The following is a 249,838-nucleotide window of genomic DNA, read 5'->3' as shown; positions in this document are numbered from 1 at the left end:
CCACCGATGATGCTGGCAAATTTGTACCCCATAAGGGGCAGAAAGGTAAATTAACATCTAGCGACTGCAGCAAGTTTGAGATCGTTCTGGACAGCGTATATTTTAGTATTTGCCCCACGAACATAATTAATGTTTATTTTTAATTAAATTAATTTTACCTTACCTTGCATCAGAGCTGGTGGATTGTAAACTCTCTTCTTATATTCGACCGGTTTTTTAAGTTTAAGAATATTTCCATTCCAGTAAAATGCATTTATCATAAACCCTCTAATCCATCTGAAGGTCAGAAATGGATAGTTTTGCTTATAAAATGTTGCGGTGTCTTTCTTGCACCAACAATGTGCACTGGCCTGTGAATACCAAGAAACTCTCGGAACTATGAATGTGTATCCCTTCAGAGAAAACAAAAATAGCGACATGAATGACGGTAGGCATCGCCCCCTGGAGGTAGGGGGGGATAGAGCTACAGCAGGGTCAGCTTTCCCTTTGCATACCAGCTCTGTCGCGGCATCAAGGGATAAAAGATTCCAGTCACTGACCTTTCCAAGAAATACCTACCTGCTTTGCTTCCCTTCTTGACAATAAGCCCTCTGCTCAAGTAGTCGATTGTTCGTCTGGAAATGAGACATGTTCGGTCATTTCGACTAATATTAGTCGGAATGTTCCCGACTGAAATCAGTCGAAATGTTTCCGACTAATATTAGTCGAAATGTTTCCGACTAATATTAGTCGAACGACTAATCCGACTAATATTAGTCGAACGACTAATTCGACTAATATTAGTCGAACGACTAATTCGACTAATATTAGTCGAACGACTAATTCGACTAATATTAGTCGACTAATTTTTTCAGTCGACTAATTTTCATTAGTCGATAATTTTTTCGATGGTTTTAATAATCGACTAATCGACTAATATTAGTCGACTAATGCCCATCACTAGTCAGAACACGATGTTGGATGTGTTATGAGTGAGACCCGTATACATTTAGGGGACATGAATTATGCACACGATGCAAGGTAACAGGCGAGCTGTAAGCACTTGAACTCGCACGAACTAGAATGAGAGAATTTCTATTACTTAAATTAACATTTCTCCCTCTTTAGACTAATCGCGAAGATGAAGATGAATGACATGAAATTGATGAAGAAACCCTTATCAAGGAACAACCATATCCAGGATAGGATTCGATGGTGAGATCGTGACTCGACCACTCGACGATCTGGCCACCAAGGGTTGCATTCTCTACGTTTCATTCCTTGATAATTCCACTATTAGGGCCCGTAGTCGCCTTTAGGGGTCCTGGATTTGATATCCTGGTGGAGGCAAATAGTGGGTCGGTCCCATTTAGAACTGTACATCCAATCCCGATTAGCCTATCTGTGGACTGAAAATAATTCCCATTGTACTTTGTTTTCTTTTTTAAATTAAGATTGCTGTAGTCTGGCTGGAAATTAAGAGAGACAAACCCTTTACAAACAGCTAGAAAACCAACACAAAAAGGGGACTGAACTCGCTTGGGAAAGTTGCTTTCAAGCGTCCTGACAAAAAGCTTATACAACAATGGGAAATAATTTAGCTGTCATAAACTGCAGGCCTGTGCCCTCCTTAACTACAGAAAGGACCAACAAATGGTCTCTATACTCTATCCCCGGAATCTGTAGAGCAAGGTCGCGCATAGCGGCAGAGAAGAAGGGGGGATCGAGTGGGCAGAGCGAAGCAGTACACGCTGCTGCGAAGTCTGGTAATTGCAGTCGCTGCCCCGTCCATGCAATCCCGTTCCCTCTCACGTGTTCATTGATGGAGCCGTCTCGCTTCACTTTGCGCAGACACACCCAGGACAGAGTATAGTCGTGATCCTTCAATGAACCAGTTCTGTGTATGTCAGGCAGGCTTGAACAACTCGCCTACACTTATGGGGTCCAGTAAGCGCAACGTGCGGTGCGAGCTTTCCACCTGCACCTAAAAGCCAGCAAGCAGCTGGGCAGTGAGAGAAACGCTTGCTTTCGGAGGTAAAAATACTGTGGGGGCAAGGCGCCCTCCTTTTCACGGAACCACCACCTGTTTCTTCTGCCATGATTATACATGAACCCGGGCGTCGTAGCGCGCTATGTTAATCACTCCACCACGGAGGCCGGCTACGTGGTAGAGAGGAGTGACTGCGGCGAAGATCTTGCACCCCTCCCACTGGATCTAACCCGGGAGCTCCTTGATGACAAGGCCGTTAAGCTTAACATCAAATCGCAACGGAAATGCTTCATTTAAAAGATAGCAAGTGCTTCCTATCAGATTGTGCTTGTGCAACCCATGTTTAAACTTTCCGGAACAAATAACCTCAAAATACTGGAATCGACGATAGCGTGCAGTCCAAGGTGTAATTTACGCTATTTGTAAATCTGTTATCCAGGCAGGTTTTCGTTACGGCCGACGGAGCGACTGTACCTTTTGGTGCAACCACCCATTGTCTTCACTTCCGCCATGAACAAAAGCCTCTGAATTTTCCCCACATGTTAATTTGTGTGATGTGTACTCGGCTGCCTTTGAATGCTGAAAATATGAGGGGAAAGGAAATTCAAATTTATCACAAAGTCTGGCATTTCTGGAGGAGAGGGAAGAAATTAGCCATTATAAAGTGGCCAATTTCACTTACACGGAAGGTAGAATGAGATATTTTTCCTGTGCGGCAAAAAAATTGAAGGCTGATTTTTTGAAAATCTGCAAACGGAAAGGAAAATACATAGCATGGGAGATATAAATTAGACCTATCGCAGAAACTACCTGGAATTATTTCCTGGTAAATATTTTGCTCTCTTGGCCCAATTTTCCATCAAAGTGAAACGTTGTTGCATAAGTTGCAAGATTTGTTACTTGCCTTAGCTTTTTTTAAACACTGACCACCAGGTTGTATGATGACTAGACGGAAAATATGAAAGAACAAATACAATTTGCATTGTAATTGTGCATTATGTGGTGACGAACTAACTCAAAACCTTCGGAGGAAAGATTCAAAGGGCTTTTCTCTTTTTCGCTAGTTTAATCGTGACTATCAACAGCATGCCTCCCAATGGCGTAGATGTAACGTCGTCGCCTTGTATTCACGGGATCCCGGGTTTGATACCCAGTGGAAGCACATAGTGATTCAGATCCCACTTTAAACTGTAGGTCATGTCCCGATTAGCCTTTCCGAACACAAAGTGGACTTTCAAGAATCGTCCATCGTAACTGACGAAATTATAGTGTATATTATTAAGTATATCGAGTATATATAAGTATATATCGAGCCCATCACTTACTACTACTCATTATATACGTAACCCTTCACTTTCGAAAATACTGGGCACGGCACTGGTTCCTAATTTTAACTAAAATAATGCCAGAGACATAAAAGAGATAAAATATACCACTTGATACTTAAGAGGGAGACTTAACCCCCTCTCCTTTACGTAATTCCAGTGCGCGCCAGAGAGGGGGAAGGGTTAAGCCCACTTTGTGCTGAGACAGGTTAATCGGGACCTGACCTACAGTTTAAAGTGGAACCCGTACCACTGTGTTCCTCCATCTGGCATCGAACCCGGAATACATTGATCACAAGGCAACGACGTTCCCACTACGTCATAGGGGAGGTCCAAGAGGTTGAGAATCTGTAGATTCTGACCATACTTCTAATTATCTGCTTTATGCTGATGACCTAAAAATATTTAAATCTATTACAAATATAAATGATTTAACGCAATTGCAGAATGATATAAACGATTGCTTTCAGTGGAGTGTCATCAATAAGTTAGATTTTAATATAAGTAAATGCAGAACTATTACAATTAGCAGACATAGCTTATCTTATACTCATAACTATACTATGAATGGGATAGTTTTAAATAGAGTTAAACTTATAAAAGATTTGGGACTTTTATTAGACTCAAGGCTTAGCTATAGAGAACACATACAAACATTAGTATCGGATGCATTTAGAATTTTGGGTTTTATGTTCAGAACTACCAGAGAAATGAATAATATTCAAGCAATTACTTCAGTATACAATTCGATATTAAGAAGTAAGTTAGAGTATGTTAGTGTCATCTGGGATCCGTATTTTCAATGTTACATTGATTTAATTGAGAACGTTCAGAATAAGTTCATAAGATATCTATGTATATTATAAAAAAATTAAAAGGTCTTCAGATGTAGAGAGAATACCCTATGGCACTATTTTATCTGAATTTGGGTTCTCTTCATTAAAATCAAGAAGAGAATTAGCCAAACATATTTTACTTTACAAATTTATAAATAACTCAATTGATGCTCAAGATTGTCTTCGGTTGATAAGATTCACAATTAAACCTAGAACGCTTCGCTCTTATTTGCCATTTTGTTTGGTTAATTCTAAAAATATTGTACATCAAAATTCAGTAATGGTTAAAATATGTAAAGCTCATAATGTACTAATACAAAATAATGTTAACATCGATTTTGTTATGTCTTGTAAAAAATATATATTTGTTATTAAACAATTTATTTTTAATTAGTTTTTGTCTAAAAGTTTGTACTTTTATCCTTTTATATTTTAAGTTATTTTACTAATGCTAACATAATATGTATCATACAACTGAAAATAGGCGTTGATATCATTTAATTATCTGTGTATGTGTAATTGGTTTATGTGTTTGTATATGTTCATATTTATGTTTATATATACGAATATTATGTACTATGTAAACTTATTTACTTGTAATCCCCCGTTGTAAGTGGAGCAATAGCTCTGTTATGGGGAGTATGTATAAATAAATAAATAGTACAGTGTTATGTGATCTAATCGGACGTTCTTTGACAAAGTAACTTATGATGTCTCACGCTTGCGAGTCAATAGGTCCAACTATCATACCAGGCGGATTGTTATCTACCTCCGTTCTATGATTTTACAGCCACCTCTGGGACAGTCAGGAAGACAGAAGAGTGGTACTGATCGCAGATGTAAAGAATGTAACCTTTCTTGACTTATGGCGTGAGTTCGACACAGCAATTGAAAACGAGACGTTCTTGTATTTTTCAGGAGTCTGGAATCCCTGATTGAACCTTTAATTACCTCTGAACAGTTAAACTAATATACAAAATCCAAAAACTAGCAGCAGATAGGTAGGTACACATTCCACCAAATATAATTAATATATGAACATTCCAAATAGATTTAGGTGAAGCTGTAAATGAAAATTGATTTTACAAGTGAGAGGGTTAAAGCAGAGACAAAACCAGTTGAGTCTATGAACATAAATGAAAATAAAAGATCGTGGTGAAATCACATTTTCTCTCTTATCAATGAAGAAAGGGAAAAAATACCAAGAAATTAAAGTTCCGTGTTGTGTAACGTACTGTTAATTAGCTTTGTGTGACAAAACATGCAGAATGAAGGAAATATTAATTTTTTACGCGATCAGAAATATCGGTTTTTCTTTTCGCATAGTTCAAAACAGTCCATGTTCATAAGAAAGTATCGCAAAATACATTAATTTTTCAGATAAGCAATTTTATTTACTAATGTACTGCAATTCTATTTTTAATGATAGCATGCTTGAAGTACAAATGCATGTAAATTTTGAGGTCTCCGTGCCCTAACAGCTATTCAAAGTAATTATTAAAATTTATAGGATGGAATTTTTGTTGCTGGCTGTACGTACAGGGGGGGAGAGGCCAATTTGTTCCTTGCGGGCGAGCCCGTGACGATTTTATTACGCCACTGCTCTGTGAGACTTTTTAAAGAGTTGCAAGGTCATTTCCCTATGTGAAACGCACCCGTCAGCACTGCCCTCAGCCCGAGGTGACGAGTGCTGGAAAGATCTCTCCGCAACACAACTTTCCAGCCACCAGACGTGTAACATCAGTCCTTCACAGTCCCAGGAATGTATCTCCGATTGCTATTTTACAGATATTTCAAGGGTAAGGTTGAACCTGCAACCGTCCCCTCTACATAACTTGTGTTCTTCTTCTTGCATTTGATTGATTGATTGATCTAGTTTATTTTACTTCGCGTTTTGTGCCTCTTGACTAATTTGCGAAGATGGGGATGAGTGATGAAATGATGAATGGGCATTCACAAACAACCAAGCCCGAGCGGGATTCGAACCCGGGACCCTTGGCGTCGCAGCGCGATGTGCTAACCACTCGGCCACAGGGTCCGGCTCTTGCATTTGAAAAACCATAGTCTCTTTCGATTGTACTAGACTTTACTTGTACAAATCATAATTGAAAATTATTAGAAATTAGAATTATAAATTCTTTATTCATGAGCAAAGTTGAGAATAAATATATATTTTAAATACGTATATATATTTAAATAAATAAATATTCTATAGTCGAAATACAATAAAGTAGAAAATAATTTTATTTGATATAGCTAAAATAATTTTTTAAAATCATTGCTAATGAATACCACTGCGTATAAATAAAATAATCATTAGTAAGGAATTGAAGGAAACCATAAATCCTCTACAGGGTGTCGCAAAACTCTTTCAACAACGCTTGGGTGCTGGTAGATATCATAAAAACAAGTAACTTTTCCCTATAAAGTTTACCTCGAAAGCGCTTAGTTTCTTCGCTATAAGCGCTTAAAATCTATCCTGTACGTATGCGACCCAACACAGCAAACGCTTGCTCTGACATAACTAACAGGAGCGCGTGGCAGGGTTGCCACTAGCGTTCCTCGCTAAGTGAGACAACTTGAAAACAACAACTTGGGAGTCTTGCCTGAGCAAAATCCAAAACATTAATGATACTTGAGATGTTTTAAGAAGCATTGACAGTATTTATAAACTGACCAAGACAAATAATGGGCAGACTAGTGTTGCCCACGGGACGAGACGGGACAGACTTTTAAAAATTCGAGACGAGACGAGATTGATCATGTGTCCCTTTGACAAACGAATATTTTCGAGACGAGACAGCATTTCACAGCATTTCCACGAGACGAGACAGGCCAAAGTCTCGTCTCGTGGGCAACACTAGGGCAGACTGAAATTCAATCCTGGTCTAGACATTGGTGTCATTTGTTATTTCATCATATCATCTTCATCTTCGCGATTAGCCAAAGGTGGCAGAAAAGCGAATTAAAATAAACCAAATCAATCAACCAATCATGCAAATATTTTAGTATGAGTAATCTTGAATTTCAGTCTGCCCATTATTTTTCTTGGTTAGTTTATAAATACTGTCAATGCTTCTTAAAACATCTCAAGTATCATTAATGTTTTGGATTTTGCTCAGGCAAGACTCCCAAGTTGTTGTTTTCAAGTTGTCTCACTTAGCGAGGAACGCTAGTGGCAACCCTGCCACGAGCTCCTGGTAGTTATGTCAGAGCAAGCGTTTGCTGTGTTGGGTTGCATACGTACAGGATAGATTTTAAGCGCTCATAGCGCAGAAATTAAGCGCTTTCGAGGTAAACTTTATAGGGAAAAGTTACTTGTTTTTATGATATCTACCAGCACCCAAGCTTTGTTGAAAGAGTTTTGCGACACCCTGTATATTTAGCATCCAACAATGTAAAACCTGTTAGATCATGTGCCGTGTACCATGGCAGTCAACAGAGGGGGTCATATGGTGGAGTAATTTGCCCCCACCTCTCCCAGCACGATTCACTTCAAAGGAGTTGGATATTTTGGAAAACGTTTTGGAAGTTGCTGCCTTTGGAATTGGGGGTGCATTGTTTTTCAAAGGCACATTTCTCGCTTCTATTGAACATTCCGTTGAAGAGACCGTTGAAAACACCATTGATACTTTCTGCTCTAGTAGTATAATTTTATTAAAAATAGTAGACCAGCTGCATTACCTTCTCTTACATATCGTCCTTGGAATAACCAAAACAAAACAGTGAAAGTGGTGTGCGTCGCTGTAAATCAAAGTGTATGTGTGCATTGAAGCCTCCTTCGTCCATGTTTTTTTTTTTTTTTTTTTAAAGCTTGACGCCCACCGGAGAAACGCCGGAACAAAAAGCAACAGAACTTCTGCTGTCTGCTTCTATTGAAATCAAATGGTGTAACGCCCACTACAAAGAATCGCGCGGAACCGAACCCGGAATTTCCGCGCCGGAAGTCTACAGGTTATCTTATATCTTATCTGAAACGGGTCTGGGCAATCCTATAAACACAAAATCGCTATTTTTTTTTAGATAGGCTTTTGGTTATTCCAACTTCGATGTGTATGCTGAGTAGTATTCAAATATGTAATGTTTCCCTAACTTTCCATGATATAAATCAAAGGCACTTTGTTGCAAGGCACGCAATTACCAAATACAACGGTAAGAAAAACTGGCTAGACAGAGTGTACCTAGGTATATTTAGCGATTATAAAGAAGCATGCAATGCTTATTCTTGATGCACGAAAATTGTAGCGAAACTACAAGAAACAAGACTCGAAGCTACTCATCCAAAATACTTCACAGAAAGATGCCATGTTGCTGCCCTGTGCAAAAGTGATTTCAGAAAAGTTAGGGTCTATGTTAGGCTTCTTGAATGGTCAGTTAACAGCGTTGACCTGAATCCAATAAAAAAATCTCTGGAAAGGATTGAAGAGACTTGTTAGAATCAACGAAGCAAAAAAACCTGATATAAGCAATCATACAATCTTGATGTCAATTGTTGGTATGTAGTTTCAGTAAAATCTTTCTACACTGAGTACTAACAGAAGTGATGAGGTTACCAGATATGGCTTATCTTGGTTTCATAAAACTGCAACACTTTTCGTGTAATAAACATAATTCAACATATAATTTTTTGCTATCATCTGAATTAACTATAATTATATATACAGTTAAGGTATTAATTTAAAAACTGATGTTATGAGCTTTCAGACTTTAGAAACACAAATTTCCTTAAAACAGTCCACAATTATTGCCATTTGTTAAATCTCTCACCACGAATTATGTATAGAGCTGAACTGTCTTTTGCGCATGTGCGATAACACACACACACACACACACACACACAGAGAGAGAGAGAGAGAGACAGAGAGAGGGAGAGAGAGGGAGAGAGAGAGAGAGAGAGAGAGAGAGAGAGAGAGAAGCAGACAAAAAAGAGAGTGAGAAGAGAGAAATTAGCATTCCTTTATATTACAGGAGGTGTGCATGTGTTTAACTTCTCGATGTTAATAAACAAATCAGTTAAGTGTAAGAAATTCAAGGTTTAAAATGATTTTGCAACGAACCGTTACGTGGTTGTTCCCAATTGAACTTTTTATTTCTTAAGAACATTTTACATTTATTTGTAATATTCCTCTCTGAACCTCATGTTCAATGAAAATGCACACATTCTAAATCTACCCATTATTCATTCCAAGAGATAATATTTCATATGATTGTTGAATTTCGGTGCCAACGTGCTTGCTAGTAATATACGTCGACTCGAACTAATTTATAATATGACTATGAGACAAATCAGACATTCTTTTCACAGTACTGTCGCAACACAAATGTTTATTCAGAGCAACTTTATGCACACACGTTGTAATCTTTATAAAACATAACTGGAAATGAAGAAAAATGACTATAGCATAGTGTATAGTGGACCAGATAAGAGAACAGGGCACGTAGGACCAGGCTTTATTGTCACAAAGAAAATAAGAAATAGCCTTATCTCCTTTGAATCAATTTCAGACCGTATATGTAAAATACGATTAAAAAGAAAATTTAAGAATATAACATTTTTTTTTCAATTCATGCAGCTACTACAAGGAAGATTATGAAAAAGAACAGTTTTATGATACACTCTCAAGACACCAAATACCAAACTATGATATAAAAATCATATTAGGCGACTTCAATGCAAAAATACAACAGGAAGATTTTGTAACAGTAGCAGCTGGGAAATACTCTTCGCATCATGAAACAAATGAAAACGGAAAATTACTCATACAGCTTGCAGCTTCAGAAAAAAATGATAATAAAAAGTACCTTCTGCTAACGTAAAACTGTACATAAAGGGACGTGGAAGCCAGGATCAAATGCACTAAACCAGATAGATCATGTGTTAGTATCATCGAGATATTCATTATCTGATGGAATATAGAGAAGCTAAAGACTAAAGAAAGTCTTAAACAGTATCAAAATGAAATAGAGAAAACACTATAAATAAGAAAAGAAGAAGAGAATATTGAAGGAAAATGGGGAAAAAATTAAGACAACAATAAAGAATGTAACTGATATGGTAATTGGCCAAATGGAAAATAAAAGAAATGAAGAGTGGTTTGACAAAGAATGTCTAGAGGCTTTAAGATTAAAGAATGAAGCTAGAGAGAAAATTATGCAAAGGCAAACTAGATAAAGAACTGAAAGATATGAATAACTGAGAAGAGAAAGTAATAAATTGTGCATTAACAAAAAGAATGAAATGATGAAAAAGAAGACAAGAAATGCCCACAATGAGGTCAAGAAGTTTTACAAAGAAATAGAATGGTTTAGAAAGGGATATCAACCAAGACTCACTGGATGTAGAGACAAGATTGGGAACATAATAGGAGATGAAGATGAAATAATTAAAAGATGGACACAATATTTTGAAGAATTACTAAATGAGGAAATTCTAGAAGATACAAATGAACACCAACCAGGGCCGGCGGAAAGGGGGTAGGGGGGCGAACCGTGCCACCGCCCAGAGCCGCAAATTTTCAGGGCGGCAAAATTTGAAGAAAAGAAAAAAATAAGCTTATTGAAAACTATTATACTATATAACTTGGAAGTTAATATATGCCAACCCACCGAAGGAACATATCAGTAGTCTCACTTTAAAACCACTGAGCACCACAAGGTGGGAAAGCAGATTCGATGCTTCAACTACGTTCAGATATCAAGTGGGAGAGGTTTATGATGCGCTCCTTCAAATAATTGGCGACAATAAAACTGTCCAAATGGTCGCTCATGAGTAGGGAAAGGAACTTCAGGTAAATAAATGTTTTTTCTGCGATAAGATAGAGACCCTCATTTTTGCAAAAATTCTGATCATAGCCTTATATGTCAACACAGCAAATTTTATTTTACATAAAAACACATATTTTCCAGTTTTCCGTATGTAAATACATATTTTGCGAATTTTCATTTTAAATACATAAAATCGCTCATTGACTTCATCTACCTCGAAATCCTCGAAGGAAAAATGTTTATTCTCCCCACCTCTTTCATATCGAGAGTGCTAGGTTTGTTTTGTCTTTGAACACCCTCGCTGGCAGACTTCTGGCACCTCGCCTACGATCCTATTGGGAGAAAATAGCTGTGAGTAGCTGGGGCTGGCTACACGTAACGATAGCAAGGCTTTTTAATGAAGCAATGCAGCTATTGTGGCCAGAAGGCATAAAATTTGACAATGTTCTTCTCTTGACAGATGCTGCAGCTTACATGCAGTGGTCTTGCCGTTAGCTACCCCAAAATGGTGCACGTTACATGTGTCGCGCATGCGTTGCATAGAATATGTGAAAAGATAAGAGCTCTTTTTCCCAATGTCGATAAACTGGTTTCAAATGGGAAGAAAGTTTTTATCAAGTCGCCTAGAAGAATAGACATTTTTAAACAAAAATGTCCTGAGGTTCCCCTTCCCCCTACACCTGTAGTTACGCGATGCAGATGTTATGCCCAGAACTTTGAAAAAAATTGTATCTGTTGTAAATGATCTCGACAAAGAAGAATTCTGCAAGAACTGTTGATGGAGCCCTCCTTAAAAGTCGAATTGGCATACATCTCAACAAACCTGTCCATTCTCTCTAATTCCATATGAAAGCTTGAATCGTCCGCGAACACTTTGGCAGCTTCCATTGGTAAAGTCCGTATAGTAGAAACGAAACTGAAAGAACTCACTGGATCTAAATGTCTAAATGTACAGAACTTTTGGGGAAAAACCAAGGTTTTCAAACATTGTGCCAAATTGCATGTGTTTTGGAAGGAGGTGAAGTAGAGGAAGAGGAAGCTTTGGAAAACTTCAGCGTTAGTGACATTTCGTGCTTCAAATATGCAAGAATTGTTTCTTGTGACGTGGAGCGATCTTTCTCACAATATAAATGCTGTTTAGAGATAATCGTCACAGATTTACAATGGAGAATTTGGAAAAAACTATGGTGATCCTCTGCAACTCTTCCAAAAAATAGGTCGCTAAGAGGTAATCATTTAGAAACTAATTTCAGGTGTTTAAAATGCATGTTATAGTTTGTTTTTGTTACCAAATGTTTTTATTTTTGTCACATATTTTCCTGTTTTTATCACATATTTTCAACATTTATGACATAAAAAATAAATATTTCTGAGTTTTTTAGCACATAAAGTTCCGTTCCCTACTCATGAGACTCAGTGTATTGCAAACCAGTTGTGTGGCTTTACATTCGATTGATTTATTTATTTTATTTTACTTCGCTTTTGTGCCACTTTTGGCTAATTTGCGAAGATGGGGATGAGTGATGAAATTGATAAATGGACATTCACAAGCAACCATGCCCGAGCTGGATTCGAACCCGGGACCCCTGGCGTCACAGGACTTTACATTCCTTTGCTCACTCCACGTTATGTAATGAGCAAATGTCTTCAAAACATTAATCTACGATGTGCTAGAAGCTGTTAGATGATTTCTTGCAAACATATCAGCGCTTTAAAAAAAGCAGGAGTGATGAAAATGTTCAAAGTTTCTTAGACGCCACTTGGCAGCCTGGCAGGGCCTCCCTCCCTCCACTCGTGGAGGCGTCGGGGAGCGGCGACCTGAGTGTCCCGGTTGATGAGAAAGAATGGCATCGAATTTAGATATAGGTGATCCAAAGATAGGCAACACTGTACAGAGCCGAAATCGAAAGCAGTAGTAGTTTCAGTATAATAAAACTGTTGAAGATCCACAAAAACGGTACAAAGTTGATTTTTATTACCAGGTCCTATGCGATTATTTTAGCTCTAAGAAAGATTTGAGCAGCTTAAACATCATAGTGAATTTTTCAATTTCATTTGATATTAGTAAGCATAAAGGCATGCCATCTGATCTTTTGCCTGAAAAGTGTAGAAAACTTGCCAGAATGTTAACACATGAAGGCTATTTAATTTAAAAATGAACTAAAAGTAATTTGGGCTATAATAAAACAATTACACCCGATGAGACCTTAAACTGATAAAGGGGCATGATTTTGCACCTAATGTGAGTGTAGAACTTCGAATTGATTAACTTTGTCAGTAACCGTGGCAAGTGGCGAACGAAGTTTTTGTTTTGGAAATTAAGGCTAATAAAAATACTATCTTCGGTCAATCATGTCTGAAACACGCTTGTTTCCATGTTATGCAAGATAGCATTATAGGAAAAAGAATATTACATGCAAAGGTAAAGTTCCCTGTGCATATAGCACCATGTAATGAAGGCACATTTAGGGGATGTGAGGGTAGGACCACACACATTCTCGATCTCGGCCATTTTTGGAGGTGATGTGATCAGCACCACTCTCCGGCCGCCTTTACCTCCCACGGTTGCCCCCAGGTACCCATTAATTTGAGGCTGGTTCCGCTTTATGCAGGGAACAACGCAGGAAAGAATTCAAACCTTTGATCACCCACGCGGGAGATCCGGGAATATTACATGTAATTCTTTTAAAAATCCTATCATATATCACAGACCTACAACGGTAAACATATGAAGTCAAGCCTTCATTTCTTTCCTAATACTTGTTACATTTAAGATACGTTTAAGAGAGAGAGAGTTTTCATAAAATATAAATATAATAATGATATAATATTAGTGTCGCATTTTTTAAAGTTAACTGTATTCGAGCGAGATATCCCTTTGTGCTTAATAGTATTGAAATAGCGTAACAAGTCTCATTATTTATTTTATAGTTTGAGGTTTTACTCAGGAATATATTGATTTTCAATTTCCCGTTGCTGCGTAATGACGGGGGGGGGGGAGGTTGAAAGGGAGCGGCATCTGTCGCCACCGCCCAGGGCGGCAAAATGACTAGCGCCGGCCCTGACACCAACCCTATATAACTGCAGAACCTTGGATCGAAGAACCAACAATTTAAGAAGTAGAGGGAACTATAAGCAGACTTAGGAATGGAAAAACACCTGGCGAAGACGAAATAGTCAGTGAATTAATAAAAAGTGGAGGAAAGAAATTACATGAAGAGATTCGCAAATTGATTAAACTGATGTGGGAAAGAGAAGAAATACCTGAGGAGTAGAAAGTAGGCATAATATGCGCTATTTATAAAAAGGGAGCCAAGCTAACCTGTGCCAACTATCGTGAAATAACCCTTCTAAACACAGCCTACAAAATATTTTCCAATATTCTCCTTACGAGACTGAATGTCTATGCTGAAGAAATAATAGGCGAATACCAATGTGGATTTAGAAGAGACCGTGGAACTTCAGACCAAATATCTGTTATACGACAGACAATGGAAAAAAACCACGAGTATATGCAAGATTTGCATATGCAATTTGTGGATTTTAAACAAGCATTCGATAGCATATCCAAACAAAAATTACTTAATTGTATGAAAAATAAAGACATTCCAATGAAAATAGTAAACCTCGTTAAAATGACCATAAATAACACATGTGCTAAAGTATTAATAAGTGGAAGAACTGGAGAACCATTTCAACAAAACAGAGGTGTACGTCAAGGGGGATGCATTGTCAGCTACTTTATTTAATATTGCTCTGTAGGGAGTTTTTGAATCCTTTGAAGAGAAGGGGCATGTTGTCTACAAAACTAAACAGGTTTATGCGTATGCTGATGATATTGTTCTAATAGCACGAAATGAGAATAGCCTAAAAGAAATTGTGAATTTGATTCAAGGAAAGAAAATGGGTTTGGAAATTAATGAAAGTAAAACAAAATATTTGAAAATGACAGCACGAAAAGGAAGAAATCGATACAAGATCTAAAATTTGAAAACTATGACTTTGAAGGGGTTAAAAGTTTTGTCTATCTTGGATCAACAGTTAATAATAATAATAATAATAATAGAGTATCGAGCATACTTTACAAATCTCACACTATTAAAATCCCAACTAATATCAAGATCAACAAAAATGAAAATATATAAATCACTAATAAGACCAGTTGTAGTATGTGGATCAGAAAGTTGGAATATTAGTGCCGAAGATGCAAACAAACTACGTGTATTCGAAAGAAACGTAGTACGAAGAATTTATGGACCTGTCAAAGATGGAAATACCTGGAGAATAAACAATAATATGGGAATAGACATTATATTCGAAATGGAAGATATTGTGAGGTTTGTAAAATCAAAACGATTAAGATGGATAGGACATATTGAGAGAATGCAAGAACGAAGGATACCAAGAGCTATTCACCGTGCTAAGATGGAAGGGAAAAGAAGAAGAGGAAGACCAAGAAACCGATGGCTAGATGAAGTGGAGAGCGATCTGAAAACCCTAGGAGTTAGAAATTGGAGAAATGCTCCAAAGTATAGAGAATAATGGAGAGCAGTAATTTGGGAGGGCAAGGTTTATCCAGAACTGTAGATCCGGATAAATCAAATCAAAATCAAACCAACTAGAAATGAAGAGTGAGCAAAAGTGATAAAATGGAAACCAACACAATCATCATTCGAACATGGAATTTATTGCAGCCGCGAATCGGTGGGATCGAACGAGTCAGTCGACCGCCTCTGGAATTATTAATTTTAAATTGGGTATACAAAAGCAATAAACTTATTATGTTGCTAATCAATAAAATAAATAAAGTTAAGTTAATTCTAGAAGAATACATAAGAATTATGAGTTACCTGAAGAAATTGAGTGGAAAATGTAGTAGCGGGGCTGAACCTCATGTTTTCTTGTCTACCAATTAATCCAAAGAATAAGTGCTTCTATGAGTTTTCAAAATTCCAGAAATTCAATTTTTATGTGAGAGGTCGCAGAACGTAAACGTAATGACTAAAATCCCCCCCCCCCTAATTTCCAAATCTTTTCCTGAACGAAGTGTGAAATAGTTAATAAAAAAATAGTACAACTTTGTCTCAATAAGAGTGAGAAGTGTAAAAAATGAAAAACAGTTATAACAATAGATAATCGCCAATGTCACCTCAATAGAAGAGTCTTCTCCTAACGTTATAACAGTAATTATAGTTTCGCATAAGAATTATTTATATTGGTAGTTTATAATCATTATTATAGTCAGTTTTTAATAATAATAATATTCAATATTATGTCAAAGCCATGACCTCCCCTACAAAAACTTCTGGCGGCACTGTGATAGTAGGGCCAACTTGTTCAAAATTCTATTTCTTGTTTTTAATTTTTGATACTTTTATGTTTAGCCCGAGTTTACACTATTCGTTCAATATAAATATGCAAAGACAATTAACTGCATGACACTCGAGAACATTGTTATTATTGTGGTGAAAAATATTATTACTTTAGTGTAGTCACAGTATAAAACATAGATGATTTCGAAATCGTTGTTGCGATCGCTGTTTTCGCTTTAGTCTTTTATGGGTTGTATCATGAATTTCGTTTATTTGAAATGACGCCACTCAAGAGAGAGTGAGCGAGAGAGAGTGAGTGAGTGTGAGTGTGCGTATGTGTGGTTGAGGCCCATTCCCGGGCCCTGGCGTACATTATACCGTACAAGGCCGCGAGAGGTTGTCCTGATGTTTGTGGCTCGCAGACAGAGCTGACAACCATTTGGGAAGACGATATTTCGTTCGGCGTTCATTAGCAATAACAGGAAATTCTTTCTCGCCAGTGCTGGTGAGAAATCGAAGCCGCTGAGAGGGGTCCGTCATCCTTGCAGCCTCCAAATTTGAATTACAACCGTGGGGGCGTTCTCGATTCAGTATCGGAAGGATGAAGCGACTTGCAGCCCGAGCTGACAACCACCCGGAAAGATGGAATTTCGTTCGGGTTTCAAGTAGCTTAGCTTCCCACCAAAAAATTGTAGGTTGACAGACGGACACCACGGCCAATTTAATTTGCGCAGCAATTTTCATCAACAAATATATTGATGTGAAAATATTCTAATTAATTGGAATTTTTCGGTGTCCGAAATTGAATATGCCAATGAAAACCACAAAATTACCAAATTAAATTAATGTTATTGGCCAGTGGAAACTAAAAGATTCTCTCAGATCCAGTTGTTGCCAACTAATTTAATTATATAAATATTATATTATATTATTATTAAATATATCAAAAGCATAATTTTCGACTAAATATAAAAATAAAAAAAACAATTTCTGGTAATCTCTGACTAGAAAGATGAATTTATACATTTAAAATATAGTAGTCCCATCCAATTTGTATTCTATGTATTTACTAAAAATTTCTATTTTAGAATGGTCCCACATTATTACGTTCTGAAAATATACGCATAACATACTTAATACGATCCGCATTAATAGGGAAGGACTATACGATCGCTCTTTTGACATTTAAAACTGGAAATTAATATTTTATTAACAGCATCATAACTAAGTGGCAACTTGAAATTCGGTAGAAGATGCATGAATATCGCAATGCCACCAAAGAATTTGGGAAACGTGTAGGCTAACGCTTTATTTTATAAACGAAATTAACATTATTGATAGAGAGAAATTCAGGTAGGGTACAAATTATAATTTAATTACATTTCCCCTCAAGAAGAAAAGCCGGCCCCCGTGGCAGAGTGGTTAGCACATCAAGCTACGACGCCAGGGTTCCCGGGTTCGAATCCTGGCCTAGGCTTGGATGTCTGTGAGTGTCCATTCATCAATTTCATCATATCATCACTCATCCTCATCTTCGCAAATTAGCCAAAAGTGGCACAAGAAGCGAAGTAAAATAAAGCAATTCAATCAATCAATCAATCGAAAAGAAAACTCAGAATAAAAATTAAATCCTGATTAATTCCCTCTATGACATATTCTGATTTGAGTTACTTTAGCAAATAATGTCAAAACAAAATTTTGTTCCCAATCCGGCGCTGTGAACATTTGGTGTTGGTTTCCTTCCTAAATCCGCATCAAATTGAAAGTACAAAGTATTATAGATACATGAATAATTTAATTGATAGTGATTTTTTCATTCCTTTGTGTCTTATCAAATGGGTTTATCGAAAGCCTGGTTCTTTACACTACTTTAATTACAGCGGAGACATTTACAGCGCTTTAGCACAATTAGCACATTCAAGACTTTTAAATGCTCACACTGCCATGCCAATTGGAAGACTGAAAAAAAACAACTAGAATTAGGTGGAAATATAGGACATTGTACTTGAAAACCATTTAAGAACAATTAGCAAGGTTACTTGAGATGGATTATGCCATCTCAAGATAGAAACAATTTAATGGATTGTTTCCGTGGTAATACGTTTATGTTATTTCAGTGGCGGCGATTGGGTTCCAATACCGGGGGGCAAGGTGCCAAAACTGGGGGGCAAAGACAGTATACTCGTATTTCTCTTTGTAGATAAGGTTTAGCATAGTGCGGGCGTAGAAGTTGCCAAAAGTGGAGGAGCAACTGCCCCCATCGCTCCCCCTAATCGCCGCCACTGGTATTGATTATAGAAATGTGGCAGTATTCTTGTGTTCATGAACACCATGTTAAATATAAATGTATAAGCAACTAAGCTTATCCTCTGAAACTTCTTATGGATGAAAAAAGTAATTTTAAAAACATTATTCTTTGGAATTTAATAGTTTACCAAATTCGGTAAAAATAACATGCGTGAAGTTTTTATAACTCAGACTAGGGTGGCATGTTGAAAGACTGCATTTGCTCTCCTTGGCGTCATCAAATGTCATATCAAGTGGTGAATTAGGCCTCAAATCTGAGGCAACACTGCTATTCCTAAATTTATTCTCAACTTAAAATTTTAGTTATTAATTTTAGGCATCTCTATTGAATCGATTACTCAACGACCCACACAAAATGTGGTCAATGTTATGCAGGAGCAGGATGCGGCATGAGTCGCTACACCCCGAGCTGGTTGCGTACTGGTAACTAACAGCAACTCAATGCCACAAACTTAGCTACAACTGGCAACTGCTTTTTTCTTTCTGTGGCGACAATTAATGGAGCGGGAAATTGATTGATTTATTGATTTGATTTATTTTACTTCGCTTTTCTTCCATTTTTGGCTAATAGCGAAGATGAGAATGAGCGATGATGTGATGAGATTGATGAAGGGACACTCACAAGGAACACCTATGCCGGGATTCGAACCTGGCGTCCTTGCGCGCTGCGTTAAGCACTACGCCTGGAGGCCGGCTCGTGCGGAAAAAAGTTCACATAGCAGTCACTTAGATGCGACGCGACAATAATTTCAATGGTAACATTGCAAAGGGTAGTTACTTATGCTGATCACTTTTTTTCCCTTCTGCTTCAATTGTATGCACTAAACTTTATATTACTTTCACTTGCTTATAAAATTGCTGCCTACTCTTGGTGAACTAGAAATGAGCGTTAGATATTTCACTGTCATCGACGTTGTTAATCTTGGGGCCTATCCAATACCTTTGAGGTTAAGTTTGTCGCCTTGTTATCAAAGAACGAGTGAATCTTCGAGACGAGTCCAGATTAGCGCGTATGTTAAACTTTACTTTAAAAAAAAACTACAGCTCTCGCGGCACGTGCGCTTTTTGACCACGCCTGACATCCCATATCATTGCACTACTATATATGATTTAGTGGATGGAATTAATCAATCAATCAAGCTTAAATGTCGAGTTATAAGCGACCGTACCAATTAGCACTCAGGATAAAAGCAACGTAAAAGAACAGATCCGCATTGAGGTGGGAAAAGGGGAGGGGGTGGCTACTACATCCCTGGGCCTCCATTGTATTTTTGTTGATTGATTGGTTGATTTGGTTTATTTTACTTCTCTTTTCTGCCACTTTCGGCTAATCGCAAAGATGAGGATGAGTTATGATATGGTGAAATTGATGAAGGGGCACTCGCAAATATCCATGCTCATGCCAGGACTCGAACATGGGACTATCAAGGTAGAGATCATGAACGCAGCACTTGACGCACTCGGTCATCCAGGGGACGTGGACCCTCCATCTTAAAGGGGCTCCACTTAGGAGGAAATTGCTTTGAACGCCCCCAAAAGAACAAAAAGAACGAGGAATTTGAAGTGTTGCAAAATATTATTTAAAATATATCTGATAAAACCTGCACTAACATTTCTAATTGAAACTGTATAAGTTAATTTGATTGACTTACTGAATTCATTTATTTTACTTCGCTTTTCTGCAACTTTTGGCTAATCGCGAAGATGAGGATGCATGGTGATAACATGAAATGGATGAGAGGAAAATCACAAACACACATGGACGACACAACACAGGCCACACGGGATATTATACTGGCCGTGAGACAAGACGCCAGAGCCTCGCTAGTCTGCAAAATGCAGTCCAGGGTGTACTACGTGAAAGTGAGGTTGACATTTGGGTGAGACTAGAATGGTCGCCCCTTACACCCTGTCCCCGTATATAGTTTGGGGGGGGGGGGTCACCATGTAAATAATTGGCTGTAAAAAGAATCGCAAACAAAAGAACGGAACATACCTTGCACCGCAATGAGAACATGTTATGTATGGAGAGACTTTCTCTTCTCCCACAAGCGACATGTTGCCTTGGAGTTGCTGGCAGTCCTTTCACCGTCTGAGCACTGGAACTGGTTAATCGTTCAACGCCCGAAGCAGAAGAAACCGTGACGTCACTCAGCATCCGCACACTGAAACTTTTTGCATGCAGAGAGAAAAAGAGAAACACAGCAACCGCTTACATCGCGGGAAGGAAACCAACAATTCATTCCATTCCTGCACTGTGCTGGCTGACCTTGCTTGATCGGTTATCTTCTCCTCCAGGTCATGAAAAAAAGGTGGTTTATTTATACGCACTACTCTTACTTTTCAAGTATTTGTTTTACCGCTGCAGATATTTTCCCGTTATGGAACGAGAATTTTAAAAAAAGTTTAAAGCCTTCATTAAATGCAGTTATGACTGTCCATTCCAAATGAATTTTTTACGCAGAGGACAATTTGAATGTTTTAGATCAAGTGCAGCTCACTCTCAGGTATAGAAATGGATTAGTACATTTATTCGGTAATTTTATGCCGCGTATATCGTATTGATTAAAGGAATGAATTCGAACAATTCTGAATTTACGGGAAAATCGCATCATTCGTAAGTATGTTTAATTGATTGATTGATTTTGTTTATTTTTCTTCGCTCATCTGCCACATTTGGTTAATCGCGAAGATGGAGATGAGTGATGACATGATGAAGTTGATGAATGGACAATTACAAATAACACCCATGCCCAGGCCAGGACTAGAACCCGGGACCTCTGGCGTCATAGCACGCTGTGCTAACCATTCCGCCACGTAGACCAGCTCGTAAGTGTGTGTTGACACTCGTATCTGATTTCATATTTTTAAGTTCACTACATTCACATGCAGCTGAATCTGGACTCGGATTACAACTTAAAGTGCGTTGATAACCAATGAATGCTCCCATCGGATATCGAACCTAGGGTCGGATTTGTGATTTTATCAGAGGATAGATTCAGAAGGTTTACTATCTTAATCATCTTATAGATGTTTGCCAGTAGCTCCCTGGAAATCTATTTAGTAATAGGTTTCCATTAATTTAGCGTGAATATGACGAGTAGAGCCCGAATTTATAAGCACAATCAAACAGTAAAATAAGCAAGTTAATAAGCACAAAAAATGAAAAAAATAAGCACCAAGATAAGCAGGAAAATCTGAAAAAACATTTGTTTATTAAATCTCTTATCTTATTCAAAGCTGTTACAGTATGTAAGGAAGGTCATCCTGAGGTTTTCTTGTGTGAAGTTCCTGTGTCTGTCAGTGAATAATGATTTGTACAGTAAAAATGTTCTTTCCACGTAGCATGACATCACAGGCGCATGTGAAAAACACCACAGTTCTTCTTCGGTGAATTCCTCTTCAATGTCTTGTTTCTTCACCAGAAATATTTTTATAACTTTGACACAGTATTTTGTAAATGGGATTTTTCAGTAATACCTGACTGAGCTTGTCAGACACAATTTTAGCAACACCGTGAGTTTCTGAAGACAACGTTACTGAAATTTCATCAATGAGAGAAAGCGAATGTTGCAATTGATTATTTCGAGCTTTCAACTGTGTTATAATATCAGGTAATTTGGAAAAATGATTTTGGATGTACTGTATCTTTTCTTGGATGCCGTTTCTCCCGTGCGGCTATTTAGAAGCATTGATCTCGTCATCCCAATGCAGTCGTGTGATTGAAATAGGATTGAAATATGACGGATTTGGGTAAAATATGCTATTTTAAACCAAAATCATAAAAAAAGCACTTTCAACCTTAGTTAAATAGCTCATCAAGGTATGTAATACGAAGTATAACTTTTCTCCTTACCATTAGAAGTCTGGAAAAGAATATGCATTTCGCTTACAAATCCGGGTTCTAATGATGAGTAATAATTGACACTAGTTAACACCACTACCATGTAATTCCGTTTGAATATTGCTTATTCAAACATTATATAACAAACGTACAGTGACGGTGATTAGCAAGGGCAGTTGCCCCCCCCCACCCACTCTTTTGCCACCTTTGCCCCAGAACTATGCTAAACCTTATCTACCAATGGAAAGTAACTTGTCCTTGCCCCCATAATTTTGGAACCCAAATATGTGTGCTCACATTAGTGGTAGTTTGTGAGCGTTTTAGGGCCATTTGTCAAAAACATAGCTGTATGCCAGTGGAAACATTGGATATACACCCAATATTGAAACCTTCGATATTTCTGCGAAAAGTATTATCTTTCTGATTCTTTAATATGTTTGACATGTATTGATTGCTGTGTAACAATTTTCATTGTGGTAAAACCTGGGATTCCCTATCAAACAATTACTCGAAGTTGAGTGTCTTTTTCGTCACAACAAATTACTTTCTTTAAAGATTTTTCTACTTAATGAGCAGGTAAGAGTGGTAACAGTTATTTTCTGTTAGGGCTGTCCTTCTCCACTCTAACAATACCTAAATCCTCCCAATACTCCACATCGTTTTTCAGAAATGACATGTTTTGTGTTACATGGTGCGTTCGTTCATCCACAAGATTTCTAAAAATCTTCAAATTTTCAAAAAATTGTAACTTTCAACATATTTGTTGGAAAAGTCTAATACAGTAGAGCGTCGATTATCCGAACGTCGGTCAACCGAACGACCGCTTAACCGAACTGTGTACTCGCTCACTTTCAGATATCTGTAATGAAAAAAGTACGTGACTTAGCTGCTCGTAAGCGTGTAGGCTTGCTTAGACAGACCAAAATAAAGGATTTTTTAAACGTTAATTTTGTGTACTGTGTGTATTGTTCATGCAAAATGCGTATGTAATATGTACATATTTTTGTTTAATAAACTGTACCACATACTATATATTCCTACTAAAGTTGCCTTTGTACGTTACTTTGTAATACATACTTAAAGAGATGCCTGTTTTTATGAATAAATTTACTGTACAGTACTTCTTTTTGGCAAATAAACATGTACAGTTCGATTATCCGAACAAACCAGTTTTCCGAACACCCATGTCCCCCAATTACTTCGGATAATCGACGCTCTACTGTATTACATATTTGTCATATTGGATCAAGTATCTATCATTAAAAAAAATGGAAGCAAATCCATGGCTATGTAGCAACCTGCTCTGGGTGATTTCGCGTGAAATGACCCTAATTTATACTTTGCTAGGAAATAGACGAAATCCATTAGGTGCATAATTTTGTTCCATCTTCGTAACGCTGAAAAGTTTTGGGCAAAATCTACATTTCAACTTTCAGGGCAATGATATCACAGGAATAAAAATCTGCAAAAGGTACGGTCATCTCATAATTCAAGATATATCCTGGCCCTGGTACAGTCACGGACACTCCTGGGTTGTGACAATATCATCGACTTTCAATAGAATCGTAACCACCCAGAAATGCCCGCAACTGTACACCTCTCACTCTACCACTCATAGCACTAGCTCCATCTTATCTGCTACACAATTACATACATCTATGGCGTTCTGGGAGAGAAGTTCTATGCAAGGAGCAAACCTGCATCTACACTCTGTCCTCCCAGCTATTTATCTCTGGAGCAGGCGAACGAAAACAAGCATCTCCGCAAGTAGTGATGCAAGACGACTCCACCAATGGACACGTGAGAGGAACGGGATGGCGTGGAGGGGGAGAAAGGGACTTCAGTTACACACTGCTTTGCTCTGCCAACTCGATTCCCCCCTCCCCGTTCTCTGCCGCTATGCGCGGGCTTGCCCCAGAGATACCTGGGACAGAGTGTAATGATTGAAGAGCGAATCCTAAGAAGCGATACACGCATCGCACAGCAACTGACACCTGTTTCTTCCTCGCTATGTCCTATGTTTAGTTGCGAATTCTTGCGCCTCTACCACTTCTTGGCTTATTTTACTGAAAATAAGTGTGGACATTACGCAGATTAATTCGTTTTGCATCGAATTGTGATTATACTTTGCATGTCCTAGTTCAATACGTTTCAGAATAATATCGTTGTATTTTGAAATTAACTTCAAGACGTCCCAGAAATTTTCTCTGTTCAGGCTCGCCTCAGTCATCATCAGCATCTAGAAAAGCAAGTTACCGCAACAACTGACATGTAGCGTCGGTTATCTTGAACCACCTTTGAATATCTTTCACAAATTAGCGTTGCCACGGACAATGCACTATGATAATAATTTGCTCGTACCACAGATGATGTTTTGTGGTCCTCAGAATTTTAATGATTTTTTAAAGTCCAACCGTATTTGACGTTCTTTTCCGTTCTTGAAACTGGTTGAAACTTAGGTAAATCGCTTCGATTACAGGAGGCCGCCGTTAGGAAACGCGAGGCCCTGTGCGAACCATACCTTTTATTTTATTCCTCTCTCATTCCCCGTACAATTCTGCGCTCTAACCCACCTCATCCTCAACATACATTTGAACCACTGACGATTTTAGTTGCGGACGTCTTTCACATAAAAGGGAATATCAACCCAGGACAAGTTTTCTGTTTTCCTTCTTTTCTCAATTTAGCTACATCGTGAAATTCAAGCGCGGGAGACCAAACATGTGCATCCTAAAAGTTGGGGTCTTAGCTTCACAAAGAATCACTTAATGGCGCCTGTACTCTCTCGGCAATAGTTTATGACAGGAAATCGGTCGAAGGTTGTCGTCACAAACAAGAAATTCAACTGCGTTCCGCCGGACACAGCGGGCTTGCAAATTTGCAGTCCCTGTTTGAAAATTATGTTTTCTTTTTTCTATACTACATAAGCTACATACTAAATCGGGACCCCCGTCCCGTGAACCCTTTCGGGCCACCTTCTTCACCGCCTAACAGTATTTATGTAGTCCCTAATGCCTAAATATTAAACTAGGGTCTAAATTAAAGTTTTGTTGATGATATTTTGAATTAATTGAATTTAAGAGATATATAAGATATATAGAATAATAGTTTTACATATAATATAAAATATTAAAATACATATAAATAAAAATGAAAAGTACTAATAAGAAACATATATGCCAAGGACGTATTTAGGGCGGGTCCGGACTCGCCCCCACCCCCCGAAAGACTTATCAAGTACTAAAATTAAATAATGAAAAATATATTCGTTTAGCCGTTGTTGTATAATTTCCTCTGAACTTATTGGAAGACAAGGATTATATTGCGATCATACGGCTTTGAAGGACATGAAGGACGTATTTAGGGGGTCTGGACCCCCAACCCCCCGAAAGACCTATTAAGTACGAAAATTGAATAATGAAAATATACTAGTTTAGCATTTGTTGTATAATTTCCGCCCTTAACTTATTGGAAGACAAGGATTATATTGAGGTCATACGGCATTGAGGGACAGGAAGGACGTATTTAGGAGGGGTCCAGGGGTCCGACTCCCCGAAAGACTTACCAAGTACTAAAATTAAGTAATGAAAATATTAGCATTTGTTGCATAATCGATGGTTATTAATTTCCTCTGAACTTCTTTAAATCAGAAACTTACTTTTCTCCAACTACATGTGACATCATTTTTGTTATTCGATAAAAATATTCATCTATTTGACATTAATTTCATTGCCAGAGCACTTGTTTTAAAATTATTCCGATCTAACTAAAGGTAAGCTACAAATGAATATGCGCTGTTATATCTCTATTTGTATAGCTACAGTCTTTTTGGTTGGTTGGTTCATTTGGAGTTTTAAGTAAGGCTAATCGGGACTGGACCTACAGTTTAAAGTGGGATAAGAACCACTATGTGCCTCCACCGGGTATCGAACCCAGGACCCCTTGATTACAAGGCGACGATGCTACCACTGCGCCATCGGGGAGGCCCCCTACAGTCTTTTTACATAATCGTGTAATAATAATATAATATTAATTTATGTATTGTAATTTGATTTAATATAATTATTTTAATTTAAACATTATTATTATTATTATTATAATTATTCCTGAGACACTTGGTTCGGACCCCAACCCCCCGAAACATATTTCTAGATATGTGCCTGATATATGCATATATTAAAATTGGAGTTAATGTCTCCTAACGTGGAATATTAAATGTATTATAGAAAAAGATATATGTATGATCTATGATATAGTTACAAAATATTTGTGTGTCTATTTGTAGAGGTCCTTAGGTATCTTAGTTGTGTATAGTTTTGGTATATCTATAATAGAATCCATAGATTCATATGTTATGAATTCAATTATGAAGGTTTCTTTTAGCTTTTGCCTGCTATTGGATGGATATTTTGAACCTAACTATTGTAGAGTGATAGGGGTTGTAATGAACTTGATGTTATTCTTCTTTTTATTCCTCTTCTCATCTTCACTTCTCCTCCATCTTCTTCTTTCTTCTAATGAAGATTGATGAGTAAGGTGTATATGCCTTACATCATCCTCTGTTGTTCTTCTTTTCGTCTCTTTTCCTTATGTCCTTCCTCTCCTTCTCTCTACTTCTTTCATTTCTTTTCTTTTGTTTTGTTCTTTCTGATTTGATATAGTATCTTCTCCTATTTATTGAAGTGATTCCTATTTCATAGAATTTGGTCTCCATTATATCTTCCATATTTTCTGGCATATTCTCTAGTACTTCCTTGCTTGTAGATTTTGTATGTCTAACCCTTCTAATCATCCTCTATTCCTTCTTGTTAGATTGTCTCATAAGTCTGCATTCTTCTTGCTTGTCTTTTTTTAAGTAGTCTTTGTCCTCTTATGTGGAGATTGTATCTGCTAGAGTAGCAGTGGCCAACCTTTTTTGGTTTGAGGGCTAATTTACATTTCAAGAATCGCTGGCGATCTACTTATCTTATTAGATCTAACAACGAGAGCCTAAAAAAGGAAGCAAAGGGCCAATACCATAAAAGTTACATTGATTTTTTTTTATTTTATGTATGTATTTATTTATTTACTTATTTATTTTTTTATTTTATGTATGTATTTATTTATTTACTTATTTATTTATTAAATAAGTTCTGGCTTCAGTACTGTGGGCCTGGCACCTGTTTTAGGCCGTATCTCCCGAGTTCATCATTAGTATATTTTCATCCTATTAATGAGAAAGTATAATTTTTTAAAAAATGAACATAATTACGATTCTTTCATAAACACTCATTTTAATAAAAGTATGTCACTTGTTGCTGGCCATCAGTAAAAATAATTACACATATTTTGTATTTTTCAGAAGTCAATTGACTTGTTTCCAGACACTTGACACTGCATTCTGCCAATGAGTTTATCATGTTGCAAGTCATATGACGTTACTGCTACTCTCAAGCAGGAAATCAAGTGATCATCAGTTAATCGATTCATCTCCTTTGATTTCATTGCATTCATTGTAGAGAACGCTGACTCACATAGATATGTAGATCGAAAAGTGCAGTCACATAAAACACCACTTTGCGAATATTTGGATAGAAGTCTTCACACAATAGTTTCCAGATTTCTGATAAGTTGCTATCAGTTGCTCTTGCTTTCAAGTAAATGTCGCAGCGGAACTTCGCTATTTCTTCTTCTACTTTACTGGGGTCTCCTTCCACTAATTGCGATATTTGAGAACATAGTTCATTCACAGATTCAGTTTTCATTTCCTGAAATGGGAAGGCCATGAAAGTTATGTCTCCTAACTGGAAGAACTCCGTAAATCTTCTTTCAAATTCCATGCGCAAATCATCTATAGTTGCGTTGCAAAAGACTGACAGAGAACCGTGGGCTACCTCTCGCGGCTTGCCGGTCGACTGGTAGACAGTGGTCGATGCGTTGGCCACCCCTGTGCTAAAGTGTTGATACACTTTAAGATCCTCTTACCCTCCTATAAGTTCTGATATTCCAGTTCTCCTATTTCTTGTCTCAAGTCTATTATTATTTTGGATGTAGGTTTTTTACATTTTAGTACTCTATGTTCCGGAGTGTCTTCTTCCTGGCACAGGTCACATTGTGAAGTCTCATGCATCTGGAATCTTGAATAGGAATTATAAGGTTCATGACCAATTACCATTATGTATCATGCCCCTTGTACAGTCACGGACACTGCCGGGTTGTAATGAATGCATTGATTTTCAATGGAATCGTTACAACCCGGCAGTGTCCGTGACTGTAGGTATCATATGTTTTAATTTCATACGATGAATCACATTTGGAATGTATTTCTTTGTCTGCTGTGATTCCGTATATTCTTCCCATTATTTCTGCCACCTATTCAAGACTTTCAAATCGATATCATGCCATGTTATTGAAATGTAGTTGTAATTTTTCTTCACTCTTTTTCCGTAGCCAGTAGGTGGCTGCTCTTTTACTTATTTCTATATCCAATGGCAGAATGCCACTTACTGCGAATAATGATAGAGTTGAGTTTGTTCTAAAAGCTCCAAAAATTCTGAGTAAGACATTTGAAAGAAAGAAAGAGAGAGAGAGAGAGAGGGAGGAGAAGAGAATTCTGAATTTTCCTCAGCTTGCTAACAATTGTCTTGTGATCTAGGAGATGAGCCCAGACAATAGCTGTGTATGCTAGCTATTATTGGGATGAAAACTGCTTTATAATATAAGGTCACTACTTTGGAATTTTCTTCTTATTTCCAATGCACATGGCTTAGTCTTCTGCCTATAGTTATATCTAGGTATTTTATCTGCTTTGACTGTTTCAGATAAGCATTTTGTATTTAATTGTTAGGGATCTTTCAGGAATCCCTCGAGTTGTATCTTGATTTTTCCTTAGATATTTCCATTTTAGCCATTTTACACCAATCAGTCACTTCCTTCAGGGATTCCCTTGCCTTCTGTTCTAACTCTATTCTGCTATTTCCCTCCATTAGGATGATTATATCATCTGCATATGCTACTATATCTAGGATTCTATCACTTCCTTCCAACAGAAAGAGAAGTGGCTCAATAACATACACATGCACTCCAGTACAGCAAGGCCAGCGGTGCTGGCCCACAGCATTACAGTTACAATATACAATTTTAGCTTTTAATTTTTCATTATTTCTTTCCTATTATCTTCAAGGTTTGTCTCTTTTCGATGTGGGACCATCCAAAGGTCTGTCAAATTGTAGTCCTCTCCCTGCCTTCAAGCGTGTTAAGGTAAAGTGGCCATCCACAACCTCTTGTGGATTGTTGACAAGACATGCAACCCATCACCCTGGCAAGAGAATGAAAGCAGTGCTCGGTTCTGGAAACAGGCGACCTTGAAGCCTCCAATGAGAGGATACCTGACATGGAAGGGGAACTTTGTTTTCCAATCGGTAAGGGCCATCGGAGCAGTTGGTTGATGTCCTCAGTGTTGCGAACTGCTCGATTTGCCAGCATTGTGGCAAATCAACCAAGTGAATTAAATTTTAATACTATAAAGTTTCAAAGCACAGGCAAAACTCAAAAATATGATTGCTGACATACGTAGACATATTCTATCTGAAGATGAACGTTTCAGAGCATTCAGTCTATTAAGACATTTACCACGTCCACAGACACATCTGCCAAATAGAGTTGGTAGCACTCACTGGCCCCTTTACGAGTGCTTTGCGAGGTTAAAAGTTACTGTTTTTCGGACGTGTGAATTTCTATTTGTTTGTTTTTTGCGCATATATCTCTCTCTCCCCTCCCTCTCTCTCTCTCTATGCGTGAGTGTGTGTGTGTTGTGAAATTGGAAGTGTAAAGTGGACGTTCAACTCCAGATATTCTTCCTGAATTGTGTCAGCAGAGACGGGTTTCAAATGTAACCACCTTTCAACTACGGGAAGTTCGAATGGGGTTATGTGGAACTGGAAACCAAAAGCTTCAAAATCTTTAGTGTTGGCAGTGGCGGTAATTGGGTTCCAAAACTAAGGATTGGGGTGGAGGGAGCAAGAAAATTAACTTTCCCTTGGTAGATAAGGTTTATCATAGTGCAGGGGTAAAAGTGGCAAAAAGTGGGGGACCAACTGCCCCCTAATCGTCGCCACTGGTTGGCATTATTTACTATTTCCTACGGAAAGAACTACGTAGCACCCAAGTGGATTTGTGAATATTGTAATATGTGAAAATCGTGAACATTGTTTCAATCATCATACGTTTGACAACAGACCAACTGAAATTCAAATAAATGAACAACTGTGCCAGGACATTCATCTTTCCCCTTAGAGACGTCAAGGAAACAATATCGGGTAGAGTGCTAATTTTTTCAGTATACGTACCATGTAGAAGCAATGAATTCTTGGTTTTCTTAATTTTTTTGGATTTGCTTTCCCAATGTAAAATGTCACTGCACATACTCGATATTGTGATTGTGATGTGTGTTCTGTAGAACATTGAATATAGATAACAAATTTTTAGCCAATTTGTCTCAAGAAAATAACATTGAGCATGCATTTATTCTATTTTATTTATATGATATCTTTTATCTCATACTATCTATTGTATTTTATATTATATTATGCCTATAATTTTATAGATGTATTCTAAATATACATGTACAATGTGAATTCCAAACTTTTGTAAAGTTGAATGGATGCTAATAAATCAATCAATCAATCAATCCACTGCTCAATAGACAGGTTCCAAAGAATCAGAACCCAGTGCTGATCCTTGAGGAGAGCCTTTGTAATTGTCTTCTGGATTGTAGTTTTTGTTCATCCATAATATGCAGTCCTGTTATTAAGATAATCCTTTAGAATGTTGTACAAAGGATTGGTATTTGTTTCTTCCTTAGCATTTGACGTATATGGGGCCACCATAATTTATCAAATGCGCCGCTGATGTCTATAGAAATTCCAATTACACATTTAAAGTTTTTACTTTCTATTTTATTGATTACACTGATAAACAATGAAATACTCCTTTAAATCAAACTAAGTGATCTTTGTGTATTCAGATGTGCTGCTAGCAAATATCGCATCCATTTTCCTTTATCACCTAAATTTTTTTGCAGAACACCCACATTTTATAGTTTTATGGTTTCAGGTCTCCGCACCCTGCTCCCTATCCGGCTTAACATTTGGTTCCTAGCAAATGTATAAGAACCTTTTAGCGACCTTGTTTGTTTATGACTGGCACTTAATATTTCGTGGAGAAAACATTTGGCAGTAGAGTAATTTCCTGTTTCTCTGTTAAAATTTGTTCTTTTGTGGGTTAGTCGAGTCTTAACTTCCTTTCCGATAACTTCGCTAGTAGCCGTATTTTATGTTCGTGTATGTTCGTGAAATTGTGAATGTAATATTGCGTATAGTGAAGTGAAGTGTAAGTTGTGTTTTAACAAAACGATCAGAGCATTCATAATTGTTTTTTTTTTTAAAGAAATATAACTCAATTAATGAGTTCGCCATGTCATGCAAATGTGTGAACTACCCGAACGTGTTTTGTTATGTTTGCTGGGAATTTACTCTGAAGTCACAGAGAAATACTATCACTCCTATAGTAAAAAAAGCATATGAGTTGTATTTTGGAAGTAAAGTAGATGAGGGAAAAAGCTGGACACCAGGTAAAATTTGTTGTAATTGTTCGCGAACTTTACGTGGGTGGCTTAATGGTACTCACAAATCAATGACCTTCGGAAACCCTGTAATATGGACAGAACAGAAAGATCATACTATGGATTGTTACTTCTGTTTAACAAACATAGTGGGATATAGTTCTAAATCAAAACATTCTATATTTTATCCTGATGTTCCTTCAGCCAAGAAACCTATGAGTCGTGATTTTATACCAATTCCTAAGCCCCCTAAAGAATGGACAGTCGATAAACAGAACCAAGCAGTGCTTCTCCAGATGACGAACCTGGACCCTCATATTCAAACACCGATCCAAATTTTCCTGATCCAAATATACCTCACTTTATTTCCCAATCTGAACTAAATGATCTAGCCAGAGACCTCAACCTTTCTAAAGTTCAAGCGGAATTATTAGGTCCTCGTCTCCGAGGGTAGAATTTATTACAAGATGGTGTTAAGGTAATGAGTTAACTTACTGCAATGATGTAGAAGGCCTTCTGCAAGAACTTGGAAGGAGTCACAACCCAAATGAGTGGAGACTATTTTTAGATTCATCTAAGAATAGTTTAAAAGTAGTATTGTTGCATAATGGGAATATATATCCAACAGTACCCCTTGCCTATTCTTCATCCATGAAGGAAACATATAAAAATATGGATACAATATTAAAGTGATAAATTATGAAAAATATGGTGGCAGATATGTGGAGACCTCAAAATGATTGGTATACTGTTAGGCATGCAGTCTGGGTTTACAAATTAGTTGCTTTCTTTGCGAATGGGACAGCTGAGCAAAAGATAAACATTACAACATTGTGGATTGGCCCATACGGAAAAACTTAATTCCTGGAGAGAAGTGTGTTAGGAATCACCCTCTACTTGAGAAAGACAAGATTTTGTTACCACCGTTGCATATAAAGTTAGGGCTGATGAAAAATTGTGTTAAGGCTTTGGATAAACATGGTGAGGGTTTTGGGTACTTGAGAAAAACATTTCCTAAACTCAGTGATAGTAAGTTAAAAGAAGGCATATTTATTGGGCCACAAATTCGTGAGATAATTCATGATGACAACTTTGTGGAATTTGCTAACAGAAAAAGAGAAATGTGCATGGTTAGCTTTCAGACAACTATGCTGTAATTTTCTTGGAAATGTGAAAGCTGACAACTACAAGGAACTTGTTAAGAACTTGTTGAAGTGTTATCAGCGCATGGGGTGCAATATGTCCTTGAAAATTCACTTTTTACATTCGCATTTGGACTTTTTCCCCCCTAACTTGGGCATGGTTAGTGATGAATGCAGTGAGAGATTTCACCAGGATATTTCTGTCATGCAGAAACGATATGCAGGAAAATCGATACAGAACATGTTAGCAGACTACTGTTGGAACCTAAAGGAAGAGGTTTCTGGTGGCAGTTACAAACGGCAGAGTTCAAGAAAGAAATTTTGAAAATGTGAGTAAAAATGTGTTTTTCTTTCCTTTCTTTTTGCATGAAATTTCTTCATTGAACAGTCAAAATCTGTCCTATTTATATTTTTTAATTATTTTATATTTCATTGTTATTCACTTCAATATTTAAATCTTATTTCATGAGCAAACAAACAAAAATAATTTCAAATTTCGATGTATTATTACAAAGGGAATTAAATTTTTATTAGAAACAAAAAATGAAAATGCAGTTAAAACGATAGGTTATACAGCATTTCTACTTTCAGATTTGGATTCAGTGGGGTCGAATTATAAATAATCACCTATTTTCGTTCAAAGGAGCAAAAAAAAAAAGTTTGAATTTGTTCATCAGTGTTATTGATCATATTGAATCCTCAGGTGACTTACTTTTTGTAAAACCAAACTGCTTGAGAGATCTTTTGCCTAAGATTATCCTTTCATTGAGTCTCTTTATAATTAGCTTTTCTCGTAGTTTACCTAGGTTATTGAGTAAACATATAGGTCTATAGGACTTTGCTTTAACTTGATCCTTTACATAAGCTACATATACTACTAGCTCTATTGCTAATATAGGCTAATATTCCCTTACAGCGTGAGGCCCTGTGCGGTAGCACATATCGCACACCACTAATGGTGGCCTGTCAGGACGTAAATGGAAGAGACATCACCTATGCCCAGGTCGTCGCTGGAATCTTCAATGAGAGTGATGGATAAAAATCAAATTTTTATATAAAAAATGGATTTTCTTTATTTAAAAGGAAATGCTTAAAATTGCTGGTATGGTTTTTGCCACCATACATATATATACACTTCTTTTATATAGAAAGACTATTTCTAGTACACAGCTCTGTAAAATATTTGATTTTGATTGATTTGGTGTTTTAAGTCCACTTTATGCACAGTAAGGCTAATCAGGACTGAACCTGCAGTTTACAGTGGGATCCAAACCACCATGTGCCTCCACCGGGTATTGAACCCAGGACCCCTCGATAACAAGGTGATGATGCTGCCACTGCACCATCGGGGAGGCCTGTAAAATATTTGAATAGTTTGATTAAAGCAAATAAAAAAGTGTATATAAATATACATTATTCTGTTTCCGATACTACAGAGCATTCCCTGACATTCGCTACGAGACTCGGCGGAAAGCAGCCCGCCTCAGCGCTTGTCTTTCCCAGTGAACAGGGTCCGCGACAGTCGCTAGAGTCCTATATTAAAATTACAGTTTTCATATTGTGTACTAACCTTGACTACAGAAGGTGTTGAAAATGATGTCCCTCTGATGCAACACATTCCTGGCATCTCGGAAGGAAATTGGCATTTACACGTGCAAGTTCGTCTACTGTAATTCTCCCGATTTCTCGTACATTACTCCCTTTTAACTCATGGATGGTGTGCGGATTGTCTTTGTATACTTTATTTTTTAGATTTCCCCATTTTTCTTTCCACTTTTATTCAGAACTGACCCTTTTACTCTAAATTTTTCTTTACAAGTTTTAGTATAGTGGTCCTATGTGGAACGGGAACACCAGGAAATTTCGTTGCAAAACGTCGTCGCACTTCTCCACAATTTCTTTTTCCGAAGTAACACTAGACAAGATAAATCCTTTGTTGGAATGTAAACTTTTGTGGTGCCATATTAAGCCACAATCTTCAACACACGGACATGACACAACAGAACTTCCGAGGGAGGATTATACTGGCATCAGTCTGCAACGTCAACAGAAAGGGAAAGAGAGTGAAGGCAGGGAGAGTGACTGTAGCGTGCGACTGTTGCGGACCCGTTCACTGGGAAAGTCATACGTTGATGCCGGGCCGCTTGCCGCCAGGTCTCGTAGCGAATGTCAGGGAATGCTCTGTATATACATGAACCTACTATGGAAATGTTTGTTGAATGTGTTAATGAAACTATAATACATAATTTAAGTAACTTTTCTTCCAGTGAAAATAAAACATTCTGAATGTAGTATATAATTGTAACTTAAAATATATTTTTTTTAAAGTTTTGAAGCTGAATTTTGGAATATTTTAAATGATAGTTTGCAAGATATTAATTGCCATGTTTTTCTTACAGTTTAATGATAATGACACTATTTACAGTTTAACATGATTAATATTTTGTATATTATTCTACACAAAATGTTTGCTATTTTTGCCTATAAAAATTATTGGATTTTAAATCAAGAGGATTTAAGTGTGTTTACAGTTTACATCTTACATTTCCTTTTGTATGAGCTTCACCCCAACAGTACATATATTTTGTTTACTTCCTTTTCCTTTCTTAGAGTCTAATAAACACTATTAAATGATTACGAGATTAATTCACTTTCACCAAAAACGATTCTGACATCTAAAAAATCCTTGTGTAAATTATTCTATAAATTATTTATTTCAAGTGATTTATATTAGTGATTTTTTTTTAAAAAAATCACCTGATTTAAATCAATCCACCTTGATACACACTAAAAGAAAATGATTTTTTGTAAGTTTGTATTTATGCAGGAAAAGTATGTGCAGAATACACCACTTATAAAATATTGTAAATCGCCATACTCTTAGGTGTGAAGACCCTTATTATTCGATATTTCATTAACGCCAGTTGGGCAGGCACAGATTATCTGACTGAAGGGTGACCGTTCCCTGCCCCTCGGGCAACATCGCTGAACCCGAATATTCAGCGGAAATATCTTAAGAGCTCTTGCACACATACCAATATTTTGCTGGAGTGTTTATCGATGACCACACTGACACCGGCATGAATTTTGCACACGCGCCGATAAAATTGGAATACCTTGGTGGGGGCAAATGAAGTGGTGAACAAAGTGCCAAAGGCGAGATAGCTCCTGCTTCAAATAAAAGGTTTTATCTTTTGTGTTTTTTTGTGTCTTCGACATTAATACAATCGCAATAGGAATAAAATACATTACTAGGTGCATCCCAGAATGTGAAATCATTGAAATAATTGGAGCAACATATCTGGATGGTTGCTCTTCTTATACCCTTTTAACTTGTTCTTTTATCTCCATTTGGTAAAAGGCAGGTTCCAAGAAATCAAAATCTCATATTCAGCCTTTTAACTTTTCCATGTGACCTTTGAAATAATAACTAACTGGCTTTGTCCCAAAGGAGGGAAGGGGCTATTTTAAAAACACAACTTCTTCCTTGACGCAGCTCAAATTTGTGACTGGGGGTCTGTGTCTTTTTCATTCCAAGCAGTTGTGGGTCGGATCATACTGCCGATTTGTCGAGGGGAGCTGCAGTTTCAGTACATACTGACCAGTCGGTGGTCCTTCCAGAAAATGTATCATGCGAGACCACATGTGCAGCTGTGCCATTAACCCCCGTTGATTTCTGGTGCTGATGATATCGTTTTGGGATGTGATTGATTTTATTGGTAAATGTGAGAAAAAAATCGTAAACATATACATCACCACCATAAGGCAAGTTGAATGGTGGCATCTTGAAAATCCGCAGTGAGCCCTGGGAAGGTGTTCAGGGGAAACCTTGAAAAATTTTAAATAGGAAAGGGTCTTGAGTAACACCTTACTGGATAGATCTCACAATTTCAAGAATTTTGTAGGAAATTTAGTTTGATATAGACCACCATGTGTGAATGGACAACTCAAAATGAATTTGCATGAATTCAAAGAAATTTGTTTTTGTTTTGATCTTGTCTAGGAAGTGGTTCCTGCCTGAAGTCCTGCTCCTCCCCCCCCATCCATTCCTTTCCTTTTCCATGGGATCATCACCAGAATCAAACTTTTTTTCAGGAGAGAGAGTAAATACCTTCACCAAATTGTGATACCTAAGAAGTAACTTTATTCTTATAAAGCAAAAGTAACTTAGTATGTCATCTGTAACCACTTTACTAGCACATAAATAATACAAGAACAGTGTTGGCATATTGATTGCTTCTTGGCCTCTTTAGGCTAATAACAATCGTGACCAAAGGAAATTGAACAGACACTCACAAATACACATGCCTGAACTCGAACTCACGTTGTTATGTGGTAAAATTATGAATCAACCCCTCCCGGTATTCAATCACCATGCTTGCCCATACCAAAAATCAGTGAAGCAATTAAGGCAGTGATACAAATGTACTGGAAAGCACATTCTGAAATATGGTGCATATTAAATTTTGTCGGGGCTCAAATAGTGGCCACTTCCAGCACTTATGATATCATCATATTTCTCACAAACCTAGGTAAGCCTACTTAAAATTTTGTTACAATATATTCATTAGTGTCAAATTTTTTAAAGGAATGCCAGTTCGGCCACTCTGTATAACAATAACTATCTTCACACTCAGAAATATTTCACAATTCAATTGTTAATATTTTATTTTCATTAGAATATATATTTTTCAGCATCATTTGCAAATATGCTTTCAAAATATATTTTACAAAAATTGAACTCTTTTATTGCAGATTTTTGTAGTTATAGTACAAAATTCACATTTCAGTGCACATAGATCTCCCCAGGCATGTAGCTACAATTGATTTCCAGGGGCTAACGGGTTATCAGGAGGGGCTTTGTAAACCAAGTCCATTTTTCAAAAGTTTAACAGTATTAAATTAAGGTAAATTATGTGTGTGGGGGGGGGGGCATTAAGTTGTATAACATTTATAAATATCATACAAATACTACATTTTTCTATATCTTTTAAAACCACTTGAATTTTAATTGACTCCTACTGAAATCATCCCTTACTACACACTCCATACTTGGGAGTTATTGACCTTTGATGCAAATGCGGAGGGAATTTGCATGATGTCAGTCACAGATTTCTGTCTAAACAGGGACAGCAAAGATAAAGAAGCTCACCTATGAAGGAAGACAATGTTCTAAATACTTGCCGCTACTTAGTCTTCTTCTTATAAATAAGATGAATGAATGTAATGTAATAGCTGCTGTTCATGGTCTGTGAATTTATCCTTCACCAAAGTTGTGAGCAAAATAATATTTGCTGTCTACATTTTCACTCTTCACTGCAAACAAATTATACAAAACAGTTTTACCTAATGTAAAAGGGGCTGATAGTAATGCCAGAGTGGGCTCAGCTCCCCCTGGCCCCTGCCTGCCAATGGGCCTGGATCTCCCACATAGCAATTTTTTTTATTTGTTTGGGTTCAAGTATGGAAAGCTTCCCTACTCTTACACATGAAACCAACATTTTGTGTTTTTCAGAGAAAATATACATACCTGCATATTTTAACCACAATTCTTAGCCACCAACATCTTAATTCATCTAAGGTTAAAGAATAAAAAATATATATACTTTTTCAAATCTGCAGAAAAAGACTATATTGGAATAAGAAGAAAGGTAGCAATATTAAAACAAATTTTTATTTTGTCCTAAAACATAGCTGTTGTAAGGTATCTATCCTACAAAATATTATGTAGACAAACTGAAAATTACATAATGTAATTACATGAAATGTAAGAATTAGTGCTTGTAGCATTATTGTATGTGGGTGCAAAACAAGCAAACAATGCAAATGTTTGATACCCACAAAATTTCACATGGTGGATTCTTTATTATTATTATTATTTTTGTAATCATTCTCATAATTTGCTATCTTTTCCCTCCATTCTTTTCAGGAATGTTGGGCTAAATGGGATTGTGACATTGACTAACTCTCCTGGATATGTTGGTTCCTAGCCTACACCTCTACATAGACTTTGCTTAATGAAGAGTAAAGTGTTGTGGATCGGTCAAGGAATGAAGCAGAATCTTTTCTGGTGTTGCAGGTCCATCTGAAAAACAAATTGCCTTAAATAATATTTAGGACTGTATGTAGAATATCTTTATGCTACAGATGTTACATTGAGATTAGTTTATTTTAGCATCTTTTGGACCTTTACAACAGGTTTTGGATTTATCACATAGTGTGCATACAGTACATTATTCAATACATACACATAAACTAGGACTGAGCTGACACCACTTTCAACTCATACTGATGCTTGGCAATTGTAATGTTAATAGTTTTTCAAAATATTGATTAATATATTAGTGTGTAAGTATTCCAATTCTTATATGCAGTGGCGAAGCGTGACATTTTTACGTAGCCATCGCAAGACTTGCCAAACATCATGGTAAATCTTTCAACCAGGGGAAGGGGACAATATTTCTCCTTGGTAAACCCCAAGGTCATGCAATATGTTATGTGATTCATATTCTGATATCTCACTGTGCTGTAAGCGCATGTCCACATTATCTCAAGAAAATGAAATTATTTTAGATTGTTTACCATACATTTATATCCAATGAGAAGTTCCGAAAATTGGAAGAGCAAATCTCATTGAAAATGCAAAATTTCAGGTGCAAGCATTTTTTACTGTAATATTAAAACTTTATTTAAAATCCGAATTACTAGGAATTACACCAAAAAAGAGTGTGAAGAAAGGTGCCATTCCTACATTGATAATAATTATAACAGTGTGAAGTAGGGATGGCCAAATCCGGATTATTTTCTTTTCTACAGAGTACGTACATGATCGTAAAATAAGGAAGACGAATCTTTGATAATATATTCTACTTGAAAAATAGAAAAATTGTTAAACCACTCTCTCTCTCCGAAATTTGGATTCTCTCTGAAATCCAGGTAGTAAAACTGAATCGGGATTTTAAATTTACCAGAATCCTGATATTTTTGCCCATCTCTAGTGTGAGGGTAAGATATGCTATGGAAAAGGTTCTGTCTGAGTATGTCTGCCACCTCAAGATCAAAAAATATTGTCATTTGTAAACCTAGTAAACACGCCGGCCTCCATGGTGGAGTGGTTAGCACTATGACATCATGTATCTCGGGTTAGAATCCCGACATGGATGTTCTGAGTGTCCCTTAATCAATTTCATTGTATTAAAACTCATTCTTATTTTCGCGATTATCCCAAAGTGGTGCCAAAAGTAAACCAAATCACTAAATCACATAGTAGACACAAAACAACAGGAAGTACTTAGTGTTTTGTAAAGAAATAACGTGTTTCCGAAATCGATATTTGAACCGCAGGATCCAAGAAAATTAAAAGGAGAAATTGTTTGTGTTTTTTGATGTTTTATTCACTACCACGAGTACTACACATAACAAAATATATTCTGGTATATATCGCAATGCACACCAGAGCTGCTTTTGTATAAAACGTCCGAGCAGCCACACTGTTCGCAAGCTCTCGTCTGACTGGCGCAACGTTCTTACTGGCGTGCGTATAAAGAAAACAACTGCATGTTGCTATGCGGGCAAAGAGCTGTGTTCTTAATGTGACATTTCAATGAAAATAACACATGATTATCATACAGAAATACTCTGAAGGAAATGCAATGGATCCAGAATTAGTCTTTTTCCAGTTTTTTCCAACACTAACCATGGGTAAATTTATGCTTTTGCTTACTTATAATTTTTTATATGTACCCGTTACTTTCATGTATTCTGTGTAAGTTGTGGAGCATTGTTGCATGCTTTACAGTGCTGGGAATAGCAGACACTCTGAGAAGTTTCATCTTGATAATGTCACTGCTTATATGCATTAATTTACCAAACTTTTTTGTTTAAAATATTCAAGGATTACATCAAAATATTACAAATCACAAAACATAGTTTTCCACACAAAACTGGTGCAAAATAAAAAGAAGCTTCGAATTTTGCATAATTTCCAGGATAATTTTTAAGTAGACACTGAAAGTGTCACATGGCATCCATGAAAGAGCAAAATGCCAGGAATGTATTCGCCGATATTGGAAAATGAATTCAAACCGATACTTTCTGATACCAATAGCCAATACAGATACATCAGCATTGGTATACTATATAATAAACAAGCAAAGAGGGAAAAATAATAATAATAAAGATACAGAAAATATCTCACTAGCTATAAATGGAACTGAGGTAAGAGACCCAGAAACCATTGCAACAATATTCAATAACACACTTGTGAATGGGAACCCAAACACTAGATTGCAAACAAAACACAATGAAAATTCGGGCCGACACACTAATGCCATTCAAAACTCTATGATACTGTACAGAGCTGATACTGGAAGAAATAAGTATAAACGACCTTGAGAAAGCTATTAATTCCCTAAATATCAAGAAATCATGTGATGTTGATGGTTGGTCTAACCATCTAGTACAAAATGTACACCCTGTATACTCCTAACTCTACAATTTGCTATAACTCATCATTAAGACATTGTATATTCCCAAAGATCTTAAAAAATAGTGTCAAAAAACCGATTTACAAAAAGGGGTCTAAAACAGACACCTTAAATTACAGACCAATAGCAATTACTTCACCCTTCTCCTAAATTCTTGAAAAAATAATCTCCAATAAAATCATATTTTTGCTCCAAATTTATTATAAATGACTATCAGCATGGTTTTCAAAAAAGACAAATCAACAAATTTTGCAACTAGGCAATTTATAACAATAATAATTAAAGCCTTGGAGGACAATGAAATTCCAAGCACAGTATTTCTAGATTTGTCCAAAGCATTTGACTCTCTCAACCACAACACACTTATGCATAAACTATATAGTTTGGGTATCCGAGGTGGCACATTTAACTTAAGTCATTTCTTTCTGATCAAACACAATGCACTCAAATTGACCACATAGATAATTCATCTATCAAAACCTTTACTCCAGCTTTAAATTGTCAAAGATAGGTGTCCCTCAAGGATCTATACTTGGTCCATTATTATTCATCCTCTACATCAATGACATACTGAATAACAACATGATGAAACTATCACCTAAGCAGATGACACTAACATAATATGTAGGTCAAAAACAAAAGAACAATTAGAAATCCAAACTTACATCTCAATGAATCAAATAACCCAGTACTTGAACACTAATAGCCTAAATGTAAACCATCAAAAAACAAATTTCATGATTTTTAACCCTGGCAACAAGAAGAACTTTGATAACATGATGGTTTACTTAGATGAAAATGAAATAGAGGATGCTAACCAAGTAAAATTCCTAGGATTGATCATCGATGATAAATTAAATTGGGAATGTCATACTGACTACATCTGTGATAAACTCACCAAAAATATTTATCTATTGAAAATCCTTTCACAATATAATATCAAGGTAATCAATATGAATCTTTATTATGGTCTTATTTATCCTCACCTAGAATACTGTATTACAGCTTGGGGAGGAGAAGCTCACGTACATACAAGAAGAGTGTTCACACTACAGGAAAGGGCTGTATAAACTGCATAAACTATGAAGCTTATTTATCTTATTTATCCTCACCTAGAATACTGTATTACAGCTTGGGGAGGAGAAGCTCACGTACATACAAGAAGAATGTTCACACTACAGGAAAGGGCTGTTAGAATCATATACAAAATACCATCCAGATCCACATGCAGAATTGTTTTTCGTGAAAATAAAATTATGACTTCATACTCGCTGTATGTTTATAAATCTATTATCTATGTACTTAATGACAAAACACACATTAGAAACAAAGAAATTCATGGACATAATACAAGACAAAGACAAAACATCCATATCCAGACTAACAGATTAACTCTGACAGACAGATCACCACATTCTGTAGGTATAAAATTCTACAACAACCTTCCTTCTTGGATAAATAACATCACTCTCTTAAAGAAAAAATGCATCTAATCAAAAAATACCTGACAGACAGGTGACATCATTGAACTATAATATAAATTAGACTGGGTACAAGTATCAAGTATACAAAGAAATTCAATAATGTCATAGAAGGAATAATGTATCTCTAATTGTAAAAAATCATGCATGCTATATATATATATATATATATATATATATATATATATATATATATATATATATATATATATATATATATATAACAAGATACGTTTATCATTGTTTTTAATATTGTGAATATAATGTACAATTTATGTAAGCTTCTTTATCGCTTACATGGGCAGCATGTAAAAAGTTTTGTTCTTATACTGTAATAGCCTGTATACCATAGCTTATATTATACAGGGTGACTGGTAATTAGATGTATTCCCTGAAAGGGGTTAAAGTAGAGACAATTTGCAATAAATTTGACCATATGATACCCCGTCCGAAAATTAGTAGTTTTCGAGATAATCGAATTTCTTTTGTTTCTTTAAAAAATGACAATTTTCCACATAAAAAGATGAATTGAGAAAAAACTGCTCATTCTATGGAACTTATTTCAGCATTTTCTGATAGCTAACAAATAAGTGGTTCGTTGAAAAAAAAGTTTTTCCCAAATAACAATCACATGTAAGTAATGGGTGGGTCTAAACTTACAAGTGATGATAAAAAAATGCACTCTTGGTTTACTTGGCAACGTATTAATAACAAAAATGGTATGACACGAAGCGTACAAATTACTTAAATTACTTCCTTGTGACATCTGTTATCCAACAAGCTACAAATGTTGCTAACATTCACATTTGTGTACAAGAAATAATACTTCATTCATCTTCATGTGAATGGAATCAATGAACAATACAATTAAAGAACATTACACGTCTTGATCAAAGTGGGCACCTCCATTAGGAATGCAGGCACGCAGGTTTTTGTGGACATTTGGTCTCTTAACTCATGATGTGATGGTGTCCTTGATGTGTTGACCAGCTGTTAAGATCCTCTCCCTGAGCTCTTCTTGCGAGTTTACCGGTGTCTTGTCATGTGGCTCCAAATGTAAAAGTTGCAAGGCGTCAAATCGATCGGGGGATTAAGCTGGGCAGCCATCATGCTGATAAATCATGTCACGTCTTGTAGCTAGAGGCACATCCTCCATCAACATTGCCATCCCGTTCCTTAAAAAATGTTCATAGGTGATGCCATTTAAGATTTGCGGCAGGAAAAATGGTTCGATCAAATGATTGTTGATTACGCCCATCCATACTTCTGCCTGGGCGTGCGACAGTGGCTGGATGAAAATTACCCAAAGAAATGGATTGGCTGAGGCAGCCCGATTCCCGATTGTTATTTGGGAAAACTTTTTTTTTCAACGAACCACTTATTTGTTAGCTATCAGAAAATGCTAAAATAAGTTCCATAGAATGAGCAGTTTTTTCTCAATTCATCTTTTTATGTGGAAAATTGTCATTTTTTAAAGAAACAAAAGAAATTTGATTATCTCGAAAACTACTAATTTTCGGACCGGGTATCATATGGTCAAATTTATTGCAAATTGTCTCTACTTTAACCCCTTTCAGGGAATACATCTAATTACCAGTCACCCTGTATATTCATGTATATGACAAAATCCATACCCATGTAAAATGGGTCAAAGGATGAATAAAGATTATTATTATTATTAGAGGAAGGGGGACAAATATGGAATACCATTTTTTTTTTGACCATTCAATGGCACAGTTATGAAGAATGTACGTGAGAAACTATCCACCTCTTCCATAATTAGTTCTTTAATATAATATAAGGTTTAGACTACGTAACATTATAGTAAGTATTTGCAAATAACATTTTCCTAAAAGTTGACATGATTGCTCCAAAAAAAAATGGGGTACAAATATGGAATACTGGCAACATTGTACAGAAAATGAACATATAAACACAATAAACACAATTGTAGTGAAAACATGAAATAAATTAACACTGTAAAGTCACAAATATGAGAAAGTTTCTGAACTGTACATGTCTGTATCACTATGATTATGAGGGCACTATTTACCTACTTACAAAAAATTGCAAATGTAAAGTCCATTATCATATCCTGCACTTTCAGTATGAGCACACATTTCGCACTTAACCCATTCTTCTCCATTGCTTATCATCAGAAAATTGTTCAGAACAGAAGAGACATTCAGCATCATCACTACTTGGTGTTCTGGCATCTGACATACTGAGATCAGAAGAGTCATCTCGCACGCTGAATACGCCGTCGCTGTCCGAGTCTGATGATTCACAGTCTTTTGGTAATGGCGATTTCCCCTTTTTTCCATTGTTTATAACAGGCTTTTTCTTAACAGCAGTGGACATTTCAATGGAAGTCTTATATGGTGATGAAGTCAGGATATGAGAGGTCCCTGCTTTCCTTCCCCTACTTCCTTGCCTCTTCTTAATTGCAGGAACAGGTGAGATGTCCCATGGGGTGGCCACTTCACTTCTAACAGAAGGTCCTGCTCCATCTTCGGGTTTGGATCCAGATGCAAGTCCATTGCCAGCTACTGTCTCTAGGGAGACGTCATGTGCGGTGGAATCAGTTGTGTTCTTGTTGTGGTCTCCTTGACTACATGCAAGGAAATCTGCATCTGTAAAAACATTGGGATTCACTGGGTACAGTCCTGTCACACGAAACCCATTCACAGCAATCTCACCGGTCTGGCATTTGAGGTATGGCTTACCAAAGAGTTCGGTGATGTCCATGTTTGTCAGTGGCCGAGCATTTTGCCTCATCCAAATACGCACTTCCTCGCTGCTGTAGTACGCTTTCAAAGGACTCATGTAATGTCCTGTCCAAGGGCTGCATCTTGTGAGTGGAGTGCGGAGGTAGACATAACATGCACACGTTGTTGTCACAAGCCAAATTTATGACATCCAAATTTCTCGAATGGGTGTAATGTCCATCTAAAATGAGGAGGACTGGCGACTCGGCTGATGGTGGTACTTTCTCTATGAAATGATGGAACCACGTGGTAAACAGATTACTCTGTATCCACCCTGAGGGATGGCAAGCAGCAATGGATCCTGGTGGAGCTCCCCTCATTAGCTGGCTGTTCATGTTTTTTCGAGGGAAAATTATCATTGGAGGTACAAAGATCCAACTTGCACTCATGCATGTGGAAATGGAGAAGAAGAATTATCCACCAGACAGAATCTTCAATGTTGATGAGACTGGCCTGAGTGTTGTGCAGAGTAAGGTAGCTCATGTCCTTGCTTTGAAAGGGAAACGACAAGTAGGAGCAATCAGTTCTGCAGAGCGGGGATCACTTGTTACAAATCCGATTCACTTAGAGCCATTTGATTCGTTTGAGAAACTTTTAGGAACAACAAACTCATTGCTTCCACGTTAATAATTTTTGTACATAAATGGGGTATAAATATGTAATACTACTATTCCATATTTGAGCCACTGTTACCTTCGAGTATCGAGGGCCAAAACTGTATTCAAACTCACCTCAACAATATATGCAAAATACCAGAATAAAGCCTGATTGATATGCTACAAAACTGTATACATGTATTTTCATTCTGTGTATTAATAAGAAGCACAAGGCAAAAAGGTACTTATCTCCAAACTTTTCACTTTGGGCGGGAACCACAACAATCGTTCTAACGTGCCCTGTTCAACCTCGAGATGCAAACTAACTGCTTCCTGTGGTGGTGAGGGACACTGTCCAGCATTTCACGGAGTTCTTGCTAGAGTGCAGCACTTACCAGGCGAGATATAATGGTATTCCATATTTGTACCCCTATTTCATATTTGTTCCTCTTCCCCTATTATTATATGTCATACGTGAAATCCATTTGTTAATTGATATGTACATTACATTGTATTTGCATCCATCCAGGGGTACATCTAGAATTTTCCATCTTTTGGGAGTGTAAGTTTTGTAATTAGGGGGTGTAAGGTTAAATTTAGGGCAAAAATTACTAAAAATTGAACCTTTATAAAAACTATAGGGGATGTCGAGGAAATTTTGGGAAGGTGTTAAGGGGGGTGTTCAAGGTGTATCACTGCATTTATCACAGGCTGTCAACTATTTGCCAAATGGAAGCTGTTTGAAGGATATTAACATATTGACATTGGTAATGCGTATCTATGGTGACTTTCTAGTCAGAAGCAGTAGAGGCGATTGAGTGCCAAAACTATGGGGTTAATAGCAGTTTACTTTATCTTGGTAGACAAAGCTTAGCATTAAGAGGCCATAGTAGTGTGGGGGCAGAAAGTCCCCCCACCCCCAATCACCACCACTTGTCAGAGGTTTAGAGCATAAAATCACATACGTTAACCGTTAACAGGAAATTTAATTTTCCACAAGCACAACATATGTTATGTCCAACCTAGGTTAACTCCATTATGACAAATTTGAAACTGTTATCTTAATGCACTCACTATTCATGTTGTAATCACAAAATATACACCCTCTCTGGTCTACAACTGGGTATTTTTTTAATGTTTTGAAACTTACATTTACTGCATGAATGCTAATATAAAACAAATTATTAAATGACCTAAATGTTATGTTACATCCGTTATGTTGGAATGTATCACACCTAAGCATTAGTAACAGACAACTGAAAACAATTACCATGGAATCAGTCTGAGAAATGTTCGAAACCAAAACATTAATCATTTGGTGTTTTAAGTTCACTTTACACACAGTACGGCTAATCAGGACTGAACCTACAGTTTAAAGTGGAATCCGAACCACTATGCCAAGTGCCTCCACTGGGTATCGAACCTGGGACCCCTTCATTACAAAGCAATGACGCTACCACTGCACCATCGAGGAGGCCCCAAAAACACTAAATAGGAATGATTACCGAGACAGGTCAGTATTTGACACCAGATGAAAAGAAAACCTCTTGCAATTACTGATATGCATAAATAAGAATACGGAAATCAAGCACAACTTGAGAATATAATTGAAAATGGGAGTCTAAATGACCACATCTTATTCACTGATGAGGGGTGTAAGGGGTGATGCTTCCACGTAGTACACCTAATTGTCAACCTCACTTCCACATTGTACACCCTGGACTGCATTTTGCACACTAACGAGGCTATGGCCAGTATAATCTTCATAGGACTGTGTGTGTGTTGTTCTGTGTCTTTGTTTTTATATGTGCCGAGTGCCTTTTTACAGCCTCAGCTTTTAACCAAGGTTAAGAATAATTTAATCCTCAGAAACGTGTTTTATATTTGTTATGATAAGGGGCTTGGCCCCGTATAGTGTGATGGGTGCAAAATAGCCTAAGTGCTGATGCACTCAAAATTTTAAATTCAAATTCAAATTGTTCAGTGATAAATGGTAAAGTGAGCCAATAAAATTGTCTTATGTGATTTCATAAAAGCCACCTGAGTACACTGAATCGCATAGAGCAGTGTTCCGCAACCGGTGTGCCGCGGCACACTAGTGTGCCGTCACAAGGTGAAAGGTGTGACGCGAACTTTTACCTACTATTGTAATATTGTAAGAAATTAATTGTCAATTTTAAGTAAGGAAGTGCTTGTTTATTCTTGCTGATAACTGTTATATTTTCATAGAAATTAAATGTAATTTATTTACTGAAAATTGTTATAGTTTGCTCATCTTATATGTATTCTCGCCTGTAATATTGGGCCGGTTTGATGGGTTACAGGCGGCAAGCTTTGTGTTCACCGCAAAGAAAGCCACGTAAGACTTTTAGCAAGCCTTTTAGTGGCCCGCATCAATCATACAATAGAGCTATTCAAGCGACTTCTTTGTTTGTAACATTGCATCTTTTGTGTTTTGTGCCTGTTTGTCGGCGCTTCTCAAACTATATTGCTCTTTTCCTTCGCCGAAGGACCCACACATTGTCAGACAACAATTACAGTATTTCAGTTCAGTTCTATCACAGCTGTGCTCTGCAGTAGTGCAATTATTGGATTGCTACACCAGTCTTACTATTTTCTTTTTTCGATATGGATAAGTTCCTTGTACGGAGTGGTCCGTCCTCGAGTGCAAGTAGTGAAACCATCGTGCCCGAAAAAAAGAAACAGAAAGTAGTTCACCGGCAATATAGTGATAACTATTTAACTTACGGTTTTTTTTGGTGTGGTGACAAAACATGCCCAATCACTGACTGTGTTGTGTGTGGTGAAAAACTCAGTAATGCTGCAATGGTTCTCAGTAAATTAAAACGACATTTGTCAACAAAACATTCCTCTCTGTTAAGTAAAGATGTGAATTATTTTCGTCGGTTGTTGGAACAAAATAAAAAACAAGTGACGCTCATGACTACGTCGGTACGTGTTTCGCAAAAAGTACAGGAAACTAGCTATAAGGAAGTAACATATCTTTCCGATATTTTCGTACACTTGAATGAACTAAACAGAAAAATGCAAGGTAGAAACGAAAATATTCTGACTAGTATGGATAAGATTCAAGGATTTATTAATAAGTTGAACTTGTGGATACAGACATTTGAAAATGGATCGTGTGAGATGTTCCAAACTGTATGGCCCCTTGCTGACGATAACAAGGTGTTGATGGACTTAATTAAAGAACATTTAGTACTCTTGCAGCAGACTTTCAAAAAATATTTAGGAGAGAGCGTCGAAAATTTTGACTGGGTTCGTGATCCATTCAGTATGGATTTGAAATATCTTCCGGAAAATTTACGCTTACAAGAGGAACTGGCAGATTTGAAAGCAGACAGAACATTGAAATTAAAACTTTTCGAAGTGCCTTTGGATACATTTTGGTTGTCAATAAGCATTGAATACCCAGCTATCTCCGAGATGGCAGTTAATGTGTTATTACCATTTTCAACTACTTATTTGTGTGAACTGGGCTTCTCGACGTTGACTGCAATTAAAACATCAAAGAGAGAGAGACTCAAATCCATCGATGAAGAAATGAGGCTTGCTTTGTCAACGATTCCGCCACGAATCAGCCGTCTGTGTGCAGCTAAGCAGGCTCAAGTATCACATTGAAGGTATGAGTCGAGTTATTTACTTTAAAATTCGTATTAGAAATGTGTACTTTCTACAGTGAATTAAAGTTAATACATTTATAAGTCTATTCGTGTTTTATAATAGTAATAATAATAATAATAACAATGATAATAATAATAATTGATTACATAACGACGTAATATTTCGTAATTATATTAAGATTCATATGATTTTGAGGGGACAGACATTTTGGTGTGCCGTGTTGAGTCTAGGCCCGTCTGGGGTGTGCCTTGAGTAAAAAAAGGTTGCGGAACACTGGCATAGAGGATTATTTGGTTAGCTGAATATGAGCATAATCATAAGATATAATGTTAACAACATTGTCATACTACCATATCAAACTAGCAAGCTAATTCTTCATTTAAACTTACATATCAAGTAGAAAAATAGCCTACCTAGTTCAAACCATTTAGCATCTCCAGCATCTTCTCTAGCCGATTCTAAAGCTTTCTTAATTGCAAAGAACACAGAGCTGGCCAGACAAAGTGGAGGTTCACCAGTAGCTGTAAAATAAAGAGCATTGCTCGCTCCAAACTTATTTTTAAAGAGAAATTCAAGAAATAATGTATTCTTTATCTAGTAGGGATGGTACAATTGCATAAGTACTCTATCATATTAGCCAATGAAATCATATCTCTGTGTTGGTGAAATTGCAGATAATTTTTTCATCCATTGTTTCTGTAAAAGATTTGTAGTTCACAAACATCTTCCATTTTGTTATTTTTTAAAATAGTTTTACAAAGTAGGTGCCCAAATCTAGTTTTTAATTGCAGTCACATAACCATGTGACATTAACTAATGATGTGAATGAATCATAATGGTTCTTTGTGGAAGATTTGCAACTTTATATTCTATTGAAAACTTATCAATATCAGTAAATATTATATACTGGTACCTGAAAAAAAATCATATTGATGCATTCCTAATATTTAGTATGCAATCCATAGCAAAATTACAAATAACAAGATTGGTTGTAAGAGTGCAGCTTAAGGATACATGCCAGAGACACTTAAGAATACATGCCAGAGAGATCTCGAATATTGCTACTGTAAGATAGGCCTTTATTTCAGCAATACAAAGCAACCTTTTTATCAAATGCAGTAATGTAAAATTATTTTGATGCAGAAGTCTGTGTCACTTTATGTTTAGATAGGTTAATTGGGACTGGACGTTAGGTGAAATCTCATCCTCCACTGGGATTGAACCCAGATCTGTTTGATTGTAAGGCACATCTTTATCACCAGACCATCACAAAGACATGACTAGAATATTAGCCAACGTATATTTTCTAAATTATTGTCAAATAAATTTCCTGGTAAAATTAATGATTAGAAAAAATTATCCCATGTAGATAATGACATTATGTAAGTCAATTAGGAGCAATACGATTTTATTCTCTTCTATACCAGAAGAAGGAATTGCTGATTTATTTTAAATATATGTTAAATGAAAATCAAGTCAACAATTGAATGCACAATGTTGTATTGGCAATATAATTCACACACATCATATGTATTTAGGTGTGAACACTTTCAATTTTTGTGCACACAAGTTATGGTTTCCCATCTTAATTATATAATGCTTACACAAATGTTGGCATGATAACCATCTAGTTCTTGTGTTGTCATAATAACAAAAATATTTTTATTTTGATACAACTTATTACATTGAGAATACATAAAGTTGCACATACCTTTAGATCTCAAGACACCAAATGGATTAGGTGCATTTCTTCTAAAAGTTACTCTAAAATCTGCTGGGATGTCCTTGCACGTTGGAATATTGTAATACTATGATTTAACACACAATATTATTATTAGAATGTACAACAACTTAATTTTCATGTTACAGAAAAAAGTAAGAGATTTCTTATGGAATTCTAAGAGTGTAAAACATAAAGCATAGTAGTTCTCAAACTTCATAAGTTCACAACCCATTTAATTTATTTTTTAAAAGTCGATGCCCCATCCCAATAATTTAATTCCTAATTGTAGCTTTCTAATTTTTCAACTTTACACATTAATGAATGTAACCTGGAAAGACCGTCTTCCCAGGTGGTTGTCAGTTTGGGCTGGAAGTTGCTTCACCCTTCTGGCTTTGACTCGAGAATAGCCAGTCTGTCAACCTACCAGTGGCACAACCACAGGGGAAAGCACGGTGAATTGCCTCCAATCTTGAATTCTAGAGGGGGGGGGGGGGAAGGTGGGAGGCAAATGTTGCAGTGAAGTTAAAAAAAAGCAAGACTAGCAGAATCTATGAGCAGCAGGACAAAAGAATACTCAAGATGGAATTAGTTTTCACATATTTCTGTCATTTTTTCAAACGACCAAGGGCACCTACAGGGAGGGTCACAGAGGAGCAATTGCCCTCTTCAATTTCAAATTTTATTAAAATAAAAATACATTTCATAAAATTTTCTTGCTTGCTTCACTAGCAATACCTGCTTATCTTACAATCTCGTCAAGTTCACAGCCATAAATAGGGGGCGCTTGGAGTTGGCCCTGGAAGCCAAACAATCTAAATGAAAAAAAAAATGTAAAAGAGAATGCCATGGCACCCCCCTGTGAAAATATTTGCACCCTATAAAGTCAATATTGTTTTCAGTTTGCAAAAATTTGGATCTAAAAACTGTCTTCATCGCTTTGTTTGCAATATGCTTCTTTTACATAACGCATTGTAAATTACCAGAGAGGGAAGTAAGACCAACTATGTACTTCAGACTGCTGCTAAACAGTTTTATCTTAAATGAAAGAACAATGGAAAAGGATCGTGCACATTTGAGAGACAATTTATATAATTTTGTTGTTTTGTTATGAGGCAGATGGATTGATTAATGTATTTAAATAATATGTTTATTCATATATGTATACATGTATTGAAGAAACTTTGAATACATACACAATTTAATGTTAACATGTTGAACGTGTGTAAAACATTTGTTGTACATGAAAGTTATTCATGTCATATGCACAAAAAGAATTATATTCATCGTGGATTTTCTGTCTTTCAAAAATACAGTTTCTATGCTTGTTTTCCATTATTAGCTAATGTGAAATTGAACATGTTGAAAAAAATATTTCAAATCATTTCACATTACACAGTTTCTGTAGATTGATCCCACATAGAGATTCCCAAGATCACGAGGTTCTCATCAGATTTCTTCCTGGGAAATGAAGACCCCGCCTTCCCCAGGAGTATTTTCTTTCCAATCTTGTGATAAATTCAGATTTGCACAGAGTTGAGTTGACTATAAAGCATTCCACTGGATGCTTCTTTCATTCTCTGTTATTTCTCTAGGATCCTTATTTCACAAGCACTGTTTGAATAGAATTATTTCCACTTTTAAACTTATTTATTTCTATACATTTTTATTATGCTGTTATAATTAATGTACTCCAGTTTTGACATTTGCAGGATAAAGATATAAAAAATCAGTTCTTCAGATCCATTCAACAGTTATGCAATCTTAATTTTCATTGTTAATAACATGTTAACTACAACAAAAAAATCCACAGTTTCTTTTCATCATAATCCTCACTGTTTTCAACTTGAGAATAATAAGTCTGCTGTTAAGAATTTTAGAAATGTTCAACTAGCTTTTCAAGTTATTAAGTTTGGTGATCTGATGGCATACATCAGGCTTTCAAATGTTTTTTTGGTTATGATAATATGAGGGTACCAGGGTCTTTTGGAGGAAGGAAGTAATGTTTATCATACCCAGAACAAGTAGAGTTTGAAATAAAAGAACGTCATGATGGATGCGGTAAATGTGGTTTAGAATTACTTACGTGAAATGTAGAAATTTCGTATTTCTGCGTTGCACAATTTAATAGTCAAATCCTATTAATTTCAAAGATCCTCTGTCTTCATTCACTAAGGGTACGGCATCTGGACAGCAGCGCAGAGTAAGTCTAGGGATGGGGAGTCACTCAGGAGGTTGAATTTGAGGCCGTGTTGGAGGAGGGAGTGGAATTCAGTCGGCACAGTGAGGGTGGTGAGATTGATTATTGTGTTGGCGGGGGTGTTATGGTTTGCTGGTGGGGTGGTGAGGGCAGGTGGTTGGGCACCAAGGGTTTGTAGTTTCTGTCACCAGACACTGTACCCATAGTGAATGAAGACAGAGGATCTTCGAAATTAATAGGATTTGACTATTAAATTGTGCAATGCGGAAATACGAAATTTCTACATTCCACGTAAGTAAACAAATGTCGTTCATCCAAATTGAATTTAATCCATCTCTAATTATTATATTTGAGCATTATATTATAACTGATGGGAAAAGTGCTCATTAAAAGTTTGCATTCTCAAAATAGAAGAATGGTACAAGGGGTGTCCCTTTCTGAACACACCAAAATGTCAACTTCACTTCCTTATAGTAAACTCTGGACCACATTTTGCAGACTAACGAGGCTCTGGGGTCTGCACTCACAGTCAGTATAATCCTCTGTGAGACTTGTGTTTTGTGCTACCCATGTGTGTTTGTAATTGTCTTTCATGAATTCCATGTTATCACTTTTCATCCTCCCTCATCTTTGGAATTAGCCAAAAGTCCCATAAAAATACACTAAATTTATCAAATCAATGTATTGGGAAAATGCAGGTAAATGTTTCATTGTAACTACAGCACAAAAGCACCAATTTATGCAAACGTACTTTGTACTGCTTATTTGAATTACTACTATTCATACTTACTGATTAAAATTTGTACATTATAACAACCATTTTTAGAGTAATATAGAATGAACATGAAATGCTTAAAAACATTCAATTAGAGTTAATTAAAATTAGATACATAATTAAAGTGAGAGCACCTGAGATCTAGTATTCAGCAGCTCGCCAGTTGTGGGATCGTATATCAGCTCTTCAGTAAGCCAATATCCCATACCCATAACAAAAGCTCCTTCAACTTGGCCAATATCTATTAATGGACTCAGACTCTTTCCAGCATCTTCTAATATATCTACTCTTTTCACCTGAAACAAAATATCGGATTTCAACATATATTTATATGTAAAGAAATGATAATTATATATAGCCTCTGTTTTGACATACTAGAGTTAAGTTTTTGTGCATTTCTAAATATAAAGAGTGAGTGCCTATGTATGTACCCATTCCTTTAGAAGGAAAATATAAATAATGGGGAAATATACTAAACGTAAATAATTATGGATATAAAATACATAAACTAGAGATTATCTGCTGATACAGATATAACTGTATTGGGTTATATTTGCAAATAGTTTTACCAGTCTTATTTCTATAAATAGCATATCATTTAGCATAAAATTCTGCTTATTTTAATATTTTTGAATGTTAATTCATATATTCTGGTCTTGATATGTAAAAGTCTACAAGTAACATTTCTTTTTCTAACACAAATCCCATTACTATCTCCTAGAGTGAACAATACAGGTATTTCATGGAACATTGCAATTTTTTAATAGATTTGTAGCATATAGGTTACTGAGCTTCTGCATAGCCAACTGGTTTGTGCACTCAACTTTGGTGCAAGTGATCACAGATTTGGTTCCCAGTGCCCCAAAAATGTTGGTGTTGACCAACTATCATGATGACAACTGCAAAGCTATTTGAAAAGAAGCAGTTGGCTTGGGTCTCAAAAGCCAGGAAAAAACGGTCATAGGACAGGACATGCTGACTAGGGATCACCCATTGAAAAGCTGTTTAGCAGACCATGGCTCCCCCCAAGTATGGGGAACTGCCAGAAAAGTGCTTCTCAACCATGGGACTTTGTCCCCAGTCTCCCTGAGGACATGTATCCACCCGAGTCCTCTGTCACCCCAGCCCCCCATGTATGTCAGTTAAATTTCATATCAGAGCATTCCTATCAAAATAACACGAAAAATATGCAAATAAATTAGAAGAGCTTTGGCACAGCTTTGTTGAGTCTTAAATGTATTGAAATTATCAACTAGATCTTCCTGCGCATAGTAATAGACCAATATCTAATCATTTCCTTATTTTGTAATCTTGGTAAACACGATTCAATAATACAGATATCACTAAATATGCCAAAATCCGACTCCTAATCTTGGATTGTAAGTTGTTGCATATATTATGAACAAAGGATATTCCAAAAGTATTAAAGAATGTGAGGAAAATATATGGGCACACTTGCATACATATACATGTATTTAATTATATAAAGTGGTGATGATGGCACATACCATACATTCTCCTGTTAGCATATCAACATCCACCTCTGAAATCCCTACTCCCCACACATCGTAACGATGGATGCGGTCCCTTACAACATTAATCCTAGAAAGAAAAGAAACATGGATCTGTTTAGTAAATGGAGTTAAATGGTATTCAAAATAGAATTGTTTGGTTGAATACTTTCAGGATTAGTGAAAAATAGTAGATGCACATCAAGCAAAACTCTTCCAAAAATGTCATGAAGAAATGGTGCATGCGAGAGAGAGAAAAGAGAGAGAGAGAGAGAGAGAGAGAGAGAGAGAGAGAGAGAGAGAGAGAGAGAGAGAAAAGAGTGAGAGAGAAAAGAGAAGAGAGAGAGAGAGAGAGACAGACAGACAGAGAGAGAGAGAGAGAGAGAGAGAGAGAGACAAACAGACAGACAGAGAGAGAGAGAGAGAGAGAGAGAGACAAACAGACAGACAGACAGAAGAGAGAGAGAGAGAGAGAGAGAGAGAGAGAGAGAGAGAGAGAGAGAGAGAGAGAGTGTGTGTGTGTGTGTGTGATGCAGTGGCATATTCTGAAAATTTAACCTGGTTTACCACATTGAAAATAAAATCCTTAGGAAAATATTTGGACCTAAAAGAGATGAGGAGACAAGTGAGTGGAGAAGGTTACATATTTTAGAACTGCAGAATTTGCCCAGATATTATTAGAATAATTAAATCAAGAAGACTTAGGTGGGAATGTGGCATAAATGGGAGACAAAAGAAGAGTTCACAGGATTCTTGTTGGGAAGCCTGATGGTAAGAGACCTATAGGAAGCCAAGGCGAAGATGGAGGTATAATATTGAGATGGACATAAAGGAAATCGGTATGGATGAAAAAGATTGGATTGATCTTGCCCAGGATAGGGACAGATGGAAGGCTTGTTATGCTGCAGCCATAAACCTTCGGGTTTAAGAAGGCTAGAGAGTGAGTGAGTTAGTTAGTTACCACAACAATTCTTATTGTATATATTTAATATAACACCCCATCTAGATTAGAAATAAAACACCAATCCAAGCATGCAAGTAAAACAAAAACAAGAGTTCAACAACTACAAATTTATGGCAATTTCCATATTTTTCATAAAATCTTCTTTTTATCTAAAATTGAACCTAGATTTCCCTGCACCAAGGCAAATTTCCCTTCATGTAGCAACACTGCCAACTGTGGCAGAGAAAGCAGGAAGGAATAGGCAGTATTCTCTCACCAACGCTGTTTGGAGCGATGGAACTGGCCACATGAGCTGCTTCTTTTATAAAATAGCTACTCTCTTTGGCTCCCTCACATCCCCATGTACAATCTGGGAGGAGACCCGGTTATCAGAATGATGTGATGGAGAACAAAACATGGCATCCATAAACCAGTCTTTAAGTTCTTTAAATAGTTTCTTAAATTCTGGTTTTAAACCTTTTTTTATTAGTTTCCATAATATATAATGAGAAATTACTCCTATATTAAAGCTAAATGTATGAAAAAAATTGGTTTACTGGTGGTAAATGTGGAAACATGGAGAATACACCACTGGAGTGATGCATGTATTTATGTTGTTTAGCTTCTCATCCCATCAACAAATTATACCCTGATTACAATAAGTTATATTATTATTGTTTGCAGAATAACTAAATATTTATATCAAGAGCTGACACTATAGCAGAGTGACAAATTATACCTTGTAGAGGTATGGTACATTAAAATGGGTTAATGGAGGTGTAAGCCTGATCAATATCACCAATTTCTAGGCCAGTCTTTTCAGGAAACCCAACCCCTTAATGCCATGCAGATGGAAAAATTTCAAAATTAATGGGAGATAATGTAATAAAGGTAAAAGATGAATGTGGTAACATCATCTTGTCTTACCAGAAATAACTGAAAGATATATACATTTTTGTTCAGTGAGTCTCATGGTCAACTTGGCCGCAGAGTGGTGGCCAGCTTTCCTGAGGTGGGAGTGCATCTGCCTGCAATGTGCTTCCCTATCCAGATAGCTGGTGACCAGTTTGCACATGTTTGTGAAGTGTTAAGGTGTTGTGTTTTAGTTTGTTTTGTTTCAGTTTACGTATTACTGGTGCTTTTCTGCAGTTTTAATCTTTACAATTTTTATGTACATCATTATGAATTCTTGTAGCGAAGGTATTTAGGAGTTTTGCAGCAGAATTCCCAGATGTTCCTGTTCCACAAAGAAACCATGTTCAAAAACTTATGAAGATTTAAAAGAAAATATCAGAAGAGAAATTGTAACAATTTCGGAAGAGGAATTGATACAGGTTAGTAAGAAATTTTCCAACAAGATGCTTGGAAATGAAATTTATATCTTTGGAACTAAGAGAGATAGAGGGATGGTACATGACTTGTTTTCTTCAGCGTTGGAAGGGGCTGCATGATGAAGTGAGCAGTGTCATGGCCAAGTCACATCCAGTGTGAAACTGAACTCGAAAAAGCACATGCAGCCCATGAGAACTCAGCAAACAAGAGAAGTGCTTTGGAAACAATTGATTCTCTCTACTTGAAACGCTAACCCTTGAGTTACCTAGTCTGCTACCTTTTCACACAAGGATCCAAGGTTAAGAATTCGCACCATGAGGATAGCCTGGCGGTAAGCATCCTGGTGACAGATGGGGCGAACTACTATCACAACTGCAGATTTAAATCGGGTGACTTCTTTATTAAAGAAATAATTTGTAGAATAATGTAGGATTTTGTAGATATCAGAATCACTTTTGGTGAAAGTACGTTAATCTCATAATCATTGAATGGTGTTTATTAGGCTATAAGAAAGGGGAAGAAATGTGTATGTACTGATGGGGTGAAGCTCATACAAAATAAAATGTAACATGTAAGCTACAAGCACTCTTAAATTTCTATTGATTTAAAATTCAATAATTCTTATAGGCAAAAATAGCAAAGAATTTTGTGTAGAAAAATATACAAAATACTAATCATGTTAAACCATTAAACTGTAAATGAACATGGCAGCTGATATTTTGCAAACTATCATTAATTCAACTACAAAGACTATAAAAAATATTTTAATTTATATAGTACATCCAGAATATTTTATTTTCACTTGATCCAGTTGGAATTTTCAATTGGTTCCAATTAAAATTTCAAATTGGTTTCAATTGGAATGAATCGGATTCTATCAGATGCCTAATATAGCTATCGGAATGTATTGGCTTCAATCGGAATCTCAACTGAAACCAATTGGAAAATCAAGACAATATCCAATTGTAAGTTTGTATATATTGTAGAATCAATATGTTATACATTCATTTATTGACTCAAAGCATAGGTATAGCTTAATTTTTGACACCACACTTCCTGTAATTTAGAAGTTCTTTGGAAAAACAACACACTTGATCTGAATTTCTTCTGAATTCTAATGTATACTACTGAAGTCAGATTTATCTTAATATATACCTATAAAACTCTAACCAACTTAACTTTAAAGCAGGTAGTAGTTGGAAGAAATGTTCATATTAGTTCTTGTTATTTTCAATGTGAAATGTCCATACTTATTCTTATGTGTATATATTGCAATTGGAAAACTGAGCAATCTTTTGATCAACTAAGTTGATCTCGACAGTGTTTTGTTTGTTTATCACTTTTTCAAGTGTTGTGGATTAGATTCTTTGTTTAACCTAATTTGTTGTTGTTTTTGCATGTATAAAGGAAGAACAACATGTCAATTTATGACTGAAGCAGCATGTTTTTCGATTTTCTATAAGTGTGTTAAACACAATGAAGCATATATTTGAAAAAATTTTGTATGTGAAAGTTTTTCTAAGTTACAAATTCCACATGCTTAACCAGAGATTTACTTTAGTTGATTTCTTCATTGCATTTAAAGATATATAGATAAGATTTTTTCATAAGCAATATATTGAAAACAATAAAATATTTTCCAATAGCAATCAATTCATTACAATTGACCAATCGGTTCCAATTGGCCAATCAGTTCCGATAGCATAGGCGCCGACTCCATGGGACTTAGGGGGGCTCGAGCCCCCCAATGTTAATGATGAAGGGGCAGAGCCCCCCCAATAATTTTGCTTAAGAGGATCTAATGTATTATTTTTCTTCACTTGTAAAGTTTACTCTGAATTTTGCCACATGAACTTAACTTTAAATACACATTTGAAATGTTCTATACCATCAACTTTGGGGGGCTGAGACCGATCAACCATCAACTTTGGGGGGGCTATGACCGGAAACAGCAAAACACATAACTTATAACTATATATTAAGTATGTATATAATTATTATTTACTATTATATATATATTAATCAGAGACATAATGAATTTAGCCAACGACTTGTTAAAGACTGTTTGGGAATCCCCTAAAAGAATGCAAATATTTAGGAATATTATTGATGTGAATGAGAAGGCTGGCCATACTGGACTGCGACCACTTTGCCCTCGTCGGTGGACGTTGAGAGCCTCCAGTATGCAACAGATCTTAAGGAACTATGAAAACCTTCTCAATTTTCTTGAGAATTTTTCTGAAGAGGATTCTACTGATGCAACATTAAAATGTGCTGGATACCTGGAGACAATGCTTCACTTCAAGACATTTTTCTTTCTCTCCCTCTACTGCCATGTGATGGGTCAAATAGAAGAGGTAAACTGTAAGATTCAGTCTCAACGCATTGGTTCTACAGAAGTAGAATCAAAACTAAAATACTTGACTGACATCTTTCAAGAAAAGCGAATGTGTTTTGAGCAGTTCTGGCAGAAATGCACAGAGGGCAAACCGAGCCTCGTTGAGCCAAAATTGCCCCGGCAACGTCAGGTCCCTAAGAGACTTGAAAATCCTGATGCTGCCAAACATCACAAGTTCTACACTCCAAAATAGTATTATAAATCAATATACACTGACGTGTGTGACACAGCAAAATCATGAGTTAAACAAGGACATGAATCTACATGACTACAAAAAGTAACAGCCGTAGAGAAAGAATGCATCTCAGCTGTGAACAGTTGCACAACAAACTTTCAGCAAACGCGAGAATTCTTTCGCAAAGATTTGGATGCCGATACGCTATCCTTACACATGTCCATGCTTGGTGATATTGCCAAACAGAAGAAAGTGGTTCTAACTACCATGCGTGACATAAGGAAGTTTCTTTTGGAAGTCAGCACCCTCCAGGAGCCAAATTCATGATGGTCCTCAGCACTGTGCCAGTGACGACAGCCACAGCCGAAAGGTCATTCAGTGTTATTAGCCGACTAAAGACATATTTGAGATCTACAATGAGGTAGAAGAGACTAAGCAGCTTAGCGGTACTTCACATACATCAAACTGTGATTGATAATTTGGACCTGAGACCGCTCGTTAATGAGTTCATAAAAAATAACCCACTGCGTAGAGCAACTTTTGCTTTATTTTTAGATCATGTTCATATGTTTTTGTTGTGTATGTCAATTTATATCTTAGTGTACATACTATTTGTTTTTATTATTGCAAAATTAAATTTAAAAAAGTAAAATATTGTAGCAAGAACAAAAAAGTAAAACCATTTTCCTGCGATTTGTGTTAGCATTTATGTAAATAATTAAATAAAACTGTTAAATATTGTTTATTTTATGGGTTATTTGCAACCCATCACATGTCTGTTGCGGACATTAAAACACGCCCATGCCCTCGCCGGGACTCGAACCCGAGAGCTCTGGATCAAAGCAGGTTGAGTTGACACCCAACACGCTCGGCCACCGAGGTCGGCATAAAACTTTTAGGTTGGTCTCTTAATTTAAATACATACTTTTCAATAAAAATGTTAATTGTTATCTAAAAAAACAAATGAGCAGACACAATAGACATAGAGACTTTAAAACATTTTCTAAACGTTTTTCATGTTACATTTCATTTGCATGAGGAATATAATAGCTGCTTAAAAACTGCTATACGAAGACATATTTTTTATTTTTTAGAAAAAGAGGGAGTGAGTCATCATTCATTTGTTTCAGTGATCAGAGCCCCCCCAATAATTTTGACAAGTCGGCGCCCCTGTCCGATAGTGTGTCTAAAAATTCATATTGGCTATCAAAACCAATTGGAAAACTTCCAGCTGGGGAAAGAAAGTTACTGAAATTATTATAAATTCATTAACATACTCAACAAACAATATCAGAAACAGAAAAATATGTATTTTAATTATTTATTTATCAAGTTTGGGTGACCAACAAGCATTGAGTTACCCAATCATAGGTTTCCATTAATTACATTGCATTTAGAAGTTATAGCAACAAATATACATATCACACACAATAAAGTAAGTTAGTGGTTGATTACATTATCAGAATTTGACATACTAATATACAGTAGAGTCTCGCTTTTCTGACATAAACGGGCCGGCAGAACGTTGGATAAGCAAAAATGTCAGATAATATTGAGGTGTTAAGAAAAAAACCTATTAAACGTCAAACTAATGTTAAAATTTTATACATTACGAACCTAATACAGTAATCATGTTTTACAACAATACAGAAAAAATGAACTGGAGAAACGTTCTTACAGTTAGAGTCGGGAGAAACTAAAAATCGACTACGCTCACAACTTGCAGTTCTTGTTGCTGATTGAAGATTTTTTTCTGGTGGTATGTCGGATAATACGGAATGTTCAATAAGCGAAGGTCGGATAAATGAGACTCTACTGTATTATAGTATATGCTTAGTTGAGAAAATCAAATTAGATAAAAGTAAAGCATCACAAAATAATATAGAAATAGAAATTCATCACACAAGTATTACAATACATGATCATTATTTTTTCTAACAGAAGAATTCAACTAATGGCTGTTATATGCATATATTCAATATGGAATATGTATGTATGGACATGAATATTAAAATATATTAGAGGATATTTCAAATGCTTACAATTGATGTATCCGTGCTTCACACATTCACATAAACACGTTCAATTCACTATTTTAGACAAATAATTTATATTCTGAGATAAAAAATAAGTGCACAAAGACAATGATAGGTAATTATTACAATTTTTTTTTAAATTGCTTTAATCAAACTGTACAAATATTTTACAGGGCCGTTTATTAGAAAAAACCTTTTTATAAAAAAATATGTGTGTATGGTGCAAAAAAACTGTACAAGCAATTTTAAATGTTTTTTTTTTAAAAAAAAGAATCAAAATAATTTCAATTTTAAAAATCAGATTTAAATAAAAAATCATCAACAATGATTTTTTAAATAAAAATCATGCTCTTTATTCACACTATGCAGAAGTTTTAAGATTCAGGAGGTTGAACGTATGTCAACACACTAACCATACTAACCACTAAGATGAGGAAAGACAAACATGGCAACAAGCATGCCAGGTGGAAGATGGATGGGTCATGGGTTCCAGTCACAAAACACTGGCACTCCATGCATGCACATGTGTAGCACATGCAAACTTTGGCTAGAAGGGCAGGGTTTTGAAGAAGCTCATTTATTTCAAGCTGATGCCCTTGATTTTAGTTACGTTTTGGTGGAAAACAGGAAAAAGGAATGACATATGATCAAAATGTGATAAAAACATTGCACAAAGGGCTAGATTTTAAATGAAAATTAAAATATAAAAAAGGCTCCAAATCCTAGTCAAAGCAAGTTCAACAATGGCAGAAAAGAATGATTTGGTATATTTGTGCCACTTTTGGCTAATCATGAATATGAGGATGAATGATGCTACAATGAAATTGATGAAAAGACATTCACAAACACCCAGGCTGGGATTCGAACCTGGAACCCCTGCATGCCTTGTAGCATGCTGTGCCTCCATGGAGGCCAGCAACAGTGGCAGAAAAGGTCCCATTGTTGATTAAAAATGAAAGATAAAGACACATAGTGTGATCAAAAAGAGAGAGAAGCATTGCAGGAGAGCTCTGATTTTTAGGAAAATCAAACGAAAAAGGATGAAAACACTCGACTCCCAGCCCCCCGAGCCAACTGCCTGAAACTGGGCATGAGGTTAAATATTTGAATAACTTGCTCAAAAATTAATGTAGAAAGGTGGGACCTTAACACTTCACAAACACGTGCAAACTGGACACCAGCTATCTAGATACTGAAACACTGATGCAAGCACTGCTTGCACCATTAGAATATTATTTAATATACTTAATGTTTTAGCCTCATTTAGTTTCCATTGCAATCGATTTCACAAAATTTTATGACCTCAAACTCCTTTAGCAGCCCTTTGCAATAGCAGACTCTCTGCTTGCGGCCGCCGACACGGAGAACCAACACACCCAAAGGATCACATGATGACAATCTTGTTGGAGAAACAGTCCTCTACCTTCAGAAAAAAGCTGAGCATCTTGGTGCTTCTCAGAAAGCAGCCGAAATCAGAAGGAAACATTGCCAGCAGACCAATAACCAATGTGTGTCTTCATGAGCACATAAAGAAGATCACAAGGATACTGATAATTATTAATCATAAAATAACTGAAAGAAGCTATTATCATTGTTCTAAATTCCATGTAGGTCACTTAAATTTTAAAACGTCAAAAATTTGACATTAGTGGTTTGGGCAAATGTGGAAACGGTGAGCACTTGTGTTTACGGGGAGAGGAATGTCTGCAGTCTGCAACCTGCATCTAGCTCGAATTACCTCACCAGCTACAGTGTTGGGAACTGTCAAATTATTTTCATGGTAATTCAAGTGAAATGTATAAGAAACTTTACAAGTAAATTCAATAAATTGATGGCTCTTGAATAGAACTTGGGGTGGGAAAAAGAGTACCTGAAAAAATAATTATCTTCTGATATTTGTAAACAGGACAATCTAGATCGTATACATTGTACACATCAAGAACAAAGACACATTTTGTATTATTATAGCACTTCTTTAAACATGATATACATACTTTTTTTCTTGTAATGATTCTGATTCCACAGCATAATTTCTATATCCAAACTGATATATCTTCTCTCCCGTGAGTGATAAAATTAAGGAAATAGGTTAGTATCACACTCTATTGTTTCAAAGCATTTCAAAGTGATCTTGTTTGGATGCTTTAGCTTTGTAGCTGGGAAAAAAATTTGTGAGGAAGTGAGTGTTTGTTGCTGGTGTTTATGCTCTGAATTAATCGAAGCTAACATGAATTTGGGAACGGTTGATACTGTGAAGTCTGGGTGTTTTACTGTTTGTTTCAGTTGGGTTATTAAGTTCACTTTATGCACAGATAGGTTAATCAGGACTGGACCTACAGTTTAATGTGGGATCCGAACTACCATAGAATGTGCCTCAACTGGGGATTGAACCTGGGACCTCTTGACTACAAGGCAATGTTACAACTACGCCATCGGGGAAGCCTTAGGGGTGGATGTATTATTTAGCAATTGAAAATTTGCTTTGTTTAGCTCGAGAGAGAAAAGTGTGAAAATGAAAATTGTGGAAGCGAGGCGACCAACATCCGATTTACCCGACTTTAAACAAGTTATCTCATGGAGGGTTTATGCGACACTTCCGGGAGCTTGGAATTTATTGTAGTGAGTACATTGTCCATGCATGTGTTTCTGCGTTTGGATGGAGATTTTAATGTTTATGTCCTCTGTGTCAGAGGTGCCAACTTAATATGAATTGGAGGGAGGGGACATTTGAATAAACAATTTTATATATACACACACAGCATTGTTCAAAAAGAATGGTACAAAAGTAACGTTAATTTATTTTTAAGTGAAAAGAGATAGAAAAAGCAATTCTGGTGGGATAGAAGAAAGGAAAGTTGTAAATTTATAGCCTGTGGTTGTAGTTGACGTGAAATCCCCTAGAGGCGCTACTTGTTGTTGATAGCTAAAATGGCAACAACAAAGGTAGAGCAAGCATATTCCATAATGCAATTTGCCCAAACAGGGGCAGTTGTTACAGTTCAGAGACACTTTCAAGTGAATGACACTGTGTGTGTTCCTCCATTACCACAGGACCTGGATAATTTAGAGCAGCGCATCTCTCATGCAGTGGAGCTGATAACCGAGGATATGTTGGAACGCATCTGGCAAGAAATGTATTATCGTTTTTGATATCTGCCGTGTTACCCAGGGTGCTCATATCCAACATTTGTATTTGCCCAGGTAAATTTGCAACCTTCCTTTCTTCTTTCCCACCAGTCCACGCTTCGCTGCTGGCATCCAGTCCCAAAGTCAGCATAAAACTGTGGGTCTAAATGCCGGCAGATGTGCTTCCACCACCCAGAAAGCTGGCCACTGCTCCGTGGCCAAGTTGACCATGAGACCCACTATGAAATAATAAAACATAATAATACAAGCGAGCAGTGCAAGCCTGAGTTACTGGATGGGTCACAGGTGGCAGATAGTGAAACCTCCCTCAGATATGAGGGGAAGCTGCGAATAAGGGGAAATCCAAGTAAGCAGTCCCAGACCGATGCGGCAAGTCTATCAGGGTGTGGAGGGTGTCCTGACAGAACAATAAAATTAAAAATGATTGTAAGAGGGAAAGTAATAGAAATAATGCCCCACAAACAGGATGTACAAGGGAGGAGAAAGAAGAATTTGAAGAAGACTTGGAAGAACATGTAGGAAAGGAATGGCAAATTGTGATGGGTGATTTTAATGCACAAGTGGGAAGAGACAGGAAAGGGTATACAGAAGTACTTGGCGCAGATGGATGGCGACAGAGGAATGAGGGGGGAAGGAGGCTACTGGACTTTTGTAAGAGAAACGGACTATTAGTAGGTAATAGCTGGTTTAAGAAGAAATATGACAGCCATAAAATTACAAGATACAGTTGGAGTAATGAAAAAAAGTCTGTAATATATTATATATTGGTAAAGAAGGAGGTAAAGAAGATAATGAACAACACTAAAGTAATACCCAGTGAGAACTGAGACAGTGACCACATGCTACTACAGAGGAGATGGAAAATAAAAGATAGAAGTGAGGAACAAGAGAGAAGGATAAGAGTAGGATGAAGGATAATATGATAAAAGAGAAAGATCAAGAAATATTGCATACCAAAGTGCCAAGAGATGAACCCAAATGAGTAGAAGCATAATGGATAAGATTTAAAACAGGATTAGTAGAGACAGCTAAAAAGGTATGTGGATGGACAAGCAAGAAATGAAAAAAGAAAGAAACACCATGGTGGAATGAAAGAACTAGAGAGGCAGTGAAAAACACAAATTTAAATCACAAATTGCATGAAATGAGTACATGGAATAGAACAAAGAGGCAAGAACAGTAGTAAAGGAGGATAGAAGAAAATGTATGGAAGAATGGGCTAAAGCGCTAGAAGAAGATGTAGATGGGAACAAGAAAATATTGTGTGGATTAGTGAGAGAAAGTATAAGAGAAAGAGCAGACAGCTGTAAGCTAAGGGATGAAAGGGCAAATGTTGTAGAAGAGGATGAAAAAATAAGGAGAATGTGGAGAAATCATTTCAAGAAATTGCTGAATGTGAAAAAAGGAAATGAACATGAAGAAGTGAAGGAAAAAGAAAACCGGAAGGAAAAAAATGAATCACATATGGAAAGAAGTGGAGGAAGCACTGATGAGAATGGAGAGAGGTAGAGCCCTGGAGTAGATGAAGTGTCAGTGGAAATGATACTAGGAGCAGGAGTGATTGGTGTGCAGTGGCTACATAGAGTGTTGAAAACAGTGTGGCAAGAGAGAGAAGTGCCAAGAGATTTAACAAAGGGACTAGTAGTTCCCATATTCAAGAAGGGACACAGAAAGGAATGTAAAAACTACAGAGGAATAACACTAATGTGCCACTCAGCAAAGGTGTATGAGAAAATATTAGAGAAAAGAATAAGGGAAGTAACAGAGCTGAACATGAGAGAGGAACAGTATGGATTTAGAAGAGGCAGATCAACAGTTGATCTGATATTCACCATAAGGCAATTACAGGAAAGGTACTACGAGTCTGGAAATGATTTGATTATGGATTTCCTAGATATAGAAAAGGCATATGATAGAATGGACAGAACAAAGATTTGGAAGGCTCTAAGAGTGAATGAAGTTGAGGAAGAGATAGTGTGTAGAGGGTAGAGCACATACAAGGCCAACCAGAGCTGTGTGAAGACACCAATGGGAAGAACGGAGAGGTTCAATATAACTAATGGACTAAAACAGGGAAGTGCTCTTTCCCCACTGCTCTTCATAATTACAATGGATGTAATTAATGAAGAGGTGGGGGAAAAGATAGAGGAAGAGATGAAGGCTCCGTTGTTCACTGATGACTTAGTAATATGGGAAAATAAGGAAGAAGTACAGAGACAGCTTGATAGTTGGAATGAGGAAATCAGAAGAGGAGGAATGAAATTCAGTGCATAAAGGAGCAAGGTACTAATAACAACAAGAAATGAACCAAGAACAAAGATGGACACTGAAGATTTGCAGGTAGTGGAGAGCTTCAAATATCTAGCAAACATAGTTGAGAGAATTGGAAGAATAGATGAGGATTGATTGATTGATTGACTTGCTTTATTTTACTTCGCTTTTTGTGCAACTTTTGGCTAATTTGCAAATATGCGGATGAGTGATTATATGATGAAATTGATGAATGGACACTCACAAACATCCATGCCCAAGCCAGGATTCGAACCTGGGACCCCTGGTGTTGTAGCACAATGTGCTCCGCCACGGGGGCTGGCAATAGATGAGGAGGTAATCATCAGAAGAGGACAAATGGGTAGTGGATTATATAAAAGTGTTTGAAGATTTATATGGAACAGGGATGTACCTATGAAATGCAAGAAGGTAATATATAACACCTACTATGTGCAAATAATTACATATGGACCAGAGACTTGGACAATGACAGAGAGAGACAACCCAGTCAATAAGGTAATGTTACCACAACGTTGTGGCAACGTTAGCCCCTAACATTCCTAACGTTAGCCCCTAACATTCCTAATGTTGTTACAACGTTGAATGTATGTTGATACAACGTTGTGAATATTATGTAGCAACGTTAGGTATGTCAGGGGTTAACGTTGCCACAACTTTTTTGCAACATTACCTTGCTGCCTATGTAATTTAAGAATATAACAATGCATATTTAAAATATGGTTATTTCGCATGGTAAGCTAATAGCAATCTTGTCAAGCCATTTTTGTATATAATACATATGCGTAACAGGAAAAACTCATGTTTGTAACGTCACAGTTTCTCTTTATATATTATAAAAACTTTTCCTGCTCCACCACAATAGGCAATTGTTAGTCTGGAGATTGTGATGAATTAACCAATCTCTATCTACACCTGGTAATCAGTTTCTTTTCGCAGTTTTTTTTTTTTTTTTTTTTTTTTTTGTCCTCGTTTTCCATTTAGAAGGCTACACCTTCTCTTTGGTAAGTGAATTGTTTTCATAAATATTTTCTCTTACAAGGTGATGGTCTAAGTGTGTTTTCAGTATTGAAGTGGTACAGATTTACTTATTCTGGGGGTAGTTCACTTAGATGTTATTTATTCAGTAGTGGGAAAATTACTTCTTAGGAAAGTAATAATTTGCTATGGTGCGGCATGTGTTGGATATATCACGTGCCGTAGTTCCGGAGGATGATGGATTATGTACAGCTGATAATCAGGATGCTGTGGATCTATCAGGAAGGTATACATGGTTAAGAGATGCTGTAATGGTGTGCAGTGGTAAGTGGGAAGGCAGTCGTGTAGAGCATCTTCGTACATTGTGCTGAGAAGTTGTGGATGGTGCGAGTTCATTCGACCAGTTATATATTTGTGACGGATGGCTTCGATGTGGGTTGTGATTTCCGGGAAGGTTATTCGCTCGTACAGTAGTCGTGTAGGACTTGGTAGGACTACTCTGAAGGCCAAACGAAGAGCATGTCTTTCCAGAACTTGTAGTTTGTGATAGAATGAGTCTGGCGCTGATATCCATGCAGTGTGGCCGTAAATTATTGCTGGTCGAAGGAAAGCCTTGTAGGTATGTAGGACAACCTGGGAGTTGAGTCCCCAGGATGTTCCAATTAGCCGTTTGAGCAAGCTCAGACGATTTGTAGCTTTTTGGACGATGTTGAGCAATTGAGGTTTCCATGTTAGCTTGGAGTCAAATATGACTCCTAGGTATTTTGCAGTGGTGGCAGGCAGAATTGGCGTTCCCCGTATTTTGATGTTTAATAATGTTGGGTTCCTTTGGATCTTCGAGCGACAGCCTGTCTGTAGAAATACCAATGCTTGTGTTTTGAGAGCATTTATTGTGAGACGCCATGTGTCACACCATCTTTGGAAGGAGTTTATAGCTGGTTGGAGAGTTTTGTTTATAGCTTGGATGGTTGAACAACAGGCGAGAAATGCGGTGTCGTCAGCAAATTGGTAGATAGAAACTTGTGGGAGTTTTGGCATATCGGCAACGTATAGTATGTAGAGTAATGGTGATAAAGCAGCACCCTGTGGAACGCCAGAGTAAGGGAAAATGGGGTATGACATTGCTCCATTTACAGTGACATAGGCGACCCTACTTGTTAGGAAGCTGTGTACTAATCTGACATAGGAAAGCGGTAGGTGGAATTTATGGAGCTTGTAGATGAGCCCAGTATGCCATACTTTGTCAAATGCTTTCTCCAGGTCGAATAGTACTAGACAGGATGGTTTGGAAGTGTTGAAGTGATTTGTGATGCGAGTCGTTAGTTTTAACAAATTATCAAGGACACTGTGTTGAGGTCTAAAGCCTGCTTGGTGCGACGGAAGTAAACTGTGTGCTTGTAAGTGCATGTGTATGCGTCGAACAATGATGCGTTCAAATATTTTGCTGAATGTTGATGTGAGCTGAATAGGTCGATAGTTTGTGGGGTTGGTACTATCTTTGTGTGGCTTTGGAAACATTAGAACTTTCGAAATCTTCCAGTCTGTCGGGTAGTGTCCTGTGCGGAGGATAAAATTGTAGATAATAGCCAGAAAGGACAGCAAAGCAAGCGGGGCCTGTTTGATCAATACATATGTGATATTGTCCAAGCCGGGAGCGGTGTTTCTCTTCCTACGCACAGTATTGATAATATCGTCTGTGGTAATAGGAACCGTTAGAGCATTATTAGGATCAATATCGTGCGTATTGCTGGGTTGCAGTTGCCTGTTATTGGGGTTGGTGACTCTGTCAATTTTGGTCTGGAGGCGGAGATTTGGAGCTAATTGTGGTGTTGGAGTGAAAGTGTCTTGCAAGACATTTGCGAAGGCATAAGCTTTTTCAGTGTCAGTGTTTAGGGCTGCATCCTTGATTGTTATTGGATAAGGAGTACTACTGGATTGTCCAGTGAGCACCTTGAAACGTTTCCAGTATTTGGTGGGATGGCTTTCATCACTCAATTGGTTGCACGTTTCAATCCATCGACGTTGTTTATAAGCTTTTATATAGTTTTGTACGGTACGCAGCCATTGACGGTGTAAGTTAAGGGATTCAGGATTTCTGGTCTGGAGGTAGTCCCTGTATGCTCGTCGTGATGCTGTGATTAGGTGAAGATATTGCGGAGGTAGCTTGGGTTTGTAACTATTCAGAGTGGTCGTAGGTATGTTAGTGGTTGCCGCACTGGTAATCTGAGCAGTAAGATGTTCCACCGCCGTATCGAGTTCCTCTGAATTGTTTGGTGGTGGATGCGGGTGAGAAAAAGCATTCTGTAGCTTTTCACTATATGCCTCCCAGTTCGCTTTGTTGTAACACCAGATTTTTCGAGGTTGTATTGTACTGCTCGTATTGCGGTTACCAAGATTTAAGGTAATTTTCACTGGGTCATGGTCACTGCCGATGGAGTCCAGCACAGATATGTTCAAGCAGGTACTTAGAGATGTTGATGTTATAACAACGTCAGGGGTAGTGTTACTTATGGGACGTGTGGCTCTGGGCAGTACATGGAATTCTGCTGTAGTGTTTTGGTCCAGAAATTGTAAAAAGTTTGTTTTGTCTTGCATGGTTCGACTATGATAATTGATGTCCGCTGCTATGATATAATGTTTGCTAAGGGTTTGGATATGTTGAAAGAATTGGTATGGAATAGTCTCCCCTGGTCTTACATAGATGGTAGCAAAAGTAACGACCCGGGATGGAAAATAGATGGTACTAGCAGTATGTTCTGGCAAGTGGAAGTTTGGTGGGAAGGTAACTGTTCGATATGGTAATTTTCTATCTACTCCAATTGCTGTGCCGCCGTTTACTCTTAATCCCGGCGGACCATCGTGGCGTAAGATGTTGTATGGTGGAATATGACAGATCATTTTTGGAGCAAGATAGGTTTCGTTTAGCGCAAAGCAGTGAACAGATTCTTCCAAAAGCAGGTGTTGCAATAAAGCTTTTCGTTTAGAAACAGATCGGATATTTAAAAATAGAAAATTATACATATTCCGTACTGCCATATTCAAAACCTTAAACCGCAGTTTCCAAGTGGGATATGTGGAAATGCACACGAGGACCAGAGTATGTTGCATGGAGTTGCAAGTTGAAAATTGTTTTTGCAGATGCTGTTACTTGGGTTAATATGTGCGTTCTTAAAAATGGGTGCACATTTTGGAGAGTCAGGGTGAAGAAACGTATTAGATCTTCCACTGTTACTGGATGTCGTAGTGAATTGTCAGGTTCTGTAGCAGTGTCATTGGTGCGCAGGGGAACTGTTAGATCAGGGTGTTCAGGTATTGCATCTGGCTTGGCTTTGCATTTGTAACTGTATGTAGGATGGTTTTCCGTACATGTGACACATTTTGGTGCAGCAGTTTGGTTTTGACATTCTCTGGTTGAATGGGGTCCTGAACAGTATCCGCATTTATCTCGATTTGGACATGCAGCAGTAGTATGCTTGTTATACTGTTGGCATTTTTCGCACCGCAATGGAAGAGGTTGTTGAGAACGGGATGGTTCAACTTTGTACCTGCGTCTGTATATGTATGCTCCACTGTGTAGTAGGGTGTCTACAGCATTTTGTGAGTCTGTTAGGACCCGCACCATGTATGTGGGTCCGTTGTTATTGCGAATACGGATACATTTACGGATTTGTACACCTTCGCATTCCAGTTCCTCAAAAATCTCTTCGTCTGTTAGACTAGGTTCTACACCCCTGATGACAACTGATAGTAGTGGGGATTTATGTGGTGGTGGTGGTTGTTTTTGAATGGAAGCATTTAGTGTTTGGATGTTTGCTTTGGCTCCATAGATTTCAAAAGAAGCTTTGTTTCTAATTAGTTTTGCGAAGTCGGGATCTGGTGATTTCAATATGATGCCATTACGGGTGAACAGTATTTGTGCAATTTGTGCCCTTGGCACATACTTAGATGTTTGTTGGAAAACATGTTTTGCTGTGTTGAATTTGGTGTCGTAGTTGGTGAGCAGGAAGTTATATAAGCTGGTATCCTGTTGTTTGGATTTTAGTTGGGTTGCATGAGCTGTATTTCCTGTATCTCGTTTAATTGGTGATCTAGATCGTTGACGTTGAGGTAGAGGTAGTCCTTCGTAGGAATTGCGACGTCGGTGTTTTGTGGAATAGCTGGACGTTTGCATTGGATCATTGGTACTTCGTGAATCTAGCATCGTCTCGGAGTTTGGACCGTCCGTCCGTTTAGTACCTCCGGTGAAGGTTTTCACCCCTTCTCGCTGTCGTAGCAGCGTTGCAGGAAGACCATGATGCATATCAGAAGACCACAACCGTGTGTTGTTATATGATCCAATGGAACAAACGAAAATCCTGTGGGAAAGCGAACAAACTCAAACCAACCGACAACTCAATCCAATGAAGCAATTCCAAACTAATTGTAGAGCCCAAGACAACCAAGAAGAGGAAGGATGAAGGTAATAAGGGAAAACAGTTTCAAAAATAGTGTAAGTCGTATGTCTGCTCCACTCAACGTGTTCAACCAAAAAAGGTTCCTCGCAATCACCTAACCACCGTATAGGCACAATTGGTACCGTTTGTCCGTTCCAGACTTACGGCTTCCACCTGGAATAATTGGCCCACGATGCGTGACACAAGAGAGACCGACTTACGATTACCTATACCTGATCCTTTTCGCAGTACTTAACTCCTGATTATATAGTCTGGAATAAAAATATTTATCATGGGAGTTTCACTTGTATTCAACACATTTCATTTTCTGATCTTCCTTACAACTTCAATATTCACACATCTTTCGAAGGATAATGAAACACATTTTTTCACTAATTACAATCGAAAGTATCCTTATTTGTGTTACGGAAAGTTATGTTTGTTTTGCATTTGAGTCGCACTGCCATCTAGTGCACGTTGTAGGAAATATAAGGTTTGGTGGTCAGTGCACACACAAATTCAGATTAAACAAAACACTCCAATCTGATGTTTGTGGCGCTCATGGTGGTGATCATTCAAACTAATGTGTATTCAGTTTAATGTTTTTTGTAACGTTGATGCAACATTATCACAACGTTGTTCCCCTACATACAACATTCATCATAAATACAACAAGCATACAACGTTGTGGCAACGTTGTTCCCCTACATACAACATTCATCATAAATACAACATTCATACAATGTTGTGGCAACGTTAGTGTGTTGACTGGGAAAAGAAAGATGCAGGCAGTTCAGATGACATTTTTAAGGAGTATATCGTGGAAGACTAGAATCGATAGAATAAGGAATGAGGAGATCTGACAGACAGTGGGGGGTGGTGAAGCTTCAGGACAGGATAGATCAGGCACAGATGAGATGATTCGGACACATGAAGAGGATGGATGCAAAAAGACTACCAGTAAGAGCTTATAATGTACAAGGAGTGGGAATAAGGCCAAGGGAGAGACCAAGATGTCGGTGCAAAGAGCAGATAGTGGAGAGGCTTGACTTCTATGCCAACCCAGCCAGAGGCAGGAAAACGGCAAAGGATGATGATCCTGAATCAATATATTATATTCAATTTTGATTCCATGGAAAACATAAAATCGAGGTTTGACTGTATAATAGTACAAATCAAAATATCAGAGGAAAATATACAAGCCTGAAACATGTGCTTACCAGTGATGTGCAGACAGGTCAATGCCTCTTTCGAAACATGCTTGTATCAAAGCTGGCCATTGGGCATTTTTCATGGTTTCTTTGATTGGCTTAATCCTTTCAAGCAAAGTTGTACAGCATATTTGAACACCCTGAAATATTACAGAGGAGATCATTATTTGGAAAATGAAACATTTCAACTTCCATCAAAGGAATGAAATTGTCACATACTATATCTATAAAGATAAGCTATATCAATATTGGGAGTATTATAAACTGCACTTTACCTTACAAACTAGTTCACTTGTTACTGAACTTGCAGTTATGGAACCATTGGGGTTGATCAATGTGTCGCCTGGTTGCACATTTACCAAGTCAATCTCAATTCCTAGTGTGTGTGCACATACTTGTATTGCCTGCAAAAGTAAATTAATAAAACAAAATCACAATTTTTAGAAGTAATAACCCTTGAGCACTTGTGCTTGCATGACTTATGTTATGACTCACGTGGGGTTATTTTATTTTTTAAATTATTTTCATTTTAGAACAGACCATTTGTCATATGAATAGCTTTCATTAGACAAATATGGACTAACTACTTCATCTTCTGACATGATATCATCCTGATCGTTTTCTGCACTTTGTACTCATCACTCTTTCTACATGTTCCTCCTCTGACAAAGATGTATCTGTACCAACAATTTCAGTGTCTGAGTCTTCAAGGCAACCCTCAAATTTCTTGATCCATCAACCTGCTTACTCTTTTCATTTCAACATTCAACAACGCGAGAATAAACCAAAAACTGCAATTACTGGTATTAGTCAGGAGCAGGTGGGGTAAGAAACTTTCCATCTGTAACAATAATGCCATCAAATAACTATTACTGCTGAGCTAATCGTTGGAGGGAAATAAGTCACAGCAAGACAAGTGAAAGACAAGTGCATTTGAAAATAGTTGAGTTCCCAAGCTCATAAAAGATTAGCTCACCATGCAGAATCTGAATGATTGCATAGAAAAAAAAAAATACAACTACAGACATCTACAAAATCTTGGTTTACATGATAATAAACTATATCTAGTTATTGTTAGATTAATAATTCAATATTTCGATCTGTCCATGCAGCATGCAGGACAAAATTGAATATGTTAAAACAAAGTACAGGTTGCACTTAGAACAGTTACCATGTTATTAAGGATCCAGATTTCAAATTTGGAAAGTGTCCAAAGTATCTGCATGTGGGTGACAAAATTGCAAAGTGTCAAAATTCGTTCAAAAGTGTGAGAAAGAAAGTAGTTGCAAATACTCTAATGTAACTCAACAAGTAGCAATCAATAATAGTATCTAATTTGCCTTACCTTTGTGTTTACACCCTGACCCATTTCAATTCCTCCATGTGAGATAGAAACTGTACCATCTTCATGATATATGGAAACTAAAACATTGTAGTAGAATCGTGGATAAATAACTGGATATTTCATAGGAACAAGATATAAGCCTCGTTTCTTCCACCTGTTAGCCTAAAAAGCATTGTTTAGATTAATTTAACATTCACTGTAGATTTACACTGAATGTGCCAATGAATATGTGAAAAGAAAATTCTTTAATTGATCAATTATTTGAAATATAAAGATAATAGCTAGAATTAATCAAAGTATTGTTTATATTACATGCTCATGTACACATAATACTTCTTTTCTTTGGCATACATATGTTGTGTCTCATACCATCCATGAGGTCTTAGTATTTTTCACACAGTTTCTCTTTTAATATGTCAATCATACACTGTTCTTTCTCTGCTGATGATATATATTAGGCATAGGATATATATATATATATATGAGATATACTGTTATTGAAAGTGATGAAACTATCTATTTTCAAATGTACAAACTATACAGTATTCCATAATCAAGTCTCAAATTTTCTCTAAAAGAGACAAAAACTCTTTCTAGAATAGTGTTGCTGGAAAGGTGTCTTGTCATTTACATTGTAAGCATAAAATCAACATTTGTTATTTACTTACATACAGTGAGTATATACTTGTCAAAGACAACGTTTCGGTGGCAACTGCCCCCATCTTCAGGTCAAGAAGTTGACTTTACAGAAATCCACAAAGCTTCGTCATTTAGAAAGGATATAGGTTTTTACGTGGACAGGTTGACCAGTTCTAGTCAACATGTGAATTCTGATCAGATAGTAACACAGGTTTTAACAGTTTTTATATGAGTTTTAAGGGATTTTAAAATGTGGGAATAGTCCTGTGTTAGTCATTTGTTATCCTAGCATTCCCACAGCTCAGAATGTTGGATGATGTTAAAGCAGTGAGGCAATAAGTCCGCAGTCAGAATGTGACCATTGCTGTGTTGCCAAGTTCCGTCCAAAACCGTCTTAGCTCAGATGAAGACTGCTTGCAGAACAGCATATACAAGTGTTGCAAACAAGTATAAATCTTTATAATTGTAGTTCTTTTTAGATACATAATGGATGGAGGGGCACGTGACCATGTGACCTAAGGGAAGAACCGTGCCTGCTTGTAGCCAGTGCCAGTAAGGGTCCTAAGAGAAACAGGCGACTTTGAATCAGCCAATGGGAGACTGTTTTATGTGGAGGGAAACTTTGTATTCCAATCGGTAAGGGATGAAAAAATGTCGGGGTGCTATCGGTGAAGTCGACTGATGTCGAGCCATGAAAATTTTTAATTTGAATGTATAAAAACCTACAAAAATTACGTTGATGGTTTTTCCAAATTTGCATGAATTTCGATTTTGTCCTTGCACAAATGAATAGGTTGTTTCTGGACAGAGACAGGCTCTAGAAGTCTGCAGTCTGCAATATTGGGTTATTTTAGTTCTATAACCATTAATGCAAAGAGCTATCAGATGTTCTGATTTAGTCGGGACAGTCCATTCCATTCGCCTCGGCTTGGACACTACTTGCTATAGCTAAGAGAAGAAAGACTCTTGCGCCACTACAGACTTTGTCCTGGTTATGTAGGACTTTCTGTAGAATACTGTGTACATTAAAAAAAGCTTTCGAAATCTGGAAAAGTCAGAGGAATTAAATTATTTTTACTTGGCAGAATTTGTAACTGGAAACACGTTTCGTTTTATCTTCTCAACAATCTTCCTTTTTGAGTCATATTGTTTATAAAAAGGTTCTTTCATTTTATTTTTAATTTATTTTCAAAAATGTTGAACAAAAGTGATTCATTTGATTAACTTACAAAGTAGATGTGTAACTCTTATTTTTAGCATGTTAAATCATTATACAGTTATGTAAAATACCTGGAAAAGTCAGGGACTTTGCAAGATGGGTGTGAACCCTCATCTATCAACCCCACACACATATGTTGCTTTTCGTAGGATATTTGAATTGTTTGCATTATGCACAAATGTAGTCTACCCTTATCATAATTTTGTTTTCGCTCTCTCGACAGAAACAAATGTCAGGGTCAACTGCAAATATTTGTCATGTGGTTGCATATATATATAGGTTAGAAAATGCTGTTCTTCAACATTTTATAACAAAATGAGCAAATTTCTCTACCCACCCTCTCCTATACACCTGCCTTGTAATCAAGGGGTCCCGGGTTCGATACCTGGTGGAGGTACATAGTGGTTCGGATCCCACTTTAAACTGTAGGTCCAGTCCCAATTAGCCTTACTGTGTATAAAGTGGACTTAATATATATATATATATATATATATATATATATATATATATATATGTATGTATGTATGTATGTATGCATATGAGTGTGTGTATATATATATGAGAGAAAACTTATTGCCCCATCTCCCTCAAAAAAATCCTGGGTACGGGCATGAAGTACCACAGACGTTAAGGAAACAGTATATGTCAGCAATGGATTCTTGGTTTTCTTAAACCAATCTGCTTCCCCAATGAAAAATATCACCACACACTACTGGTAACCACTTTTCACTCCAAGATTTAAAAAACAAAATTCATCTGTAACAACTTTCACTAAAGTTCCCTGGAATATATTACTTGCAGATTGGAGGGGAGAAGAGGACACAGAGAAGTTTGTTACACCATTGATTTCAATAAAATACAACTTGTGTGTATTTGTGGATCGGCATGGACAGAGGCATGTTTATGCCACCTTACCCTCTCACACGCACATGACATTCTCAGATCCTGTGTAATAATAGTGCTGTAGTAATAGTAGTTATGTAGTGCCAACAAGTTTTTAAAAAAGATAGCTAATAATTCTTATGGTCTTGTTCCCTGTCTTACAAACTACCAGAGTTATCTGGTGCATGGCTGTATCACTTCCAAGTTGAACCTACTTTATTGAACTCTGCCACGTGCTTCTTCCTTTCCTCATAATCTGATGATTTCTGTAGAGACTCAATCAATGAAGGGATGGGATTTTCAGTAAGCCCTTTTGGAATATAAGCAAAATTCATGTTCATAAGGCGAACATCCACTGGGTCCTTTTTGGTCGCATATGCAATATGTTCCATGATATATTCGATCATAGCAATTGCCTCACTTGTTCCTGGAATTACAGAGCAAGTTAAGAACTGTATAGAAAATTTGAAAACATTTACAATCGAACTACAGTGAAAATATATGACATTAATTGTCTTAAAACAAGGTGAAAAAACCAATAATAATGATGATAATAATACCAGCAGTACAACCTGGGTCATTCAGACAATGAGAATGAAATATCATAGAAATATTATTACTTTTCAAGGCCTTTTGTAGTTTCATGCTATGCTGTTATATGTGGGTTTTTTATCTTATTTTGAAAAAAGATAAGACAATCTTGCCTGCTATTTTTTAATCACACAAAATAGAGTTCATTGACCACTACAGGTGTGAAATTTTGAGTGATTATGTTTTTTATTAATTGGGAAAATTCTTAGTGAAATAAATTGTGTGATTTTGAAGGTTCAAAACCGAAGCCTCAGCATGCTTTTGTGCTTGTGGAGAGAAGTAGCAGTATGATCCCTGTTACTTGTATAAATTGGCTACTGTAGGTATATCCACATATTTTCATAAGTTTTTAATTATTCACAGCCTTCAAGCACAATAAGAACATAGATGTGATTAGTAAGAAAGCACTGAAGAAAGTAATATCCACCTAAAAGGTGTAGTTTACAATGGAAGATAGCTAATAACATGAGAAAACTGTTGTCATTATGTATTTAGTTAACTTATCAGAAGTCATGAGATACATGTAGCCAAGCAAATGATTAGCACATTATACAAACCATCTCCAGCTTGAATATCAAAAGTAATTCTGAAACATGACATCTTCAGTGGTCCAACAGAGAATATCATAGGTAGGACAAGTAGAATGATTGAATACATGGAGTTACATTTGAAGGAATGTTTTTTCATGTTATTATTAGTCTATGTGGCCTATTGGCAATCAAAAAATCCATTGTTGATGCTTTGTCAGTTCCTGAAAAATATTTTTTTGCAATATGGAATTAGAACCACGGTGGTCTAGTTCATAGGGTGTCTTGACTGTCATGCAGGAGACCCAGGTTTGATTCCTGGGGTGGGTGTTCTAAGGCCAGAATTTTACCGACCTTGTCCCTGCATAAAGTGACTCTGGGGCTTACCCAGGCTCAAATCAATGAGTATCTGGGGGCAACCCTGGAGGGAAAATTCAGCAGGAGTGTGGTGCTGATCACATCACCTCCGAATTGGCCAAGATCGAGAATATGTAGTAGTTCCCTACCGCCACATCCCCTAAATGTGCCTTCATGGCATGGTGCTGTATGCATGGGGAACTTTACCTTCTACCTTACCTAATATGGAATGTTTATTTGTGGCAGAGTCCATATATAGATTGTTTTCCTTAGCTTCATTATGTGGAAAGTCTTTTTATAGTTAGTTTTATACATTATTTATGATTAAACGAATTTGTGGTTGCATCTATGTATAGATGATTTCATTTTGGTTGAAATGTCGCCATAGGGAAGGGGTTAATAGACAATAGCATAACTAACAGATTCACATGCCTTGCATCACAGGTTGCTTCAGAACATCAGGGGACCCCATCCAGTACCAGAAAAAATGAAAAAAATAGTAGAAAATTATTTCATATTTTTTTCCAGTATATTTATCCATATTACCATATTTCTTTTACTAGCTATTTTTATTTGCTTATGTTCATTCATGGAACTGTATTCTGTAAATGTAGTGTACAGTCACGGACACTTCTGGGATGTGATTATATGTAGTTTCAGTGTGTTAGTTATAAACCAGAAGTATTTGTGATTGTGACTGTATATAACAACATGAATTACAATTACAAAATAATCAGATTAAGAAATGATCTTTTATACTAAGGCAGAAAACAAGAGAAATTTCATCAGTCCAATGTTGCATTTTGCAAACAGTTTTGATCCATAGTGAGTGACTCACAGGCATGAGGGGTGATCGCCTTTCCCAACTGCCATGTTTTTGGATATATTATTATGCCTAATATTTTTGTAGACTCAAAAGTTATGTCTTTTATTACCAAGTTTAAAGCCTCGAGATTATTATTTTAAAAGTTCGATTAGAGTCCATTTCATGCTCATGATAGGCTGATTGGGATTTGACCTACAGTTTAAATTTGGATCCAAACCACTGTGCAATATGCCTGAAAAAGGGATCGAACCCATGGCCCCTTGGGAGAGTAGGTTTTTGTCTCTGTTTATTTATTTTGTAACGATCCATAGTATCTTTTAATTATTATGGACAAAGAACTCCAACTTCCAGTCATTCAACCATCATTTTCCAATCAGGAAATATTCAGAAACATCACAGGAATGCAGTGTCACACAGCACTGAAGCTCTTCTTGGTCATCAGCGGTATAAACATGTAAACGGACGAAATCCAGGAAGAGGCTACAGTCCTGACTGTGCATTTGTTTAGTAAATTGAATTGCAATAAATGTCTGGGGGGCAGAGAGTTCGGGGTCAGTTCTAATTCAGTTATTGAGGAGCAAGTTACGATTGAATAGAGAGAGAGGAGGAGGTTCTAGGGAGAGTGTGTTAACGCTATTCGCAAGTCAGACTCTATGTACAGTCACAAGCATAACCTCTCCCAGCAGATCTTCAGTTGGAGTACAGAGACAGGTATATCCTTACATTACCCATGCTGATCCAGTTTTTAGGGGTGTGAAACTCAAGTGTCATGTGTTGCCATTTAAGTGTGTAAATTTAGTACCTCTAGCACCTTACCACCAAGCTCACCACGAGCAGAGAGTGCTTTATCATCAAGGATGAATGACGACTAGTGAGCTACATTCCCAAAAGACCCCCACATATCTAAGGGTATGAGATGATTGTACTCCTCACCTTATCGTTCAGTTTGCCATGACAATGGGAAGAATTATGATAACATCATACAATAATAAACATCTATTCCAGTCCTGGACCCATATTTTTACAAACCAATATGCTAATCTCTAGAACATGGAAGTCAACTTGGTTCCTGTTTACAGTACTATATATTGTTTAGATGAAACAGTTCAAGGGTAGGTGAGGTGAGGTACCCAACTGAAATTCACCCCTCCCAACTTTAAATTCTGGATCCGCCACTGGTGCTTCGGAGACTTTTGAAGTTCCTAGGATGACTTGAAGCAATATTGGCATATACTAGCTATGTATTGGAAAATCATACCTGGAGCTCTACAGTATGTGTTTGCAGCAGTGTTTGTGCGTACTAATTGTGGAAGTAGCGTCCATTTACTCCTATCATAGCAACTTGGCATTGCTTCCTTAGCAAAATAAGCAACAAATTCGTTGAAGTGGCATCCCATATCACTGTAAAAAGTGGCTTTCAGGTTCAAAATTTTACCTTCTTCATTCACACCAACCTGAAAAAAAAAATCTGGTTAATTATCAGTTAGCATATTTTGTAAAATCAAGGTATTTGATATATATATATTTCATAGAACCACAGAACCTAGAAGAAAAGCACCTCACTATAAATTATTGCAGGTAGCTTTTTTCACCACAATTGATACATTACAAAACAAGTGTATCATTTTTCTTTAACTTTTGGCTAATTCTGACGATGAAGACAAATGATGATTAGAAGATTAAGGACACTGAAAAGGAACATCCATGCCCAAGCTTGAACATGAAACTTAAAGGGGCTACATTACTTCCACTGAGGCTACCCATTTTAAGTAAAGAATGAACAGTAATTATTGGCATCTGATCATTGAAGAACTTATGAAATTATCAACTGTGAAAAATTTTTGTATCTTTAGTTTCATATGTTATTGTTAAAAGTCACTAACTGTTACTTCTTACAAGAAGTTAGTATAATTCTTATTACAAATATGAATAACATCCTGGAACTAAGGTTTTTGGGGGAAAAAATCCTATTAATGGATGTTAAGCACAAATCATTCAGCAAGTTTGCATATTTGTGTATCATCTGAGGCTCTGCACAAGGGTTTTTTACTAGGGCTAAGCCGATACGTTGCTATCAGTATAGCTTGGAATTTGATCACCAATCTCATCCAATGCTTTCTGGATTCTATATAGATATATGTATATTAAAATTCTAACCAACAATCAGTATCTGACACATCAGTGTAACCCCTATTACAGACAATGTCCAAGATGTAACATTTTTATAAAGTCTTAAATTGGCTTCATAGATCAGAATATTTGGAAGCAATATTAGGGTCATAGGTTAGCTCAGGGTGATATTTGAAAGGGGAAAGTAGAAATTCCCCCTCTGGTTGCTAATTCTTGATTCTTGGTGGGGAACTACATGTGTAATTTGTTTAATACCCCAATGCTTCAAGAGTAGTTACTGGACTCCCCCACTAGAAATGTATGAAATACAACACTACATTCTGTCCTGGGAATTTGTGGAGCTGGTGAATGAAACAAGTCTTCTGTGCAAGTACTGACTCAAGGGGGTTCTAGCAATGAACATGTGAGAGGGAAGTGAGTTCATGAAGGGGAAATCATGGCTGCAGCTACCAGCCATTTGCAGCAGAGCACACTGATTTGCTCCACCCACTTAATTTCTCACCTTCTCTGCCATTATGCATGATGCTGCTCCAGAGATTCCCAAGACAGAGTGTAGGTTCCAGTGGTGTAGCATGGGCATTTCGGGTGGGAACGCCAAGTCCAAAGGTCGGCCCTTTTTTGCTTAGTAATTTACTTATGGAATTAGTCGCCACAGTTATTGTTTATTTGCCTGAAGTCAGCTGGGTTTTCAATAAAACATCATCCATGCATGCTTTAGCTAGAAAATGAGATGCCTCACTATGCAACAAACGTTTTGAACTCTGGTGTTTTATACCTTTTTTATACTGTCTAGCATGCCGCAAGTCATTAAAGAACCTACCTGAATCACAAGAACCTCTGAACAACAGTAGACGTCATTGTTGTGGGTGATCCAACTACTGATTGATTTGGTTTATTTTACTTCGCTTTTCTACCACTTTTGGTTAATCATGAATATGAATATCAGTGATGATATTGATGAAGTTGATGAAGGGACAGTCACAAAGAACACCCATGCTCACACAAGGATTCAAACCAGGGACCTCTGTCGTCTTGGTGCACTCTGCAAAACACTCCGACACGGAGGTGGATGGATGATCCAACTATCGTACACTCTACTGATGTAACAGTGCCGATTAGTAATTTAGACCACTGTTTATTGCATCTTGAGAATGATGATAAACATTTTAAAATAATTTTGTCCACAGACCATTCGATGTTAAGTTTTTTCAAATGAATGCTAAACATTTCCATTGACACAATATTAAGCCGTTAGATACTAACAAAAAAATAATAATAATAAAAAAGAATAGTTTTGCGGGTTAAGTAGTAGAGCAGCCACAGGCTGAACTTATACCACGAGGTCTTCACCAACTTATTTGACAAAAACTGTGTTGATCTTTTAGTTTTTAATGCACATCGCTGTTCGTGCGATAAATTATACAATGCAGTAGTCATTAAGAAGTGGTATATTTGAGTTTGGTAAAGTTGTGTCAGTCAATATTGCTTATTGTAGGTAGCATCACACAGCACAAGCATGAAGAAACAAATAGAAATTCTGCTTCTGTTGTCTGCATTGAAAGGCAGGAAGGGTTACATGAGCCCTAGAACCAATCACGTAGATCTCTGCTCCGTACGCCGGCATTCAAGAGAGCATTGCACTCTTGCTGTAGAGATCCAAGCTTTTCCTCCAGATAGGCAGCAAACCTACCCGGCATCCGGCCAGGAAAGGCATTGAAAAAAAATGTTAGAACGAGTGTTGAAGTGGAGCGTTGCAAGCGGATCATGAAAAATAGCTATTATAATGCCATTAAGGTCAAACATATATGAAATTAGTGAAGTTTTACTTTATATTTACAGCATTTATGCATTTTTGAAATTTGAAATCAGGGAATGCCGGGTATATGGGCATATGGGCATACTATAACACTATGCCACTGGTAGGTTCCATCCTTACAGATTCAATTTAGATCAATTTTTAATCAACGAGAAAAATGCACACAAAGTAATTTCTAACTAACGTAATTTAGAACAACTAATATTGCAATTATGCCAATGGCTATTATTATTATTATTATTATTATTATTATTATTATTATTATTATTATTTTGATTTCATTTGATTTTGTATCAGAAGTTTCATACTACTTTAATGATAAATATGCAGCAATAATCAAATAATCATGGAAAACGTAAAGATAATCTATTTTATGACAACCAATATGAAAACGACCATGGTACTAAATATTTACCTCATATGATAAAAAACAAGGATGACGTTTTCCCACCATTTTCAAGTTGGTTTCAAGATCCAACTGAAGTCTGACTGGTTTATTGAATTTGACAGCGGCCAGTCCACATGCAGCAGCAACATGGGAAGATCTTGTAATTTTGCCTCCATAACCTCCACCAATACGTCGTACACGAACATAAACCCTAAAAATATATGAAGTAATTTGAACATAGTCATCATTCATGACAAAATAAAATAATATTTTACACAACAATCAATTTTCAAAAATAACATATTTCATAGAAGCTAGAAAATAACAATCATTGAGGGATTATTGAACATAGCTAGATATTTCTGCATCCAGTACACACATACTCCACCAGATTCAGTTCCCCCACTCTTCTGATTTGGACAAATATTGTTCTCCCAACTTACATTTCATTTCAATGTACACATAAAAACAATTTCCCTACAAATATGTAAATATAATATTCTTTTCAAGTCTGTATATTTCTCTAGAACAAAAATATTTTGTTCGTTAACTCAGTGACGTGCGGTGACGTCGACACTTGGGGTAGCAGTCAGTGGCGTGCTCAAGGGGGGGAGGGGGTTGGTGTGGGTGACACCCCTCCTCCCTTTAGGGCCAGTATTCCTACAAAAAAGAAGAATGTCAATAACAGGAAAAGATTGCAAAATTATGAATGAGTACTAGAAAAAAGTACACTTAACCCCACCCACATTCGAAAATAAAAAACTATTTGATTTGACTCTAAGCCAGAGATCCTGGGTTCGAATCTCGGATTGGCCATTTGTGTTCTTTGTGTGTGTCCCTTCATCAATTTTGTCGTACCAAACGTGGCGGAAAAGCGAAGTAAAATAAACCAAATTGAGCAATTAATCAATGATTTGATTTCATTTTTGTTACTTAGCGTCGCTTTTTTTGTCACATTTGGTTAATTGCGAAGATGATACGATGAAATTGATGAAGGGACGAGCACAGGGAACCCCCATGCCCGGGTCGGGGTTCGAACCCGGAACTCCTGGTGTCGTAGCATGCTGTGATAACCACTCCCCCACGCTTGGTTGATTTGGTGACAAGTAACAAAACACAACACACTTTTTTGTAGTTTCTTCAATGATATTCATTTGACTTTTTGAGTTCTGAGATACATTTTTCATTCCAAATTATTTCATTATTCACTGCAACACATAGGACAAGAATGCGCACTCATCACGGTTCAAATCCTGGCCTGGATTGTTCATATGAGGTCCCTTCACCAATTTCATCATATCATCACTCAATCCTCATTTTCGCGATAACCAAATGTGGCAGAAAAGCGAAGTAAAATAAACCAAACCAACAACAATATGAACACGCGTTCTCTTGCCCAAATAAATACATCCGTATTTATGACTGTTAGAGACCAAGGCCTCCCCAATGGCGCAGTGGTAGCGTCATCGCCTTGTAAGCAAGGGGTCCCAGGTTCGATTCCCGGCGGAGGCACATAGTGGTTGGGATCCCACTTTAAACTGTAGGTCCAGTCCCGATTAGCCTTACTGTGCATAAGTGGACTTAAAACAACAGATCGTTAGAGACCAAGAGTAGTATATTTAAATAAAAGACTACTAAAACGAGAGTCAGAGAGAACCTGAGCACATATTTGTAATTTAATCATTATATATTCCATATTTGAAAAAGTAAAAAAGAAAGAAAGCATAACATTATTGTCTGCACATAACACGTTCCCATTTCATAAATAATAAAACTACATCCCATATTATACATACGCATATATTGTACAACTTGTAACATCGCACTGCGATTCCAAGGGTCTCGGGTTCGAATCCCGGTCGGGCTTGGTTGTTTGTGAATGTCTATTCATCAATTTCATCACTCATCCCCATCTTCGCAAATTAGCCAAGTGGCACAAAACGCGAAGTAAAATAAACTAAATCAATCAATCAATGTACAACGTGTAAAAGGTTGTGTAAATACAGAGAACATAAGTACTGCAGAAAATTTTACCCTGTGTTCTTTAGAGGATTTACAAAAACATTATGAGAAACCAATCCCCTATCTGTCCTATAGGAGATAGACTGGGGGACCTGAAAGCCTGGAATTTCAACCATTGCAGCGGGGGGGGGGGGGGGGAGGGGACAAAGGAGGTAGAGGTAGAAATCTTCCTTTTCCTTGGGCCGGCCGTTTCTACCTGGAAACTGGTCTGGCGGAAGAAGAGCGAGCTAGGGTATCCAGCCAGCTTTGCCCGCGGAGAACACCGATGGACGAGAAGTGCGTGGAAAAGAAAGTGTTGCGTATGAGCTGTGGTGGCTTTAACAAGACAATAAATATTGTGATTTGAATATAATTCGAGATGTGAGATTGATTGATCTATCTCTGCTAGACTAGCTACTCCTCAGTGCACGTCACTGCGTTAACTATAGGCGTAGCTAAGTTTACCAAGGCAAAATTGTCCTTTGACAAAGAAATAGGTCAATAAAATACATTAACAATGGTTGTTGGAGGTGTAAAATTTATCTGGACCCATGTGAACCTGAGAATAGTTCCATAGTGTGTTATTGGATTATTATTATTATTGGTTCTGATTATGGGTGGATATTCTGTGGAATGAAGTGAATGAGTCATTCCCTTACAAAGTAGAGCACACACTAATTTATTAACTATCCTTATGTGTTCAATTTATTTTTACAGTTTCACTCAAACTATCCTCAAATAGTTGAATAACTTTGTCTAAGGGCTACAGATTAATATATAGTGCTGTTGTAAAAGCCACAAGACATGTCTCTTTGTCCTGGTCCTACTAGGCAGCAGATGCCAGCAGTTAGTAGCTCACACTCAGGGCCTCAGTTGTTTCATGACACATCAGGAACAGGAGCACTCTGCATTCTTTGTGGATCTTTGGCATAGGGAACGCCATGAGTTCTACTCATTCCGCCTGATAGTTTCTTTCAAGTTCAAGCTACCTAAAGAATATTTATATTGTAATATTTTTTTCTTAATTTACAGCTAATTTGTGTTGCGAGTTAACCCAGTAAGTTTCATTTGCATTACCTCTGGAATTTGTATCAAAAACACTTTTAGAAACCACACTTAAGAGTTGACCAAATCAATGCAGTTCAATTGACTTGAAGGAAATGAATCCACACAACTCATTCAGTCTCTTGCAGCAGCTAGCTAGTTTTGGTTTGGTTTGATTTGGTGTTTTAAGTCCACTTTATGCGCAGTAAGGCTACTCGGGACTGGACCTACAGTTTAAAGTGGAATCCGAACCACTTGTGCCTCCACCGGGTATCGAACCCGGGACCCCTTGATTACAAGGCAATGACGCTACCACTGCGCCATGGGGGAGGCCCTGGCAGCTAGCTAGTAGCATAAAGTAAGTGATCAGGGAAGAGTGTAGGTGGGTGCTGGAAACATTCTTTGTTAAGAGATCGAGAAGTTTTGAAGAGAAAGATATTATTTCTGATGTTAGACCAATGCGTGATTTATGTGAAAATCATGGACCGCACCTGGTTTTGATAACATTAACCAGACCACAGTCAAGCCCAGCTGGTATTTTCTATTGGTTCAAATTGATATTTCAATTGAATTGAATTGGTTTCAATTGGAATGAATCAGATTCAATCGGATGCCTAATACAGCTATCGGAATGTATTGGTTTCAATCAGAATCTCAACTGAAACCAAAATGAAAATCAAGACAATTTCCAATTTAAGACTAAAATTGGAAATTGCAGTAAGTGCCACAATAATTCAAACACCGTTTTCCACGTTAAACTGAAATATGTGCCATGTTTTATAATGCAGTAAACGTGAAATGTGGCTGGTAGCCCTCTAAGTAGTTCAAAGGGCATGTAAAGAGGTCACTAGGCTGATGTGCAGAATGATGCGATTTCCCAACACTTTCGCTTTTGGCACTTACAACGTTTACCACTTTTAGTCCTCAATTTGTGACTTGTATCCAATTGTAATTGTAAGTTTGTATATATTGAATAATAAATATGTTATAAATTCATTTATTGACTCAAAGCATAGTTAGTTTAATTCTTGAGACCACATTTCCTGTAATTTAGAAGTTCTTTGAAAAAACAACACACTTGATCTGAATTTCTTCTGAATTCTAATGCGTACTACTGAAGTCAGATTTATCTTAATAAATACCTAAGAACTTTTTCTTAAGAACCAACTCAACCTTAAGCAGCTAGTAGCTGTAATACAGTAAATGTTCACATTAGTTCTTGTTTTTCAATATGGAATTTCCATGGATAATCTTATGTGTATATAATGCAGTTTAAAAAATGAGCAATCTTTTGATCAACTAAGTCGATCTCGACAGTGTTTTGTTTGTCCATCACCTTTTCAAGTGTTGTGGGTCAGATTCTTTGTTTAACCTACAAACTGACGATTTTCCCTTACTTTATTCAAAGTGCAGTGTTACGATTACGAAAACAGAACGATTACGAAATACATCAAGACACATACCCAGATAGCACAGACAGCTTGCTGCAAGCTTGAAGCAAGCTTACCATGGCAAGCTAAGTAGCTAGCAGCAAGCTTGCCATTGCAAGCTATTAGCTGGATGCAAGCTTGCATTAAGCAATCTAGTTACCACAATTGGAAGTTGCAGCAAGCTTGCATCAAGCTTTTCATAACTAGCTGAAAGCTTACAGAATGCAATGCTCGAAGTAAGCCATAATGTGTATCTTTAAGCTAAATTTATATTTATCTCTATATAAACATGGGTGTAATGTACAGTGTATACACATATATGGATAACAGCAAAACTACAAACACCCATGTTTGTAACGTCACAGTTTATTCTTTGCAGCTTATAAAAAATTTTCGTGCTCCCGCAAAATAGGCAATAGTTAGGCTGCAGAGTTCGATGAACTAATCAATCTGTATCTATACACTGGTAATAAATTTTTCTTTGCAGTACTTAACTCCTGATTATACAGTCTGGGATAAAAATATTTATCATGGGAGTTTCACTTTTATTCACCACATTTTATTTTCTGATCTTCATTGCAACTTCAATATTCACACATATTTCAAAGGATAATAAAACACATTTTTTCACTAATTACAATCAGTTATCCTTATTTATGTTACTAAAACTTATGTTTATTTTACATTTGAGTTGCACTGCCATCTAGTGTATGCCGCATGAAATAAAAGCTTTGGTGCTTTATTCACACTAGAATTCATTCCACTGTATTTCAGTTTTATTTCATTTTGTCACTATTGTTTATGTTTAATAAGTATCTCAATTGTTATATTAAATGGGTGTGTCTATTGTTTTATTTTTTAAAAAATGCATCCTTATCACATGCATCAGGCTTACGTCGAGCTTGCCATGTCAAGCTTGCTTTGACAAGCTAAAAGGAAGCTATTGCAAGCTTGCCCCAAGCTTATGTGCTATCTGGGTACCAATCAAAACAAATCCCAAGACTTAGTAGCAAAACAAGCTCGAACACACAAACACGTAACCCCATTACGATTACTGTACACAGACTTGCTCCCTCGAGTAAAAATGAAAATCCAACAAGAATGGGATGATTGGTGTGCATATGAAATCCAAAACACAACCACTTACAAGCGGAACGTGCAAATCGGTAAAAAACAACCTTGGTATCAATCTTTGAAAATACCTCGGGCAGTGATTGTGTTCACCTTCAGAATGCACACGGGTCACGTTCTTGTGAATCAACATTTGGCAAGAATACACGCGGTACCTACAACTTCCTGTCAATGAGGAGAACCCAGCCAAACAATAACGCATCTGTTTTTCCAATGCCCCTTACAAGTCCATTGGGAAACTTTATATAAAACCCTACTCCGACTAGATGTTCCATTTCCAGTGTCAATCCCAACCCTGATAAGTCAGCCTCGAATACCCATCATGTGGTCGTTATATAACTTTGCACGACAAAACAACATTTCCATGTAAACAAAAACAACAAGGAAGTTCAAAGTGTAACATACCCACCATACACTCCCATAGTGAAAATCCTGAGTGAAAGTGAATCGTGCAAGTGCCATAAGGAACAATGAGGAAGACAAGAAGCAGAAGTAGGATCACATAAAGCATTACCGATGGCTAGAAACCGCAAAGGATAGGCAGTGTGAGCCAATATAAAGCAACAACAACAACCTAATTTTTTGCTGTTTTTGCATGCATAAAGGAAGAACAACCTGTCAATTTATGACTGAAGCAGCATGTTTGTCGATTTTCTATAAGTGTGTTAAACACAATGAAGCTACAGAGTTAAAAACGTTCATATATTTGAAAAATTTTTGTATGTGAAAGTTTTATCTAAGTTACAAATTCCACATGCTTTACCAGAGACTTATTTTAGTTGTTTTATGTGATTTCTCCATTGCATTTACAGTTGTATAGATAAGAATTTTTCATAAGCAATATATTGAAAATCAATAAAATACTTTCCAATAGAAACCAATTCATTACAATTGACCAATTATTTCTGACAGACCAATCATTTCCGATTAACCAATCAGTTCCGATAGTGTGTCTAAAAACTCATATTAGCTATCAGAACCAATTGGGAGGCAGACTGTGTTGTTCTGTTACCTATGCATTAAAAGGTAAAATTGTTATTTAAATAGCTCAATGAACTATTTTCTTAATGAAGTAAGTGGACACTTGGAAATGTAAGTATGTCTTAGTAATATCTATGTGTGAAAATTTGTGTTTACATAATCTGTACCAGTGTTCCCAGAGTTGAGGAGTAACACTTTTCTTCTTTGGTGTTGCAATAATAAAGCATTACTTTTTCAGTACTTGCATTAGTAATGTGTTACTAAAATTGTAATGACATTTCATTATTTTTCACTACATTACTTGCATTACCTTCATAAATTCATAAGTGCAGAATCTGTTTATGTGGAAGAAGTCAAAAGACTACTTTCTCAGAATTCAGCAGACTGACAAAGATTAAAGGGGAAGGAAGAAGATAATTTCTGGTGCATCTTTTGAGTACACCTGTAAATTCAAGTATGGTTCACTTCCAGTAAACAAGAAAATACCCTGTTAATTACGCAATTAGCCAATATCAACCCTCATTGATCATTGGTGTTCATCAGTCCCTGAGAAAGATAGAAACACTTCTTTGTTCAATTGTCAAGTGTCGATACCAACATTCAGTTACTGTTTGTGAATATGTGAGGGAGTGAACTTCTTACCCTCATTTTTGAAAGATTGATTGATTTGTTTTATTTTACTTCGCTTTTGTGCCACTTTTGGCAAATTTGCGAAGATGGGGTAGGTCCAGTCCTGATTAGCCCTACTGTGCATAAAGTGGACTTCAAACACAAAGTCAATCAATATGAGTGACGATATGATGAAATTGATGAATGGACACTCACAAACATCCATGCCCAGACCAGGATTCGAACCTGGGACCCCTGGCAGTAGCATGATGTGCTAACCACTCTGCTAAGGGGGCCAGCTCATTTTTGAAAGAAGACATCTGTGTAAAAAATATCAGAATGAATGCACATTATACACTGATATTCATAGAGAAATCTTGTGTTCTGCAAAGAATTCACTTTCAAACATGTACTGGTAAAATTTGCACACATGCACACAATTTTCTCTCTTGATGCTTCTTTCTTGATGCTAAAATTTATTCAGTATTCAATTCAGAAAAATTTACATATGAAATCAGTTTGCTCTGTGATTAGCATATATAGAGACATGCATCATATATTATATCAATTAGATTCTGATGAAGTGTCTTCTCAGAGATGGGGAGATTGCCCCTTTGCCTTCCCCTTTATCTGCTCCTGGTTTCAACTCATGCGCATGTAAAGTTACACTGGAAAAAATGCAGTAGAGACAGTGGCAGCGATTAGAGGGACAGTTGCCCCCTCCCCACCCCACACACACACACACTTTTTGCCATTTTTTGTATCCACACTATGGCCTCTTCATGATAAGACTTGACAACCGAGAAAAAAGAACTGTCGTTGCCCTCTCAGTTTTGACACCCAATCACTGCTACAGACATAATACTTGTGTAAGCAGTTATGCGAGTTTGTATGACAAAGTAAAGTAGTGCATTACTTTCTGAGTAAAGTAATGGTAACACATTAGTTTTGGAAGCAAAATAATGCTGGTTGCAAGACATCACTATTTTTTTGAAAACTTCTCAAAGCCCAAGATCTAACTACATTGTCTTCCTACGTGGAATGTGGAATTGCCATGTAGTTACAATTCTTTCTACCTATCTTTGCACATATCCAATTACCCTTATACAAATGCTCCTCGTTTGGAACTAAATATTAAACAAAGAATAAGTGTGGTTCACACATCCTTGCTAATTCAAATGTATCTGACCAATTGTCCAATCCCTCCTCCCCTGTGACCAGAAATCACATTAAGGGCAAAAGTGGAGTACAAAGTTTATAAAAGGCCTGGAAATCAGCCATCTTGTGTGGACACATGCTACTCTCCACTGTATGGCACTGGCCCTAATTTACAGATGCCTGCCCATTCCTCCGACTGGCAATTCCTTTCCCCTCTCCTTATTACATCATCAGGTAACCAAACTTGCTATTTTAGTTAAAATTTGTGAGAAAATCTGGAAATTTTATGAGGAGAAGGATATGGTAAGGCATCCAAACTGTCACAATTAGCAAGGATGCGTGAACCAGAAGTGAGCAGAGAGTTATGCTTAGTTTAATATTTGCAATCTGTGATTATGTGAACGCTCAAGAAATTATTTGATACTACACTACTGCACATGATAAAAATTTAATTTACATTTCAGTAATAATACATACTTGTTTCTGTTCATTTTAAGTACATTAGCAATGGCTCCCTGTACATTGTCCATAGACTGAGTTGCTGAATACACGTCCAAACCATTTTCTGTGGGAACACACAGACAGATCTGAGTTTCCATTGTGTAGTGATACTGGGCAAATATTTGGAATTCCCCTTTTATCTCATGTTTTGGTTCATCATCATCTAGTTTTAAAGAAACAGAGCCATATAAGCAAGACTGAAATGTGTTATATTTTACATTGCATTCAATGTATGAAAAGTTATTATCATCCTCGTCAAATGATTTAGCTCAATAAATCATACCTCATTTTAATCATAATCGTTCATGAGTACCATGGCAAATATTTTGTTTTCAATTTTTAAAAGCGTAAGGCATGTGGAATCTACATGATGGCAAAATAAAAGCACAAAGTGTTATAAAGTTGCTGCACTTGTAAAGAAAGAACACCCAGAAAATCCACAAGGAAATGCATGATTGCCTATTGCATGGCATTATTGTGCATTGGACAAAAAACTTTCTAAGTGGTCTCATGTCCCTGTTCAATGAGCCAAGATCCAGAAGTTCTTCAATCTCAGGCAGTCTGGAAGCTGTGTTCAAAAAGGACAAAGCTGATACTCTTAAGAAAAGTGGGAACCATCAAAATTACATTGAAAAAAGTTAATCTAAGTTATGGTAATATCTGGGAAATAATTCATGAGCAACTGAATTTGTCAAAGATGTTGTGTTCTGCAATTACAGACTATTTCAGAAGCAAATGAGGTAAGATTCTGCTCAACAGATGTTGCACCTCTGATCATAAAGATATTTTGGGGGCATCTGAATCTTGTGTCCATTTGTACAATCTAGAGATGAAACAAACGAGTAAGCAGTGGAAATACTCATCATTGCAGCTACTATTGCATCCTACTAAACAATCTGAAGGCAAAAATGTGTGCCTATAAAGGAGTTCGTCAATTGCATTAAAATTCCTGCCAAAGTTGGGTTGCAGAAGATCAAAGAGCTGTGGCAGAAGTGTGTGAATATTGGAATGGAATATGTAGATGAGGGCAATTCCACCTAGATATTGTTTTGTTCTGCACTCAATTTGTTCTTGCAATTAAAACTTTACAAGAACCTCTCATATTATCTGACAAGTAGGTATAACAAGTTTGTAGAAAATAAAAAATCTACTGTATAAGATTGAAACATACAGAGTACACTTATTCCCACACAAACACTAAGATTATGGTTCAAGACATGAAAGCTTTTTTTTTTCAAATTATTCTGGGGCAATACTTAGCACTAACCACTACAACATGGAGGGGGGTTTACAATTACTTTTCTTTATTATTATTGTGTACCATTGCTGTTCTTTAGGGTAATGGCAAGGATGAGGATGTATGATGCTTTAATAAAAGTAATGCAGGGACACTCACTAAGCAATTCCCATGTCCAGATCAGGACTCAAATCCAGAACTTTTCACAGCAATTCTCTGAGGTGATTACAACATACTCAGTCACTGAAGCAGTTATGGAGAACAACAACGAACCTTTATAATAATAATAACATCTTTATTGAGCGGGAGAAGTTCAGCGTATGCTGTTCTCCCAACTAGTGCAAAGTTTTGCATTATTGCGGTTCCTGATTCATATCAATTCATTATTAACATTATTCGCCATCATTGTTGTGAATTATGTAGTGATAGCAATACAACATAAAACAACTGAAATCCAAATTAATATTGAGATATTGAAATTTCTTGATGCTTTGGGAAATTTTACTGGATTTGACAACATTGATAGTACTGCTCACAGTTGAATTGAAGCTACCACATCCTGCTCAAAAAAATCTATAATTTTATAAAAATTACTGTTGCTAAGAATGCAAGCAATACATCAAAACATCACACTATTCCATTGATATGCTCTTTTTCGTTCAAACCAAAGGAAACAAATAGAAATTAACATTTGCTGTATACTTAGTATTTGTTTCATACACCTACAGTTGAATTTCAAGAAAGTTTCCCAGTTATGGAGAGAATTAATAGTCACATGAAATTATTAGAGAACTTACTTCTTTCAATGTTATTAACTTCAATTGGAATTTTTACTTCATCATGCAATTCTCTTTCTTTTTTCAATGCTTCTTTAATTGTCAGAATTGGTTTCTTCATATTTTCATACTTAGCAGTCACTTTCCGAGCTGCCTCAAGTGCTATAGTTCGAGTTTCTGCAACAATCAAACCAATAGCTTGTCCAGCATAGTGAACTCTTTGGGCACAAAATACCTTTAATCAGAAAAATCTAGTTACTTACATGGTGAATTCAGAAATGTGATAATATGTAAACACAAATCTAAAACTACAAATAAAATAATTAGATGAATAATATGTAGTGTGAACTTTTATTTAGGAGGTGGCATATTGTCATTCTGATTCCAATAACCACTGAATTTTCCTAGATGTTTCAAGCAAATGTAAATTTCAAGTCTTACAACATTTTTGCATTGGCTTGTTCCTTCGTTCTTCATTTCAGTTTTATTCTTTCCAACGCATAGTACAGAAGAAACAGAAATTTATATGACAGTGTTTCAAATGTTTTTGTTTCTTCTTTCATCATTTGGTATCAACTGTTAAGCTCATCTAAATATACTCCTACTAACTTACAATTTAACATTCATGTGGAATGCAATGTTCAAGTGCCTAGAAAAAGCATTAATATAGTAGGGAAGAACATATGTAACAAGAATATATAACTTCAAGGTTATCAAAAACCAATAGGATTGATTGCATGAAAATAAAAAAAATGTCAATTCAGAAAAATAAAGACAATAATAAAGATAATTTAATGCCAATTTTACAAGACTCCTGTTTAAATAGCTTGAAAAAGGAAACAAAACGTTTCTCAATAATTTGCTCGTCTCATAAATTAATTCACTCCAGCTCAAGAAAGCTACTACACCTGATAATTTCTGTGCAAAAATATACAATTTGAGAAGAAGTATTACATAAAGGAAATATGATAGCATTCTTACCTCCTCCTCTTCTTGTACTGTATAGAAAGAATTTTTCCCTGGTATGTCAGGTGCAGAAAGGAAAGCAAGCACTCCATGCATTTTCTGTAACAACATGCAAAAATCAAGCTATCACAACAAATGTTTTGCAGCATATGCAATATTCATTCCCCTTAAGTTAATTAGTCAGATCATACAATCTGATGTTTATAATTGGTACAAACACAACACATTCATGTTATTTGGCAAAAATGCATTACGTAAATTGCTCTCTTTTTAAGTCAGCACAGGCAATATAACTATATTAGCCCTGTGTTAGGGGCATCTTTTGCTGTGGCATACATAGGCAAATGTCCCCTGTCCCCCAACCTTTTTATTATCTTCTAGGTATGAAATACACCATGAATAATATTGAACATGCTGAACGTTTTTGGCTGCACTTTCTAAGTGACATAATATTATAAAGTTAATATCAGTCACATGCTTAGGAGATAGTTGTCCCCCACATGCCTAAATATGAAACAACTGAAGCAGTGTAATTTTCACCTTCAGTTCCATGGTCACTTTCGTGTTCACTTTTGGGCCTCCCCTATGGTGCAGTGGTACCATTGTTGCCTTGTAATCAAGGGGTCCTGGGTTTGATACCTAGTGGAGGCACATAGTGGTACGGATACCACTTTAAACTGTAGGTCTAGTCCTGATTAACCTTACTGTGCATAAAGTGGACTTAAAACACCAAATCAATCAATCAATCAATAATGTTCACTTTTGCCACTGGTACCCCATGCACATAATGGAGGGTTAACAACATGAAAGAACATTTGATTTAAAAAGCTAGATTGTTCTCATACTGTTCTACTTTCACCATTACAGGCATCAGGTGAGGCATTAATCATCAAAGCAAGAAAAAAAGGATTTCTCAACACTTTATTTTTCAAGATGAGGAATTGCAAACAAGGTAGACAAAATACCTGACGAAACACTAGCTGACTGCCAGAGCTTGAAGTGGAAATTGTTATGTGAAAGAACATTTGGATATTTGATTGATCCCCAGGAAATGGTGGGCAATATGATTTAACATTGTGGCAATGAAATACTGGAGGAATAAATCCCTTTCCCCATGCCCTCTTGAATCAAACTTACTTTCAGGGTGCTATTTACCTAGTGATGTGATTATTATTAATAATACTGCTACCACCACTACTAAAAAGTGTAGCCTAGAGTTATGTAGATACTCAAATTGATCTAGATACGTAAATTGGTCTGCTAGACATCTATCAGTGCCAAAAATCCACACAGAAAAACATATTTGATTTAAAGTTTGTTTTAAGTCACTTTGTGCACAAATTGGTTAATTTGGATCCGAACCATATGTGCCTTCACCAGGAATAAAATTCGGAACCTCTTGATTACAAGGCAGCAGCATTACCAACCACTATCCCATCAGTGAGGCTATCATTAAACAACATATGTTGTAGTATTGGTTGATTTCAATTGTACATTTCAATTTCACATTAGTTTCTTCCACCAATTCTTGTATTTTGTAGCAACTGTGTGTTATTTTATCCATTGATTAGAAAAATAATTGCTAATGAAATTTAAATTCTAATTGTGCAGAAAGATAAGATAAAACATACATATATAAAAAAAAATACACATTATAATTTTATATTATAAAATTTTAATGCACATTAAATTAAAATAAGCACTATATCCCGTTTGTTCTCATATTTCTCCATTCAAACTCCTTTCATATTAATACAATCTTCAATTAAACATGCACAGGTTCTTCATTCACTGATCATAAGTGAAAAATAGCAAAATGTAACGTTAAATTATACATGCATATGAAAACAGCAAACATTCAATAAGTGTTTTTGTATATGCATCACAAAATCCAAATTTATTCAAACTTGCTATGCACTTTGAACAAGTTAACAACTTGTAAGGTTAAACTGAAAAATAAAAAGTCAAAGTGTATTTGTCTGTGATTTTTATCTTGGGCCTAAACTTTGATATTTCTGTTTCTGGAACCATTCTTGGAAGTGGGTCAATAAATTTAATACACTAAAAATCTTAAAATGGGAAGTGTCAGTCATATTTGGAATTAGCAGCAGTCCACTGAAGAGTGTTCTGTTGTAAATTGCCATGGGTGAAACTTCCAACTGGTGCACATAAAATCATCTGAACACTGGACCAGTTCTTCCAAAAACATAATTAGGTTTACTTCCTCCAATCCATAGTAAAGGAAATTTTCCTCACAACCGTCCACACAATGAAGCACTTTTTGCAATGTTTTGTCAATCCCACCAAGACACATAATTTTAAAGCTTGTTTAACATTTTATCCTTTTATTATTAACCATATGTGGAGTTATTAATGTTTTAAATTCATTAAATATCCTTGAGGAAGGTTCTGGCAGTGGGACCAAGACACCAAGGTTTAGAACCAAGGCAGAAACCATATGTAAGTATGCTTTGACTTAATTTTTAATCATAGAACAATAATTATGTAAACATTCAAGAAAAAGGTTAAACTGCATTTTTTGTTCATAGTTATTAAGATAAAAGCTATGTGAATACAACTGATATTCATTACATCTTCTATGGCTTGCTTTTCTAGTATCATAGTATATTCTTGTATATTGCTATTATGAAATTGCCAGATACCATATTATTGCATATTTTTTCATTACTCAGCAGAGGGAAAGGAATGTTTCTACAGAACAAGGACATATAATTACATGAAATATAATTTAGACTTTTCAATGATAATGCACTTTAAAACAATAATTGATAATATTCAAACTTTTTACTGTAACTTTTATAATATATAAATAGTAATTGCAGAAAATGATGTGTATGCATAGACATTATTTTCAATACTTGAATTATTACCAAAGCTTCAGAAGGATCTACTTCAGTTAGAGTTGCATTTCCAACTGTAGACAAAACAAATGCTGCATGAAGTTCCTCAGGATATTTGGGTATGTCATTTATGTACTGTGCTTCTCCTGTGAATAAATTTTTGGAAAAGGTGTGAAATATCTCTCTAAACTATGGAAAGAATGACACATCAAATCACCAAATATTTCATGCAAGTATGCATTGGGTTGCCCTGTAAATCTTGGATGAGGAGAGGTACATGCTGTATTCATTTCATGCTCTAGACCTCAACAAACTTTTGAGAAAAAGCACAAAATGTTATATATTTATTTTCATTTGAAACATTAAAAATTGTTTGGGGGGTTAATGATTCCTAAAATGCCTTTATATTCTAGTTCTGGTCCACAGTTGTAGTGGCTGATTTTGCCATCATTTTTAGGGAGCTACTGGAAGAAATAGTGATGGACTCCAGTCTACAAAGCATCGTAACAGTGGTGATGGAAATTATGCAACAAAGGTCTTGCCTCTCGAAGGGTGGTTGTGCCGTAGATATTTTAGAAGCATTTGAATTCTATTATTGAGTGTCAGACTAACTAATTTTCTGATAAATAAATAAAAGGAAGGTTCTATCAATGCGATGATTTTCTTTTAATGAAAAATATGCTGTTGAAGCCACAGCACAAGAAAAATTATGCTGCTTACCAAGTAAAAGAATTATACTCTCTGAAACTGTTCAAAAGGATTGGCAACAGTGTGTTGCAGGTCAGTATCTGAAGAGACAATAATACAACAAAAATGAAGTAAGGATAGCAAATTTCATGATTTGAAGACTGCAAAAAAGTCAAATACAACACATATTCTGACATATTTGCTATAGAATGTATCAGTTTTATCCTGAGAACCTAAATAAAAAAACAGACATCATGAAATCTGTTCTTTAAAAAAGCTTCAATTGTGTCATAACTGAATTATGCATATCATTAGAAAGGTTAATTTCAATCAAATAAAAAAATAAGGTAGTAAACAAATGCAATTGTACATGGCTCCATGGTTCATTCTGAATACCTCAGAGGGAGTACAAATGTTCCACAGAAAATAATTTCAGCCAGACCGAGTCTAATTAACTGCTCACATAAACTAATATATATGCATGAATTTTGAGATTATATTTTGGATGTAACATCTGTTAAACAGTACATTTAGTAGTTCGTTTACCCTAGATTCTTTTGTACCTGAACATTGAACTTGTGCTTCTACTTTCATTACAGGTTCATTCAAGGGCCATTCTTCTTTGTCTGTCTCAAAAGTTTGTTTTCCAAATGAAAGTGGCCTTACAAGTTCTTCTCCTCCACTTCTAAGTGATGCACTGACAACAGGTTGAACAACATGCAATACAAACTGCAATACAATGAAATTTAAATAAGTTATTATGTTATAAAACTATATAACGTGATATGTATGCAAATATAGAGTGCCTATTCATAACCAAGAAATTAGTGAAACTGAAGTTAGAAACTTAACAATGAACTATGATGTGTTATATTATATTTTTATTTATTGTAATATCATAAATTATTATATTATTAGTAGAGCAGGGCCAATACCAGAAACAGATGGTTCTACTTGAACCAATGTCCAATGTATTGATACTCGAAACAGAATAAATTTTCTGGCTGGTTAAACTCATTACAATAATGGCATGACTAAGGCTCGTCAAAGTGACCGGTAGTCAGTTACCTTGTAGAAAAGTGATGATACGAGTTTCTTCCTGTACTGGGAAGAACCATTCAAAGGAAGCTCTGCAGGTTGCACTTCTTTCTCCAATTGAGCAAGAGCACCTTTTAGAGTTTCTTCTTTTGAGAGCTCTTTTCCCACAAGAAATTTTTCAGTTTTAGTTGCATGAACCTGTTGGACACAAAATAAATAAATAGTGTTATTGGATTGAGAAAAATATACCAGATATTTAAAACTTGTTTCTTGAATTAGAAGATTGAATGTGTCTCTTCTTTTGCTTGCATGGAAGTTACCTAAAGTTAACACTAGGATTGACTATATTACAAGTGAATTCAATTTATTTTTACAACATGTCCAGCACACAGATTAAATTTATATGAAAATTTACCTTGCATTATTTCTTTACTTCATTAGATTAGATTAAATTATTACATCCTACCTCTAACTAATTAGTGACCGCGGTGGCTCAGTCAGTAATGTGTCTGACTACCATGCTCAAGGTCCTGGGTTCGATCACTGGCAGGTTCAAATCCGGGAACTTTTCTAATGTTAGAAGCGGCCCTGGCGCCAACCCAGCATCGAATAACATGGGTACCGGGGGGGGGGGTAAAGGCGGTCAGGAGCGTGATGCTGATCACAACACCCCCACTCATGACCGGATCAAGAAAGTGTGGGGCGTTACCCCCACACCCCCTATACGCCTTCATGGCGTGGTGCTAAGCACAGGGGAGCACTTTACCTTTTTTTTACCTCTAACTAAATGAAAGCAATGCATGTAACTCAATAAAACACAACCAACCTCAACTGTTATTTCTTCAAGTTATAATGATTGCTCATTTATAGAAATTCAGATTATTCTTGATTGATTCAATGGAAAATTTTGGCTATGTCAGTACTTAGACTATTTGCACACATCACATTATACAGGGCCCTTATCATAAATAAAATCAACTTATATCTCTGAAGACTAAATCCTCCTTACCTAGTTAAAAGCTGAGGCTGTAAAGGAATGCTCAGCACACACAAGGACAAAACACAGTCCTACAGAGGATTATACTGACTGTACATTCAGATGCCAGAGTCCCATTGGCCTGCAACAATACAGTCCAGGGTGTACAATGTGGAATTGAGGTTGACATTTGGGTGTCATCATAGAAGTTCACCCCTTACACCCCAAATTCAAACTATTGTCAGCTTGGAAGAATTCTTTATTTACAACTGTTAGTTACACACTTTCAGTACAGAAGGTTGTTTGTGATCTATGGTAACAAATTAAAACAATTGTAACTAATGAAAAACCATGCCTCACCAGCAGTGACATTTGATGTGGTGGCCACGAGTAAGCTGGTGTGAAGTATCCAGTTTATGACATTCCTCCCATAGCAGGTTTTCCAGAGACCATCCCCAGGTTGTGGTCATCTGCGTCCAAGGGCCTTTTTCAATAATCCAAATGCACAGAAATTCATTGGCGATGCATCAGGTAAAGATATCACTGTAAGGTATAGAATGTGTTCTTGTTACTCTCTCCATATCCTCCAAGAAGTTGAAGGCTTGAAGCCTTATCCGGATGCAGCAAGACCATAGTGTAATCTGTACTGTAGACAGATGGGATTTCTGTGGGAAAATTTGGGGTCAGGACGTGAGTCTGATAATAGACAGAGTTGATTTTCATATTTGTAGCTACCTGGCAAATGGCGACCTTGCGGTTGTAGCTGTATCCTTGGATGACCATGAAACCCTTGGGGAAACTTTACTTCATCTCCCGATACCATTTTGCACCCTGTGGTTTTTAATATATTGCCCAGGCTTTGCTGCAGCCACTTGAATACACATATGCCTCATCTAATGTGACAAGAAATATCAACTTTACACCAGCCAGTTGCTTTCATGCTGCATTTGGCTGTTTGTGGCACATTCTGCAATGTGCCTGGGCAGCAGCTATGAACTCTGTGTTTATGCAGCTTTGCAGGTTCAAATCCCGGTTGATGATGGTGTTGACAGTTGTCAATGAGATCCTCAATTTCACTGAAATGGCTCTCTGTGGTGCTGAATTCAGAGCGGAGACTATGGCTTACCTTCCAAATGATCTGCGATGTCTGATTGGTAGCTTGTCATGAATGTGCATGTTTCTTGTCCTCTGGAATCAGTACTCTCCTGGCCTTACCTAGTTTACGCATCACACATGAGATGCCTTTCTAGGAGATAGTGAAACCATGTTTCTTACATTGCTTGACTATCTTGCAATATGATGTATCCCCTCCCAGAATGGTTCATTTTTTGGCACCATTCTACATGCACTGCACTTTTTGACATTTTTCTTACGTGCATAAATTCACATAAATAATTGTAATCATTTTTTCTTGATGCGTATAAAAATCTCACAATATTTCCTCATCTCTTAGGTATGCTAATGTGTCATGTCTTTGTTCTGGTATATTGGTTACTCCAGTCGCCGCTAGAAGTGTTGAACTCTCTTCCTCACTTACATGAATTGCTTGCAAAACACAACGCATCGAGTCACAGGACGCTTCAGACATGGTTGGATCATAGCTTCGTGTTCGTGATCTAGTTCTGTCGTGCACGTGTCTATTCACGATGCCTGACCATGACGTGGAAGAACTTTTCCCTTTCGCAAGTTAAAGTTTTAGCTTCTACGATCAGCAGGAAGTTTTCGGCAGTGTTAAGAAAGGAAGGATTCCTATGTTGTGATATTTCGAGTGAATGTACTATTACGACAGATACCGGTAGTACGAAGGAAAAATACTGTTTGTAAAAATCACGCCTAGCGATGTGTTTGACTTGACCCATTCAAATTGGACGAAACTGCTGCCTGGAGTTATGAATAAGGTAGGATTACGTTCTCATTTCATAAATGAACATTAGAAGAGAAGTAACTACAGATGGCAATGACGATTGCTACTGTGAAGAATTAAAAGCAGCTTTGTGGTGACCCATTTTTATGAGAACAAACATTTGAATGCTGCACGGGAAAACAATACCTGTGAAGTTTCGGAATCAGAGAACATGTTGGTTGAGATACGTCATGTCGGGATCAACTTGAGTAGCCGTTGTTGGAACTCCCCATTTTGGAAGTTTGGTAACCCAATTTACAAGAACTGGATTGAACTATCCAGTCAGCAAGAAGGAAGGGTTTCATGGAGAATACGTTGACGAAAGGAATGCATGTGTTTTGCTGTCCCAGAATTGATATTCCATTTGGCGATTTGGATACAACTACTTGTTTGAGGTATGTACTTTGTTTGGCAATTTGTATGTGAAGTGAAATTGGAATAGTGAAGTTATTTTTGGAAGAGATAACAATACATAGGTGATATACGTTTTGATTGCTACTATAAAAAACGCTGCCCTAGAATCTCTTCGTGAAAATAGGTTGTTGGACATGTATAAAAGTTGAGCGTCGTGATTAGTGAAAGGTGTCAAACTGCGACGTTTTCTAAAAGTCACATAAATTTGACATTTTGGCTATGCTGACCATAAAACGGTTAGATGGATAGTAATGTGTCACAAATAGAACCTTCTCTTTCGAATTATTGACACTAGTAGACACGATCGTCGCAAGTTTTTTGTCCATTGTATTCAAGCGTGACAATTCTCTCTGATATTGTAAGAGCACCAAATTTTGACTTATGTTGATGATTTTCAGAAATGAAAGGCCGCGAAATCACTAATGATTGAGGTTAGGGTGAATGTCCCTGTAGAATGCATAATATTGAAAATTTATAGATTAAATTCTAAAGGAATAATTGAATTGGAGTAAAAAGGTTGTTTCTCCTCGAGACAATATACATTGTTTGTTGTTGATTGGAATTGTATAATCAAAATAATAATGAAGGATTTGTAAGAAAACAAAGATGCTGGCACGTCTAGTATTTATTGTTACAGTGTTGAAATTCTCTATTGTATTTGTTGAATGAGAATAACAGCAAATTATGTCGTGGAAGTTGTTATAATAATTGGACCAATGGTCACCATTACGAATATTGCCTTCCATATTTAACCTGCAATTTGCCATCTAGGTATAAGAAATAAATAATCGTAAATTGTGTTTTTTCCAGTGTTGCTAAATACGTTCCTTGAAAAACACATACAAAATAAATGGAGAGGTTAAATACTGTAAAGGGGATTATTGTTTCTAAGCAACTACTGTAGTGACCTAAGTTTGTGCTCATTTCGAGATATTTATCGATATTAGTCTAACTTCTAATTTGGCAGATACAAGTGGATTTGCCACGGATTGGTCTATGTATGGATATATGGCATTGTTCATAGTTTAGTGTTATTAGACTTTCTAGTAACATTTATAAGTTATGGTTCTCGCGAGAGACTGAGACAACGTGAAGAACACGTCAAGTGCTTCAAAATTAATACTTTTGTAAAATTTTGGGGTTGGGGTATTTGTCTTTATTTTGATCTAACGGCCTCAGTCACGACTTCCCTGATTCACTATTTTCGACGAACCCACCAAATACCTTTACAACTTGAGCACACTCTGTACATATATATCACTCACAATGTCACAGTTCACGTTGCTTCCTTACGTGGTGCTAACATGACTGTCGCAACTTGTTGCCATAGATCGTGAACCGCCTTCTGTAGAATCTCAAGTAAAGGCTGAATCACACGGATCTGGATTTCCAGTAGGAATGCCCTAGTTGGTGCTGGACTGGTTATCTCGCTGGAAATGATGGCTGCCAGGTTACCTGCTAGACTCGTTTTGATGACTAGACTCTTGTCTACTTGCAACTGACTTTCTCTGCTAGAATCTGCGGAACAGCCTATCAGAGCAAAAGTTTGGTCAGCTTGTTGAGTACACCTTGATTACCATATTTCCGTTCAAGCCAATTTCTAGACCATACGTTTTTCTTAATTTTAATAACAGCAGTACAACAGTACAGCAGTACAACATTCTTCAAATGCTCATCCATACTTTTAGCTTTACTCTGTGCAATGCCTTGTGGGAACAAAAAATACCAACATGCATGGTAACAAGTAGGGTAAACCGACATAATATCGGATACTTTTTGAAATCACCATAATTAACTCACTAAAATTTAACAGAAATGCATAATTTTTACCTTTTGCCTTGTGATGTGTTTATCTCCCTTATTGTTAAATTATTTGTTGTACAGTACAAAATAAAAAAAAAACAATGCAAATTTGAGGAATCAAAAAAAGCCTTCCGAATATCGGATAGTGGGTATGCCTAATATTGGATAGGAATTTAACATTATATAATAGTATATATATTAACATTATATTTTAAATAAAATTACATCTCATGATAGAAGCAACCTATTATTTATTTTCAAACTAGTGTCAGATTGCTCTTGACATGTTTTGTGCCGCAATTTGGGATTGGGGAATGTCAATTTGACCAATTTGATATCCGATATTTGGCAGGCCTCACTATCCGATATTAGGCCGAACGCAACCTCGTGGGAAATATAACCTTAATATCAAACAAAGACATTTACCTGAATAGGACTAGCATATCAACATACTCTAATATTCCATCTTTCTATGAAATATAAGTAAGCTATAGTTTCTCCTTACCTTCAATGTGAAAACCTTTCATCATGAAATGCTTCCAAAAACACAGAAACTGAAAATTTCTGTTTTCGTCAATCGTACACACGCAGTGTGCTAAACACCATTCCCACTCACAATGAAGTATTGGTGGCAATTGACGAACGTAGTTCAGTGGATTGTTGCACATGGCAGCACCCACGAGCCGAGAAATGATGGTCTCCGATATTGGGTGGGTATCCGATATTATGGCAGTTTACCTTATCACGTGAGGTGAAAACTAGCTGATGAGCCAGTACCATTCAACTAGCCCAAGTCCAACTGGATAATCCAGCAGGATTCGAGCATTAGTTTGTCATCTGTTTTTCATATGAAAGAAAGAAAACAACCTTTGACATACTTACAAAATCAGCGCTTATGGCTCCATAAACAATATTAATGTTCTTTATCTTGTAGTTTAAATGTATTTCTACATTTGCAAAGAATCCTGCATTCATATAGGAAGCTGAATTCTGCCATGATCTTGCAATCTGAAATACAAATTAATAAAGATTTCTTTTTTTCACTTATAATGTGGTTGAAGCAAGAATATTTTTTTGGCTTATCACCCTATGTAGGTGCGAGAGATATGGTGTATAAACAAATGCATTAAAATAAATTTAGGAGGTCTGGAATTCTCCTTCTGAAGCACAGGTGTCCTACATAATTATGCAAAGTTGCATGTTAAATGATAGTGTCACTGAGCCACCTGTGGGAAGAATGAGCCTAATAATGCCTGGGGCATACAATATGTGCAGGTTCTATAACCAAAATTGTATAGAGTTCTGAAAAAAAAATCAGAGACTTTTGTCCCTTAGCATGAAGTACAGATGTCCTTTGTAATTACAACAAATATTATTACAATTAATAAACCATTAATTCATGTATGTGTTTTGTATTATTAGCCACGAGCAATGAGCAGAGCATATAGAATATTAAAACCAAGAATTCTGGGAGGCTAATAACAATCTCTGAATTAGTGTTTCTTTTCATTTCTGGTGCAACTGGTGCAACATTCATTATATTTAATTACAAAACTGGAAGTTCAATATCAAACTAATATTTTACATATAAAAGTGGCAATGTATAATCATACCCAATATCATCCAGGGCCTCCCAGATGGTGCAGTGGTAGCATCATTGCCTTGTAATCAAGGGGTCCTGGGTTCGATACCCAGTGGAGGCACATAGTGGTTCAGATCCCACTTTAAACTGTAGGTCCAGTCCTGATTAGTCTTACTGTGCATAAAGTGGACTTAAAACAACAAATCAATCAATCAATCTATTATAATTCAAAATCATTCACTGAATTTTTACACTGCAGTGAATTTACATTGTTTCACATAAAATATTATTTTATCTTCTTGACTTCATAATTAAACAAATAGTGAATATGAAGGATCGGTGGGGTGGTGGGCGGGGGGGGGGGGGGGGGAAGAAACAAGTAAGACAACACTCGTCAAACTCCTCAAACATTAAATCCTTTCTATAAAATATGAGGGTTACACTTACTCTGTATAATTTCAGAATATGCTCCTCAGTAACAGGTGGAAATATAACATTAAGTATAACTTTGCCTTCCATGTTAGTGTTAAGGAATTCTGGTAAACTTATTTCTTTTGTGCTCTTGTCAGTATAACCTGTGAATTAATACATGTAATGCATTAATTAAATTCTTAGTAGAGTTTGTCAGTTACCAACACCTCAGCTCTGTGAATATTATTTTCCTCGCATTTCAAAAACACCTATCTTGTGTTCATTAGTCAAGGCAAATTTAAATGTCTGAGCAGGTGGAAATTACGTCCCTTGATCTGGTGTTTTAAAAAACATATTGTTGAAATAATCAATTATCAATTTATTAATAATTTATTAATCAATTATGCAATATTCTGCATAGGAGGAGATATTACTGCATAATAATAATAATGATAATAATAATAATCACTATCACCACTATTGTCCATATGGGTTTGGACATCAATGGAACCATGATCATTTTTATATTGACTAGTTAAATTGGTGATTTAATCTCAAACAATGAAAGTAAAATTATTCAATTCAATTGATCAAATTGCTGAACTTTTCAATTTTTGAAACAAACTATGTACTTGAACTGTTGTGCTCACCTTTATTTCAGAAGTTGAATTTTTCACATTTTGAATGTAGATGTCACAATGTAAATATACTGTACTTGGGATCCAGTGAATACATTTTTTTATTATTTGGTGAAATTATTATATCAGTACAACTTAATGCATACTCACCAATATTTATTTTACCTCCAACTGTTGCAAGAATCAAAAATACATCTGATGGAAAAGTCTTATTTCTGTGTTTCAACATCAAGTTTCCAGCTATTGTGCCTACCTAAAAACAAAGGATCACAATCTTGAATGTTTATGTATTTTTTCCTCATGATATGTAGTAATTATTAAAATGTACTTACAAAATAGTTAATGCTTTAAAAATGTGTCTTATGAGTAACAAGTCAATTATCTGATGATACATGTGAATTTCATATTTTTAAAAAAAATTATAACTATATATGATATAAGATGTAATAAATATTACGCAAGATGAATTCTCATTACCAAATACAGTATATATACCCCATGGTGGAATGGTTAGCACATTGTGCTACAGCACTAGGGGCCCTGGTTTCGAATCCCAGCTTGGGCATGGATGTTTGTGAATGTCCATTCATCAATTTCATCATACCATCACTTATCCCCATCTTCGCAATTAGCCAAAAGTGTCACAAAAGTGAAGTGAAATAAAGCAAATCAATCAATCAAAACCAAAATCAATACCAAATACAGTAAGGCCTCCCCGATGGTGCAGTTATAGCATCATCGCCTTGTAATCAAGGGGTTCCGGATTTGATACCCGATGGAGGCACATAGTGGTTCGGATCCCACTTTAAACTGTAGGACCAGTCCCGATTAGCTTTACTGTGCATAAAGTGGACATAAAAACTCAATCAATCAATCAACCAAATACAGTAAATTACAAGTAGTGGTATGTAGGATTAGAGGACTTCTAACCAGGGTTTGCCTGGGAGGGCCCAGCCCAGTTGTCCCCAAGTGTTTTTTTTCTTTTTCAGAAAAACCCACTCAAAATGTGTTGTTGTTTTTTTTCCAGAAAATGTTTTAGATTATTGCTTTCAATAATTGTGAGGTTCTTGAATTGTCAACAGTTTGAGAAAACTTGTAAAATAAAAGCTTGGCCAAGCTTATAATATTCAAAATAATTAATGTGGTGCAAGTCATTGTGGGTTTTTTCAGGATATTTTTCTCAAATCATGCTAGAAATAGATTTTTAACAGAAATAATACGAACATATAACCAAGAAACAAAAAAATCAAAAGAGTCTGAAATATTTAGATAAAACATTGAACAAAAAAAGCTTATAATTTAGAAATGTGGTAGCACTTTAGATATCAGTCACTTCCATATGTGGGCAAGCCACATAGTGTCACCTGTGACTGTCAACTTTTACAATAAATTTTTCCATGTATAAAACATTACAAAGGAGAATTTAGTACATTTTATTGAAATGTGAAAGTAGAATAGAGATAATTGTGGTATAATTAAATCAAACATTTTCAAATGATTCATTTCATTTCTCAAAATTTAGAATGTGTGCAAATGTTCTGTTTCCTTTCCAATGCCTTGCAGGGAGACAGTAACCCCTCCCTGCCTCCCTCCAGTTCAGTGCATTGTTTGCATGTAGTAGGTTGTTTGCCCATGTAGGATAAGTGTTATACGTGGTTAGGAGCTCTATACCCAAGAAGTCGAGCCTTCACATAATCTACCATAATTTATTTTTCTTTTTTAAAATAGGGGGTGTTGGATACTCAAGTAAATACAATGCATATGTATACTTCCATAATTTGACCATTTTTGACATTTTCAAACCATTTTATAGACTACAATTTCGAGCTTTCTGACATTACTTGCACTGTAAAGTCAATAAAATTTTCGAAGCATGATGCACGATTTAGGAGGAGCATGGGTGGGGTGGATGGGCAAAGAAAGACAAGTTATCTATTTAGTGACTATAATAACACGTTTCTGCAGCTAGAAAACTTGGCAGACTGCAATGGTATTACATGTGAGTGAAATTGGACAAAGTGTTTCAAGATGATGAATGAAAAACTGATTTTCCTCATGTTGCACGCACGCTCTAAGCCATGCTCTCTTTTCCCCCAAAACAATGCATTTTCGGAGTATATGGAAATAAACTCAGTCATAGTAGATAATTCGCCGGTCTGCAATTTTGCAGTAAAATTTTTAAAATTATATTTCATAGTTTAGGAGAGGAGTGGTAAGATTTTAGAGTTACAAGATAACTTAAGGGATTGGTGTCATATTGTATTTGAGGATAATTTGTCACCATGTTTAAAGATGGTGATTGACAGACCATGTTTAAAGATGGAGGACAACAGACTGATTTAATATGCCTTGCAAGAGCTCTAAGTTATGCTAATATTTGAGGTTAGATTTTCTTAGATTAAGAAAACCAATCTCAGCTACTTGAGCTTGAAGTTCTTAATAAAAACTCTGTAATATAGTGAGTGGTTTAGGAAGGGCGGGGGGAAAGTCACCAATTTTGAGACCATGATATCTGTAGCAAATTTAGAGTTTTTAAGCTGAAATTCATGTCGCAAATAGATACACCCAGGGAATGACTTTACTTTATATTTGCATTTGTTGAAAGCATTTCAAGATGGTGGATGAAATATTGATTTTTCATATTCTGGGGCAGCTCCAAATTCTGATGCCACTTTCAAATATCTGCATAAACTACATTTTTGGACATTAAGAAAAGATACTTATTTATTTACTTAAAGTTTCAGATACAGTACTGAAAGACCATTTTATACTGAAACTGTAGCAACAAGAAAAAATAAAAACAACAACAACAAAACAAGACAATACAAGATGGCAGACGAAAATATAGAAATTGTTACACGTACATTCTTAGCGATTGTCGGAAACTGTGTTCTGACAAGAAAAAATAATGTGGTAATTACAGGCAGGTTAATATTATATAAGCCTATAGTAAAGAGACTGCTGCAAGAGAGAGAGCCTTGTAGCAGGATTGTGAAAGAGCTTTAAGTTGAGGGTTGGCCGTGCGGGTACTTGTAGATGAAATTGGTTTACTAGGAACTCGGTTTTAATTTTGCCATTATGATTTTATGCAAAAATTTCATGTTTGCTAGTTTGTGATGAGTGTGTGGTAACTGGATCTTCAAAATAGACATAATATATGTTTTATAGAGGTGCCCAAGAGAAGGAATTCTATGGCGAGGATAAAGCTGAGGACAGAATCAATCCTGGAAAGATTAGTTTCAGAAGCCAAAGTCCAGATGGGGGAGCAGTATTCAAAAATAAATATTGTAGGGCATTTCTTAAGCTATGGCTTGATAATTATTTTTTTAAAAATATAGTACATATGTATGTTGGGGGCCAAACTGGGGTCACTAATGTTTTGTCCATGGGAACTGTTAGTTTCATAGCAAGCAGATATTTTGGAGGATGGATACGGTATTCCATTTGAATGAAATCAGCCAAGACAATTAAATATGTCAGCCTTATAATTTTGGCATGGTTAATAGAATACACAGAGGAGATATTTAAACTTGAAACATCCACAAAAATAATGTGATAAATCTACTGTGAAAAACCTGTATTGAAGCAGATTTAAAAGTGTGTGTGCAGCTACCGTATGTTCTGTAGTAGGTAAAGGTAAAGTGCATATTGCACCGTGCCATGAAGGCACATTCAGAGGATATGGGAGTAGGGCCTGACATATTCACTATCTCTGCCAGTTTGGAGGTGATGTGATAACAACCAAACTCCTGCCGTCTTTACCACCCAGGACCCATTGATTTGAGGCTGGGCAAGTCCCAGAGCTGCTTTATGCAGGGACAAGAACGGGAAAATTCCGACCTTAGATCACCCACCCCAAGATTCGAACCCATGTATTCTGCATGCAGTCAAACAGACTGTCTACTTTTTATTTTTTTTACATTTGTAATAAAAGTAATACCCCTAAGCAGTAGTATACCCCGTTTTCTCTATTTTCTCAATTATCACACGCATCAATGTTCTCTATTTTCTCTGTATTCTCATTGGACAAATGCAAACATCCTCGTCCAAATCAGGATTCGAACCTGGGACCCCTAGCATTGCAGAATGCTGTGCTAACCATTCTGCCACGGAGGTCGGCTAAACCAGCACAGCTATCAAGCATTAGTATAGTATTGCAATGCTCAACCCTGAGAACTGATCACAGATCTATTAACTGTTACGCCATCCAGGAAGATTAGAATCAAACTGTTGGTCAAATTTTTCAAAATATAGTATTTTAGATAATTTAATCATTTGTTCTGCACTGTGGCTGTGAGGTCATGCTTTGTGCTCTGGCTACGAGACACATGCAGGTTCGAGTCTCCTTGAGGAAACGTAACAGCTTTTCTCCTGAGATTTCGGCCTGTGTATAAGACTGGTGAATACTCACCATCACAATTAAATTGATTATATATATATATTTTTAATCAAACATAAAATTAGATATTTCCAAAACATTGTTACCTATTCTATTCCAATTTTAAAATTAAATTATAGCAATAGTTCACTTACATTACGAACTGGTATGTTGGCAATCTTTTCCACATGAACAGCTACTGTTGCAGCATAGGAGTATCTTTTATCTTTTGATGCTTCTTCAAGAATTGGAATGAAATCTGCTAAAGTAACTGCACCTCCAATAGTTAATACAGGATTCATGGAATGCTCTAGAAGTTCACTTACATGCTTGACATCAATGAAAGCATTGTATTTTGTGTCATCTTCAAACAGACCTAGTGAAACATACATAAAGGTTTTTCAATTACAACAGAATTCTATTTCTGAAATGTATCAAAGTGTATTATTCTAGCCAAGTCCTGTATTTAAATATGACTGTGTTATTTTATCAATTACATTATTTTAAATCTGACATTCCAATATATTAATGCCATATTAATATTCTCAAAGCATTATTTCAGCAGTTTATTTTTAATGAAACACAAATAGTGCATCAGCTTTCAGCAGAAAAATGACGACACTGATATTTCAGTTAGGATGGTGTCAGGAGCTTTTTTGAGGGTAGGGTGTTAATCCACATGAAGTGGTTCCATTTTGTAATATGAAATGCCCAAGTAAGCTTAATGGGACTGGACCTACAGTTTAAATTGTGATCCAAATGAATGTGCAATGTGCCTCCACTAGGGGTTGAACCTAGGAACCCTTGAATACAAATTGGCATCATCACCATTATGCCATAAGGGAGGCTCTGAGTCAGTGGTGTGGCGTGACTTTTTCAAAAATGTTACCGGCCATCAGACATTATCATCTCCACCCTACCCCCCCCCCCCCCCAAAAAAAAACATGCCTTTGATCTAGATTTTTGTTCATTTCGTTCTTTTTTTTTTTTTTTTTGCATTTTGCTCAATGATTTAGCCACAATCACTCCTAGAAAGAACTACCACTGAATGAGGGAGTTACCACAAAAATCCAGTGAATAGTGGTCGAGCCTTGTCAACCATCTCTGTTTCTTTGCAAAAAGGTGGAAAGGGGAAGAAGAACCACACATTTCTCGGGTCAGTTTGACATTTTTGTCTGGTGAGCCATCACCCCCTTTCCCCTGGAACTAGCTCTAGGGGGTGATGGGTGAGCAGATGACAGAATTCCCCTCTTCCAGTGGTGGAAGGGAAGTCCAGATGTATGTGCTACTGCTGACAACTTAGTTTTTTGGAGCAAGGTTTGTCCAAATCACGAATCGCATCAAGTACTTTATCTTTTTGTCTATTATGTAAATGGTCTGAGTTGTAGTTAAATCCAGCTTTGGCTTTGCAGTCTAGTTCATGCTGCTTCAGAGAAATAGTTTTAGACGGGATTTAGCTTTTTTCTGGAAATCCAATGTGACAACACTTGCGGATCCAGTAGGCTGGGCTGGTAACTGGGCCCCTAAACAGGCATATGAGTAACCCCCTAGCACACTTGCCTGTAACTCTTTCCCCCCTGTTCCCTTGTACTATTGGCACCCTTTCCTCATGTTACCTCTTGAGGGTAGCACAATGGCCTGCCTCTTCGCTTTTGTCGGCTACAGAAAAAATGTCCTCTGCAATATGCACTCAACTGCAATGCTGTTGGTTAACATATTTAACAGAGTTGTTATTTTATTGAAAAAACTTTTTAATTTCTTTACATTTTGCTGTTACCTGCAGTAACACCAGTTACATGCATGCCACACCTCTGCTCCGAGTCAAGAATGTGTAGGACCCTACCTCCATATCATATATCACAGTGCAAAGCTTCTTCTCTAGCTTATATCAGTTGCATTATCACAGAACTTATGGCTGTTGGTTTTAATAGTTCTTGCCGTAAACATGGATTAATTTAAATTGACAGAAGGTGGATAAGATAATGTCAACATTTTGAAGAAGCTAAATAGCAAATTTGTAGCTGTTCCTAATCAAATTTTAAAAATAATTAAATATGTATACAAATTCAGGCTTACCTCTCGCTGTATGTCCTCCCACAAGCATATACTTCTCACCAGGCATCTCCTGAATAATTTTAAAAAGCTGTTCTAAAGATGTTGGGCGATACCATTCTCCTCCCTCAAGCATCATGTGAATAGGGTCAATATTATGATTTTTCCCATTGCAATGGGAACTATCATTTTTACAGTTTCCTATGCATAATTGGTTGGTTCTAGGGCATACCATGTCCTGAAAAATAACATGTGTGGACATTATTAACCCTTAACTACTATAATAGCATAATCTTTAACAAATGTTTTTCCGAGGGTGTGTTTCCTCTTGCATGGAAGCAAGCAAATATAGTTCCTATACTCAAACATGGAAACAAAAGTCACGTTACTTCCTATCCTCCGATTTCCTTACTTCATGCACTGGCATTACTAGCCAAAAAAAAACATTTCTAATCATATCCTTGCACATGTTAATCCGTTCCTCTCTCCCACTCAACACTGTTTTCTCCCTCATGCTTCCTGTTATACAAACCTTGCTTGATTGCTTACCAATGCAGTTAACTGCCAGAGTGCCAGACAAGACATGGATGTTGTTTATTTAGATTTTTCCAAAGCCTTTGACTCTGTCCCTCATACACAACTCATCCACAAACAGATTTAACATTCACGGCCCTCTTCTTAAATTACTTTCATCCTACTTGCTCAATAGAAAGCAAAAGGTAAATCATATCTGGTTGCTCTTCATAATGGCTCCCTGTAGTTTCCGGTGTGCCTCAAGAAAGCTCCCTATGGCGCCTGTGTTTCACTCTTTTCATGGAAGATATTCATGAATATATTTCTCCTGAATGCTCAATCTTATTGTATGCTGATGACTGTAAGTTATTTAGAAACATCGCTTCAGTTCAAGACACATCTTCTATGCAAGACAATCTCAAACACATTGAACGCTGGTGCCAAGACTGGAATCTGAAACTAAATCCCGAGAAATCTGTAGTAGTGAAGTTTACCCTCAAATTCAACTTTACAGCACCATCCTATAAATTATGCAACCAAATTATTCAGCTTTGTTCGTGCAACAACACAAAGATCTTTGAGCCATTTGACAGAAAATTCACTTTCAGCCACCATACAGATTACATAACATCTAAAGCCATGAAAACCCTTGGACTAATTTACAAATTTACAGATATCACACATGTTTCTGCCCTCAAAACCTACTTTACAATGAACCTATTCTTGAATATGGTTCAAGTACAACCTTTATCAGAAAGGTTCCAGGACTGATTTTTTTATTCTTTATCTGTGATATTCAAACACAAGAAATGGATGTTATTCAGTCACCTGATATGTGTTCTGAATAGAAATGGCCTTGGAAGTGTTTCCATGTAAACACACTAGGTGGCAGGGCTGTGTGTAGCAGCCCACTGTTTGGCTTGTTGGCACATTTAGTTGGAAGTTACACAAGTGTCGTGATGGATGTGAATTCTGAGCAGAGAGTTAACATTGAGTTTTGTGTTAAGCTGGGAAACCCCTAGTGAAATATGGAATATGATACAGCAAGTATTTGGTGACAAGGCATAATCGAGAAGCCATATCTTTGAATGGCACAAAAGGTTTCGGAAGGGCAGAGATTCTCTGCAAGATGATCCAAAGACAATGTTGATCCCATTTTTTCATGCTAAAGGTTTGGTGCACCATGAATATCTGCTTGAAGGACAAACGATAAACAAAAAACTTTATATTGACATCCTGAAACATTTGCATCAAGCAATTCTGCGGCGCCATCCTGATTTGTCTGGACAGTGGTTCTTATTGCACGACTATGCAAGTCCACATACAGCTTTATCAGTCCAGGAATATCTGGACAAGGATCGTATCTCTGCTCTACCACATCCCCCATATTTACCCAACCAGTTACCGTGTGATTATTTTTTGTCTCCCCGTGTGCAAACACCGCTGAAAGGGGAGAGTCATGAAGATATTGGTAGCAATCCAAACGGTTTTGTGACAGATGTGCTGAGAAGCATCCTAGATGAAGCTTTCCCTGCTTGCTTCCATGACCTCCAGAAATGGTGGCAGCTGTGTATAGATAGCCGAGGGACTATTTTGACAAAACCTAGGACCATTAGTTCCTAAGTTGAATAAATTATTTTTTACGAGCTCAGTCCTGGAACTTTTCTGACAAAGGTTGCATATGGTCCATTCCCTGTGAAAGCAATGTAAAGAAAACAAAGTAGTAAATTTTTTCCTCAGAATAGTCAAACATAGATGTCCGGCCCTTGCAAACATGAAATTTATCCAATCTACAAATTCACGATCTTTCTCTTCACCGTCTAGTTTCAGATTTAAGATTTCTTTACAGAATTGTGAAAGGACAACTTTTCACTAATGAACTCTTGCCACTTCTTCTCATCCAGATCTCATGTACCAACAGCAAATGCAATAATTTATTTTACACTAAGTCTCCAAGGATATCCCTAGAATAAAGGTCACTTCTGTATAGGCTATGAACCATGTACAATTCATTAAGTGAATCTTCCATCTGTCCAAGCTGGCTTTCAGAACAGTGTGCATCAAGCAGCTGAAGAGTAGTTAATATTTGTTATATGACCCTAGTTGTTATTGTTTTTATTCTTGTGTTTTATGTATATAGGACAAAAAGTTGTCGAACTTCATCTACATAATATATTGAATTTTTGCATTTAGGATTTTTTACTTGTGTGTGTGTGTGTGTGTGTGTGTGTGTGTGTGTGTACACGTGTTTCTCATTTGTTAATTTCATTTTCTCTCTGTTGATATCCTGATGTAAAATGGATTTTATCTGTATTCAGGATGTTTCAAATAAATAAATAAATAAATAAATAAATAGATGTTGATAATCACACAACTACTATGGAGAGGTTGATTATGAACTGTGAACTAGCTGTTTTGTGCAGTGTGAGGTTGAAGGATTAAAAGAAAAACATCAATAAATCAGAGGATGTACAACAAAAGTGACAAAGATGTTGGAAAAATTTTGTGCACAAATATGAGGGGCATACTGAAAAATATGAGGGGCATACTGAAAGTAATGAGCAAAAAAAACAAAAAAAAAAACAGAATCCATCAACATATGCACACAAAGTAAATCATCACAAAATATAGACTTTACTGAAAGCATCGAGGTAGTGCGACATGAGTGCAGTCAGTTGTTTAAAAATGGCTGACAGTGGTGTTTCGTTTTGACAACGTGTTGTGATTGAATTCCTTGTTAAAGAGGGAATTCCTGCTGCTGAAATTCAGAATAGACTTCAGCATGTGTATAGAGATGTATGCATGGGTGCTAGCAGTGTAAGAAGATGGGTAAAACATTTTGAAGAAGGAAACACGAGCATCAAAGATCAGCCTTGGAGCAGTCACCCACAAACTGCCTCAACATGGAAAACAGAGGGGTGGTTAAATTTCATGAACCTGGGGTAACCATAAATGCTTGCTGTTATATCCAAACACTTCACAAGCTCCATCATGCATTTCGGGATAAACGTCTTGGAAAGAAAATCATCCTTCAACTGTTCAGTTCACCAGGAAGGAAATCTGGAAAATGGGGTGGCAACTTCTGCCTCATCCTTCCTACAGTCTCCACATTACACCCTCTGATTTCATCTGTTCGGTTTTGTGAAGAAACAGTTATGAGGCCAATGTTACCAGATGACTGAGGACATACAGAAAGCAGTGGGTCAGTGTCTGCAAGGAGCTAGAATGCAGTTATACCATAAGGGTATTTTCAAACTTTCAGAAAGGTGGGGAAAATGCATACAAAGGAATGGAGACTTTGTTGAAAAGTAAAGAAAAGTCTGTAGATTATAATGTAGCATGTTTTTCTTTAATAAAACCAAAACTTGGTTCATGAAAAATTGTTGCTCATTGCTTTGAGTTACCCTCGTATATTTGATATTGACTGTACAAATGCTACTGACTCAAAAACTTTAAGTATTATGGAAGAAAGTTACCTCTAGAAATCTGAAGGTGACTATTTACACTGTAGTTTGCACTACCTTTATTCAATACATTTTATTACTAATTTTGTTATTACCTTTTATACAGAAATATACATGTGGCCGCAGTGGCTCAGTCTGTAGCGCATCTGACTACTATGCTAAAGGTCCCGGGTTTGATCCCTGGCCGGTTCAAATCTGGGAACTTTTCTAACGATGGAAGCAGCCCCAGCGCCCACCCAGCGTCGAATAACATGGGTACCTGTGGGGTAAAGGCAGTCAGGGGCATGATGCTGATCACATCACCTCCACTCATATGTCACACCATCATGGTCAAATCATATGTAATATCTGTTTTTAAGAAAAAAGTGTAAACTTAGTGTGAATCTAGATAAAAATATTTTAAATTATTTCTTAGCAAACTGGTAATTTTCAATTTAAAGAGGTGAATACTTCCACAGAGCATTACATTTACTCATTTTTCATTATTTTTTTTAATCTTTTTTTTTCCTGTTCGAAACCCTCTTTGCCTTGGCACCAAGGGCAACCACATTTGTTACATTACTTCCAAAACTGTGACTTTCTGATACTGATAGCAATGTAATAGACTGATACCATTACATCAGCATCAGCTCAGCCCTACAGCAAATTCTATTAAAATTCCTAAATAAAATATTTTGGATAAAAATAATTATATTTAATAGTGTTACTGCATCATCAGTTGATGTCATCTTTCGGTAGGAATTACAAAATAGAATGAGTCTCCATTTTCTGATAACTTGAAATAACCCGAACCCTGTGCAAGGGTTCCGTCACAATGTTATATTATACATACTATTTTAAAAGCACTATGAACAGATACACTTACTTCAATATCCAAAGCTTTCTATCTTAGATCTGTAGGAGCTTTCTCTTTTTGGCTCTTCATCCCTTGGTAGGCCTTGGCCTCCTTTACAATCAGTCTCCATTCCACTCTGTCATCAATTCTTCTCCTCCATCCTTTAATTTTCATCATCCACAAGTTTGCAGTGACGTCGTCTATCCATCGAAGTTGTAGTCTGCCCTATCTTCTTGAGTGGTGAAGATTTTCTTTCAACATTCTTCTTGGCAAGCAGTCTTCCATCATTCTCTCTACATGCCACAACCACTTTATTGACTGAGCTTTGACAAATCTCACTATATCCTGGCCTTTTATTAAATCATTTAGCTCTACATTATATCTTATTCTCCAGTCATCATCTTCCCTTACAGGTCCATATATCTTTCTTAATATTCGTCTCTCAAATATTCTGAGGGCATTTTCATCTGTCAATTTCAAAGTCCAATTCTCTGATCCATAAGTGACAACTGGACATACCAATGTCTTATGAATTTTAAGCTTTGTATTTTCTTGTGATCAGTCTATTCTGATCCAGCCTGTATTCTTTCCTTAATTACTTTACTCATATCATTGTCATTATGTACCATTGTCTGCAAATATTTGAAACCAGGGACTCCTTCAAACTTTTTTTCTCTCCAATTGTCAGATCTTGAGGTGTTCTTCTGATCTCAGAGTTGGACATCCTCATGTATTTAAGTCTTCTTTTCATTTACAGTAAGCCCCATTTTTATTGCTTCTCTTTCCATTTGCTCATAAACTTTTTTTAAGTGTACTTATTGTCAACAATATTAACAACATTGTTAAATAAGTTAACCGACAGCGTTGCAGTTGAGTGTATATTGCAGAGGACATTTTTTCTGCAGCCAACAAAAGCGAAGAGACAGGCCGTTCCGCTACCCTCAAGAGGCAACAAAAGGAAAGGGCACCCGCCAATGCAAGGGAACAGTGGGGAAAGACTTGGAGGCAAGTGTGCTAGGGGGTTATTCATATGCCTGTTTAGGGACCCTGTTGCTGCTTTTTTCACCATAATTTTCATTTTCTTTTTTTCCTGTTTCCAGTATTTCCATGTCATAGACCATCACTAAACACACCTTTTGTTGCCTTCAAACATCAACAGTGTTGCCACTGTACCTCATAATTTTTTTTAAAACACCCATTTGGACCGGTAAGCCTTTACGAGGCATTTCAGGATTGGCTATACGCGAAAACGATTGGTTTTCTTCTCTGAACTATAGATGTCAAAATAGTCCACCTACCCAAGGTGGAAATTGACGTCCAAATTTCCGTACGAATGTTTGACATGCAATTTTCCATGCTTTGTGGAAAAATAAATTTACACTTTCACTTACATTTGACAACACTGCATGAACAACACTGCACCCCGTTTGTTGTTTCTATGTTTAAAAATATCTACTTGGACAGGGCTAACATTTGGTGTATGACTTATGTATGTACAGGTTTCGGTTACAAAGTAATGCCACTCTTAATTCCCAGTTGCACCGTTCGTGGGACACCCTGTATCATCACTTCAACCTCGCCTGGAGCTCTATTATTGCTCATTATCTTCATTACAAATTCAACTTCTTCCATAGTAGGTTGTTGTACCTCATGATCATCCCTATTTCCAACATGCCTATTATACTGCTCTTCTTCTTGGTCTCCCACTTTATTCAAAATCTCCTTAAAGTTATCTCTATTCAGTATCTGATTATCTTCTACAATTACTTATCCAATCTTATCCTTACAGTCTTCTATTCTTGACTCAAATCCTATTCTCATTGTATCTATTGCTCTATAGAATATGGAATATCTAGAATATTCCCAATTTGAGATGTTCTTTGTCTTGACACCAAGGGCAACCACATTTATTACATTACTTCCAAAACTATGACTTTATGATACTGATACCAATGTAAAAGACCAATACCATTATATCAGCATCTGCTCAGGCCTACAGCAATCCCTATTAAAATTCCTAATTAAAATATTTTGGATAAAAATAATTATATTTAATAGTGTTACTGCATCATCAGTAATTCAGTAGGAATTGGAAAATGCAGTTGCATCACAAAATAGAACGAGTCTCCATTTTCTGTAACTTGAAATAATCCGAACCCTGTGCAAGGGTTCCTTCACAATGTTATATTTATTATACATACTATTTTAAAAGCACTATAAACAGATACACTTACTTCAATATCCAAAGCTTTTGATCTTAGATCTTCAGGAGCATCCTTTGCAAATGACTTAAAGCAGTCCACAATGGGGCGATATCCTGTGCAACGACAAAAGTTTCCATCTAGATAATCCTCCGTTTCCTTAACAGTTATTGATCCCTTTCTCTCCAAAGTACTATATTGAAAGAAAATAGGTATATAAAAAGACGCAAAGTGAAAACTTTCCATTACACATGATGTCACAAAAACAAATCTCAGAACTGAAAGCTGAGAATACATCATGTGGGAAAAAGAAGCATGTGGGAAATGTATAGTATGTCATGACCTAGATTTTTTTCCTGTCACTTGTCTTAGCTTTCTAAATTAAATTAAGCACATTGTGTATAATTGAAAGAAAGACAATACAAAATGTTACTTGATGATTAGTTGCTGAAGTGGGTTAGGTTAAAGTGGTTAAAGTGGGATAAATTTGAATATTTAAAATCACTTTACATTTTCAGAAAAATCAATATACTTATTTAGTAGTTGCATTCAAACCTGTACATGCTCATAACAAATCCTGGGCTACAATATCCACACTGTGTTCCATTGAATTGTGCCAACCGAGATTGTACTGGATGGTAGCCATCTTTCTTATTTCCAAGTCCATCAATCGTTGTAATTTCCCAACCGTCGCATGCATATAATGGAGCTAAGCACTAAAATAGAAGGAATTATTGTGAGAATATAGGAAGAGAAAGACCAAATAATTTGCAGCTGCACTTTTGAATCAATACTCAATCACATATTCCATGTATGCAAGCTGTTATGTATCAGTGGACATATATAATGAGACACTTCAGATGAAACCAAATTAGTTTTAGAAGAATGATCCTTCTATATTACATAAAGCACATCCTTCATAAAGAATTAACTTTAAAATTTTAAAATAAAATTTTTAGGGTCATTTCATGTGAAGTCAGACAGGACTTGACCCTCACAGTCACCGCCGATCTTGATATTTCGGTTGCAGCTTTGCTAGCTCCAAAACTGACACTGGAAAGGATTTTGCTGAAATATGACTATTACATATTACATGAGGGTTGTTCAAAAAGTCATCTTTAAAAACAAGCAATTTTCAATGGTGTATATCTTGGAAATGAATGGATTTACAGACAGTATAATATTTGAACACACTGTTTAGTTATCAAGTTTGAGCAGGTCAACCCCTCCCCCATCGATTTCTTTGTTGTTTTTTTTCATTTTTGGAGTTTCTCCAAAAATGATTGTCCTACCTGACTTTCATTTAAGATGTGAGAGCATAAACTCCTGCCAGTAAATACATCCAATATCCAATGTTCATATACATTAAAATTTCACAAATCAGCTTGAGAGGAATCCAGATATCTTGATACCTATCTTAACTGAGTATATGTTTCTTTATGGAAGCCAGTGAATTTGAAATCTGATGATTTATGTACATGCTAAATAATGTTTCCTTTACAAATAAAGGATGATGATAACTCCAAGAAGTTCTTGATACATTAGCTAGCTATCCAGTTGTCCTTTAAAGGCATATAAGATTCTAGTGATCACATTCCATTCAATGTTATAAAACTTTCTCTCCTAACATTCCCTTATCTTCCTTTACTTTATTACTTATTTATTTCTTTGTTGCTGAACTCACGTGTACAGCATGATGGTTTGCTGACAACGCACCCCAAATCATATGAGGCAATTGCCTCACCAAACTCTGCATGGACACCACAGTATTGACGAGTAACCAAAATCCTATTGTTCAGTATTCACAGTAGGATAATGCAAACAAGAAACCTAAGAGTTAACTATCCAATCAGCTTCAGTTAATACATACAGCTATAGAATGGGAATGTAAGTATTGGCTTGATACTAATATATATTGAAGACAAACAATTGGTGAATAAATATTCATTTTGGAATGCATAAATACCTTATAAAATGTTTTGATTGACAAATTTGGTTTATTTACTTTGCTTTTCTGGCACGTTTGGCTAACCATGAAGATGGGGATGAGTAATGATATGATGAAATTTATAAAGGAGCACTCACAACGAACACCCATGCCCAGAGCAGGATTCGAACCCAGGATCTCTGGCATCGTAGCATGCTGTACTTACCACTCCAACATGGAGGGCACTTCAACAGTTTCTCCAAAGTCAAGAAAAAAAATGCTGGAATGTGATGGGTTGCCAGTTTTTAAGGCCCTGCTTGGTTGTCATCTGGTTAACTTCCTACATAAGATTTTCAATCTCACAACTAAATAATCACCTTAAGTATAGAATTATTATATATTCAGGAAAGAGAGCACTACTTTTTTATCATATTTACATTACAGAGTTTATTATACACATTTTCTTAAACTTACTGAATTAACAGAGAAAATTTCATCCAGTTTACTAAGTGGATTCTTCCTTTTGACAGATACAATGCAAGAACCGCATCCACCTTGGCGACACATGAATTTTGTACCTGGTAGGTGAGCTTGATCCCTCAGGAAATCAACAAGTCTGGCTTCAGCTGGCATTTCATTTTTTACTGAAAAGTATATTCATAAGTCCATTAATTTATAAAACTATACAATGAATAAACTTCAGCATCCCTTTTGCAAAATTATGAATGTTACTAATGTTACAGAAAATTAAATTCAAATTATATATAAACACATAGAAATTTCAGCTTCATATGCAGTTTGACCAAAATGAAAATCACTTATTCTCCAACTCAGAAATATGGTATGAAGAAATAAACTTGAAATTGTGTGACATGTTCTCTCTTCTTGTAGTGATTATCGATTTGATTGCTTCACCTTTACCTCATTCAGTGTTGAAATGTCTTATTCCTAGTGGAGGCACATAATGGTTCGGATCCCACTACAAATTCCAGTCCTGATTAGCCTATCTGTGCATAAAGTGGACTTAAAACAAAAACTCAAACTCAAAGTAGGATAGACATAAATTATTATGTGTGACAAAAATAATTTAGTAAAAACACTAAATTGAGTTCAGTTGACAGAATAAAACTAAACACTGAAATGTAAGCTTACTATGTTCTTGACTCATTTCTTCTTCTATCACCTGTGGTATTCTCTATTGAGGTTATCTACTGAATGAATTTGTGGTTCATAGAAGAAAAAAGTTCAACTTTTGGTTTGTAGATTTCTTTTGTATAAAATATAAATAAATATATATATAATATATATTGTACCTAAAAGATATGAAACAACAGGTGAGTGGAGTAGGTTACATACTACTGAACTGCACAAACTATATTCATCACCTGGTATCATTTAAATATATGAATGTTATGGTGGGCAGGCCCATTGGCATGCTTGGGAGGGTTTATGGGATCCTTGTTCAAAAAATTGGTTGGCAAGCTGAAGACAGAATAAAGGAATTGGTGTGCATGGTGAAGAGTGGATTGATCTTGCCTAGGTTAGAGACAAATGGAAGAAAAAGAAAAATTTAAAAAAACTTTGATTTAAAAATGTCTGAGATTGAATAAAGGGGTAATAGAACCAGCATCCAATCCCTTCTGCTTTCAATTAATATGAGCTTTTCCCAAAGTGAAGAATTGAGGCAGTTTTTTTTTTGGTGTTGTTGTGTTTAGATAATATGGCATACAGAGTTTTTCGGTGTTTTTTTCTCGATTTTTTCCTGCCGTTCCAATGTTATAATGGACACTGCATTGCATTAATAATTAAAATGTAAGGATTTCCTGTAACCATCTACTTTCACTCAGAAAGTCTGAACATTCCCTGCATGCTGTGAAACACTTTATTGGTAAGCAACACTGAAGGGTGCTGTTTTTCTGAACATTGAATTCGGGTGTACTGCCACACTCGATCTGCTCTGAAGCTGAACTTTAACCCGGGAGAGGTCGTGCGGGTCACCATGACCTGCACCTAAGTTTTCTTTCTTTGAAATTCCGTTAGGGTCCGCAATAAGAGATTGGTGCTTGCAGTAGCTTCCTACCTTCTGTTGTCCTTTACCCCCCTGCAGACGATCTTTAGTTTGCGTTCAGGTGTCGGCAGGAAAGGGTGTGTGCAGGTCACAGTGACCCGCAGCGACCGTTAACGTTTGCGCAAATAGTCAACGCTCAGTTTGTTGCAGTAGCGTGGCATTGTTGCATCGTGCATTGTTTGAATTTCTGTGTGATGTATCCAAAAGCTATAGATCGAATTCATCGTATGCTGAATGAAGTGGTGTCAGAAGACGAAGAAGGCCAAGAGTTAAAGTGACGAGAGCGATATTGGAAGTGACGTTGACAGGGAAAAAGAAAACAGAGATAATGTCTCGTCTGGAAATTCCAAATCTCAGCAGAAAACTGAGAACTGACATCCTCGAACTTTTGAAAGACCATGTTCAACCATCTTCTAGTGATGACCAGGAACAAGGAACTTCAAGTAAAAGAAAAAGATGTGGAAAATGTCCGAGAACTGGCAATAAGACTTCCCAATGCTGCCCGCTTTGTCAGGTGCCTATCTGCGGGAAACATGGAAAAATCACCTGTGATGACTGTTTGGAAAGAAACAAAGTATATGGTGTTTCACATGAAAATGTACTGTACATCTTTACTTATTGTATTACTATTCAAAAAATTGTAATTCTTTGATTTTTTCTAAAGCTCTCTAGTGATTACTTGAGACAATCACAGAAATGTTGCATTTATTCAATATGTAATTCCAAATAACATTAGAAATAAGAAAATCAGGAAACATGAATTTATATATATATATATATATATATATATATATATATATATATATATATATATATATAGATAGATAGATAGATAGATAGATAGATAGATAGATATTTATTTATTTATATTTATTAATTTGTCAAATAGGTTAAATAAATAATATCCGAAGAACAAAGCAAAGAAAAATATTTACATGTTAAAAATAGCAAAGTTTATAATTGTGGGTGACAGTGACCCACCGCGACCGCATTAAGTTGCGAAATGGGCGCGACCTCTCCCGGGTTAACTCAGGTTGTGCCAGTTTATGTGAACAGAAGTGTACCTCAGATCAAAAGTGAGAATTAATATACTTAAATGACATAGTAACCACCACCATCCTCTCATAAACTTGTTGCTTGGAGAACCTAAGTTGTTTTGTTTTAGTTTTGGAGCATGCTGCGCAGTGAGCTGTTGCCTGTTCATCTGTGGCATAATCAAGAGGATGGTGGCAGTGGCAACCAAAATTAATTACACCATCATAACAATACCAATTTCAAGGATAGGTACTCTATTTTAGTACATCAATTTTCTACCGCATCATTCTATACCAAAAACATGAAAGTCGAGATTGATAATCATTCAATTACACAGGGTTACTTATCAGTACACAAAAATATGTGCACACATGCATACATGAAGATTATTATTTTATCTTAGTTTCCTAAATGGCAAATAGTTTTCACTTTTCACTACAAAATACTATGCTAAGATGAAAGCTTTCTTGAGTATGCATACCTGTGTATGATTTCTTATTCACGGTGAATGTAACATGGTCCACAGGAACAGTTTCCACCTGAAATTTAAGGAGTTTTGAACAAACTCGACACCTACCACCATAAACACCAGCATCCAGGGGAGGTCCTGTGTCAGGTATTAACCTGAAATAATGAAGGTATGAAGTGGAAAATTAAAAAGCCTTCTGTAACACTTGCATATTTCAGTAAAATGAATTTCAATACAACAGTTTTTATACATGATGAATTGTTTCAAGAGACCCCTTCCAGTTATTGCTCACATTATCATCAGAAACTCACCTGAATTATAATTTCTGAATCAGATTTCTGTATAAAGTTTCAAGACAATTGTTTAATCAACTTTATATTACCTTTTGTTGACTAAATGATTTCCTAAATCTTGGAAATTCTTATTTATTTATGCACTGCACTGCAGCAAAGTTTGTGCTTTCATTCATTTCATCTTATTACCATTCATCCCTATTTCCGAAATGAGCCAAGAGTGGCAGAAAAGCAGTGTAAATTAACATCATTACCACCATTCACCCATCGTCATTGAAGCTAGCAAGAGGGTCTAGACAGCTGTGCATATACTCCACTGCTTAGTTATATCTCTTGCTAACAGTTAGATGCAATTATTATGGGTTAATGATGATAATATGGATGAAGCACGCCCCTACAGAGAATTATACTGGCTACGGGTACACATTAGATTCCATAGGTTTTGACAGTGGTCGGAAGTAGTGTGCTACTTGTAGCGTCGCTACTGTAGCTAGCTACAAAATTTGTAGCGGTAGCTGTAGCGGTGCTACATTTTGAAAATTGTAGCTGTAGCTGTAGCGAAGCTACAAAATTCCTGTAGTTGTAGCGAAAATTTCGCTACAGCTACATTTCTTCTTTGCATTATGAGGAAACTTTTTAAAGTGACCACAGAGTTTAAAAAAAATCTACAATAACGCTTATATTTGGAGGAGGTTCATAAAGACAGTCTATTATATGGAAATACTTATAATCTAGATTATAAATATCTTGATATCGCAGATTATAGGTATCTGCGTAATATATTTCATTAGTATAGAATAAATCTAATATCCAGATAACTAAACTGAACTGGCGTATATGAATATATTCTGGCTAATGGCTACGGTTTTTTAGCTGCATCGCTATTTTGGGGAGAAACATGCCTCGTTTGCAGCAACCCTAAAAAAAAGGCCTCATTTGCGCCACCCCAGGAACAAATCCTGTTGATATCCATGGTATAAGAGGCAGGTAAATGTCATTAATCTCTGTGTAAAACACAACTTGCAGCGCAAAAACGAGCGATCCAGTCTCCACTACAATGACAAAACAATAGTGCCAGCAACCAATGGTTCAGCATTAATCATTGTTAGCATATAGGATCTCACCAGCAAGAAATTATTGTTACAAGAATTATAGAAATACACTTTCTGGAATTACAATTATTTTCGATATAATATTTTTTCAGAAATTTTAAAATTGCAATACGTTTACAACACTCGAGTTTACACACCACTTTCCTCAATATATTTTATGATATTGTAAAAAGTATGTACGACTTCTCTACAGAAACGATAATTTTCTATAGTTTATACAGTTTCTAAATGTATGTAATTTTTCTACTTTTACGTCGCTTTCTGTACCTTTTGCTAATCATGGCAATGAGGATGAATGGTTTATTTTGTTATTATCTTATCTAGAGTTGCTTTCTGTCACTTTTGGCTAATTGTGAGAATGAGGAAGAATGGTGAATGATGATGATGAGCAGTGTGGGGAATGGAGGAGCAGGATAATCCATCCTCCTTCCTAGTTTTTGTTTTGAGTCCACTTTATGCACAGAGACAAGCTAATCCAGACTGGATCTGAACCACTAGTACCTCCGCCAGGTATCTATCCTGGGGCCCTTTGATTACAAGGTGACAAAGTTTCCACTGTGCCTTCAGGGAAGCATTCCCAACAGGAAACTTACATAAAGCATATATCCACCTGTCGCCCATTTAGCTATACCAAAGAAGCACCCCCAGCTATCCGCAAAGTTAAAGCAAACATCTAAAGAATTACGCTCGTATAACGATCTACGATCGTATTTTCAAGTAGCGAAGTAGCGAGTAGCGCACATGAGTAGCGTAGCGAGCTACTTTTTAGTAAATGTAGTTGTAGCTGTAGCGAAGCTACATTTTTGGACAAGTAGCGGTAGCTGTAGCGAAGCTACTATTAAAATGTAGCGTTCTGATCACTGGGTTTTGAACACCAAAATAACATTCTCAGGAAGTACTTACTTCCAGGACTGGCAGTGGCGGCTATTAGGAGGGTGAGGGAGGCAATTGCCCCCCACTTTTTGCCAATTTTGCCCCCGTACTATGCTAAGCCTTATCTACAAGGGGAAATATACCAGCGGCGTGCATTCTGGATACGCAAAGTACGCAATGCGTACCCACAACACAATAAGAAAATAATAAATATTTTATTCGCCTTCCCTGAACATGAAAATTATCGTTCCGAACTTCCACTGCAAGAAATTCAGATTTCCGCACGAATACGCTACGGACTGCCTTGTGTCGTCTGCACCATCTGGCCTTCCTGGACGCAGTCCCGAACGATCCCGATGTGCCTTCGGCGAACCACCCGATCCGCGTTTCTGCCGATTTCCACGAGCAAACGCAGCCGCTTCTCTTGAGTACCCTAGAAATTCGTAAGGCAACCCCATTGGCTTAGATCAGCCCCGACCATATGTTTGGGTCTGCCCGCTCTCGCCTCATCCTGCGTTTCCCTGTTCAAAGCACAGAGGTACAGCGCCTAGAATAACGTAGTGTGGAAAACGGCATGGTTTTGCTCTCTCTCGCTGGTTCCACTCGAAACTGAAATCCGCTAGAGGCGCTGGTGTTGACACCGGGGTACAGCGCTCGACTGCTTATAATGGAAGTAAATGGGGTTTTTGCTGCAACGTATGATTCTTTTCTTTGTAACATTTCTTTGCATCAGAAAATTGTTATGATATTTGGTACAGTAGTCGCGAAAATATTAAAGAATATTATGAACCGTCTATCATGACCTGTCCTTGAGTTTTTTATTAACAATACGGAAGAAAACATAGGTATGGATTGTAACACGTAACATGACAATTGCTGCGAGAATTATGCATTATCCTGAAAGGTTCATTAACATTGTCATTGTCACAAATATTATTTTTATGGAAATTCACACAGACAATACTCGTTTATTTTAATTAATTAATTAATTTATTTTATTATTAATTAATTTAATTAATTTGCGGTTTATTTTCATCAAGTACAAGGTAGACATTTTACAGTCAAGTCACGAGTAAAAATGCACAGTCCTTAACACCAAAGTTCTACTTACCAATGGACACGAATGTAAAGCAATTTGTTGATAGAGATGACAAGGTACATCGTAATCGGCTATTTCAACTCCATGGAATATGAAATTAAATTCTTTCGAATATCTGCATTTCGGGAAAATGACCTCATAATATGTACGCCACGAAACATTTTTTCCCCTTCATGACACTATTTCAATTTTATTAGTATACAAAAATAAACTTGTGTACACAATCCAACGTTTGACGTCCAGCCTCACATGCGATATGTTGATGCTCGTGTTGCGTTGCACATAAAACGTATTTATGTTACTTTTCTGTGTAAATTAATACCATTTCGTGACTGCAAATCACTCCACAAATATAACTGTTTCCATCAATTCACTTACCGCCTTTCTAGAGAAACAAATCTACACAATATATTCCAAAAACTAACTAAGCCGCATTACTTTCATAACAAAATTAGCCGCTGTGTCGATCGCACTGCCATCTACTTGTCATCGTCTCGGGGAACCAGTTTCTTGGGTCGTTTTCCACACTACGTTATTCAAGGCGCTGTAACAGAGGTCTGGGAAGCCAGGGTACAAAGGATTTTGGCAGCGTTTGCAGTGTTGGCAGTAGTCAACATATATTTCTTTCTGGAATGTTTAGCTTACTCACATTTAGCAGTCACGCGTAGATAGATAGATCACTGTGCTCGATTGCAATAAAAAAAAAAGATTGCTAAGAGGAGGGCAAGGATATTTTGTGGTAGAATATTCGCGTAAACTATAAGATGTAAAATATTTATGCGAGGTTAAAATTACACTAGCAAGGTTTTTGCGTTAGGGAAACGAGGATAGCAGAATGGACTGACCGACTGAGTATTAACTTTTGCGCGTGAACCCCTTTTTGGCGGCGTCATTGTCTCAGGGGGAAATTATGTGAACAATTTGCAAGTTTACACATTACTCAGAGTATGAGAGTATCTGTTTATCCCATTTCAGAGATCAACATTTTATTTAAGTTCTTTTGCATTTCAGCCTATAAGTTGATGAGGATGGGTATTGAGTTGACTGTTGACCCGACAATATGAATGAATAGAAAACGATAATGAGCCACCCCCCCCCCCCCCAAGACATTTAAAAATGTAATGTATATGGATGGTATATTGTGCCCAACATTTCTCTTTTAGCTCTTGAACTGTGCTGGGATGAATACCATTGTATGCTGACGCATTTTTCTCGTGAGCTTTATTATCATTTTTCAACAAAATATTTCATAGACCGGCAACTCCGAGCCATTCATCCACAAGAACGCGCTGTTTTCGGGGCGGCAGACACTTGTTTGTTACCGTGGGAGGTTGACTTTTAGTTTCTTCTGTGGTGTGAACTTTCGTTTATATTATTTGCTTGTTTTTCGGTTTAGTGAATGGGGAGGGGGGGAGGATTCGAGAGTTATTGATGACATTCTGGAGATGGGATTTTCGGCATAATAATAATAAAAGTGCAAACAATCCGAAATGGTAGGTGTGTGTGTGTGTTCCTGATTTGCAGGACTTGTTCCAAGCAGGAGTTATGAATGATGGTAAGCAGTATGTTAAGCATTTTCAGAAAAAGAATTTAAAAAAAATAGAACTATACAATTGACTGGCAGTAGAAAAAGCGGAAACTTTATTTGTTGGCCTTGTTCGTTGGTTTCCTCTGAGAAAGGTGTGTCAAATAGTAGAGGATACGGAGGATACTGACATTTATCAAATTTATCACATGCTATACGAAAGCACGAAAAATCATTATGTCAGTTCGTTCGCGTTCAATGTTAATTGCGCTGCATGTAGGAATTAATCGAAGTCAATTGGTGGACTGTACGTAGCTACATCAGAATATATTTGCGAATATAAATATAAAAGGTCATACATATATCTTACCTCGTTACATTTGGATCTCTCTGGTAGCGTTTAATATTATATCAGAGATTCCTTACTTTTCTCGTTAATGCTTCAATAATTGACATCCCATTTTATTAAACTAGCTTCAATTAGTTTCAGTGTGTCTAAAGCAAGCGTTAAATAACTTCTGCTCCCCTTAATCTTCAGAACATGTTCCTCGTAAAAAAAATAATTAAAATATGGTGTGATTCTTTATTCTCAAGCAACAACTTTTGTGCGGCATGAATCAAGGTCTTACAAAAGGGTGCAAGGAGTGATAAATGCTGCTGTGCCGTTCCAAAAAGTTATTCCTGTTATTTGAAAATTATGCAGGGATGATAAATTTTCGATTACAAAATTTCGAAAAAAGTAATTTTCTGTATAACACGATGGACTGGGGGGTCTGACCCCTCTAACCCCTCCCTTCAGTGCGACCATGTTGCGTACCCTGGACTAAATGTCACCGCACGCCACTGAAATATACTGTCTTTGCCCCTCCAGTTTTGGCACCTTGCCCCCCCCCCTCCGGTTTTGGAACCCATTCGCCGCCACTGAGGACTGGTATTAGACAGGCAGACAGAAGTGATAAAAATCTGTAAAAAAATAATAAATTTCTAAAGGAAGACTATGAAATGTAGAATTATGTATGCTTCAAGGTCAAAGTTGAACATCAACGCTCATCACTTTTGACAACTTCAATTCTTGTTTTTTTATAAAAGTGTTTTTCCGTCATTACGATTCAATTGTGCTTTTACTTCTCTCACATAGAGTATTTACAAACTATACCCTCTTCATATTATTATTATCATTATTATTATTATTATTATTATTATTGAAGCGACGATGGTGGGTCATTGATTGATTTATTTTGTTTGTTATACTTCACATTTCTGCCACTTTTGGCTAATCGCGAAGGTGATGATATGATGAGACCGATTCAGACACACTCACAAAGAACACTCCTGCCGGGATTCGAACCCGGGACCCCTGGCGTCTTAGCGTGCTGTTGTAACCACTCTGCCACGGAGGGCGGCAGTGTAACACAATGGTGCGATCCTCGGGATGGGTGTTCTGGCGCCGTGGTGCCCATCACACCACCTAAGGGTGAGATAGAGAATGTGACCCTCTTTTGGATGACTAAAATATAGCGGTCGTCCCCCTTCTCGACGACAAAATAGAACTCCCCGTTTGGCGCCAATCCCTTCGGTGACCTCTAAATTAACTAAGGATTTAAAAGCATGACGAAGTAGTTACTCCACAACTGCATCATACTGCGCTATAACCGCTGCGTCCTGCTTAGGATAGGAATTAACCATTATGCTCATTGATATGCAAGAAATTTCTCTTTCCTAGTAACTAATTACTGCTCTTCACATTCGTAAATTGCGTGCAAAATGCCAACAATTTTCTACCGTGAGATTACAATCCAAATTCAATGAAATGCAACAAGGATTTCCGCACTTCTGAGAAAATGTAAGCAATGTGGATAAACTGCCAGCACCGAGGAAGCAAAGGCCTAATTGCATCGAAAAGTGATCATAGCTGCCTTTATTAAAGAGGAAATGTGAATTACGGCAAGGTAAAACATATTTAGCCGTAAATGAAAAAGAATGTTTCAAGTATCCATTTCCTTTGGTAGATCTTTGATAAACAAAAGCATCATATAGTTTTTGTGCGCAATTTCCAAAGGAGGGACAATGAGAAATTAACAAAGAGGGCAAACAACGGACACACACACACACACAAGGGTCAGTGGCGGCGATTAGGTCCCAAAACTAGGGGGGGCAAGGTGCCAAAACTAGGGGGGCAAAGACAGTACATTTCCCTTTGTAGATAAGATTTAGCATAGTGCGCGGGGCAAAAGTGGCGAAAATTTGGGGGCAACTGCCCCCTCTAACCGCTGCCACTGACAAGGGTTATATATTGGCATTTCTAAATTTGGAAAGTTATGCTCAAGGAGTGTTTTTTTCCCCCGGTGGGGTCAAACCTTCGATAGATAAAAACCACAATCTATAAAATTGTTAGAAGAAAATTGTAACTTGTAATGTTTGAGTGATTGGATTGATTCTGTTTATTTCACCTCGCCTTTCTGCCACTTTTCGCTAATCGCGAAGATGAGGATGAGTGATGATGTGATGAAATTGTTGAGGGACAATCACAAAGAACACCCATGTTGGGATTTTTTACGTAGCTCCTTTACGTAGATGGGTTGCAATAATCTCATTGGTAGTCAGTGTGGTTATTACAACCCAGAAGTGTCCGTGACTGTACAGTATACTTAGAAGCAAGAACGAAGACTTTCGATTGTATAAATCCTGGTTTTGAAATGCTGCAAAGCGTTATTGTTTATTCATTCCGCTGTAATTTATTCGTGAATGTAATGGTTGAATTAGATGGTGTAAAATAATCAGAAAAATTGCATTTCCTCTTTCCAGACACATGATTTTTTTATTAATACTGAATAAATTATACGCGGTCAGTAAACTCATGCATTATTGAAAATACCTTATCGCCAACAGTCGAGGTTGTTATGAAATTCCTTAGTTTGGTTGGTTGATTGATTTAATTAATTAAGGTTGCTTATTTGTATCTTTACGTGAACCATGAATGAAAAGTGAAAGAACATGGAATTGGTTGATATTAAAACCTATAATGGGTGCGTCGGCATTCATGAAATTGATGAAGGCACACTCGCAAAGAACACCCATCCCAGTCTGAGATTCGACCCTGAGACCCCTGGCATTCGCAGCACGCGGTGCTAACCAATCCGCCACGGAGGTTGGCACCAGCGCAGTCGAGAAGGAAGCACAAAAATATTTTAAGCGAAGCTAAATAATTGAGTCAGATTTTGAAAACACCTTATCCATTCAAAGAACATGCAGAAAGCAACAAATACATGAAATATTCCATAAGAACTTCGGAAAAATCTACGCAAGATCTCCTTAGCGCACGCTACTGGGTACTATCTATTGTTAAAAAATAGGAATATTACGCTATAAAATAACACCGTACTACCAAATTTATTGACTGCACTGTACAGCCTATAAATAAGGAGCATAACATTTGGCGCCATTTTACCCCAACTGCTTAGAATTCGACGTTTTGTTGAGGAAAATTGCCACCGCCCTCTGAAGGATATGAGTATTCCAAATAGATTTAGATGAAGCTATAAATGAAAGTTGATTTTACAAGTGAGAGGGTTAAAGCAGAGACAAGACAAAACCCGTTGAATCTATCAACATAAATGGGAAACAAAATCGTTTGTGAAATCATTTTCTCTTTCATCGATGAAGAAAGTGAAAAGATACCAATTTGCGTGTTGTGTAACGTATTATTAATTAGCTTTGCGTGACAAAACATAAAGAATGAAGGTAATATTCATTTCTCACGCGAACAGAAATATCGGTTATTCTTTGGTAGTTCACAACAGTCCATGTTCATAAGAAAGTATCAAAAAATATATTAATTTTTCAGATAAAACAATTTCATTTACTAATGTATTGTAATTTTATTTTTAATGATAGTATGCTTGAAATACAAATATGTGGAAAATTTTAAGTTTCAGGTTAGTCTTCAGTCTTTTAAGGTTTCCTATCATATCCATCAGTGGAGGAAAATTGAATAATTCTTATAAATATTAAAAATTACGTTCATTCTTTTAGTGGTGTAATCGCAGGTAAAACCAAAGATCTTACATGGAAGATTTTAATTTGCTCTGAACTCAGCCAAAAGGCGTTTCGCACCGATCTAATATATTCTCCAATACATTTCAAAATGTTATTGAATGTTTCATGTCGATAATTTGACCAATGCATCCATTCTTGACGCTCAGACGATATTTTCTGCAACTACCTCTTCTCTCCAGTTCCTTCTCCTTCTTCTCTCCCCTCTTTCTGTTCTGCTTTTATCTCATATCGCCTTCCCTACTTTTCTCGCATCTTATCTCCATCCCACTCTTCTCCACTCCTCGTATCTCCTCTCCTGTCTTAGATTTCCGACTCCACTGCACTATTCTCTCTTTTTTCGTTCTTCTCTTTTTCTCTCCTTTACTCTACTCTCCACTTCCCTCTTCTCGTCTCCTCCTCTCCTCTCCTCTCGTTTTCCTCCTCTTTTCTCTTCTGTGTTCTTTTTTCCTCATCTCTCCTCGAATCTTTTTCCATTCTCCTCACTACATCTCCTCTCCTCGTCTATCCTATCTTTCTTCTCTCCTCTACTTTTCCTCTTCTCCTTTCGCTTCTTCTTTCTCTTCTCCTTTGTAACCTTTCGTTTCCTCTCACCTCTCTTCCTTACTGTAGACTCGTCAACGATGAAATACTAGAAAACCTATTTTTCCTTTCAGAAAGAATTTTGTCATTTGCGATATAATAGTGATATTTTTAATAATTTTATACAATAATACTTGTTTATATTTCTTTTGCGTATTTTATAAATATCTATTGTGCATGTGGCAACCCTGAAGTTGAGCCTAACTCTGCACGCAACCCACCAACGGCTAGTGTAAATTGGGTTGCCTAGTTTAAAATGTCGTTGCCCTAAAACTTTTGAGAGACACTGTACATTGGCAGGGTAGGCCATGGCCCAGTTTAGTCCACCCTTGGCACCAACAATAACTCTAGCGGGTGGTCTTACCGAAAATTTGAGCTAGAAATATAGAGAGCCCGGTCATATTACTAGTAGCCCTAGCTCTTTTGCATATTTATGACCACAGACTACCTACAATTGAAAGTAACTTATTTCAGTTTTTTTTAAGGGACAAAGACATCATTGAAGACACTGAGGTACGCAGGGGGAACTGATGTGGGCACAGTCCCCTCCAAAACTTTGATTTTGATTTGATTTGCTTTATTTTACTTCGCTTTTTGTGCCACATTTGGCTAATTTGCGAAGATGGGAATGAGAGATGATATGATGAAATTCATGAATGGACACTCAGAAAAATCCATGCCCAGGCCAGGATTCGAACCCGGGATCCCTAGCATCGTAGCGCGATGTGCTAACCACTCCGCCAGAGGAGCCGGCTCCAAGACTTTGAGAAAATCTAAATTTTCGAATGAAAGCAGTAAAGATTTCGGGAAAAAACTAACGTGGTAAATAAAACCGCCTTAAAATGACCCCTGATTACCATTTCTGTCTTTGAACAACATTTACCCATACAGCACAAATCTCCCAGGGATATCCATTGGATATCCACAATGTCCAGATCAAATCCATGGATATTATGGATATCCATTGGATGTCCATTAGATATCCATTTCTGGATATCCAATTCTCGATATCCATTGGACGTCTATAGGATATCCAGAACTGGACATCTAAAACTCGACAAATTCTTGATATCTAATACACAGCCTGAACGTGTGTAGAACTGGTTGTAAAAAACATTGTCCAATTCTGAATATCCAATACGTCGCCAGATCTCTTCCAAAACTGAATATCAAAAACACATCCAATTCTGAATATCCAAAACATATCCAGATACTTTATTTTGGAATTGAAACAATGATTGCATTAAAGCATTAGCGTTTCTAAACTTATTTACTTGTTATACGAGTATTTAGTGATTTAATATGTTCTTCTTATAATCAGAAAATTTCGATTTAGTCTTACTAAACGCTACAATACAATCGTGACTAAAATCGAGTTTGGTTTTGGTTTGAGTTGCTGTTTTAAGTCCACTTTATGCACAGTAAGGCTAATCGGGACTGGACCTACAGTTTAAAGTGGGATCCGAACCACTTGTGCCTCCACCGGGTATCGAACCCGGGACCCCTCGATTACAAGGTAATGACGCTACCATTGCGCCATGGGGGAGGCCCTCTAAAATCGAGTAAATCCTACTTAGCTCAACCGGGAAAACCCGTTCCTTATATATATTTAGCATAGACAGTACCTATACACATTATTTTCAGTTCGTGTGTTTTACGCCTGAGGCCTGAGTGGATCAAAAGCTTGTGATTGTTTTCCTTGTTGGTGAGTGTCTTGTTATTTGCTACTATTAGCGATTGAAACTTTTTAAAATCTTGGAATCAGAAACGCTACAATACACTGCATACAAGAATCGGGCCAATGCTCGCTTATGGCATCACAAATCTACAAGGAACATTCCCAGATAACACACAAACTTGCGGAAAGCTTACGATAGCAAGCTTGATATGGCAATCTGGACGCAAGCTTGAAGTAATTGTGTGGTACTTAGCGTGGGTGGGTACATTTTAAAAAATATATATAACAATAGACACACCCATTTAATATAACGATAGAGGTACTCATTAGACATAAACAATAATGACAAAATGAAATAAAAACGAAATACAGTGTTATGAAGTGAAATGTGGATACATTATGATGTTGATGTTACCTGCAGTCGCTAGATGGCACTGGCAAAATGTATAAAAGAAACTAAGTTTTCGTAACACAAATAATGGTATGTTTGATTATAAATATAATGAAAAATTGTGTTTTAACACCCTTCGAAAGATGTGTGAACCATGGGCGGTTATTCCATGGAATGAAGGCCATATCTTCGTTCCTATGTGCAGTAGATGCATGAGACCAACGGCGTTGTGTTTCTCTGCGTGTGTTCTTTTATATTATGCATGTTATTGTATATCGTTCCATTTAAAAAAAAATATGACTTTGCTCCAGATGCCCCATTTGTCGATATTTTTCGATCCACCCCCATACCTCCGATTTACGAGCCCCATTTGATATTATTGTTTCCCGCAAACCTCACATCGCTACTGTTTCTGGTTTCTTCGCTATTTCAGGTGGTACTTTTAGGTGCCTCACGCGGTGTATATATATATATATATATATATATATATATATATATATATATATATATATATATATATATATATATATATATATATACATACATACATACATACATACATATATAATATCTGTGTGTGTAATATTATTATTATTTATTATTTAAAGGAGTTAGGCTGGGCACAATTGATAGAAACAGGTTAGGCTTAGGGGGAACCACATTGGTGTGTTCCAAGCGGATGTCCACCATATTAGTCGCCGCCATATTGAATTCAACTCAGTTTCTTTTTTTAAATGGGAAGGGGCTGATGTGCATAGGCGCCGATTTATTAAGAGATTTGTGAAGGGGGTAAAGCTAAGTAAAGCATAAATACTGCTTTCTTCTGTTTGCGGGAAGAGGGGCAATTTGTTTCCCTTAATGTGGAAACTAATACACTCAGGCCCGTAGCCAGGAATTCTTAGTAGGGGGGGGGGCGAAGTCAATCATAGAGGGGGCAAATTTTTAATATATTGTGTCGCATTGGCAGATATAGCAGGGTACACAGGAGCACTTGCCACCCATTCCCCAAAAGTGATAAGTGACAGGAAAGCAGGCCCGTACCCAGGATTTTTTTGATGGGGGGCCAAGCCCGAAACCTTGGTTTTATATATATATATATGTCAATTATTAAATAATTAATATCATTAATTTATTTATTTATTATATATTTATAAACGAATGAATTCCTTTAATGAAAATGTCAAGAAATTAGAAGATAGGTGAGATGTTTTTAATAAGTGTTAGATATTATTTAATTATTTATTTTTAATTAAGTGTGTGTTATTGTTCACATCTGCAAAATCGATTGCAAATTAAAGATAACTAGGTGGAGGGACAAAAAATGAGAAACATTAAGAAGACAATAGTTTCCTTTTAAATTAACATGTAAGTGCTATGTTTTATTCCCGACGAAAGGAGGTGAGAAATGGAGGAGAAATGAGAGGTACAGGTCGGTCTAATTTCTATATTCCAGGGGCCTAGGGTGCAATAACAACCACCTTCGCAGCTACGGTTCTATTTCTTAGTAGTCCAATTTGATATAATTTGAAAATCTTATCTATGACTGTAGAAGTACATTTTTACCCCTGTTACCAGCCCTAAAGAAAGAAAAAGAGAGAGAGAACAAGAGATGTATGCAACATTCACACACAGGCTGACATCATTCTTTGTTATTCCTTCTTTGTTATTCTTAGTAAAGTATCTTTGAAGTCAAAACTAGTTGCTTATCTTTGTTGTTGTAGCACAAACTCTTACCCTCGGAAAATTTCAATGGGGGAAAAATTTGAATAGAACAAGATTGTTGGTGGCAAAATGGAAGAGAATTCCGCCATGGGAATTCGTACCCTGAATGTGACCACCAACGTTATGGAATTATCCTTATAATGAAGAACATGTCTGATTGTGAATTAACCACAAAAAGAGGACATTTCTCATCACATCAAGACTGCAGTTCGAAAAAAGTCAAAACAGGGAGTAAATATGGTGAACTGACCCGACTAAATTGGAACATTTAGTATAATCGCATAAATGGTTATAAAACTAAAATTACTAAATATAGTAGACTGCAGACTTCTGGAATCTGCCTCTCTCCAGAGACAACCCATTCATTTATACAAGAAGAAAATCTAAATTCTTGCAAAATCTTAAAAAAATATCCATGTTATTTTTGTAGGTTTGCATCAAAATATTTCATGGGGGCATGGCCCCTTGCCCCCCTTGGGTATGGGCCTGCAGGAAAGGGATGATATCTTGAAACTCAAACGAACAAAAAAAGTTCGAGCAACATCAAATAACAATATTTCGATAATGACCTTTCGGACTGCCAAATAATACAAAGATGAAGTTTAACATAAATAGGCTAATCGCGACTGTATCTACTTGATATTTATAGGTTAATAATGTTAATAGACGATTAATATATATCAACAGATTTAGGCCTCTCTGCAGAACTGACTAAGGGAGCCCTTTATAAACCATGCTTCATAATTATTCCCTCTAGTTTCCAGTGTATGCAAGATTTTTACAAACAAAGGAATCTAACGAGAATCCAACAACACCATCGTGTTGTGTTATGCAAGTAAAATCGAATTAATTAAACATATTAACTACACTTTGTTGAATTGTGTAAAAATTTGTAATACATTTTTTGTACTTGCTAAAACATTAAAACATGGGTCCCTTAGTCCCTTACTTCTATTTGCTTGAAAGGGGAGAGACTTACATCACTATAGACAATGTTTGCCTACTACACTGGGGAACAAAAAAAAAAGATTTTATTTTGTGGCATAAAGTTTAATAACAGTTTGAGCACACAAAACAGCTGCGATTGCCATCTGTATGATTGGTTCAGTTGAATTGACTCCAGTTATAAAAATAAACACACCATGGAAAATGTAGGAGGTAAAATTACTCCACGCTTTTCTCGGTAATATCAAAATTTGATAAAATTCCATAAACTTATTTATTTATTTATTTGTAAATTGTTGCTAGGCAACTTATGAAGCATTGCTAGGCAATATATCTTTAATCTGTGGTATAACTAAGCGAAATGCGTTTAATGTGAATACATTGGAAATATGAGTTCCTCACGTAGTAAGTGTTTCAATAACCCAAATGTTTTTTTGCTATATATGTGGAATATATTGTGTACCATCACAGAGAAGAAATATCACGTAGTGAGAGATTTCTATGAGGCTTATTTTGCCAATAATCTGGGACAACAGAATAAAAAATGGATCCCACATATAGTTTGCAAAACTTGTTTGGAATCACTTTGTTATTGGGGCCAAGGCGGACGAAAGGGACTCAAATTTGGAGTGCCCATGACATGGAGTGAACCAAAGAAATCATGTTAATGATTTTAATCACAAAAAGAAATAGTAAATTGTTGTTGGAAGTTCATTTATATGTATGTCTTATGTTTCCGCCATTTTGGTTTAGTTGCATTTATTTCATAAATTAGAGCCAATTCAGGAAATATATTATTATATTATTATTCAGCAGCATTAAATCGCCCTAAATTAGCTCTCAAACACTGTGTCGCAACTTCACTGTTCCCCAGTGCTATTTACGTTAACTATTTTGCATAATATTGTGTGTATTTTATTGTTGAAATACATGTTTGACACCAGACAAACAAATAGGAATCCCTTGATTGATCAATGATTTCTTGGATTATACAGTGTCATCATTAATATTTCATATTAAGCAGTGGCGTGCGGTGATAAATCAGGCAGGGGAACAGGTCACCTGCACTTGCTCACCCCCACATGGGTGTCTTAATATAATACAATAGATCAAGTAAAATTCAACCCTTATTGAAATGAACCAAATAAATTTACGATACATAGCTATACGGTATTATAAATTGTCAGAAGTGACAAACATGAGGCACGTTAAAATTATATGACAATAATAATTTTAAAGCAAATGTGATATAATATAAAGAAAACATTAAAAATAAAATTGTTGATGCGCAACAAAGAAAAATTTGATAATATAAATTTATGAGTGATCAGAGAAAAAAAAATAATGTTTTGTCGGAACCTGTTTCACCTCTTTATTCATAGGTTAAGTTGACGTTTTATCATAGAGTTGAGTGTTCTTGTAATTCAAACGTCCTCAATGCAATAATGGCACACAGATGGTTGAGTTTTTTTCATGACGTTCGCTAGATTAGTCAGGGTGGCTACTGTAGGACCATAATAAAATTCAAGTATAATTTCCGGTTTTCAAGGCGAACTTTACAAAAATTCAAGGCTGTAAGCAGATGTTTTCAATCATTTCAAACTAAGGTTTTACCGTCTCTCACCACCCCCCCCCCACACACACACACACAAACAAATACTTATATTAACAATATATTGTTTGTGCGATTCCAATGAATCCAATAATTCTAATTCACTTGGACGGTACATATATGTAATTTAAGGTGCGGAGTTTACATTTGTCATTTCACATTAGCTACTCAGACTATAAATACATCTACAAACACAAGTCACAAATGTTACGGGAAATAGTAATCTACGAAAAATTGTTATTTGTATAAGAATTTTAAATTTACCTAATCAACTTCAAGATATTTTATCTTGCAATAATCTTCCGTCCATCAGATGGATTGTTCCGCAAAGAACACTAACAAACCAAACTGATTGAGAGAATTCTGTTTTATTTTCCACGCAGCTTTCTTTTCCTTCCTTGATAAAAATAAAATCTAAACTGTAAAAAACTTGTTTCAGGTCATTTATAAATATGTATAAATTCAATGGAATTGGGATTTTAAAAAGTTGCAATTTTTCACGTCTACGGAGAAAAATTCAAGCAGAATTCACGCACAATTCCCGGAGCCAATAATTCACGCAGAATTCCCGGAATTCAAGGAATTCCCGGTGATTAGCCACCCTGTTAGTAGAAGTTCTTAATGTGACAAAACCCGACCTGTTCCAGACTACCTTATAATTATATATATACACAACAATATAATTTGCCACTGGAAGAATATCCAGTTAATCGTTTTACAGAGTTGTAGTAACTCGTTTGAAAATGCCTTGTGTAAATTTCGTTTTAGTTTTTAATTCAGTTAGGATGTGTGTTGGTTTGTTGTATTTTCTGCAAAGTTCAATGAACTAAAGGCTTTCGTCCTCAGCCGGTCGATTATACAACACTTGCAACATTCGCTTACTTGTCTTGCCGCTGCGTGCCTTGAAACTTTGGTCTTGGGGTTGGTGGAACAGGTGGATGTGGATGTGAGCTGTTCCCTCGGAAGCTATTTCCCAGCGTTTAGCCAAGGCATTTAGCAGACGCTTAGACTGTGTAAGATTTTTCCAGTTCGTTATGAATGTCAGACGCAAGTTCTCAACGAGCTTAGGAAGTTATAGACTTTCTACACTCAAAAGTATCACTTGTGACGCGATTAAACTTCAGCACATAGCAAAAACTGGAAGAAAAGCGAATCCGCAATATCTCTCTGAGCTTACGTGATGCCGTGGGGATCGTTTACCTTCGCGCGTGGTCGGAAATACTCGGCGTCAGACAGTAGAGGGTGAGAACCATGATGCGTTGGGGGTAGGTGACGTAAACAAACGTCCAGCCAGTGTTACTTTTGGAAACGTTGATTTCGGGAGAAGAAGTGTTCTTATTATGTTCATATAAATAATTGAAATAGCTCAAAAGCGCGGTAAGTAGGAGTGAACAGCCTGTTCCCTCTGTTCCATGGAGGGACCGCCACTGATATTAAGTTTCATAGATGGACTATGGTACGAAACCATCCCCGTGGCACCACCACTTTTTGAGCAGAAGCTTACAAACCCCTAATATCATGTTGTTTTTTTTATGCTGATACTGATTTCTGCCAGTCGCAGATTTGCTTAAGAAATATGAATACAATTAGGAGAAGCCACTCCACAGCAGAAGAGTTGACAGAAATATTTGCCAAAAAATTAGGTTGTGCCTGAGGTATTTTTACAGACAACGTCTGTTACAGACACAGTAAAATATTATAAATATAAGAAAATAATTAGAATATAATTTGAGAGATTTTCATTCGTATTTATTTCAATGCAGCTTTTTTCTACTTCTCATTTTCTTGAACCTATATTCATAGGGTGCCGCCTGATAACACCGACAACTTTCACTGCGTGTACAGGACATCAAGGCAAGCAACTTTTCTCAGTAACTATTTGCTGGTCCAATTCTTCTTTCGATGTTACAATCAATCGAAATATGGCATCTTCTGACATTAATGTATGCAATCCCATTTATAGCTTCGCAGTTGCAAATAGCATTTATTTTTGCTGCCGTTTAAAATTCTAAGAGCAATATATAACATGCTATTCAAATTATATCATGCCAACAGTCAGGGATATCACTTACCTTTTCCTTTATAAAATGCATTTATTGTTCGTAACACACGCCTATGTTGCTTATCATATTTGATGCGTTTGCATAAGAGAAATGATTCATAAGATTTGAAATTTATATTTACACTCCACAAGTTGCCTACTGTACCCCGCATCAAACTACAAAATTTCTCGCTTTCTAACCGAAATAATTCAATTTTTTGCAAACTGAAGTCAATATTGATTTAATAGGGTGCAAATAATTTCACAGGGCGCCATGATATTCTCTTGAAATTTTATTTTTCTTTAGATCGTTGGAGGGGGGGTGTAAATGCGGCAGGAGCGTGGTGCTGATCACATCACCTCCATCGAAAATATGTGGGGCCCTGCCCCCACATATCCTAAATGTGCCTTCAAGGCACGGTGCTACATGCACAGGGAACTTTAACTTTACCTGTGAGTAGTATAAAATACTATAGGATGGGTGCACTTATAGCGTAGAAAAGAAGAGGTTATTTGATTGAACAGCCCGATTTGCCTACACTTAAAACAATGTCAAGAGGGGCATATGCCCCAATTCTTCAAGTGTGATATGCTCTTAATTTTAAGAATTCTGAATTCTAGTGTAGAAAAGAAGAAGCCTCAACAGACAGATTTGCCTACACTTAAAACCATGTCAAGAGGGGCATATGCCCCAATTCTTCAAGTGTGATATGCTCTTAATTTTAAGAATTCTGAATTCTAGTGTAGAAAAGAAGAAGCCTCAACAGCCAGATTTGCCTACACTTAAAACTATGCCAAGTTCCCATATGATCTTATTGTTTACAGTGTGTTTTTCTGTCAAAATCCCAGGAATTTTGAATTCTAGTGTAGAAAAGATGAGCCCCCCCCTCAGATTGATTCCGCCATGTGTACAAAGGCTGAATCTCTCAGTTTGTTGTTCATAAACTTGTCAAAAATATGCCCCCCCCCCTTGATATTGTTTTGGCTACACTTGAAACTAGGCCAAAAATGCTTATATTCTCATCTTCTACAACTTACAAATCAATACATTAGGACAAGGGCAGGTGTGCATAATTTATTGCTTGCATGTTCTTTCTAATCTTTTGATCAGTCACATGTCCCGGCCAGCAATAAATTATGCACGCCTGGGAGATTATATCTGCTGGCATGCAAGAGATATAATCTACACTGTGCCTTTTCAGGGAAAATTGCATGCCATCCATCATGTCATTAACTCCAAGGAAAATTCTTAGTAAAGAGAATATTGGCCTCTTGCGTGTTGTCATATATGCCCGAGCCAATTCAGGTTTTGCATTCTTCTGATAATATATACCCGAGTGTGTAACTTACTGATTATTCATTGCATATTTCTGTGTTTGAGCTTTCCTGCAATAGGCAGAAGTGCTGTATTTGAGTTTTCCTGCAATAGGCAGAAGTGCTGTGTTTGAGCTTTCCTGCAATAGGCAGAAGTGCTGTATTTGAGCTTTCCTGCAATAGGCAGAAGTGCTGTATTTGAGCTTTCCTGCAATAGGCAGAAGTGCTGTATTTGAGCTTTCCTGCAATAGGCAGAACTGCTGTATTTGAGCTTTCCTGCAATAGGCAGAAGTGCTGTATTTGAGCTTTCCTGCAATAGGCAGAAGTGCTGTAGACATAGTTCCATGGCTTATATGTTTTATAATCAGGGAGGCCCCCCAGGTTTCAAAGCTGACAGCAAAGTGTTGGTATTATTGCCTTGTAATCAAAAGGCTTCTGTGTTTGAGTCGGACTTCTAGAATTGCTCTGTGACTCTCTCATTTCTTACATCATAAACATATGATTTTTCACCTATGAGAATAACACTACATATGGTGTCATCGGGGAGTGTATCGTGGAATTCACAGATAATTTTAATGTTTGTCCTGTCATTAACCACAACTTGTTTCCTTTTTGAAGTGTTGATTACAAACATGGGTCTCTGTGCTTTGAATTCATCTGGTGTGTAATACATGTCAGTATTGCCAGTAGTGACCCTTTTGTATGATGAAAATGCCTCATATAATTTAAGGAAATCATCCTTGGACATGTCTAAATTATAATTTTCTCTAGGAAATACCTCATTTCTGCCATTTTTAAGATAAATGTTCTTGATGTTGCAGCTATCAAATTTACTTGAATTTTTTTCCTGATTATTGTGTCTTCCAGTCTGAAACAGTACCACCACAAAATCTGGCATGTCATATTGTATACTGGAGAATGAATTTGTAGCATCAAACTCATAATAGGTACCAGTTGCAGGCTTCTGTACACATTGATATGTATAAAATTGTAAAGGAAACTGTGGATTTTCTAATATATCTGCTTTGTATTTAAGAGCATAACTGGCTTCATATTCAACAACCGGGATTCTTAGCTCCATAGTCTGAATAATGCATTTGCCCTCATCAGGTAGGGTATTGGGCAGAGCTTCCCCTGTAGAGTTTAATGTACTGTACCTCATCAAAGCATTATTATCATTGGCAGCTCTTCTAAATGTGATTCTTAAACCACCCTTCCACATAATATCTTTTTAATCTGAGAAGAATCCTGGCACAGGCGCATGGGGAACAGCACTGTGTGGTTTTTAGATAATATCTTATCACCAGCCTCAAATCCACCTATTTTGTAGTAAGAAGCCTCGGTTTTGGATAATTTTAGTGTGGCCAAAGCTGTGGAGGTAATACCCGGATAATCTACTCTGTTTTAACAACACCATGTTTTCTGATCTCAATTTCAGAGAACAGATGTGGCACAAAATTATCCACCAATCTTATATTTGTGTTTGCCGGATAATCGGTACCATCGAGCTTTACAACATCAAATTTAATGTATAGATCTGCTCTGTGGGGGTGTATAAAGCCATCCCCTACATCAAGATCAACCTCAATCTCTGTGTTGGGTTGATTTAAATTTGCAAATGTCCTCCTGTTTGGGGGGAATGATTGTAGCTCATAACTCTCAATATTTTCCATTTTTTTCTTGTATGTATTTTTATTTAAATATTAATCTCTATGATAGCAGTTGTTGTGGCTCCAGCAAAATCAACTAATTCTTCTCTTTCATTAGTGACCATCAATTCAATGTTATCTATTCTGTTATGGCACACAGGAAAATATAATGTTGGGGATGGATTGTAGATGATGGGTTCCATAAATTCAGAGTTAGGTTTGAATGTTGCAATGATCCCAGTTTGTTTGTGAGTGCCTATGCCATTTGATTTGGTGATCATACCCTCGGCCACATTACAGTGAATATTCAGAGTCTCTATGGCTAAGAATTTAGGTATATTAATAGCAGTGTGTTTAATAGCTGGTTCAAGTTTTGTGTTGTTCTCAAATCCTAACAGCTCTCCTATAGTACCCAGATCCACTGTCTCTGTAGCAGATGCAATCTCTACTCTGTGAGTGACAGAATTTTGACTTAACACTACACCTCTGGGTAATTGAGCATTTAGAGTAGATAGATTATATTGCCCTGGAGTGATCACAATATTTTGATCCCCAACTGCAATTGTGTTGTTGTGGTGTGTAATATTAGGGATCAAGTACATGCCATAAAATGCCCTGAGAGCTATTGTTTTGGGATACACTATGTCATCATGCAATTTGAGTTTCAATATTGAATTTTGGCTGGTGAGATGGAATACCCCCATAATGTTTTAAATACCACAAGGCTTTTTGAAAATTTTCAATTGATGGTTTATTTATTTGAGACATATATCTAAGAACAGATAAACACAAATGTCCACAATTAACATCTTTGAAATTTTGAACACGGGCATTATTGTAATAAAGATTAGTTGATTTTAGATATTTTACTAAATTTTCAGGTGGAACACCTCCAAATGAATCAAACACAAATGCCTCATTTTTTTAAATATTTAAGATAACAGATCCAGTGAGTGCCCTGATTTTTGTACTTATCCAAATTAACAATGCCACACTCTTTGTTGGGTGGTTGTTCTGGTAAAGAATCAGACATGTACACACCTCTAAAATTTTTGATGCCCAGTGGCTTGATTAAAGCTTCAATATCTTGGTTTGTAAGCGGCTCTTGTTTTTTTTAAACTTATTCATGGCTCTCTTAACACCTTTGCCTTGTTTCTCAATGGCCAGGTTATGGCGCCTCTGCTCATCTAATTCTGCCTTATTTTTCTTGGCATCTATTACTGTTTTTGCTATGGCGGCTGATCCCCCAGCCAAGCTCCCCACAGCCCCGAGAGCAGCTAAGATGGCAGGGATAGTAAATATGAATCCCCCAACATGTGATTTTTTTCTTGAATGCTGTAATTTTTTTAATTGGGGGGTGCTAAGTAACAATTTCATACCATGGCCCTTGGCAAGACAAGAGCTTTTTTTCTTGCGCTGTTTTTTGGTTAGAAGATTATTAATAGGCCCAAGAGATTTAAGACCTGCATAAGGTATTTGATACATAACACCCTTGGCCTTCATTGTAGGTTTGTTATATATATATTCACAACCCCCACCCCAATTTTTGTTTGGTATTCATAGCTATGGTGGTCCCCAATGCTGCTATTTTTTCACTTAAAGAAGCATCTTTGCTTACAAATCTACCAAATGCAGCCTCTTCTAATTTCTTGTCTGCAACATGTCTCTTGTCAAGATCAGAATGTGTGTTGTATGCTATGTCATGGTCTCTACAAGCAGCATCTAGGGGATTAACACCAGGATCACCTCTGTTTAATCTATGGTCCAATTTTGTGCCTGAACAACAATACTGATAGCCTGGAATGTGTAGTTCAAATGGCAGCTTGTTTATAATGTCATTAACCAGACCCCGACCCTCAGAAATATTCCAAAATTTAGGTGGTAGAGTATTAATAATTTTTATAAGATATCCAATCCCCTTAGTGTCATTCACTATAAAATTAGACAATTTGGTGCTTATCATGTCCATAATTCCAACCTTTTCATTGTAAAAATTGTGGTTGCCAGCATTTTCCTCCCCAGCTATGACCAGCAACCTATCTACAAGTTTCCTGACATCATCAACCCACACAAATTCTTTAGGCAGGGTGTTGTATTGTTTGATTCCACTACCAGTCTTGATCTGTGACCATATGGGCTTGATTAAATTGTTGTATTTTGCTCCACTGCTAGACTTGACTCTTTTTTGTGTGGGATCATTGTTCTGGTATAGAGCATCTGATTTTATTAATATTTCTTTGTAATGCTCATAATCTTGATCTGTATAGCTGCCAGGTGTCTTCCGAGTCATCAGTTCCCACAATCCAGGTGTTCCAGGATACTTAACAAAAGCACCTTTTTCTCCAAGACGAGATTCTGAATATACAATTATATCATCTCCCATAAATGTTACTCTGAAATTGCCAATTCTATGTATGATGCTACCATCACGCTCTGTGTCAGCATATAAGCCAAAGACCTCATCTTTGTTGTCTTTAGGTGTGCTTAAATATTTTTGAGCAAGAAGACCCAATTCAATAGGATCCTGAGTATCTTCAATTCTTCGAGGAGCAATAGGACTAGGTGTATGAATACTAGAAAGTGGGGTGAATGGATAATCTAATATGTTTCTTGCAGCTACAGGTACAAGCTCTGTGATCAAATTTTGATTTTGCTCTGTAACAGTTTTGATATTTTTACCTAATTCACCAATAGCATCAATAATAGGCTGTTCTGTGCGCTTGTGTTGCTCATAAAAACCTCGGTTCTCTGATTTCCATCCCTTAAATCTTTTTACGAGATAATCTCTTAATTTAAGATCATCAATGATTGGCCTTTTCATGGTTATTTATTTATGTTTCAATGTCTAGAAAATTGTTGATTTTATTTCTATATTTACCACTATTGGGTTTTCTTGTCATATCAATTGTGACAAACCCATAACTGTCCTGGTTCCAGCACCCACTGCAAATCTTAGAGAAATCATTGTAGCTCAGGTCACCACCTACATATTCATCATGTATGTGTTTGAGGTTGGTATGGTCTTGATGAAACACACATATAAAATTGCTGTTGTCTCGGATCAGCTGCTTCGGTATTTTTTAAAAAGTCTGTGCCAGGTAGAAGCAATCAATGTTTTTGTGTCGGCCCTGTGTAAAGAAATTTCTAACCTTGTTTTGATTATCCAGTATAATATCATCAAACACAACAACAGAATTATCGAGACATTCATGGAGTGGCTTAACATCTGGTTCAAAAATGGCTATATCCAATCCATCATATAGCTTCATCAGCTGCTGATATTTTAATTGTTCCAAGCTCTTAGAGAAGACATACAAGTGCCTGTTTTTCCAGTCTAACCAGTTGGGTGCCAATAAAAAATTATCAATCATTAGTGTAGTTTTACCACAAGCCGATGGCCCAACAATAAGACATCTAATATTATCAGGTAGCAACATTCCATTTCTCTTATTCTGCTGTTCAGGCTCTGGCAGCCTTTTTATAACATCCCAGGTGTTCATATTATCATTTTGTTTGCATCGATCCAGCTGTGTTCTGGGAGTCCTAGCCATTTGACAAGTAACTTGTTGCCTTTTCTGCGGATGATTTTTTCTATGAGATATGTGTCAGGCTGTTTAGTTTTGCTGAGCTCTTCTTCATAAAACCTGCCTTTGAGAATTTCTCCTCGGTGATCTTTTATTATGTATGTGTTAAGGGTCCCAGGTTTAATTTGAACCACTGTAAATAATTCAGTGCTCCAGTTTCTTGTAAAACCTCTTTTGAATAAGTGCTTATATTTGCTGATTCTTACTTGATCACCCACCTTGTATTTGGCTTTTCTTGTTGTTGGCTGGTATCTAGGATAATAAACAGTTCTGATCAATTTTTGCTCATCAGATGAAGTTACTTCAGAGGGTTTCATGTTGATTGTGGAATGGACCGAGTTGTTATATTTATGTAGAATTTCTGGAAGAATATTAATCCATTTATAATTACCTTGAAGTGTAAATTGTTTATACATATGATTTTTTAGGGTTCTGTTGAATCTCTCTACAATTGAGGCCTTGAGATCACTGTAACTCGAGTAATGTTGTATTGACTGGCTTTTAATAAATTGTTGGAACACAGAATTATAAAATTCTTTGCCATTATCTGTTTGCAAATAGCGCGGTGATCTTCCACTCTGATTGATGATTGTCCAAAAAGCTTCTGTAACACATTTTCCAGTCTTGGATTTGAGTGGCACAGCCCAGGCAAATTTTGAAAATGTGTCTATGACAGTGAGTAGATACTTGTAGCCCTTGTTGATTTTGTCTAAGTTTTTCAGCTGTCCACTTGCCATCTCAATCAAGTCGCTCTGCCATAAATCATCTATGCCCTTTGTGACTACTGGCAGTCTCTTATAATTATGTCTGGCTTGTCTGTGTAATTCATCAACAATAATTTGTCTAGACATAATATGTAAACAAGAATATTGCAACTATAGGGTGTTCAGCAGCTGATACTACAGGATTTTCTAAATATAATTTGTCCCCTATTTGTATTTTAAATTCCAGAGAGCCATCATCTTCAGCATAGGCTGTTTCTAATGTATTTGGGTCTGTAAAATCCTCTAACTCTACACTGGTGATTTTTGCTTTGTTATCAGCATTTGTTATTGATAAGGTAGGGTAGTGGTGTGCCTGTGGTTGAAGCCAATATTTGATCTTGATTGGTCTAAGTGTGCCCCCAACAAAAAAATGGTAATAAAATTGTGCAGGGGACAGCATATATATTTTGCCACCTGGTGTAAATGGTGAATCATATTCTTTGTTGGGGATACTGTACAATTCAAGAATTACTGTATGTTTAGGATTTTCAATTATGCCTGTTATTTCTTTTTCTGCTGTAAGCAATCTACTTGTTACAGATTCAAGGTGCTCATTGATAGTCCTAACAACATCATCATGGACTGGCTTGATTTTTATGTCCACAACAAGTTTCTTGTATTGTTGCACAATTTCTTATAGCTGCGTGGCAAAAACAGACAAAGCATTTGCTTGATTGGATTCCATGGTCCCTAGCTGTTGCTTGATATTAGCTACAATTTGCTGTAAATTTTCAACAACTGCCAATTTTGAATTTTGAGCTGTAAGATCATGGACCTGTCTTCTGATATCCTCAAACAGGGCATGCAGTTCATTAATATATTGATTGGTTGGTAGAGTGGCCACTGTCTGAGTGAGTTGTTTGATCTCTGTCTGGATATTCTTGATATCTTCTGATTTCAATATGCGATTCACAGCTCTCTTAATATTTTTAAGTTCCTGTGGTGTAGGCAGATTTGACACAGTATTTTGCAAAGATTCAAGTGCCAATTTCACATTGTTTAATTCAGAAGCATCAGCCACATTTTGCATAGCATTTTGGAGCAGGGCTATATCTGCCTGAGTGGGTGTTGATTGTTGTAAAATTTCAAGCTTTGTTTGGATATCATCAATCAAGTGATGAAAATGAGATAGCTCAGATTCAGTGTTGAGGTTTTCAAGTTTTATAATCTGTTGCTGGACACTAACAAGAGTATCTACAATACCGGGCAAGCGGGATTCTAGAGATTCTTGTACATTTGTCAAATCACTTTGCACTGCTGCTATTGTACCCTCAAGATGGGTTATGGTACTTTGAATTTTTCCAAAATCTTCATATGTTTCAAGTTGCAGCTTAATGTTGGCAACACTCCGAGTTATTGCACTCAAAGCATCAGAAGATGGCAAGTTGTTCATAAAATTTTCAAGTGTCTCAATTTTTTCTTTAACCTCGGCTATGGCATTGTTCAGAGGGCCCAGATTAGGTATCTCCAGTGACTGAATCTGTTCTTTTAGAGTGGAAATCACTAGATCAAAATCTTCTTGTGATTTTATGGTTTTGACAATTGTTTGGAGCTGTGTCTGGACATTATTTATCTGCTCTTCCAATTGTTGTTTCAATTGCTCAGAGTTGGTGGCCTGGGTCTTAAATTTGGCTTGAAGAGCTGCTACAGCCTCTTCTAAACTTTGAAAATTATCCAATGTGGCCAAATCAGTATATTTCTGAAGCAATAATTTGAGGTCAGAATCAATTTTAAGAAGAGGGTCCATGCATTGTGATTGTAAATTTGTAATTTCTAGTTGAAGACTGGCATTGAGTGTAGTTTGTAAAGCTTGTAAATCACTTCTTAATTTCTTGACTCTGACATCAAGCATCAGAATCTCATCACTGTGATGTTCATGTCTTGTATGGCCAAATATATCATTAGGCATTTTTGTTTTAGTGGTTATTTATTATTGAATACCTGATTCTTAATTCTATAAAAAAGGGTATAAGCTTGTCATAGGATCCAGGGACCTCAATATATAAGCAGTCACCAGCAGAAACAGTATATACAGTGCCAGAAATCAAGTTTGAGTGCTTAATTCTATAAATATTTCTCCCTACTGAAATTTTGACATCACCCTCAGGAGTTGTAATAAATTGTAATTGACCACCTACAGGTAATTGGTAATGATTTAAATTATTGTTAAATATGTATAATGTTTTACCTGTTTCATCATCAACATCTGTAAGTATGCTGTTCAGATGAATAATTAACAAAGCACTTAGTTTAGATATTATATCAGAAGAGGGTTGTGGTGTTGGCAGGTCCATAATAGCCTGTTTTTTTAACCCAAATAAGTTCATAGGCATGTTTATTTATTTCAAATCATGCTCTGTGATTGGGCATTGATTCCCACTTCTCAAATCACAATGCCCCCATGGTAAAGTATGTATGCCACATGACAAAATGCATCTCTCATCATCATGTGGGTCCAGAGCCACTTTTCTTACAATATTTGTAGTCAATAAGTGATCCACACTCTGAATTCTGCATTCTGATGTTCTGATTAGATTCTGGGATTTGAGACAATCTTCATAATCTTTAAATTCAAGCTCTTGGTCTACAGTTACTCTGCCAATGCCCTTGGCTTTTTTGGCAACAACACCGCTACATGTTTCAAAGCTGTACATCTTGGCCCTTAACCCAGCAAATGCCACAATAACATCACCAAGTGTCTCATCTTTTAACTTGCCAGGCACCTTTTTGTTGTGGGGTTGAATTCTTGTATGTTCACTGCTATCAAAATATTCAAGCAATTCAGGCTGGGACATATCTTGATAAACATCTTCTGTCTGAATATCAAGAACAAAACTATCTGTGTCCATGTACATCAGTTTTACACGATCCTTATAAAAAGGCTTCAAAACATTATAATACAATTTTAACATATGTAATTTGGCCAATTCCAATATCACAGCCCCTACATAAATAGGCTTATCAAACTTAATTTTTGTTTTTTTCACGTTGAAGAGTGCCATATTTTCATCATAAATTCTTCTATAATTGAAATTAGGCTTTGCAATCAATTTTTTGCTCAGGCTGGGGTCAGTAATTATTTTAACATCAGTATGTTTTCTGACATTTTCAATGGTTTTGCCATACACAGAATTGACCATCAATTTAAACAAAGATTTATCAAATTGGCTCATTGCAGATGTTCGAAGCTCTGTGTTTGTATCAATATATGGCTTCAACCATCTTGAGTGCCTGAACCTCAAAACTTTGCCAATTTTGGTCACTTGAACACCATGATGCATCAGGAACTGGAGGTTCTTGTAATATATGACATAGCCCTGTTTTGGCTCCAGTGTCATCATCAATTTCTTCTGTTTAGAGCCAGGTGAGCACTCAACCTCAGGAATTGGGGGCAGATCAGAAAATTTGTTGTGTAAATTATCTGGAATTGTCAGATCAACCTCTAAGAAGAGGCCATAGTCACTGTCATCAAAATCCTTCAGATCTTCAATATTGAAATCTTCAACCCACTCAAGCCCTGCATATGGCAGTTTATCCATCATAGCATAACCATAGAGGCTGTTGGCATCCACATACAGTATATAATTTGATGGCAGTGCTGGATCATAATCAGGAATATATTTGTTATTAGCCCTGGCATATCTCTGAGAGCATTGCACCATCCCTCCTCTTATACATTGCTCCATAAACAGATACATGTCCTGATCCTGGATCAGATCCAATTGCATTTTAGTGTTTAAAAACATTGCAGCCCATGCTAGGCCGGGTGCACTGTAAAAATACATTGGATCCAGTTTATAATTTTGCATGGAAGATTTTCTGAATGCCTGAAGTATATCAGCTAAGAGAGGGACATCAAGTTTTAAATAAGCCTTGTGATAATCACCAAATGTCTGGCATTTTAAATTGTTCCACATCAACTGGGCATGGTGATAATCATCATCAGTGATTCCAGATCCTCTGATTTTGCTGTAAAACTCTTGTTGTGGTGGCAGAGAACACTCATCAAATTTAGAAAAACCTGTAACATAATCATATGGATATACACCCTTCCGCCTAATTAATTTCAGGTCCTGATTTGGAAACAAAGCACATGTGATTTTGAATTGATCATCAGATAATTGAGTGGCCAGTGTAGCCAGGCTAGCGGACAGAATTCTGTAGGAATCAAGAAATCTTAAGTGAATAGGAACACCATTAACTTTAATTATTTTGCTAATAGCAATATATTTCTCATCATTTTCTGCTAAAATATTTAAATTCTGCTTGTCAAACCCCTCGTACCTGATCAGATGATGGAAATCATAATTGGATGCACCATGGCAAAATATGGGGACAAATTTTGGTCTCTGGATCTTAATATTACAGCTATTACACAGGGCCATTAAGAATTTACCATCTGTATGGGAATGGTGATGTACCTTGATATTTGTATCTGAAAATTCAGAATCACATACCGGGCATTTTTCTGCATTGTTGAAATCTTCAATCTGTTTCTCTGTTAAAGGCAACATGGGTTTTGATTTTAATAAAACATTAGATGCTATGTCATGGCACTCATTTTCTATTCTATGTGCAAATTTTTTGATAGCATTTGGTCCCATGTATAAGTGTGGTTCACTAGCAACACCATCCCGTATAATTATATAACAAAAACTAGAAGGTTCATGTAACTGGTATGATGTAATTGAAGATTCCTCAGGGTCTGGGCTACAGAATGCAAGGGGTTTGAGGTTTGATTCAAAATCACAGACTATATATGCAGGGGGTTCCAACAAGGCTTCAAATTTTTTGAATTTGGCATTTTCACTTGGATTAGGCATTACCATATGAACAGGTTTATGGTTGCCACAGTATTTTAAATGTTCAATTAACTTGTTTTTAGCAATTTCTGCATTTTGTTCCCGAACCCCATTTATTATTTTTTGATCATCAAATACAGTTAAACATCTTCTACACAACTTAAATATTGTATTAGATTTGTCTAATTGTTTTCTGACTAAAGCTTCAAGACTGTGTATCAGAGTATAATGGTGTGTGTCATCCCCTTCAATTAAGAGCAGATCAATCGGAACAGCAGAATCATCATCAAGTGTACTGATTCTGAGAGGTGCTATCAAGCAATTGCCACGACCAGTGGAACAAATAAATACATTAATAGATAATTGTTTACCATTAATATCCCTGGCCTTTTTTTCAAATTTATCAATATTCTGAACAGACATTGGATATTCTATGCCCTTCATTGCTTCATCAAAATCATGTTCATGCTGTTTATAATAACTTATTCTTTCTGGATTATTTAAAACTGGATACAAAGCAGCTAAAATACACCACAGAAAACATTTCTCATCATTATTTTTTATGTTAACCACGGCTCTTTTGTTTTTAATATTGGCAGGTAATGGCAGATATGTAGAACCTTGTAATGGGCTGAATTCAGAAATATTAACATATAACTTGTGTGGAGATCCACATAGGCTCCATCCTGACTCTTTTGCAGCAAATTCAGAGTGTTTAATATTCAATTGATCTATCAAATTGCTTATTATTTTGTCTGAATTTGTATTTGAATATATCGGTACAGTTTCTGTTATGTGGGGCTGTGTAAATTTTGTGCCATTTGGCTTCTTATATTGTGTAAACAATTTGAGGGACAGCTTATAAGAGCCATTTTGTGTATTTAGAATTGCCTGCATATCAGGATTTACACTGTTCAAAAAATTCTTAATACCACATTTTTGCTCTGATACAAACCGGTAATCTCTTAATTGGCCATTAAAACTGCTATGGATAGGTGGTGCATAGCGTGGCTGCTTTTCTGCTCTAGCATTAACAGGTGCTTCATGCTTCCTTTTCAGACCAGATGTAGATGGTTGTGAGGGCAATATTGATGACTGTACATAAGAATTACACTTATGCCATTTGTAATATGCCTTGCTTAATATTTTATGGCATCTTGGACACATTTTTGTGGCTTTTCTGCATTTCTTAGAGTCACAAATATGCCGGTGCCTAGACCAATTAGAACTAGATATATTTTTATTACACTGATTGCAATATTTTTGATTTGGCATTTTTATTGTTTATTTATATAACATTTCTTGGTCCAAAAAAACAGAACTATGCCAAATCAATTATAACAGCAGTTAGTGGTTGAGCTGGTGCTTTTATACCCAGACAACAGCAATAACTAGGCTCTGGTAATCCCCAATATAAAATAATTTTGCTCTATTATGCTGTTGTACAACACACTTTACCAGGTTTCAGATCTGGGAGCTATCAGTTGTATATCAACTAGCAGTGAATATTCTCAAAATCTCACGTGTGGAGATATTATTTTGCCACATGTATTTCAATCTTACACATTTTATCAGGACTCAAACCCGAGCCTCTTGTTTACAAGGCAACAATATTAATACTTTGCCATCAGGGGAGGCTTCACATTTTATCAGGACTCAAACCCAGAAGCCTCTTGATTACAAGGCAATAAAAACCATGGGGCTATGCACCACACTCTACTGGGTCTCAGAACCCAGGAGCTATGAGCTTTATATCAATATATACATGGCGGAATCAATCTGAGGGGGGGCTCACCATTTCTACACTAGAATTCAAGATTCCTGGGATTTTGACAGAAAAACACACTGTAAACAATAAGATCATATGGGAACTTGGCATAGTTTTAAGTGTAGGCAAATCTGTCTGTTGAGGCTTCTTCTTTTCTACACTAGAATTCAGAATTCTTAAAATTAAGAGCATATCACACTTGAAGAATTGGGGCATATGCCCCTCTTGACATTGTTTTAAGTGTAGGCAAATCTGTCTATTGAGGCTTCTTCTTTTCTACACTAGAATTCAGAATTCTTAAAATTAAGAGCATATCACACTTGAAGAATTGGGGCATATGCCCCTCTTGACATTGTTTTAAGTGTAGGCAAATCGGGCTGTTCAATCAAATAACCTCTTCTTTTCTACGCTATAAGTGCACCCATCCTATAGTATTTTATACTACTCCTGTGAATATCAGGCGCGTGCCCAGGATTTTCGTAAGGGGGGGTTATGAATCCAACACATTTTCCAGTTCACAGGTCAAATTTCTTCTAATAAATTAGATAATTAATATACTTGGATTTTACCCCAATGAACGCAATCAATGTATTTGCTATGGATGCTTCATGTTTTTATTGCAACATATAAAAGCACCTGCTTGAATATTTCCAAATTATTAATATTTTATATTTAATTGCTCAAATATAATTTTTAAACAAAAAATATGTACACTCAACATTGTAACAACATTAAAGAGATTAAGACTACTTGATGTCTTAAAGACAGTAATAAATAAGGTACCACAGTTCAACAATTTAAATTCTGAAATTTAGGCATCGAGGTTTCTGTGCGAGTTCTGACAAGTAACAAGTAAGTTCGTCACAAGTAACTTTTATATCCCGGTGAATGTTCAGAGCAGCTAACCCATTTAATCTTTCTTCGCAAATGGTATTTCGAAGATAGGTCTTCAACCGCCTCAAAGTTGAGAATGATTTCTCATTTGATGTTGTTGTTACCGGGATTGTACAGTGTCTCTCAAAAGTTTTAGGACAACGACATTTTAAACTAGGCAACCCAATTTACACAAGCCGTTGGTGGGTTGCGTGCAGTGTTAGGCTCAATTTCAGGGTTGCCACATGCACAATAGATATTTATAAAATACGCGAAAGAAATATAAACAAGTATTATTGTATAAAATTATTAAAAATATCACTATTATATCGCAAATGACAAAATTCTTTCTGAAAGAAAAAAAATAGGTTTTCTAGTATTTCATCGCTGATGAGTCTACAGTAAGGAAAAGAGGTGAGAGGAAACGAAAGGTTACAAAGGAGAGGAGAAAGAGAAAGCGAAAGGAGAAGAGGAAAAGTAGAGGAGAGAAGAAAGATAGGATAGACGAGGAGAAGAGATGTAGTGAGGAGAATGGAAAAAGATTCGAGGAGAGATGAGGAAAAAAAGAACAAAAAAGAGAAAAGAGGAGGAAAGGGAAGTGGAGAGTAGAGTAAAGGAGAGAAAAAGAGAAGATCGAAAAAAAGAGAATGCAGTGGAGTCGGACATTTAAGACAGGAAAGGAGATACGAGGAGTGGAGAAGAGTGGGATGGAGATAAGATGCGTGAAAAGTAGGGAAGGCGATATGAGATAAAAGCAGAACAGAAAGAGGGGAGAGAAGAAGAAGAAGGAACTGGAGAGAAGAGCTAGTTGCAGAAAATATCGTCTGAGCGTCAAGAATGGATGCACTGGTCAAATTATCGACATGAAACATTCAATAACATTTTGAAATGTATTGGAGAATATATTAGATCGGTGCGAAATGCCTTTTGGCTGAGTTCAGAGCAAATTAAAATCTTCCATGTAAGATCTTTGAATTTACCTGCGATTACACCACTAAAAAAATGAACGTAATTTTTAATATTTATAAGAATTATTCAATTTTTCTCCACTTCTCGGTTCGTTGAAATTGAGATTTTGTAATTCAATATTTCCCCTCCCCCCATCGTTAATTCCAAACTGAATCATTCCGTTTCACACGGCGTGGACAATGAACACGATGGGATATGTCTAAAACTTACGAAAATTTTCTGCCACCGGAAGGGTTTGAACCTACGACCATCAGATTGACAATCCTGAACGGTAGCCACTACCCTACAAGCTTTCGCTCCTTAAACAAGGTAGAAGAAGGACTACACCACGCCTTTACCTTCGAATGAAACTACAATTTTTTTTAAGCATTCTGTCCCTCCAATATTGTAAATGTCGTTTGGTATACGTGTAGTTGAACTTTTACTTTAATTTCGATTTGCTTTCTTGTAGTATAACCGATATCTTCGAGAAATAATTTTCGAAGTGATTAAAAACGAGAATATTGGTAGTTGTGAAAATGCGAGTTATTTCTTCTAACTTATTATTGTGATTAGACATTACGTACTAATGGAAAATATCTAGAGGCTTGAACATTACAGGACGATGTTATTTTCCTATGATACTGTAACAGACAAAATGCTTGTTTACTGATGCAAATCTTGTGTCCAGAACAGTCTTATGAAATGTATTTGCTGTTGCGTAAGGTAACACGAAATAATTACACCGTGTGCGAACTACCAAATCTGTGCAACGTTATACGTAAACAGGCGGAGAATTTCATTCATAAAATCATGTCACATTTGACAGTATTAGTCAAGAGAGACTCGTGGGACACTGTGTTAAGGTGCTGGACTAAATCCTTCTAATTTTTCTTCCTCGAAGAACAACAATTTCTAAGGAAGAGCAACAGTGATGATCTTTCTTATTTCTTTTAAATGCTTACACTTTCCATTAATTGGGTTAAAAATAAATAAGAATATTGCTTGCATTTCTGTCATTGACGTAGACCAGAGAGAGAGACAGACAGACAGACAGATATTACAAAATAGTTCAAATAGTGCGAGCGCCATTAAAAAGTCATGATAATTCTATGTTGCGTACTTAGAATTATTCATACAATAAAGAACATGTCTAATTGTGAGTTAACAAAAAGAAACAATAATATAGAGACATTTTCGCATCACGATTGCAGTTCGAGAAAGTCGGGACAGGGATTGAAAGTAACGCACTGTCCTGACTAAATCGGTGAATCGGACGTCTGGTAGCCTTGCAGCAATGATTATAAAACTAAAACCACCCAATATTGCAGCTTGAAGACTTTTGCGCAAGAAACAGATTCATTTATGCAAGAGCAAAATTGAAATTTTTACACATTTCAAAAATCGACGATGTTATTTTCATATTTATTTATTTATAGATTCACATTTAAATATTTTAGGGTTCGAGGGGGAGCATGGCCCACATGGCCCCTCCCCTGGGTACTGACCTTACGTAGACAGTGGAAGAGAAATTTTGGAGAACCTTTCTATTAAATTTAGTATTTACATTCACTTTATGCTCAGATAGGTTAAACCGTTTATTGACAATCGTGAACTTTTCGTTTAATAGATAATATTTGGTTTTAGACGACGGGAGAACATTGGTCGAATTTCCTTTCTTGCTCTTTTGAGAGAATATATACTTCTACAATAGCAATCGCATTCGGAAACCGTGAAAAAAATGACTTGGTGTTCAAAGGCAGACAAGCTTGGTAGTCTAGCTTGCTCGCGATCAAAGTGACTCACTCACGCTATTCAAGGCCGCTTCTTATCGCAAAATAAGTGTGCTTCGATGCACAGTGTCTGCACCCAGCACGTCACAAGTGACCAGAGTCGAATTTTAAAGAGAATCTGAACAATGGTAGATTTCATCAGAGGCGGCTAGGTGGGCACCAGCTCAACATGCAATAGTTTAAGTGATAATTCCTGACACACAAAAAACCGTATTGAATAATTATTGGGATAGTAATATACGTGTATCCGCTGCATTTTAACAATGTAAGCTCGAAGACAATCTGTATTCCATTTATTTAAATTGGCAACTTGGTCAACCGGAGGTTATTTTATCGCCTTCGATAATCGAATTGTCTGATCGATTACTTTTTGTTTACCCAGGAACATGACCCATAGGAGATTTCCGAGACCGGGTTACGCTACTCACTCGTAGCTCCCCAATTTCTTCACGATGGTGGGTTGCTACCGGTCCCATACACAGGCCAAGAACCTAGAGAGTGAGCATAGGCGGACTCGAATCCATGCCGTCCTGCAGTCGGAGTCCAAAGCACAGCTCCTTAGACCGCACGGTCACGGAGGAGGACTTTTCTTATATTACCTTTGGCTAATCGCGACGATGAGGATGAATTATGAATAGAAAAATAAAGAAGGTCACTCACAACGTAGAGGACGTTCTTCAACCTCTTAGGTGACGAGTTCAAGCCCTAAATATGAGGATTTCAACCTTAGATGACCTCAATTTCAAAATTATAAACAAAATGCCTACTTACACTAAACTTCTCATCAAGGCCAAAATAGTGTGTAACTGTGAAACTACCCCTGAATACAAATTGACATTTTTTTTCCATGTGAGTAAGAATTAAATGTGTGGCATACAGAGATAGATGATACCTTTTGTGAAACAATTAACTGTACCCTGTCCCAGCATCTCTGGAGCAAAGCCGCGCATAGCGGAAGAGAAGTGGAGAGAGGGGAGAGGGGATCGAGTGGACAGAGCGAATCAGTGCACGCTGCTGGGAAGGCTGGTAACTGCAGTGGCTTTCCTCCCTCCACGCAATCTCATTCCTCTCACGTGTTCATCGCTGCTCAGATACTTGTTTTCGTTCACCTGCTCCAGAGATAAGTGGGACAGAGTGTAGTTCGCATACGTGTAGCAAGTAAAGAAACTTATCCCAGAATGAAAATTCCACATAGTTTTAAAACGTTTGTTTAAGCAATGAATGATTGGAAATCTTGCCAAAATCTAGTGGTCGAAAATTAATTTCAAGACATTTCATATCTATTCACCATATTCCAAGTTATAAGGAACTATTTCGTAGATGTTCATGAAACCGTTATAAAATTACAAATAAAATATATTCACAAGCTTAGATATACTAATACGAAGAAAGAAATTCAGAGTTAAATTTCAAATGCATGTGTATAAAGTAATTCTAGAAGTACAGGGCTATATCTGAGTATTTAACTTTTTTTTGCAGATAACGATTACAATATTGAGGCGACAGAATAATTAGGAACTGTAGCTCCAAGAAAACAAAGGGCGTAGTGTATTGGTTAGAGTTCTTGAAAGCATTGCGGTCCCATGTTCGATCCTCCATACTAGATGTTCCTTAAAAAAGAATCCCTTCCATTAAACAAGAGCATGGTAACATTATTTGTAATAGCAGTATATAGTGGCTACATTGTTCTGCATATGGAATTTATAAGAAGAAAAGTAAACAAATAAATGAATTGACACACGTTCAACGGGATATTTTTATATATAAGATCGTGAATTATGACACTCTAACGATAATTGTGTACTGCTTCAAAGACATTGACAAATGTTAATGAAATAACTATTTATATGTGTGGCAATTCAGGACATGCTAATTTTACCCCTTTTCCCACTTGAGTTCAATGCAAGGATACCTCCGCAAATATCGAATGAAAAGTTCTCACCATGTGCAATTCTCCATTAAATGTTTTCGCCGAGTCGTACTACTTTCGTTTTCTTTGTTACAAACAATACTTGTTTGCACGTTACATGCAGCAGAGTTACATCTACATTTCACATTGGTCAGCTCCTTCTACCTGGCTTAAGGACCGAAAGCTTGTAGGGTAGTGGCTACCGTTCAGGATTGTCAATCTGGTAGTCGTAGGTTCAAACCCTTCCGGTGGCAGAAAATTTTCGTAAGTTTTAGACATATCCCATCGTGTTCATTGTCCACGCCGTGTGAAACAGAATGATTCAGTTTGGAATTAACGATGGGGGGAGGGGAAATATTGAATTACAAAATCTCAATTTCAACGAACCGAGAAGTGGAGAAAAATTGAATAATTCTTATAAATATTAAAAATTACGTTCATTTTTTTAGTGGTGTAATCGCAGGTAAATTCAAAGATCTTACATGGAAGATTTTAATTTGCTCTGAACTTAGCCAAAAGGCATTTCGCACCGATCTAATATATTCTCCAATACATTTCAAAATGTTATTGAATGTTTCATGTCGATAATTTGACCAGTGCATCCATTCTTGACGCTCAGACGATATTTTCTGCAACTAGCTCTTCTCTCCAGTTCCTTCTCCTTCTTCTCTCCCCTCTTTCTGTTCTGCTTTTATCTCATATCGCCTTCCCTACTTTTCTCGCATCTTATCTCCATCCCACTCTTCTCCACTCCTCTTATCTCCTTTCCTGTCTTAGATGTCCGACTCCACTGCATTCTCTTTTTTCGATCTTCTCTTTTTCTCTCCTTTACTCTACTCTCCACTTCCCTTTCCTCCTCTTTTCTCTTTTTTGTTCTTTTTTTCCTCATCTCTCCTCGAATCTTTTTCCATTCTCCTCACTACATCTCTTCTCCTCGTCTATCCTATCTTTCTTCTCTCCTCTACTTTTCCTCTTCTCCTTTCGCTTTCTCTTTCTCCTCTCCTTTGTAACCTTTCGTTTCCTCTCACCTCTTTTCCTTACTGTAGACTCATCAGCGATGAAATACTAGAAAACCTATTTTTTTCTTTCAGAAAGAATTTTGTCATTTGCGATATAATAGTGATATTTTTAATAATTTTATACAATAATACTTGTTTATATTTCTTTCGCGTATTTTATAAATATCTATTGTGCATGTGGCAACCCTGAAATTGAGCCTAACTCTGCACGCAACCCACCAACGGCTTGTGTAAATTGGGTTGCCTAGTTTAAAATGTCGTTGTCCTAAAACTTTTGAGAGGCACTGTACATAATATGCGCAAACGTGTGTTTACCCAGGGAAATATTACTTCACTGCACATATCAATTGCTTCAAGAGCATTTACTGGACGTGTTTGCATTGCTGCAAGATGACGATACCACAGTCTCATTTCAGTGGGAGCGTCGTCGCCTTGTAATCAAGGTGTCCCGGGTTCGATACCGAATGGAGGCACATAGTGGTTCGGATCTCACTTTAAACTTTAGGTCCAGTCCCGATTAGCCTCACTGTGCATAAAGTGGATTTAAAACATCAATTTAATGAACATTGTACTTGTTGTGGAGATGATTTTGCTAAATATTGTGTACATTTTTGGCATTGTATTATTTTATTATTGGTCAAAACATTTGTTTGACATTCGACAAACAAATACGAACCCTTTCAGTAATTAACATTTTCTACTACAGTGTCATTAATATGTCATATTCATTTTCATATTAGGTCTATGGAGACGAATTTTGTATGTTGTTAACGTTATGGAACTGCAAAACCCCCCTTCCCCTCCGAAGCCCAGTACCGCACCGCAGGATCTGTCACTGAGCCAGAAAAATCTTGCCAGACAGTGCTCGAAATGGAAATTCGTAGCCGAAAAGGGAGGGGATATTTGATCGATTTTGGAGATACGAGGGGGTACATCCTTTAATGGATCAACATGGAGATGGAGACAATACAGTAGGTGGAGGATGCTCAATATGCAAATTATTCTAATTGGGGGTATGCTTTGTGAAACTTTCTTAACTAGAGGCAGCATCCCCTACTTCGACCACTGCTGCCAGAAAAGATGCTTTCAGAAAATGAATTTATTACTGCACACACATATTACTTATTGTATTTGTTGCGTTTGTACAAGAGAAATATTCACAAGATTTGTAAGGAATATTTACAGTTCATAGGATGCCTACCTAGTCTATCCCGTGTCGTAATACAAATTGTATCCCTTTCCTACAAAATAATAAAACTGTCCATGGCAACCGCGATTTTCTAATGTGGTTGCATACATATATAGTAGCACCAAGCTTTCTGGGACCTCGGAAAATACGTGAACCACAGGCTTCCCCATAGCTTTAACTAGCGACACTAGTGCCACTGCTCCGAAGCCAGGGTTTCAAATGCCTTGGTGGATCTATAAGATAGTAATATCGTTTTTCGAGGGTTTGTGAACAAAACAAAAAGTAAATTGTTTTACAGTCCATTTTATATTCCGATACGTTAATCGGGACTGGACTTAACGTTTAAATCGGGATACGTACCACTGTGCAATGCACCTTCACAGGGGATCAAATCCAGGACCTCTTTGTAAAGGGTTTGACAATTCGTCCGGGAGACCGAAGTCCCCAGTTCGAGGTGCCAAACAACTCTACCGCTGGTCCGTTGGTTCAGGGTTCCGCGGCCGCCCGATTGGACGGTCGTCGGTCCTTGGTTCGCGTCTCCGGTTAAGGAAACACGAATCCTACCACCAGCTAACGGTTTAATTCCAGGTTCGTGTCACCGGGTCGGTTATTTACACCTCCGGCGGTAAGCCACGTCGTGCATAAAGTGGTGCTGTTATTCATTTATAGCAATAAAAATAATAATAATAATTGTCGTAATAATAGAAAACTATAACCCTTCTGGTCAATGGAGATAAGCTATGCTTCAAACTCAGGACTAAAACAAAAAATATCGACCATACGTGGATATACATCTATACCTATATATAAATAAATGAATCAAGAACACCTGTAGAATAACGAATATATACGTGTATTCGGTAAAACTAAACACAACAATGATAATATAACACATTACATATCCCCTCACTCTCATTCAATCATGCTCTCACACACACACGCTGCAGGGGTGAACACAAGATACCATTACATGATAAAATATCTAACCGCCTCTTTGGTTTATCTCCCGTGTACCTTCGAACATTTGAGATTTCTATTAGCCCCTTAGGCTTGCTTTCAATGTAAATACGCGCGGAGCAGCGCTCTGTCACGTATGAGACGCGATTAGCTAGGTGTCATAGTTTCCAAAAGTAAATAATAATTGACATTACACTTGTTGAGACACTACTATGCAAAAAGAATAAGCATACACTAAATGAATGACAAGAGGAAACTAACTTGATTACAAGTACACGATTGCTGATAATAAAAACGACTGTAATATAAACTAGGATATATTAAAAATGATTAAGTCGGCTATACTATTTAGTACCTAGTTTTCTAATACCTATATATATCAAGTAGCACGGTCAAAGTTAAATAATTAATTATATAAATACTCGGCGCGAGGATAGGTAAAACAATAACAAATCGTAGGTCTTTTACATTTATAGAATTTCGAAGGGTGAACGAAATAGGTTCTTAATTTTTGAAGATTTATAGTACTTTTGATTGGATTGGCCAAAATAATTAGTAATTGCAGGCAACATTGTTCGATTTCATCTCGCTTTGTCTTATGACGAAACAGTGGCGACGTAGGTGGACAAACGTTCACTCTCACACATAAAGAGATAACTGGAGGATACTATACAGACTCATTGGCGGCGTGGTCCTCGCTGATGTCAACGGTCCTTGTTGCGGCGTCCCGACGACACTCGTGGCTATGCCAGTCTGTCCTCCTGGCGGGCGAAAACTGTCTCTTCGACTTCGACTTAACATTCATATTTCTTCCTTTTTTCCATCGCGGCGAGGAAGATGGGCGGAAAAAGCACCTCGCTTCCATCTGTCTGCTCGGGGCGTTGCATCCGATCGTGGCTTCAATGGCCGTTCGGCGATACGCAGGGCGTCGGGTCGTCTAAGGGCTGACGTCGTTTCATCTCTCTCGTTTCTCTATCTCTTCTCCTTTTCTCGGCGTAACATCCGTCTCATCGTTGTGGTGTTCGTTCTGGTTATGGCGCTAAACTGTGTCGGTCCTCCTCTGGAGTCCAGGGGTATTTAAGGAAAACTTGAAACTTCAAAAATCAACCGCCTCGCAGTTCGTTAGCTTAGAAAAAATGCTGGACGGTGGTCCTTCTTCCAACCTCGTTGTCCACTTGGGGGGTTGGGGCGAAGAGAAAAAAAAACAGAGCAGTCCTCACACGTGTTAATAATAATAATAAATAATAATAATAAATTTTCTTTATTCAGCGGGCGAGGTTCAGCCAAGGGCTGCTCTGCCACCTAACCCTTGTCAATATGATAATACATATGTGATTATTATAAGCTTATGGAGCAGTAAGCTAAACGTAAAAAATAATAATAATAATACAAATAAAAAATAAAATAAAAATTAAGAAAGAAAAAATACATAGGAATTAGTTGCATACAAAAAATAGTGTAACTAGAAATACAAAAAGACAATAATAATAATAATAATACAATAATACAATTCCTTATAGTGAGTGACTTGATACCTTTAGTATGTGCCCCGACTCTGCCATTGTTCCATTAACAGCAGATCTTTTATTTTTCCTTTGAAATATAATGGGTTGTTTACACTAGCGATATTTGCAGGCAATGCATTCCATGCTTTGGGAGCCGAAAAGGAGAAAGATGATTTGTAGGCCGTGGTAGAGTGATGGGGTAAATCGAAGTTGTTCCGCTTACGGGTAACATACTGATGGATTTCCCTACGGGAATGCATCTTCTCAAACAGGTACTGTGGTTTACCTTCTGTCAGTATGCGGCGTATAAAACAGAGATAGTGCAACTTCCTTCTCTTTGCCATGGTAAGAACCTGATTATTATTTAAGAATGGAAGAATATGATCGGATCTTTTGGCTTGAAAAATGTATCGGAAGCACGCATTTTGCACCATTTGTATTTTTTTACTGAGCTTTTGCGAGAGTTGAGGGCCGTAAACATTATCACAATAGTCGAACAAAGGGTAGATTAATGCTTGGGTGAGTCTTAGCTTGCATTCCGCAGGGAGGAAGTCACGGAAACGATTCAGATTCCTAAGTGTTCCATAAGCTTTCCTACATTGCGTCTTTACATGTTCTGTCCAATCAAAAATTTCGTCAAAAATCAGACCAAGATTTTTAGCAGTGTTATTCCTGACAATGGGCAAATTGTTCATTTTGAGCTCGATCTTAATATTTTTAATTAACGACCTTGAATAATTAGAACCAATGATCATGAAAGTGGATTTTTCTGGATTTATTTTAAGACCGTTAGATACACACCAGTTACTGACGATGTTTAAGTCAGAATTTAGTGACTGAAGCTTATGTTCCAACGAAGCGTAATGATCTGAGAAATATAACTGGGTATCGTCTGCGTAAAAATGTGGAGTGAAGAATTTTATGACTTGCTGCAAATCTGCAGTGTAAAGGGTGAAGAGGAGGGGGCCTAATATCGATCCTTGCGGCACGCCTGCTTTCAGCGTTATAGGTTGAGACACTTTAGATGGTGAATTATGTAATACGACCCTTTGGCGTCTGTTAAATAGATATGTTTGAAACCAGTTTAATGTTGAAGGAGAAAACTTGTAATATTTAAGTTTGGCTAATAATAAATCATGCTGCACAGTGTCAAAAGCCTTACTGAGATCCAGAAGTACTAAAATAGTGACTTGCTGTTTATCAATGGCATAGAGAATATCATCCACAACTTTAGCAAGAGCAGTGGCAACACGTGTTGCGAAAGAACTCCCCCTCGGTCGGCAACTAGGACGGTCTTCCTATTGCTGGACAAGTAAAAGTCACCCTTAGTGTCAAAAATTCCACAACTCGGTATTGTTTTCCTACCCTCGCCGTCTAGAACCGAAAATCCAAGAAAAGCCAAAAAGCACAACTGGCTACAGAAAGTTGTTACAATATTTACGAAATTCTAAAATACGCTCACATAAACTACAAAAAAAGACTGGTGACAAAAGTAAGTGTCATATCTTTGATTACACCACCATCGGTGAGGCCCCTGAAATCATTGAGGAAACTTGTTCATCTTCATGTTCTGTCGCCCTGTGAAAGTTTATTGGTGATATAGCCCGACCCTGTGGCCGAGTGGTTAGCACATCGCGCTGCGACGCCAAGGGTCCCGGGTTCGAATCCCGGTCGGGCTTGGCTGTTTGTGAATGTCCATTCATCATTTTCATCATTTCATCACTCATCGCCATCTTCGCAAATTAGCCAAGAGGCACAAAACGCGAAGTAAAATAAAACAAATCAATCAATTATTGGTGATATAGGGTGACATCTTACACACGTCTTCCAGACATACACACGCGGGCACCCCCCTCCCCTGCACACACACGTTTGTATGCTTACAGCACATGCTGTGCCCTCCCAGAAAAAACAATTCTAAATCCGCCTATGGATATATGTGCTATCAAATAATGAACGTCACTTACCTCGAGAGTTCCTCGACCTTTTCTGACATTCTATTTGTGGAAGGTGAAGCTTCAACTTCCATTTTTTTTTATTTTGGAAATAATCTAATAATGTATTTCTCCTCTTTTCTCTATCCATCTTTAGTTTCACGTCAAAAATATATTACACACGCAGAAACGTAACACACAACACAACCACTTCGACTTGCTACCTTGCAGACTGCAACTCGCTACAACCCCAGTGAACACCAGGACTTGGGACAAAGATACGGGGCGAGTGTTTGTGGGTCCGGGAAGTCGAATGTCTGAACCATACATCCAGCTTGGTCCAGCTCAAATTACGTCACCAGTGTTGACAGCAACCAGTAGTGTCAGTGTCAGTAGTGTTGGCAACTGCTAAATTATTTACGCAGAAATTCAAGTGAGATCTTTCACAAATGTTACAAGAAAATTTAATAAACTGAAGGCTGGAAATTGGTTGAGAAAAAAATATCTAATTTGTAAAGAGCACAAGAGTAAATCGTATAATATTTTGTCATATTAATTGTTTTTATTTTGTTTATGAAACTGACTGGGCCAGTTGGGCTATATAACGCATCCCTCACTCCTCCCTTCCTCCCGGCATGCTATTGTACAAAACATCGCTTGCCTCCTTCGTGAAACCATGCTTCATTACTGCCTGCAACAATTATTATTATTATTATTATAATTATTTATATTTTGAAATAAATATGCATCCAGGTGCGATATAAGATTTTGACTTACTTTGACTACTAATTGTAGTGATTGAAATCTCACAGAACTTTGCTCTGCTGGCATAAATGGTATAAGAAGGGGAAAGAAAGAAAAGGGAAGTTAGCAGCACTGTCGTAACAGGAGAGGGAGGGTAATTCTCCTAAGAGGGTGAAAGAAAGGGGAGGAGGGATTCCTTCAGTTCGCATTCCAAGGGTTACGGCTCTTTTCTTGACCAATACTGAGAAGGAAATTCTCCTTCCTTTTCAGTGACTAAGGAATGAATGAATGCCTGTGCATTGCTGTAACTCAACTCCAATATTATCAAAAGTAATTGAAGAAGCAAATACATTTCTCATTGCCAAATGTAAACATTTTACAATATTGACGATTTGGTACTCAAACACATTTATGAAATAAAATTTATTTTTGCTTTGAATTTTTTTAAATGACGAAACCAATGGGGGGTTTTAACCCCACCAACCCCCCTCCCTGGGCACGCCACTGCCTGTGATATTGTATTCGTTTCTGTACCTCTGAGTAACTACGTTTATTTTTTATATGCGCATATACGAACCCTCGACTATGTCAATGGCTGAGGGCCCCCTAAAGGTTTACTTGTCACCCCCCCCCCCCCCACACACACACACACACTGCGGGGTTTTGCGGTTTGTAGATCCGGCACTGTAGAGGGGTTATTTCTAGGGGTAGATCAATGTCCGATTTAGACTCTACTGGATGTAATAAGGAAAAAAATGTGTTCGACATTTTAATCCAGACCAATGTGGAATAATATGTGGTTGCAGAAGAGCATTAAAACTCTACTGTTGGCTTTGGGTTTTTCAAATGAGTTCTGCTCATAAGCCCACTCCATGCATAGACAGGCTAGTCGGGACTGCACCTACAGTTTAAAGTGGGATCCGAACCTCTTATGTGCCTGCACCGGGTATCGAACTCTGTATCCCTTCATTACAAGGTGGCAACTTTACCACTCTACCATCCGGGAGGACATATTTTCAAATGAAAAGCATGTGTGGAGCACTTGAGGTTTCGATGACATGAATAATCTACTTAAACATCACAGCTTCATCGGCAAACCCAAATCCGTTCTGAAATTCTCCTGACCACATTTGCAACTATGAGAATATACTTGCAAAAATATCAACAGTGCAAACAGGAGATAATGAATCAAAAATATAAATTAAAGTTTTTACAATTAGTTGATAAAATGAACGCATTTTTTTTCTTCCTGAAGACACTTTCTATTCTTTGAAATTGAGTTAGTGTCAGCATTTGACATGGCTCGTCACAGAAGCGATCTAAGTGTCGCTTATTCCTTAGATTAATATATATCAATGGGAGTACAAAAACTTTTACTTCAAGGAAAGTTTTTTTTTGAATAGTTCAAGTTTGTTGGTTTAAACAATTCCCGTGTCTAGGACTAGTGCTAGGAATGCAACCCCTATAAAACTAAAATAAGATCACCCAATAAATCTATTTAATGACCTAATTGCTGAACGATCTTTTTCATAATTTCCCCGACTTCACAGTCAATGTAGAAATACCCAAGGACAGTAATTGAGAAGAAGCTGCTAAAACTGAAGTGAAAATGCAGAAGATGAATTCTACAATCTAGTGATAGAAGAATTCATAAAGATGGCGTTTATAATAATAATAATAATAATAATAATGCTTTTTTTTAAATATCTTACGACATGTGCTTCCCTTGCTGTAAAAGTCACGGACCGCCCCTGGTGTGAACATTAAGCTACAAGGATGAGAAAAAAATGTAATGCAGTGAATAAAAGTGATCTCCCATGACCAACCCTTCTGATTTATGACTATATAATCAGGAGCTATGTGTGGTGAAGAAAAACTGACACACTTACTCAGAGTTCGGTTAGTTCATATGAACTTTCCAGCCTGCTTATTACCAGTGCGTAGTTACAGATCGGTTAGTTCATTGAACTATCCAACTTGACTAGTAGTGCCTATTTTAAGGGTGAACAAGAAAATTAACAACAAACATTGGTGGTTGACTGTTGCATGCATCCTTTCATATCGAAATAATATCCAGATGAGATCCAAAATTAGTCCAAAAATTGTACTTTTCGTGTGCATACAATATCCAAAGTACGTACAAAAAAGTCTAAATCAAAGCATAATGTCCAGATTACGTCCCACTTGATGTCAAAAACATGTCCAAAAGTGATCCGAAAATGTTCAAAACATATCCATTTCTGGATATCTTTTGGATATTACATATGCGGACAAATGGATATCCAGCAGATATCCAGTGGATGTGTATTGGACATTCCTGGATATCTATTAGATATCCAGAACTTCTGACACAAATATCGGAAAGATATCCAGCGATAAGATTCCTCTACACTAAAATTCTAGGTGAAAGTATAGGGGAACCTGTCCTAAAATGACATACGGTAAGGAAAAAATGCTCTAGCAAGTGTATTAATTGCAACTCTTTGTTTATTTTTTACATATTAAGAACTCAAAGCATTATCTTTTTTATATTGTACAGTTGAAAATAATATATGTTATGTTATATGCTCTTTACAAAGGTTTTTTGAAAAATGCAACAGTGTGTCATTTTACCTGAGGTACTTAGGTAAAATGACATACCCATTTATAACACGTAATTGAATCTTACATACCCATTCATATAACACGTAATTGAAACTTTTTACTTGCATAAATCGCAAGTAAATGTCCTTGATGTCTTTGGTACACCAGCATACTCATTGTGCGCCCACATTGAACTTTGTATGCACTTCAGCCATGTTTCCTTAGGTTTCGAATGACTGAATAAGTCATTGCGATAGATGTATGGCGCATCGTCATCACATCATAGTCATTATCATCAAACTGAAGTTTAATCTTGGCTTGGCTGCCCGTCTTGATTCTAATAGTTTCTTCTCTGCAACTTTTGTCTTCACTTCGGCGAGATTTTTTTTTTTTATTATTTGATTTAGTTTATTTTACTTCGCGTTTTGTGCCTCTTGGCTAATTTGCGAAGATGCGGATGAGTGATGAAATGATGAAATTGATGAATGGACATTCACAAACAACCAAGCCCGACCGGGATTCGAACCCGGGACCCTTGGCGTCGTAGCGCGATGTGCTAACCACTCGGCCACAGGGTCGGGCTCACTTCGGCGAGATAAGGGCTACCTGTTAAGACTTGTGGTCCCTCATGCTTCCATTTTCTGCAGGACCTGGCCTGGGATGTAGAGGGTAGTAGTGGTGATATGTCGATTGGTCTGAGCAATGAGGGTAATGAAGTTGCAGTTACAGATGTGGTACCACAAGGTGATGGCATTGCAGATGGCGGAGAAAAAGATTGTGCAATTTCGGTTACAGGAGTCAAAGCTGGAGATGATGATGATTCGGCCGCAGTTTCAGGTGTATCAATTCCTGGCTGGGTCCCACCTTCCCACCGGCGGAAAAATTGTTTGGTAACGACCCAATCTTTTATCAACTCCAACCACCTGCTTGTTTTTCCCCTCCACTCTCATTCGCAGCATAGCGTGGGGAACGCAGAATGTCTTGGATGCACGTTGCCAACCCATTTCTCCATTGTTTATTGCATTTATAGCACGTTGCATAGTGTCCTTATGCCATGACTGTGTCAGTTTTTCTTACGTACTCTCCAACCATTATTTCTGTAGCCAAAAATAATAATAAAAGAAAACATTTTCCAATGTAATGTCTACAATAATTCAGTTACAATAGTGATTTATTTAATTAATTGTAGCCATTACTGGTATTATTTACACATTGAACAACTTTCAACACTTACATATTTTACGCGTTAGCAATAATAGAATTCCTATTAAATGTGTAGGTCCACAAAAATATTTACTCTGGTAAAATGACATACTATGTCATTTTATCCTAGTTAAGAGTATGTCATTTTACCCTCTGTCATAACCTCAAACAGGTGTGTAAATGCTCGCGTTTATGAATACTTGCAAGATTTTACAATGGGTTTATAATATGCACAATATAACTAATTCCTTACCTTATTTATACAAATGTTGGTCCGCTTATTGTAATTGTAGAAATCTGGCATCAAACAATGATCGCCTCAAACTTTTACAACTCCGTATTTAAGGCTCCTTCATACATTGACGAAAACGCGCAGTGCAGACGTTCCGTTTTAAACAGATTTTTCAGTTACGAGAAAAGATAAGATCTCGGGGTTTGTTTTCTATCCTTCAGAAAATATGGCTGCGTGATTCCTACAAAGCAGAAATTTTAAAAAAAGACCCTGCTTAATAAGTAAATTGGGCATAAAAATGGGGAAAACCGTAATTTTCACATGCAATTATCTCGTTAACCACACAAGCTTATGGAAAACTGTTTTGTTGGGGACGTGCAATGTTCATTGTACTTGACATTAACATCATCACTGTAGAAGTCAGTTTTCCTATTTTGAGACTGTTTGAGGAAAACGAAACCCTTGCAATACGTAAAAGTGTCGCTGCACTGTGGCGACATCTCGTGCAGATAGTTAGAAGCGTTCTAAACCCCACCCACAGTAGAACGCGGAGGGATACAACAAAATAGCTCGTGAAGACAAAACACGATCGCAAGTGGCAGGGAAGTGTGCATGCGTCAACTGGACGTGTTCAATTGCAAAATATGGGTGACGGCAGAAAGTGTGTTTGGCGTAAGATGTGGGCTCCGAGAAAATCGTATGCTGCAGAAACAACAATGAAGTTTCAAGCGCTACAAAATCGGCGGCAAAATAACTACACAAACGTTCACGTATTGTGGAAGGGTTCAGAATGAATAATACCTATCCGTTTATTTATCGCTTTCCATTAGACGTTTACATTGTACGTACGTAAACCAGTAACGTTATTTTGAGTAATTCAATTAAATCTGTCTCCTTGGCAAATATTACGCTATAATACGTAGAACAAGTTTGCTGGGGGTCCGGACCCTCCCCGAAAGGACTATGCAGTACTAAAATTAAATAATGTAAATATACTCCTTTAGCAATTTTTGCATATTCGATGGATAATTTCCTCTGAACGCGTATTGGAAGGGAAGGATTATAGCTATAAATATAATACGGCTTTGAAGTATAGCACCTGAAATACTTATCAAGTACTACTATTTTTACTCTGAATATATTGGAAGGCAATGATTAGGATTGACATCATACGGCTTTGAAAGACATAAAGTATTTATTTAGGGCATTTTGACCCCCTCCCCAAACGAAAAGATTACCAAGTAATAAAATAATAACAATACTCGTTTAGCATTCGTGAATTTATTGGATGGCAAGGATTATATTGGGATCGTACGGCTTTGAATGATATTAGAAAGAAGGTTTATGCATACTACAACTCATAACAATATGTATACAATATTAATTAGAAACTTCACTGTATCTAACATTTATTTCGTTATGCAATAGTATTCAATTCTTCTTCTATTTTACATTAATTTAATTGCGAGGCACTTGTTCTTATGTAAATGTTTCTACTTTTAACTACAGGTAAACTACAGAATGAATATACACTGTTTGCCTCTTTACCTAGTCACGTAATAATAATATATTAATTTATATATTGAAATTAGTATTACTTTAATTCAATTAAAATATTATTATTATTATTATTATTTGTAGACATTTCGTTCATACCCCCCCCCTCCCGAAACATTTCTGGATATGCCACTGATTGTGCAGAATTTTCTTTGTTCCACTTCGAAACGGTTTATTACGAGGTGTAAGAGCTATCACGAACACAACACAGCGAGCGAAAATAAAACTACACAAACAAACGCACCCAGATGAAATATCACAGCATTCGATGACCAGATATTTGTTGACCAAAAAGAGTATAGTCTATAGGTTGAAGGTGCGCATGCACAAAACAAAAAGAAAACTAAAATAAGGGTGGCTATTTGTTATTGCTTCTATTATAGCCCCTATAAAATAGGCCTACACTCTACAGATTTAAATTTTATGGGTCCAATGTAATTAGCTAATTTCAAATACTTTCTCACCAATGATACCATCGTTCATACTTCTGGGATGATTTTGCTTTCTTGAGTATGTTTAAGTCGTCCTTTATTGCCAGTCCAAACTCTTCACAGGTCAAGTCCACATTGAATTTCACTTCCATTACTTGTTCGAGTGTTGACACCAGGAGTGTACTTTTATCCTCTCGCCAATAAGTTTTAATAACACTGAAGAGTCTTTCACAACCAACATTTGTACCAGGCAGAGTAAACAAGAATTTTATAAGAGGCACAATCACTTTTAAATTTGACCCAGCCTGTACTAAATCTTTGCACACTGACCTCCAATAACCCATCATTGATTCTTTTCTTTTCCCTCAATCTTCAAGATGTTTTTTCAACGGCTTTTGAATTTGCACAGTAAGTTTCAAAAATATCATTATTAGGGCTGAGCCGATACCGATGCCGATGTATCGGTATCGGCCGATACCAGTGGTATCGGTATCGGAAAGTATCGGTTGGGATTCAGCTACCGATACCAGCCTATACTTTCCGGCATTTTGGTCTTTCACGGGGTCCGCAAAAATCCCGTGCGACTTCTTGACAGTCTAATTATCCTGGAAATTATGCAAAATTAAAACTTCCTTTTTATTTTACACTATCGGTGGGAATTGATAAGAGAATCGGTTCAAAATGGTATCGGCTCAGCCCTAATCATTATCATTAAATTCCAATGAATTTGAAATATGTTTTGCTTGTTGATGGAATATGAAAATGCCTCTTGAAATTGTTCATAGGAAAGTCTTGAGTCAAGGAGTAAATACTTCAGTTTGTTGACATCTTGACGTTTTCCGTTCTGTGGATTTTAAGGCATTTTTACGCGTAAAATAATGAATGAAATTAAATAGCAAGGAAAAGAGTATATTTGGGGATTTTTGCAAATTGAAAAGAGTATAGAGTATATGAACCTCTAAAAGAGTATAATACTCTTAAAAAGAGTATGTTTGGTCTGGTCTGGTCAATGAACCTGTTGTGATCACTGACTGGGCAAGCTGAAGAAATGTTTAATTCGTGCTCTGTTTTAAACTAATTAGTGTCACATCCAGCGAAAATATAAACAGTTCATATTACTAGATTACTATTGTTAATAAATGTTATAATAAAAACAATGTATTGCCGGTCCCCGTGGCGGAGTGGTTAGCACATCGCGCTACGACGCCAGGGGTCCCGGGTTGGAATCCTGGCCTGGGCGTGGTTGTATGTGAGTGTTCATTCATCAATTTCATCATATCATCACTCATCACCATCTTCGCAAATTAGCCAAAAGTGGAACAAAAGGCGAAGCAAATCAATCAAAAAACAATGTATTGTTTTTATTACTATAAATACTAAAATCTAAACAAACTTGAAACACCTCGCGACAAAATTCTGCGTAAGCCAATTATAGTTACAAAAATTGTAATTTCTATTTAGGAACTGTTGGTACAAAATAGGAACAGTTTTCGGTTTTCCTTTCATTGCCCTTTATGGAAGATTAAAAAGAGAAAGAGAGAGAGAGAGAGAGAGAGAGAGAGAGAGAGAAAGTGCCTATTCCCCTTCCTGCCTCTCCCACATAATGATATAGCCAAGATTCAAGACATGAAAGCGCGGCTGTGATTACTATCTTCCATTTCATAAATGTTTGAGAATCTTTTGTCATCAAATTACGGTTTTACTATCCATGAAAAATTCGTTACGTGTTAAAAGAACGATAATTCATGTTTGTTTTCTTCGCTCGCCTCGCGCCAGATGGTCAACTGCTTCACAACAAACACATTTTCGTCCTTCCTCACTTGCAAGCGATTGTGTTTGTTTCCCCTCAGGTACCCCACCCCAACTGCTCTCCCATCAGCCGCGAACAGTAAACAACGAATGACTACCTTCAACGATCTCATATGAAGATCTGTTTCCATGTGTAGGTAATCTTTTATACTTTTTTAAAATCATTTCGCTGTTTCTTTAACATAACTTGTGTAGGTTCGTTAGGGACTATTTACTGCGTCGGAGCTCTACGAGGCAGTAGAAGCTGAGACCCAAGAGAACTGTGAAGACTGCCAATCTCGTGACGTACTCTCTTACGTCAGAGATACGTACAGAGTAAGCCACGCAGAAACCAACCCTTATGACCCTCCTTTTTTCTTCTTCTTCCTCAGATTCGACTTTCGTCAAATGTATGAAGGAGCCTTAAGGATTACGCTCCTGTTCCGAAATCCTTTACACAATGGCACCGCCACTCACACAAGTTCTTTGTTGTCTACTACAGTACACAATCAGAGACTGAAAAGTACTGCCCCTTGCAACAGGAACGAGAAACTCAAGGTATGTCATTTTATCTGAGTATGTCATTTTAGGACAGGTTCCCCTAATCATACAGGGGCATGGAACGTCTGGAAGGGGGGGGGGCAAGGAAGGCCACACCTCCCCCTTCAAAAACTAATGTCAACCTAAAAGTATATAATTAATATGTAATTAATAATTATGTAATGGGGATGCAGGAATGAGATAATTTCTTTGGCCAACAATCGGTCTTGGTGATTTAAAATTTTACTTTGTAAGTATCTCACCTGATTCATTTCGCTATATTTTCACGCGCACGGTAACACTTCAGTAAACAACTCACTAAATCACACTAATTTATAAAGTAACAACTTTCCAAAGCACATCGGACCTCGACAACAGACTTCTACCTCCTTCTTCCAAAGTTCCCCCCATTCCTTTTGTTCGGTAAGGTACAATAAATGAACCCAGCCACCATCTAGCGGGAAACTTAAAAACAACGCCCCAAGTGTTGGTCCTGGGTCAGCGATATTGTGACCATTCGCAATGAAAACACCCATATCCCCCCCGACCTCTCCCGCAACTCAGAACGTAGGGATGATGTTAAAGCAGTGAGGCAGGAAGTCCGCAGCCAGAATGTGACCCTTGCTATGTTGCCAAGTTTCGTCTTGTAGCCACCTTCGTTCCGATGAAGACTGCTTACGGTAAAGCAAATACAATGCGAGCGTTGCAAATAAGTATAAATTGTTATAATTGCGGATGGAGAGGCAAGTGACCGTATTATCTTCTCTGTGGTAGAACCGCGCCTGGTGAGGACTGTATTAACGAACAAAAGTGTTTCCATTTTATGCAAGAATATTACAAGTATTTCTCTTTAAATCCAATCAAATATCATACGCCTACAACGGTAAAAATATTTCCTTCCTAATAGTCTACTTGTTACATTTAAGACAATGATGTGACTTTTTAAAGATTTGCAAGGTCATTCCCTTGTTCATATGTGGAATGCACCCGTCAGCACTGCAAAAATGCTGCCCTCGCCGGTACACATGGTGACGAGTGCCGGCAAAGATCTCTCCGCGACACAACTTTCCAGCCGCCAACATCAGTCCTTCACAGTCCCAGGAATATATCTCGGACTGCTATTTTACCAGTGGTCAGAAGTAGCGAGCTACTTGTAGCGTAGCTAATGTAGCTAGCTACAAAATTTGTAGCTGTAGCTGTAGCGAAGCTACATTTTGAAAATTGTAGTTGTAGCGGTAGCGAAGCTACAAAATTCCTGTAGTTGTAGCGAAAGTTTCGCTACAGCTACATTTTTTCTCAGCATTTTGAGGTGAATTTTGAATGTGGCAACAGCGTCAGAAAAAATCGACAATAACCCTTAATTTTGCAGGAGGTTCATAAAGACAGTCTATTACATGGAGGTACAGATTATCTAGATTGTAGATTATAGATATATGCGTAATTTATTTAATTAGTAGCTGAATAATTCAGATATCCAGATAACTAACTGACATATATGAATATATTCCTGCTAACAGCTACGTCTTTTTAGTTGCATCGCTATTTTGGGGAGAAACATGCCTCGTTTGCTGTACCACTGGAAAAATGTGCCTCGTTTGTGTCACCCCCGGAACAAATCCTGTGGATATTCATGGTGTAAGAGACACCAAAATGTCATTAATTGCTGTGTAAGACACAACTTGCAGTGCAAAAACGAGCGATGGATTTTCCACTGCACTGACAAGGGAATAGTACCAGCAATAAATGGTTCAGTACGGTAACAGCATTGATCATCGTCAGTATATAGGATCTCACCAGCAGGAAATTATTGTTACAAGAATGATAGAGTTTCTGGAATTACAATTATTTTCGTGATAGTATTTGTTCACAAATTTTAAAATTACAATACGTTTAGAACAGTCAGGTTTACACGACAGTTTCCTCAATAATTTTATCATATTGCAAAAAGTATGTAGGCCTACGAGTTATTGACTTTCCTACAGAAACGACAATTTTCTTTTGTTAATACGTATACATAATTTTCAAATTTATGTATTTCTCCTACTTTTGCGTCACTTTTCTGTAACTTTTGCTAATCATGACATCATCATCATCATCATCCCTTGCCGTTTCCTTCCTCTGACTGGGTCAGCATACAAGTCAAGCCTCTCGATTTTTTCCTGGTCTTCCACCACTCCTCTCTTTCCACGGTGTTCCAATCTTGTCCTCTTCTCCTAACACTCTTCACTATCTGCTCTTTCCACCGACATCTTGGTCTCCCACTCTTTGTGCATTCTAAGCTCTTACTGGTAGTCTTTCTGCATCCATCCTCTTCATGTGTCCGAAACATTTCATCTGTGCCTGATCTATCCTGTCTGTGTCCATCCCCACCTGTCTGTCGGATCTCCTCATTCCTTACTCTATCCTTTGTAGTCTTCCCAAATATACTCCTTAAAAATTTTATCTCCACTGCCTGCATTTTTCTTTTGTCTCTCTCTGTCATTGTCCAAGTTTCTGCTCCTTACGTAATTATTGGCACATAGTATGTGTTTCATAGGTACATCCATGTTCCATATTAATCTTTGAACGCTTTGATATAGTCCACCACCCATTTGTCCTCTTCTGTTTACCTCCTCATCTATTCTTCCACTTCTCTCAATCATGACAATGAGGATAAATGGTTTATTTAAATATTCTCTTATCTATAGTCGCTTTCTGCCACTTTCGGCTAATTGTGAGAACGAGGAAGAATGATGAATGATGAACAGTGTGGGGAATGGAGGAGAAGGAGGATCCCATCCTCCCAACTTGGCGTCTTTCCTAGTTTTTGTTTTGAGTCCATTTTATGCATAGATAAGCTGATCGAGTCTGGATCCGAACCACTATGTGCTTCCGCTGGGAATCGAACCTGGGGCCCTTTTGTAGTCAAAGGGCTTTAGATACTTTTCATTCAAAATGCTGTCTTCATATCAGTCTATAAAAAATTAAATATTTATTCTTGAATAGGTATGGTATTCTCAAAAACTATAGTAAAAATAAGTAACTGAAGTAACACTGCTATCAAAATTATTGAATGACTGGAATCATGATAATAAATAACAGAATCTATTTACCAGTAGTAGGAGATTTTTTAATACCCATATGGTTGTTTTTATTTTTTTATGCAGAAGTAGCGCAAAAAGTAGCGACGTAGCGAGTAGCGAAGAGGAGTAGCGTAGCGAGCTACTTTTTGGTAAATGTAGCTGTAGCTGTAGCAAAGCTACATTTTGGAAGAGTAGCTGTAGCTGTAGCGAAGCTACTTTTAAAATGTAGCGTTCTGATCACTGTATTTTACTACGTACAGATATTTCGGGGGCAAGGTTTGAAAGGAAACATTTTGCAGTCGAAATGCAATACAGTAGGCTATATCAAATAAAAGTCATTTCCTAAAATAATTTTATGAAATCATTAAGTAATAAAAGATCCAAACGATGCACTCAATTTGCAAAAAGACTTGGAAAATGCACAAAGATGGAGAATCGAAAATAAATTTAACTTTAATGTCACAAAATGCTTTGCAATAACTTTTTCCAGGCAAACCAAACCTAATATTTATCAGTATACAATGAATAATCATGCATTACAAAGAGTAAATCAGATAAATGACTTGGGAGTTACATTAAATAACAAACTATCTTTTGGAACACATATTGATCATATTTGTAATGATTCTTATAGAAATTTAGGGTTCTTAATTAGAAATTCACAAGACATACATAGTGAAAGAGCACGACAAGCATGTGTAATTGCCTTGTTCAAACAAAATCAGACTATGCAAGTGTAGTTTGGTCATCTTACACACAATGTAATAGCAAAAAGATAGCTAGAATTCAGAAAAAATGTGTTCGTAACTTGTATTACAAAAAATACAAAAGATCATCAGGATCATGTATCATATAAACAACTACTCAGTGAATTCAATGTTACTTCTTTGTTCATAAGGAGAGTGACATCACATCAATTATTTTTATATAAGTTTAGTTAACGGGCTAGTCGACAGTCCAAGTCTCCTCCAAACATTAAATTTTAATGCTAAGGATATGTTACGGTTCAGGCAGCCTTATTATTATGGCAAATACCACTCAACAGTACACCAGAATTCGCCCATTCTAAGACTATGTATTAAACACAATCAAATAGAAACGGTGGAGACTTGGATTTTGCTATCCCATTCAAGCAGTTCCTGTCTGTCCTTCAAAGAACATTATGAACAAATTACACTCCTAAACAATTATACATGGTTCTGTGTACATGGGTATATTTGTAAATATAATTATGTCCGTATGTGTGTATATTTGTTTATATATGAGTCTATACATGTGTATAGTTATGAATGACTGCATATAGATATGTATCTAGTTATAGCTACTTCTGTAAATGTGATTTTTAGATTTATGTTTTCTGTAAAATTTGTTCTAGTATTCTTTACGCAATGATTAGTGTAGTTTTGCTCTCTTTCTTCTCCTTTTGTTTTATATTGTTGAAATAGTAATTTTTGAATTGTTTGTAATGTATGTAAGCCTATTGTAATTTGAGCCAAAGCCCTGTTATAGGTGAAAATAAATAAATAAATATAAATAAATATTGCTGATGAATGCCGCTAAAGTCTAAACAAAAGAATCACAAGTAAAGAATTGAAGGAAACCGCAGATTGTTTACATTTAGCGTCCAACAGTGTGAAACCTTGTGGATAATGTGCCGAATAGTACCATGGCAGTCAACAGAGGGGGCTCAAATGATGGAGTATAATTTCCCCCCGTCCCCACGCCGTTCTTTCTTTTAACATTTCCGTCTTTCTATCTCAGTCCTATTTCCTATTCTAGTTTATTTGCCTTCGTACTGAGCATTTCTATTGCTATATTCTCTCTCCAGTTTTCAGCCTTTCCAACTTGCTGCAACTTTAACCTGTAGTTAAACCAACAGTTTACTTTAAACGTTTTTACAAAAATATTGTAAGCATCCACGCAGGCACGTATCCAGGAATTCCTTTCGGGGGGGGGGGGGGGGGCTGAACACCATCTTTTAAAGGGGCATAGATAGAACCTCTCAAGTGTATGTTTAAAACCAGTGGTGGCGATTGGGTTCCGAAAGGGGGATGCAAGGAAAGTTTACTTTCTCTTGGTGCGGAGGCAAGAAAATGGGGTGCAACTGTCTCGTAAATCGTCGCCACTGTTTAAGGCTGCCAATTTAATCCGAACGTGAAATCGGAACATTTTTTACCACTCGACTCCTCTGTTTCCATGTATTAACATTGTGTACCGGAACCATCTCAGTATGTGTGTTTGTCCATTTCCTATCAGGCATCAAAGAATCTATGGTGTCTTTGAGTGTTTTTAAGAAGCTGTTATACATGCACGGAATGGACAATCCACTCGACAATGCGAAATTCAAACTGTGGGTTGCGAACGCAGACAGTTCTCGAATATTTCTCTCTGATTCGAGCCTGAACACCACTGATGTGTCCTCCCATGTTTGGCAGCTCTGATCAAAGCCGAAACCCACCACATTGTTCATATTCAGGCCTAAGCATTCGCAAGTGTTCAAAATTGTTTGTCACAGCTTTCGCAGTCTAATCACATATCGAAACGAAACAAAGAAAGTCTTCTCGAATACAGCTGGACCACGAAATAATTAATGCACAATGAAAACCCTTCCGTTCTCATCACATCTAATGTTTCTTTTCCCAATATGAACAAATGCTCATTCACTTATCTCCAGTGGCTTGCCCAAGGGAGGGTTGGTGGGGTCATAACCCCATTTGACCCAGTATTCCTTAAAAAAAGAACGTCAAAGACAGGAAAAGATGGCAAAATGAGGACTAACCCCCAAAAACAGTATGCGTAACCCTTCCGAAAATCCAAGGCACGGCACTCTTTATCTCGGACACATTTTTTTAAAATCAACTCACCATACGTTTTTATCATTTCGTATTGGAGACTGATGCGTTCTTCCTGCAGGTTGGGATATTATCCTTTAGGGTGCTGTCGCCTGCCATCGCACCTAATCTTAACAAATCCCTAATTTTCCATCCTTGCGACTTGGATCTTCAAGACTTAGGAAGATTTCAGATCGAAGGGACACGCGATACATGTCGTTTGGAATGAACCAATCAACAGCAACGTTTCACACCGTAGCAACACAAATGGCCGCACAAACCTACGTTCGACTTGTGAAATCCTCAGGCGACACTGTGTGAAATTTCCCTTAGTAGGCCACTGTCATCGTCACCTCGAAACGGCAGCTTGTGTTGATTACAGAAGTAAAATGTCTCCTCAACAGTTGGGAATGCATCTCAGTTTTCGTCTTTCTCCTTCATTCTGTGCTTGTTTATTATACAGGCAACATCTTACGATTTGACATAGCTACACAGGACATGTGCTATGTAGACATTTTAGCAAAAAATCAGTCGAAGTCGAGGGTGACTCGGTGGCTGGCTCAGTTGGTAGAGCAATGGCACGGTATGCCAGAGTCCTGATTCGAATCCTGCTAGAACCTGCAATTTCCGCGCTAAAATGTCTAGGGGAAAGTGGGGTAAGACCGGGTAGCTAACACTCGAAGGCTTGCTGGAGCTAAACTATTCGACCTACAGTTTGTCAGATTTAAGTAAAATATGCATTGTTTAACTGAGTACACTATATATCATTCCTGAAAAGTCATAGTTGCACTACTTTTTTTTTATCAATGATTGTTTTCTGAAAAAAGTCAAATATGTTAACTTTATGGGAAAATAGAAAAACCAGATTTTCAGTGGAAAAGTAGCAGAAATATTTATTTTATGCCTATGACAAGTTGGTTCATGCCTTAGCTGAACAATTCAAGAATATTAGTTACAGAAATCGCAAGTAAAGTAGTTTTTTTTCTTCCTCCGCTCCACTGCAGCTTTCGTGGGCCCAGCCAAGACACTTTCCACATTGGATCCACCCTTCTCCTTGTTCCGAGTTAGAAAATACATCATTACAAAAAATATAATTTAGTCTTAAATGATGGGGCAATGATGGGTAGTGGCCGGTCTTTCCCCGCTCGGCGTACCCGGTCTTAACCCGAGTGCAGAGGTTATAAAAACTAAACAGAACCACGCTACTATTGGACTAAATCCGTATTGTTTGTTAAGGTATAAATCCTTAGTAAACATATAATAAGCTGGACTAAAGAGTGTTTTATAACTGTAATGACTATTAAATAAGGATGGTTTAAAAACAAAAGAACATTAGAGAGATGACATCGTAAAACAAACTCTCCTACACAGACGACGTGAATTCAACAGCCACAACACGCCAATGTGGCCGCTCCTTCTTCTTGACTAGTGGTGTGTAGTTCACAATCTGTCCGCTAGAGAGGATAACTAATGACGCCAGAACCGAGGTACCCGGTTTTACCCCACTACCCGATCTTACCTCACTACCCGATCTTACCCCACTACCCGATCTTACCCCACCTTCCCCTACATATGCATTGGTTTCTCTTCTCGACATTCATAAAATTTTCGGCTGTCTCTTTATGGTAGTTAAGTGTTTGAGTGTGTGTCGAATCTAGTAGGCTTAAACAAAAGTATTTTTTGTGCCATGAAATTATCAGACTGCATACACGAAATTTGGTCCGGGCACAATTAAATCATTACTCAATACTTTCATTTTCAGTTGATCCGTGCAGTTTATTTATTTTTGTAATAAACCGCTCCTATACCCGGTACTGCTGAAATATTCACTTTAGAGAGAGAGAGAGAGAGAGAGAGAGAGAGAGACCCCCATTGATCTCTTCGGCCCTCGACCTGAACTAGCACTACACTGAGGCTCCGGAAGTTCCGCTGTCGTCAATTTCTTCAGCTTTGGACCTTAACTGGAACTAGTAGTAGACTTCGTTACTTTATTGTATTTAGTTAATTTCATTTTCGAATCACTAGATCTTATAAAGCTACCAATGGACACTTACTGATCACTAATTGACTGTATGAACTGTTACACTTACCCCTGAAGTCTCATTAACCGATTCTGTTGTTTTAAAGCAACCGGGAAATTTAATCCGCGTTTTTATATTCTCATTATATTCTAGAACATTCCGTAAGTAAAACGATTCGTTAATATTTCCAGTAGTTCGACTTCTTCTCTTATTGAAGAACGTTCCCTCTCGCGCTTTCCAGAGATTAAAAATTACAACGAATCGTCCTACTTGTGACGCTACCTTTGTTGTGGAGCTTCCAAATGCTGACAAGTCTTTACATAATGCTCATTTTCGCTGCGACAACACCGAAAGCGCAAGAAAAGTTTACATGCAATATCATGAACAACAGGGTTATAAAACATTCTTCATCTTGCCTTAATAATTATTTCTCTCCTTAAATTATCGTCACATTATTCACTAAGACAAAAAATCTAATTTTATCTAGTGTAGACTGAAAAATTTCCTTGAGGTGGGGGACCTCGAGCCCCCTCATCCCCACCTGGATACGTGCTATTAACAATAATATGGTTATAGAACATTCTCAGTCTTGCGTCGACAATTACTTCCCTCCTTAAGTTATCGTCATTATTGAAGAAGACAAAAACCAAATTTTATCTAGTGTAAACATTTCCTTGGGAGGTGTGGCTCGAGCCCCTGTACGCGACATTGGATGCGTGCTATTATCAATAACAAGGTTACAGAACATTCTTCATCTTGCCTCGCTAATTATTTATCGCCTTAAATTATCGTCACCTTATTTTATTTCACACCACAAGAAACCAAAAGTCTCATTTTATCTAGTGTAAACCGAAACTTGGTATGAAAACAACGTAAAACTAATCAACCAACCAATCGAAAGCCCAAATGCAAGATTTATTATTCTAACAAGCCAATTGTTGCATAAAACTCATAAATAGCGGGAAATCCCATACTAATGTGCAGAATTGAGAAAAATAATTTCCAGGAATACTACCAGATTATTTTTTATGATACCATTCACCATTTGAAACACATCTAAACTACAATTCATTATCTCAACCAGATTCATAAAAATAAAGGTTTCATTTCCAGCTTTCAAAGTGGGCAGTGTGGAATCGGTTATGGCAGGACCTCTGTACGTCATCGTCATTGTCACAATTTGAATATTCTTCTGGAACTATTCTTCCCTTATTATTTCTCTCTTTAGTCCTTCTTGCTTGAAGTTTCCAAGGTGTGCTCAACTGATTTAAGGCTACTTTTTGCTTTAGTAATTTCTCTTTTCCTCGTATTTCATCGCTTTGAGCCTTGTCTTCCACAGGAGAGCTTCATAGAATGTCGGAAAGCTTTTCTTCTCGTCTCACTTTCAAGAGTCCTTTGTGGGTCTGAGTGGACCTCTCCCAGCACGATTCACTTCAAAGGAGTTGGATATTTTGGAAAACGTTTTGGAAGTTGCTGCATTTTGAATTGAGTGTGCAGTGTTTTCAACGGCCCACTTGTTGCTTCTGTTCAACATTCAGTTGAAGGTTCAGACGGCTGAAAACACTCTTGATACTTTCTGCTAAATCAGTTGCATTGCCTTCTCTTATATATCGTCGTTAGAATGACCAAAACAAAACAGTGAAAGTGGTGTGCGTCGCCGTAAATCAAAGTGTATGTGTGCATCAGAGCGAGGCACGCGCACCATCTTGTGTGTCTGTGCGTTGAAGCGTCCTTCCTCCATGGTTTTTAAAGAGATCGGTAGAGGGTTTGGAATCATAAAACCAGTGGCGTCGCGTGCCATTCATATTCGGGTATTCGCAATACGATTTTGATATTGAATCCAGATTTAATCATCCTCCTTTGTGCAAATACATCTGCAGTTGAAAAGTGAGAATTTTCCCAAAACATTCAAGCTATATTGAAAAATACAAGATTTTAAATTCAATTAAGTTATTTATAATAAGCAATGACTATTCAAAATAAATAATAATTCGTGTAACATGCAATCTCAGTTATGTTCAGACGCAATCTACTTTTTATTTCAGGGACCCCACGTTAATGGGGCTGTTAATTGCCAATCTTTTCCGCTAGAGGCTGTTGTTTCCCGAAAGAATTTCGTTCGTCATCTGGTTGCCCTAAGCTTTACATTGGAGCGCGATAGGATGGCTATTCAAACGTTATTTTCAAGAAATGTAAGAATTTCTCGTGTAAATCGATAACAAAAATGTGTTTAGCAAACCTTCAAGATTATGGAAAATTATGTTCCCTTGAACCTAAGAATTAATATATTAAAGCGCAACGGCAGGGTAGCGCAGACGGGCTAAATATAGTGTGTTTATGCACAAAGAGCACTAAACTTGACGTAATTCTGGTCGTTCTTAGCTGTCATGGATCTATAAAAAATTAGATTTTTACGCTACCCTATTATGTTTCCTCTTGTGACTTGCGAGTATGTGTAATTCAACGGTGGGAGTAGGAATCTGAGAAACTCCCCAAATTACAAAAAAAAATGTATTAAGTGAGTACGCGCATGATATTTATTATTATACACTATGCCCTATCCGATAACTTAATATTAACATATGTTTTCTTTGTATTAAGCAGACATTCCCCTCCCCCCCCGAACTTTCGTCCTTTTTGTTTTGAGTTACAACAATTTTAAAATTCCTGTAAATAAGAAAGCCCTAGAGGTTGCAAGACATGAAACAGAAAATAAAATATTTTTGTAATAACTATTCTTCTCCATAAATTAGTGAACCATATTTAATAGCCATGAGGAAAAGTATGATAAAAAGGAATCGGTTATTTAACAACTATAAAAATTAAAGAACAGTCGCATGGAATTATTATGTATAATTCTTTACCAGATTCACAAGAATAAAGCACTTAAATTGTGAAAACTGCAAGTGACGTAAACAAGTGCTGTGCAAATTTTAAGGCTTTTTTGAGTTCCAATATATTTTCTTTTGTTGACGATCGTCTTATTAAAATTCTTAGTTTCACAGCACTGATTATTTATCTATCATGTTCAGACATAATTTCTGAGGTTAATATGAAATTAAACTTGCAATTTAATGTAATAGCAGCACGTTCAGCATTAAATTTCCCATGTATTTAAATGGGAGAACAATTGCCCATCAAAAGCGTTGGGACACAACAAGGGTGCTGCCACCTACAATAGTTTGCTTTTACCAGGCCCATACAAACTGCACTCAGTATTGAAAGCACGTCCGTCGTTCCCTACAACCGGTAAATTCAGAACAGGCCCTCCCTGATAGTATAGTTGTCGCATTGTACTCAAGGGGTCCCGGGTTCCATACCCGGTGGAGGCACATAGTGATTCGGAACCCCATTATAAACTGTAGGTCCAATCCCGATTAGCCTTTATGTGCATAAAGTGGACTAACAAAAATTCAAACAAGGTAAATTCGGAACGTTGTTACCTCTTAAAAATAAACACGGAAAACAAAAGAACGGCCTTTTTCTTTGCAATTTAAGTTGCTGAGAGTTACTTTCATATGAAAAGAGTCGATTAGGGTGCAGATGTTTAAATGCAATACGCATTTTTTAAAAAATGCACAGGTCTGAATGGCTATTCAGAGGCGAATGCGCAAAACATATAAAAACCTGGTAAGATATTATGTAACTCAAGCAGACTAGTTTCTAAAGAACACCTAAATTTGCCAGAAAGTCACTCGCCGATATTCCGTGAATTTCAGCACCAGCTGGAATTTGAAATCTTCCAAGTTTAGCGACTTGTCACTATGTTGGCAACTACGTAGCGTACCCATTGAGGTAGGAAGGGCAAAGGACCTTTGTATGGGCTGCACTCGTGTCGAATGTGAAAACGTATTCCGGTTCGCACTGCGAAGTGAACATCTTCGGGGTATAGTGGCCAACAGTCCCTTAGCTGTCAGTTTTATGCAAAACGAACAGCAATTGTGTTGAACGCGTTCGATGAACAACGAGAGGGCCAGTGTAACCAACTACTTAGGGAAATTATCAAACGTGAAAGTAGTAGCATCATAATTTGTGTGTATATACTAGAACATAAAACATAGTATTTTTGCGAATAAATACGCGTGTGTGCCTTTAATGTATACGCAATTTAAAATATATTCCATGGCTGTTCGCGTGCTCGTGCGAACATTATCAGGCTACGTGACTGTCTATAACTACAGGTGTATTCAATCATACGCACTTTGCAAGTGTTGCAAAGCACCACCAGAGGCGACCGGAAGAGTGAGGCATGCTCCCCTCTGGAAAATGGATATTACCATAAACGTATATATTTCACTTCAGTCACAGTAATTTATGTTAATTATTGGAAGGATGTTGCAGGAACATGATAGCTTCAATCTTAAGAAGTGTTTCTTGAAAGAGCAACAACACTATGCAAGGAAATATGCCTAGTTTACCCCGCCCTGAAAAAAAATACCTTGCTTGCCTCTCCTTGCGAAAAATCCTGCGGACGTCCATGTGCACCACCATTACCCCATGCCAACCAAATACAATGCCAAGAAGGAGCTGGCCAGACTAGCGTATATTTAGTAATTATAAAGGAGCATGCAGTGCAATATGTAGACTCACTAGCTTATTTGTTGATGCACGAAAATTGTAGCGAAACTACACGAAACAATGCTCAAAGCTACTCATCCAAAATACTTCATAGAAAAACAGGCCCGTAGCCAGAATTTTATTTCGCGGGGGAGAATGGCTCATTCCTCATAAGCAGTCGCCATCTGAAGGTGAAAAAGTGTGTGTGTGTGTGTGGCGGGGGTAGAAGCTTTGAAGATGAATTTCTCAGTAGATTACACCAAATTGCACAACATGTTTAATCGTGCTAAGGAATTAAAAATAATTACCACTATACACAATTTAAATTAGATATTTGTAGGATTTCGGGGAGGGGGGCTTCAGCCCATGAGCTCTCCCCCTGGCTACGTGCATGCAAAAATATATCATGTTGCTGCCGTGTGCAAAAGTGATTTCAGAAAAGTTAGGCTTCTTGAATGGTCAGTTAACAGCTCTGACCTGAATCCAATAAAAAAATCTTTGGAAAGGATTAAAGAGATTTGTTAGAATCAACGAAGGGGAGAGAAACAATTCAATTGATGGAAACAATTTTGATGTCAATTGTTGGTCTGTAGTTTCAGAAAAGTCTTTCTATACTGAGTACTAACATAAGTGATGAGGTTACCAGATATGGTTTCTTCAAACTGCATACACTTTTCATGTAATAAACATAATTCAACAGATAATTTTTCATTACCGTCTGAATTAAACTAACTATAATTATATGTAATTTTAAGGTATTAATTTAAAAACTGACGTTGTGAGATTTCAGTCTTTAGATACAAAATTTCTCCTAAAAACAATGCACAATTATGGCCACTAGTTAAATCTCTCACGACAAATTATGTATAGAGCTGAACTGCCTTTTACGCACGTGCGATAACACACACACGCACACACACACAGAGAGAGAGAAGCATATAACAAAAGAGAGCGAGAAGAGAGAAATTAGCGTTCCTTCATATTACATGCGTGTGGGGGGAGGGGTGCGTATGTGTGTTTCTCATCTCGGTGTTAATAAACTAATAAGTTTATTCTGCATTCTGAAAGTTGTAAAGCCATGTCATGTAAATAGCTCTTAATTTTCAAATAGAAATGAGCAGCCAATGAAATTCAAATTATTTTCTCCAGGGTCAATTTAACTTGGAGGATGTAAGAAATTCAATGTTTAAAATGATTTTGCAATGAACCGTTACGTGGTCGTTTCCAATTGAACTCTTTATTTCTTAGAACACTTTAGGTTTTATAACATGATTACGAAAAGTACTAACCACTCTGAACCTTATGCAAGAACTAGTTTAAAGAAAATGCACGAATATACAAAACAAGAATTGTTCTAAATCTTCCCATTGTTCCTTCTGAGAGATAATATTTCAAATGATTGTTGAAGTTCGGTGCCAACGTACCTACTAGTAATATACGTTGACTCGAACTATTTTTTAATATGACTATGAGCCAAATCTTAAATTCTCTTCACAGTACTGTCGCAACATACGAAGGTTTATTCAGAGCAACTTTATGCACACATGTGGTAATCTTTTAAAAGCATACCTGGAAATGGAGGGTATGAAAAAATGAAAAAAACGATCATTATTTGAACATAAAATTTGAAGTAGCCACGGTAGTTGGAGGATCGAACCAGTCAGTCGACCACCCCAAAAATTATTAATTTCCAATTAGGTCTACAAAAGCAATAAACTTATTATGTTGATAATCAACAATAGAAATAAAGTTCAGTCATTCTAGAAGAATACATAAGAATATGAGTTACCTGAAGGAAATGAGTGGAAAATACAGGAGTGGGGCCAGAGCCCCGGGTTTTCTTATTCTACCAATTAATCTAAAGAATTAGTGCTGCTATGAGTTTTCAAAATTCCAGAAATTCAATTTTTGTGCAAGAGGTCACAGAACGTAAACTTAATGACTAAAATGTCCCCACTAATTTCCAAAGCTTTTCTTGAATGAAGTGTGTAATAGTAACAAAATAGTATAACTATGCATCTCAATAAGGGTGATACGTGTAAAAAACGAATAAAAACATCCCACCAAATATTCGTCAATCTTGTGTATCAAATAGAAGAGTTTCCTTCTAATGTTATAATAATGATAGTAATTATAGTTTGGCATAAATATTATTTATATTAGTAGTTTATAATTATTATAGTTAGTATTTAAGAATCATAATATTCAATTTTATATCAACGCACTGACCTCCCCTACAAAAACTTCTGGCGGCACTATGATAGTAGCGCGCCAACTTGTTGTCCAAAATTATTTATGGCTTGTTTTAAATTTTTCATGTTTTTATGTTTAGCCTGAATTTATAGTGTTCGTTCAGTATAAATATCTAAATACAAGTCTAGATTACTTCGTTCAAATGAAATAACACGAAACTGTGCTTCAAACTTTGAAAGGTAATGAACAATTAGCGCCTTGCTGGTAACCTGGCAGTTGTGGCAAATGCCAGAAGAGTCGGTCCTCTACTCAAACTTGGGCTAGTTGTGTAGAGATACATTTATCACATAATATGTAGAATATTTTTCCAATTAACTGCATGACACTTGGTCGTGATGGCTACTTGCCAAAGGGCATGTTGGTTCAGCTCTGTGGGCAGGGCGCTCCTAAATTATAGAGGTTGGAGAAAACCGGGGGCCGAAGTCTTCTTTAATAACTGAGATTCCGGTCATCGTGGTGATCGCTCTTTTCGCTTTGGAGTCTTTTATGAAAAGCACGATTCGTCGTCTTTATGAATCTCGTTTATCTGTCTTTTTGGGTTAATTCTCATGATTTGATTGATTGAGTTGGAGTTTTAAGACCACTTTATGCACAGTAAGGCTAACCGGAACCGGACCTACAGTTTAAAGTGGGATCCTCACCACTATGTGCCTCCACCGTGTATCGAACACGGAACCTCTTGATTACAAGGCAATTATCATGATTTATGACAGCTGGTTACGTATATGAATGTGGGTTAGGAAGATCTACCAGTAACCGCAAGCCGGATTCCTTTTCTAAATGACTTGAATTTGTAACTCTGAAACTCAGAAAGAAATTTGCATCTGAAATGACGCCTCTCAAGATACCTGTGTGTGTGTGTATAGAATACATATACTGTACGGGAATCGCTGATGGTATAGAAATGCATTGTTGAGAAGAAATGCATTTCAGAAGAAATTCAGCACGATGACACTTTTAAGACTGAAGTCCGATTAAGGGACGTGTACTTGCTTGTGTGCTTCTAGCGACCTTTGCCTCATGTCACCTTAGTTTAAATCAGAGATTCTCAACCGCCGGCCCCTAACGTAAATTACAACGGGTCGCGAGAGGCTGTTCACCTGGAAAGATTGATTGTCAATTGATGCATTAAAAGTGAAATTTTATCTTTGAAACTATCTTGTCTGATCTTCCCAATTGATGCATTCTCGGTGCATCACACGGAACATCAGCTGATAGAAGTGCCCTTCTATGCATTTCTGCGTGTATTTTCACACACCAAACAGTGCATCACTTGCAGTTAATACACGTTAATGTGTCATTGTAGTGAACATATGTGTGTCAATTGACACTTTTGGGTTCTGCGTTTACGAAGTATTAGAGACACATGAATCGATCGTGACCTTTTCATTCATGTGTGTCTTTAATTTGGTGGCAATTGGAGTATCAAAAGTCAGATTGTTCACACAACTTCAATTACAAAGGAGACATTTACAGCACTTTAGCACGATTAGCACGTTCAAGACTTTTGAAATGCTCATACTGCCATGCCAATTAGTAGACTGAAAAAGAACCTAACATTAGATGGAAATATAAGACATCCTGCTTGAAAACTATTAAGAGCAATTAGCAAGGGTTACTTGCGTTGAATTTTGCTATCCCAAGATAGGAAAAATTGATGGGTTGTTTTCCAGTGGTATAACATTTGTCGTTTTGATTATAGAAATGCGTCAGCTTTTTGTGTTCATGAACATCATGTTAAATATTAATATATAAGCAATGTTCATTTCCTGGCGCCAAACTAAGCTTATTCTCCAAAACGTTTTAGAGATGAGAAATTTTATTTTGGAAACATGATTCTTGGAACTGAACAGTTTAGAAAATTCGGCAAAAATAGCATGCGTGAAGTTTTTATAACTTAGACTAGCGTGGCATCTTTAAAGACTGCATTTGCTCTCCTTGACCTCATCGAATGTTTTATCAACTGTGCATAAAGTCTCAAATGTGAGGCAACACTGCTATTCCTAAATATATATTTTTTTCGATTGATTGATTGATTGATTTAGTTTATTTTACTTCGCGTTTTGTGCCTCTTGGCTAATTTGCGAAGATGGGGATGAGTGATGAAATGATGAAATTGATGAATGGACATTCACAAACAACCAAGCCCGACCAGGATTCGAACCCGGGACCCTTGGCGTCGCAGCGCGATGTGCTAACCACTCGGCCACAGGGTCGGGCATATTTTTTTTTTCGATTCTCAACTTATAATGTTAAGTTATTAATTTTAGAAATATCTATTGAATCGATTCCTCAACGAACCCACACAAAATGTGGTCAATGTTATGCAGGGATAGGCGTTAAGTCGCTACCCCGAAAATACAAGTTGCGTATTGATTTAACTAACAGCAACTCAATGCCACAAATTTAGCTGAAACTGGCAGCTGTCTTTGTCTTTCTTTGGCGGCTGTTAATGGAGCGAGAAAATGTTCAGATAGCAGCAGTCGCTTCGATGCGACGCGACAATAAAGTCAATGCCAACATTGCAAAGGATAGCGACTTACGCAGCTCACTGTATTATCACTTCTGCTTCAATTGTATGCACTAAACGTTATAGTGTATCACATTTCATAGACCTGGGTTCAGTTTGCGGGGCGGATGATCTGTCAAAATTTTTCCGGCCTTGTCCCAGCATAAAGCAGCTCTGGAGCTCACCCAGCCTCAAATCAACGGGTACCTGGTGGCAATCCTGGGGGCTAAAGGCGGCCGGAGCGTGTTGATCACGATCACCTGCAAAATGGCCGTGATCTAGAATGTGTGGGGCCCTACCCCCACACATCCCCTAAATGTGACTTCGTGGCACGGTGCTACATGCATGGATACCTTAGTGGTTAAGGTTGTCGCTTTGTTATCAAAGAATGAGTCGATCTACTAGATGATCGATTCAAGTCTAGATTAGCGCGTGTGTTTAAAATTTACTTTCTAATCTACAGCTTTCGCGGCACACGCTGAGGCTAATGCACACAAGCTCCTTACTACGGTAGTTACGAGCCCGCATTAACGTCAAGCTGAACTGTCAAGTTACAAGCGCCCGAACAGATTAGGACTTAGAATAAAAGCAACGTAGAACAGATCCCCATCGAGGTGAGACTTCGGGGGGCTACATCCCTAGGCCTCCATTGTTATTCGAAGTCGTGATTTGTCGCATTTTGTCTAATCGTGACGACGAAGAAAGTTGTTTGATGAAATTGATGAACGGACATTCGCAAACATCCATGCCAGGGCTCGAATTTGGGTCTATCAGAGGAGAGGTCATGATTGGTATTGATTTTGTGTTTTAAGTCCACTTTATGCACAGTAAGGCTAATCGGGACTGGACCTACAGTTTAAAGTTTGATCCGAACTACTGTGCCATGTTGTCTCCACCGGGTATCGAACCCGGGACCCCTTGATTACAAGGCGACGACGTTTCCACCACGCCATCGGGGAGGCCCAGGAGAGGTCACGAACCCAGCACTTAACGCATTCGACCACCGAGGGGACGTGGATCCTCCGCCTACTAAGCGGGCTCCACTGGGAAGAAATTGCTTTGAAAAAGCCCCCAAAATGAACAAAAAGAACGAGACGTTTGAAATGTGCCAAAATATTTTTTTAAAAAAACATAACTGGGTCACCGTTTTAGCCACGGGTCTCCGCACATATAATTCAAGGTCGGTAAACAGAACGGCAAAAAAGAAAGGGAACATACCTTGCACCGCAATGAGAACATGTTATGTATGGAGACTCTTTCTGTTCTCCCACAAGCGACATGTTGCCTTGGAGTTGCTGGCAGCCCTCTCACCACATGAGCACTGTGCTAGTGAATCGTTCAATGTCCGTAGAAGAAAGTGACGTCACTTCAAAACTTTCTCCACACTGAAAAGAACCACAGCAACCGCTTACGTTGCGAGAAGGAAGCCAGCATCTCATTTCGTTCTCGCATTGCACTAACTGACCTTGCTTTATTGGTTATCCCTTCCTCCCGGTCATAAAAACGAGCTTGTATATAAGTATTTTTTTTTTTTGCCTTTTTAGTATTTGTTTTACCGCTACATATATTTTCCCGGCATGGAATGAGAATTTTAATAAAAGTTTAAAGCCTTCATTAAATGCAGTTACTGTCCAGTTCACGTGAATTTTTTACCCAGAAGGCAATTTCAATGTTTTGGATGAAATGCAGCTCAATCTCTCTTGTATGGAAATGGATTAGTACATTTATTCGGTAATTTTATGCCGCGTATGTCAAATGAAATGCAAATTAAAACCAGGCATTGGACAATTCGATTTGATTAAAGCAGTGATTTCGAACAATTCTGAGCTTTTGATAAAATCACATCATTCGTAAGTATGTGTCGACTCTCGTATCTTTGATTTCATACTTTTAAATTTACATACAGCTGAGTCTTAACTAGGTTTACATTTTAAGTACGTTAATAACCACTGAATGCTCCCATCGGGTATCGAACCTAGGGTCCAATTTGATTTAACCAAAGGATGGACTTACAAGCAGGGTTGTTAAAGGTCCAGAAACCCATAAATTCTAATGGGTTCCGCTGCAGAACCGGAACCTTTTTCTCGCACAAATTCGGTCCAAGTTGCGTATTGTTTCATTGAAAAAAAGTTCCTGGACCGTATTAAAATTGATGCGGGAAAAAAGGTCCCTGAACCGAATTGAAATTCATCCGGAAAATGGTTCCTGAACCGTATTTAAATTAATCCGGAAATAAGGTTCCTGGACCGAAATAAATTGGTTTAAATATGAAACTCATTTTCGTTCGCTGAGTTTCTCTCCCAGTCCGGGATTGAATTTTTTTGGTACGCTCAATAAATAACCGGATTAATGGCGGCGTGAAAAAGCGAAATAAAGTGACAGAGCGACGCAACTTACGGGATATGTAGGCCAGGTTGGGGTACGCCACATGTCTGCGAGTCGAGTTACAGACCGCGTCGTTTGGTGGCAGCACTGGCAGGGAAGGGAGGTTGTGTATGTGGAATTTGCCTCCAAGGCGCCAGTCAGTCATTCAGGGAGGTGAGTCATGGCGTTCACAGTGTCAGGCACAGATTAGATATAGGTGTCAGGTGCCACAAAGGAGGAGCAAAAGGCTACACGGATGGGGAAGAGTCTCACGCATCTCCTGCGGTACTCGACAGAGGTTTCCTGGAGCGCATTATGGCACTCGTCTATTGCAAATATTAACAATTCCTGGACCAGTTTTGACCGATTAAAAGTTTCCTTTAAAAAATGTTTTCGAGTACTTTTTACATTGGAATGTCACACTGCGGTTGTAGAAACCGTAGCGCAGGAAATAAATCATAACGTGGGCCACGTTCAAGAACCTCCCTTGTCGAAGTGTTACATAACGCAATGGACCAAATTAGAGCGACGTCACATTGAGTTCAAACAAATCCGTTACGTGTTGCTCCGGCATCCGATCCAGGAACCGTGGATGAGGTAACGTGAGGCTGCTGTGCTCCCAGCACCTATCACAACAGGGACGGGCAGTGTTGCTACATCAAAGGAAATTGTTCTTATGCAAGGAAATTCGGAGCAAATGGGGCTGTTGATTGTCAAACTTTTCCGGTGCCTACGCCACCCCTGTCGTGCCCCTAAAGAATTTCGTTCGTCACTTAGTTGCCCTAAGATTTACATTGCAGCGCGATAGGATGGCTATTCAAACGTTCTTTTCAACGAAGATAACAAACAAGCGAAAGAAAACAAGTCTCTGCGCAAGTAATGACTCGATAGGTCTCAACCAAGGTAAGGGACACGAGCGAGAGAATGGGGCTACATGTGGAGGGGTAACGCGACTGCAGCGTTTGCCTTTCGCCCATTTCTACAGTTATGCACGGTCTTGTTCCTTAGATTCTCGAGACAGCCAGTACCTGGATTAGTCTTTCAGGCTCACAAGTGGATAATTTGAAGCAGGGTTGAAGGTCAAGGAACCAATCCATATATTCTATTGGGTTCTTCAATAGGACCGGGACCATTTTTCTCGTACAATTTAAAATTCGATCCAAGTTGCGTATTGTTTCATTTCAATACGGAACTTGGACCATATTTAAACATTCGGATAAAAGGTTCCTGGACCGTATTTAAATTAACCTGAAAAAATGTTCCTGGACCGAATTAAAATCATCCGTAAAAAATGTTTCTGGACAGTATTTAAATTCATCCGGAAAAATGTTCCTGGACCGTATTTAAATTCATCCGAAAAAAAGGTTCCTGGACCGTATTTAAATTGATCCGAAAAAAAGGTTCCTGGACCGTATTTAAATTGGTCCGAAAAAAAAAAATCCTGGATCGAATTGAAATGTTTTACAAATAAAAAGGTTCTTAACGGTCCAGAACCCATTTACGCTTGCAGATTTTCTCGTCTGGACCGGAATTGAATTTATTTCAAATTCTTGGACCTTTAACAACCCTGCTTACAACAGGGTTGTTAAAAGGTCAAGGAATTCATAAATTCTTATTGCTTCTATCGGGTTCCGCAACAGGACCGGAACCTTTTTTCTCGCACAATTTAAATTCGATCCAAGTTTGGTATTGTTTCATTGAAAAAAATTGGGTATTTAAATTCATCCGGAAAAAGGGACCTTGTTTAAATTCATCCGTAAAAAAGCTTCCGTATTTAAATTCATCCGGAAAAAAGGTTTCGTATTTAAATTCATCCGGAAAAAGGTTCCGTATTTAAATTCATCCGGAAAAAAGGTTTGAATATATTTATAATTCCTGGACCTTTACCCCCCCCCCCAACCCTGGGATTGGTAAAGATCCAGGAACGCATACATTCTATTGGGTTATATAACAGGACCGGAAGCTTTCTATCGGACAATCTAAATTCGGTCCAAGTTGCGTATTGTTTCATTTCAATACGGAACTTGGACCCTATTTAAATTGATCAGGAAAAAAGATTCCTGGACCGTATTTAAATTCATCCTGAAAACATATTACTGGACCGTATTTAAATTCATACGGAAGGGAAGTTTCCTGGACCGAATTGAAATACTTTACAGATAAAAAGGTTGTTTACGGTCCAGATCCCATTTACGCTTGTTGATTTTCTCTCCTGGACCGGAATTGAATTTATTTAAAATTTCTGGTCCTTTAACAACTCTGCTTGCAACGTTTACTATCTTAACAATCTCATAGGTGTTTACCAATAGCTCCCTGGAAAACTATTGAGTAATAGGTTTCCATTACTTTTAATCTCGCATGCAGTATATTTTTGACCTCTCCCTACTATTGGGGATGCTCAGGTACAGGTATAATTTGACGTTAAATGCTTAAAAGCAAATTTTGATAGCAAATGGAACACAAAGCATCATTCCAAGTTAAATTCTGAAATCAAACTATAAGAAATTTTGGATTCCGACTTACAAACATTCGAGGAGAAAGTACTAAATTTATTTTCATTGCTCGTGACACTAGTTAACAGTGGCGGCGATTAGGGTGGCTGTTGCCCCCCCCCCCACTTTTTGTTACTTTTGCCCCCACACTATGCTAAACCTTATCTACCAAGAGAAAGTAAACTGTTCTTGCCCGCCCCCCTTCTCCCCAGGTATGGAACCCAATCTCCGCCACTGCTAGTTAAGACACCACTACCATATTGCAACTCCATTTGAATATTGCTTCAAACAACAAACGTAAAATATTAAACAAAAATAAAAGTTTCGTTGATTCAAATTGACTCAGATTGTATTCCCTTAAGACCAATACCGGCTAGTTGAAAACTCAGAAGAAAATACGTTTGAGCAGCAACGTGTTTGTGTTGCCACAGTTTAATGAGCAGTATGCATAACCACACAATGTTTAATTTTATAATAGCTATGTGGCTCTAAAATTAACGGAACTGGAACGTTATAAGTAGATCTCGGATTTTTAGGTTCTAAAAAGTGTGATTTTAGGTTCCTAAATTAGGCTCAAAATCCTAAAATAGGTTCTAAAAACCGTAAAATAGGCTCTAAAAATCCTAAAAATCTTTAGTTAGGCTCAAAAAATCTTGAAGTAGGTTCAAAGAAACTTAAAATAGTTCAAAATTCCTGAAAAATGCTGATTAGGTATAGTTACAGGCAATGATAATGGGACACCCATATCCTGAAATACGCACTATCTTGCATGACGTTATGTGTGTTGCCTAACCATACGATGCGGGGTGTGGGGGGTGTAAGGGGTACCTTCCACATAGGCGCCCAAAAGCCAACCTCACTTCCACGTAGTGCACCCTGGACTATAGACTAACGAGGCTCTGGCGACTGGTACTGTGGCCAGTATAATTTTGTGTGTGTTGTCCTGTTTTTTGTCCTTGTGTGTGCTGAGTGCCCGTTTACAGCCTCAGCTTTTAACAGAAGTCAGAAGAATTTAAGATTTTTAGTCATACAACGTTAGAGTTATTTGTAATGATAAGGGGCTGGCCCCCGTGTAATGTGACGGGAACAGAATAGCCTAAGTGCTGACGCTCCCACACTTTTAAATTCAAATTCATACGGCGATGCCAGAACTTACCATTGGAAATTTGCTATTAAAATCCACTCTTCGCCGTATAATTAGGCAAAAATCTTTTTTCATGTTATCCACAGTCAAATTCCGCAATTTTATCTGTGAGGATCATCTTGTATGCTGAAAATAATATTTCAACAAAAACATAATCAGTGGTACAAACATCAATGCTGAAATGTTAGTTTGCAAGGCGTGAATGCCACAAAGCACCGAAATGACGCGAAAGTGAGCAAGACCACACAGATCAGACCACTTTGCATTGTACAGGTAACAGTGGCACCAGACATTTTGCTTTGTTTAGAGCTTTAAAAAATCACCATGGACTTGGAGGAAGGGAAATCGACAGAGAGTACGTTTCAAACACGTTCGTCATTGATTTATTTTCGTGTCCAAACAAACCAAATGCCTCTGTGTGACATAAAAATCCCGTAAAACCTTTAAAAATATATAAAAACCTAAACAAAGGCTTCATTTAGGCACATAAACCTAAAATAGGTTCTAACAACCAAATAGTTTTTTTTAGGCACTATAAAACTTCATCAGCTGTTGCGTTTTTTTAACGGAACGCTGACATAACTTATTATTTCTTACATACCTGCAAAGTAAACAATAGGTAAAAAACCCTAAAATCCGAGGTTTAGTTATAAGCATGTTATTTTGTTTGTTTGAGTTGGGGTTTTTAGTTCACTTTATGCACAGATAGGCTATACGGGACAATACAATACTCTGTCCCGGGTATCTCTGGAGCGAGCAAACGAAAGCAAGACACTGCGCAAGTAGTGACTCGAGAGAGCTCGAGTAATGGACGCGTGCAAGGGAACGGGATTGCATGGAGGGAGAAGAGCGACTGCAGTTGGCAGCGTGTACCGTTTCACTAAGCCCACTCGCTTTCTCCTCTACTCTACTTTATGTGCGGCCTTGCTCCACAGAATAGAGTATACACCTACAATTTAAAGTGGGATCCGAACCGCTGTGCAAAGTGCCTCCACCGGATATCGAACCCGGGACCCCTGGATTACAAGGCGACAACGTTACCACTATGCCCACTACAAAAGAATGATATATTAAATAATATGGTTTGCATATCCACTAGGTGGGAAAAACTGGTTGGATGTGTCAATCATAACCAGAGGGTGGGGTAGTTTAAGGCAGAAGAGCGATATTCCCCCTCCTCGTTACCACTACTACAGGCAGAATCTGAAGTGGCAAGTGTTTAGGGGAAGTACAGTCCGCACCCTCCTCCCTCCCATCTTGTCAACACATCATCCCCAGCATAAACAGTCGCAGAGATATTTCCTTTCTTCTGTTTCCAATATGACGAAGAGGTATTTTATCTGTTCATTGCCCTCTTCCCCACAATAAAAACTGTTGAATAATATTAGTGTTTTTTTTTTAAAAAAAAACAGTTTTAGCAGTTCTCTCCTTCAGAGGAGAATGCTATTTTGCTATCATAGACAAATAACCAAGGATGTGCTATGCTGATCGCAGGTGACTGGCGGCTGACCTAATTTTTGCTATCTGTCCACCAATCGTCTTCGGGGGTTTGTGCCTCGATGAGTGTCAACAACCTCAGTTGCGAAGTAAGAGCTCTAGGGGTAACAACGTTGCCAAACGTACGTCTGTTTATATCAGTCGTTTTTATTGGCTTGTTTGTACAGTGTTCGGGCGTTTTGTGTACTATTGTAAAGGTCCAGAACATCTTGCGTCACGAGAATTAAAATAGTAATGTCGCAATTATATTAAGCCTATCAAATCAGCACGTATAATCGGATTCCATAGAATAAGGTTGAAGAAAGTATTGGATGACTACTGAACACTTTGTTGCCGGGATCAGAAAAGAAATCCTCGTCCCACTTCCAATTTTGTGAAATAATTTCAGATATCCTGGATTTTCGAACTATTAGTTCATTTCAAATGGTCGTGAAATCACAACTCGGGGAAACGGTCAATTGCTGAAGTGTTTCGCCACACACGTAAGTATCGGAAACTTGCGAGAAATGGTAGTTTCCGCAACGGAATAAAGACACAATTACCTCATGGAGAAATCCCATGTAGGAATTGAGATTTCCCGAAGCGTGTGGAAATCTTGAAATACCTTCTCAAGTGGCGACTTCTCACTTTCCCGTTCATGTCTAAAACATTCCACCTCCCAATCGCAAAAAAACACAACCACCATTATTAAAACTAAGAAAGCCATCACTCTGTGTACCCAAGTATATTTATATTAGAGGAGCAAAGACATGAAGGTATATAATCCTTAATAGAACTGATCCGATGCCGACACTCTTACCGATACCCACCTATGCTTGAAAATTGCAATAATAAAAATTTGTTAAAAATATTGATCAGTATTGGTGTGTAAACATTCTTCTCCAATTACGCTATATGCATCAATTTATCAAGAAATTTGTTTTAGATTTACATTCGAATATTAAAATAGATGTTATGTAATCACAAAATACAGATTTTCGTGCAAAATTGCTGTAAAATAAAAATAAACTTAGAATTTTGCATATTTCTAGGATAATTAGACTCCGTGGAAGTGTCGTACTGCATTTTTGCGGACCCCGTGAAATACCTAAATGCCAGAAAAGTATCGGTCGGTATCGGTACATAAATTCCAACCGATACTTTCAGATACCGATACCGAAACATCGGCATTGACTCAGCTCTAATCCTTAATAAATAACCTTTACATACAATCTTTTCTAAGTCAACAGTAATAAAAATTACAGTCCCTTTTTCCTGACGTATTAATTTCACGTACAGAATTGCTTTCAAGTCTTATTTCTATGTTTAAACATGTTATGCAGGGTGTCATAGGTCATCTGGGAAGGATCACACACCCCCAAACCCGACGACAAAACGCCACTGTTGAAGCAGAAAAAATATTAGATAACTCGCTCGAAAATGAACACAGAGTGTCCGGCCTTGGTTTTACGTGCAGGGCACGTGGTCCTCTGTCATATAATTTAATGAGAATTAATTTTACTTTTAAACATGACCATAGCCAAGATTTCACTTCGGGTATGTTGGAACATTGAAAGAAGAAAATATCATTTAGTTTTGAGCTTTAAGTTCACATTATACACACATAGGCTAATAGGGATTGCACCTACAGTTTAAGGGTGATTCGAACCCCCACTATGTGCCTTCACCGGGCATCGAACCCGGGACCCTTTGATTGCATGGCGACTACGACATCGGAGGTGCCCCAGAAAATGAAACTGCAATATTTTTTAATGTACTATCTATCACTATTGATATCAGTTGTCCCTCAGAATGTTATCGAAGACACACAGAAGAAAATTCGCAATTTTGGCTGTGCTCTTCACAAAATGTGAAATTTCCGAGAAACTAAAAAAAAGTAATGTACACAAGAATACTGAATTTGCTTAATTTCTAGACTTAGTATGTGCCTCTCCGATGGAGTAGTGGTCCCGGGTTCGAATCCCGGATAGGACTTGGATATTTGTGTTATCCGTGAAATGAGAAAACCGAGAATAAAGAGAAAAACTGATATGTACGAATGTTGAGAAAAAGTGTGAATGACGGGGGATAATAGGGGTATTCCTTTTAAAAAAAGTGGTAGCATCATCGTCTTATAATCAAGGGTTCCGAGGTTCAGTACCTGGTGGAGGCACATAGTGGTTCGGATCCCACTTTAAACTGTAGGTACAGTCCCGATTAGCCTCTCTGTGCAAAAAGTGGACTTAAAACAACAATTCAATCAATCAATTTAATTTTATTATGCATGAAAAATGAGTTTAGCATTGTCATTTTATTGACACAGAATTTTTTACAATTATTACAAGTGTTTTTCGGTGCTGTTGCGATTGTGAACAATTAGCGCAGTGGCGTTGATAAGGGGGTGGGGCGTGGGGGCAGTCGCCCCCACTTTTTGGCACCTTCTCCCCCCAATTTCGGAACCCAATCGCCGGCACTGATGGTGTGCTGGTGTTTTGAGTTATATTTCCTTGCATAACGTGAAACAAAAACCAGTCAACTAAAGTTAATGCAATTTACGAATTCGACACCTCAAAATCTATACATCTAGAATGCCTGTTTTCTTCTTAAACATAAAAATTGCATTGTAGAGCAGTGAAATTAGACAAATTTCGGGAGGGGACCGGCATTGGCGTAACTTCGGGCCAACCTTGGGAGGAAGGGGGACGAATCGAACAGAGAGGTTAACTTTGGAGGTGTAAAATCAAAACTTTTTCCATCCCATAAAAATAATGTTCCGGAGTCATGACATTACAGCTACACTTAAAAATTTATCTTTAATTATTTGTTCCTCAGGTTTCATAAAGTTAATAAAAATGCCCATAACTTCTCAATGTTAATAAAACTGAACTTTGGGGGGAGGGGAGTGAAAGATAACAGTTCAGGCATGATACACATCTGCACTATATCTCTGTATCACCTCCCTTTAATCCGATGAATTCACCGCAGAAGAGAACACACAGAAAACACAAGGCCATTTTTCCTTCACAACCACATAATCATTTGTTCTTACCTGTAGAATATGTGTCACTATTATTAAACTTTCAGATAATAACAAAACCTTAATGTAACAGCCGTAACCATTCTACTACCAGCACATACGTAACACAATAACATTATTGGGATTTTGATTGCTTCTTGGCCTCCTTGAGCTAATAATAATGACCAAATGAAATTGATGAACAGCCACTCACAAAGGAACCCATTCATAGGTCAGAAATCAACCCATGATCTTATATGGTAAGATTGTGAGTCAATCCCTCACGAGTCACGAGACTCAGCCACCAAGTGGCGGGTAGCACAAATATAACATGGAACTTCTTCTATAATAATGACTATCTTCACACACACACTGAAATATTTCACAATTCACTTTTTACTATTTTGTTTTTATTACAATATACATTTTATCATCACCTTTTGGAAATGTTCCTCGAAAATATGTTATAGAAAAATTTTAGTGTATATTTTTGTAGTTACATTTCAGTGTATATAAGTTTTCCACACAGTGATAAGTTAGAGTGACAAGGTTAAAGTATAAAATATAAACTTTTATAAATCTGCAGACAAAAAGTACACTGGAATATGAACAAAGTTTGCAATATTCATACAAAATTTCTCTTTTATCCTTCCTGTTGTAAAGTTAGCTATCCTATAAAATATTAAGCTCAGAAATTGATAGTTACATAAAGCAATCTATTGTATGGAAGTAATATGATTACATGAAATAAATAGCGCTAGTAGACTTGATATAAGCAAAGGTTTACAAAAACAAGTGACCAATATAATTGTATGAAACAATGCCCAGAAATTTCATACTATGGAGTGAATGTGCACTTTTTTAGTAATCATTCTCATTTTTCCAACCTATTTCTGCATTTGGTTTTCTTGCAGGAATGCTGGGCTAAAAGGGATTGTGACACTGACCAACCCTCCTGGGAATGCTGATCCCTAACCTACACCTCCATATAGAACTTTGATCAGTGAAGAGTAAAATGTTGTGGATCAGTCAGAGAATGAAGAAGAATCTTTTCTGGTGTCGCAGGTCCATCTGAAAAGAAAATTACTTTAAACAATATTTAGAAATTTTATATAAAGGATATTTATGCTATAGGTGTTACTTTTGGGTTAGTTTATTTTATTTTAGAATCCTTTTCACCTTCACAACAGATCATGGATTTATCACATAGAGTAGTACTGAATACATACTAAACCATTCCTAGAACACAATACTTAAATCACAAAAATCAACTCATATCTAACTGTAGATGAATGCACATGGTCTGGTCAAAACTCTCACCCTTCATTATTGCCAAGTTATGATACATTCCAGCATAATAGACAAACATTCCTTAGCACTCATTATGTTGTTCTTTTCTTTTTGTCCAGTATCAAATACTGACCTGTCTCAGAAATCATATTTAATGAGTGTTTTTGGTTTTGAACAGAACAACAGACAACAGAAAGAATTACCATGGAATCAGTTTGGTAAATTTCTTATATTGGACAAATGGATTTCTTTAAATTTACAAGAGAAATTACTTACCGAATGCAGTTTCTTTATAGTTGTGGAAGTTCGGGGAAGTGTTGTCTCGCATTGTTCATTGAATTTTGCCGGTAAATCATCTATTTTTCGATATAAATGTGTGACCGATGCATGAAAGCTGTTGCATCCATTTCCATCCAGCCGGATGTTGCCTGTGTGTGATGACGTAATCACGGTCAATGCCAGTCAGTGTTTCCAAACATGTGTTTTTGTAACTGAAGAAGGTACGTTTCCACAAATGGTTTGTGGGGCTCTACGAGAATGGTGTGTGGGGCTATACATTTCTTTCTAAACCAATTTTCAACTATTGTAACCTAAATGTGACCCAACCTAATCTAACCTTACCTTACCGGAAATGGTTCGTGGGGCTATGTATGAATGGTTCGTGGGGCTATGCATCAATGGTTTGTGGGGCTACGTAGGTATTTTTGGATGCAGTGGAATGGAAACACTGCATGCCGAGTAGGGTAGTGAAACTGTGACCGCCATTTTGCGTGTTACCAAAGGCAAAAATAAACTAAGAAAACTTACTCGATATGTCGCAAATAGAGCTTATTTCCATGAAATAAGCGAAATGCCACCTTCAGCAATGTTTCTCAATGCAGAATAAATAAGTACGAATATTCAAATTAAATGAACTAGCAAATTTCAGCCGTTTGTCCGATAAGAAATTTACCGAAAAATGTTCACATCCAAAAACACTCATTAGGGATTATTACTGAGACAGGTCAGTATTTTACATTGGACAAAATATCAACTTGTATAATTACATAACATGCATACAGAGGAATGCGGATATCAAGCAGAACTTTAGGATCTAGTTGAAAATGGAAGTCTAATAGACCACATCTTGTTCAGTGGTGAATACCTTATCAACACTTGTGGTACAGTGAGTCAATATAATTGTCTTATGTGATTTCATGAAAGCCATCTGAGTACACTGAATCACAGAGGATTATTTGGTTAGCTGAATTTGAGAATAATCATCATAAGATATGTCAAAGACATTGTATCAAACTAGTAATCTATTTTATTTACACTTAGGTGTTACATGGAAAAATAGCCTACCTAGTTCAAACCATTTAGCATCTCCAGCATCTTCTCTAGCCGATTCTAAAGCTTTCTTAATTGCAAAGAACACAGAGCTGGCCAGACAAAGTGGAGGTTCACCAGTAGCTGTAAAATAAAGAGCATTGCTCCAAACTGATGGTTAAAGAGAAATTCAAGAAGTAATGTACTCTATATCTAGTAGGGATGGAACAGATGAGCAGGCACTCTATCAATATTAGCCAATGAAATCATATCGCTGTGTTGTTGAAATTGCAGATAATTTTATTGATCCAATGCTTCTATAAATAATTTGTATTTTAGAGCAAACTTCTTCCATCTTATTATTTTTTAAATTGTTTTAAAGTGGATGCCTAAATCTAGTTTTAACTCTAGTCACATGGTTATACATTTACTAATGATGTGAATGAATCATATATGCTCCTCATGGAAGTTTTGCAACTTTATATCAGATTGATACAATAACTTATCAATATCAGTAAATAAGCTATTGGTATTTTACTGCTACCTGAAAATTCATACAAGTCCATCCCTAATACCTAGTATGCAGTACACAAGAAAATTACAAATAACAAGATTGGTTGTAAGAGTGCAGTTTAAACTACCTGATTAACCCTTAAGGATACATGCCAGAGAGATCTCCAATATTGCTACTGTAAGATAGGTCTTCATTTTGGCAATCAAAATTCCAAACCAACCTAGTATAAAACTAGTAATGTCAACTTTTTATCCCTTTTGTCAAAAACAGTAATGTAAAATTATTTTGATGCAGCAGTCGGTTATAAGTTACTTTATGTTTAGATAGGTTAATTTGGACTGGACGTACAGTTTAAAGTGTGTTCTGATCCTCCACCAGGGATTAAATCCAGGGCTCTTTGCTTGCAGTGCACACTTTTATCACTAGGCCATCATGAACACCCAGTTTTGATGCATGACTAGACAAATGCCCAATATATATTTTCTAATTTATTGTCAAATGAAGCTGCTTTCCTGGTAAAATTAATGAATAGAAAAAAAATATTCCATGCAGATAATGTCATACTGAAAATGGTTGGCCAGACGTAATAACATAGAATTGGACAACAGTAATTTTGGCTATGGTTCTAATGTTGGTCCAACATGTGTTTTTTTTTTTTATGCTGGGCCAATGTGGGACATTTACATTGGGCCAATGCGTGTTTTTACATTGGGCCAATGTGTGTAGTTACATTGGGCCAATGTACTGAAAACTAAAGTATAGACAGGTGTGTGTTCTGATACATATAATTAATTGTGAGGCCAAATATAAACTCTAGTAAAAGGCAAGTAGTGGTTCAGATCCCACTTTAAACAGTAAGTCCAGTCCCGATTAGCCTTACAGTGCATAAAGTAGACTTAAAACACCAACTCAATCAATAAACTCTAGTACAAATATTTTTTTTTTTAATTAAAAATTACACAGCACTTTCTCATTCATGTGGTATCATTGTTTTGCAGGTACCTTCAAGTGGTAGCACAAAAAACTTTCTAGAGTTTATTTAGTTTTCCACCTTTCATGGAATTTAGTCTGCACATAACATTGTTCATTTTACCAACATGGATCTTGAACCATCTTCGCATTGATACCTGTAAGAATGTTTCATTTCTGCTACAGCTTAACAGATAAGCAATAAGCAATTACCAGCACAGAGGTATCTTTCATCCATGGCAGCTGACAAAGGACTCCTGAGTGACTACAAATTAAAATTGCTTCTACTCTCATTTACAAAAGTATTATTTCTAGTATATGCTTTGACTGAATGAAATATTCGAAAAGATGTCGCTAATTTTGCACTCTCGAATTTTCAACATACTCTTGAAAGTTGTTTTAACAGGAGAAAGTAGTTTTTAAAACTGATTTTCACTCACTTTCCATGGTTGGGCAAACATTGGCAAAAAAGGTTGCCCCATAGTAAGACCAACTTGAATTTGCAAACCAACACACATCCAATCTATTCCACGTAAAAGCTGCAGTTAGCCTAATGGCTGTGGTTACTTGGGATTGCACATTATTGTATTGGCTATATAATTCCCTCACATTATGTGTATTTATTTATGAACACTTTCTACTTTTGTATACACAAGTTATTGCTTCCCCATCTTAAGTATATAATACTTATCCACACATTGAATTAATGACTATCCAATTCTTGTGTTCTCATAATACAACAATTTTTATTTTATTTTGACACAACTTATACATTATCGAATTACATAAAATTTCACATACCTTTAGATCTCAAGACACCAAATGGATTAGGTGCATTTCTTCTCAAAGTTACTCTAAAATCTGCTGGGATGTCCTTGCACGTTGGAATATTGTAATACTATGGTTTAACACACAATATTATTATTAGAATGCACAATAATTCAATTTTCATATTACAAAAAAGTATAAGAGTCTTAAATGTCTAAGAGCAGATGAGGTAAGCATCAAGCTTTAAAAATGCACATTTGATATTCATGTGTGGAAATTTAACATTTTTCTCACTAAGAACATTTTCAGAATATATCCATCAAAATGATAACCTATAAATGTCATGAAACTAATGAAAAATTTTAAAAAAATCTTTTCGTAGTTAATGTTGTCTAGTGGAAGTATGCAAACTCTCAAATTTGACAAAAACCTTGAAAGGTTAAGGGCTGATCGTGTGCTACTTTTTTTTACATTACACAGTTTCAACAGAGATTCCTGAGAATGCAAGGCTCTCATCAGTTTTCTTCTTTGGGAAGGAAGGTCCTCAGAATTTTTTTCTTTCAAATTTCACGATGACTTCCCATTTGCACAGAGTTGGTTGTAGAGCATTCTATTGAATGCTTCCTTCATGCTCTGTTATTTTTCTAGGATCTGTCTTTTACAAGCACTGTTTGAACAGAATTCTTTCCACTTGTTAACTCATTTCCTGAGGATAAACATGGCTTATGATTGTACAGTCACGGACACTGCCGGCTATAAATGATTCCGTTGAAAGTCAATGTATTCATTACAAGCCAGCAGTGTCCGTGACTGTACAATAGGTGAGCTGTATAAAAAGTTGAAGAAAGTATTGGGAAAATGCAGATGAATGCTTCATTGTAACTACAGCATGAAGTAACAATTTATACAAACATACATTGTACTGATTATTTGAATTGCAACTGTTGCAACTGTTCATAATTACTGATTGGAATTTGTATATTATATATAAGAGAATCGTTTTTAGAGTAATATGGAATTAAATAAAATGCCGAAAATGATTCAATTAGAGTTAATTAAAATTAGATATATAATTAAAGGGAGAGCACCTGAGATCGAGTATTCAGTAACTCGCCAGTTGTGGGATTGTATATCAGCTCTTCAGTAAGCCAATATCCCATACCCATAACAAAAGCTCCTTCAACTTGGCCAATATCTATTAATGGACTCAGACTCTTTCCAGCATCTTCTAATATATCTACTCTTTTCACCTGAAACAAAATAAATGATTTCAACATATGTCTAATGAATGATGATAATATACTGATTAGCCTTTGTTGTTACATACTAGAGTTAATTTTTGTGCATTTCTAAATATAACATAAACAATACATATGCCTATGTAAATACATTTCTTTACAAGGAAAATGTAAATAATTTGGAAATATACTTAATAAGCATGAATAATTATGGATATAAAAATTATGAATTACAGATGAGACATCATCTGATGGGACATCATGTGCTGATATAGACATATCACTGCATTGTTTTAAATTTGCTAATAATTTTATCAGTCTGGTATTTCTATAATTATCACATAATTTATGTATACCTATAATTCATATATTCTTGTTTTGTTATGTAAAAGTCTAAATGGAAAGATTTTTGTTTTTTTCCTAAAGCAAAACTTATTGCCATCACCTAGTTGAATACATTAAGCAAGGAGGTGGATGAACAATAGAAGTGTTTGCATGGAACATTTGCATATAGATTATGGAGCTCCCACATAATAAAGTGTTTAGTGCTCTCAACTTTGGTGTAAGCGATCCAGTCTTTGATTCCCTATATGTGTCTAAAAATGTCTGTTTATCCAGTACCATGAGAACAATTGAACAGCTACTTCAAGAGAAATAGTAGTAGCCTCAGGTCTCAAAGCCAGAAAACAGCAGTGATGAGACTGCATAATAAAGATTAAATTCACAGGAAAAAAAGGAACAAATATTACATTTGTTCATCTGATTTGCCAACCGAAGTCAAAGTAGTGGGAAGTAATTAGAATATTCTCTGAGCTTGTTACAAGTGGGAACAAGAGGTGCGTGTGCAAGATATTAAAAATAAAAACTGTGTGCATTTGAATAATCTACATATTCTGCATCCTATATGAACTTAATGAACCCCACAAACACACACAATTTACCTTCATATAATACTGTTAAACTATTGAAAATGGACTTGGTTTATATAGGCCCCAGTGATAACCTATAAGCCGTAAGATCAGTCTGGCTATGGGTCTGAAGTGAAATATGCTTGTGTGATTTTTGTTATTAAATTCATACTAAAATATATTTTTTTTAAAAAAAAACTGATATTTATTGGCCATGTTTCCTTCCAACAAGATGTAGTGAAAAGTTATTGAAAAGACATATTTGAGGAAGGAGTCATTCCATGCGAAATCAACACAGCCCCCAAACTGACCTTCATCGATTTTCATGAAATTTGAGGAGTTGAAACTATGCATGGAACTTAATAACTATGGAAATTTTGAGTCTCGTGCGTCTTGTAATTGTTGAATTATTCAAGGTCAAAGTTCGCATAAATTGCTCTTTTTGAGCCTGCTTAGCTGTACTAAATGTGCTGTAACTCCGCCCCTATTTCGCCTAGGTAGCTGAAATAAAGCTTATTGTACAGGGAATTGAACAAGCTTTCCAGTGATATATAACAAGTCTACCTTTGGATAAAAATAAAATTTTGTCACGTGACCTTGACCTTTGACCTTGAATATCTCAAAACATGTCATCATCAAAAATCATGAAAAAAATATATATGGTCCCTCATGCCATACTCTAAAACATATCAAAATATGATTTTGGGACTGCAATGGGATCAGAAGATACAAAATAATATATGTAACTATGTGACTGATAAAAGCCTCATTACATGAACTATGACGAGTCAAATTTCCCTTAATACCCCCCTACAAAATGTAAAGGAGTTATCCTGGGTATAATTGGTCATGAAAGAAATAGGTTAGGCACAGGGAGATCCCTAGCTGTGTGTGTCAAGCGCAGGTCCGTCATATTGTTGACAGCCATATTGAATTCAACGAAAAATTACAAAGAAAAGGGAGTGATGTGATATATCAAATCAGGCTAGAATTTCACGAGAAATGAAGTCACGAAGATTTTTCCAACATATATTTAACCAGCAAAAAGTTATTACTGCATGCTTGTAACCATTTCCTCCTTTTCGAGGTGTTAAAAACAAAGCATTACAATGCTCCTAACGTGTTAGGAACTCATCCAGATCACTCTGACATCTCAGGAGAGAAAGAAGTATACCCACTATTGCATATGATTTTAATCAGCGACATTCACTAAATAGTTGAATAGTGAAGAATATTTGGAAAAGTATCTCAAACAATTACGTGACACTTCGTTTGGAATGAAAAATTCTTCAGTAACGAAGCTAATTTTTATGTTCACGGTGAAGTTAATAAAAAGAATATGCAATACATGTGATTTGAGACCAGTGGCGCAGGAACGTTTTTCATTTGGGGGGTACAAAATTCAGCCTCCCATACATATATATATATACACACACACAGACATACACCTACTACAGGGTGTCCCACAAACGGCACAACTGGGAATTAAGAGTGGCGTTACTTTGTAACCGAAACCTGTACATACATAAGTCATACACCAAATGTTAGCCCTGTCCAAGTAGATATTTTTAAACATAGAAACAACAAACGGGGTGCAGTGTTGTTCATGCAGTGTTGCCAAATGTAAGTGAAAGTGTAAATTTATTTTTCCACAAAGCATGGAAAATTGCATGTCAAACATTCGTACGGAAATTTGGATGTCAATTTCCACCTTGGGTAGGTGGACTATTTCGCCATCTATAGTTCAGAGAAGAAAACCGATCGTTTTCGCGTATAGCCAATCCTGAAATGCCTCGTAAAGGCGTACCGGTCCAAATGGGTGTTTTAAAAAAATTATGAGGTACAGTGGCAACACTGTTGATGTTTGAAGGCAACAAAAGGTGTGTTTAGTGATGGTCTATGACATGGAAATACTGGAAACATGAAAAAAAGAAAATGAAAATTATGGTGAAAAAAGTGTTACTTACCTACTCCTGGCAACCATTCTTTTTTTCATGGTTCCAGTATTTCCATGTCATAGACCATCACTAAACACACCTTTTGTTGCCTTCAAACATCAACAGTGTTGCCACTGTACCTCATAATTTTTTTAAAACACCCATTTGGACCGGTACGCCTTTACGAGGCATTTCAGGATTGGCTATACGCGAAAACGATCGGTTTTCTTCTCTGAACTATAGATGGCGAAATAATCCACCTAGGGGTTCACCGATTTCTGTGGTAGATACTTTAACCTGTTTTATAATACGCAACACAGTATGCACCATACACCACACGCTTTAGCCGTAAGTTCTCGACTATGAGAAAACACTGTTTCAGCACGAACTTCTTCCGATGCCAATTCCTTGAAGTAAGAATACATTTCAAAACAGTGGCGACGATTAGGGGGGTGAGGGGGGCAGTTGTCCCCCCACTTCTCGCCAATTTGGTGCCCGCACTATGCTTAACCTTATCTACAAAGGGGAATATTTTTTTTGCCCCCTCCCCCGGTTTTGGAACCCAATCCACGCAACTGCTTCAAAAATAAGATTTCTTTCTTATGAATATTTTACCCTTGCTGCTTGTACTACTAGTACTAGGTTTTGAGAGCGACATTAATAATTTGATTTGTTTTGCTTTATTTTAATTCGCTTTTCTGTCACTTTTGGCTAATTGCGAAGATGGGAATGGGTGATGATGTAATGAAATTGATGAATAGACATTCATAAACATCTACGTCCAGGCCGGGATTCGAATCCGGGACCCCTAGCGTCGTAGCGCGATATGCTAACCACTCCACCATGGGGGCCGGCGCGACAATATTAAATAACACTCACGGAACACACGCTCTTGCTCAACTATCGAACATAAGGGCTGTATTGCACAGTGCGCTACGACGCCAGGGGTCCCGGATCGAATTCCGGCCCGGGAATAGGTGTTTGAAAGTTTCCCTTCGTCAATTTTATCATATCATCACCCACCCTCATCTTCGCGATTAGCCATAAGTGGCATAGAACGAAGTAAAATAAATCAATCAGTAAGGGCTGTATTGAATCCTCTCACAACTGTTCTTCGTGGCCTACGAGTAAAATTTTCTTACACCGTCCTTGTTACGAAAACGTTGAAGTGACTCAGACTCGCAATGTTCGTGAAAGCCCTCGACAATAAAGGGCCATTGTATATATTCAGCCGAATTTGACACTCCGGGAGATCAACACGGTGGCATCGAAAAAAACAGACTGAGAACGGAAGGAAAACGAAAGGGTCATTGTGTATGTGTAGAGAGGCGTTTTTTCCCAGTGTTACTTCAACAAACGATAACTCCGGCTGTAGGCGACGGAAATTCATGGGACTTGGACAGACAGATTCAAAATGTCGTGCCCCATCGTATGATGAACCTTAAAGTGGCGAGTTTTATGAAAACTTCTTGCGCGCAAGAAAAATACAGAACACGGCGACTGACTTGCGCGCCGCAGTTTCCTAACTGTACAACGTTGCACCCCTGCTATTATCTGGTCGCCAATGACACGCTCTCCGTTGCTCCGCCCGATATTGCTTCTAAAACCGTGCGTCGTATAGAATGCCTGTTTTCTTCTTAAACATAAAAATTGCATTGTAGAGCAGTGAAATTAGACAAATTTCGGGATGGGGCCGGCATTGGCGTAACTTAGGTCCAACCTTGGGAGGAAGGGGGACGAATCGAACAGAGAGGTTAACTTTGGAGGTGTAGAATCGAAAAGTTTTCCATCCCATAAAAATAACGTTCCGGAGTCATGACATTACAGCTACACTTAAAAATTTCTCTTTAATTATTTGTTCCTCAGGGTTCATAAAGTTAATAGAAATGCCCTTAACTTCTCAATGTTAATAAAACTGAACTTTGGGGGGAGGGGAGTGAAAGAGAACAGTTCAGGCATGATACACATCTGCACTATATCTCTGTATCATCCCCCTTTCATCCGATGAATTCCCCGCAAAAGAGAACACAGAAAACACAAGGCCATTTTTCCTTCACAACCACATAATCATTTGTTCTTACCTGTAGAATATGTGTCACTATTATTAAACTTTCAGATAATAACAGAACCTTAATGTAACAGCCGTAACCATTCTACTACCAGCACATACGTAACACAATAACATTATTGGGATTTTGATTGCTTCTTGGCCTCCTTGAGCTAATAATAATGACCAAATGAAATTGATGAACAGCCACTCACAAAGGAACCTATTCATAGGCCAGAAATCAACCCATGATCTTATATGGTAAGATTGTGAGCCAATCCCTCACGAGTCACGGGACTCAGTCACCAAGTGGCGGGTAGCACAAATATAACATGGAACTTCTTCTATAATAATGACTATCTTCACTCACACACTGAAATATTTCACAATTCATTTTTTACTATTTTGTTTTTATTACAATATACATTTTATCATCACCTTTTGGAAATTTTCCTCGAAAATACGTTATAGAAAAATTTTAGTGCATATTTTTGTAGTTACATTTCAGTGCATATAAGTTTTCCACACAGTGATAAGTTAGAGTGACAAGGTTAAAGTATAAAATATAAACTTTTATAAATCTGCAGACAAAAAGTAACAAAGTTTGCAATATTCATACAAAATTTCTCTTTTATCCTTCCTGTTGTAAAGTTAGCTATCCTATAAAATATTAAGCTCAGAAATTGATAGTTACATGAAGCAATCTATTGTATGGAAGTAATATGATTACATGAAATAATTAGCGCTAGTAGACTTGATATAAGCAAAGGTTTACAAAAACAAGTGACCAATATAATTGTATGAAACAATGCCCAGAAATTTCATACTATGGACCATCACTAAACACACCTTTTGTTGCCTTCAAACATCAACAGTGTTGCCACTGTACCTCATAATTTTTTTAAAACACCCATTTGGACCGGTACGCCTTTACGAGGCATTTCAGGATTGGCTATACGCGAAAACGATCGGATTTCTTCTCTGAACTATAGATGGCGAAATAGTCCACCTACCCAAGGTGGAAATTGACATCCAAATTTCCATACGAATGTTTGACATGCAATTTTCCATGCTTTGTGGAAAAATAAATTTACACTTTCACTTACATTTGGCAACACTGCATGAACAACACTGCACCCCGTTTGTTGTTTCTATGTTTAAAAATATCTACTTGGACAGGGCTAACATTTGGTGTATGACTTATGTATGTACAGGTTTCGGTTACAAAGTAACGCCACTCTTAATTCCCAGTTGCGCCGTTCGTGGGACACCCTGTACCACTATACCTAGCAGGCATGTGTGTAGAAATACATTTCGGGGTGGTCCAACAAAGTGTCGCAATAATAATAATAATAATAATAATAATAATAATAATAATAATAATAATAATAATAATAATAATAATAATAATAATAATACATAATTATAATAATTATATTTCATTAAATTAAAATATTAATTGAATATGTAAATTAATTAATGTTGCATTGTTATTATTACATGGATAGGTAAAAGAATAGATATACAGAACTGCACATACTCATTATCGCTTTCGTGTAGTTAAGATCGCCAAGATTTGCATAAAAACAACTGCCCTGGCAAGGATTTAATGTCAAATAGAAAGAGAATTGAATATTTATTGGATAACAAAAAAGAAGTTAGATGCAATTAACGAAAAGTAAAGTTGCTGATCAATATTTTATGGATGTTATCATTAGTACTGTGCATAAATATTTCGAACCCTTCAAACCCATATGAGCAAATTTCCTTGCCTTCCAATAAGTTCAGCGGAAATAATCATCGATTATATATCTAATGCTAAACAATTATATATTGATTATTTACTTTTACTACTTGGTAAATCTTTCGGGTAAGACCCCTTGGCCCCCCCCCCAAATACATCCTTGATACCTAGGTATAATGTGAAGCCATGGGAAACATTCTATTTTAGAACAACACACACAAATGTCCTGTTATTTAATGCAAAATTTGCATAAATATATTATTTCTTTGTTTTTCTTAGAATTTGTTGTTTTTTAAATAGATTTTAAAACCTGATAACAATTCTGAAACACATAAAGCTCTGGCTTATTTGGATTTAACGGAATGGAAAATCAGGAGTTTGAAATGTGAAAATTGCGAATCTATTAATTTTAATGCATGTTGAGATTAAAGGGGGTGAGGAGGATCTTGAGCCAGCCCAGCCAGGAATAATCATCTCCCACCCACTGGATATAGAATCCACATTATTGAATATATCATACTTAATAGAGTTCCAGTTCAGTTCATTCTAATTTTAAAGTCCCATAGCTACGCATAAAAATATCTTTAAACAATACTTGTGATTTGAGACCAGTGGCGCAGGAACGTTTTTCATTTGGGGGGTACAAAATTCAGCCTCCCATACATATACACACACACACACACACACACATACACCTACTACTACTATACCTAGCAGGCACGTGTGTAGAAATACGTTTCGGGGTGGTCCAACAAAGTGTCGCAATAATAATAATAATACCCTGGGGGGTAAAGGCGGTCAGGGGCGTGATGCTGATCACATCACCCCCACTCACGACCCTATACGCCTTCATGGCGTGGTGCTATGCACAGGGGAACACTTTACCTTTTTTTATGGCAGATGTGTACCACATCCAATGCCCTTTAGAAGCCATGTATTTCATATTTTCTCAGACATCTATAGGGCGTTGTATTAAAAAAGAAAGAAAAAACTGAGTTGAGATGGTTCCCGATCAACTCGTAAGAAGTCTAACTTTGAAATATTTGTGAAAAATTTGCCAAACCATTTATTTGTTATATATTTAGCTGTACCTAATGCTACTCTTCAAGCACTGAAAATACTATCATTACATATACAAAACCTAGATCCTTCAGATCTAGGAGAAAGCAAGGAAAGCCATACGCTCAAAAGTTGTTTTTTTCAGTCAATCAATCAATCTTTGTTGGACAATATGAAGAGCCGGCCAAGGCTTCTTTTCGTATGGAGTGGTATTAAATGCAGATACATGCGTGTGTTTTAGGATGACATGTCAATTTCTAGTTTATGTGAAAAGGTAAACTTTAATGTAAACAAAATCATGCACGTCACAGTTAAAGATTTTTGAATCCACAAAGAAAATCCAAAACACATCCCTGCCTCGCAGGCCTCCGTGGTGGAAGGGTTAGCATAGCGCACTATGATGCCAGGGGTCCCGGGTTCGAATCCCAGCCTGGGTATGGATGTTATTTGTGAGTGTCCATCAATTCCATCATATCATCACTGATCCTCATCTTCGCGATTAGCTAAAAGTGGCAGAAATGCGAAGTAAAATAAACCAAATATATCAATCAAACATTCCCATCTCACTCAATGATCTTGTGAATCCAATCCAAAATCTACCAATAGAACCTGCAGTGTCTCATTTATCTCGTGCATTCATCTGACTAATGAAATGTTCTTACAATTTGACTTTAGGGTTTAACTTAAATTGGCGTTGTGTTTGTGTTGCATTCGATACCAAATCAGATTTTAAGCAATTAATGTCCAATTATATTATTAGTATACCTAATACGTAGGTCAAAATAAGCCCCCCACCCCCCTCTGATAAAATCGCAAATTGCACCCTGTTTAAATGTCTAGGAAACAATTCATTTCACTTAGGAATGATATCCCGATGCGATGAGTCTAGAATTGTCACAGCCTCATCTAGTCTCATGTGTGGTGAGGTCCTTCTCATTCTTGTTTGTGTTTATTTTTGTTTTGGTTTCCACTCTGAAGTTATTAAAAACACATTCATGATCCATTTCATGCTCAGATTGCCTAGGGACTCTATTTTATAAAAAATCTCTTAATACAGTTATAGGTTGAAGTATAGTTTTCCGAACACCCTCCTACAAAGTTATGAAAAATATGGGTGAGGTACAGTAGTAGTACATTGTACCCCCCAAGTTGGTCGTGTCTCGTCTCATTCGGGTAAGAATTTCGTTTCGGAAAATTCCATTTTAAATATTCAAAAGAAAATGAGGTCGTCATACACTCTTCAGATGAAGATTTGTATCTTATCTTCGAATCGACGCGACCACCTCTTTAGGAAAGTGTACCCCCTTACGCAAAGGAGCATTCGTCTGCAGCGTGATTTTCTGAGAGCAAATCTGATTCCATTGTTCCATACACATTTTAAACAATTTTCATCTCCTTAAATATGTTTTCAAGAACAAAGGTGAATGAACTAACTAGTAGCAAGCATAATGTAGTAGAATCAGTTTACAATGGTTTGAATTTCTGTGGTAAGGAAGATAACGCTTATAAGTTATAAAAAATATTCACTTTATTATTGGGCGAATTTAAAATAGAAATAAATAGAATTTAAAATTTTAAATAAAATTTAACAGTAGCACCTTGTGTCTGCTGTCAAATTACCAAAGGGGGGGGGTACAGGGGGTACAACTTGATTTACAGATTTAGGGGGTTCAGAACCCCCTTCAAAAATTTGAGGGGTACAATGTACCCCTGTACCCCCCCGTTCCTGCGCCACTGTTTGAGACAGATCCCAGCCAAATTGTTGTTGCTGGTAAGCTAATAATGTGATATAGTGTGTGGAGAACTGGAGTGGTTGGTCCATATTCAACAACGGAACCTTAAATGGTGAGGGCTTCTTGGATTTGTTAAGTGAACAGGTTTTTCATCCTTGCTTACGGGGTATGGAACTTTTCCAGAGTTTTGAAACAGGACAGAGTGTGACCACAGTATGTGGACATTGTGGCAATTTCTTTATGGTAAATTTCTAGGTAGATTGATGGGTAGACGAGGATCTATTAAAAGGCCTGCACATTCCCCAGATCTAACATCTTAGGAGGACATTTACCTTCAGAAACATTTGAAGAGAATGGTGAATGCACTAAAAGTCCGTGAAGTTTACCATCTGAGCATAGTTGCTGCTTGCGATGATCTTGCAGCTGCTACATTACCAAATGTTCTATGTGAGTGTGAGAGACGTCAACGAGTGTGCTCATAGGAACATTGACAACATTATAATGTGCATATATCGTAAGTGAAAGATATGCGTATAACTTTTTGCTGGTTAAAGATACGTTGGAAAAACCTTCGTCACTTCATTTCTCGTGAAATTCTAGCCTGATTTGATGTATCATATCACTCCCTTTTCTTTGAAATTTTTGCGTTGAATTCAATATGGCGGTCAACAATATGACGGACCTGCGCTTGACACACACGGCTAGGGATCTCCCTGTGCCTAACCTATTTCTTTCATGACCAATTATACCCAGGATAACTCCTTTACATTTTGTAGGGGGGTATTAAGGGAAATTTGACTCGTCATAGTTCATGTAATGAGGCTTTTATCAGTCACATAGTTACACATATTATTTTGTATCTTCTGATCCCATTGCAGTCCCAGGATCATATTTTGATATGTTTTAGAGTGTGGAATAAGGGACCAAATATATTTTTTTCATGATTTTTGGTGATGACATGTTTTGAGATATTCAAGGTCAAAGGACAAGGTCATGTGACAAAATTTTATTTTTATCCAAAGGTAGACTTGTTATATATCACTGGAAAGCTTGTTCAATTCCCTGTACAATAAGCTTTATTTGAGCTTCCTAGGCGAAATAGGGGCGGAGTTACAGCACATTTAGTACAGCTAAGTGGACTCAAAAAGAGCAATTTATGCAAACTTTGACCTTGAATAATTAATTTAACAATTACAAGACAAACGAAACTAAAAATTTTCATAGTTACTAAGTTCCATGCATAGTTTCAACTCCCCAAATTTCATGAAAATCGGAGATGGTAATGTTGAAAATTGCAAATATTTGTGTTGATTTGGCATGGAATGACTCGTAGGGAATTGTAAATTTGCCCTTTACTTTTTCATGCGAGTGTTACGAGCGCTATTTAAAATCTGAAGTGCTTGAAATATCACCCTCTATAATGGACTAAATAAAGATGGATGCCAATCCTGTGTTGCAAATTGCTCATCTCAAAATTCCATGCAAGCAAGAAATTAAGTGGCAAATGATTGATTGTGCCAGCAAAAGAACTGTTCTCAAACGTATGTTTATTCCTGCTTTTCTTATTTTGAGTCACTTTTCAGGCTCTTTAGGCGAATTGTAATGATGAGCTTCATGCTCATGGGTAGATGAAACTGAGAAAGGGACACTCGCAGAGAAACACCCATATCCACCATTATATGCATTTTATGGATACTCACAATGAAATGAAACACTGAAGCCACATCTTCTTTTCAAGTAGCTTCTCAATGTCCACACGATGCTGGGTCAACACAGACATTTTGGGGTTCCCACTGGAACTGCTCGCACCAAAGCTAGAGGGCTAACCACTGTGTTATGCAGGAGCCCTCTTCACAGTAATAGGTATGACTAAATTCAAGTCGTTTCTTTTTATCTAAAGTAACTTTTTTCTAATTTCATCTACCATCATTGTTATGATCAGCCCAAAGAACAGAAAAGTGCATATGTTCTTATCATTTGTCTATTTGTTTTTGGAGTTTTTAGTGCCTACAAATCCTCACTAATATTCATTACTTTCTAAAACAAGAGTGTTATGTGATTTGCACTACTGGAGTATCAGACACTCGGGAAGACAATTTCATCTTGCCGTCAGAGAAACCTTTCTGCGCTTGTAAACACAAGAGCTTGAAAATATCCCAGCGGTCTTTCAGGATCTTGATGCCGACAATTGATAAATTGATTTGTTGATTTAAGTCCACTTCATGCACAGGAAGGCTAATCGAGACTGGACCTACAATCGAACCCAGGACTACTTGATTACAAGGTGAGGGGAGGCCCTGATGCTGACTATTCTTTTCATAAGAGTGCGGAGCAGCACACCCTCAAATTTGTTGTCCCTCAGCTTGAAGAATAGACAAATAACCATTTTATGGCACCTGTCCTCTGTCGAGCTATAATATATGACAGGAAATCAAGGAAAGTTGGATTCACAAATATATGTCTCTGTTCTTGTCTGTGAATTCTGACAGATGGCTTGACAAGAATGGATACACACTTGTCTGTTACAAGAAATTCAACTTTGTTATGGTAGAATTTTTTTTTTCACAGGAATTATGTTTTCCTTCCTTTTCTTCCCTCTATTTGAATGCAATTTCATTTGCACACAAGAAATGAATGAATTATTGATTTAGAAGCACGAGGCCCTGTGTGGTGGCACATGTCACACACCCCTAATGGTGGCCCTAAACAAATCGTCCACTTTCTTTCTTTTCTTTAATGTGCTTCATAATTTAGAGGGGCTTTTGTACCGCATTGTTGAGCCTTAAATGTACTGAAATATCAACTTGATCTACTTGCACATAGAGCAATGGCTCATCTTCCCTCATTTTGTAATTTTGGTAAACATAATTAGGTTATATTGATATAACCAAAAACAGCTATATTCTTAAATGACTCCTAATTTACATATGCAATTTGTTGCATATATAATAAATACAGGATATTCCAAAATTGTGCAAGATTGATAGAAATATATGGGCAAACTTGCATACATGCCCATGTATTTACTTATATATAGTGATGATACATACCATACATTCTCCTGTTAGCATATCAACATCCACCTCTGAAATTGCTACTCCCCAAACATCATAACGATGTAAGTTATCCATTTGAGCATTAGTCCTAGAAAGAAAAGAAATATGTATCTGATTATTAAATGAAGATAACATGATATTCAATACGAAAATTATTTGGTAGAACATCTTCAGAAATAGTGAAAAATAGTATAGGCACATCAAACAAAACTCCTCCAAAAATGCTACCTGTTCAAAAACGTTTGGTACCCTTGACCCTCTGTACCTCCTAGAGAAAGTTAAATATCTTGCATGGTTTATGAAGATTTTGTTGTTTATGAACATTTTCAGTTTATTTTAGCTCTCGGAAAAGTTATTTGAAATTAAGTAGGTCTGTTACCTTAGCATGTTACTTTACTGTGAAGCAGAACAGCCCGAAGGCTTGGCGCAAGTGAATATAACACCCAAAACAACTTTCCACAACAGCAGCTACAATTTTACGTAGTTGGGTTTGGTCCTGATAGTTATTTTCGGCGTGTTCCTTCACTATTTTAGTGTACATACAAACAGTTTTTACTAACAAAAAGGGGAGAAAGTACTCCAAAATTAGCAGGTTTTAACTAAAGTGGGCAATTCTTTGGGATCAAATATCTCCATTATTTGTGCTTTCCTAATGCTAAAATTACTTTTACATTACGTAAAATATTGAAATCTGTCTACTAAAAAAAAATCGATGTAATTATCGAGGAGTACAGTGTGTAAACGACCCCAAACGTTTGAGTCATATTTATGGATAACATGTGAATGGCAACAGGGAAAGAAGGTGAGAGAGAATTTATGTTTTAAGTCCACTTTATACACAGATAGGCTAATCGGGACTGGACCTACAGTTTAAAGTGAGATCTGTACCACTGTGCAATGTGCCTCCACCAGGTATTGAACCCGGGAACCCTTGATTACAAGGTGATGACGTTGCCAGTATGCCATCGGAGAGGACCAGAAGGTGAGAAAGAGGGGAGGGGGAAGATAGGGTGCATGTTAAAGATGTATGCATGTGTGTGTGTGTGTGTGTGTATGTACTTTTGTTATTTAGTTGCTTTTCTGACACTTTAGGCTAATAGCAAGGATAAGATTGAGTGATGATTAGATGGAATTGTTGATGGGACACTCACATGCCCATGCCAGGACTCAAATGTGAGATGTTCAGAGACAAAATTGAAAGTCCACCACTTAACAAGCTTGTCCACCAATCCAGTGAGGGAGAGAGTTAAAGAGGGGGTAAAAGAGAGGGCTAAGAGTGAGTGAGTTAGAGTGTGAATGTGAGTGAGAATGTGACAGACTGAGTGCTAGTAAATAAAGTGCTGAAATATTGAATGCTCATAAGAATTGAAGTTCCCCAGTTCCATTGCCACTTGTTGTAAAGAATTTCATTTATACCTTGCCTCCTGTAAAAGGAAAAATGTAGTTTGAGGAGGAACGGAGAAAATTGAATGAGTCTACTTCTGTGACTGTGGCAAGGTCTATATTTGACCTGTTTGGTGACATAGTTTGTTACATTTGAAGTTGCCCTTAGCAAAAGAATGCACCAGAACTGGAACATATCCATTTACAAGGAGTCAAGCCACTTGTAATATGCAACAAGCATGGCAAACATGTTGTTGCATGTTTCATAAGTGGTCTTCTTAGAGGGATACTCCACAGATATCTGAAGCCACTCAGGTTTAGCTGCGTTATTCCATTACTAACTGATGATGATCATTCACCTCACTCACAGAGTGAAATGAAATAGCACATAGTTGTTCATATTCTTTTACAAGTCATGTGAAGAAATGTGTTAAGGTAAAAGTGTTTGGTAAAGTTTGTTTCATTAATTGGTTGATTTGGTTTATTTTAGGGATGGGACAGATTAATCAGTACTCTATCTGTATCAGCCAATATAGGCAAATAGTGTACTGGTTTATCAGTAAAATTACCAATTATTTTACTTCTCATATATCTATAAATATCTTATAATTTAGTGCAAAATTCTGCCATTTTGTTATAACTTTTATGGATAATCTCAATGCCCTACTTTTTTAAAAAAGTAAATGTTTAAATGTGCAACTTCTTTCGCACTGCAGTTACCTGGACACAAATATTTATTAAACAGGTCAACGAACCATTCAGGTTCTTCAAGGACCATTTGGAATTTTATATCAGATTGGCAGAGTATCGGTTATCGGTAAATTTTTATATCCATACTTTTTTGGTATCGACCAAAATTGTATTGTATTGTAAATAGTGATTTTTTTGTGTCAACATCTGATGTTACTAAAATTACATTATTACTGCTGTTATCATGCCAAGTTTTTTTTTTCCAAATTGAAGCTTAAAGTATGTTCTAAGAGGCTATAAAATGAAATTAGTGGTTTTCTCACTGCTTCTATTAATAAATCTTACTTTTATTGACAATTCTGGTCAAGGAAAAAAAATGGCATACTTAACATCACATTCTACTTAACTTATGTAAGTAGACAGATAGCGATTCAATATACAAGTACAGTGGAACCTCAATATTACGTTCTCTGATTTTACATTTTTCCACATTATACAATTGGGTAGCTTCAGGTTCCCAATAGAGAAAAATGCTGTAAATTAGGAAAATTTACATTTTCCTGCATTTTAAGTTTTTACATCTTGGTCCTCTGAAAAACACAAAATTGAATTTCCCCTGTATATATGTAGTTATAAAATTTGATACAGGAAAGTTTACTGATGAAAGAATTAAGAAAGATTACCAAATTAAACTGTCAAATAGAGTTGATGTTTTGCAGGATTTAAATGATGATGAAAATATAAATGAAACAGACGTAAATAAGAATTGGGAGCACATACGTAATGCAATAGAATCAGCAGCTAAAGACAGTATAGGATACCATAAACCGAGAAAGAGTAAGCCATGGTTTGATAATGAATGTCATAATCTAATAGAAATAAGAAATCAGGCTAGACTTAGATGGTTAAATAACTCTGATGATACAAATCTAAGAATTATAATAGAATAAAGCGAGAAGTTAACCGCATGTTTAGAAGTAAAAAAAAAAATCACTTGAGAAGCAAAATTAACGAAATTGAAACAAACAGCAAAAATAAAAATATCAGAGATTTATGTAAAGGTGTAAATGAGTTTAGAAAGGGGTGGCAACCTAAAGTAAACTTGATAAAAGATAAAGACGGTGATTTTCTAGCTGACCCAAGAGATATTCTAAATAGATGGAAGAACTACTTTAATGACCTTTTAAATGTCCATGTAGGAGATAAATCAGAAGTAAATGAAGTACACACAGCAGAACCTTTAGTTCCAAAAACTAACTTGACTGAAGGATGCTATTAAAAGGCATCTCGAAAATAGAAAAATCGAGAGTTAGTCAACCAGAAGTGCTCATCTATGCTGATAGTCATGGCAGAGGAATGGCAGAAAAAGCGAAGAGTCAGCTAGGCAATGTTTCAGTGTTAGGTATTGTCAAGCCAGGTGCAAAAATTGGGCAGGTTGTAAGTAGCCTAAAACCTCAAAACAAAGAAATCAGCAGTTGTGTAGTACTAATGGCACTAAAGTGTCAAAAGCAATAGGTACGGTGATAACTGAATACATTATAAACCAAAGAAAAAAGTGCAATCCTATTGAACTGAAATGGCACCCCATAAATAATCAGGGAAGTGAAGTGGTAAATGGAAAGAAATATAGTGATGTGGTAAATAGCGGAAATGTCTGTCTTGTGATGAATGGTGAAAAATGCAGTAAAATGGTAAGTGATGAAAAAGGTAGTGAAGAAAATGAACATTACAGTGAAGTGAGAAAAGATGACAAAGACAAGGAAGTGGAAAATGACAAAAGAGTTAATGTAAAACAAAAAGAGCCACCTGCACGAACATCCGATAGAATAAGGAGTGTTCCGGGCAAATTTAAAGATGATTTTTTATTGTAAAATGTAAAAATGCAACAAATATTGTAAATGTTAAACCTAAGGAACAGAGTCTTACACCCAATAGTTTCTCTCAAATGAAGAAGAGAGTTATACAATGCAATATTGTGCATCTAAACATTGAAGGTATTACAGGCAAAGTGTTAGATTTAGAAATGCTCCTAACCGATGAATGTTTAGATGCACATGTACTGTGTGTTACTGAGCACTGGCTGTCCAAAGATGAAATTACTTACCTTCAAATTCCAAATTTCCACCTAGCTAGTTTCTCATCAAGGTCTCTAATAAAACGAGGGGGAACAGGCATATTTACAAAAAATGATATAATTGCCAAACAAATTGTCCCCAAAACTGTGAGACCTATAGAAAAACATTTTGAAGTTAGTGTTGTACGCCTTGCACAATATAATTTAATAATAGCATGTTGCTACAGAACACCTGATGCAGACTATACAATATTCATAAAAAATCTGTCAGTATTGTTAGATGAATTAAAAAGTTATACATGTGAAATTGTGGTATGTGGGGACCTAAACATTGATTTTCTAAAAAATACAGGACGGAAACTGCACTTTAAAGCCACAATAAACACTTTTGGCCTAAAGCAAATTGTAACTACACCCACGCGCATAACAAAAGAGACACTCTCCCTCATAGACCACATGTTAATAAGTGTACACTCAAAAGAGTTTCAATGTGAAAACATTTCAGTCCACTTCTCCAACCATGAAGCACAATTTTTATGTCTCACATGTAAAAGAGAAGCTACTGAATACCATAGAAAGCCACTAAAAATGCAGAAACGTAAATATGATGAAGGTTCTATACTCATGTTTATTGGAAAACTAAACAGCGAAAATTGGGAAGATATTTATAATTTACCTTCCACAAACGAAAAATTTAATCTCTCGAACAAAATTATCTTGTTACACAATGAATGTTTTCCACCTAAACAAGCAAACATATCCACTGAATGTAAACCATGGGTCACAAACGGAATCAGAATCTCAAGTAGAAAACTAAAAATGCTCCACTCTGAAAGTAAGGTGAATCCCAATCCATCTTTTCTGAAATATTACAAGAGGTATAAGCAAATATATACAAATGTACTCCACCAATCAAAAATTAATCATAATGACCGTAAAATCAATAATTCAAACAATAAATGTAAAACAATGTGGGAAATTATAAGAAATGCATCAACAAAACACCAATCTTTACGTAATAATATGGTGATATGCATTAATGGAAAAGAAGTCCAACATCCCCCTAATGTTGCGAATGCTTTCAATGAGTATTTTGTAAATGCAGTTCCAAATAGAAGGAATGGGTTTATGGCTGCTCCAGAAGACTGTTCTACACACATAACAGTAAATGACAAATCCTTGTTCATTTCCCCCATTACTGAACAGGAATTAAAGATAATCTTCAGGCGTACAAAAACAAATGATCTTCTGGCATTGATGAAATACCAGACTTCCTAATTAAGAAATGTTATAGTTCCCTATGTCAACCATTACTACATATAATAAACAATTCCATTGAACAGGGTATTTTCCCAGACAGGCTAAAGATAGCTGTTGTTAAATCATTACTGAAGAAAAATGACCCAAAGGATTTATCAAATTACAGGCCCATTTCGCAACTCTCAGTCTTCTCAAAAATTATTGAACATGCAATAACGATGAGAGTAGAAAATTTCTGTGGTAAACACTCAATCTTAAGCTTGTCACAGCATGGTTTTAGGTCTGAACGAAGCACAAAAACAGCATTAGCAGACTTAGTAGAATGTGTCACACAATAGCTGAATAATTGTAATCACACGATAGGAGTCTTTTGTGACCTATCAAAAGCTTTCGATTCTGTAAATCACGAGATATTGCTGTGGAAACTTCAAAAACTTGGTATTCATGGACTACCACAAAAGTGGTTTCAATCTTACCTTACCAATAGAAAGCAAATTGTAGAAATCGCTCACACCACAGCAAAAGGTTATGTAACACATCAACACTCCACCATGAAAAGTGTATCATGTGGGGTGCCTCAGGGAAGTATTCTTGGCCCTCTTTTGTTTCTTATGTACATAAATGATTTACCAAATGTTATACCTGAGGCAAATGCAATATTATATGCTGATGATACAAATATAGTAACAGACACTTCCAAAGATGCTCTACAATCTAAGGCTAATAATGTACTAAACAAATTAGAAGACTGGTTTTTAAATAATAATCTACTCCTCAACAGCAAAAAAACAAATTACATTACATTTTCTACAATCCAAACCAGAAACCAAATAAGCCTCAATCTAATATCTGGGAATACACAACTAGAGCCTAAAAAAAATTCAAAATTTCTGGGTATCATTCTGGATGAACACCTCAGCTATACAGAACACATAAACATGCTACAATCAAAATTAAATAGTGTGTGCTATGCCCTTTGAGAAATGGTAGAGATCTCAAGCACCCAAACTGTAAAGTGCCTTTATATGGCAAATTTTGATGCTTTACTAAGATACGGGATTATGGTTTGGGGTAACAAGGGCCACTCCAATGTCCTTTTTATGCTTCAAAAAAGAGCTATAAGAACCATAGCTGGAGTAAAGAAAACTTATTCATGTAGAACTCTTTTCCGTAAACTTAATGTGTTAACTCTCCCCTGCATATACATTTATGAATGCTTAATTTATGTTAAACAAAATATTTCCACCTTTGCCACAAATGAGGAAATACATGGCCTAAACACAAGAAATAAAGACAAACTTCACATAAAACTATGTAAGAAAGGTCCCTTAAACTCTTCCATAGATCTCTACAATAAACTACCACAAGATGTGAGGAAAGAACCAAAATTTATGATATTCAAGCACAAGATAAAATCGAAGCTTCTGAAGCATGTTTTTTATTCTATAGCTGAATACATGGAAGCGACTTTTACATAAGACAAATGTACATAATGTAGTATAATCACATATTATTCTTGTAAAATTAAATGTCAAATGAAAGTGGATAATTAGTATCACTTAGAAGTAGGCTGTAATGTTCTATATCTTCTCATGTTATATTTTTTTGTGATTTTGATATGATACCAGAGTAAAACCCAATTTTTTACATTTTTCTTTTTACAATTTTTGGCTATACATTTTGTATTTGTAAAATCTATTAATGTAGTATTGTATTGTAATGTAAGTATTGACATGTCCTATATTACCATGTACTGTAATTTGTACACACCGGTAGTCCTTGGACACAAATAAACTAATCTAAACTAAATAACAAAGCACCTGGCATTGATTTAATACCAGCTGAGTTAATTAAATATGGTGGAAATTCATTAATATGTCAAATTCATAAATTCATTTGTTTAATATGGAATAAAGAAGAAATCCCTCAACAGTGGAAAGAATCCATAATTGTTCCTGTGTTTAAAAAAGGTGATAAAATGAACTGCAATAATTACCGTGGAATTTCTCTACTCTCAACAACATACAAAATATTGTCTAACATTCTTTTAACAAGACTAACACCATATGCTAATGAAATTATAGGTGATTATCAATGTGGATTTAAACGCAACAGATCAACTACAGATCAAATTTTTCACATCAGACAGGCACTTGAAAAAAAGTGGGAATATAATCAAAGTGTCCATCAGCTATTCATTGATTTCAAAGAAGCAAATGATTCGGTCAAAAGAGATAAATTATATAATATATTAGTAGAGTTTGGAATTCCTAAGAAGCTTGTTAGTATGATAAAAATATGCACCAGTGAAACAGAAAGTAAAATTCGTGTGGGTATTAATATGTCTGACAAATTTACAATTCATGATGGGTTAAAACAAGGAGATGCATTATCTCCATTGCTCTTTAATTTTGCCTTAGAATATGCTGTTAGGAAGGTAAAAGAAACTAAAGAAGGACTAAAATTAAATGGTGTGACTCAGTTGTTAGCATATGCAGATGATGTGAATACAATTAAGAATAATGCTAAAATATTTTTCAAAACTGCTAAAGAGATAGGTTTGGAAGTTAACAAAGAGAAAACTAAATATATGCTTACAGGCCGAAACCAAGTGTTAGGTAATAATCAAAATCTAATTATTGATAACAACTTGTTTGAAACAGTTTCCAAATCCAAATACTTAGGAGTAATATTAACAAATGAAAATTATATTAAAGAGGAAATAAAAAGTAGGCTTAATTCAGGAAATGCATGTTACTTCTCTCTTCATAAACTTTTGTCTTCTCGTTTAATATCTAAGAAACTAAAAGTTAAAATATACAAAACAGTAATTTTGCCTGTAGTATTATATGGATGTGAAACTTGGTCCCTTACATTGAAAGAGGAACATAAATTGAGAGTATTTGAAAATAAGATCCTTAGGAAAATCTTTGGACCTAAAAGGGATGAGGAGACAGGTGAGTGGAGAAGGTTACATAATTTGTATTCATGTCCAGATATTATAGATAATTAAATCAAGAAGACTTAGGTGGGCAGGCCATGTGGCATGAATGGGAGAGGAAAGAGAAGTTTACAGGATTCTTGTTGGGAAACCTGATGGTATGAGACCTGTAGGAAGGCCAAGATGAAGATGGAGGGACAACGTTGAGATGGACCTAAAGGAAATTGGTAGGGATGGGAAAGAGTATATAGAACTTGCTCAAGATAGGGAAAGATGGAATTCCTATGTTGCTGCAGCCATGAACCTTTGGGTTTAAGAAGACTAGAGAGTGAGTTAGTCTGTATATATGTACACATCAAAATATCAGAGGAAAATATACAAGCTTGAAGCATGTGCTTACCAGTGATGCGCAGACAGGTCAATGCCTCTTTCGTAACATGCTTCTATCAATTCTGGCCATTGGGCATTTTTCATGGTTTCTCTGATTGGCTTAATCCTCTCGAGCAAAGTTGTACAGCATAATTGAACACCCTGAAATATTACAGAGAAGTTCACCATTTGGAAAATGAAACAATTCTACTTTCATCAAATTACAATCCAAAGAAATTAAATTGTCACATAACTATAAAGATAAGCCAAATCAGTATTCAGAGTATTATAAGCTGCACTTTACCTTGGCAACTAGTTCACTTGTCACTGATCCTCCAGTTGTGAAATCATTAGGGCTGGTCAATGTGTTGCTTGGTTGCACATTTACCAAGTCAATTTCAATTCCGAGTGTGCGTGCACATACTTGTATTGCCTGCAAAAGTAAATTAACAGAGAAAATTATAATTTCTAGATTTATTAAAGATATGAAGCAATCACACAAACTCTCAGCCATCTGTTCTGTTTGTAGACTATTTCTAAATCTGAATGTTTGTAAGAAAAAAATGAATACAATTACAGACATCCACAAAATATGAGGCTTGTCCGGAAAGTAAAGATACAAACACATTTGCACGTTAGGGGAAAAAATGTGTACCAAAGTTGGCAAAACTGGCAGTAACCGTGATCCATACGACGAGGATTGGGATGAGTCGACAGTGCTGTGTTGAGTCTTGTGCGAGGAACACGCATTGCAAATGGCAACGGCGATACCGAATCCCGCCAAGTGCGAAGTGCGCGCCGTGATCAGGTTTTTGCAGGCACAAGGAAAGCGTCCATGGGAGATCTACCGAGAAATTGTGACTTTGTACGGGAACATAATGAATCGTCAAAATGGTGCCGTGCCTTCGCAGAAGGTCGACGTGATGTTCATGATGAAGAGAGAAGTGGGAGGCCGTCAAAACAAACGGAGAGGCATGTTGTCAAGTGGAATCCGCTTGATTCATGACAACGCCCGCCCCCATGCAGCGAATATCACCAAGGATCTGCTTGCACAGTTTCAATGGGAGGTTCTTCCCCATCCGCTATACAGCCCCGACCTTGCACCCAGCGAATACCACCTGTTCCTGTACCTCAAGAAAAATCTTGATGGAAAACACTTTGCCGACGACGATGAAGTCAGGGAAGAAGTCACAACTTGGTTCCAGATGCAGGCGGTGGATTTCTACGATTCAGGGATACAAAAACTTGTTCTGCGTCTGAACAAATGTTTGGACAATGGTGGTACTTATGTGGAGAAATAGCCTCTGTATCAGTGTATCAAGTGTAACTTTAGTTACAAGCAATACATTTATTTTATATCTTACTTTTGGTTTGTATATTTACTTTCCGGACAAGCCTCGTATTTGTTTAGACAAATTTAAACCATTTCCAGTTCTTAATATAGTTAAATAAACAATTATTCAATATTTCCTTTTTATGTGTAAGTATGGAGTAAGATTGGAGGATATATATGTAGAACTTATGTCATTTTGTCGATCTTTAAACCATGCAGCATGTGGAACAAAATTAAATATGTAGAATCTGAAATATAGGCCACGCTGATAAAAGTTATGTTATTAAGGATCCATATTTAGGGAGACCAGATGTCCTCTTCTGACCGGATATGTCTGTCCTGCATCCGTGTGGATTTTTTAGAAATCTGTAAATGCCCTCCTTTTTTGGAAAGAGTATAGCATTGACCATAGCAAATGTGCTGCCTAGAGAATGCTTCCAGATGTAACGATCATCATTTAAGGCAAATCACTTTGGGTGCATTAAGTATTCGAGCAATGTTCACCTAGCATCTGGAGGCTCAACACCATCACTTTCCCAACTGAGTCATTAGTAGGGTGCGGATTTATTGGCACTAAAAACCTCTAAAGCAGGCACTTAAAAAGGCACTATAAACTAAGAAAGGGCATGAAAATAGACACTTAAAAGGCACCCTAAAATTAAAAAAAGACATTAAAATAGGCAATGAATGTGAACTTATTTCAATTTTCTTCTTACAATTCACAGACTGTATTAGCACTTCAGTTTATACATAAAAGTGTGATAACGATTAACAAACTATTAATATTAATACTCTTTTGATTGAAATTCACATTTGCAAGAAAAAGCAATTCTCACAAAAACAGCTTCTGCTAACGACTATGCGAATTTGAACAAATTATGAAAAAACAATTTGCACCGTTGTAACAAAAAATAATAATTTTTAAACAATGTTCCAATTGAGACCCTCAAATCTGGTAAATACCACATTTCAGTCTGCACAACATCAACAAAACCTTACATTCTTCCATCTAGGGAAAGGCAATGGCACGTAAATAATAGCTGAAGTATGCAAAAATTGCAGAATAGCATGATTAAGCAAAATAGGCACTAACCCTCAAAATAGGCATCATAGGCACTATAAAATGCATTTTAGGACTAGAAACACAATGAAATGAACTTTAAACATTAAAGCCTATGTTTTACTACAAAGGAATATAGAAGGCAAAGAGGCAAAATTCCACACCCTAGACATTAGTATTATTCTAACTCGTTGCTTCACCCTCTGAGACTGCTGGAATGCATGTAGTCTGTGCAGTTCCTTTTCGATTGATTGATTTCGTTTATTTTACTTCGCTTTTCTGCCACTTTTGGTTGGCTAATCGCGAAGATGGCTATAAGCCATAATATGATGATTTTCATGAAGGGGCACTCACAAAGAACACCCTTGCCCAGGCTGGGATTCGAATTTGGGACTCCTGGTATTGTAGCATGGTGTTCTAACCACTCTGCTATGGAGGTTGGTCAGTTCCTTTTCAAGTTATACACACGATACAGAAGCATGTAGTGAGAATTTCGATTATTAAGTAATATTTACTTTCATGAAGTAACGAAGCGAAAGTGTAAAATTCAACAATTATATTGCAAAAAAATATCCAGCTTTTAAAGGATGGGATGGAAGAAACGAATATGAGGTAATGTGTAAGGTGGCTGTCACTTTCCCCTGCTGTTGAAAGAGTGCTAGAAATGTTTGTGGCATTAAAATCGCATATCTCTACTCAATCTAAACTACCTAAAATTGTAATTCTGTTTTTGGAAATAAGTTAAAGCTAATCTTACTTGTTACATTTGTATTTACTCATTCTAATATCCAAGATTTAAAAAAGGAGTAAAATTCTGTGCTTCAAATTCTTGATATTCTTTGTCATTTGTTGAATAACAGATTAGGAGATTGCTTTCTTAGCTTAAAGGTAAGAGGAAGTTATTGAAAGAGAACATCTGAAAAGTTTCTGTGAGCAAAGTGTTGGCAAGATATTTTTTATATTGATTAAATTATGAGTAATGGCAAATGTGTTTTTTGTGGTGTCCTCCTTTTTTGCCATGCTCTGTCCTCTATTTTGAATGTGTGTGTCTGGTCACCCTATCCATATTCCAAATTTGGAAAGGACCCAATCTGCACGTAGTTGAAAGATAATTATATAATGTCAATTTTTACTCAAAAGTATGTGAAATAGATTATTTGAAAATTCTCTAATGTAACTGAAAAGGTAGCAATCAATAATAGTATCCAATTTTCCTTACCTTTGTGTTTATACCTTGACCCATTTCAATTCCTCCATGTAAGATAGAAACTGTACCACCTTCATGATATATGGAAACTGAAACATGGTAGTAGAGTCTTAGGTATTCCAATGGATATTTCATAGGAACAAGGTATAAGCCTCGTTTCTTCCACCTGTTAGCCTAAAAAGAATTATTTATATGAATTCAACATTCACTGTAGGTTCACGCTGAATGTTCCACGTAAGCTGCATTGTACTAAATGCAGTATATGATTAGAAAAATATCATATTGATCAATTGTTTGAAACATATAGATAATAGATACAAGTAATCAAAGTATTGCTTATATTACATGCTCATACACATACATTATTTTTTAAAACATATGTTATGTCTCATGCCATCTACAAGTTTCACTTTTAATCTATGCTGTTTTTCTCTACTGATACATATACATTGGGAATAGAATATCCAATATACTATTAAAAATTATCTTCATGAAACTAATATAGACAAAAATTCTATCCATCTTCAAATGTGTGAACTACAGTCAAATCTCAAATTTCCTTACAAAAAGGCAGATGACAAAGTAAGTCATGCTAAAATAGTGTTACTGAAAAAATATATTGTAATTTTTATTGTGCTCTATGAAATGTAACTAAAAATATTATAGAGCAATTGCAACAAGGAACAGAAAGAAACTAGAGGGAGAAGGTGACTGTGCACTTTTCAAGGTTGCAAAAAGAAAGGGCCACTTATGCAGTTCACACAATAAAAAGTGAGTACACAGCAGTATAGCTAACTGTCCTCAGTAGTTTTGATCTATTTTTGAGACTCCAATCTTAGAATAGATTCAGTAGCATAACTAACACACTCTGCGCCCCTCTGCAACTTTCAGTTGTGTGCTCCTACTCATTTAAAAAATATATATATTTTTCCTAAATATTAATTCACGCCTACATTTATATAAGGTATATGCAAATATGAAAATACAGACATGAATTTGAATCAATGTAAAAACCAGTACAAACGGTTAAGACAACAGACATACTAAAAAATTATTATTATAATTATGTATGAAAATACAGTTACTACAAAAATTATGATATTGTAAAATTACCAGTTCTCTGGGTAATTCCATGTCAAATCAACCAAGAAAAAATACATTTTGGAATTTGATGTCATGGGACTAATTTTTAGCCGGTTTTTGAGCTATTGAATTTTGAAAATTGACAAAATTGCCCAAAAACTGCCCACTGCTGAAACTTTAAATACAATTTACAAGAGACCTGTTTCAACTACAGGCCTGGGCATGGTCTCATTTGAAAGTTTATGAAGAGGGATTTCATTTGACATACAACATGCATGTTCTTTTGCAAAAAACGAATTTTGAAAGCTGTTTCAAAATTTTGTTTACAATTTCCAAAAAACGAAATTTTCAAAACTTTTATACATCTTGGTACACATCTACTGAAGGTTGTCAAAATTGCAAGGTGGCATGTCTCTGGTATCATATGAAAAGTGAATTCCTTTCAATACCATGCGATGATTTAAGTTGAAACACCACTCTTCTTAAAAGAGACATTTCTTGAGGGCAATAGTTCAGGGTAACATTAGAGACGCTTACCGTTCGAAACAATATAGATTTATTAATGTGTAACTAATCAATATTATGTTGTTAGCATCCTAATCCTAAGCTATGTTCTAACCCAATCATATCAGTTAAGTTGTACAACAAGGGGAGCATCTAAGTCTCCAACAAACACTGAACTTCGTTGTAATCCTTACCTTTGAACCTGCACACTGTAACAGCTCGGGCAGCGTTTCAACACACACAACATACTTAATTCTCCAATCTTCAGTATTTTTAATTTGTTGTTGACCTTGCCTAATTACTCAGTCTGTCAATCAGAAGTAAGTTCTTTCCTGTTTTGGTGGCTCTCTTCGCAAACTGTCCTATTTCTATGAGGAAGACCTTGCCAGGCACATCCGTACTAGATGCGTAACCTTCTAGGTACATCTGCACGGTAATGTGTGACACATCTAGTGCTGACATAATCTGAGTGACACTTGATTATTGACATTATGTGATGTCACTTGATTGACATCAGATGATTGGTACTAGATGACTGACACCTGATCATATGATAATATCATATGATCGACACTACACGATTGACAGCCGGTGATTGACATTACTGTCATATCATGGCCAAGACCTTGCCTTAGTGATATGATAAGCCACCGCCATCTACGAGTTTCAACCTTCACACGTGGAGGAAGGTTTCTAACCTTAACTTCTCAGTGCTGAGTAACTGGCAAGATCAATTTCCTTTGACGGGCTGTTACTTCTTTTCAGAACCAACACTCATAATTGTAATATGCATTACAATGTCACATTAAATGCACGTTACAGTTAACATATTTTACATACCTAACCACATTATAAATACAGAAGCATACATACCAAGAAGCTGCTTAGTGATACAGAAAGTCTTTCTTTGATAAAATGTATGATGCTTGTGTCATCTCCTCTTGCTTCAGCTGGTATGTTCTACCGGTGGCTGTTACAGGGTCCACTTTGCAAAGGAGTGCGTGTCTTGGGATTTTAAGAACATCTGGTCACCTTGGATAACTAATGATGACAATGATGAAAGAAAGACACCTGCACTTCATGTTCTACATCATCTTTCAAAAGTTTTGATTTTGATTTGATTTAGTTTATTTTACTTCGCGTTTTGTGCCTCTTGGCTAATTTGCGAAGATGGGGATGAGTGATGAAATGATGAAATTGATGAAAGGACATTCACAAACAACCAAGCCTGACTGGCATTCGAACCTGGGACCCTTGGCGTCGCAGCGCGATGTGCTAACCACTCAGATCTTTCAAAAGTACACATCCCACCCACCAATTGGCATCATAGGTACACGCTATAAAACCTGTGATGTGTTCAAAGGGTACATTTTCAACATTTCTTATTTTCTTTATCTTTTCTCTGCAATACCTTTTCGAACTCTTCAGTTTTTTCTTACTCACTGGAGACTCACCAGGAGAGATCAAAGAGGCATTCAAGTAGCTGAACCCTGTACCAACATCCATATATTCTGAATCTTGGTTACTGCAACTAGGACCAGCATTATCATCTGGCCTGAAGGATTTTCTTTTTCTGGAATGATAACTTCCCCAACTGCTGTCCAGGAAGTGAAAATTTTCATGTTTTCTTCAATTCCGTAATTTAAAGAAATCATCCAAGCTGCCACATTCCTCGGATCTTTACTTCACCAGTGTCCCTTTTTCTTCAAAGAATTACAACAGTAAATGCACCACTTCTTGCCATCCATATCAAGATTTTTTTTAAAAATGAAAACACTAATAAAGCAAGTTTCAAACAATTCACAGCACAGAAGCTATCTGACATGTACACACTCTGACAGCTACACCACAGCTGATCCAGTTGGACAAAGCAGCATAGGAGAGCAGGAATAAACAAGTCACTGCAGGAATGGATATGTCGCAGCAACAAAATTCAAACAATTCATAGCACAGTAACAACTGAGATGAACACACTATGACAGCTACACCACAACTGATCCAGTTGGACAAAGAAGCATAGGAGAGCAGGAATAAACAAGTCACTGCAGGAGAGGGATGACTCACACTTGAGCTTTAACTGTCTCTCACTCATGATACCAGCGAGATACCACCTTGAAATTTTGACTAAACCTTCAGTAGATGTGTACCAAGATGTGTAAAATTTTTAATTTTTGAAAATTTCTTTTTATTGGAAATTGTAAAATTAAATTTTGAAACAACTTTCAAAATGTGTTTTTCACAAAAAACCAAGCATGTTGTATATCAAATGAAAGCCCTCTTCATAAGCTTTAAAATGAGACCATGCCCAGCCCTGTAGTTGAAACAGGACTCTTGCAAATTGTATTTAAAGTGAGCAGTTTTTGGGCAATTTTGTCAATTTTCAAAATTCAGTAACTCAAAAACCAGCAACATGAAAAATCAAAAAAAAATATTTTGTATATTTCAGATAGAACACATGTATACCAAAATTTAGCCAAATCCATTACATCAAAAGTTTGTGCACTGGTCGATTTGACATGGAATTGCCCTTCTACCTTTCTTGATGAAAGCAAATTATTTTACTAGTTTGGTCAAGTCAAGTTTTCGAGAACAATCACTTTCGAAACTCAACACCACCAATCCACTCAATCTCACTCTTGTCATTGTGCTTCTAAAGTAATTTTTGATTAATTTTAGCCTGGAAAATGACCCCTCAGCTGATGAAGACATCACAGGTAGGGTCAAGTACAGCATATGTCTGGAATATACTAGTCAGAATTTTATTTTCTATCAAGAGGAATTCTGCAACTTCGCTGATGTTCGACTTGTTGTCTTCTTTTGATTACATTCGAAAAAAAATAATTCTGTAGTTATAGTGCAAGATACATCATCTTCATATTTCTTCCAGAAATTAGTAGAGGATTCCACTAACTGCCCGTCAGTGTGTTCCATTAGGGCAGTGGGGTTTAAAAGCTAAAGAGGTGAAGCTTTCTTTGATATGTTTCATACCCTGAAACCAATTGTTCACTTGATTTACTAGAATATCTGAAGCACCGTGGATAATCTTTACTTTAAAACAATTCAATGGGTCGAGAAAGCCAATATCTTCTGTTAGTTTGTCGAAGAAGTTATTTCTTTTTCTTTTTTTTAACTTTTCTTTATCATTTGGTAGAAATTGTAAGGGCGGGGAGCAGCAAAGTCAGTGTTGCCAGTGCATTTTCGTGCCTGTCGTCTACCCTTCTGCTAATAAAGGTTTTCTTCTAATCTGGTAATCTAGTTATCACTTTCTTAGTGAAAAACATTTTTTGTTTCCAGTTGTAGGAGCATAAAAATATATGTTCGGTTGAAAATATATTTTATCGCCCACAGGAAAACTTTTGCGAACTATCGGTATTATTAATTATCATTCTTACTGCACCCCCAAAGCTCACGCAACCCCCCCCCCCTCACACACACTGCGAGGGTTGCGGAGGTTTCATTTATGTCACTGGATACATTCCATATGATGGTTGATTATTGTAGAAGAAAATTGGAAAGTGTGTGACACATGAATTGAAACAAATAGGAAATAAATAGCTCGCATAAATACAGGGGCACCAGTATTATCCTCAATAAATTTTTTTCATTAAGGGCCATTAATATTGTGGAGAAGGGGGCAGAGAAAACTATGCTATTTTTGAATTGGCATGGATAGAGGCATGTTTATGCCTCACCTCTACCTCTACCTCTCTACCTCTACCTACCTACCTACCTACCTACCTACCTACCTCTACCTCTCTCTCTCTCTCTCTCTCTCTCTCTCTCTCTCTCTCTCTCTCTCTCTCTCTCCCTCCCTCCCTCCCTCCCCGCCTACACGACATTATCTCTGATAATGATGTCGGTAAGCCCTTTTGGAATGTATGTTAAATTCATATTAATAAGGTGAACATCCACTGGGTCCTTTTTGGTCACATATGCAATATGTTCCATGATATATTCAATATTAGCAATTGCCTCAGTTGTTCCTAGAATTATAGAGCAAATTAAAAACTGCATAGAGAATCTCAAAACTTTTTAAATTGTAGTACAGTTAAAATACATGGCATTAATTGTATTTAAACTAGATGAAAATACCAATAATAATAATAATACGTGAATCATTTACACATTGGAGATGCAATATCATAGAGAAATTTTGTATTTTTCAGGACCTTTTGTAGTTTCATGCTATGCTGTCATATGTGGATTTATCTTATTTTCAATACAGACAAGACAATTTGGCATTTTTGAAGCCTGCAAATTAAATTCATTCACCACTACAGGTGGGGCATTTTGTGCATTAAAGTTTATTTACAAATAGGGAAACTTTTTAGTGAAGGAAATTTTGTTGTTTCAAAGCTTCAAAACAGAAAGCTCAGCATACTTTTGTGCTTGTGTAGTGAAGTGGCACTATGATCTCTGGTACTTGTATAAATTGGGTACTGTACATATATCCACATATTTTCAAAAGTTTTTGACTATTCACAGCCTTCAAGCACAATGAGAACATCATGGGTGAGAAAGTACTGAAGGAAGTGTTAACAGAGAAATATACCTTATAGTGCAGTAAAATAGTTTTCATTATGTATTTAGTCAATTTCTCAGAAGTCATGAGATACATGCACCCAAACAAGTCATTATCACTGCATTTAAACCATCCGGAATATTAAAAGTAATTCCAAAATGTAACTGATTTGACAGTCTCAATGCAGTTTCTTGGTCTGCAGTCCCATCTGGTGTGTGGAATTACGTAATTTCCTTCTCATCCATATCCCGCCCTATACGTCTCGAATTTAGGAGAATGAACTAAGTCTGAAGAATATTTTATGAACAAGCGGATAGAACAGGTAATTTGGTAATTTTGCTGAACCAAAAGGGGGATTGGACCTGTTGAACCCCTCCTCTCCCATAAATACGCCCATGCCAGCCTAGAATGATGAGAGAGTAACACACATTATTAGCTGCTTGTCAATGATTGCAAAGAGACATGGACTCTGTACACAATTGAAGTTAATCTGTTAATCGAGGATAAACTGCAAAGTTTTCCACTGTGTATAGCAATGAGAGTGATGCAATTGTTTATCAAATTGAACATCTTGTTACAGTTTCTTTATGTTACTATTAAGTAAACAATATTATAGTTCCTGAGCAATCTGCACTTACAGTGATACATACAATACCACCAGGACAGCATCTTACCTTGAATCAAGGATGTATTTAGGGGGGATGAGTCCAGCAGGTCCAGACTCCTTCCCCCAAGACTAACAAAGTCAAAAAATAAATAAGAAAAATACTATTTCCTCTGGTAGGACAGCTGTTTTTATAAAAATGTTAGTTATCTTAACTACACATAAGCCAGATAAAGAATACATGCCTTTCTTTTTCTCTTCATGTAATAACAACAATAATAATTAATTTACCTATTTAAATATCATTATTATTATTTTAATCTTATTAATCTATGGTAAAAGGTAAAGTGCTCCCCTGTGCATAGCACTACGCCATGAAGGCGTATAGGGGGTGTGGGGGTAACGCCCCACACTTTCTTGATCCGGTCGTGAGTGGGGGTGATGTGATCAGCATCATGCCCCTGACCGCCTTTACCCCCCAGGGTTTCCCCCAGGTACCCATGTTATTCGACGCTGGGTGGGCGCCGGGGCCACTTCCATCGTTAGAAAAGTTCCCGGATTTGAACCGGCCGGGGATCGAACCCGGGACCTTTAGCATGGTAGTCAGACGCGTTACCGACTGAGCCACCGCGGCCACATTAATCATATTAATCTATGATTATAAGCATTATTAATGTTTTTATATTATAATTATTATTATGACTACATGTGAAACCCTTGGTTCAGACACCCCCGAACTTTAATTTTAGATATGTGCATCCCTTGAATATGTATTTGCAAACTATACAATTTTGAATATAAGGTAATTCAAGAAAATTTTGAACATCAGAAAACACTCTGATAAGCTTACTTTTCATTTTTCTGCACAATTTTTTTCTCTCAATCGATTTCGCCACCCGTTTGGTGGTTTTTGCATGAAAAAATGAAAAGTAAGCTTATCAGAGTAAATTACTATCTCTGCATAACCGCCAAACATATCTTTAGATACAATCAGAAAACATTTTTTTATATACAGGAAGCCTTTGTATTTTGGAAAATTTCCAAGGATTTGTATGACCTTTCAAATAATTACTAAGAATATATTCCCTTGACTAGTACAATACCAGCAGCAGTTAAATTACGAAATAATATTAAATTATAAAACAAGAAGATTAAGAATAATCTAAGAGGTTATCATTCTTTAACACTGAGCCAGAAACACATTTTACTACCAAGAGCAATTATATCAATACCATGTTGCATTTTACTAATGCTTAGAATCCATAGTGGGCGACTCAAGAGACCTTTGAAGTTTTTAGGTTGACTTGAAGCAATACTGGAATGTAGATATATTGTCAATGTTACATTCAGTTTTCATTGGCATACCTATTAGAAAACTATACCTGGAGCTCTCATGTATGTGTTTGAAGGAGTGTTTGTGTGTACTGAATATGAAAGCAGTGTCCATTTACTCGAATCATAGCAACTTGGCATTGCTATCTTAGCAAATTGTGCAGGAGATTCATTCAAGTAGCATCCCACATCACTATAGAAAGAAACTTTCAGGTTCAAAATTTTACCTTCTTCATTCACACCAACCTGAAAAAAAAAATGGTTGAATACCAATTACCATGTTTTATAGAATCACGGTATTTGATATATATTTCATATATATATTTGATATATTTTGAAATATTTCATATTTCATAGAATCTAGGAGAAAAGCAACTCACTATACATTATTGTACAGGAGCTATTTCCAACCATAACTGATACATTACAAAACAAGTGTGTCATTGTGTCATTATTCTTTAACATTTGGTCAATTCTGACAATGAGGACAAATAATCATTAGATGATGAGGGGACACTGAAAAGGACTTCTGTGCACAAGCTTGAACATGAAATCTGAAGGAGCTACGCTACTTCCCATGAGGCTACCCCTTTCAAGTAAAGAATGGACAGTTATTATTGGCATCTGAGCATTGAAAAACCTATGAAGTCAACAAGTTTTTGTATCTTTAGTTTCATTTACTATTGTTATAAGTTACAATCATCCGAGGCTCTGCACAAGGGTTTTTACCAGGGAAGAGCTCATACATTGGTGTCAGTATCAGTTGCAATTTAATCACGAATATGGGCCAATACTTTCTGGAGTCCACAAATATGCCATACAACACTTTCATGGAGGGGATCCCAGGTGTGAAAATATGTGTGAAGGTGAAAGAATTTTCTTCTTATAAAATAAACGTAAACATTCATAATTTTTACTACACAATCCATGTACTTTGCAGATGTACCCATTATAAACACACTCATTTACACCTCGTACTTCTTGTTTTAGTTTTTATTAGAGGCATTTCCGAAACTGTTCAACAGTGAGGCCATGCATATTGACATGTCCTATATTACCATGTACTGTAATTTGTACACACCGGTAGTCCTTGGACGCAAATAAACTAAACTAAACTAAACTAAACCGTGCCAT

General features: G+C 36.8%; 2 protein-coding genes across 3 annotated transcripts in view; both read right to left on the bottom strand.

The window, feature by feature from the left end:
* The window catches only part of LOC145983962 (uncharacterized), a 182,869-nt gene extending 162,263 nt beyond the window's left edge, over positions 1–20,606 (bottom strand). For both annotated transcript variants that reach the window (XM_083117184.1, XM_083117183.1), the window contains exon 1: positions 20,511–20,606. In XM_083117184.1, the coding sequence (XP_082973310.1) occupies positions 20,511–20,572 (62 nt within the window). In that variant the 5' untranslated portion in view covers positions 20,573–20,606. The remainder of the gene's footprint in view (positions 1–20,510) is intronic.
* An 18,278-nt stretch (positions 20,607–38,884) lies between these two features.
* LOC145984382 (uncharacterized) lies at positions 38,885–200,584 on the bottom strand. The gene is made up of 27 exons (XM_083118044.1): positions 200,498–200,584; positions 129,047–129,189; positions 125,937–126,106; positions 124,091–124,251; positions 123,569–123,728; positions 116,547–116,760; positions 114,626–114,846; positions 110,243–110,345; positions 109,491–109,618; positions 108,344–108,469; positions 102,396–102,563; positions 101,891–102,056; positions 100,671–100,786; positions 97,795–97,878; positions 96,835–97,048; positions 94,777–94,963; positions 85,973–86,156; positions 82,870–83,065; positions 79,526–79,737; positions 76,571–76,732; positions 75,501–75,629; positions 75,235–75,365; positions 56,281–56,374; positions 54,907–55,068; positions 51,789–51,885; positions 50,491–50,598; positions 38,885–39,186 (listed from the first exon to the last, which is right to left on the bottom strand). The coding sequence occupies exons 1-27, from the start codon at positions 200,557–200,559 to the stop codon at positions 39,116–39,118; spliced, it is 3,969 nt and encodes a 1,322-aa protein (XP_082974170.1). The 5' UTR covers positions 200,560–200,584; the 3' UTR covers positions 38,885–39,115.
* Between the last annotated feature and the right edge of the window lie 49,254 nt (positions 200,585–249,838).

The sequence above is a fragment of the Lepisma saccharinum genome, chromosome 2 (genome assembly GCF_977018435.1).
Source record: "Lepisma saccharinum chromosome 2, izLepSacc3.1, whole genome shotgun sequence".
NCBI lineage: Eukaryota > Metazoa > Arthropoda > Insecta > Zygentoma > Lepismatidae > Lepisma > Lepisma saccharinum.
This window is presented reverse-complemented; position numbering and strand designations above follow the sequence as displayed.

Excerpts from the sequence above, each read along its gene's own strand:
- LOC145984382 (XM_083118044.1), bottom strand. The coding sequence starts at position 200,559 with ATGTCGCTTGTGGGAGAACAGAAAGAGTCTCCATACATAACATGTTCT. Across the intron at positions 124,252-125,936 it reads AAATTTTCTCTGTTAATTCA|TGCTTAGCTCCATTATATGC; the intron begins GTAAGTTTAAGA and ends CTTCTATTTTAG. Across the intron at positions 56,375-75,234 it reads GACCTGTCTGCACATCACTG|GATTAATGTTGTAAGGGACC; the intron begins GTAAGCACATGT and ends TTTTCTTTCTAG.